At 39.7% G+C, this 288358-nt stretch overlaps 1 protein-coding gene, 1 non-coding gene and 2 pseudogenes across 2 annotated transcripts; 3 read left to right on the plus strand and 1 right to left on the minus strand.

Moving 5' to 3' along the window:
* The first annotated feature begins 3558 nt into the window (after positions 1 to 3558).
* ARSB (arylsulfatase B) lies at positions 3559 to 231192 on the plus strand. The gene is given in 9 exon segments (XM_043969448.1): positions 3559 to 4101; positions 29122 to 29308; positions 32060 to 32250; positions 38662 to 38869; positions 115565 to 115808; positions 138173 to 138243; positions 225447 to 225569; positions 229344 to 229489; positions 229491 to 231192. Coding segments are annotated over 9 exon segments (1638 nt in total). The 5' UTR covers positions 3559 to 3777; the 3' UTR covers positions 229635 to 231192.
* Positions 142772 to 142879, minus strand: LOC122737847 (annotated as a pseudogene).
* On the plus strand, positions 161304 to 161410 carry LOC122737622. Its single transcript, XR_006354439.1, has one exon. It is a non-coding gene; the product is annotated as a U6 spliceosomal RNA (small nuclear RNA).
* LOC122737150 lies at positions 200868 to 207123 on the plus strand (annotated as a pseudogene).
* Positions 231193 to 288358: the final 57166 nt, after the last annotated feature.

Here is a 288358-nt window from a genome sequence, read left to right on the forward strand (position 1 = left end):
GGGCAATATAGGAGGGTAATGAGAGATAATGAGAAGGGTCAGATAAGTATGAGGTTAAAAGTTCCTAACCATCACCAATGAATTCACAACCCCAGGTCTGGAAAGCTACATGTAACTGCTGACCAGCCAGCCAAGACTTTTGAGGATTTATGGTGAATGGGAGAGGTGCTATCAGAAAGGGAAGAAGGTGAAATTTTAAACTATAAGTTGGTGAACTTGATGTCAAGTCCTGAAAGATTCTAGAAAGGAGTATTAAATGGAGGGCTTATGAGCACTTAAGGGAGCTAGGTGGTACAGTGGATAGAGCACTGGGCTTTGGAGTCAGGAGAACCTGAGTTCAAATGCAGCCTCATACACTGATAAATTGTGTGACCCTGGGCAAGTCACTTAATCCTGTTTGCCTCAGTTTCCTCATCAATCAAATGGGGATGATAGTACCTGACAGAGCTTTTATGAGGAACAAATGAGATACTTATGCTTACCACAGTACCTGGCAAATGCTTCTCTTCTCTATTCAATTGCATATATAGTCTGGGGGTAAAGGTGTTTTTATGGCACATAACTGTCTGAAGGTCAGGTCTGGTACATTTATTCCTTTCCTAGGGTTCTGCAGTAGCCTGAGTCGGTTAGGGAGTTTCTCTCTACCATTAGCTAGAGCTCCTACTGATTTTCCCCCCATTTTAGGGGGTCAGTGATTCACATACTTGGTCCATTTAACCAGTTAAGAATCATTTTAATGGAGAAAATTTTACTTCAAAGTATAGCAAGAAGGGGGGAGCTAGGTGGCGCAGTGGATAGAGCACTGGCCCTGGAGTCAGGAGTACCTGAGTTCAAATCTGGCCTCAGACACTTAACACTTAGCAGCTGTGTGACCCTGGGCAAGTCACTTAACCCCAATTGCCTCACTAAAAAAAATAAAAAAAGTATAGCAAGAAGAAATATACATTTTCCTCAGCATCTTGGGTATACAATATCTCCCCACACCCGTTTGGTTTCTAGGGAGGGTAGGAGGACGAGTCCTGAAGCTTAGTTTAGTTCTTACATAGCATTAGTCCCTCTAAATTCAAGTCCAAAATTACACTGGGCTAGTACTCCAGCCGTTGGTTCTCAGAGCTTTTCTTCTGGGCTCAGCAACACTAGGCCTAAAATCTTGGGTTCCAAGATCTTTGTGGCCTGAGTTCCTGTGTTGGACCTACATTCCTCATACCCAGAACTAAAAAGGACAAATGAGACAAGGCCAAAAAAGTCCAAGCTCATTTCTCAGATACATTGCCTAAAAGGGCTCTCAGATCCTCCCCCATTACAGCATGTCGTCATCTAGTATGAGCAAATGAGCTTGTTACTCCAGGAAGAAAATGGTGGAAAAATGCAAATACTTTGGTCAGGAAGTTTTAAAGCCTCAGGTGGTTCCAGGATGTAGCCAACAGAAAAAGGCTGATTTCAATATGGTGGACCACCACAGAATGTCAATACATTGTCTCTCAAAATAAGGTTCTAGCTCCACTCACATAAGTGCCTTTATCTCAGGCAATCTGGGCAGATGCCATAGGTAAAATATATTTTTCATTCACTTTGTTTTTCCGTTATACATGAATAAATAGGCTGCGGCCCTCTGAATGTCCATATATCTCCTCTAGTGTTCCAGGTCCTTGTGTAATAAGCACAATACTATCTGCAAACAGTTGCATCTATAGAACCTTGACTGAATTCTCTCTTCTAGTTGGTTATCACACAGGGTATCCTCCATGACACCACTCTTCACATAATCTTACTCCAATCCCTTACTGTGGTATGGTGGTGACTGTGGTTTTCAAAGCACTAACTCTGGCAGCTTCTGACCAGCTGGAAAAGCATCAAGTCTGATGCTGATGACAGGATCTATCTGGTGTCCAAGGACCCTGATAACTCAATTCAGACATACTTATGACAAGAAGGTTATAGGACATGCTTATAACAGTAGATGATGAATTCTTTCCTTATATTGATCATAGGAGGCAAAATTGTACAGTGGAAAGAGGGCTAGATTTAGGGTTAGAGGATTTGGGTTTGAATCTTACCTGTGTGAGGTCTGGCAAATCACTTAATAACTCTGGAGTCTCAGTGTCCTCATCTGTAAGATGAATGGGCTGAACTACATGATTTCTAAGACACCTCTAAACCTGTGATCTGTAATATAGGGGTATCTACTGTTTTCTGTGTTGTTGGAAAGATGGAATATAATGATGTAAATTACTTTGTAATTGTAAATTGCCACATAAGTATAAACAATGATTAGAATTAATTACACTTATTTATAGCAGCTCTTTTTATTACATTAAAGGAACTGGAAACTGCAGGGGTACCTATCACTTGAGGAATGGCTGAATAAATTACATTATATGAATGAAATGGAATATTATTGTGCTGTAAGAAATGATGAAAAGGACCTTTTCAGAGAAACCTGGACTCTGTGAGCTGTGAAGTGAGCAGAACCAGGAGAACAAGCTATTTGATAATTATACTATTGTAAAGAAAAAAAAACTTTCAAAGACTTAAGAATCTGATTGATGCAATAACCACTCTTGATTGCAGAGGACCAATGATGAAGCAGGATACTAACAGAGTGGTGATGCTCAAGACCCCAAAGCCAATGTAGGAATTTATTTTTACTACACTGTAAGTTTGGAGAGGGGGGGTTTTCCATTGAGGTGAGAGAGGAGGGCTAGAAGTAAGGTAGCTCCCTCAAAAAGCCCACAAAGAAAGGAAACCAAAAGAAAGAAAAGAAAGTCATTAAACTGTTTGGGTTTTTGGTTTCTTTGTTTTGTTTTGTTTTTTACTGCATAGAGAACAGAAGGCCATAAAGAATCACAAACAAGCAGGAAAGCTTTGAAAGTTACATATTGAATTATATATATAAATTTTTTTTTTTTTGCGGGGCAAGGGGTTTAAGTGACTTGCCCAGGGTCACACAGCTGTGTCAAGTGTCTGAGGCCAGATTTGAACTCAGGTACTCCTGAATCCAGGGCCGGTGCTTTATCCACTGTGCCACCTAGCTGCCCCCTTTACTATATATTTTAAAAGAAAATCTATCAGTAATTAATAGATCTGCAGTTTTCATGTGCAGTTTTCTTGTTCTGTTCTACCATATATATGGAAACGTTATTTGGTGTTTATGATTAAAGAAAAAAATTACTCTTCATTATAAGTAATCAGCCCTGCTTATCAAGAATTCATCAAGGTTCACCAAGCCTTTTAGCTAGAGTCCAATCCCATCATTTATCTTTGCATATTCAGTAGCTAGCACAACGCCTTGCCCATAGTGGTTACTTAATATTTATTGAAATGAACGTGAAAACCGAGCCCCAGACAGCAGTAGTGGGAACTGTGGATTTAGCCACCTGGACAACTCATCTCAGCTCTCTCAGCTGCCTCATCTACAAAATGGGCATATTAGGTTAGCCAAGTGCAATTCCACTTCTATGACCTTGAGGTCCGGCAGGCACTAAGTATCGAGCCAGATCCAGCAGGGTGCATGGAAGGCAGCCGGAGGTCGGCGAAGTGGCTGAACTTAGTCCTGATTCTTAAAGAATTCTTTTCCATGGGGGTGGGGCCTCCCTGTTCCAACCCCCTCCCTTCTCCGCCTCATCCGAAAGTGGGGGCCGTCCTCTCCAGCTCCTTGGGGGACGCCAGTAGGGCTCTCTTGGGGGCGGGGCGGGTCGAACTGCCCAGTTCCTGGTTTTAAGCCGGGCGCAGGGCGCGGGCTGCAATTGCAGCCCGGAGAGGCCTGGGTCGCGAAGGATGGAGCCCGGCAGCGCAGCCAGCGCGCCAAAGGGCGGCCAGAGGCCGCGCCTCTCCTTCCTTTTCCTCCGCCAGCTGTTGCTCCCGCTGCTGCTGCTGCTGCTGCTACTGCTGCCGGGCTCCTGCGCCCGGGCCACAGGGCAGCCCAACATCGTCTTCGTGCTGGCAGACGACCTGGGCTGGAACGACGTGGGCTACCACGGCTCCAGTATCTTCACCCCACACCTGGACACGCTGGCGGCCGGCGGGGTCCGGCTGGAAAACTACTACACCCAGCCCTTGTGCACGCCGTCCCGGAGCCAGCTCCTGAGCGGCCGCTACCAGGTAAACAGCACCCGCTCCGCTCTGCGCCCAGAGTCGCCTCGCCTAGTCCGGCCCCCGCCTCCTCCTCCTCCTCCTCCTGTTTGCACAACTCCGCCTCCTCTTCATGTGATCCTTTCCCTGGACTCCGGGCCGATCCGCCTCTTCTTCCAGGGACCCGCCCGGCCTGGGGGAGGGAAATGGGACGCGCCAAAGAAGTTACCCCTGTCCTAAAGGGTTTGATGGGCCTGAGGCTAGGGGCTGGGGGCTCAGGCCTCTAAGGTCTCCAACATTGTTACTTAACTTCCTCCTTGTCACCCAAACGGAGCATGCTCAACTTCATGGCTTTCAGCATCCGCCCGTTAGTTTCTCTTTTCCTAGGTTTCAGGTGGTTAGGCATCATCTGCTATCTAGAAAAGCAACAAAAAGCCACAGGGAAGGGAGAGGTACTTAATGTGGGCTCGGGCCCCGCAGAGGAAGGGGGGAACGAACAAGTTTCAAAGTGTGGGGGCAGGAGAATTTTCTCCTTATTTTGATTACCCTGAAAAAGAGCAGGGAGAGGGCCAGGATCCCCAGAGACGGGGCTTTGAAAGGGTAAAGGCAATGGGAAAAAAGAATATGATGGAGAACAAGAGAGAACGATGTGTGATGTCACTCCTGCCGGGCAGACAAGCTGGAGGATTCCTCACATTCACTTAGTGCGTGTCCTTGCTAAAGTTGTTGAGGGATTTTTTTGAGAATTCTGAGTCAGTTCAAAAATTAAAACTTCTTGGAGTACACAAATGAACCATACTGCTCGTAACTTGGAAGACGAGTGAAGTCAGGTTCACTTTGGTTACTTCCTTATTTTCTTTGGGTTTTCTGGGTCCTGTTTTAGTATTAAAAACAATAATTCATGTTTATATATAGCTGCATGAGGTTAAGAACTCCTCACAACAACTCGGAAGTAGGTTGTATTGAACTCCAAACAGCACTATATTCTAGTAGGGTCCTGGTCTTTGAAACTTCTCTGATTAGAAAAAAAGGAGTTTAGGCATGCACAATGTTGATTAATTATCCCACAACTACTGAGAGGTGCAGAAGCAACGTTGGAAAGTCTATTGTTTCAATAATCAATGAGAATGAAGACCCTACTCTGTGCTAAACCCATGGCATACAAAAGGACAAAAACACTTACAGGCAAAGATCTTACATTCTGGGAAGGGAGGCAACCTTTGGCATAAGTGTAGCAGTTCTTCAGAGACCACTCAGTCAACTTGTACTTTTTCTTGGATCCCCAGAGAGTAGTTGGTACTCCCAAGGTTTAAGGGATACCCTATGGGGCAACCTTCATAAAACTAGAGCTCATGAGCCCTTACTGGTGGGTGTTTCCCTGTTAACAATCAATGTTTAAACACTGTTAGCACTTGGCAAGACATTGACTTACACATAGTAAAAAAAAAAAAAAGAAAGTAGCTACAAAATATTCCCCCCCCCCATAAACCATTCTCTCACAAAAACGTACAGTGATAGGAAAAGTGGACACACCTACTAGTACATGAATAGTGAGGCACACAGATTTGGGAATATGCGGCCAATACAATATACAACTATGGCAATGAAGGACCCCAATGTCCTTTCATGTGGAGCCCTTATGCCTTTTTTTTTTTAGTGAGGCAATTGGGGTTAAGTGACTTGCCCAAGGTCACACAGCTAGTAAGTGTTAAGTGTCTGAGGCCGGATTTGAACTCAGGTACTCCTGACTCCAGGGCCGGTGCTCTATCCACATCCTTATGCCTTTTGACTTTTGATTTCCATGGCTAGCTCCCTCTTCAGTTTATAGCCAGCTCTCTTCCCTGTTGCTCCTTGAAGCTCTCTTTGGCCTCAAATTACTGTCTTTCTCTATCCTTGTCTAGATCTCTGCACCCTTAACTATACCTCAGTCTCCTTATTGCCTCTGTTATCTACTCTTTGCTTTCCGTGGGTCTGGAAACCCAATACCCTTTCCAGTATATGAATTCAAAGGCCCTAGCAGCTGATGGGATCAGGAAAGGCCTCCAGGGAGGGTAACACTTAAACTGAGTCCGGAATCCAAAAATCTGGAAGCTCCCAGAGCTAGAGGGGATAAAGAAACTTATTTCTTGCTTAGGGACCATATAGTGCTGAGGGAGAAGTATTGTGTGTAGAACAGCACCTAACCCAACCCCTAAAAGAACAGCACTAACTTAAGCACCTAAAACCAGCTAGTATGGCTGGATAATAGAGTATGGGGAGAGGGGGAAGGTATTTAGGAAGAGCGTAGGTTGTAAAGAACTGTAAGTACCAAACAAAGGGTATTACGTTTGGTTTTAGAGACAATAGGGGATTGTTGTGGTTTATCGAGGGGTATGGGGAGCCTGGGCCTGGTCTGACTGGTGCTTTAGGAAAATCATGCAGGCAGCTGTTTGGAGGTTGTATTGGAGAGAGGAGAGGTTCAAGGAAGGGCAATCACCTAGGAAGCAATTGTGATTGTCCAGCTGAGTGAGAGGTATTGAGGGCCTGAACTTAGAGGGTAGATGTGTGACTAGAGAGAAGGCAACAGGTACAAGAGATATTGTGGAAGTAGAAAGGACATGAGAACAGGTAGGTGGCCTGGAGTCAGGAGGACTCTTCTCCCTGAATTCAAATCTGACCCCAGACATTTCCTAGCTGTGTAACCCTGAGCAAATCACTTAACCCTGCTTTCCTTAATTCTCTCATCTGTAAAATGAGCTGGAGAAGGAAATGGCAAACCACTCCAATATCTTTGCCAAAAAAAACCCCAAATGGGGTTGGTCACCAAAAGTGGGACAGGACTGAAACAATTGTACAACAGGAAAGGACATGATTTGGCAACTGATTGGCTTTGTGGGATGAATGAGAATGAGGAGCTGAAGATGATAGAGATTAAAACATAAAATGTAGGTACGAATGTGACAACAGTATTTATCATAGTATGTATAAATGTAAAACATAAACACTGATATGTATACATATCTGTCTACAGACACATATATGTCATATATGTCAAACCAGCTCTAGCCTTTATGTGTGAATGAGGACAACACTTAACGAAGATTAATGTTGACTGCTTTTTAAAAGGTTCATCAAGTGGGTAGCTTTGACCTAGGATGCTGACTTAGACAGTACATTGAATATTTTCATAAGAAAACAAAAATCCATTTTGCTAAGGTAATGAAAAATATCTATAGAAAGGGCTGAGATCTGATGAAGTGAGGGAGGGAATTAGTCTGGCTCTTCTCACTACCCACTCACCTGTGGCAATATCATTCATATTCACAGTTTCAGCTACCACCTCACCCACCCATCTATCTCAAGACCTGATCTCTCTTCTGAACTGCAGATCCACTCTCCAGTAGCCTCTGGAACATCTCCACCAGGATAGCCCCCAGACACCCTAAATTCCATGTGTCCTAGTCTGTGATTATTATTATTATTAATTCTTCTTATATGACATATAATATAATATTGTTATGTGATATTAAATAATATTAATTGTATTAATAATAATAACCACAAATTAGTTTTTCTTGACTTAATTATTTCTACCTGCTGCTATCTTCCCTGTGTTCTAAACCTTGAAGTTATCTTTGTGAACTTTTAAAGGGCTGTATCACTTTGAGTTACTATTATTTTCCTTGACTGTTCCTTCTTCTCCACCATTCCTATCTAATCAGTTACTAACTTTACCAAGATTATCAAGTTATCAGTTATAGGTTCTATCTCTGTAATATCTTTCCAACCACCTCTATAAGCCAATGATTCCTTTTTCCCCCCCTCAAGTCAGCAAACATTTAAGTGCCACCCCTCTGTAAGGCGTTAGAGATACAAAGATGAACAATAAGGTATCTTTGTAATCAAGGAGCTTATATGACAGAGCTTCATAACTGGGCCTTCAAACGCTGGTTTCCCTAATAACTTAGTGGACCAATCAGTGTCTTTTGTTCTCTAATCTGGGTTGTAATAGATTATTTTATAGACAGTCTCATTTTATAGACACAGTTGCCTTAGGTTCCTCAATTCTCTCCCAACTCTTAATACAATGATTCTTTTTTTTTCTTCTTTTTTTGTTTGGTGGGACAATGAGGGTTAAGTGACTTGCCCAGGGTCACACACCTAGTAATTGTCAAATGTCTGAGGCTGGATTTGAACTCAGGTTCTCCTGAATCCAGGGATGGTGCTTTATCCACTATGACACCTAGTTGCCCCCAAGCCAATGACTCTTAAAAGAATACTGTGCCATAGGGAAAGCAAGGTCAACTGAAAGTGCCAACAAAGAAGGGCTCCTGTGCAGTCAGGCCCTGAGACCTGGACCTTAATATTCCTCCAATTCTCCTGTTCCCTCCACCTGAATCCCCCTCTTTCCTTATTTACTCAGGACTTGCTGAAAGGAAGAACAGCCTGCAAACTATATCTGAGGACAGAAGTTGATGAATGTGCAAATCCCAGGGTGTGGGAAGGAATTTTGAAGTTATGGTTCCCCAAACTTCCAGCATACTCCTTGAGAACCACTGCCTCATCCTGCCCTTTCCTCTCCAAGCATCCTGATAAGGGCCTCATTCTCAGCTTCAAGGTCTGGGGTGGGCTTTCTTCACAAGTACAGAAGAGGAGTTTGCTGCCAACAGAAAATGGCTAAGCCATTCCCTTGACTGTTTCTTGAGGCCTCAAATTTTCCTTAACCTTCTTCCTCCTCCTCAGCCTTCAAACCCAGCTGATGTGTGATAACCTTGAACCAGCTGTGTTTTAGGTTTAAAAGTGGGGGAAGGGGAGGCAGCTAGGTGGTGCAGTGGCTAAAGCACCAGCCCTGCATTCAGGAGGACCTGAGTTCAAATTTGACCTCAGACACTTGACTCTAGCTGTGTGAGTCTGGGCAAGTCACTTAACCCTAATTGCCCCTCAAAAACAGACAAACAATAAAAGTGGGGGAAGGGAACAAGTTGTGAAAAACAGGAGCATTTCAGGGAGCTGATCCCAAGACCAGCTTCTGGTCATCCTCTCCCTACCTCCCCCTCTCCTTTCTCCCCATATCCCCTTCACCTTATTTTTTTTTCAACTTTCTGTGTCTATTTAAAAATCTTTCCTAGGGCAAGCTAAAGAAAACAGATCTAAAATCATCTTCCTTTTCTCTAAATACTAAACTCCTCCCACCTCAGCATTCTATTTCACTGAGAAGATTGGGGCCATGACATAGGATCATAGATTTAGAGATTTCCAAGCCAATCAACTTATAAGCATTCATTAAATGTTTACCAAGTGCCTGGTATTTTGATGCACACTGTGGATAGGAAGACAAAAACTAATGTGTCTGACCTCAAGGCCTTCACATTCTAAAGAATTGTCTAGTTTAATTCTCTCCTCCTTTTTTTTTAAACAATTGAGAAACAAGCTGAGAATTTGTGACTTGCCCAAGATCACACAGATAGTAAGTGACAAGTCAGCATTTGAATTCAAGACCTGTAACTCCAAATCCAGCAAACTTTTGATGCATAAGAACTCTCTCTGTTCCCTTCCCCCATTTCTCAAAATATTTTTGCATCATTATCCATTGTCTCCTCTTCCTCTCTAGTCACAGAAGAAAGATATTCTTTGTGTGGTGGTTGTAGAGTCGTTTCAGTCATGTCCAACTCTTCCTGACCCCATTTGGAGTTTTCTTGACGAAGATACTGGCGTGGTTTGTCATTTCCTTCTCCAGCTCATTTGACAGATGAGGAAACTGAGGCACACAGGGTTAAGTGACTTGCCGAGGGTCACACAGATAGTGTCTAAGGCCAGAGTTGAACTCAGGAAGAGGAGTCTTCCTGACTCCAGGCCTGGCACTCCATCCACTGTTCCACCTAGCTGCCTACCTACCTCAAGCTGAACCCTTGATCCCATTTCTTCTGGGTTCCTCAAGGAACCTGCCTTAGCAGGTATCTCTTTTCTCTCATATGCACCTTCAATCTCCTCCCTTCTCATCTGCATGCACAGATGAAATCTGGTCTCTCTAATCCTAAAAAGCCTCCCCTTAATCCCTCTGACTCATCCAACATTCCAACAAGCTTTTCACACATACTGATAAACTTCTGGAAGAAGCTATCTATACCCAATACCTCATCTTCCTTGGCAGCCCTCTGCAGCTTGCCTTCAGTCTCCATCGCTCCATTGAAATTGCTTTCTCTGCGATAATCTCCTAATCACTAAATAATACTGTGGCCTTTACAAAATCCTCATCTCTTTTATCTTTCTGCAGCATTTTGATATTGTTGAACCTCCTAGACACATTCTACTCCCTTGGCTTCAGACATACCTTGGTCTTCTAGTTCTTTTTTTAACTGCTCCTCTGTGACCTTCCCAATTCCTTAATTTGAATGTTCCCATGATATTCTGACTCCACCCCTCTTCTCCCTACAGGTTTTTGGGTTTTTTTGTTTTTTGTTTTTTGGTGAGGCAGTTGGGCTTGAGTGACTTGCCCAGGGTCACACAGCTAGTAAGTGTCTGAGGCTGGATTTGAACTCAGGTCCTCCTGAAACCAGGGCCAGTGCTTTATCCACTGCGCCACCTAGCTGCCCCTCTCCCTACAGTTTTTCATGGCCATCTCATTTACCCCCACAGCATTAGCTAGAGGCAGTTAGGTAGCACAGTGGCCCTGAAGTCAGGAGGACCTGAGTTCAAATGCAGTCTCAGACACTTGACACTAGCTGTGTGACCCTGGGCAAGTCACTTCTAACTGAGCCTCCATACCTCTGCTAGAACATTCAAACTCATATTTAGATCTTGTTATGTCACTCTTCTGCTCAGAAATCTTTACTGACTCCCTTTCTGGCTACTGAGTAAGGTCAAGACCCTCAACCATTTGGGATATCCTGGCTTTTCAACCTTATACCTTCCCTATGTTCTGTGTTCCAGCCAAATTGAGCAAATCTCGCCCCACAAACAAATTGTACAGCCCTGATTTTGTGTTTTTGCTGCAGGATTTCTTACCCAGGGTCCATGAATGTGTTTAGAAAATGTTTTAATAACTGTATTTCAGCAAAACTGGTTTCCTTTGTGATTTTATTTTATGCATTAAAAATATAATTTTGAGAAGGAGACCATAGGCTCAAGCAGATTGCCAGAGGGGTCCATGACACAAAAGAGGTCAAGAAACCCTGCTCTATTGGAACATTGCTTCTCATCCTCTTTACCTGAGGACTTCCTACTCATGTTGTAACACTCAATTCAAACCCTTATTGTTTCCCTCTCTTGGCTATGTTAATATGAACATATGGATCACCTGGATTTGATGGAGGTACCTTATTATCCAAAGGGAGTTTTGTGAAACCCTGGATTAATAGGATTAATGAGCAAAATGTCCTTCAACTGAACTCCAAATCTGAACCCAGATATCTAGCAGATAAAAGACCCTACCTAGTGACTTCTTTTCCCTCAGGATAATAAGTCCCTATCTTATGGTAACATCTGAGCTTCCTCATCCTTGCCAAACCCTTTTTTTGGGAATCCTGTAGTCTCATCATGATGCTTCTGTATTTCCTCCATACTTGTAATAACTGAAATTGTTAAACTACTTTTTGCTTCTGGGTTGATTTCTGTATCATACTATTGAAACTGACAAAGCCCTGTAATCAGTGAACTAAAACTTTATATACCCTCAGAAATGGGGAGTCCTCTGAGCTTCTCTCTTAGGAGGGAAGTCTCCACATGATCATGTTTTGTTAACTTTCTTCTTGCGACAATAAAATATTAAATTGATATTTATGGTTTTTTCTGTCTCTGATTTGTTTTCGTAGGAGGACAGGTATGTTTTTTCTGTCTGTCTCTGATTTGTTTTCGTAGGAGAAATTAAACATTATTTCTCTGATCTGTTTGTAGGAGACAGGCAGATATATCATGTTCTCTGATTTGGTTCATTGTAGGACATATAAGACGTAATTTCTCTGATCTGTTTATTAATTTGTAGGAGAGATTAAACATTATTTCTCTGATTTGTCTGTAGGAGGCAGGCAGATACAAAGCTATATTTTAATATTTGACAGCAACAATCTTCTCCTTAGAACTTTGCATTATATTTTGTTCTGCATCTTCCTAATGTACTTATGCCTTTTGGGGATTGTAACCGTCTGTGTCACAGGTAACATGTCAAATCCACAAGTATTTTTTAAGGTCCTACTCTGTACCCAGCATTGTACTGATGACTGGGGATATAAGTACAAAGAATGCCTTAACTAAGCTTTTTATCTCTCCTAATCCACTAGGATTTTCCCATGGTAAATGGCTGTTGACTTGTTGTGGAATGAATATTTGTGACCTGGACGCATGTGCATTTTAATAGCCACTTACACCATCTGCTGGCAGAAAGTCAAACTAACATTGCAAAATTCAATAATACAGACTGCAGACTGCATAAGAGATTGATTAGCTAATATTCACCTGGCATTTACCATATGCTAGGAGCATATATCTGAATATAACCGTTTACACGGAGGCTCTTAATTCCTCAGATTCCTTTAACACGCCCATTTCCACATACTGTGAACACATCATGTATGCTATGTGGAAAGGGCACAGGACTGGGAATCAGAAGGCCAGTGCTGGCTCTGCCACTGATTAGCTCCTTATGCTTAGTAGTTTCCATGCATACGCTTGTGCATTCCAATTGGAATTAATTTTAATTGTTTTTCTTTTAAGATTTCAAAGTAAATGAAATGTTCTTTTCAGTCGACATGGATGATGCCCTTGGTTCAAATAGAAATCAATTCAAAACATACCAATTTCCTATAAAATACCCAAATTCCTTTACTTCAACACTTTAGTTGTTTGAATATTTATATTCTTATTGCTGTAAGCGTTTCTTTCCCCTGAAGTCGATGCCAGTGATTTAGGGGCAGCTTGGTAGCCCAGTGGATTGAGTGGATTGAGACCTGAGTTCAAATCCAACCTTAGACACTTCCTAGCTGTGTGACCCTGGGCAAGTCACTTAACCTCTCCCTTAGTTTCCTCATCTGTTAGATGGGACAGTAATAGCAACTATCTCCTAGGGTTGTTGTGAGGACCAAAGAGATAATAATTGTGTGGGTTTTTTGGGTTTTTTTGTTTGTTTGTTTTTTTGCAGGGCAGTGAGGGTTAAGTGACTTGCCCAGGGTCACAGAGCTAATAAGTGTCAAGTGTCTGAGGCCGAATTTGAATTCAGGTCATCCTGAATCCAGGGCCGGTGCTTTATCCACTGTGCCTCCTAGCTTCCCCCCAAAGAGATAATAATTGTAAAGTGCTTGACATAGTGTCTGGCACATAGTAAGCACCATGTAAATGTTAACTCTTATCATCACTAGAACATCTTGGAGAGTTTCTGTGGCTGAAAGCTTTACCCCTTTGAGGCCAGTCTGATGATAATCCTTTACCAATTTAGCCAGGGTGACTCTGGGATGACACAACTTGTCACTGGGCCTGTTTTTGAAATCCTTCCAGCTTGGGAGGATCTGTCAGGGTTTATCCTGGTACAGTTTTTGAGAGCCCAGGTTTATTTATGTGCCTCAAGAAGGCATCAGGTTTTGGGGTTTTTTCCATTCTTTAATAGTTAGGCAACATTAAGATTGTGTTGAAGACTTTATAGCCAATGACCAGTTTGCTTGATGAGCTCACATTTTAACTAAAACTTATGGCTGGTGACATCAGTTGGCATTTTATTTCTTCTTTTTAATCTCCTTTATTCCTTTTGAGAAAGGAAGATGATAAAATGAATGGAGGTGGATGTGGTAAGCCTTAGTGAAAATTCTTCTTCCAATCCCAGCAATAGTTAAGGAAAGCCATTTTGGGCCCAGACCACAGGGATTATGTTTTGCATCCCCAAAAGAACTTGATAGTCCATGAAGGAGGGGGAAAAAAAAGAATTGAAGTTATCTCTGGGATTCCATTCCTTTTTTATTTTTTATTTTGTTTATTTTTTTGTGGGGCAATAAGGGTTAAGTGATCCATCCAGGGTCACACAGCTAGTGTCTAAGGCCGGATTTGAACTCAGGTCCTCCTGAATCCAGAGCCGGTGCTTTATCCACTGTGCCACCTAGTTGCCCCCTGGGACTCCCTTCCTAAGGAACACAAGCTTGCATTTCTTATTGCATTGAAAAACTAATTTTTATTGATAACTTGTGTTTTTATATCAACATCATTTCCAAATATATCCCTCTCTCCTCCCTTTTCCAGTGAGCCATCCCTTGTAATTGAGGGGGTGGGGGAGACTAGTTCAGCCAACATATCAAAGACATCAACCAAATCTAAGTCTGTCTGAGAGTGATTTCAACCTCCCCACTTCTCCAGAGAAAGGAGTAAAGTGCCTGCATATTGTCAAGGGAGAAATATCTCTTCTCTGAGTTCATGTGGTGGGTAATTGCTGCTAAATATGTATTTCCCACATTGTAGATGTTATGGAGGTAAAAATCTAGGTTTTATTATTATACTCAAACATAGGTTCAGGCCTCAGAGAAAACTTAAACAATCAGGAGGATTCTGACAAGGCTTCTTGTAAGCAAAATTACATCAGAGTGACAGAAAAATAATTTGTTTATGTGATGAGATTTTGTACATTCCTCTTGGGTCATAAAAGTGAAAGAGAAGGTAGATCCATAATCCCATACTTCTTTCAATGTCATAAAAGTTGAACAGACACTGCAAAAAAAAAAAAAGTTGAATAGACATAATTAAACAGTCAGGATCTCATGTATCCCCTAAGTAAACAAACTTCATCAAACAAACTCTGTGGGTAAACTAAGTCAGGTTACAGATTAAACTACATGTAAACTACATGTCACCAAGGAGTCTCAGGGATACTTGAGACCTTTTCCTCTGGCTTCTTATCTTAGGATTGTTTCAGAGTCTTAAGTAAATTTTGGCATCCCAGGGGACAGGTTTTGGTCAGGTGAGGTTAATATTACCCTCAAAATTTAAATAAAAGGAAATAAAGAAATTCCCACGACAAATATTATCTGATGTTAGTAAATAGACAACAGGCGGTCAGGGATTTGTGGATAACCCTGAAGCAGGGTCTTGGCAAGGGAATGCTTTCTAGGCATATGCACCTCTAAGAACGAATCTGGCCTTCTCCAAGCTCAAGGCAGGAGTGGGAGCAGGGACAGTTGTACAAGGCTACTTATTTTGTGTTGGTTGGTGCCTCAACTCTCACTTCCTCATTATTCCCATATCTCCCTTTCTTCCCCATCACCATTTCTATTCCTACTTCCCATTTCCAGGCCACCTCCCAAATCTCACTTTCCATGGTTTCCCTAGTGGACAAAGGGATTCTTAGTTTTTTGGAATTCAGTGTTTCACCATGCCCGAGGACTTTGGGGTAGTGTGAAAGGAACAATCTGGAAAGGGATAGTGGGCTTTATCAGAAATGTCAGAAGTGGGCAGAAAGTGCAGTGGGGAGCCAAAGACAAGAGGAGGAAAGGAGAGTAGTACCCCCAACAGATTGCCATGTGGCTTTAAAGAAAAAATAAACAACACTTGAGGAGTTAGTGATATTTGCAAACCTTAGGTCCCCTTGGAGTCCCTCATCTTAAGCGCTTAAAAATATAACACAGTGGGGGCGGCTAGGTGGCGCAGTGGATAAAGCACCGGCCCTGGAATCAGGAGTACCTGAGTTCAAATTCGGCCTCAGACACTTGACACTTACTAGCTGTGTGACCCTGGGCAAGTCACTTAACCCCCATTGCCCTGCAAGAAAAAAACAAACAAACAAAAAAACCCCAACACATACATCTTGGGGCAGCTAGGTGGTGCAGTGGATAAAGCACTGGCCTTGGATTCAGGAGGACCTGAGTTCAAATCTGGCCTCCCAGGGTTGTAGTGAGGATCAAGTTCACAGTGCCTAACATAGCAGGCACATGATAAATGCTTATTCCTTTTTCCCCTTTTAATACCTACAGAGAAGTTCTTCAAAATACAAAATACCCTTGTAACCTTTGCCATCTAAGGAAACAACTCTTTTCTCTGGATATGTTTATCAAGGATAATTGAAATTACATGCAAGCAGAAGATGATTCAGAATGGGCTATACCAAAACCAGTGTTATCTCAAAGACAGGGAAGCATCTCAATCAAAAACTTCTATAGTCAAGATGTATGTGTTGTATTTCTTTTTTTTTTTTTTTGGTGAGGCACTTGGGGTTAAGTGACTTGCCCAGGGTCACACAGCTAGGAGTGTCTGAAGCCAGATTTGAACTCAGGAAGGTGAGACTGACTCCAGCCCAGTACTCTATCTACTGTGTTGCCCCCTATGATTCTAATGACATATGTTTATCATTAGCTCCCTGACAGCTCAATTTATATATATTTATATACATAATAATTTATATTTTTCTGACAGAATTAGTCTTAAGCATGAGATGTTTCACTTTGAACTAGATGACTTACCATTTGTTATCTTTTGGTTTTATTTGTTCCATAAAATTTTCTTTTTAAAATTCCTTTTCTCAAAAAAATCCCAAAACACCCCAAAATCTTCTCTTGGCTAGAATTTCCTTTCTTCTCTTCCTTGGGTTCAGCTTAGATTTTTACTTTTAAGAAAGTATCTGAACCGAAAGAATTTCTGGCTTGCTTATTCTTCTCTCCAAAGATGTCTCTTCCATCAGCTTAGTTGGCTACCTGCCTCCTTTACTAATCAAAACCAAAAAATAAATAGCTCCTTCCAGCAGCCAGTGATTCGAGCCAGCGCTGATGCATGAGCTCTGAAGGGCCGCGCCAGATGGCAAAACTGGCCTGCAAACGACCATAAAGCAAGTTCTGTAGCTCTTGGCATCAGGGCTGCGGGCAGCTGACCACTTTGTGGAATGCTGAAGAGGAGCCCAGATCTCATCCATTGATTCGTTTGTCTCTTGAGACATCTCTAGCAATAAACCCTAAGGGGGAGGTATGTTGAGGGGAGGGGGAGTGGTGCTTGATTGCAATTCTGTCTTCCAACTCATGGACCATATAGCAGATTGGTTCCCGGTTCCTTCCTTGACTTGCTTTGTGATCATGAAACCTCCTGGCTAGCTTTTCTCATGTGCAAAATGGTTATGGTGGAATGGCCCACTTTTCAAATCTCCTAATGTGTTACTGTAGCTTGAGGCACTGCATGGGCTTTATTGGAAGGTGTGAATTCAGTTCTCCTGATGTCTGACTGGCTGGGTGTACCCCTTCTGCTCAAATGGAGTTTTTTAGTTTGGGAGGCTTGCATTTATTGCTTTGTATTTCAGAGTGTCTTTCTTACTCTCACAGGATATTTTTGGTATGGGGTTTTGTTTGTTTGCGGGGCAATGAGGGTTAAGTGACCTGCCCAGGGTCACACAGCTAATAAGTGTCAAGTGTCTGAGGTCATATTTGAACTCAGGTCCTCCTGAATCCAGGGCTGGTGCTTTATTCACTTCGCCGCCTAGCTGCCCCCTTTTAGTATGTTTCTATTGTGGCTGAAATACTCGAAGAATCAAAAAGGATAACATACCTAAGCAGTTCACAGCTGCCTCTGACCTACACCTGAACGAGAGGGAGACTACCCAAAGTGTGGGGTTAAGGCTTTCTTTCAAGCTCAAGGAAAACACTTATTGCCTCCTCCTTTCACAATTATTATGTGCAAATAAAGATCAAGGGAAAGATCCCTTCTCAGTCTGAATAAGGCTAGCCAGAGGAAAGCTAGATGATGCCATTTGAGTTTAGACCTGGGTTCAAATCCTTTTTTCAAACATTTACTAGCTCTTTGTTCCTGGGCAAGTCACTTAACCTGTCCCAGTCTTAATTTTCCCATTTGTAAAATGGGGATGATAATAATAGTATCTACCTCACAGTTGTGAGGATCAAATGAGATAATACATATAAAGTACTTTACAAATCTGAAGGTGTTCTATAAATTCTAGCATCCTTCTTATTATAAATTGTGAGAAAATAATTGTTAATAATGGATTTCTAGGAGAAACCCAGTCTTTAGTTTTAGCTGCTTTCTCCCCTTCACCCCAGAAACCAGCATGGGATGAGCCCTCAGGTGAACAAAGGGAATGCAGATTGGTTCATTTATTTAGCTAGAGAGAGAAGCACCTAAACTTTGGAATTTGCCCTCTCTAAGACCACCCCTCAATTCATGTCAATCAATGGAGCTAAATGATGCTATAACCAATTAGCTTAGATCAATGTATGGTGACCCGCCCCTATCTAAAGGGTCAGCCTCTTTTGCTCCCTACTCACCCTCTTTTCCTCTTCTCTCCTTTCTCTCTCTCTCTGTGTCTCTCTGTTTCTCTCTTTGTCTCTCTGTCTCTGTTTCTGTCTGTCTGTCTGTCTCTGTCTCTGTCTGTCTGTCTTCCTGTCTGTCTTTCTTTCTCTCTCTGTCTCCCGCCCCACCCCACCTTGGCTCAGAAGGCTGTTTCTTAGGGCATATAATTGTTAGGCCTGTAAGACCGTGGCTAGTGGGGAAGTCAGGGAGACATGTGGTCAATGCTTTAATAATATGTAATATTAATTAATAATAAAAGCTCAATGCCCAAACTGATACAATAGCCATTAATTTATAAGTAGCAATAATTTTAGAAAGTATAGCCTAGCACAAATAAGTAAGCTAACACAAAACACTGTAACATTTCACTATGTCCATCATATTCTATCCAGGCTTCCATTACTCTAGGGAAGTCCTCAATGTTACTTTATGTACCCAGGGCCTAGCTCAGGGTCTTGTACACGTTAAGGCCTTAATAAATGTTTGCCAGATGAATAAAGTGGTCAAGGAAAATCTCAGAAGAAGTGGATTGTGCATAGATGGTACAAGAGAAGAGGAGAGGACAGAGTTCAGCTCTGCCCCCAATGATGTCAGAGCCTTTGGAGTGCATCACTAACATTTTTCCTTTTCACATCCACATTAAGGACTTTGAAAATGGATGTTCTATGTGAAACTGCTTTAGCTGCCTTAGTTGAAATGCCCCAGCAGGGACAAAAGCATGCTCCTGGCATCGGCCAGACATTGACGTCAGCTTTTCTTGTAGTATCAGAAAAATGCCCATCAAATACATTTTCAGGAACAGAAAGAAAGAAGTTCCTTGTTTCATATTATTGTAGCTAATGAAAAGAGATGCAACCTGACCACCTGGCTCTCCACCCAGGACCAAAGAGAAGCCAAATCACAGGGTTCTGCTTTCTGGTGATTAGAATGAATTTTCTGTCTGTGATTAGTAGCTTTCCTCTTTTTTTTCCTTAAATCTGGGTATTGATGACAGATCTTCCAGGTTCGACAAAATCTTAATTTAGTTGTGTCTTTATCCATTTTACTCTCTTCTCAATGTATATATTGCTGTGTTCATGGGACACAAGGCTAACTCTCTATCATTGAGACTGCTAGTGGGTTGTTTTGTTTTGTTTTGTTTTGTTTTGTTTTGTTTAGTGAAATAGCCACCATATTCCTTTCCCCCCTCCGTTCTGTGCCAGAACTAGAGAATTCCAACCCCGGTTTTGTAACATTCTAATATGCCTTCAGTTATTCCATGAAGTTTCAGGAAATCCTCAAAATAATATAATTTAATTTTAATTTACCTTTCTAAAAAAAAGTTTTTTTTTAATCACATGGCCCTTTTAGGAAGGATGGGAGAGATGTCATGAAATCAAACGGTTGGTTGGTGGTATCATTTCACAAAGGTTCGGTATGGAAAGTCACCAAAAAAAGATTCAAGAGTGCTATAAAAGGGAGCAGCATGGTAATACAGTGGATAAAGCACTGGCCTTGGATTCAGGAGGATCTGAGTTCAAATCCAGCCTCAGCTACTTGACACTTACTAGCTGTGTGACCCTGGGCAAGTCACAACCCTCATTGTCCCACCAAACAAAACAAAACAAAAAAAGAGTGCTACAAAGTTTTAGCCTTTAATTAAAAAAAACAACAACAACAAACTAGATTTATGTGTTGGGAAGATGGGTTTTTTAATTTAAATTTTTCTTTGGTTTTATTCTTTGCAATGGTATTACAGTTGTGTTAAAACCACTTCAATATGTGAATCTGCCAAGTCTGAGTCATCCGTCTTTGAATCTACAATATGACACACGCAAAGCTACATTTCATATGATGAAGAGAATGATGAATTAGTAATCCTAGGACCCAGGCAAATGCTGGTGCTGATACTTAACTTTTTGACCTGAAATAAATGATTGAATCTCTCTTGGCCTCAGTTTCCTCATCCATAAAATAAAAGGGTTGGATTAGGTGATTTCTAAGGTCTCTTCCATTTTTTTCATCTTTTTAATGGTTATATGATTTCAATTTTTTAAAAAAATTATCAAGCATTTATTTTCTAATTGCATTTCTATAAATTTTAATGTGGAACATTAAAAAAATATGGCTATATGGCTTGGATTTCTTCCCCTGAGAGTTTGTTTGTATGCTTTGACAATTTATCAATTTTAATCATACAGTTAATAAGTTTTTGCACAAACAAAACCAACGCAGCCAAAATTAAGGGGGAAACTGTTAAACTGGGAAAAATACTTGCCACAAATTTTTCTTATAAAGGTTCTGTTCTCTTCTGCCTTGGGATTACTTCACTCACTAGCTCCTGTGAATTTAATTACCATCTTTATGCTGATGACTCTCAAATCTACCTATCCTGCCTCAGTCTCTCTGCTAACCTCTAATCTGCCATCTCCAAATGCCTTTCAGACATCGAAAACCGGATGTCTGGTAGACATCTTAAGCTAAACATACCCCAAACTGAACTCGTTATGGTTGCCCCTAAACCCTCTCTACTTCCTACCTTCTCTGTTACTGTAGAGGGCAACACCATTCTCCCGGTCCCCCAGGCTCACCTGGGAGTCTTCCTGGATTCCTCACTATCTTTCACCTCCCCCTATACCCCATAGACCGGTGGTTGCCAACACCTATAAATTTAATCTCTTGACTACTCTTCTTTCCTCTGGCACTGCCAACACTTTAATGTGGTCCTTTACCACCTCACACCTGGACCATTACAGCAGCCTTCTGGTGGGTCTGCTTGTCTCAAGTTTCTTCCTTACTCCAATCCATCCTCCATTCAGTCAACAATGATTTTTCTAAAGTGTGGGTCTGACCAAGACACCCTGCTTCCCCTAATAAACTCCAGTGCTCCCTATTGCCGTAAGGATCAAATACAAAATCCTCTGTTTGGTGGGAGCCAAAGCCCCTCGTGACCTCGCCCCCTCCTACATTTCTAGTCTTCTTAATCCTTACTTCCCATCACATATTCTTTGATCCAGTGACATTGGACTCCTGGCTGTTTCGCAAATAAGACTCTCCTCCATCTCTTGGCTCTGAGCATTCTCTCTGGTTGTCCCTCATTCCTGGAATGCTCTCCCCTTCTTATTTCTGACTATTGGCTTCCTTTAGGTCCCAACTTAAGTGCCATTTTTTTCTTCAGGGCAATGAGGGTAAAGTGACTTGCCCAAGGTCACACAGCTAGTAAGTGTCAAGTGTGTGGGGCCGGATTTGCACTCAGGTCCTCCTGAATCTAGAGCTGGTACTTTATCCACTATACCACCTAGCTGCTTAAGTGCCATTTTCTACAGGAAACCCTTCCCAGTCCCTCTTAATTTTACTGCCTTCCCTCTCTTAATTATTTATCCTGCTTATACCTTGTTTGTGCATATTTGTTTACTTCCTGTCTCTCCTATTAGATTGTGAGCTCCTTAAGGTTGGGGCATGTCTTTTGCTTTTTTTTATGTCTCCAGCGTTTAAACAATGCCTGGCACATAGTAGCTGCTTAATGAATATTTATTGACTGGCTGTTATGGGTCTCTTACCCAAGGAATTGATTCAAATTTGATAAGAATAAGAACTGTTCCCATAATAAACTTATTAATTTGTGAAATGAGGACATAATTAGAACTTGCCTGTCTACCTCAGAGGACAGTTGGGAGGAAAGCACTTTACAAACTGTAAAGCGCTTTCTCAATGTGTTGTAACCTCAGCCCAAAGCCCCTCTACAGAGAATTGCACAAGTAGAAAAGATGGGGGGGGGCAGCTAGATCGTGTAGTAGATAAAGCACTAGCCCTGGATTCAGGAGGACCTGAGTTCAAATTCAGGCCTCAGAAACTTGACACTAGCTATGTGACCCTGGGCAAGTCACTTAAACCTCCTTGCCCTGAAAAAAAAAGTATGATATGTGAGTTATTATTAAAGGACTGCTCCATTTTATAAGTGACAGTCTATGTCCTTGAGGTTCCAGGATGGATCTTAGGGATCATGTGGTCTCAGCCATTCATTTAAGAGATGAAGAAACAAAAACAGAGAGTGGCCAATTAACTAGCTCGTTATCTCCCGGCTAATTAGGGGGTTGGACTTAGACTTAAGGCACCTGGATTCTGGGCTTGGATCTGCAACTCTTAATGATCCTAGCCCCAAATGGGTGTTTTTTAAGGCAATTATCCCAAAGCCTTGGCTTTTGATTTTTGTTTTTGTTTTGAGGTAGCTATGTGGTGTAGTTGTTGTTGTTTGTCCTTGTTTCTTGAAGAGGATCATATCAGGGTGATGTCATGGCTTTCAGTGAATTGACTTTAAGTGAGGGAGGGCTTTGTAGTCATCAACCTCACTCTCCTCCAGAGCCATCTGGGTCCAGTGGCAAGATATACATCAGGATAACTGGAGATGGCCCCGGATGTTTGAGGCAATTGGGGTTAAGTGACTTACCCAGCGTCATACAATTAGTAGGTGTCTAGTATCTGAGGCTGCATTTGAACTCACATCCTCTTGATAGGGCCAGTGCTCTATCCACTGTGTTACCTAGCTGCCCTGGTGTAGTAGGTAGCACATTAGACTTGGAATCAGGATGACCTGAATTAAAGCCCTGTCTCAGACATTAGCCATTTGACCCTAGGCAAGTCATTTAATCTATGAGCCTCAATTCTCTCATCTGTAAAATTGAAATAATAATGGCATCTACCTCAGAGGGTATTTATGAAGATAAAATTAAATAACATATGTAAAATGCTCTGCATACTTTAGAACACAATGTAAATTATTATTATTTTTATTCCCATCCACTCTTCCTCTTGAATTGTAAGCGGGTACTGGGCCTTTTACAAAATAGATGCTCAATAAATATTTGTTTGATGAATGAAAATGGATGAATGATCAAATATTATACAGATCCTTATTTCTTGCAATGTTTGTAGAGTGCCTAAAGACGCTCATCACACTATTACCAGGAAAGAAATTAAGGTTGACAAGAGGAGTAACTAGTGACTAGCCACCCATTGTGACAGAATGGAACTCGTGACTCTGCTGCGGCTCTGGTGCAAATCATCAGCAAACACTGTCATTAAGAGGGAGTACTTTCTCCTTCAGGTTTTGAGTTGATCAGAGTCTCCTTTGATGTACTTCTGTGTTTCTTTTTTTCATTATTTCAACATGCTCAAAATTGTGTTCATCGCCAGAGCAGTGGGACGTGGAAACAGAAAATTACATCTGTGTCAAAGAATAATAGGAAATGATGGCAAGCTTATTAGAAGGGATATTTACTTCATTACTCCAAGGATCTGTGATTTCGTTGATGAGGATACTCCCTCCACTGACTCTGATCACACCCTCTATTTCACTGTGAGAATTAATGAAGCCCAAAATTTCATCACCCTGCTTCCAACCTAGTGATGAGTCCTTCTGCACTTCCTTGGCTATCCCTCAAAGAACCAACAGACAGGCCATCACTGGGCTGGGCACTTGTGTTGGGTTCTAGTGATATATAGACAAAAATGAAATAGACTTGGTCCTCAATAAGCTTAGATTTTAACAGGGGAGAAATATAACTAGATGTAGCATACATACAGTATTAGCACTACATATATGTTATATTTATACATATATATATATATATATATACACCTGTATATCTGTATATACTTGTATGTGTTATATAGTATATGTGTGTATATATTTGTATATGTTATATATTGTATATTATATATGTGTGTATATATCTGTCTCTCTCTATCTATAGCATATGTGTATATATTTGGGGGTGGGAAATCAGACACTGTCTACTGCAGTGGACAGAGTGCTGTATGTGGTGTTAGGAAGACCTGGGTTCAAATCTTATCTCAGATATTCACTTGCTGTGTAATCTTGAGCAAATCACTTAACTGCTGTGAACTTCAGTTTCTTCATCTGTAAAATGGAGATAAAAGCATCTATCTCACAAGGTTGTCAAGATTGAATGAAATAACACATATATATGTATATGTATATGTATATATATATGTATATATATATATATATATATATATATATAAATGCTTTGCAAACCTTAAAGAATGCTAGCATGTAAATGCTAGCTACATCATTATCAGCCTCAGCCTCAGCCTCATTCTCCTCCTCATTATTATTATTACTTACCCATGGGCATCTGTCTGTTCCGGTCTGAGGTCAGATGTGCACTCAGTTCTTTCTGACCCCAGCGTTCTATTTCCTGGTCCACTTAGTTGTTGCTACAATAATAAGAAAATAATAATTATTAATTTAACAAAATAAATTGATAATAATAATCATTAATAAAACAACAATAATAGTTGCTGTTACTAGCAGGGCAGATCAGATCAGGAAAAGCTGTTCTATCTCCTGTATCACCTAGCTGCTCTACAAATATAAAACAAAAATAATAAATTAATAATAATTATTGTTAACAGCTGGGCAGTTCAGGAAAGGCTTCATTTAGAAGATGACAGGAGTTATTTTTAAGGAATCAAGGGATTCTAAAAGGTAGAGGTGAGGAGGGAATGCATTCCATCCATAGAGGACAGCCAAGACAAAGGCACAGAGATGGGCAAGCGGGTTGCTGAGTGTAACGAACAGCAAGAAGACTAGTTTGGATAAGCCATAGAGGGTTTGAAGGGTGGTAAAGTAAAGGCTTGACACCTTGTTGTGGCCATATTGTGAAGGGATCCCAGAGATAATAGTGAGTCATTGGAGCTTTTTGAGGAGGGCAGTGATATAGTCAGACCTGGGCCTTAAGAAGATTCCTTTGGCAACTTAGTGGCAGATAGATTGGACAGGGGAGAGACTGGTTCAGTTAGTGAAGCAGGAGAGAAATCATCTGTATTGAAATAACAATTAAACCCAGGAGAGTTGATGAGGCAGAGAGAAAAGATAAGAGCCAGGGCAGAGCCTCCTCTAATGCCCGACTGTATTGTGTAGGTGACCTGAGGCTCTTTTTTATATTTTTAGATCCTGGGCTCTTGGAGGCTTTGCTAGCAGAGGGTAGGTCCTGAGAGGCCCCACAAAACTAGAAATTCTTCAGATACCAATCAGTAGATCACTTACCAACTACGTGCCAATCCCAGTGATGCTTAGAAGGCAAAAAATTCCAGAATCCTATCCTATTCCTATATCTTATACATATATCTCTATCTCAGATCTCTTTCTCTCTCATCTATCTATCTATCTATCTATCTATCTATCTATCTATCTATCTATCTATCTATCTAACCTCAAGAACTTCTTAAATCTATCCTTCTGCCTCCAAACAGGGCTTACTTTAAACTGCTCCCTTAAGAAAGTTATCTTTCAGCTTTAAAGCTCTTCTAGAAAAGAGATTTAATGGTCATCTTTAGCCATCCACCATCCACTATATTTAATTCAAGACTGCATATGGTACCATTAAGAATGGTGAAAAAGGAGTTCATTTGGTTTCTGTGTTAGCAAAGGGAAGTGTAGCATGAGATTGAGGGGAGAAGGGAAGGGTTAATGTGTGAGGAAAGAAGGGGAGTATAGAATTGACTGAAGGATGTTTGAGTGATGGTAAAGTTCACTCCATCTGGTCTGGGTCCATAGACCTCTAGGTTACTCTCCTTCCTCTCCTAATGTTCAATACATGGTATATAGTCTTCTCCCTTGCCCTTGCCCCTTTCAAATACTCTGGCCTCCTCTTTCCTTCACATCTTTAGATCCCATTACCCCTTTCTCTAGTCTGTCTGGATCATCCATTTATTCAAGTGGGCCATACCTTAGTCTTTCCTCTTCCTCTTCTCCCCTTCCTACTTTACTAAATGTATTTAAAGTGCCAGAATTCCTATTTACAGCTTTGTAGAACTGTTTTTTCCTCCTGGGACACTGTATCCTTGCCAGTGTTGGGGATTTGGGGATTCTCCCAATCCCTACATCCAGCCTATAAGGACTCTCTACTTGGCTTCTCCTCCAGTTGTCATTTATTTATTTATTTACTCATTTATTCATTCATTTATTTATCTATCTATCTATCTATCTATCTATCTATCTATCTATCTATCTATCTATCATCTATTCATTCATTTACTTACTTATCCATCCATCTATCCATCTATCCATCCATTCATCTAGCTATCTATCCATTTATCTATTTATCATCTGTCTGTCTATCTATCCATTCATCCATCCATCCATCTATCCATTTATTTATTTATTTGTTTGTTTGTTTATTGGTGGGGCAATGAGAGTTAAGTGACTTGCCCAGAGTTACACAGCTAGTAAGTGTCAAGTGTCTGAGGCCGCATTTGAACTCAGGTCTTCCTGAATCCAGAGCCAGTGCTTTATCTACTGTGCCACCTAGCTTCCCCCTAAGTGATATTTTCTTCATTGGAGAAGGGGACAAATAAATCCAGCCTTAGGGAGTCCTATCCCTTCACCCCAGCTTTCTTTCCAGCTCCATCTTGGGCCCAGAATGCCATATTGATAACTGGGTGGCTCCTTCTTGCTTCTGTTACTCTAGACCCATAGTCATTTCTAATTTTCTTCCTACATCAAAAATCATACTTAGTCTTCTTTGGCTTCAATATGTAAAGTAGAGAGACTAGATGGGGAAAACTGAGCCAGTCTTACTACCCTACCCTACCCTACCCTTCCCTTCCCATTGCATGACCTCTCTCTCTCTCTCTCTCTCTCTCTCTCTCTCTCTCTCTCTCTCTCTCTCTCTCCTTACACACACACACACACACACACCACATTAGTTGCTAGGCAACTACAAAGATGAAGAAAATGTCTCTTGCCTTTGTGGAACTTAATTAAAAGGAAAAATAAGACATGCATGTATACATATAAGGCATAATGAATGACATACAAGCAAATGAAATGCTCAATGAAATATAAAGTGCTAGTTCAGTACGAAGACAGATCCATTTTGGCCCAGGGGACCAGGAAGTGTGTTTTTTACATTTTTATTTATATTACTTTTAACATTTGCAATAAAACAAGCATTTCCATAACATGGTATGATTAAAAAAAAGATGATTGCATATGAAACTATAAATCTATTATGTACAATTCTTTCTATTCCTTTTAAATATATAACAAAGTTATCATGATTTTCTTCTTCTTCTTCCTCTTAGTCCTCCTCCTCCTCCTCCTTCTTCCCTGCCCTGTCCCCTTCCCGGTTCTAGAGATGGCTACCGTTAGACAAAAATATGTATATATGTTTGTGTGTATATATATATATGAATGTATATATGTATGTAAAATTATTCCATGCATACCTCTATCAGTTCTTTCTCTGGATGCAGATAGCATCTTCCTTCATAGGTCCCATCTATAGAATGCTTTTTATTCTAAAACTTTTTTTTAGATTATAAACCTGACAAACACCCACAAACACAAACATATCTGTACATTAAAAAACAGAAAAGAAGCATTGTATATGACTTAGTGAATCTCTATTACATTCAGGTTATTTTTCATTTTTTAAAGTCTACATTAAATTTAACTTGGTAATTCTCATAATGTTTTGCTTGTCCCTGTTTCCTTTCAGACTTCCTTCTGCTCTCTTCTTTCTTAGTTTCAAATGTAATTGTTTTTTCAGTCAACAAATATTGATTTTTCTCTCCCTTCCACCTCCCCATATCATTGGGAAAGGGAAGGGAAGAGAATAAGCATTTATTAAGTGCTTACTAAATGACACATGCTGTGCTAATTGCTTTACAAATATCTCATTTGGGGCAGCTAGGTGGCACAGTGGATAAAGCACAGGCCTTGCATTCAGGAGGACCTGAGTTCAAATCCAGCCTCAGACACTTGATACAGACTAGTTGTATGACCCTGGGCAAGTCAGTTAACCCTCATTTCCCCGCCCCCCCCCAATTAAGAAATTAAAAACAAAAACCAAATATCTCATTTGATTTGGGGGAAAAAACAAAACAAAACAAAAACCATGTAACAAATATGCATAGTCATCAAGCTAAACAAATTCCTGCATTGGCAATTTCCAAACCCTAAATTCAACATCTCTCTGTCAGGAGATGAGTGTCATGTTTCATCATGGTTGGTCATTGTGTTGGGCAGAGTTCTTAAGTTTTTCAAAGTTGTTTGTTTTATAATGCTGTTATTATAGAAATTATTTTTCTCTCATTGTAGAAATCGTCTTTGCTCACTTCACTCTGCTGTTCATTTAAGTTTTCCAAGGTTTCTCAGAAAACTATCCACTTCATCATTTCTTACAGCACAATAGGATTCTATTATATTCCTTATACCATAATTTGTTCAGCCATTTCCCAGTTCTCTCTTCTGTATATTAAAAAGAATATTCCAAAAAAAAAGAATATTCCGGGGGGCAGCTAGGTGGCACAGTGGATAGAGCACCGGCCCTGGAGTCAGGAGTACCTGAGTTCAAATCCTGCCTCAGACACTTGACACTTACTAGCTGTGTGACCCTGGGCAAGTCACTTAACCCTCATTGCCCTGCAAAAAACAACAAAAAAACAAAAAACAAAAACCAAAAAAAAAGTTTACAAAAAAAAAAGAATATTCCATTGAGGCTCTTATTGTTCTTTTCTTTCATATTTCTATCTTTCCTTGCCCTATCCCCCCCCCCACAATAGGAAATCCTTTATAACAAGTATAGACAAAGGTTGTTTTGTTTTTGCTTTTATAGAACATCCTCACAAGCATTTTATTGTCTAATCAGATCCATTTCAGAAGTACATTATACTGCTGAAACCTCTGAAGGGACAAGAATAGAAGTCCCAAGTCTAGCATTGTACCCATAGTACTGGGCAGCCACTCCATACGCTCATATAGAGGGTTACAATGTCATTAATCCATGATCTTGTGTTTGTTCTTTTAAGATCCATACAGGTTTACAGCATCAAATTATATGGCCCTGTCAACCTAGCTGCATACCCCTTGATGAAAAGCTGCTGCCCGAACTTCTCCAGGAGGCTGGATATGTCACTCATATGGTTGGAAAGTGGCACTTGGGCATGTTCCGGAAAGAATGTCTTCCAACACGCAGAGGATTTGATACCTACTTTGGTAATGGGAATTCTCATGATGTGTGTGTGTGTGTGTGTGTGTGTGTGTGCGTGTGTGTGTGTTTACAGTTTTCTCCAACTGTAGCCCTCTAATAAAACACACACAACTATAATCAGATGAAATAACTGGAAACATCAATGCCTACTGAATCAGTCTTTATTATGCTATCTTCATAAACATTTTCTTGCATTAGCCATGCCCAGAAATGTATGTCTCATTCTACACCCTGAATCCAACATCTTTCTCTTAGGAAGGAGGTGGGTCATCATGGGTTTTCTGGAATTGTAGCTGATCATTGTGTGGGTCAGTCTTTTCCCTCAGCACTCTTCTCCCCATCTGGGTAGTCTTTTGCTTTCAAAGTAAATAGATTTTATTTCCCTGGTTAAGGTGGAGGGAGAGATACCCCAAAGTTTTTTATGAAGGGCAGGCATGTTTATAAAGACAGTTCTTTTTGGGAGGCAGTGTAAGCAAATGGGAAGAGCACTCGATTTGGAGACAGAAGACCTGGCTTTGAATCCTGGCTTTGCCACTTACTTCCTCAGTAACCTTGGGCAAGTGGGGTTTTTCCCCCTTTGAGCATCAATTTCCTCATCTGAGAAATGAAGGGATTGGTCCAGATCAGGGGTAGATATCTTATTTTTAGGGCGAATAAATCAGGTTTACATTTCCTCCTCTGCAATGCTTCCATAATACTCCAAATATTCCTGCCATATGGCTAGCATTATTATTATGTATTGACTGTTGTGTGTTTTTAAAGTCAGAGACAGAATTGTTCAAAAACATTTTTTTTATGTTTCCAAGAAAGTCACAGGTAATAACACACTTTTAGGGACTGATGGCTTTCAGAAGATAAATTCATGTTTGTAAATCACTCTAAAGATAAAAAGCTCTGTATGCTCATAATAATAATTATTATTTTATTACTTGAAATCAGTTTGGCGGTTAAGCTATTTGTAAATTAATGGAGTGGGACAAAGAAATGTGTGAACAAATAGCTGTCATTTCTCTGGTGTCCTCTTATTTATTAGATCTTTTCAATATTAATATTTGGCACATATATAACATCTTTGTACCAGGCCTCTCATCTGGATAGATTCCCCTAGATGATAAGCTTATTGTCTGCAGTTTACAGGTGGACAAGCTGAAGTGTGTTCCACAAGGTCACATAATAAATCATTGGTACAGCACAGAAATAGAACACTCCTCCCTCCCTCCCTCCCACACTCTCCCACCCCAAGTCTCCTAACATCTCATCCACCCCCCAACAAAAACAATATGATTTTTATAGGAACTTTGCAAATCAAATACCTTAAAGCAAATGCTTCAGGTTTCTAGCACTATGACATATGAAGGAGTGATTTTATGGGGTTGTGTGTATGTTTGTATTTTTAAAAAACTACATTATTTTGAGAACTATGTACAGTTCCTTTTAAAAAATCTTTTACTTTTTTTTTTTGCTTTGCCTCATTATGCCCCCTGATATTGTTCAACATAAGAACCATTTAGCCAGAGAACAAAGCATTTGTTACCACGAGGGGCCTCTGATTGGATGAATCATGGAGGAAGGGGAGCCATTTGGAAAGAATTGTTAAGAGGAAAGATGTTGAGCTGGAAAGCACCTAAGAGTACATCTAATCCAACCCCTTCATTTTACAGATAAGACAGCTAAGGCCAGGAAATGTTAAGAAACCTGCCTAGTGTCTGTTTTTTTGTTTTGTTTTGTTTTGTTTTGTTTTTGCCGGGCAATGGGGGTTAAGTGACTTGCCCAGGGTCACATAGCTAGTATCAAGTGTCTGAGGCCGGATTTGAACTCAGGTACTCCTGAATCCAGGGCCAGTGCTTTATCCACTGCGCCATCTAGCTGCCCCATGTCCATTTGTTTTTATGATGTGTGGGAGGTTCTGACTGTGTAGGTTGGGGTTTGGAACTGGGGAGAAGGCTCATTCCATTAGCCACGTCTTCAGGGAAATTTGCCACTATCTGTCTGTAGATGGCGCCTGTAATAAAGAACAAGGTTGTCCATCTTAATGTTTTAATAGGAGACTCCAGTAATGTTTACAGAACTACTGATAGAGGCTACCTATTTCTCTTCTCATCTCTTAGCCCCCATATATAGGGCAGGCGGGCAGTTGATATCTGACTCCCTGAAGGAATTTAAATATATGAAAGTCTAATTATTCACAGCTTTTGAGTTGGTTTTATGGGTATTCCATACGATGGCTTTATTGGGAAAGATTTGTCTTTCACCAGCTGGTGTCAGTATCCGACTAGGGATGACTTAGCTGCTCCTGGGAAACCGGTATCACAAACAATCTGAGGAGATCAGGAACAAAACCATCTCCCATACCCCCTCCAAACAAAACCAGATGTCCAGATCATGCCAACTACAGCTGTTTCCTGAGCTTCATTCTAACTTTAGAAGCGCAGGGCACCATTCCCTTTACTTCATGTGAGCTCTGAGCTTTTTAAATATATTTCACTGATATCACCCACTTGCCTTATAAAACAGCTGAGCTACTGTTTTCCAGATCATCCTGGGGTCATAGGTTAGAATGTCACCACAAATGAAATTTTTATGCTTTACAGTATCAAATATAGAGATGTTAAGGAATCATGCTCTGATTAGCCTTGTCATCTGATTAGCCTTGTCATGGGTAATCAATCGCATTAGGTGATTAAATGCTGAAACATTTGTTTATATAATAAGTCTTATGCTGTGCTGACTGCTTTCATCTTCCATTCTCATTGTAGGGTATCTCCTAGGCAGTGAAGATTACTACTCCCATAAACGCTGTGTACACATTGATGCCCTGAATGTCACCCGATGTGCTCTTGATTTTAGAGATGGAGAAGATGTTGCAGAAGGTTACAAAAATATGTATTCAACAAATATATTTACAGAAAGGGCTATAGACCTTATTGCTAACCATCCGGCTCAGAAGGTACATTCTTTCTTCTTTTGCTTTCTTCCTTTCATTTTTATTTTTCTCTTTCTCTCTTTCCTTTCCTCCCTCACTTTTCCTTTCCCTTTCTTCCTGCCTCTTTTCCTCTCTCATTCTTTCCCTTTTTCCCTGCCTCCTTTTCTCCCTCCCTCCCACCCTCCGTTCCTTTCTTCACTCCTCCCTTCTTTCCTTTTTTCCTCTCTTCCTTCTTCCTTTCTTCCTTCCTTCCTCCCTTCCTTTTTTCCTTCCTGTTTATTACATGTGTTATGAGGTAACTAGACATGGATTAGAAGATTCTAATTTTAATGATAACAGCCAAAGCCTTATAATTTGGGGCAGGTCAGACATAGACCTTCTTCTTCCCATTGGTCTAGATGAATGTCTTCCTCATGGTCACATCAGTGTCATATATCTTCTTTATGACTTGCTTGATCTGATGCTTCTTGGCCTTGAGATCCATGATATCTACCATGGCTCTGTTGTCCTCAATCTTCTTTATAAATGACACATTGGTCAGGGGGAACTTGATGGCATAGTGATCAAGCTTGCTTATTCCTAGGGATATTCTTCCTGAGGAAGTGTGAAATTTAGCTGCCTGTGAAATTAAAGTACACCGAGTCACTGAAAGGTGCAGGGCATTTGGATCATCTTCTTTTGGGTCACCCTTCAACAATACTTTATTTTGTCTAGAGGAAGATAACTTCCTTTTTTACCTTTGATACTATCTTTTAGGAAAGGGCTTGCTGTTTCTTTTCAAATAATGAGATATCAAGCTAGATGGTGCAGTGGATAGAGTGCTGGGCCTGGAATCTAGAAGATCTGAATTCAAATATGACCTCAGATACTCATTAGCTATATAACCCTGAATAAGTCACTTAACCTCTGCCTGCCTTGACTGTAAAAAAAAAAAAAAGAAAGCATAATAATAGCACCTACCTCCCAGGGTTGTGGTGAGGATCAAACAAGATAATAAATTGTTAACTTAGCAGAGTACCTGGCACACAGTAAGTGCTATATAAACACTAGCTATTATTATTAATTATTATGCCATTAAGGATCACAGACTCAGATTTAGAGCTGGAAGGGACTTTAGATGGTCATATGATCCCACTTCCTTCATTTTAAAATTTTGGAAACTGAGGCCTAGAGAGGTCAGGTGATTTGCCTCAAATTGCTCTGTGCTTTAGACTATGTTACACATTGCTATTAAGATATTTTTCCTTAAACACAGATCTGACCATGTTATTCCCCTACTCAACCAACTCCAGTGACTTCTTTTTACCTGAAGGATAAAATATAAATTCTTCTATTTAGCTTTTTAAACCCTACACAATCTGGCCCTAACCTCTCTTTCCCACCGGTGGAGGGATATTACTTTTCCTCCACCACCATCTGATCCAGCCAAAATGACCTCTGTTCCTCACATAAAGCTCTTCATCTCTTATCTTTGTGCCTTTGCTTTGGCCATCTGCCTGGAATTCACTCCCTCCATTCTTCTACCTCATGGAGTACCTCTCTTCCTTTGTTGTTGTTTTTCTTTGTCCTTTGTTTTCAAAGAGGGTCAGTGACATCATGGGGTGATGTCTGGACTTGTGTATAAATTGGATTTAAGTGAGGCAAGTTACACAAAATTGGTGCACTCATGCACCATCTCCCATAACAAGCCTTTCCTGATTCTCCCAACTCTTAGTACCCTCCCTCCAAAACTACATTGTATTTAAATACTTTTTGATAGATTTGTATTTCTTTACCTTATGCTGCATTATTTTTACATGTTCTTTTCCCCCCATTATAATAAGTTCTTCTTGAGTAGGAATTATTTCTTTTCCTTTTCTTTTTCTTTTTAATGTTTTTTTTTTCCTTTTGCAGGGCAATGAGGGTTAAGTGACTTGCCCAGGGTCACACAGGTAGTAAGTGTCAAGTGTCTGAGGCTAGACTTGAACTTAGGTCTTCCTGAATCCAAAGCCGGTGCCTTATCCATTGTGCCATCTAGCTGCCCCAGAATTGATTCTTTTCTTGTTCTTATCTCCAGCACCTAGGGCAGTGTTTGGAACACAGGAGGCACTTAATAAATATTTGTCAATTAATTAATTGATCGATTGACTGCCCAAGGATACACATGCAGTAAGGGGCAAGCTTTGCTCATTCAGAATAGTTTAGGAAAAGGCCAGCATAAATATATGAATATTATGGACTATAGGACATTAAAGAAGAAACCTAGTTTTGTTACTTTCATGTATGTGTATGTATGCTTGTCTCTCTATATTTGTACTCATACATATATACATGTAAACAACTATGCTTTTGTATAAAGCATGATTAGAAAAGTAATGCAAACAGTTGAAAATATTTTATTCTCTTAAATAGGTTTAGAATTTCTCCCATAATCTTTTTTAACATTATGAATTTTTTTAATGTTATGAATTTGTTCAGCCTTTTTTTTCAAAGATGGTATGAAAGTAAATTTACATTCATGGGAGAAATACCTCAGTCTAACCTAGAGATCAAATTTTCATAGATTCTGAGTTCACCAAAATAAAAATTAATGAGGCTATACTGTGTGTAAGTTAACTTTTGTGACATCTAATTTATTTAAAATATTGACTTTATATTAGAGACAATGCCCAAACAAGTCTTGTAACTGTTTTTATTTTGTTCCAAGATCCTTAGCAAACACATTGTTGTAATTTTTCATTAGATGCGTTGATAACATGGTTAATAGAAATATATGATATATGAATAAAGAGCTAAAGCTAGAAGAGACATTAGAGGCCACCCAGGCCAACCTTCTCATTTTATGGATGAGAAAATGTGGTCTAAGAACACTTGCCCAAAGTCACATACTCTGTTGATGCCCAGTCTCACGTCTCCAACTGTCTTTCAGACGTCTCAAACTGGATGCCCAGTAGACAGCTTAAACTCAGCATGTCTAAAGCAGAATCTTTCTCCCTACATCTCTTCCGTGCACCTTCCCTGTTACTGTAGAGGGCAGCACCATCCTCCCAGTCCCTCAGGCTCACAATCTAGAAGTCACATTGGATTCTTCACTATCTCTTGCCTCTCCACATCCAAGGTATTGCCAAAGCCTGTCAATTTCACCTTTGCACCATCTCCAAAGAGACCCCCTTCTCTCCTCCAACACTCTGCACTGCTTTCTTCTCTGCAACACTTTAGTGCAGGCCCTCATCACCTATGCCTGGATGATTGCATGTGAACTGGTATTTGTACTGTTTGTAACCAATATGGTGTCTCCCCAAATCAGAGTGGGGACAGGGAAACAGCTGTGTAAGGAGATAAAAGCTGGCTAAGGTTAGAAATAGAGCAGGTCAAAGCATCTATGCTCATCAACAGTGGGATCAGGCCTGTGACTGACAGTTGTACTTCTAGCCTGAGAGAGAGGAGACTGAGTCTTTAAAAAAAATAATAACCCAAGTCCTCTAACTTGAAATCTGGGGATTTTTCTCTTATATTGTATAGTCCATTCATTAGCTATATGACTTGAGACAAGTCATGTAACTTCTCTGAACTTGTAATTTCATCTATAAAATGGGGATGATAATATCTGTAGTAATTATCTTCCCAGTTTTTTTGTGAGGCTATAATAAAATCATGTATATAAAATGCTTTGCAAACTTTAAAGGGCTATACAAATATTATTCATATTTAAAGTTTACAGAGTTCTTCCTTTACAACAACTCTGTGAGATATGTAATGTAGCCATTTTTATCATTTCCATCTTACCCGTAAGGGATTTGGTCTTTTTCAGATCTGAGCATGGAAAAGGGGCCAGATAGCAAACCAAATGCAGAATTGAGACCACCCTGGATGATCTTTTTATTTAGTCTCTTTGTGAATCAGAAAATAAGCAACATGATAGGAAAATGAATGATAGCTTGTTCTTCTTCTTTTTTTTTAGTGAGGCAATTGGGGTTAAGTGACTTGCCCAGGGTCACACAGCTAGTAAGTGTTAAGTGTCTGAGGCCTGATTTGAACTCAGGTACTCCTGACTCTAAGGCCAGTGCTCTATCCACTGCGCCACCTAGCTGCTCCGATAGGTTGTTCTTCTAAACAACCTGTAGTAGTCATTGAATCCAGGAAACAGATTTGGAGAGGGACCTAGATCGTGATGCAGTATGGAGAAGATACAGGGAACTAGAGAAAGGGGAGCTCTGAGAAGTCCCAAGGATCTGGGAGAGCACAGACAAGTTATCACAAGAAAGAAAGGGCTCCAGGGCTCTGGGAGTGAGGCTGATTGGGCCATTTAAACACAAGGTGTGTCAGACAAAAGTTACGTTGGTGGAATTCCCCAGACTACAGACCCTCAAGGAAGTAATCCAATGTCCCCTCTCTCCCTTGATCTCCTTCATGATCAGTCAACTAGTCAGTCAATCAGTAAGCATTTATTAAGCACCTGCTATGTGCCAGGCACCCTGCTAAGCACTGGGAATACAAAGAAAGACAAAAGACAGTTCCTGCCCTCAAGAACCTCACAATCTAATGGGGGAGACAAGAAATAAACAAATATGTCCAAACAAGCTATATACAGGATAAATAGGAAATAACTAACAAAGGGAAGATGCTAGAATTAAAAGGGATTGAGAAAAGCTTCTTGTAGAAGGCGGGACAGGTAGCATCTTGCCTATAAACTGTGTTAATCTGGACAAATTTTTTCATCTTTCAATGCATCAGACAATTATCTAAGACTAGAAGATGCAGATGACTTTCTAGGGTGGAAGGATTTTCTCTCTCCCTACTCCCTAGATGAAATGAGAGAAGGATCTATGGAGAGAGAGGATGGAAGGGAAAATTATATGTATGTGTAGGATAGTGTTAGGGACAATCCTGACGATGGCATTTGTTCAGATTCAGTGCTGGGACAAAAGGAGGTACCTACCTATAGGTCATTGAACATTTAACAAAAGAGGTTTTCTTTATCTTTGACATAGCATGGACAGGCAACAAGAATGCAGTGGTGCTTCTCGCCACTGTACTGTCTTCTTCTCCATATAGAAAGGTATCTGTTCAGAAGGCCAGAGTGTGATGTTTCATGGGGTCTTTGGGCAGCCACCAAGTTATAGGGACCCCAATTGCACGTAGGTGGGGCTTTCTATGTCCCTAGGTGAACCAAGAATCCATATCAACACAGCCATGTCAAGGGAGGCACAGCTTGATCCCTGTCTTCCCCTCCCTCCTTTCCCCAAGTCCTGGCTTTATTTCCTTTACCTAAACCACATTAAGCAGTAGGGAACTCTGGTAGATATCGATCCTAATAAAGTTGGTATTAGGGATGGAACTTTATTTGTTTAGACATGAATAATAATATATATGAATGCAGAGGGAGAACAATAGGGTAGTGGTAATAATCCAATGGGCAAGTAGGTGATGGAGTAGATAGAGTACTAGACCTGGAGTCAGGAAGACTCATCTTCCTAAATTTAAATCTGGCCTGATACTTCCTAGCTTATGACCCTGGGCAAGTCACTTTACCCTGTTTGCCTTAGTTTCCTCATCTGTCAAATGAGTTGGAGAGGGAAATGGCAAACCATTCTAGTATCCTTGCCAAGAAAACCTCATATAGGGTCACTCAGAGTTTGACACAACTGAAAAATGACTGAACAACAATAATCCAGTGAAAGATTCCTAAGTTACAAGTTTCTGATACTTAATTTTCTATGTGGTTTAAATGTCAAATTTTCTCCAATAGGAGAATGAGGTTCATACTTTCAGACATTGAAGTCTTTGCTTAAAAGACTTTTATTAGCCCAACAGGCAAAAGGTTCTCTTGAAACACAATGAAGATGGTAATAGGTGAGAGCTATATTAGGTGAGAAAAAAGGAAGATAAAGAAGGCACCGCTGATTTAGAGCACCACTAAGATTATGTTAAGTGGAGAGATAGAGTCAACTTATTAATTTATTTCCCAGCCCTCAGGAATCAAATTGGTAAAATATTTGATGCAAGCTATTTAAATGCATATATTCATTTTCTCACATAATATGGTAGTAGAGAAAGGCAAACCTCTATTCCAAAGGTAGGTGCCTAATTCTAATGCTTACAGCAATATAGAAAAATAGCCTGATTGGGAGTTAGGGTTGGGGTTGGGGAGAGGAGAAGGTGGAGAGATGGCAATTGTTACTCTAATTAGTTGATAAATGCAGGTCTGCTTACTATGTGACATTTTCCACTTGACTGATTTCTCTTTTTGTGTTTTTGTGGTTTTTTGTTTGTTTGTTTGTAGGACAATGAGGGTTAAGTAACTTGCCCAGGGTCACAAAGCTAGTTAAATGTCAAGTGTCTGAGGCTAGATTTGAACTCAGGTCCTCCTGAATCCAAGGCCAGTGCTTTATCTACTGCACCACCTAGCTACCCCTTTGATTGCTCTCTTAACTGATTGGTATCATTCTTTTCCAGCCACTGTTTCTCTACCTCGCCCTCCAGTCTGTCCATGAGCCCCTTCAGGTCCCTGAGGAATATCTGCAGCTATATGACTTTATCCAAGACAAGAAGAGGCGTCATTATGCAGGAATGGTGACCCTTATGGATGAAGCTGTGGGAAATGTCACCAGAGCCCTAAACAAGTATGGGCTCTGGGATAACACAGTGTTCATCTTCTCCACAGGTAAGTCTGTCCAATATAAAATCATCTTCATCCAGAAGCTGGGATGCAGCGTTCAATAAAGTGAATGAAGACAAAGTAGAACATTTAGGGTTTCTTATTAAAATGGATTTCAACTGCAATGGTAGAGGCATGATAGCAAAAGATAGAAAGATGTTCCTGAAGAAGGAAACAGAATTAATTTTTTTCCTCTTTCAGATGTTGGAATGTTTTGACATGTTTTTGAAAGAAAAGGAAGATAATTCTACCTGGCTATACATAAATGAATGGGGTTTATATACATATATTTGCACATATATATGTGCATATGTATGTATGTGTGTATACATATATATATATATGTGTGTGTATATATATATACTGTAAAAAAGCTTACAAAGTACATTAAATACACTATCTTATTAGAGCTTCACAACAACCCTATGAGTTAGATACTGCCACTACTGTTTTCCCTATCTTACAGGTAAGGAAACTGAGACTCGTTGTCATTGAGTAATTTTCTCCTGGTTATATAGCTAATTAGAATCAGAAGGAAAATTTGAATGTAGATCTTCTAGTCTCTCCACTATCATACTACCTCCTCATTGTGAATAGGTACTGTTTGGATTTAGCTGTGCAATTAATTAGTACGTGGTGACGTATATTTTCATTTCTTTTTGTAGCTTTTGTGTTTTCTGTGGGTATAGCTCCAGTGGACCAACAAGGAAACATGGAACAAAGAGATGGATGTATAAAATTTCAGAGAAAGGAGGGGATGGGGGAAATTGAGTCCTTTTATCCTGACTTAGTCTACTTCTGTTACTTATTAGATAGAACCAGTGTTTACACTTTGGGCTGTGATATGAATAATCATCAGGAACACATATTTATTGACATTTTATGAGGTTCTTTGTTTCCAACAGGCTGGGACTTAGATATAATCTCAAATGAGCTAGAGGCTGGAATCTGTAGTTTGCTGATCTTAGGAAACCATACAGTTCTTTTTTTTTTTTTTTTTTTTTTTGGCGGGGCAGTGGGGGTTAAGTGACTTGCCCAGGGTCACACAGCTACTAAATGTCAAGTGTCTGAGTCCGGATTTGAACTCAGGTACTCCTGAATCCAGGGCCAGTGCTTTATCCGCTGTGCCACCTAGATGCCCCAACCATATGGTTCTTTTTGTTTTTTGTTTTTGTTTTTTGCAGGGCAATGGGGGTTAAGTGACTTGCCCAGGGTCACACAGCTAGTAAATGTCAAGTGTCTGAGGCCGGACTTGAACTCAGGTACTCCTGAATCCAGGGCCGGTGCTTTATCCACTGAGCCACCTAGCTGGCCCCAACCATATGGTTCTAATAAAAGAAGGGCCAAAATCAAGTTCTATACTCTAATGGATTCTTGACTTGTTGGATGTGGGGAATCCCACCATCAGTGCAAACTAACAATCTCTCCATGTCTATGTACAGAAAAGGGGACAAGTCAAGTTTACAAGTATTAAAAAGTGCCTACTATGTTCCATGCCTTGTGCTAGGCATTAGGGATACAAAGAAAAAGGGAAAAGTCCCCAAAACTAGTCTCTACTAGGCCCTCACAGTCTAATGGGAGAGATAGTGTGCAAACAACTATGCACAAACAAGATATATTCTGGGCAAATTGGAGGTGATCAACAGAGGGAAGCCACTAGTAACAAGGGTGGGGGGACAGGAGAAGCTTTGTGCAGAAGGTAGGATTTTAGCTGAAACCTGAAGGAGTTTAGGAAAGCTAGGAAGCTGAGGTGAGAAGGGAGAGAATTCCATGCATGGAGGACAGCCAGTGAAAATGTATATTTAGGGGGCAGCTAGGTGGCGCAGTGGATAGAGCCCCAGCCCTGGAGTCAGGAGTACCTGAGTTCAAATGCAGCCTCAGACACTTAATACTTACTAGTTGTATGACCCTGGGCAAGTCACTTAACCCCAATTGCCTCACTAAAAAAAAGAAAAAAAGAAAAAAGAAAATGTATATTTAGGGAGCAGCTAGGTGGTGTAGTGGATAGAGCACTGGCCCTGGATTCAGGAGGACCCGAGTTCAAATCCGGCCTCAGTCACTTGACACTAGCTGTGTGACCCTGGGCGAGTCACTTAACCCCAATTGCCTCATCAAAAAAAAAATGTATATTTAGCTGGGAGATAGTGTTTTGGTCAAGGAGAAATAAGGAAGCCAGTGCCACTACTCTGTAGAGTACAGGAAAGGGAGTAAGCTGTAAGACTGGAAAGACAGAGGAGGGCCAGCCTATGAAAAGCTTTAAAAGCCAAATAAAGGATTTTATATTTAATCCTACAGCTCACCAGTAGAGTTTACTGAATGGGAGATGACATGGTCAGACAGGAACTTTAGGAAGATTACTTTGACGGATGAGTGGAGGATGGAATAGAGCAGGGAAAAGATGAGGCAGGGACACCAAACAGGAAGCTGTTGCCATAGCCCAATTGTGTAGCGATGACAGCTTTTCAAAGTGGTAGGGCATGGCAGTGTGAGAGGTTATTAGTTGGAATATATGAGATAGGGCACAAAGGTAGAAATGATTGGACTTGGGGGCAGCTAGGTGGCACAGTGGATGAAGCACTGGCCCTGGATTCAGGAGTACCTGAGTTCAAACCCGGCCCCAGACACTTGACACTTACTAGCTGTGTGACCTTGGACAAGTCACTTAACTCTCATTGCCCTGCAAAAAAAAGAAAAAAGAAATGATTGGATTTGGCAACTGGTTGGATATGGTGGGTGTGAGAGAGAGAATGAAGAGCACATGAGGATTTCTAGGTTGTGAGCCTGCATGATTGGTAGGATAGTAGTACCTACCAATCATAGGGATGTTAGGAAGAGAAGAGAATTTCAGGAGAAATATCATCTGCGAAGGGATGATAATTGAATCCGTGGGCGCTGATGAGATCACCAAGTGAAATAGTATAGAGGGAGAAGAAGGTCCAAGATAGGGCCTTGGGGGACACAAATGGTCATAGAATGTATTAAGAATCACATTTTTTAGACCATATGTAAACCTTGATTTAATTATTGGTATTCAAAAGTTGGGGCAGCTGGGTGGCACAGTGGATAGAGTACTGGGCCTGGAATCAGGAAGACTTCCCTTTGTGAGTTAAAATCTGGCTTCAGACACTTATTATCAGTGTTGTGGGGACCAATTTTTAATTGGGGAGTGTTAGCTAAGTGGCTTGCCGCAATATTGGGGCAAGGAAGGAGACTGGCAGCCTTCCTCAAAACAGAACAGGATTTATTTTTAACAAGAACGAACTGAAAAAAATAAACAACACCACAAACAGGATCAGTAGGATCAAGGGAAAGGAAATAAAATGGGGAAAGGGAAATTATACAACCTGAAAAAATACCACGGATCAGGAATCAGCTAAGAATGCACAGCCCCACTCCTGTCACCTTCCAGCTTCCAGCTAGAATGGCGACTTCTCCCCATTCCCCGAAACCCCACACAGCGCCCATCCAATTGTCTGGCCGCTCTGACAGTCACATGACTGCCCTCACTAGGCTCCCAATCATTATAATTTTGCCAGGCCCATGTAGGCGTCGGTGAGTGGTGATGACGTGAGGTGCCAGCGCCATGGCAACAGCTACATCCAGTGGGTGGAGCACCGTGTGGTTTCAGGCCAGTGCACGCCGAGGTATAAAAACCTCAAATAACAATTAATTCTTTACAGTGTGACCCTGGGCAAGTCACTTAACCCTGTTTATCTCAGTTTCCTCATCTGTAAAATGAGCTGGAGAAGCTGGAGAAGGAAATGTCTTTGCCAAGAAAACCACAAATGAGAGTCAGACATGACTGAAAATAACTGAATACATAACATATGCTCAGAAGTTATGATATTCATCTCTAAACCAATGAGACAGGTTCTGACCTTCTGTAAACCAAAGAGAGCTAACAGTTCAATCCACTGACCACTAGTGCTTGTGTTATGAATTATCTCTGGAAGGCCAGAGCCAAGAATGTCAAGGAGAAGGCAGTAAAATGGGGTGTTTGAAAAGTTTATGGAATGTTACAAGATAATGATCCTGGTAATCTTTATAAAGTGAGTGTGTATTTTTTTATAGCAATTTTCCAAAATAATCAATTTCACTTGCACTTAGATAAGAGGCTGTCAGGAGAAGCGAAGGTCGCCATTCTTTCCAGGGTGATTTTTACTGTGTTAATTGACAATTTAAGCCACCTGAGGTAGAATTAATAATGTGATTGAAATCCAAGGTGATTAGACCTGCTCGATTTGGCAAATTGTAGGACAAGAAATTCATTTTTCCAGCCTTCTTAGTCTGTTTTAGGCAGATTTTTTTTTATAGGCATAGAAACACTGTTTGCGTTGGAGGCCCAGCTTCCAAACAAACAAATGTTGAAACCATTATATACAGAAAACCATGAAATACATTCTGCCTCTTCGAGCCGTGCTCACATTTTGTGGAAGGAAGAGACAAGAGGGGTTGGGGAGAGGAGTGTTTGCAGGGGGTATTTTGGGAGACTTTGTATGGTGTTGTCCCATTGGATTATTTTTTTCCCCATTGATTCTCTGGGCCCTCTGACTTCTTTCACTACAGCTTCTGGAGGCCTGAGGTGGCCAGTGCTGAAGCCATGAGAAAGAGTTACTTAATGAGGATTTGGACATCCAGAAATGTATTGGATTTAAAGCCCAACCTCTTGCCTTCACATGGGGAATTCCTAAAGTTCCCATTTCAGTTGGGGGGGAGGGAAGGAGAGAGGCGGAAGTGGACCTGTGATTTCATGGATGGAATCAATTTCCAGGAAGAAAATTCTATCTGCCAGCAATGCAGAGCTGCAGCTGTTGTGCATCTGCCTAGGGCACTGAAAAGTTCAAATGACTTCCTCAAGGTCATACAGTCAAAAGTATGTGCTAGAGTCAGGACTTGAATTCAGCCCTTCCTGGCTTTGAGGCTGGATCTCTATATTCCATGACATGCGGCCTGAAGATGTGCTGATTTCAGGATATAGACTATAGGCAAAACAGAGCATAGGGAAATAAATGCTCAGCATGGCTATCTTACTTCCACCTCTCCCTTACAAACCAACAAACCTGAGAAATATCACCCTGACATAAATAACACTGAGCAGATTCAGTGACTATTGCTTGTTGTTAGAGATCTGTCAGTGCAAATGTAATGTACTGTCTTTAGCAGAGATAGCACTTGGGACTTGCCTCTCATAGGACAAGATTTGGCTTCTAGGACCATCTCTGCTGATAACTAGCTGGTTGTGTGACTTTGGGCATATCTTTCTTTCCTCTTCTCCCCCCACCCCAAATCAGTTACTCTTCTATAAAATGGGGGGGGGTAGAGAGGAAGAGATAATTTAAAAAAAAGATTTTATTTGGTGCCTTTTCTTTTTACATAGAATTCAGTTCTAAACATATATCTTTCTATCCCATCTCATCCCAGCATTGTAGCAAAGAACAAAGATTAAGAAAAAGCAATCAATACATTGGCCATATTTGGTGATGTACACATCATTCTATCCCTGTAATCCCCCTTAGAGGAGGCAGATATATTTCATTATCTATTGTTGCTGTTGTTTCCAGGTACAAGATTTGTTATTGCATTTGCTCATAGTAAGATTTTCTTTTAGTATTCATTTTATTATTGTCATCACTTTATACATAGTGTTCTCCTGGTTCTGTTATTTCATTCTGTATTAATTCATACAAATTTTCCTGTGTTTCTTTAAATTCTTTATACGTGTCACTTCTTATTTAATGTATCATTATAATCGTATACTCTGTGTGTGTGTGTGTGTGTGTGTGTGTGTGTGTGTGTAATGTACATCTGTGTATGTGTGTACTTATTTCTCCTGATGGAATGTATGCTCCTTGAGGGTGGAGATTTTTCATACTTGTCTTTGTATTTCCTGCATCTAGCACAGTGCATTGCCTAGCTCAAAGCAGGTGCTTAATGAATGCTTGTTGACCGACAGTAGCTGGCATATATCAGAGGTTTAATAAATACTTGTTGACTTGACTATGTATTTTCCATCAATCAATAAATTTGTATTTATTATTTTATTTTATTTATTTAAAATAATTTTATTTATTTTATTAAATTTAATATGTGGCTCTTACAGTGTCAGGCACTGTGCTAAGTGCTAGAGATTTAAAAAAAGGCAAAAGGCAGTTCCCATCCTCAAGGATCTCACCATCTAATGGGGGAGACAACATGCAAACATAGGATTAATCTAGTGATTTGTTTATATTGCTCCACTGACACTATGTCCTCAGCTCCTTTGTAACTACTTGTTTTATTTTTTCTCAATTACATGTAAACAAAAATTTTTAACATTCATTTTTTTAAATTTTGAGTTCCAAATTCTCTCCCCTCTCCTTGAGAAGTCAAGCAGTTCAATAAAGATAACACATGTGTGGCACAGCTAGGTGGTGCAGTGGACTTTGCATCAATTCATAGAAGTTTTCCCAGGTTTTTCTGAAACTGAGATGGTAAACAATCATACATCAGTTATACATGTGCAATCATGTAAAACACTTCCATATCAGTCATTTTGTACAACAAGAATCAAATAAAAGAAAAAGAAAGAAAGCAAAAAATAGTTTGCTTCAGTCTCTATTCAGATCATTTCAGGTCTTTCTCTGGAGGTGGATAATATGTTTAGTCCTTTTGGATTTTCTTGGATCGTTGTACTTCTGAGAATAGCTAAGTCATTCAATATTGCTGTCACTGTGTACAATGTTCTCCTGGTTCTGTTCATGTCACTTTGCATTAGTTCAGGTAAGTCTTTCCAAGTTCATTTTAAAAATAATCCTTATTGTCATTTCTTATAACATTATAATATTCCATTACAATCATATACCACAGCTTGTTTAGCCATTCCCCCATTGATGGGCATCCTCTCAGTTTCCAATTTTTAGCCACCACAAAAAGAGCTGTTATAAATAGTTTTGTACAAATAGGTCCTTCCCCCTCCCTTTTTTGGGCAGGGTTATTGGGTGTTAAGTGACTTTCCCAGGGTCACACAGCTAGTAGGTGTCAAATGTCTGAGGCTGGATTTGAACTCAGGTCCTCCTGAATCCAGGGCTGGTATCTTTCCCCTTTTTCAATGATATCTTGGAGATATAGACCTAGTAGTGGTATTTGTGCTTACCATTTTTAAGGTGGCTGGCCAGGATTACAGTTGTAGTCCTGGCCCCAGCAGTCTATATAAGATCACACCAGTGGCTTTGTCTTAATCAACCTGTTAGGGTAACAATTATAGGTCTTTTCATATTTGTTAATTGAACTTTCACAAAATTGTATCTAATCTCAAGTGGTGGCATAAAGAGCAAATTATATGTACATCTAGAGGCAACTTGGTGAAGTGCATAAAGGTCTAGCCTCAGCCAGGAAGACCTGAGTTCAGATTCTACCTCTGGTATATATTTGGCTGTATGACCCTGGTCAAACTACTTATTCATTTTTATTTTTAATTTAGTAAGTAAAACTAGCATTTCCATAACATAGTATAATAAAAATATGATTGCCCTGAAACTGCAAATCTGTTATATACAATTTTCTATTCCCTTTAAATATATAATAAAGTTGTCATGTAAATTCCCCTTCCCTTTTTTCCTTCCCCCTCCCCACCCCTGGAGATGGCTACTATTAGAACAATTATATAGATATAGATGGATAGATAGATATATACACACATACATGTGTATATATATGGAAAATTATTCTATACACACTTCTGTTTTTCAGTTCTTTCTCTGGATGCAGATAGCATCTTTCTTCTTATGTCCTTTATAGTTAATTTGTGTATATATATATATATATGTATGCATATGTGTATGTATGTATGTATGTGTGTGTGTATATATATATATATATAAATAATCAAAATTACTTATTTGCTCCAAGTATTTCCAATGTCCCAGGTAATTCTCTAAGACAAGAAGTTGCAGAGTTCTTGCATTGGTGGAAGTTGTTTCCTTATATCTGGACAAAAAAAATCCCCTAATATATCATTCTCAGTTCCCGTCTTCCCCAACCTTCTCTCCCCACCCCCAATCCTTCCCTCCATTAGAGTTTCTTCAAAACCTGGCAGTTTAGCAAATGGAACTCCTGAGTTTTAAAAGGTACTTAATGTAATTTGCAGATGGAGTTCAAGACCCTCTTAAAACATTTTAGAGACTCTATGCCAAGAATGAAGCAATCTGACCATTAGAAAAATCAGCGTTTTGTTCCTATCTCTTCTGGTTTTTTGTGTGGATAAATGAGTTTCTTTTTTTTATCAGTAACTGAAGCCTCTTAAGTCAGTGTTGTCTCCTTAGGGAAAGCCGCTAGCCCAGACTGACTAACTATAACATAGATGAGGGGATCCATTGACTCTTCATGATCCCTTTTTGGGATTTTCTTGGCAGAGATACTGGAATGATTTGCCATTTCCTTCTCCAGCTCATTTTATAGATGAGGAAACTGAGGCAAACGGGGTACGTGACTTGCCTGGGAGCACACAGCTATTGTCTGAGGTTGGATTTGAACTAAGGTCTTCCTAACTTCAGATCTGGCGTTACCTAGCTGCCCCTTGTTGCCATAGTTTCTCCCTTTGCAAACATAATAGTATATTGTAAACATAAGGGTCACCTTATGGGTGTGTCGTAGTTTATGACAGCCAAGTAGCTTAGTGAATAGAGTTCTACACCTGGAGTTGGAAAATCTAAGTTCGAATGTTGCCTAGGTGTGTGACCCTTGTATAGTCACTTGACCTCTGTCTGTCTCAATTTCTTCATCTGTAAAATGGGGATAATAATAATACATCTCCCACAGTTGTTCTGAGGAAACAAGGAAATGATATTTGTAAAGTGCTTTGCAAAACTTAAAAGTGCTAGATAAATGCTAGCTGTTATTGTTATTATTAAAACCCCATCCTCCTCATTTTATCCTATGCCATTCTTTTCTAGGAACATACAAACTGTCACATAGATTCAGAAATTCTTTTGGTGTTCTTTGGTTACAACCCTGGAACCCACAATCCCAGGCCCTATGGCAAGTGTCTCCAAGAGCTAATTGCTATAACCTGAAGTATGCTACTTTAAGGCCAGCTAGGTGGTTCAGTGAATAGGGTGCTGGGCCTGGAGTCAGGAAGACTCACCTTTGTGAGTTCAAATCTGGCTTCAGACACTTACTAGTTGTTTGACCCTGGGTAAGTCACTTCACCCTGTTTGCCTCAGTTTCCTCATCTGGAAAATGAGCTGGAAAAGGATATGACACACCACTCCTGTATCTTTGCCAAGAAAATCCCAAATGGGGTCACAAAGAGTCAGTCAAGACTGAACAGGAATTGGTTTGTAAAGATTAAACTCCTGATCAGACATTTTTATCATCAGCTGTCTTTCAAAATTTAATTCCTCCTCCTCCTCCTTCTTCTTCTTCTTCTAGTATGCTTTAGGTTATAGGATAATAATATAATAATAGCTAGCATGTTAAGGTTTGCAAAGAGCTTGGAAATATGTTATCTCAGTTGATCCTCATGCAAACTGAGACTGAAAAAGGTTAAATGGCCAAGGTTCATTTAGCTGGTTAGTGTCTGAGCAGGATTTGAACTCAGGTCTTTCTGACTCTGAGTTTATCCATCATGACACCTAGACAACACCTCCATTAGAGCCCTTCTCAGATGTTATACCAAGGCATGGAAGCGCTCTTGGATTCTGAAATGTTGTGCCAACATAGCACAAGCCTTGGCAGATCTTAACAAGTGTGAAACAAAACACATTGTATCACACTAAGTATGGACTATTGACAAATATCAGTGGAGTATTAGCCTAGCTGACTTTAGGGAGGCACATTACAAGATGATGGACCACCAAGTGATAAACATTTGGGACCACAGAAGGCTTTGAAAGACTGATTCAGTAATTCAGTGGAAAGTGACGCCATGTTTGGAGTCAGAGGACCTGGTTCTACCATTTATTAATACCACTACCACCACTGCTACCACCACTACTGCCACTACTCCCAACACCACCACCACTACTACTACTGCTGCTACTACCACCACTTAACATTTGTATAGTACTTTAAGATTTACAAAAATCATTTTATATGTGCTATCTCTCTTGATCCTCACAACCACCCAGAGAGGTGGGTACTACCTAGGTGACCTTGGACAAGGTACTTCACTCACTTCTCTGGGCCTTTATTCCCTCATCTGTAATATGAGAGAGTTGAACTAAACAAGTGATATAGTGGAATGAGCACTGGCTTTGGAATCCAGGGACCTGAGTTCAAATGCCACCTTTAATGCTTCCTGCCTCTGACCTTTCAAAGTCACTTAGCTTTCCTGGGTCTCTTATTAATTCATTATTTAAATGAGGAGACTAAGTGGGCTCTGACATCCTCCTTCTCTCCCCCTTGGCTCCCAGGGTCTCACAACGAACTTGATGGAGGGAGTGCTCTAAGGGCTTGAGTCATTGCTAGACCTTTTGAAATGCACAAACAATGTGGTTAAATAGGCGTTTAGGGGCTGCCCTAAATGGATAACTTTGTTTCTATGGGGAAAATACATTTGGAATTCCAAACAACCAATTTAGAACCTTTTGGAATACAACCAGCTTGTAGGTCAAGCACTGCCTATGAACGGGAGCATTGCCTTAAGTGGTATCTTTTACAGCAAATTCAAAATGTATTTGAATCATAAATTTTAAAAATTGTGTCCAAACTCTCCTTGAGGGGATTCATTAAATTGCTAGCCAGAGTTCAACACAAACTGTTTTAAAGAATTAATGAGGAAGATTTGCCACACAACCTGAATCATCCCCTTCCTACCCTCCTCCAGCCTTGAGAATTCTACTTTTCCTAGTGTATTAAAAGCAAATTAAAACACTTTGTCTTATACAGCAACATTAAGAAAAAAAGCCACGACAATAATATTAATATGATGGGCAGTGTGGTGTAATAATAATAGCTAATACTTATATAGCATTTTAAAGTTTACAGAGAACTTCACAAACGTTATATCATTTTATCCTCACTGCACCCCATGAAGGTAGGTCTTAGTACTATCACTGTTTTTCAGATGAGGAAATTAAGTCAGGCAAAGGTTAAATGACTTGTCCAGGGTCACACAAGTGTCTAAAGTTGAATTTGAACTCAGATCTTCCTGATTTCAAATCCAGGGCTCTATCAATTGTACCATCTACTGGCTTGTAATACTGGGTACAGAACTGACTTAGAGCTATTAGCTAGAACTTGGTTTAAGCCCCATCATTTCCATTGGCTCTCTGACCCTGAACAAATCATGTAACCTCTCAATTCTACCCCCCTTCCCCCACAACCTGTTTAAGACTGACTACAAAGGAAGGAGTATTCTCCCCATGGACATGAAAGGGTCCTGACCCCATATACGTTAAGGTAACACCTCATTGCAACCCTTAGAGGCAGGCAGAAAGACTATAAATAAGAGCATTCTCATTTTACAGGTGGACTTACTAGAACTGAGGCTCAGATATGTTAAGTGTTTTGCCCAAGATCATGTAGCAGATGTGTCAAAGAACTGGGTTTTGAACTCAGATCCTTGACTCCTCATCCAGTGTTCTTTTTTTCCAAATTATGAGAAACTCAAACTTCTTTTTGTTGCTGTTCAGTCATTTCAGTCACTTCCTGCTCTTTGTGACCCCGTTTGGGGTTTTCTTGGCAAAAATACTGGAGTGGGTTGCCATTTCCTTCTTCAGCTCATTTTACAGATGAGGAAACTGAGGCAGAGTTAAGTGACTTGCCCAGGGTCACATAGCTAGTAAGGAGCTGAGGCTGAATTTAAACTCAGGTCTTCCTGAATCCAGGCTTAGCACTCTATCCACTGAGCCACCTAACTGCCCTAAGGTTCTGATAATTATTAGTATTTCATCATTTAAATGAACACAGATCTAGGTTAACCTTCTGATTAATTTCCAAAAGCTCCTGAGAGGAAATTGAAGTTGAACTTTATTTAGTGGTTTAATCTTTATGCAATCAGTCAGGTTTCAGGGTTTATCCTCCAGATTTTTTTGTCCTGTTAAGGGCTAAAGTTCTAGCTAAACTATCTAAAATATCTAATGAGTGGTCGCCGATAAATTATAAGCTTTAGCAAGAGTTAGACTTTTAAGCATTTATTAAGGAGAATAAGAATTTGGTAAAGAGAGAGAGAAAGGCCTAGATTCCTATCTATTAAAGGGAGAGCGCATTTCTAGCTCCCCTCTCCACCAGCGTCCTCAGGAAAAAGCCCCAGTCAGAGTGCCAGGCTCCCTCCTTCTTCCTCCCACAAGCAAACGTCACTTCCTGACACCAAAGAAAAGATGCATGTTCTTGCCCTCAAAGACCTTCCTTTCATGGCGGGACTTTTCTACAGTAAGTCTCCAGCAGGTGGCGTCATTCCAATCATTACAGTCCTTTGTTATACCCTATTGTATCCCCCTGGACTTATCTTGTTTTTGTGTTGTTGCTTCCCCCAGATTTTTGTTTAACTTTTAAGAACACTGCTGGGGGTTTTCTTTTTCATTCCCTCACTTCAGCTGATGGATGGCCTAACAAGACTTTTTGCCTTGCTTTGGCATTTCAGAAGCAGGGGCCCAGTCTCTCTTCTACTTCTAATTGGACCTGGACCACTGTAGTTTCCCCAAATGCTCTCGAGAAGCTAAATGTCTAGCACTTCAAATTCCACTTCAGGTTACCCGTTTCAGGAACAAACCTTTGCAATCAGTCCAGGGGTTCTTAACATGGGATCCATGGACCCCTTGGATAGGTCTTAGGGTATCAGTGAACTTAGTTGGGGGAAATATATATGCATATATGTCTATATTTACCTCTTTATTTTCACTAACCTCTAACTGAAATTTAGCGTTTGATTCAATTTTGAATATAGGTAAAAAACATGATTCTGAGAAGGGGCATATAGGCTTCACCAGACCACCCAGGGTCCATGACACAAGAAAGCTAAAGAATCCCTTATCTGGTCTGGTCACTTTGTTTTGCAGATGAGAAAACCAAAGGCCAGAGAGGTGATTATTACTTGCTGAAGAACACACCAGAAGTAAATGATAACAGCAATAATTATGGCTGATAATAGTCTAGCAATTTACATTGATTATCTCAGCTGATTCTTTTTTTTGGAGACAATTGTGGTTAAGTGACTTCCCCAGGGTCACACAGCTACTAAGTGTCAAGTGTCTGAGGTCAGATTTGAACTCAGGTCCTCCTGACCCCAGGACCGGTACTTTATCTACTATGCCTTCTAGCTGCCCCATATCTCAGCTGATTCTTACAACAACCCTGGCAAGAAGGTGGTATTACTTCACCCATTTTACAGACAAGTAAACTGAGGCTCAAAACAGTTAAGTGTCTTGGCCAGAGTCACACGGCTAATAGTATCAGAGGTGACACCTGAATCCAGGTTGACTCCTACTCTAGGGGTTCTTCCACGGTACGTTACTTACTGTTGCTGGAATCACAACTGATGATGTCCTTCTCCAAATCAAGTTCTTCCCACTACAACATCCAGTGCATCCTTTGCTAGGATGTTCTCCTCATTAAGTAATTAATTTAAATTAAGTAACTATTGATAAATGCTGCCTATGTTCATGACACTGGATGAAAAATAGTTCATCTTTGCTATGTGTGTGTGAATAGAAGCCCATATGTTACCCAAAAGGATAAGAAATTTGTAATGTTATCTGGTTTTCTTTGCTTCTCCCCCACAATAAGTCTATATTGACAAATAGATTTAAATGATCACAGGGCTCCCTTAGAATGTCTCTAGATGGGGGTGTTTGTTGATCCCCTCCCACCCACAGAGCACACTGGATAAGGCTCGACATAGTCTTTAAGCAAGCTTTCTTGAAAACCAGATAATCATGCATGTCACAGTTTGCTTCTTGGAGAAAAGTGATTGTTTGTAGACATGGTATTTTTGAATGATAAGGATAATTAAGTGTTTAAAAAAGTAGTCTTTTGTGAGTGACAGAGTACTGACATGAACGGCTTCGAGTAAATATATGTTACAAAAAGGATTATACTTCAGTGCCACTGAAACTCAAGGAACAGATGATGGCTTTCCTTTCTTTGGGAATTTGCAGATGCCAGTTCTGCCACAAAAAGCCCATATTCTCTCTCTCCTCCCTCCGCCTCCAGCTAGGTGATTTGGGATAAGGCATTGACCATTGCTTTAGATTTCAGGTTCCTCATCCATAAAATGGGATGGCATTTTGTAGGGGAGGGGAAGGCAGAATCAGAGAGAACCGCTAGAAATCTATTGCATTAATCTTGGCATGAGTTTATGAGGACCCAGACAGCTTAGAAACACTAGAACTGGGGCGAGGGGGGAGGAAAGAAGAGATATTCCAAAGGAAAAAATGATAGAAGTCAGTGATGGGGGCAGCTAGGTGGCACAGCGGATAGAGCACTGGGCCTGGAGTCAGGAGTACCTGAGTTCAAATCCGGCCTCAGACACTTAACACTTACTAGCTGTGTGACCCTGGGCAAGTCACTTAACCCCAATTGCCTCATTAAGGAGGAAAAAAAAAAGAAGTCAGTGATGGATTGAATATGGGGGAGGAATGAGAGTGATAAGTCAAAGCTAAGAAGGTGGTAGTACCAGAGACAGGATGTTAGTAGGAGGAGCTAATTTGAGGTGGGCAATTGTGAGACCAGCTTTGGTTATGTTGAGTTGAAGGTGACAGCATGACAGCAAATGGGAATAGCTAAGAGGTATTTGGTGATGTGGGACTAGAGGTGGGGTAAGAGGGCAAGACTTACTGTATGTAGCTGAACATTTTGTAACTCTTAGACTAAAGGGGATGGTTGAATCTAATCCAACAAGCATTTGTTAAGTTTATACTGTGTGTTCAAGGTTCTTAGATAGGTGCTGATACTACAAAGATAAAATGAAAAACAGGCCCTGCCCTCAAAGAGCTTATACTCTTATTGGTAGATATCAGGTAAACAGATGGATTTACACATGGTAGTTTGAAGAGAAAGAATACCCTGATGATGAGTATGATCAAGAAAGGCTTAACATAGAAGCTGGCCCATGCCCGTGCATTGAAGGAAACTAGGGATCCTAAGAGGTCTCAGAAGTGAGGACAGAGTGAATTCCAGACAAGGGGGTGGTATAATGGAAAAGTTGGTCAGTTGGTGGTTGTCCTTAGTGGTTGAAGAGAACCAAAATGACTTCACTATGTTGGGGTCAAGGTACAGTGTGTCTGACTATGGCTGATCAGAACAATATGAGCTCAGAAGGCTTTACCACAGGTCGGGCACAAATAATCCATATGAACATTTGGAGTGGAGTGTAATGATTGGCATGACGCCACCTGCTGGAGACTTACTGTAGAAAAGTTCCACCATGAAAGGAAGGTCTTTGAGGGCAAGAACATACATCTTTTCTTTGGCGTCAGGAAGTGACGTTGGCTAGTGGGAGGAAGAAGGAAGAGACTAGCGCTCTGTCTCGCTTTCATTCCTTTGGACTCTGGTGGAGAGCGGAGCTAGAAATGTGCTCTCCCTTTAATAGATAGATGAATGTAGGCCTTTCTCTCTCTCTTTACCAAATTCTTATTCTCTTTAATAAATGCTTAAAAGTCTAACTCTTGCTAAAGTTTATAATTTATTGGTGACCACTCATTAGATATTTTAGACAGACTAGCTAGAATTTTAGCCCTTAACAGGAGATGGCTCTAAATTTTTACTTCACATGATTCTTTTGAGTTACTACAATCCTGCTTTGCTCATAGAGCACAGAGCCTTCTTTGATGAGGACATGTCATGCTGGGTGGTCCTGTGCCGGTGTCTCCTATGTCTCACAATTGATTCCAAAATTCTTCAGAGACCTTGAGAGTGGTTTTTTTGTTTGTTTGTTTTGTTTTGTTTTGTTTTGTTTTTTTGGTGGGGCAGTGAGGGTTGAGTGACTTGCCCAGGGGCATACAGCTAATAAGTGTCAAGTGTCTGAAGTCAGATTTGAACTCAGGTCCTCCTGAATCCAGGGCCAGTACTTTATCCACCGTGCCACCTAGCTGCCCTGAGAGTGTTCTTGAATCACTTCTGAGCTCCACATGAGTGCTTGACTTATGTGAATCCTCCATAAAATATATTTTTAGGTACATCTAGGCATTTGAGCAACGTGGCCAGTCCATCTAAATTATGCTGTCTGTAGTAGAGTTGGAATGCTTGGCAGCTCAGTTTGAGAAAGGAACTCAGGGTCTGCTACCTTGTCTTGCCAGGTGATCTTCAGAATCTTCCAAAGTCCATTCAAATGGAAGTTTCCTGGCATGGTGCTGGTAGGCTGGCCAGGTTTCACAAGCATGCAATACATATATACATGTAGCAGCAGAAGATGGAACACAGAATTCAGGAACTGTAAAAAGTCATGAACATGAATAAATTCTTTGGGGGGGTGGGGAATGTGGCAAATAAAGACCTTAGGGCCAATGACAGAGCTTTGGGGAAGACTCACAATTAGTAGACAAGAAGAGCTGGCAAAAGAGAGAAGCAGTTGGAATGAGTGGTAGGAAGAGAGCCAAGATCATATAGTATAAAACAGTGTATTCAAAGTTCAGCTCAGATACCATCTTGTACATGAACTCTGTAGCTGCCAGTACTTCTCCCACCCCGACGTTTTGTACTGACATGTGTGTGTTGTCTCTCCCGATAGAATAGAATAAAAGCCTCTTTTTTTGGTTTGTTATTGTTTTTTGGTAAGGCAATTGGGGTTAAGTAACTTGCCCAGGGTCACACAGCTAGTAAGTGTCAAGTGTCTGAGGCTGGATTTGAACTCAGGTCCTCCTGAATCCAGGGCCAGTGCTCTATCCACTGAGCCACCTAGCTTCCCCAGAATATAAGCCTCCTGAGAACAAAGACTGCTTTGGTTTTGTATTTGTATTTCCAGCACCAACCACCTAGTAGTGTTGTTGTTCTTGTTTAGTCATTTCAGTTGTGTCTGGCTCTTCATGACCCCATTTGGGGTTTCCTTGGCTGATACTATAGTGGTTTGCCATTTCCTGTTCCAGCTCATTTGACAGATGAGGGAAATGAGGCAAACAAGGTGAAGTGACTTGCCCAGGGTCCCATAGCTAATTAGCATCTGAGCCCAGATTTGAACTTAGGAAGATGAATCTTCCTGACTCCAGTCCTGGCTCTCTATTCACTTTGCCACTTAGCTGATTGATTAATTGATTGATTGTCAAGTTAAGTTGGTTAGAAAATGAGATCATTTAGTCTAATATCTGAGTTCAGTTCATGTCGGTCAATTCACTTTCCAGGATAAAAGCCCTCTTCCAGTGTGGTGCCCAGTAATCCCAGGTAAAGTTGAGATAATTAAGTAAAGTGGGGGGTGGCAGATGATAATTGTATATTCATTACCACTTTTGGGGAGACAATTAAAAGCATGTGAATTGATTGTGAGTAGTATTATTTTCATATGAGAAATATGGCACCCCTCTCACAAACAAGTTTCCATAAAAGTTCCCAGTTGACTGGTATCGGATCAGAGGTGGGTCAGAGATTCTCTAAGATTTGCTAATAGGTGGTTTTCATTCCAGGCACATGGAACATCACTGGACTTGCCCATTTGAGAATTGTTCTGTTTCATTTTTTCAATAAAGCAGATGTGTGATAAATATTTCGTTCATCTCCTTATCCAGGTACAGGACTTCATGAGTTTTGGCCTATAGCTTCCGCACTGGAAGAATCCATCTCCTTGCTTTCCAACTAAATGCAAAACTTCTGTTTGATTCCCAGGGAAGCTGTTTTATGACTCAGGCATCACTGGGACATAGCCAATCAGCTTTCAGTTATCCCTGAGAATGGGGTCAGGGAAGGCACAGGCCAGCAACCTCCATAGATAATGCAAAAATCTCATTTTGTCTTGAGAGGCTCAAACTCCTATGTAAGCTTTTATGTTAGCTGCCAGGAGGCAGTAAAATGAACTGATGATAATTTTATCTTTTTTCTTTTCTCTGGCTGAGCTTCTGATAGAAGTGTTAATGAGCAGTGAAATGGCCAGGGATAGGAAGTTAGGGAGGGGGGAGGAGATAAGGAATGGAGTGAGACAGAGAGAAAGAGAGACAGACAGAAACAGAGAGAGACAGAGACAGACAGACAAAAAAACAGAGAGACAGACAGAGAAACAGAGACAGAGACAAAGAGAGAAACAGAGACACAGAGAAAGACCGAGAGAGACCAAGAGAGACCAAGAGAGAGAGAGAGAGAGAGAGAGAGAGAGAGAGAGAGAGAGAGAGAGAGAGAGAGAGAGAGAGAGAGAACCAGCCATTAGCTGCTAAAGAATCCAAGAGACTTGGTTCTTTGCTCTACCTCCATTGAAATCATTGGTAACTTTGCCATTTTGTGTGGAATATATTTGCCACAAGACAGTTGAGCCGGGAAAGAAGAGAATTTCCAGGGTTTGTTTTCACCAAAATTCATCCCTAGTTTCCCAGCCATGGTGGTTTTTATAAAGCAGTGACTGTGGTCCTTCTCATTTGATTCTGAGTGCCAGCTTCACCCCTCATTCAATTAGGAAAGGACTCTGAACAACTTCTCCCAGGAACATTTTTCTCTATCAGCTCTCTCCTCTTGCTTGTAGGGCCTGAGAAAAGTGTGATTAAACTCTGTGCTTGGACCTCATTCTCCCTGTGCTTGGCCTGTAAACAGGGCTGTTAGTGCTTTGCTTTCATAAGCATGAAATTCCCCTACCAGACTTAAAAAATAATAATAAAAATGTAAAAAAAGTCCCCATTGGCTTCTCCTGCTGACTTGGCAGTTTCTTCCAGAGCTCATTCCAAATTTTGTGTACAGAAATTCTGCCTTCTAGGCTTGTTCCCTTCCTACTGAACAATCTTGACCTCATGTTTTTTAATAAGTAAATATTTCTGAGACTATTGGCACCACAGGTTTGTTCCTTCTAGATTTTATTTTGTGCTCAACCACGCTAGAAACTCTATGGTCACTTTCTAAAGAACAATCCTTTTTCACAGTATAGGCCTCATCTAGTCAACCTCTCTCTATGTATAAACTCCGGAATCTAGCTTTGTTTCTATCAATTGTGAGACATAGGAGACACTGGCACAGGACCACCCAGCATATAAAAGGAAGATTAAAAAGATGTTGGGGCACATGAAAAGCAGACAGGTGGAAAATGAAGACACAGTTGACCTTAATGAAGACACACCCTCCTTAAATAGAGGTTCATGGAGGAGCCAGCCAATCAGAGGGAGGGGCCGCAGGATTGTTGGGTACTTCCAGGATATGAATTCCAGGGCTGGAGCGATTGATCTCCCAGGATGAAGAGGTCTCTGGAGTATGGTAGGAAAGTCCAGATAGCAACCCCAAGCTTTATCCCCAGTATCCTACAATTTAAATCCATAAATCTTTGTCATGGCATCGTGGTGAAGTGACTAAAGAGATGGTCTTAGATTTTCTTTTTTGTTTGTTTTGTTTTTTGTTTTGCGGGGCAGTGAGGGTTAAGTGACTTGCCCAGGGTCATATAGCTAGTAAATGTCAAGTGTCTTAGGTCATATTTGAACTCAGGTCCTCCTGAGTCCAGGGCTGGTGCTAGAGAGGATCTTAGATTAAGGAAGACCTGGCAGCTGGGAGCTTGTGGGCCAGGAGTTAAGAAGACCTGAGTTCAAATCTGGCCTCAGACACTAACTGTGTGATCCTGGACAAGTCACTTAACTTCTGTTTGCCTCAATTTCTTCATCTATAAAATGGGAATAATAGCACCCACCTCCCAGGATTGTTATGAGGATTAAATAAGTTAGCTGTAAAGCATGTAGCACAGTGCCTGGCCCATAGGAAGCCATATATAAATGTTAGCTATTATTATTATTATAAGTTCCCAAGTTTGCCAGATACTGGCTGTGTGACCTTGAGCAAGTCACTTATGAAGGATGCTATTCATTTAAATAGTAAAGTTATTATGTTATTATGTAAAAGTTATACAAAACATTATATATAAATATTGTATTATATAAAAGTTATATAGAATTTTTACATAAATATTATATATAAAAGATTGTATCATATAAAGTTATATAAAATTATTAAAATAATTATTACTTATGCTCATTCTTTGGCCAGTGCTTAAACTCTCTCAGAACTTTAAAGACCTGCAGTGTCATCAGTATTGTAGGTACTCTCTCTACTAACAGAGGATTCAACCCATGTATAAATTTAGTATGTGGTCTTCAAGAGTTCATATGGCTGAAAAATTCATCCCCTGCCACCAGTCTGGTGATGAACCTTTCTAAGCTTTTCCAGGTATTCTGACCATCAGATAACCTATGCGACACATCTTTTCTTGAAGACGGTCTAATATGGTAGGACTTAGTAAAGTTCAGTCTCTGCTGACAAAATCTTTTGGAATGCCATGATGAGGCATCAGAGTGCGACTTTGAAGATGTGTAACTTGGTACCACCTACAAGCCAACACTTCATCAAGGATACTAAAGTCGGGGCAGCTAGGTGATACAGTGGATAAAGCACTGACCCTGGATGAAGGAGGACCTGAGTTCAAATCCAGCCTCAGACACTTGACACTTACTAGCCGTGTGACTCTGGGTCAGTCACTTAACGCTCATTGCCCTGAAAAAAAAAAAAGAATGTTAAAAAAAGGATACTAAGGTCCTCAGCTTATTTTGAGGAATGAAAAGAGTGAAAGAGAACCTGAATGCGGTTACCTGTGGAACCTTGAGTGAATTTTTTCCCCTCCTTAGGTCTCAGTTTCATTGTTGACAAGGTGGAGGCACCAAAAGATAAAAATTGGATTCTGGATTTGATTATCACTAACAGGGAGGAAATGATTGTTATAGGAAAGATGACAGAACCTTTGGCGAAGTGACTGATGCCTCTCAGATGGCAACCAAGACTGTGAGGGTCCATGAGTCCATGCCATAGGAAGACTGGTTGGAAGGAAGGAGGATGAGAATCCCCATGGTAGGGACATGATAGCTGTGTTCAGATTTTTTGAAAGGCCCATCACATGGAAGAGGTATTAGATTTTTTGTCTTTGGTTACTCAGGGCAGAACCCAGAGCATTGGGTGCAAGTTGCAGAAAAGAAAAAATGTAGGCTTTGTGTTGGAAAGATCCTAGCAGTATCTCCAAAGTGGAATGGCTGCCTCAGGTGGGAGTGGGTCCCCCTTCCTTGACTGTTATCTGCCCAGGACTGGATGGTCCCTTGTCAGCTGCGAGTGAAGCAAAGATTCTTTTTGAGGGTCTAGATCAGAGCTTGGCCAACTCTACTGAGTTGAGAATGGCTTTTACATTTTTAAATAAAGTTTTATTGTATTTAAAAATGTACAAACTGTTCTTAGCTCAAGGACCATAAGAAACAGGCAGCAGGCAGAGGACCAGAGCTCGAGTTTATGGACCCCTGGTCTAGATGGCTACTGAAGTCCCATCCAGCTCTGAAATGACGTGTTCTGTGAAATAGATTCTACAATCGCTACAGTCCTTTCCGACTGCAGATCCCCTCTTCATCTGTCCTATACAGATGGATTCAGGCTGTGGTTACAGAATGAGAAACTTCTTCTCCAGGCCTCTAGAGAAGTACTTTTGGTCAGGATCCCCTTATCTTGTTTTAATGCCCTTGAGTATGTTCCTTATTGCCCACTGTCATGAAGCCCCCTCAGCTTCCTGTTGCCTTATTCATTGATTGCTGTAACAAGTCATTGATAAGTTTGCCATATCCACAATCAACTTCATTCTTTCCTCTCCACACAGTGAACCACATCACCTCTGGCATGTGAAACATCAGCAGGTTTGACATAATAACAATAACTACTCACATTTACATCCCACCATAAGTTTTGCTAAGTACTTTGCCCATAAAAACCGTCGCAAGGTGGTAGTGTGAGTATTATTAGGCAATTAGGTACCAAAGTAAATAGAGCACTGGACCTGGAATCAGCAAGACCTTGGATTTGTATGATCCTGGGCAAGTCACTTAACTTAAACCTCTGTCTCAGTTTCCTCATCTGTAAAATCGGGATATTAACAGCACCTACTTCACAGGGTTGTTGTGAGGGTCAAATGTCTGAGAGGATGAATGTCATGGCCAGGGTCAGACAGCTAGTAAGTTTCCAAGATTCAAACTCAGGTCTCCTGCCTCCAAGCCTAGTACTCTAACTAGGGTATAATAATGCCTCTCCTAGGATCAGCAGGTTGCTTAGCTCCCTGTAGTATACATATTGATTTTGTTCCCATCATAGTAAATGTGGTTCGGTAATGAAAATGCCCCTAAGGCTAATGAATTGGATTTTACAAAATTTTCAGGAACATTTAAAAAAAAATAAAAGTCTTTTCTTTACTCAAGCAAAGGATACAATTAGTGGTTCCACTGTTAGCTCAAATCCACTGTAAGCGGATAGTAGAAAATGAAAACTGTTCAGAAATCATGTCATGTTATGTTCACTGTTGCTTTTGAAAGGTAACTTAGAAAACTTTGCTAAGAAACTTTGAAGGCTGAGTTCTCAGACTCTGTCACCTAATATTGTACAGTGTTTATCACATTATAGGATCGAAACCACTTTTATTTACATCCCACCTCTGATACTAATTGTATGATATTGGGAAAGATCATCTGACCTCCTTGGCCTCAGTTTCCTTCTCTGTCCAATGAGAGGAGTAAATTAAATGGCCCCTGACGTCCCTTCCAGTTCTGTATCTATGATATCCTTTGGATTTTGCCACAGTCCTGAGAAGGAGGTAGTTTAGGTATTAATATTTCCATTTTTCAGATGGGAAAAATGAGATACAGGCACATGATAGAGTAGTAGAAATAGCACTGAATTTTGGAGTCCCTGAATTGTAATCCTGGTCCTAATAAGTGTATAAAAATCACTTTTATTTCCCTGGGCCTCATTTTCTTCATTTCTAAGATGCAAGAATTGAACTAGGTGATCCTTAACATCCCTTCTAGGTAGCATGTGAAACATTCCACACTCATAGTACCCCCCACTTTTTGTTGAGAGAAGGGAAATGTATTCCATCATGAGATTGTAATAGATCATTACAATTAACCTGGGTTTAGAAGCATTTAAAAAAATCTCATTTTTATTCATGCCTTTTATTTTTATGTTATGTTTGTTGATATATGTCATATATGTACATATATTATATATCTATATTTCTCTTCCCCGCCCATATACTTTGGGATATATTCCTGGCTGTGCAATGATCTCTAAGTAAAGGAGTATGGACATTTTGTCATTGTTTAAAGAATAAGTCCAAATTGCTTTCCAGGATGGTTAGGCCAATTCAAAGTTCTACAGACAGTGTATATAGTATGGTTTACAGCAGCATTTTAACATTGTTCTCACTTATATTATTGTAGTCATTGCATGTATTGTCCTAATGCTTCTGTTTTCTGTATGCATCATTTCATACAAATGTTTCATTCTTATGCTTCTCTGAATTTCTTCTATTTGACATATGATCTTTCCCCCTGTACCTGTGATTTTGTTTGTATAGGGAACTTCCAGTGTGGAAATTCCCTCCACTGGTTAAGATTAACCCTTTTCCTGTCATCCATAGTCTTAAGAGAATTGTCTGGTACTATGTGAGGTTAGCTATAAACCCAGCTGGTATTTTTCAGAGGCAGGACTCAGGCTTCTTCATCCCATGGCCGGTCCTCTTTTCACTATGTCATGCTACTACTGAAGTCCTAGTTTCTTCGGGTGAAAAATATATGATATTCACATCTGATAACTTATCTAGCCATTCCTCTGTCCACAGATAGCCAGATTGTTCCCAGTTTTTTACTGCCATAAAAACTGCTGCCATGTATATGTTGGTATATGTGGAATCTGTTTCACCTCCTTGAGGCATATTTCCAATAGTGAGATTGCTGGGTTGAAAGCTATGAACAGTTTAGTGACAGAGGTTGGACCCGCTCACAGCTCTAGCTGGGTATTCCCGTGCCTGTCTTCTCACAGTCCTTCCAACATTAATCATTACTATCTTTTATCATTTCTCTAATATGTGGGATGAAACCTATTATTTTAATTTGTATTTCTCATTATTTGTGATTTGAAGGCTTTTTTTTTTAAAATGTGGGGGCAGCTAGGTGGCACATTGGCTAAAGCACCGGCCCTGGATTCAGAAGGACCTGAGTTCAAATCCTGCCTCAGATACTTGACACTTACTAGCTGTGTGACCCTGGGGAAGTCACTTAACCCTCATTGCACCACAAAAAATGTGGCTGTTTGAGTACTTTTCCCACTCTAAAATGCTACTTCCTTTAATAGTCATACCTATGATGTGATGTCCTGGGTACTTGTGAGTACTAGATGCCCTTTTGTTGTTCGTGGGAGACATCAGCTACGAAAACAATGATTCTTCCTCTTGTTTCAAGGATATCATCTCACTGTATTAAATTCTACTCTATGCCACTCTGATTAATAGATTTGTTTACAAAATGTTTAGAAAGTTATTCTTTATAATAGATGGGTGCATGGTACCCTAGTGAAGAATTAGGTTATTGATCTGGGCCCTTTTGCCTTTTCCCAAATAATAATAAAAAAGATTGAGTTGCCCATATTAGCCATTTGTAGACAGAATTGCTGGGAAGCTGTGAAAGCTTCATTATTACATTCTCGGCACTTTATGTGTCAGCTCTGATTCTAGAGAAATTGAATCAATTTTACTGCTATGTATGACTGAAATACCAATGGCATTTTTTCCCCCTGCAGAAACTTATTTTACCTTTCCTTTGGTGATAGTCTCTTTGCTGAATCTATTTTCCCCGGACTTGCAGCCTTAATTGATTGCAGAGCTTTAAGCAAGGCTGGTTACTAGGTTGAATGCTGGAACAGTGATCCCCTGGCTTAGTGCACAGCCTGGGTCCATCCATGAAGTGGGGATCTTACTGAACACTGGAAATGAGAAAGAATCGTGGGCTGTGATGATCATGTGCCAGAAACATGAGGCTTCAGAAAGGAAGAGACATAAATGAGCAGCTGTTGTCCTTGGAGGCAGCTAGCCAGGCAGCCAGGACATGTTTCCTGAAGTATTTGAGGCTTTTGATAAGTATATAGAACATTAATTGGACCAAATCAAGAATGTCAAGAAAACAGCAGTTAGTAGAAACAGCTCAAGAAAAGCCTCTCCCCTTCTTCCCTCCCACCACCATGTATGTTCACCATTTGGAGACTGAGCAGTACATTCATTTGATGTGAATCTAACTGCAGCCTTTCAGGTTTTATAAGCACTTCCATTGTAAACTTGGTTATTTGGAGATTTATAATTATCTATAAAAATTCACTCAGGGATGAAAGTTGGCATTCAGAAATCTATGTTCATGAGTCTGATTTTTCCTGTTTAAAAGAGAGAAATAGAGAGACAGAGATATAGAGAGAAACAGAGACAGAGACAGAGATGTGAGAGAGAAAGGGAGAGGGAGGGAAGGAAGGAGGGGGAGACAGACAGGTAGACACCATTGTAGACATTTGTGTCAGGCAATTCCCTTTTTCTTCTCTCATGATCTCTAACCCAATTAATTTTCTTCATTGGAGCAACGTAATAGCAATAGCCAGCATAACATTTGTCCCTTTAAGGTTTGTTTGTAAGCATTTTGCAAATATTATTTTGTTCAATCCTTACCACAACCCTGAGAGGCAGGTGTTATCATTCATTCATTCATTATTTATTTATTCATTCATTTATTGCGGGGCAATGAAGGTTAAGTGACTTGCCCAGGGTCACACAGCTAGTAAGTGTCAAGCGTCTGAGGCTGGATTTGAACTCAGGTCCTCTTGGCTCCAGGGCCTGTGTTTTATCCACTGTGCCACCTAGCTGCCCTGCCAGGTGCTGGTATTAACTTCCATTTTGTAGATGAGGAAAATGAGGCAAACAAGTTAAGTGATTTGCCCCAGGGTCACACAGCCAGTAAAGAGTCTGAGTTAGAATTTGAACTCCAGGGTCTTCGCTCTATCCCCCTGAGCCATCTAGCTGTGGCACAGTGGATGATCCATTTCCCCTGCTCTATGTCTCTTCCCACCCTCTCCGTTTGTCTTCAGTTACTCTGCCCCTGGGACAGAAGCCTAGAGATCTTTGAGATTATCTAGGCCAGGGGGTTCTATTTGTTTCATGGACGGCTTTGGCAGTCTGGGGAAGCCTACAGCCTTCTTTTCAGAGTCATATTTGTTGCCTACATTCATAATCAAAGGAAATGCCGGCTTTCAGTTAGAGGTTAATGAAAATTAAAATGAAAATGTTTTTCCCCATCCAAGTTCAAAAACCACCAGAAATCTATCCATAGACCTCCTGGAGGTCCATGGAGCTCAGTGAAGAACCGAGATGTAGTCAAAGCCCCTGTTATTCACATAGTGACCCTGAGGTTCAGAGAGTATAAGTGATTAAATGATATGCCCAAGTCAAACAGTTAATGAAAGAACTGACCCTGGACCCTAAGTCTGACTCCCTGTCTATTCTACCATTCATCTTAATAATGAGCTTCAATTATTAAAAAAATATCTCAAATAACAAGAGATTTTTATAAAAAACATTTCAAGTTCAACAGGCTGCCCAAGATCCAGTGCGTCATAAAATGGAACAGCAGCATAAAATACCAGAAAGGAATTAAGGTTCAATCCACGCTACATTTACTGAGAAGCCTTCTCTCCTCAAACCCCAAATCACAAACCACAGTCCCCACGAATTACCTGTCTAATCACACACAACCATTTAAAAGGCTCTAAGATGGTTTTGAGCCTTACTCCCAAAGGATGTCATGTATTTACTATGGTGCATATATTTAATAGCAGCCCTTAAAGAGAGGTTGAAATGGACCAATGATAAAGAGCTTATGTTGTAAGGCAATTAAAATACCTGCATTTATAAAGGGCTTTATTCCCAGCCCCGAATCCTATATTGTTGTTGTTCAGTTGTGTCTGACTCTTTGTGACCCCCTTCGGGGTTTTCTTGGCAAAGATCCTGGAGTGGTTTGCTATGAACTTCTCCAGCTCATTTTATAGATGAGGAAACTGAGGCAAACAAGATTAAGTGACTTGTCTGGGGTCACACAGCTAGTAAGTGTCTGAAGCCAGGTATGAACTCAGGAAGATGAGTCTTTCTGACATCTACTGCACCATTAAGTTACGTGGGGAGGCAAAGAAAATATGGCTTCAAAAATAATGATAACAAGAATTCCTAATATTTATATTTCTTATACTTATACATAGTCATACATAGCAGGGATGTTATATTACTCACTGCTTGGGAGTAGGTTGTGTTTCATCTATAATACATGTATCCACAGCCCCTAAGACAGTGCCTACCACATTGAATGTGCTTAACAGATGCTTGTTCACTGACTGTTCAATTTACTTATATAGGTATATACTTAGAAAGGTATAAAGTATTGTACCTTTAAGTCTTTTCCTCCTCTGCTCCCCTGTATTGTGTGTGTGTATACATTCACAAATAAATTCATATGGGGGCAGCTAGATGGCACAGTGGATAAAGCACCGGCCCTGGATTCAGGAAGACCTGAGTTCAAATCCAGCCTCAGACACTTGACACTTACTAGCTGCAAGTCACTTAACCTCCATTGCCCTGCAAAAAACCAAAACCAAAACCAAAACCAAAAGAAACCTCACAAATAAATTCATATATATGCCTATATAACACATATGCACATATATTTCACATACATATATCCATATGTCCATATCCATACAGATCCATCCATATCCATATCCATATGTGTGTATATGTATACAAATCTATATACATAGATCCTCTGCAGACTATAGCCCCCCTTTCTTTGTCCTGAGCAGCAGCATCTACCCTGAAGATCAGCTACTGAGAGTGAAATGTAGATGGTGTAATCATTGTTCACACATCTTTAGCTGCTTTTACTGAGGCTTCATAAGCTCTTGAAGGAAGGATGTTGACATTTAGAAATCTCTGTTCATGAGTCTGATTTTTCCTATTCTGAAAAAAATATATAGCTTCCAGCTCTATTATTTGAGTCTTCTCACACATTTCTTACTTGTAACTAATAGAAATTTACTTGAATTATTTTATTTCCATCTCCATCCCCCTATTTTATATATGCTTTAAAATAAATAATTTTAATAAATATGGCAGATAGTTCTGCATTTGGAAACTTACCAAATTCAGTTTCTATTTTGGAAAATACCTTAGTAACACTCAACAGTTAACAAACATTATTATTTCCACCTGGGAAAATGGCAACAGCATAAGAGGAAAGGTCATGGTGAGAAGAGGGACCAGGTCTGGCTTTTGGAATCAAGAAAATGCAGGGGTTTCCTTTCACGTGGAGAATTCCTGCTACCCATAGAGTTATTTATTTATTGTAGTTTTTTAATTTTTAATTTATGAAGTAACATAAGCATTTCCATAATGTAGTAGAATAAAAAAGGTGATGGCACATGAGACTGCAAATCTATTATGTACAATTCACTATTCCTTTTAAATATATAATAAAGTTATCATGTAACTTTCTTTTTTTCCTTCCTTCCCCCCTCCTCACCCTAGACACAGCTACCATTAGACACACATAGGTAGAGATATGTAAAATTGTTCTCTGTGTACTCCTGTTTATCAATTCTTTCTCTGGATGTAGATAATGCCTTCCTTCATAAGTCCTTTGTAGTTAATTTGGGTATTTATAATAGTCAAAATAATTTATTTGCTCAAAGTCATTCTTAAAACAATATTGCTCTTGCTGTATACAATGTTCTTTTGGTTCTGCTCATTTTGCTCTTCATTTTATCATGCAAGCTTTTCCACATTTTTCTATAATCTATGAACTCTTCATCCCTTGAAAGCAGAACATGGCGAACAAAAGAGGTTTTGTAGGACTAAAGCTGAGTAAATATTTTTGTTTTCAAAAAGAGACTGCAAACTTTCAGGCAAACTTGAAACTCTTTTCTTTCTAAGTTGGATTATTGAAATGATGGCTAATGAGTTTTTAGAAAGGTAAGTGGTGATCACTAAACATGGGTATGGTTTCACTAAGAACACATCCTCCCCGACTAACTTCACTTCCTGTTCTGAGTTTCTAGATCAGGTAAATACCATGCATATATCTGGATTTCAGCAAAGCATTCAGCAAAATTTCTTATGATAGCCTTGTGGACAGAGTGGGCTGGGTGATAGTATAGTCAGTGTAGTCACTGAGCCACCATATCAAAAGAATGTTGGTTAATGGAACAAGGGCAGCTCGGAGAGAAGTTTCTAGTGCAATATTCCAGAGATCAAGGCTCTGTGCTTGGATAAAGGCAGTAGTGGCATGCTTATTGAATTTCAAATGCCAGCAAGTTGGGGAATGGGAGTCGGGGTTTAGACGTAAGAGGGAACGGTGAGAAGGGGAGAGGGAATAGCTCATATGACAGAATCAGTAGCCCAGAAGATTTCAAAAGGTGGAATGATGGGCCAGGGCTAATAAAATGAATTTTAATAAGGAAAAATGTAAATGTCTAAACTTGGGTATAAGAAAAAACAACTTAATTTGTGTAGCTTAAAGAATAAATGGCTAGATGACTGTTTTTTAAAAAAAACAAAAACAAAAACCCTGAGGATTTTATGCATTGTAAGCTCAATGGGAATCAATAGTGCAACCAAAAAAGTCAAAGCACTCTTAGCCTGTATAATTAAATTAATTAAAGGGTGGTCAGAACCAGAGAAGTGATAGATCTACTGTATTTGGCCCTGTTGGACCATGGTTGGACTTTTGTTTTCAGTTCTGGGAGTCATGTTTTAGGAAGGACATTGACAAGATAGTGTCTGTCTAGAGGAGGGCAATCAGAGGACTGGAACCCATGGTCCAGAGAGGTCTGCTGAATTAGCTGGGGGTGGTTAGCCTGGGAAAGAAAAGACTTGGGGGTGCATAAGAAGCATGATAACTGTCTTCAGAATTCAAAGGGACATTACATAGAAGGAAGTCTGAACTTATTCTGCTTAACCTCCAAAATGTAGAACCTAGGAATGATACAAGTTAAAGAGAGACAGATTTTGGCTTAATATAAGCAAAAATTTTATAAGGATTAGAGTTTTCCAAAAGTAGAACGGACATCCTTGGGAGGTAGTAAGTTCCTCCTTGTTGATTTTCAAGTAGATTCTGGATGAACATTTCTCAGAGTTGTTGTAGAGGGATTTCCTGTTCAAGGATGGTTTGAACTAGATGGCTTCTGAAGCCCTTTCCAACCTTAAATTTCTGTTATTCTGTGCCTCCATTCTTTGCTATGTTTCTGTTCAACATTTCTGCCAATGACTGGAATGAAGATTTAGTTGGCAAGTGTTCTAGGCCAGGCCTGATGCCAATGAGTCTGGTGGTTCCGACTCAGGATGGAGTGAATTGAGACACTTGTACACCATATGACATTTAACTAAAGAAGTTTACTTAACAATAGCAAAAAAGGAAATTCAAGAATATAGTATTATCTCAGGAACATCTCTGCTCACTTCCACATTTGCCATGAGAGCATACTTACTTAGAAGAGTGTGTTGATTTACATGGCAGTGGAATGTTGGGTAAACATGAAGAGTACCAATTCTTTGTGCTCTGGGCTTATAGGCCTTAGGTGACCAAGAAACTATGTCAACAATTTGAGTATTAGTTCTCTGGAACAATTAAGTCCTGAGAATGGTTTTCTTACCTTTTTTTCAAGAAGAACTAGCTTATAAGGCTGGTACCTCCCAGTCTTAATGCTACTGGTCCTAACTACATCAGTAGGAGATGTTATGTTGTTCCTATCAACATTCTTATCAAACCTGTGGATAATGTGATCCTGGAAAGGATGACAAATATCCTTCATGACAGAACTGGGATCTAAAAATACCTTGATGGGATAGATATCTAATAAAATGGATTGATTCTAAGAATATGAAATTTATAAGGGGTAAGTGTAAATCAAGTTCAAAATACCACCTGCAGAAATCAAAGCTCTTTGTATAGTCAAATGAAAAAATATTCTAAATCATTATTGATTAGAGAAATATAAATTCAAACAACTTTGAGATATCATCTCACACCTATCAGATTGGCTAAAATTATAGAAGGGGAAAGTGACAAATGTTGGAAGGGATGTGAAAGAATTGGGACACTAATACACTATTGGTAGACCTGCGGACTCATTCAGCCATTTTGGAATACAATCTGGAATTATGCCCCAAGAGTTACAAAGCTGTGTATACCCTTTGATCCAATAATACCACTATTAGGTGTATTTCCCAAGGTGATCAGGGAAAAAGGGAAAGAAGTATATGTCCTAAAGTATTTATAGCAGCTCTCTCTGTGGTGGCTAAGAATTAGAAATTGAGGGGATGCCCATGAATTGGGGAATGGCTAAGCAAGTTGTGGTATATGATTGTGATGGAATACTACTGTACTATGATAAATGATGAGCAGATTGATTGAAAAAAACATGGAAAGACTGGCATGAAATAATAAAAAGTGAAATGAGCAGAATCAAGAGAACACTGGATACAGTAACAGCAATATTGTTCAAAGAATAACTGTGAGTGACTAAGCTATTCTGAGTATTATAAATATTCAAATCAACTACAAAGTATGTATGAAGGAAGATGCTATCCACCTCCAGAAAAAGAACTGATAGAGTATGCATAATATGGGTTTACACACACATCTACATATATATGTCAAATGGTGGCCTTCGTCAGTTTGAGGAATGGGTAGGAAACAGCTTGGAACTTAAAATTAAACAAAAAATAAATTTAAAAATAAAATATTTGTACAAGTGTGAGAGAGGTGATATGGCTAAATAGCAGTTTGTGAAAAAGAACTAGAGGTCTTAGTAGGCAGCAAGCTCAATATGTTTGTAGAACAATTAAAAAAAAAGTAAAAATTCCATATTAGGTAATATTACCAAAAGTTCAATGCTCCAGAAGAAGGAGGGGAGAGTCTCATTGTATCCTGCCCTGGCCAGACCACATTTACAAGGTTGTGCTTAGTTGTGGCCACCAAATTTTAAAAAAGATGTTGGTAAGCTTACATATGTCCAGAGGAGGAGAGCTGGTGACAGGAGAGTTGAAACCAAAGTTTCTACTCCCACCACTGAGATAAAACTGTCTTAATTGCCAGTTCTGTGTTCACTTTCAACCTTCATCCTTCTGAACTTTTGTGACACTTTCAACACCCTCTCCTACCAGACACTCTCTCTTGCCTTGGCTTCAGGCGCTATACAATTCTGACTCCAGGTAAGAAGACACACTTATATTGAGCTTGCTGCCTACTAAAACCTCCGGTTCTTTTTTCACAAATTGCCATTTAGCCACATCACTTCTCTCTTACACCTCTGCAGATTTTTGAAAAGTTAAATTAAATTTTTTTTGTTCAGTTTTAAATTCCAAGCTGTCTCCCTCCCTCCCACCCATTCTTTTATGTCTTTTGTTGATCTCTCATCCTCTTCCTAATTCCTTAATGATTAACAGGGAATATAATAGAATTGCAGAGCTTTTAAATGGGAAATAATTTTATAGTTAATATGCCTGACAGATTTTGGCAAGTGAGGAAACCGAGACCCAAAAAGGGTCATACAACTGTATTATTAGGAGAGGCATTACTAGGTTCTAGGTCTTTTGTTTTTCTTGTTCCACCCCCCCCCCCACTATCTTTAGTCACATGGTGGCTCTCAGGCTATATTTGCTTTCTGGAGGTTCTGATGTTCTCCTCTGTCACTGACCCAAAGAAATGTATCTGCTAGGATCCTTCCACAGTCTACTGACTCTTTAGCCAACTACTTGGGTGAAGTCAGAAGCTTGGAGTGGAGACCAGTGTTTCTTACTTTTGGTGCATGGAGGTGGGTGAGACCCAGTCTGTGGCAAAGGAGGTGTCTTGGAAAGGGCATATATGAACCCTTGGCTGGGAGCATAGCTCCTCAGAGAGGCATTCTAGTCCACCCCATAGCTATTCTACTCAACTCCATATGTTTCTTCTTTTGGGAAGTACCTCAGAATCCTCCTGCCATGAAACAACTTCCAAATATACCAGTCCAGTACTAAAAATCTACTCATTTGAGACTGACTAGTGTAGTGAATTTTCATTTACAGAACAATCATTTATGGAAGAGAATGAAAGCCTGTGTTTTGTTTAGCATTTTAAAAATATGTGGAGAATACTGCTATATGAAGAACAGATATTTTGTTTACCAGGCTCAAACTAACAGGAATAATAGGCTGTATTCGATTTCTCTTCAAATTGAATTCTATACAAATTTGCCTGAATGTAAACTCACAAATTAAATCAGTTGATCACTTTAGTGTGGGTGCGTGTGTGTGTGTGTGTGTGTGTGTGTTTATGCAGATATATGCCAAGACTTCCTTTGTGCATGTTTATGCATGTGTAGCTTGATTATATAAGTTTCATAAATGAAAAAATGGCTCATTCTCAAGCATGAAGACATGTTGAGATCTCAGAGGAACCTGAAATTAAAAGTTCTTTTGAGTAGCGTGGAATCAAGAATAAACTGTAATCAGAAGTGGGAGAGGGAGAAGGAATGGCATATGTTCAGGGACTTCAATACCATGAAAAATATGGGATGAGCTTCAACATTAAAGTGTAAAAGTATGTTGCCAGGTTGGATAGTAGTTCTTTAAAAATTATTATAATAGTAATAGCTAACATTTCTATAGTCCCACTATGTGCCAGGTGCTGTGCTAAGCACTTTTCATATATTATCACATTTGATCCTCACACAACCCTAGGAGGTAAGTGCCATTATTATCTCCATTTTACAGATGAAGAAAGTGAAGTGAAGTGTTAAATGGCTTGTCTAGAGTACCACAGCGAGTAGGTGCAGGCCAGGAGCACAGTGTACCTAGTGGCAACACCAGTGGTGAGCCTTGAAAGTAGCTGTAACAGCACAACTTCAGGAGCTTTTATCTCAGAGATGGTAATAGAGTCACAGGAGATCATTTGTTGCCACTGGGTGCATCTGGCACTGATTGGCAACTCTATTGCCCATAGGCAGTTTTAGGTTGCAGTTTCAGGGAAGAGAGTAGGAATTTTACACTCATCAGAATAGGCTCAAAGATCTTAAACTCATCAGAGTTGCCTCAAGGAGGGATTAACAACACACACACACACACCCAATTGGGTGGAGTAATCTATTTAATCTGGACAGTAAATGAGCCTAACACTCATCAGAATTGGCTCAAGGAGGGAATAACATACATACTCAATGGGGTGGAGTAATCTATCTAACCCTGGGGGGGGGGGAATAGGAGGGGAAGGAGATAAAGAGAGGGGGGGGAAAAGGAAGGGCAGATTGGTGGAGGATTCAGACAGAAGCAAATCCCTTTTGAAAAGGGATAGGGTAAAAGAAGATGGATAATAGAGTAAATATCATGGGGAAGGGAAGAGGATGGAGGGAAACAGTTAACAATAGTAATCATGAAAGAGAGAAGAGGGAAAAATTGTACAAAAAATATTTATAGCAACTCTTTGTGGTGGCTAAGAATTGGGAATCAAGGGAATGTCCATCAATTGAGGAATGACTGATGAAGCTGTGGTATATGATTGTAGTGGAATGGTATGGTGCTACAGGAAATGACAAACAGGATGATACCAGAAAAACCTGGAAAGACGCATATGAATTGATGTGTAGTGAAATGAGCAGAACTGGGAGGACATTGTGCATAGTGACAGCAGTATTTTTCGATGAGCAATTATGAATGACTTAACTACTCTCAGCAATACAATGATCCAAGACAATCCCAAGGGACTAATGATGAAGCATACTATCTACATCCAGAGAAAGAAATAATAAAAAGAGCACTTGTGAATTGTACATACATAACCTATATCAGATTGGTTTATGTCTTGTGGAGGGGAGAGGAAAGGGAGGGAGGGAGAAAAATTTAGAACTCTAAATCTTATGAAAATGAATGTTGAAAACTATCCTTACATGTAACTGGAAAAAATAAAATAAATGTTTGTTGCACTGGAAAAAAAAAGAAATTAAGGTGATGCAAGAAAATTATGAAAAGATAATTAACAGTTTGGTAAAAGAAGCACTAAAAAAAAAAGCTTAAGAAAATAACACCTTAAATACAAAATTCATTGAAGAAAAGAGCTCCTTGAAAGCAGGATAGGTGAAATGAAAAAAGGAAGTACTGAAGAATTATTTTAAAAGCAGAATTAGCCAGATGGAAAAAAGGTGCAAAAGCTCACTGAAGAAAATAAAAATTAGTTGGGCAAGTTCAAGCTAATGACTGCATGAGACATCAAGAAACAATAAAAGTCAAAAGAATGAAAAAATAGAAGAAAATGTAAAATATCTCAAAAGAAAAACAACTTAGGTGATTTAAGAGACTTAATAATGTGTAATATACATTTTATAACAATTTATATTTTTATAATATATGCTTATGTATTAAATACAATAAGCTTATAATATGTAATTTCATAATTTAAGAGATAATTTAAAAATTATTGGACTGCCCAAAAGCCATGACCAAAAAAAAAAAAAAAGAGAGAGAACCTAGACATCAATTTTGAAGAAATTATAAAGGAAAACTGGCCTGACACCTTAGACCCAGAGGCTAAAATACAAATTGAAAGAATTCACTGATCAACTTCTGAAAGACATTTTAAAATGAAAACTCACAGGAATATTATAGCCAAATTACAGACCTTACAGGTAAAGAAGAAAATATTTCAAGTATTCACAAAGAAATAGTTCAAATATTGTGGAGCCACTGTCAGTATTACATAAGATTTAGCAGTTTCCATATTAAAGGAGCAAGGGACTTGGACTATGATATTCCAGAAGGCAAGGGAACTAGGATTACAGTGAAGAATAACCTTCCTAGATAAACTGTATCCTTTAGGGGGAAAAATGAACATATAATGTGTGGTAAAATATGAAAGTTTTTAACAGTCGGTTAGGATACTGAAAGACGCCAGTTTTTCAAGGACCACCCTTTTGGGGAGGAGATGAACAGTCCGCCTGCTGCGCATGTCAGACTGCCTGCCAGGTACAGTCCGCCTGCTGCACATGTCAGACTGCCTGCCGGGTTTTTTGACTTCCGGGGTGGAGAGAACGAGAGTAGGCCTTTTTGCCTGCTTGGCGGGACTCCTGGCGGCGCGGCACAGACGGTCTCCCTCACTCCAAAGGTGGCCTTTTTGGTTTGGTGAGTTTTTATAAAGAATATAGACTAAGCCTAGATTTAAGACGATTTGTACTGTATTTCTATTTTCCTATCCTTCTAATCAACAACACCTTATATACAATAAAGGCTCTATCTAGAAAACCAGAAGCTTCTTCCATTTACTAGTCTGGGAGATAAATTAAGGGAAAAGTTAAGTAGGGGAGATTTATGATCTAATATCCAATTTTAAATCTCACAAATGAAATAGAGGACTTTCAAGCATTCTCAATGAAAAGAACAGAGCTAAATAGAAAATTTGATGTTCAAGAGAAGCATAAAAAGATAAATATGAAAGAGTAATGATAAGGGACTCAATAAAGTTAAACTGCTTACATTCCTATATGGAAAAGTGATACATGTAGTGCCAAAGACTTTGATATTTTTAGGGCAGTTAGAAGGAGTCTACATAGACAGAAGGCATGGATGTGAGTCTGTTATGTTAGGATTATCTAAAAAAAGTGAAAGGGTAAGAGAGAGATGCACTGGGAAAAGTTGAAAGGGAGAAGTAGAATAGGGAATATTTTCTCACATAAAAGAGGCACACAGGGAATAGCTTTTATAGTGGAGGAAAATGGGGGCACATGGTAGACAATACTTGAACCTCACTCTCATGGTAATTAGTTTAAAGAGGGAAGAATGTATATACAAACTCAGTTATGTATAGATATTTATCTTGCCCAATAGGAAAATAGAAGGGGAAGAAGATAAGACATCTTGGAAGGGGGGGATGATAAAATGAAGGGAAAATTAAAGGATACAGTGGTCAAAAGCAAAACAGACTTTTGAGGAGGGATGGGATAAAAGGAGAGTGAAAAGGATAAACAGAAAAAAGTAAGATGGAAGGAAATACACAGTAATCATAACTGTGAATGGAATATGCTCACTCATAAAATGGAAGCAGATAGCAGAATGGATTAGAAACCAGAGGAATTTCCGGGGTAGAGCCAAGATGACTGAGGAAGAGCAGTAAGTTCTTGGAACTCATGACATTATTGCTCCCAAAACCCTACAAATAATGCCATAGGACAATTCCTGGAGCAAAAAAATCCACAAAAGAATAGGCCGAGATCATTTTCCATCCAAAGAAGGCTTAGAAGGTCATCAGGAGAGGGCTGCTGTGCCAGGGCACGAGTGGAGCCCAACCCCAAGGTCACACTGACACAGATCCAGTCCCAGGCAGGCTGAGCCAGAGAAAGAGACCCCCAGAGCCTCTCAGTCAGCTGCAGCCCCAGTGTCATTTGGAACTAAACCCACAGTCTGAGAGGGCTGAACAGTTGACCAGTGGGAGATTACAGGGGTCTCTGCTGGCTCTGAGTTGGATCTTTGGTGGTTCATCCCTCCTGGGAACCAGAAAGTAGGCTTGAGTGGCATAAGCACAAGTGGGGGAGGGGCACAGGCTCGTTGAAGCTAACAACCACAGAACACAAAGTTTTGCTGCCTGGCTAATTAGCAAGTTGGCCTGGATTTATCTATGGACCAGAGAACAGGCCAGGTGAGTGAAGAACCTGCCCCTCATTAAATCATACCACCTTAGACCCCCTGAAGCTTGGTACAGTACATCCAGGGAGCAGTGCCCCACTTTAAGAAGGAGTTAAAAGTCAAGTAAAAGATGGGCAAGATGAGCAGACAGAGAAAGATGGGGACCATAGAAAGTTTCTTTAGTGACAAGGAAGATTGAAGTGCACCCTCAGAAGAGGATAGCAACATCAGGGCTCCTACATCCAAAGGTTCCAAGAAAAATATTAATTGATCTCAGGCCATAGAAGTGCTCAAAAAGGACTTTGAAGATAAAGTAAGAGAGGTAGAGGGGAAAATGGAAAAAGAAATGAGAGTGATGAAGGAGGGTCATGAAAAAAAGTCAACAGCTTGAACAGCTAAATTGGCCAAATGGAAAAGGAGGTACAAAAGCTCTCTGAAGAAAATCATTGCTTAAAAATTAGCATTGAGCAAATAGAAGCAAATGACTTTATGAGAAGTCAAGACACACTAAAGCAAATGCAAATGAATAAGAAAATAGAGGGCAATGTGAAACATTTCCTTGGAAAAACAGCTGACCTGGAAAATAGATCCGGGAGAGATAATTTGAAAATTATTGGACTGCCTGAAAACCATGTTCAAGGAAAGAGCTTAGACATCATCTTCCAGGAAATTGTCAAGGAAAATTGCCCTGATAATCTAGAAGCAGAAGGTAAAATAGAAATTGAAAGCATTCAACAATCACCTCTTGAGAGAAATCCCAAAATGAAAACTCCCAGGAATATCATAGCCAAATTCCAAAGCTCCCAGGTCAAGGAAAAAATATTTCAAGCAGTGAGAAAGAAGCAATTCAAGTACTGTGGAGCCACAGTCAGGATAACACAAGATCTAGCAGCTTCTACATTAAAGGATTGGAGGGCATGGAATATGATATTCCAGAGGGCAAAGGAATTAGGATTACAACCAAAAATCACCTACCCAGCAAAACTGAGTATAATCTTTCAGGGGAAAATTGGGACTTCAATGAGGACTTTTAAGTATTCATGATGAAAAGACCTGAACTGAAAAAAAAATAATTTTCAAATATAAAACCCTAGAGAAGCATAAAAGGGTAAACAGGAAAAAGAAATTAAGAGTGATATTAAAAGGTTAAACTGCTTATATTCCTATGTGGGAAAATGATATGTCTAACTCATAAGAAATTTCTCAGTATTAGGGCAGATGATAAAAATAAATTTAGATAGAGGGTACAGGTGAGAATTTATTACGAAGGGATGATATCTGTAATGCATTAATTTTTTGTTTATCTTTTTTTGGTGTGTGTGGGGTGGTCGGAGTTGGGTGACATTCCCTGGGTCGAGCAGTGGGTGAGAGTCTTGTTATTGGGGTCAGATTTGGGTTTGGGTCCTCCTGGGTCCAGGGTGGGTGCTTTGCCTACTGTGTCACCTAGCTGCACCATGATGACATATTTAGGGTAAAATTGAGGGGTAAGATAATTGCACTAGGGGAGGGGGAAGGGGAGAGGTAGAATGGGGTGAAATCCCACATGAAAGAAACAGGAAAGGGATTATGGAGTGGGGGGAGAGATGCCGGAGGAGCATGGCAGTGAATAAGCCTTACACTCATCAGAATTGGCTCAAAGACTTCAATCTTATCAGAGTTGGCTCAAGGAGGAATTAACATAAGCACTCAATTAGGTGAAGTAATCTATCTAAGATGGGTAGTGAATGGAGCCTTATACTTATCAGAATTGGCTCAAAGACCTCAATCTCATCAGAGTTGGCTCAAGGAGGGAATAATATACACACTCAATTGGGTGGAGTAATCTATCTAACCCTAAGGGGAAAATAGGAGGGGAAGGGGATAAAGAGGGAGGGGTGAAAGAAGGGAGGGCAGATTAGGGGAAGGGACAGTCAGAAGCAAATCCCTTTTGAGGAGGGATAGGGTGAAAGAAGATAGATAATCGAGTAAATATCATGGGGAAAGGAGTAGGATGGAGGGAAACAGTTAACAATAGTAACTGTGAAAAAAGAGAAAAAGAAAAAAAATTGTAAAAAAATATTTATAGCAACTCTTTATGGTGACTAAGAATTGGAAATCAAAGGAATGCCCCTCAAATGGGGAATGGCTATACAAGCTGTGGTATATGATTGTAATGGAATGTTATTGTGCTATAAGAAATGACAAACAGGATGATTTCAGAGAAACCTGGAAAGCCTTACATGAACTGATATATAGTGAAGTGAGGAGAACCAGGAGAACATTGTACACAGTGACAGCAGTATTGTTCGCTGAGCAATTGTGAATGACTTAACTACTCTTAACAATACAATGATTCAAGACAATCCCAAAGGACTAATGATGAAGTATACTGTCCACCTCCAAAGAAAGAACTGATATTGCTTGAACACAGATTGAAGCATGCTATTTTGTGCTTTGGTTTTTTTAACTTGTCTTTTTATATAAAATGCCTAATATCATAATGTTTTACCTAATTGCATATGTATAACCTATATCTGATTGCTTACCGACTCAGGGAGCGGGGAGGGGAGGGAGGGAGGGAATGAGACAGGGGGGAAAAATTAGAAACCAAAATACAACAATATGTTGTTTACAAGAGACAAACCTGAAACAGAAAGATACACACAGAGTTAAAATAAAGGGCTGAAGCAGAATCTATTATGCTTCAAGTGAAGTAAAATGGTCAGGAGTAGCAATCGTGATCTCAGACAAAGCAAAAGTAAAAAGAGAACTAATTAAAGGAGAAAACCAGGGAAACAACATTTTGCTAAAAGGTACCACAGACAATAAAGAGAATCAAAAATTTTTATAACAAGTTTCTCTGATGAAGGCTTCATTTCTCAAATATATAGGGAACTGAATCAAATTTGGAAAAATAAGAGCCATTCTCTACTTGGTAAATGGTCAAAAGTTATGAAAAGGCTGTTTTCAGAAGAAGAAATAAAAAGCCAGCATAGTCATGTAAAAATGCTCTGTCACTATTAATTAGATAAATGTAAATTAAAATGATTCTGAGGTACAACCTCACCTATCAGAAATGACAAATGCTAAAGGAGATGAAAAGGAGATGAGGGAAAATAATTACACTAATAAACTACTGGTGGAGTTGTGAACTGGTCCAAACATGCTGAAGAACAATTTGGAACTATGCTCAAACGGCTATAAAACTGTGCATACCCTTTGATCCAGCAATATTATTACTAAGTTTGTACCCCAAAGAGATCAAAGGAAAAAAGTAAAAGGACCTATATTTACAAAAAATATTTATAACTGTTCTTTCTGTGGTATGGGAAATGATTGGGGGGGGGGGTCTGAAAAAAAACATAACAAGACCTATATAAACTGATACAAAGTGAAGTGAGAAGAACCAAGATTTCATTGTGCACAGTAACAGTGATGTTTTGATGATCATTATTTGTGAAAAACTTGGCTACTTTGAGAAATACAGTGATACAAGACAATTCCAAAGGACTCATGATGAAAAAATGTTCTCTACCTCTGGAGAAAGAACTGATGAACTCTGAATGCAGATTAAAATATAATTTTCTCACTTTATTTTTTTTTCTTTTTTTGCAATATAGCTAATATGATTTCATATGTATTAATTGATACCTTTTTACTTTTTGGAACTCAAAATTCAAAAAGAAAAGAATGGTAAAAAATTTATTTATTTTTTAAAGAATATATAGGGGCAGCTATGTGGCACAGTGGATGCAGCACTGGCCTTGGATTCAGTAGGACCTGAGTTCAAATCTCAACTCAGACACTTGACACTAGCTGTGTGACCCTGGGCAAGTCACTTAACCCTCACTGCCCCACCAAAAAGAAAGAAAGAATATATAGCTACTTTGAAGTTAAAACAATAAAAATACTAGTAAGTGTCAAGTGTCTGAGGTCAAATTTGAACTTGGGTCCTCCTGAATCCAGGGTTAGTGCTTTATCCACTGTGCCACCTAGCTTCCCCCCCCCTCCTTCCCCCCCCCCCCCCGAGATATAATTTCATTTGCTTCTTACAACTACCATGGGAGGCAGGTGCTGTTCTTGCTGTTGTTTAGTTATTCAATCATGTCTGACTCTTCATGACTCCATATGGGGTTTTCTTGGCAAAGATATTGGAGTGATTTGCCATTTCCTTCGACAGTGTGCCCCCATTTTATAGATGAGGAACTGAGGCAAACAGGGTTAAGTGACTTGCCCAGGGCCACCCAGCTAGTAAGTGTCTGAGGTAGAATTTGAACTCAGATCTTCCTGATTTCAAACCTGGTACTCTACTGCACCATCTAGATGCAAAGGTTAAGCAATTTGTTCACAATCACACAGCTTCTAAGTGTCTGAGACTGAGTTTTAATTCAATTCTTGTTGATCCCAGACCCATAGCTCTATCCACTGTTCTGGAACCTAGATATGTGGGGTGAGTATAAGAGAGGACTCAATAATGACAGAAAAATTATGAGCCTGGGTCCCTGAGGGAATGGTGGTACTCTGGATAGCAGTAGCAAAGTTGAGAAGGGGAATAGATATATTGAAGGAAAGAAAATGAGTTCTATTACCTTGATGTTATCAACATGTAGTTGAGTTTAAGTTGCCTACAGGACATTCAAGTGAAGATGTCCAAAAGTGAATCTCTCTCTCTCTCTCTCTCTCTCTCTCTTTCTCTCTCTCTCCATCTGTCTCTGTCTTTGTCTCTGAAGGACTTTAGAAGCTAAACAGAGGAATATATATATATACTTGAGGCAATAGGGAGCCACTGAAGTATATGGAACAGGGGAGTGACATGGTTAGATCTGTGCTTAAGGAAAATCACTTTGATAACAGTGTGATAGTGTGAAGATAGTGAAGATACTCTCTCCCCTGCTTGCTAAATCCTTAGAGTACCTACCTACACAGTCTTATAGCAGGCCCTTTCTCCGACCTAGGAATAAGAAAATGGGATTCTATATTTTTCATCTTTGAAATTAGGCCTGCTACAATACTAGCAGAAAAATTGGCTCTTTTTTTTTACATGAATGCCAGGAAACTCATTTTTACTGCTTTTTCCATTGAATTGACTGATCCTTTTTGACTGAGTAATGTGTCAGGCAGACATAGCCTTGGGTATGGAAGTTTTGAGCAGCAGTAAGACAAAGAAGTAAGAATGACCAGACACTATAATCTTATAAAAGTGCCGTAATAGTATATGGAAACCAAGTTAGCACGTTTTATGGTTTAAATTTCCAATTACATATGGAACTAAGAGGTTTTTACTTTGTAGTGACCTTTCAGGGGAAAAAAACCTATTTTAACTCTCTAAAGATTTCTTGTGAAGAATTGCTTAATTTAATAAATTACTTTGAATCCTGTTATTCTCATATGCTTTTTAGAAAAATATTAAGAAAAAGTCTCAAAATATTTTAATTGCCATACAAAATACTCAATATATATTGAGTTCCATGACAACTTTCTAAGAATACTTCTCAAGTCTTATCATTGTAGATGCATAAATTTGGTTCAGATTTGTGATTTTATTGATGTGCAGAGCTCCCAGTATGAAAACTCCCTTCACCAATATGGATCAGCAGCTGGCTTGTAACTTGTAGTCTTAACAGGCTGCTTGGGGGTCCTGAGATAATGGGTGACTTGATCACACAGCTAGTATGTATCAAAGCCAGGATTTGGTCCAAGGTTCTTCTGACCCCAGGCAGGCTTTCTTTCTTTTCTTTTCCTTTTTCCTATTTTTTTTTTTTTGGTGGGGAAATGAGGGTTAAGTGACTTGTCCAGGGTAACACAGCTAGTGGCAAGTGTCTGAGGCCAGATTTGAACTCAGGTCCCCCTAAATCCAGGGCCGGTGCTTTATCCACTGTACCACCTAGCTGCCCTCCCCCCCCCCCCCCGGGCAGGCTTTCTACACACTATCCCACACTACCTCTTAGAGAAAAGGATAATAGAATGTAAGCTCCCTGAGGTGAGAGATGGTTTCTCCCTTTAATTTTTGTATTCCCAAATACCTAACATGGTGCCTTGCACATAGTTGGCATTTAATAAATGCTTATTGACTGATTGACTATACTAAACTAGACTTTCAGGATTTTTGCAAGCCATTCATTTCAGTTGCATTTTGAGGTTGGAAGGACATGTTTTTCACATCAGTCCTGTGAGGCAGAAGATAATTATTATTATACCCATTTTTGTAGATGAGGATGCTGAGGCACAGAGAGTCTGAATGACTTGTCCCAGATCAAACAGCTAGCAAGTGTCAGGGAGCCAGGTTTCAAACCAAGATCTTCTGAATCTGAGACTAGCACATTGATGACTACTTAGTATGACCCTTCTCCAACAAGGAGGATCTCATCATCCTCTACAGCTATAGTCCTCACTAAATGAAGTTGGCTCACTACCAACAGGGAGCAGTGGGTAAAGAACTGTTCTGGGGGTCAGGAGTACCCCAGGTACCTCCCTAGGACTCTTACGTTACAAAGAAGGTTCTGCTTTGGTAAAGGAAGTTGTTTACCAGGAGCTCTCCATATCTGTGAAAACATGTCCGGGGGGTGGAGGGAAGCCTTCCTATAAAGAAAAATAAAAAATTGAAGCTGTATTCCCATTGCTACAGTCTTCTGAATGTGAAGAACGGTAGAGGTAGAGGTAGAGGCAGCTATATGGTATAGTGGATAGAGTACAGATCCTGGAGCTAGGAAGACCTGAGCTAAAACCTAACCTTGGACACTTATAAGTTGTGTGACCCTGGGCAAGTCACTTAACCTCCATTTGCCTCCATTTCCTCATCTGTAAAAGAGGGATAATAACTTCCAGAGGTGTTGTGAGGATCAAATGAGATCACCGTAAAATGCTTAGAACAGTACCATGCACATAGTACTTATATAAATGCTATAATAAAAATGATAAAAGCTTTCATTTATATAACACTTATCTAAAGGCACTGTGCTAAGCATTTTGCAAATATTATCTCATTTAATCCTCACAACAACCCTAAGAGGTAGGTGCTATTATTATCTCCATTTTACCTAGCAGCAGCAGCAGCAGTAGTAGTTATAGTAATGGTGGTGGTGGTCATGGTGATGGTAGTAGTGGTGGTGGTGGTGGTGGTGGTGGTGGTGGTGGTGGTGGTGGTGATGATGTTGTTGTTGTTAGTGGTGGTAGTAGTGGTAGTAGTAGTAGTAGTAGTAGTAGTAGTAGTAGTAGTAGTAGTGGTGGTAGTAGTAGTAGTAGTGGTGGTAGTAGTAGTAGTAGTAGTAGTGGTAGTAGTAGTAGTAGTAGTAGTGGTAGTGGTAGTAGTAGTAGTAGTAGAGGTATTAGTGTAGAATGGTGCTAGCAGATATTTAACATTCCATGCATAAAAATGTATGCTATATCAAATCTTGCCAACTATGTAAAATTAGTAGCTGTGAAATTGCATCTTATATATGTAATTGTTGTAGAGTGGGATGTCTGTACAGTGGAGGAATAGAGCTTTGCAGAGAAATAGCAAACAGTGGATAAGAGAATCTGTTAACAATGTTGGAAATCACCCATCTTTCATTAAAATTACTCAGGGTTGGGGCAGCTAGATGGCGCAGTGGATAAAGCACCGGCCCTGGATTCAGGAGTACCTGAGTTCAAATCTGGCCTCAGACACTTGACACTTGCTAGCTGTGTGACCCTGGGCAAGTCACTTAACCCCCATTGCCCCACAAAAACAAAAAACAAACAAAAAAATTACTCAGGGTCTTTTAGGTTTTTAAAGAAATTTCATGATGTGAATCAGACAATGTGAGAAGATGAGGCTGCTCTTTGTTTCTGCTCAGCATGTCATGTCGGTGTGTCTGCCCACTCCATGCCAACTTTCTTAACAAGGAGTTGACTGATCTGAAATAGATTTAGCACAAGATATCAGGATATCCTTTATTACCTTGAGTTCAACTTTTTGTCAGTTTTCTATCTTGATTTTTTTTATGGCAATGATAAAAGTTTTCAAATGAACTAATCTATAGAAAGTAAAAGTTAGTGTAATGAAGCAAATGCGTGGCAATCATGGAGGTGACTGACATATAGTATGCAGAATCACTAGTAGTAGTGGTTGCTCAGTTGTTTTTTCAGTGTGTCTGACTCTGATCCCATTTGGGGTTTTCTTGGCAAAGATACTGGAAGTAGTTTGCCATTTCCTTCTCCAGCTCATTTTGCAGATGAGGAAACTGAGGTAAACAGGGTTAAATGACTTGCCCAGGGTCACACAGGCAGTAAGTGTCTGAGGTTGGATTTGAACTCATGAAGATGAATCTTCCTGACTCTAAATCCAGCACTCTATCCACTTTACCATCTAACTGCCCCAGTAGTTACAAAGTGACAAAATAATCTGATTAGAAGTATCTCTATTTCATAATACATAAATGTGCACATATATATATATATATATATATAAAATCACTTTATAGCCACAAAGACCCATATACATACTTTATTCGTTTCAATTGTCACTTTTCCCATCTTTTTCTTGACTTTTGGCAACAGAAGGTTATTGGGGAAACAGTTAATAGTCTTCCATTAAGGACAATTTAGAAAGTGTAGCCCATTCCAATACCTAATGATGCCAGTTTAGGCATTGTGAAATTTTTATGTCTGCATCTGGGCTGTGGCTCTTAGGCAGTGGTCCAGAAAGATTCCTTCCAGAAAGACTTTATGTTTTCCCTTGTATCTGTTTCAGATATGGTTTAGTAGCTATTTTATAATATTCTTTTCGGGGGAGAGATCACACTTTTTATTAAACTTAGGGCCATGGGGCAGCTAGGTGGCACAGTGGATAGAGCATTGGCCCTGGATTCAGGAGGACCTGAGTTCAAATCCAGCTTCAGACACTTAACACTTACTAGCTATGTGACCCTGGGCAAGTCACTTAATCCCAACTGCCTCACCAAAAAAACCAAAAACAAACAAACAAACAAAAAAACAACTTAGGGCCATAACCAACAATATAATTTTTAAGAAAATCAAAAAATAAACCTTAAAGAGAATGCCAGGGTTCTAGGAGGATGAACTTATGTACAGAGATTAAAATGGCATCTGCGTCTTTAAACCAATGCTCCAGCCCTACTCCTGGTCAATTTGGTTTGGGTCTATAAAGGAAACCTGACTAAAAGAAGTACTTTCTTGACACAGAAGAGCAAGTAGCAAGATGTTAGTGGTGGCAGAAAGCCTGGAAGAGCTAGGCTAGGGTTTGCATGCTCTCATTAGCTGGATAACCATGTACTTTTGATGTGGGTAGTGTCACTGAGTATCATTTGGCATTAATTCTTCACTTTTCTTTGAATGACTTAAGCTTGGCCTCATGAACTCTAGGGCCATACTTTTTTTGGCTCAGCAGCAAGACAGAAACAAGGTATGGGCTTCCATGGAAGTCAGTATTAGGAACTAAATTGTAAAAGGTCTATTTGGAGATGGCTTGGATATGTGGAGAGTATAAGAGAGGAGTCCAGGATGACATTTTGGTTGTAAGTCTGGGTGACTAAGATAATGGTGGTGTCCTTGACAATAATAGGAAAGTCTGGAAGTGAGGAGGGTTTTCAGGGTAATATAATGAATTTTGTTTTGGACTTATTCAGTTTGAGGTGCCTATTGGACACCCAGTTTGAGATGTCTAAGAGGTTCTTGGAAAACTGAAACTGGTACTCTAGAGAGAGGTTAGGGCTGGATAAATATAGATCTGCGAATCATTTGCATAAAGATGAAAATGGAATCACTAGGTGCTGATAAGATCACCAGGTAAGACAATATAGAGGGAGAAGAGAAGAAGGCCCAGTATAGAGCTCCAAAGAACCCTCACAGTTAGCCAGTATGACCTGGTTGAAGACCAGCAAAAGATGAATGAGGAGCAGTCAGGAGGAATACTAGGAAAGAGGAAGTGTCAAAAGCCTAGAGAGGAGGGAGCTTCCAGGAAAAGAGGGGGATTGGCAGTATCGAAGGCCAAAGAGAGGTCAAGAAGAATTAGGGTTGAGAAAGGTCCTTCAGATTTGGCCATTAGAGTTCAGCGGTGACTTTGGAGAAAGCAGTTTTAGTTGAATGATGAGATTGGAAACTAGACTGCAGATGGTTTAGAAAAGAGTGAGAGGGACAGCTAGGGGGCTCAATGGATAAAGAACTAGTGCTGGATCCAGGAAGACCTGAGTTCAAATGCGACCTCAGACATTTCGCACTAGCTGTGTGACCCTGGGCTAGTCATTTAACCCTCATAGCCATATAAAAAAAAAGAAAAAAAAAAGAGAATGAGAGTGAGGAGGTGGAGGCACTGGTTGTATATGATGGGGGGTGGGGTGGGGAGCAGGACAATGAAAGTTAAGTAACTTGTCCAGGGTCACACAGCCAGTAAGGGTCAAGTGTCTGAGTCCAGATTTGAACTCAGGTCCTCCTGAATCCATGGCCAGTGCATTATCCACTGTGCCACCTACCTGCCCCTGTATATGATTTTTTTGTTGTTGGGGGTTTTTGTTGTTGTTGTTGTTGTTGTTGTTTTTAGTGAGGCAATTCGGGTTAAGTGACTTGCCCAGGGTCACACAGCTACTAAGTGTTAAGTGTCCAAGGCCCGATTTGAACTCAGGTACTCCTGACTCCAGGGGCTGGTGCTCTATCCACTGTGCCACCTAGCTGCCCTGTATATGATTTTTAAAAGAGAAATTTAGCTAGAAAAGGAGGAAAAATAGTCGATCATCCTAACAGTGATGGCACAATCAAGTAAATGGTTTTTAAGGATGGAAAAGACATGGGCATGTATGTAGGAAGCAAGGAAGGAGCCAGTAGATAGGGAGAGATTGAATATTAGAGTTATTAAATATTATTATTTTGGACCAGACCATGATTTCTGTAGACAACTAGGTGGTTATACCCTGTACTTAGAATCACAAACACCTCAGTTCAAATTCTCCCTCAGATACTTACTAGCTATATGACCCTGGGAAAGTCATTTAACCACTGTCTGCCTCAGTTTCCTCATCTGTAAAATGGAACTGATAATAGCCTCTACCTCACAGGATTGTGGTGAGGATCAAATGAGAGAAGAAGTATAAAGTGCTTTGTAAACCTTAAAGTGTTAAGATAGAAATTTATAGAAAGTCGTAAATTTCAAACCCTGCCTTAATGTCTTCTCATCTTGTCCTTTCCGTGCTTAAAGTTAGCATAGCATAGATATTTTGAAGCCATGTTTCATCAATCATGACCCTCAATATGTGGGGCCTTTAGTATTAGTGATTCTCTTCACTGGTTTTGGATTTGAGGAAATTAGTTTGAGGCCTGGATTTGTCACATACTAAGCTATGTGCCCCTGGGCCAGTCACATCAGTTCTCTGAGCCTCAGTTTGATCATTTGTTATTTGAGTATAATATGCTACCACTCTAATAGAATTAACTCCTACAGTGATCCATTGAGATAAGTTATGTCAAGCACAATATAGACTGTACAATAGCACTATATATGCATTCTTCATTCTACTCTTCTCTGCCGATGTGATCTTAGACCAGTCCCATTAACTTTAGGGCCCTCAGGAGCCCCATCTACAAAATGAGATGGTAGGAATAGATCATCTCTAAGATCTTTCCAGTTCTAAATCTTATGTTTCTAAGAATTGTAATCTATTATTATAATTATTTAGTGTATTCTTTAGTTGAATTCATCCCACAGAACACTTTATTGCTTCATCATCACAGTTCTCTGGGTGTCTTAGAGCCACAATTGATGGGTAGGTGCTAGTGACCCAGAGAGGTTGTCAAGATATATTTTTGTTAGTTTTAATTGGGCAGGTGATTCATTTCTGCTGAAGCAGAGATAGTAGTTGGTCAAATAATTACCAGATAGCTTGGGGAGATGTCTAAGAATAAGAGAAAACAAAAGCAAAGTAGATTGAATGTGAAAGCTTAGTGTTGATAAAAGAGAAAGTGCCTGCCAGAATTGAGCCAGGCCTTTTCCAGGCTGCATACACATGCTCCCAAACAAATGGGATAGGAGGGGAGATTGAGCATGAATGTATCGGTACAGGGGTCATATTAATCTCTTATTTTTTGGTTTATAACCAATTGACATCATCAGGTTTGTCTTCATAATTTACTTCTCACTTTATGTTCACATTACATGTTTGTGTTTTTAGAGGCATCATGACATAGGGAGAGACGAAGGAGCTTAAAGTAAGGAAGAGCTTGGGTTCAGAGCCTTTCTCTGACACATAATAGCTGTGTGAGAAGCATGTGTGACACTGGACATGTTGCTTTATGTCTGTATGCCTTAGGCACTTCCTTAAGACTTATTTACTAAGTCATGAATGGGCTGTGATCTGCACTGGTAAAGCAAATTCTCATACCCAGGAAAGAGTCTTCTATACTAGTGAGATTGGGAATTCTTCAAGTACTTACGTGTTTCTGTCTCTGTATTTATATGGAGTATTTTAAGCTGTAATAGCTAAAAATTGCAGTAAGACTGTGTGTGTATGAAAAAGAGAGGAGAGAAGGAGGGAGGGAGAGAGAGAGAGAGAGAGAGAGAGAGAGAGAGAGAGAGAGAGAGAGGGAGGGAGGGAGGGATGGGGAGAGAGGAGAAGGGGAGAGAGAAGAGAGAGAAAAAGAGAAGGGAGAGAGAGAAGAGAGAATAGAGAGTACATAGTGCTATCTGGAAGGTGGAGAGATGTATTTGAGTCCTGCCACAAACATATTGGCTGGGTGACCCTGGGCAAGTTCTTTAATCTCTTTCTACCCCTGGGAAACTATAAATTCTAGAACAGACTGCGATTTTCATTGCTAGAGGGAGTTTCCTCTTTCTTATCAGGCATTCTCTATAGCCTGGCTTCTTAAACTATGGGTTGCAACACCATATGGGGTTGTGTAACTGAATGTGGGGGTCATGAAAAATTTGGCATGTATACCTGTTTTCTATACCTACATACCTGGGGTCATGAGTGGAAAAAGTTTAAGAAGCTGTGCTCTATCACAGTGAAATAGCAAGTCTTCAGCCCCAAGGGAAATATATATGTGCTGAGTGTTTGTAACCCTCAGTTGGTAGTTTAGACTTGAGACTAGTAGAGTAGATGTTTAAAAGGGCTGAATTTGTAGTGATTCAGCTCTTGGAAATGTAATTATGGAATAGCTTGTGCTTACACTAAAGGTTAGTAAAAAACAAAACAAAATAAAACCCATCTTATAGTGGGCTAGAAATGTCTGTGAGATCCCCAAACTGACTGGACTCTCTTCTAGGTGGCTTCCAGAGCTGTTCCATGTGTACAGTCACATAGCCTCTTCATTTACCCATTTAAGAGAGACCTTTCACGGTCCCTCTGTAGGCATGGGTTTGGTTTGGTAAGGACACTGCTGAAGATGTATCTGTCCTATTGCTGCTCTGTGTGTGTGTGTGTGTGTGTGTCTGCCTGCCTGTCTCTCTCTCTCTCTCTGTGTTGAGGGAAAGTCCTGGCCACTTCCCTCTTCTCTTCTTTCCTTTAGAGAGCCCCAAAACAACCTTTCTGGGAGAAAGTTTGCCCTTCAGGTCTGAGCTTATTAATATTCTTTCTTCCCAAGCTGGAAAAAATTGCAACTCCCAGGGGTTTTGTGAGGGCTGTTACATATGTACATATATTACACTAAACATTGACTAGACCAAATGGAAGCAGTGGGATTGGAGAGAATAGTTATAGGCTTGATAAAGGACTTGGGAAATTAGCTGAAGAAGTTGAGAAATAAAGAAACTCAGAATGCTAAGAATGAGGCAACTATGGGTTTGGATCAAAGTGACCCTGACATGGTGTTGCTTGTGGTGTTGTGGGCAGCTCAATTATGATAATAAGGGTTAGCAGAGAGATTTTAAGAGTTTTGTTACATATTTTTTGGATTTTTAAAAATAATAAACATTTTTATTTATAGTTTTGAGCTCCTAATTTTATCCCTCCTTCCTTCCTCCTTCCCTTACCCCTCCCTGAGGCGGCAAGCAATCAGTTGTGGGTTCTACATGTGCAATTATGTAAAACATTGCCATATTAGTCATTTTGTATAAGAAAACTTGAATAAAAGAAAAAAAAATGAAAGAAAGTGAAAAGTAGCATGCTTTAGTCTGTGTTCAATTAATATCAATTCTTTCTTTGGAGGTAGATAGTATGTTTCATCAATAGTCCTTTGGGATTGTCTTGGATCACTGTATTGCTGAGAAGTTAAGTCATTCACAGTTATTCATCAAACAATATTGCTAGGGGGCAGCTAGGTGGCGCAGCGGATAAAGCACCGGCCCTGGATTCAGGGGGACCTGAGTTCAAATCTGGCCTCAGACACTTGACACTAACTAGCTGTGTGACCCTGGGCAAGTCACTTGACCCTCATTGCCCCACCAAAAACAAACAAACGAACAATGTTGCTGTCTCTGTGCACAACATTCTCTTGATTCTGCTCACTTCATTAGACATTAGTTTATATAAGTCTTTCCAGTCCTTGTGAAAAGGCTAGACTTTTTTTTTTTTTTAGTGAGGCAATTGGGGTTAAGTGCACCACCTAACTGTCCAAGGCTAGACTTTTAACACTTCTCACTAACAGTCATTTAGAAATCTATTGGCTTTTATGTGCGTATTTACCATAGATTCAACTGTTAATAATTGTTCTAATACCTTACTTTGATGTTTTGATGCATACTCTTAAATGTATTTAGAGAAAAATGATTGTTCTGAGGGTTGGCATTTTGGACATTTTTTCCCCCCGCATCTGCCAAATTATTTTGCATAAATTTGAATGTCAAGAGGTTCTAATTCAATAATATAAAATAAATTAATATTTTCAACTATTATTTATATTTGAGTATAATATCAAAACCACTACCTATGTGAAATATTTAACAGTTATCAACTTTATTGTACCACAGAATAGGAATACCAAGAAAACTGGAGATACTTGTTTAACAGTCCTACTATGAAGTGGGCCTGACCTACCATGGCCAGAATGACTTCCCTTATTCACCCAATTGCTTTATCCACTGCACCACCTAGCTGCCCCCCACCATAAATCTTTTGACATCGTCTTGGATCATTGTATTGCTGAGAAGAATAAAGTCTATCACAGTTGGTCATCATAAAATGTTGTTGATACTGTATACAATGTTCTCTTGGTTCTACTAATTTCACTCAACGTCAATTCATGTAAATCCAGGTTTTTCTGAAATCCATCTGCTTATTGTTTCTTACAGCACAATAGTATTCCATTATATTCATATACCACAACTTGTTTAGATATACCCCAACTGATGGGCATCCCCTCAATTTCCAGTTCTTTGCCACCACAAAAAGAACAGCTATAAATATTTTTGTACAGGTGGGTCCTTTTCCCTTTTTTATGATCTCTTTGGGATATAGACCTAGGAATGGTATTGCTGGGTCAAAGTGTATACACAATTTTATAGGCTTTTGGCCATGGTTCCACATTGCTCTTAAGAATTGTTGGATCAGTTCACAGCTCCACCAATAGTGCATTAGTGTTCCAATTTTCCCACATCTTCTCCATCAGGTTGATTCTTTTTTTTTTTAATTTAGAATTGTATTTTTTCCCAAATTACATGTAAAAACAAATTTTAATAAGGATTTTTAAAACTTTGTGTTCTAAATTCTTTCTCCTTCCCTCCCCACCCCCCACCTGAGAACCCAAGAAATTCAATATAAGTTATACATGTGTATATCAGGTTGATTCTTTAAGTCAGACAAACCTAGCCAGCTTCACGGAGTAGAGATTCCTCTGTTTTTCCTGTTCAAGCCAGATGTGGCAGCAGGGATCAACAGGCCCTCATGAAAAGCTTCACCTCTCTCCAGTTTTTAGTGGTATTGAAGGCCAGTAACTGAAGCTCTTGACCAATGAAGTCAATTTCCTTTGCAGCCAATCAGGAATTACTCAGCTGAAGTTCTCAGGCTGCTGACTGCAGCTAACAGGCACTGCTTCAGGAGAGCAGTGTTTAGCCCCCTTGCTGTTTAGTTTTTCCTCCCATGTTCCCATTTCAGATTGTTGTATCAGTTTTCTGTGCTTAATAACCATGTATTTAAGTGATTTAAATGAGTTTTCAGTGACCCATCTTTCTTTCTTTTTGGTGAGGCAATTGGGGTTAAGTGACTTGCCCAAGGTCACACAGCTAGTAAGTATCAAGTGTCTGAGTCCGGATTCGAACTCAGGTCCTCCTGATTCCAGGGCCGGTGCTCTATTCACTGTGCCACCTAGCTGTCCATCTTTCATTTAAGAAGTTACTACTTCCCAAATTTCCCCTTTTAAATCAATAGCCCTTTGAAAATCATAGTTCAGACTCCAAATATGTGTTTTCTCTTTTTTAGTCATAAAAACAATTATTCAAATGTACTGGGATACTATAATGCCTTGAAAGTCTAACTTTTTTAGCATGGTCCAACATGTCTTTTGGTGTCCTTGAAATTGTTTATACTCATTTCTTTAGGTTCTAACAAATAAATGTTCTTTCTCTGCCTCTTTAAAAAACATCAAATTGTTCATACACAAGTGAAGCATCATTTTACATCATTTACAAGGTGATTTGAGTTTTTGTATTCATATAACAATGTCTAAAATTCCTCAAATACTATCTGAAACCTATTTCTTCATATACATGTTATCGGCTTTTATTAAAATAAAGCTATTTCCTTAATCCTTTTAGATAGCAAATTGTGTATCTATTACACAGCAATATCTTACTTCCTTTGATAGTTGACATATTTTCCTTTACACAAAAATGCTTTTTGTTTGTTCTTTTCATCACTGAACTATAGCATATGAAAAGGGTCTTAAAGGAACACAGGCAAGGGGAACAGCTTGTGCAAAGACAGAGAGGGGAGATGAAATCTTACATTTGAGGAATGGCTTTCCTGTAACATGAATGGAAGAGAGTATTGTATAATAAGCCTGGAAGAACAGGTTGGAAGCAAAACTGTGAAGGCCTTTAGGTATTAAACAGAAAAATCTATTTTGTCCTGGAGATAGGAGGAAGCTCTTGGAGCTTTTTGATCAGGAAAGTGATATGGTCACTCCTATGATTTAGAAATGTTCCTTTAGCAGCTGTGTAGAGGGTGGATTGGAGAAGGAAGAAATCAGAGATAGTGAAACCAATTAGAAGGCTATCAGAACACTCCAGATGGAACAGGGTGAAGCTCTGAACTTTATAAAAGGGTGGCCCTCTGAGTCAAAATAAAGGAATGAATGTGAGAAACTTCATAGACTCATAACAAGACTTGGCACCTGAAAGGGTGTGAGGAAGAGGGAGAAGGTGAAAATGACCCCTGGGTTTATGAAGCAGGATTACTAACAAGAAGGATGGTGGTGCCTTTGACAAAAGTAGGGAAGTTAGAAAGAGAGATATGTTTTGGGGAAAAGATGAGTTGTGCTTTGGACATGTTGAGTTGAAGATGCCTCTGGGACCTTCAGTTTTAAATATCCAGTAGATAATTGGTGATGTGGGCATGGGACACAGGAAATAATATAGGGCTGGATAGGGAGATCTGGGAGTCACTTGCGAGATTCATCTCTTTGAGCTCTTTAACAAGAAAGGACATAAAGATATGAATTTACTACACCGGCCTCTTCAGGTAACAGCAATTTTACCTTTAAGGAAGCAAGTACCACTGTTAATCCAAGTCACTTGGAAGTGAGTTAATCCTTTCTCTCTAGTCTAAGAGGTTTTATTGGTTTTTCATTCCCTGCTTTCTGAAGAATAAAGAACTCAGTTTATTAAATAAACAAGATAAAAAAAGTAATAGCAAAGTATATCTAGTTCAGTTACACCAAATACAGAGTATCTCTAGAGAAGTTCAATGCCTAACACATTGTCTCTTCCTACACAGTTTTCTCTGGTGCCAATTTTTTTTTTTGAGGCAACCATCCAAAACTGCATAGACTAATCTAGAAATAGAGATGATGCTATGGCTTTGAAAGGGAAGGAAATTGTCCTTTCCAACTTTTTTCCCCTTTGAAAATATGAAATCATAGGATAATAACTGTAGAGCTGGAAGGGGCCTTAGAGTTTATCTAGTCCAGTGGTTCTCAAAGTCTGGTCCAAGACCCTTTCAGGGGACCTGTAAAGTGAAGACTACTTTCATAATGATACTAAAGTGTTTTAATTTTGAAGCCTACAAATATTGCTAGACACAACTCACAGAAACAAAAATCTCTCGGGTCTTTTCAGCTTTTTAAGAGTGTAAAAGGATCTAGAAAAACTGCTGATCTATTCCAGGCTCCACTTTTTTTTTTTTTTTTTACAGATGATGAAATTGAAACTCAGAGAGGTTAAGTGATTTGTCCAAAGGCACACAGGTGACACAGCACCATTTAAACCCAGGACCTCTGACTTCATGTTCAGTACTCTATCCCTTGCACTATAATGCATATGAAGCACTTTACAAGCCTGAAAGTATTATGAATATCAAGTATTGCTGTTATAGCATTGACTTAGTAAATAAAGTATTTTTTGCTTTCAGAAGTCTGGTCCTGATCTCTGTTTAGTGTGCTGTGAAATGTTAATTTTAGCAATTAAATGTTTTGAGGAAATCACCCAATCCAAAATTTGTTGTGCAAAGGCGGCAACCAGGTGGCACAGTAGATGGCACAGAACTGGAAGTCAGGAAGATCTGAGTTCAAATTCAGCTTCAGACACTTAGTAGCCAAGTGACTCTACACAAGTCACTTAACTTCTGCTTACCTCCATTTCTTCAACAGTGAAATGATAACAACACCACCTACCAAGATTTGAATTCAAATCCAACTTTAGAGACTTATTAGCTTTGTGACCCTGGGCAAGTCACTTAAATTCTGTTTTCCTCAATTTCTTCAACTATAAAATGAGGATAATAATAGTACCTACCTCACAGGGTTTTTGTGAGGGTCAAATGAGATATTTGTAAAATAAGATAATATTAGTAAAGTGCATAGCACAATACCTGGCACATAGTAGATACTATAGAAATACCTATTCCCTTCTCCTTCTACTTATGGGGCACTTTGCCCCTGAGAAAAGGTATTACTTCCATATGATGCAACAAATCAAATGGAAAATAGTAGTTAATAGAGGTGGAAAGGATCTTGGAAAGACAGTTCATCCAACCTGCCTGAGAAACTAAGGCCCAGTGACTTGGAAAGACTTGCCCTACTCACCTGAGGTCATATAGCTAATCAGGGCTAGATGGGTGATGCCTCATCCTTCCACCACACTGCTGCTAGTACAGGGGTTCTTCATCTTTTTTACGTCATGGGCCTTTTCTCAGAATGTGGTTTTTAAATGCATAAAGTAAAATACATAGTATTACAAAGTAAACAAATTATACCAAAATGCAGCTTTTGAACTATTAAAAAAATAATAAAAACAAATCTACAGACCCCTAGTTAAAATCTCCTGCTCCAGGTCTTAAAATCGACTACATGGTTAGTTCAAGTGAGTTAGTTTGGGGTTCTTTAGTGTTTCTGTAAAGCATCCACCCTTTCTGATGGGGTGGGTGCTCTCCTTCAACTCCCTGAAACCTTCCCATGTGGCACTTTTACCTCTAGAGCCACACCAGGAAATTCAAGGTCTGGCCAAATTCCACCAAGCCTTACAAACCCAACCACTCTCTTTGCAGAGTAGGAGAAAATGATGTCAAAAACAGATGTTCTTTCGCTTCTGTGCTTTTGCCTGACTCACAAGTGAGTAGAGAGCCAGCATGTGTGCATTCTCATCTTAAAAATAGGGGGGGAGGGGGACAGAAAAGTCTCCTGGTTCACGTTATGTAGAAATCGGAGCACCGTTTCCCATCTGCCCCTCCTCCTGCATCATTATTGGACCGGAGCACAGCTGTAGCCTCCTAGGATACTGATGACCATGACACTCCAGTCATTAACTCGGAACTCGTTCTAATCCCTTGTTTTCATTGTTGCAGTCCCAGGCTGGGTTGGGAGCCCAGACCTTGGCCAATTTTCATTGGCTGCGGGGATTGTTATTGGAGTGGCTGACAGCTGTCTGCCAGGCTGTCTGAAACGGCCTTCCTGTGCTCTCTGCCTGTTAGGCCTTCACAGTGCTATTGTTCACATTGAGCCTTTTTCTTAAAATCTTTCCCAGCTGTATCCTGATATGGTAAACCACTTAAATTAGCTCCAGATTGTTCTGTTTATTTTGTGTTAGATAAGCGACAGAATTCAGTCACAGCAGCCATACACCTCTAGCAAAGCCAGGAGGGAGGGGCTGCGGGGGAAGGGGTCCCGGGTTGAGAGACACAAGGTATTTTACAACAGAAAGCTATTCCCAGACTAAACCATGAAAAGCACTAATGTGTGCTGATTAGATCACTCATCCCTGCCATGTGCATGTGACTCCAGATGGTTTGGCAGAGCTGCATCCTTGGAAGTGAACACCCTTCATTCAAAAAAAAAACCCAACAAAACAAAACACAACCCCCTACCAAAAGTTTAAAAAACAAACAAACACCTAAGACCCTACAACAATCAAAAGTTAAAAAAAAAAAACCGAAATACAAAAAAACACCTAACACCCTACAACAATCAAGAGACAGTTTGGTGCAGTAGAAATCTGAGTTTTGGAATCAGAGGACTTGGGGTCAAAACCCCACTTCTTATGCTTGCTACTCCTGTGACTTTGAATGATCCATTTAAACTCTCTGAGACTAAGTTTCTTTATCTGTAAAATGAAGGGATTGGACTGCATGGCTTTTGAGTTCTCTTCCAGCTTTGGTTTTATGATCTTGGGAACACCATACCAAAGTGATGCTTCTTTAATAAGAAGTAAACAATATTCCAGTCATATCAGCTTCTTGGTCCCTGAATCTTCTTGAGGTAACATAGTATAGTAGAATAATAGTCTGTTATTCAGTTGTTTCAGTCATGCCCTACTCTTTGTGACTCTATTTTAGGGTATTCTTTTCAAAGATCCTGGAGTGGTTTGCCATTTCCTTCTCCAACTTATTTTATTTTGTTTTTTAGTGAGGCAATTGGGGTTAAGTGACTTGCCCAGGGTCATACAGCTAGTAAGTGTTAAGTGTCTGAGGCCGGATTTGAACTCAGGTACTCCTGACTCCAGGGCCGGTGCTCTATCCACTGTGCCACCTAGCTGCCCCCAACTTATTTTATAGATGAGAGAACTAAGGCAAATAGGGTTAAATGATTTGCCCAGGGTCACATAGTTAATAAGTGTCTGATGCTGGATTTGAACTCAAGAAGATGAGTCTTCCAGATTAAGCCCAGCACTCTATTGACTGCACCACTTAGCTACCCAGAATAATAATAATAATAGCTAGCATTTATTTAGCACTTTAACATTTGCAAAACTCTTTACAGATATTTCATTTGATGCAGCAATCCTGAGAGGTAAATTCTTTTATTGCAACTATTTTATAGAAGAGGAAATTGAGACAAAAAGCAATTGTCTGCCTAGGTCATACAACTAGTGACTTGCCCTAAGTCTTATAACTAATAAGTGTCTAAGATGAGATTTGAACTCAGATTCTCCTGAATCCAGTTTGCTGTTTTCTATCACTGCTGTAAGTAACCTAACCACTTCAATGGAAAACACACACACACAAAGAACTTGGAATCAGGTAGACATACATACAGATAAATAAGTCATTAGATTCTGTGAACCTCAGTTTCTTCATCTCTTAAAGGGAACCAAAATTTTTTGCCTCTTTTATAGAATTTTGAGATCAAATATGTGAAAGTATTTTGAACTGTTTATTATGAACACACTGATTGCAAACTTCTTGAGGGAGGGGCCTGAATTTTATGTATAGTACTTGCTGATAGTAGGTGATCAATAAGTATTTATTGAATGATTAAATAACCTAAAGGATAAAGATTATATATCCTAAAACAAGTATGAGGTATTATTATTCTTGTATGCTCTTAAGATTATAGAAGTTAAAGAATCATAGATTTAGAACTGTAAACTATTTTAGAGGTCATTGTTAGTTATCTGTTTTCCATATTTTTTACAAAATTGTTGGGTGGTCTTAAATAGATTTTCTTAAATAGATTATTTTCCAGCTTCAAAGAGAAGCAGGAACTGGTTGCTCAATCACTTTGTTACCTCCTATATGCAGCCTTTCTTGACCCAAGGAGCTGCTAGTGCCACCCCCACCCCATGACCTTATATCCGCTTTGTATATATTTTGTATTTATTTTTATCTATTCATGTTACATTCCTCAATAGAATGTAAACTCCTTGAAAGCAGGGAGTGTTTTGTTTTTGTCTTTGTATTCTCTGTCCCTAGAATTGTGCTTGGTACATAGTGTGGATCATCTCAAATATCTGTTTGGTTGATTGATCTAGCCCAGCCCCCTCATTTTACAGGTAAAGAAACTGAGGCCCAGAGAGGTTAAATGACCTGACCCTTTTCATCTTGCCTCAACTTTGGAATTTACAGTAGCAGAAGAACCCCAAATCAGGCAGAAGTTGTTTCCAGTTTTCTGTATGTGTTAAAGCATTTTAAAAATATATATTTTTAAACCTTTCTGTGATTTAAAAGCAGATATCCAGGCAGCTTGAGTCACCAGTACAGGTATTTTCCATGCAGCTGGAGACATAAATTCAGAGTTGACTTGGAGCCTTTTCTGCTTATGCATACCATCTGTGAAACTGTTAGCACTGTGGCCTGATTCCTTTGTTATCTTCAAATAATGGCTGTAAAATGTAAGTCCATTGTAGGCCCCAGTTAAATTGTAAAAATCATAGAAACTATTGGAGAACAATGATTCTGCTTTTGTGAGCGTAGGAATAATCCCAAATATGATATTAAAAATAAACTTCCGAATGCCTTTGCTCAATGAAAACAGAGAAGCCAAGCCAGCAAGCAGGCAGCTGAGTTACAACAATTATTAAGATTCGAAGCTGTTGAAATTCAAATCTCCCTAGGGTGGATCCAGTGACTCCCTCTGCTGTATCTGTGCCCTCTGGTCCTCGCTTGTAGACAACTTACTGCAAACTGTTTGTCTACAATGAAATATTTAGCTGGGGCAGGGAGTTGGGCAGCATCGGAACAAAGAGAGTCAAGGGTTTATAGAGGTCAAACGCTCTTTGCCATTTTTCTTTGAATGAAAAGCTCAGCTCTAAATGAAAATATATAAAGCCAACTCCAGGATACTGCAAATACACACACACACACACACACACATCTATTTATGTTGTTTACCCATCTGACTGACTGAACGCCTTCGTTCCCTATCTAAACCATACCCATCTTTCATGGCCCAGCTGAGGGCCTATCTCCTGCTTGAAGCATTCCTTGACCACTTTAATTTTCACTGGTTTCTCATGTCTCTTATGGACACTAAGCTGCACCATAGTGCACAGAGCACCCTGCCTGAAATCGTTAAGATTCATCTTTTTGAGTTCAAATTCAGACTCAGACACTTATTAGCTGTGTGACCCTGAGCAAGACACTTAGCCCTGTTTGCCTCAGTTTCCTCATCTTTATAATCAGCCGGAGAAGGAAATGGCAAACCACTCCAGTTGTCTTTGCCAAGAAAACCTCAAATGGGGGTTATAAAAGAGTCAGACGCAACTGAACCACAACAAAAATTCCTCACTGTGCTGGGTGTCTAGGACATATTCAATAAATATTTGCCCATCCCTTGTCCTCACTGATTGCTGAGACCTTATGACCCTGCACAAAATGAGGTACTTTTTCATCCCATACCAGGATTAACTCAAATGTGTAAAAATGAAAAATCAGAGCCAGAAACTTGATCCTCTGATGGCTGCTGCTTGTAAAAATCACACATGCACATCTCATATTGGATTAGATGCATCTGATAGAGTTAACAACTGCCAGAGGTGTGGAAAAGATTCATGTTTTCGCTTACCTAGTTTGAAGTCATTTTCCACTTGATTCCACATTTAAGCCTTCCTCCAAAAATTGAATAAGAAACAGTGGAATGGTTACTTTTATTAAGTTTAAAGGAAGTTTAGAAAATTCTCCTAACAAGTTTGTGCTTGTTTCAGGTGTCAAACAGATGTGTATCAGATCAGTTTATTACAGAGAGCCCAGATGAAAAATTGGGTATGGAAATAGGTAGGAGAATAGGACACATCTTGACCTGAAAAGCTATTCTCTCTTTTTAATGAAACCAAATGATTTTCTTTGACTGGTTGGGGGAAGGGGAGAACAGTGCATATGGTTTGTCCTGGAAACTCTGGATTGCAACAAAAGAAAAAAACAGGATAACATATACATGATGCCTTGTCTCCAGAAATCATATCTGTTGTACTTGGATGCACTCTCTTTTTTTTTTAGTGAGGCAATTGGGGTTAAGTGACTTGCCCAGGGTCACACATCTAGTAAGTGTGTAAAGTGTTTGAGGCCGGATTTGAACTCAGGTACTCCTGACTCCAGGGCCAGTGCTCTATCCACTGCGCCACCTAGCTGCCCCCTTAATGTTTGGAAATGTAGATTGAATTAGTAGGGTTCAATGACCCTCACAGAGGTGATGGTGCAAGTTTCCCTTGTCCTTCAGACACTTCTTTCTTGCTCACCTTATTCACTGTAGAGTTTAGCCCACAGATAACTGAGCAAATGCCTAATTGCTTTTTGGGTCAGCTTGACATTTCAATGGGTCCTCAGGGTCTTAGATAACTCAATCATACAATGCCTTCTGACTTGAGATACCCTGCCACTGTAGTTATATTAAAACCATACTTTTCTTTCTTTTTTTTGTGGGGCAATGAGGGTTAAGTGACTTGCCCAGGGTCACACGGCTAATAAATGTCAAGTGTCTGAGGTCAGATTTGAACTCAGGTCTTCCTGAATCCAGTGCCGGTGCTTTATCCACTGTGCCACCTAGCTGCCCCCTAAAACCATACTTTTCACAATCATTATGTAAGGTCATTTGTAATGTCAAGAGAAAATATGGAGCTAGTTGCTTTAATGATCCGTCCTTTTCGTCCAATTTATTTGTAAAGATGACAAATGTATAAGATAGTGTTGGAGAAAGGTGTGGAGGGGGAAAGTGAATGTTAGTTTTGGTGTGGCAGTGTGGGAAGGGCCAGTAACATAGGTAATGGCTATAAAACATTTTGGTAGACCTTACTGATGTTAACTATACAATACCTCCCCACTTATTTGGATGTTACCTGACTAGCAACTTCAGATATCTAGAAATGTGCCAAGAACTAGGAAGTAAGCAAAAATAACTTTGAGTACCAAAATAGATGTTATAAAATCTGCTCATTATCACTAAAAATGTATGCACTTTATGAGTTCAGATCCTGCTTCAAATACTTAGCTGTGTGACCCTGGACAATTCACTCAACCTTTCTCAACCCCATTTTCCTCATGTGTAAAATGAAAATGATAATTATTGTAAGGATCAAATGATATAATTTTTGTGTGTGTGTGTGAGGCAGTTGGGGTTAAGTGACTTGCCTAGAGTCACACAGCTAGTAAGTGTCAAGTATCTGAGGTCGGATTTGAACTCAGGTCCTCTTGAATCCAGGGCTGGTGCTCTATCCACTGTACCACCTAGCTGCCCCTTCATATAAATATTTTGTAAAAATTTTGTAAAATATAAATATTTTGTAAAATATTTTGCAAACTTTAAAGTGGTATATAAAAGCTAGCTATTGTTAAATGATAATGCATAAAATTATTTTTCAAAAAGCAAACCCTAGGAATTAAGGCACAGAAGTCCAGGATCATTTATTGGAGGAGGAAATAACCTTGCATAATTTAAGGCTGGCTCTGTATTAGAGGACAGTCAGGGCCATAATCATACTTGGGCATTGTCACATTTGAGGAGATCAGGGTCCTAGCTGAAAGTCCCTTCCTTACCTGAGTTAGTGAGTAGACCCTAAGCAGCAATCTAATCAGAATACTTACTGACTTTATTATTTTGTGTCCACTTTCACTTACAGCCAGGAATGTGCTGGATCTAGCTTCCACTGGAGGGAGAGCTGATTATTAAATTTTCAGTGTGAACATTTACCACCTGACAGTTAGCAAATAACACAAATCAGGACTTGATTTATTTTTATATTGTTTAGGCTTAAGATGGTGATGGGAAAATATTAATAATTGTGATTAAATTTAAAAATACGTCATGTGTACATTCCCATTTTTTTGTTTGTTTTTTTGTGTGGCAATGAGAGTTAAGTGGCTTGTCCAGGGTCACACAGATAGTAAGTATCAAGTGTCTGAGGTCAAATTTGAACTCAGGTCCTCCTGAATCCAGGACCGATGCTTTATCCACTGTGCCACCTAGCTGCCCCCCATTTCCATTAAATTTGGCAATTTACCAACACACCCTCACATTTAATCTTACTATGACTTCATGCTCACACACATACCTACCCTGACCCATATTCACAAAGAATGTTCTTGACTAAGTCAGATATGAATGGCTACAACCAATTAGTGATACCAGGAGTTACAGGAACTGCAACTCATGTGATGGCAGAAGGAAGGAGAAGAAGAGATTTCTTTGTGTATCACTGGCCATTGGGGAAATGTAATCTGCAAAACTGGACTAAATATTTCTCTTAAACCATTTAAAAGGATTCATTCAGTATTTGGAATAAACAATAATTTCTTTTAACAGACAACATAATATTTAGATAAATAAAACAAGTTGTTTAATTATCACATTTACTGCCATTATCTATCTAAGTTTTCCACTGTTCTTCAAAGAGATTTGTGCCAATAAAAATTTGTGACTTTTGTATGTTTGTCCCACCATTAAACATAGACACTGCCCTAGTGAGAACATTTAACATTTGGCAAAGCTTCAGAGGGGAACTCTGAGGAAACTGAACTGCCTGTCCAGTTTTGTTTATTGATTCCTCTATGTAACCCTACAAAATCTCCCTGCCTACTTCCCAAGTAGAGATTCAGTAAAATATTTGTATTAGAAGAATAAATGTAAAACATTTAACATACATTCTAAATGAATGAAGGGATGAATGAATGAATTAAAAAAGCATTTATTAAGCACTAGTTGCTATGTACCAATCATTAAATTAAGTGCTAAGTGTTACAAATAGAAAAGGACGATAGTCCCTGCTTTCGATGAGCTTTCACCCTAGCGAGAGAAACAGAACATGTAGAAAGTCGAGGAGGTCCTAAGAATGTCCAACAGGGCAGATGGCAAGGACTAAGGGTCCTCACAGTACATTACCTGTGTCTGCTACACAGGGATCTTAGAGAGGATCATCCCACAATCATTGAAAAGCACTTAGTATAGTGCTTGGCACATGGCAGGTTCTTGATAAATGTTGATTGATTGATTGAGAAGGAGGGACTGACTGGGCCTAAGGGATATGGAATGAGGATTCTGGATTTCCTCTGGCAGGGGTGGGGATAGGCATTCACAGTGTGGCCAGCCAGTGAAAACAAGAAAGGAAGAATTGGCAGCAAGTCTGGGAGTATGGGGAGGGCTTCACGCTTCATGTTGGCTGTGGCCATTGCTTACCAGGCACCCTTGTGGTAGGTGAAAAATGAAATGACTGAGGGAATTAGGACAGTAAGTGGTTAATTTGGGGAATTGAGTAAAACACACTGACTCCATGTTGTGAGTCAGTTCTGGAGCTAGCTCAGCTCCCTTTCTGTTCAATTATGGGTTTAGTCCAACTTCCATCTTCTGAGAAAACTTTATTCAATTGTGGGGATTGGGAGAAAACTTTATTGTATTGTTTGAACCTAGGGCTGAACTACCTCTACTTGCTGCTTACAGACACTTAGCTAAGGGTCTGTTGATCAAAACCTAGTGAGAGCCTAAGATCGATGCAAAGAGTTTTCTCACAATTGTATATCTCAAGTAATCCATATATCTTATCTGAAAACTGGTGCCATACTGATCAATTAGTTATTGTTTGATTGTTTACAGCCACTTGAGGGAAGTTGGGACACCTCTTTTTCTGATTTCAAGGAATTCTACCTGTTTGCTCTCTCCCTTCCAACTTGGAAAGTCCCTAATCTTTCCTTTAGTTAGAAATCAGATTGCCTAATGTGTTACAAGGGAGCCAGGAGGTGCAGTGGAAATAGCACGGGGCTTAGAATCAGGAAAACTCATTTATCTGAGTTCAAATTTGACCTCAGACACTTAGTAGCTATATCACCCTGGGAAAGTCACCTAACCCTGTTTTCCTCAGTTTCCTCATCTGTCAAATGAACTGGAGAAGGAAATGGCAAACCACTCCAGTATCTTTGTCAAGAAAACCCCAAATGGGTTCATGGAGAGTCAGACATGACTGAAACGACTCTACAACAATAGAAATGTATTGTTTCCTTTAATTAATTGGTTTTATTTGATTGTTGTTTTTGTTTTTTGGGTTTTTTTTTAGTGAGGCAATGGGGGTTAAGTGACTTGCCCAGGGTCACACAGCTAGTAAGTGTTAAGTGTCTGGGGCCGGATTTGAACTCAGGTACTCCTGAATCCAGGGCCGGTGCTCTATCCACTGCACCACCTAGCTGCCCCTGATTAATTGTTTTTAATGTATAAAAGCCTTTCTCCCCTATATTTGCTTTCCAGGCCTAAGCTGAAGAGGTCTGGGCCTGGTTTGTTGGGCAGTTACTACGCACTGCTTAATAAATCAATATGCTCAGAAGACTGAACCTTTGATCATCTTTCACCTGCTACACCCTATAAACTTTATTTGGGATGTAGTGAATACCGATTATTGTAGGATGCCTTACTTCAGTAGGGAATAAGTGACCCATATTTTTAAATGGTGCACCAAAATTTTTAGCTTCTCCGTAAATATTTTTCTTCTCCATTTCCCTCAATGCTTTTATCATACAAGTGTTACTTTGGAAAAACATTTCCAGTCCTTCTTTACTGGTGTTATTTTCAACTGCCCTTTGATCTCCATTATCTGATCATTCTTTCCATTTGCCTAGAAAGGATAGAACACAGGGCTCAAGCCATGAAGAACTGAATTGAAATCCTGCCTCTGACAATGACCTGTTGTTTGATCTCAGGAAAGCCATGCAACCTGCCTCAGTTTCCTCTTCTGTAAAATGATGTTAAAAATAACACTGAACTCAAAGTGTTTATGCAAGGATACAATGAGATAATGTACACAAAGCATTTTGTAGATCTTAAGGTAATATATAAATATATAAATGACCATGCTCTGGATTGGCAATGTTGGAGTATAGACACATCTGATAATATAGAAAGCTTTCTGAGTCTCTGAGAGGATTTCAATTGGAAGGAAAGAAAAATCTTGGGGAGACAAATGGAAAGGCTTTCCTCTAGTGGAAAGTATTTATCATTTGTTATAAAAGCAGCTTCATCAGCAAAAACACCAAACTCTCTGCCTCAGCCAAACGTATAAGGAGAGTAGTGGACAGATTTTGCTCAAGTATATGGGTAAAACATAAACAGGTTCTTTATACCTGCTGAATCTTTAGGCAAGGGGATGGTAGCTTATGGAAATCACAACATAACAGCATCATCAGAGGCTCCTTGATGACAGCAGCTTCTAGCCCATCGACCAGCATTTAGTAAGTGCCTACTATATCCTAGGCACTGTGCTAGACATTGACAAGACAAAAATATGACAGTCCCCACCCTCTTTGTGTTTATGTTACAGCTGCCATCTGACAATCTCTAAGCATCCCATCCCCTTCATACACATTCAAACACAGTGACACAGAGGACTAGCTTGATCGCTGTTGTCTCCCAGAATCCTGCTCCGTGCTGACTTTGTGAGGCCAAATGTTTTCAATCTGTCAAGGAAAATGGTCTTTCAAGCCTTTTTCATCCCGAATAAATGTTTAACTAGATATGAAATTAATCTCATTGGCATCTGACCATTATAAGCAGTAAAGTTGGCCTTCTTAAAGTTGGTGAATCTTTTGCTGTAACTATTTACGATCCATTCTTATCTTCTTGTCTTGGTTTTGCTCTTTTCCCTGCATCCATCTTCCTTTATCTTGGATTTTTTTGATGGCAACATTGGTTGCTCGGGATCTGGCTGCCAATTTCATTACATCAGCCTTCCTGATTCCATCTTCTCAGCAGGAACTCTCTCCTTGCTGCTGCCTTCAATCAGTTTGTGAAGTTGGATTAGTGTCCCACTGTGGACCGGAGGGTCAAAGCATTGATCTGACCTGCTTGTTATGACTCATTCTGGCATGGCCAGGCAGGAATTTCCCTGCTGGTGAAATAGTGGGCTGCAGAAATGCCTTCTTAGGTCATCCTTGAATAAATATTCTTTTTTTTATGATGTTTAACTTGAATCAAAGGTCAAGGCTCTTGCACCTCTTCCATTGATAACTGATGTACTTTACTTAAAGTCAAGGAAACTTGTGGAGCCATTTAAAATAACAATGGTAATAATGATGAGAGAATAAAGTATACATGAGTATACATATATGAGGGGAATAATGAACTTATAAAGTATATATAAATTACTTATCTGGGAGAAGGAAGGGGTACCTATAGGCTCTCTTTATTATTAGGGTTCTTTTTTTCCCCCAAAGCAAGCAGCTCTTTTTTTAAAAAAAATTATGGGACAAAACAAGCATTTCCATAACATGGTACAATTAAACAAAGATGATTGTACATGAAACCGCAAATCTACTATGCTCAACTTGCTATTCTTTTCAAATATAGAATAAAATTATCATGTAAATTTCCTTTTTTTTCTTCCCTTCCCCCCATAGCAAGCAGCTCTGCTAGGCAATGTCTACACTAGTTAGCCTAGTTTCAAGTTTTAAGAGTAATTGGGATAGAGAATTTCAGCTTTGCATTTGTATTTTGTTTTTGAGCCTGCAAATTTGGGTTCTGTTTTATGTCACACAGTCCTCTGGGGTCATTGGAACATAGCTGAGCGAGTTTTCCAAGAATAGCTACCTTCCACAGTGGGACCAAATTCTGTCCTTAGATGCCCTTAGGCAGCCCTCTTTTACATCACAGGGACTTCTGTGGGAGCTACAGCCCTGGTGCTTATGACTTTGGCTTGCCTTACTCCTTGTCAGGGTCCCAAGCACCACCCCCAAAGGATAGCATTTGAAGACAGAATATATTACTTAAAGACAAAGCCAATGAACATCATTGATAGTACCAGCCATAAATACGAAGCAAGAGATATCTATTTCTGTTACATCCTGTCTTTATCCATCTATCTATTAATTCATTCAATAAGCAAACTTAGTCAATCAGTAAACATTTATGAAGTACCTATCACATTCCACACACTGTGATGGGTGCTGGGAATACCAAGAATTAAACAATCTATACACTTAAGAGCTTACATTCTTTTGGGGGGGGGGGGTAGGGCAATGGGGGTTAAGTGACTTGCCCAGGGTCACACAACTAGTAAGTGTCAAGTGTCTGAGGCCAGATTTAAACTCAGGTACTCCTGAATCCAGGGCCAGTGCTTTATCCACTGCGCCACCTAGCTGCCCCAAGAGCTTACATTCTAATAGAGGACTACAATGAGCACACATACTAATATAGACAGAATAAATACAAATAAATACCAAGTAGATAAATAGAAGATAGTTTGGAAAGGAAGGCACTAGTATTTGGAGGAAGGGATTGGGAAAAGCTTCAAAGGACAGGAGTTCTTTTGTTACAAATAATCTGTCCTTCCCACTCCACCCCTCCACCAACCCATTGAGCATATTTAACAACCTCTGAAAAACAAATCTTTTAATACCTGTCCCCTTAGTCCAGCGAAAGAAATTCCCATGTTAGCCGTATCTGAAAAGACATATCTTTTGTGCATTTCAAGTTCATCACCTCTCTCGGGAGGTGAGTGGCCTGTCTCATATTTATTCTTTTGGACTCATGTCTTATTGCTGCATTGATCAGAGCTCTAAAATCTTTCAAGTTGTTTTTCTCTATAATGTTGTCATCATTGTATAAATTGTTCTAGTTCTCACTTTGCTTGCATCACTTCATAAATGCCTACCCAGTTTCCTCTAAAACTGTCCATTTTTCATTTCTTATGACATTACATACATATATACATATATTGTGTACATATACACATGTGTATATGTGTGTATGTATACATGTGTGTATAGATATAGATAGATTTAGATATACATCCATCTCTATATCTCTCTATCTTCTCCCTCTCTATATATATGTATACACACACACACACACACACACACACACATATATATATATCTCACAATTTCCTTAGCCATTCCCTAATGGAAGGATGCAATTTTAAGTTCCTGATTTTTAGCCACCATAAAAAGAGTTAATAAAAATATTTTTGTGTAAACATATGCATCTTTTTCCTCTTTCTTTGATGTCATAATAGAATGACAAGGTCATATTTGTTCACATCCAAAAACTGCACATATCCCACACCCTTAGTCTGCCACTTCTCCATCAGAATTTGGGTAGTATACTTCATCATGAGCTTTCTGGAATCATGGTTAAGGGTTGTGTAGATCAGAGTACTTAAGTCTTGCAAAGTTGTTTGTCTTCTCAATATTATTGTTATTGTAGGAACAACTTCCCTAGGCCTAATAAAGCCACAGTGGTTAGGAAAGTCAATTCAGGAACCTTGTGCTTCTTCCCTTGAAGCCATATGCCACCCAGTAGGAGGGTTTTCTGTGTGAGCCTCAGGTGAAGGAACTCTTGTTATGGATGATGGAAGGTTTGATCTGAAGACTCAGGACAGGTCCACATCCCAGCTAGGTTCCTTTGTGGGGGAAGCCAGTTAGCATGGTCTCATCTTGAATTTTCCTAGTTAGGAACAGGAACAGTAATCACTGACATGCTTTTTAAACTTATTGATGTCATTGACCATTTGGTATTTGGAACATGGAATTTTGGAGAGGAAATTTTGATTACCAATAAATAGTAACCTCTGTTAAGGTATTCATCTGATGCTTTACTCTAGCATGGAAGCGACCCTGGGTTCTTCTTTTTTCTCCTTTAATTTTTTTTTTTTGCTTTCACATCACTTTCATTTACTTTTATTTGTTTGTTTGTTTATTGCAATTAACAAGAATTTATTTTCTTTCCTTACTTCCTCCTGCCCCACTAGAAAAGATAAAAGAAAACCCTCGTAACAAATATGCATAGTCAAGCAAAACAAATTCCCACATTGGCTATGTCCAGAAATGCAGGTCTAATTTTGAGATATCTTCACCTGACCAGGGTCAAAAGGACACGAAACAATGTTTGTCTTATTCTGCATCTTGAGTCTATAAACTCCCCGTAAGGAAGTGGATAGCATGCTTCATTACAGGTCCTCTGGAGTTGTATTTGGTCATCACAGCGATCAGAGTAAAATCTTTTCAAGTTGCTGGACTTTCTGATGTGACTATTTTTTGCATAAATTGTTCTCCTGGTTCTGCTCACTTAACTCTGCACCATTTCATACAAATTTTCTCAGGTTTTTCTGAAACCACCCCTTTCATCATGTCTTACCAGTACAATAATATTCTCTCACGGTCTTATACCACAGTTTGTTCAGCCATCCCCCAATGGATTTGCACTGCCATTTCTTTTCTGTCACCCTCATTTCCAAATATATCCTTCCATACTCTTCCAAATTCTTTAACAAATTAGACTATAGCCCTCACAGATAGAAGCTATTGTTGTTGTTGCTGGAAGCCTTTGAGTATTATGTCTGACATCTAAGACTTTAAATTCAGAGAGGCTTATCACTAATGTATTGGCCATAGGTTGATGAATTCTTTTGGCTGCAGCAACTCATTAATCTATATCCTAAGGAGGGTCTTGGTAGAAGGAACACTTAAATGAAATCATGGATCCTTGAAGTATTGATGTAATGAATAATGAAATAAATTGTACATTTTGCATTACCTAACCTTTCCTTTGTTTTGACATTACATATAGAGGTGCCAAAGTTTTCATCACTGGGTTTTTCTTTAGTCAAAACATTGTTAAATGGATCTGTTCTCTGAGTTTCTTTGCCATGAAAGCCATCTCATTTTGACTTGCAACTTTCCCATAACAATTTCATTAGGAAATGAAACAATGAAAAAGGCTTATTAAAAATGAAACCTTGACCACCACAGCAAAAATAACTTATATCAAGAAGGAAATTAGAAAAAAAGGGAAATGGGGGAGAGAAAGCATTGTTTGAAATGAGATTCATTTCCTATATTGGTGTGATCAAGTTATGACCTAGGTTGATTGGAGCAGTCAAGATAGAAAACCCTCTTTCCTCCTTAGGATCATAGGATCATAGATTTAGAGCCGGACCAGACTTTGGAGATCAAACCTAGTCAAACTCTCTCATCTTATAGATGAGGAAACTGAGGCTCAGGGGAATCGAGTAACTCCATAGGATCATAAGATCAAAGACTTAGAGTTGCAAGAGATCTCAGAGGCCACCTGGTCCAACCCATTCTCATTTTATAGATGAGGAAACTGAGGCCCAGAAAAAAAATTGAGTAACTTAGCAAAATTGAAGAACTGGAGTTCAAACCCATGTCTTCTGACTTAAAATCCAAAATTCTTTCCTTTATACTATACTCTTCTGACATCTTAGTGGACTACTATAATAGAAGCAACTATTGGGCAAGTGTTTTCTCTGGGTTCTGTTCATATAGTAGTCATTCCATATAATGATTCTGTGTTATTTCCTTTGCTGTTAGAAATAATGTAGTTAAGGGGCAGCTAGGTGGAGCAGTGGAGAAAGCACCAGCCCTGGATTCAGGAGGACCTGAATTCAAATCCAGCCTTAGACACTTGACACTTACTAGCTGTGTGACTAGCTGTGTGCAAACAACTTTGCAAGTCAGTTAACCCTCATTGCCCTGTGAGAAAGAAAGGAAGGAAGGAAGGAAGGAAGGAAGGAAGGAAGGAAGGAAGGAAGGAAGGAAGGAAGGAAGGAAGGAAGGAAAAGAGGAAGGAAAGAATTTAGTTAAGTTGAATTATAGGTGAGCTATTTAATCTTTTTCCTTTCAATGAGACAATCAACAAGAACTTATCAAGCACAACTATGTTACAAGAACTGTGCCAGGGACTGGAGATAGACAAAAATGAGATTGTGCCTGTCCTCAAGGAGCTTATATTCTACTAAAAGGATGCAACATTCACATAAGTGAACACACAATATATACACACCAAATATAGTTATCCCTTCCACATGGTGGGGATTAGGAGCATGATGCCCCCACAGTCTATAAAATCCATGTAAAATGTTTTGGCCCTCCCTTTCTCCCATAGAAGAAGTCTGACTTTTGTCTTTTCCTTTTAGGGGGTGTTTATAGTACCTTTTTGTAGAATTTGGGTTAAGCTTTTGATTATACACTCTGTGTCATCTGTTAGCCTTTGCATGTCTTCTGTGTCTTCCACAGAACCACCCCAAAATTCCCATTTGATTTCTTATGCTGATCCATGATATATTGAAACTGTGTTGAGGGAAGTCACAATGTGGAAGTGATAACTGTACAGAGTTATTGAGGGGGGACACAAAAATTAGGGGAATGAGGAATTTGGAAGGAGGTCACTCTTGAGCTGAACCTTGAAGGAGCCTAAGTATTCCAGAAGACAGAAGAGAGGAAAGAGATCATTCTAGGTATGGGGGACAACCTGTATGAAGGCATGGAGATGGGTAATAGAAGGTCATCTAGATAGAATAATAGACTGCTTTGACTGGAACGTAGAATGTGTGAGAGGAAATAATGTAAAATTAAGCTGGAGCCACATTGTGATGAGCTTTTAAATGCTACAGGAGATTGTACTTATCCAAGTGGTACCAGGGAGTTTCTTGAGGAGGGTGTGACATGAATAGTTATGTATTTTAAGGGTATCATTTTTGTGGCTATGTGAAGGAAGGATTGAAAGAGGAAGAGATTAATAAAGAATTAATCTGTAAATTAATGAATTGGCTATGTCAGTAGTCCAGGTAAGAAGGTATGAAGGATGACTTTGTGAGGAGAGAACCGATGGCTGCAACAGATGTCAAGGAGGTAAAACTGACCAACCTTGGCAGCAAATGAGCTTCAATGACCATTCAACATATCTTCCTACCACAAAAAACCCAATCACTTAAACCCAATCCATCGAAACCTCTGAGCTCCCTACCAAAGAAAACAAGATTAAAGGATTGAGAGAAGGAAAGGAAATGGGGTGGTGTGTGCCTGATACCTCTTTTCTTTCTCCTCTGAATTAAAAGCATTTTTGCTTGCCAATTCCCTGTTACTAATAAGCCTAATATTAGTTATCTTTCATTACTAGTTCATTAGACATGACATGTGCTTTCTAGCAATGTATTCAATTTAACTAATTTCCATTCTTACAAAACATTCTGGAAGTCCCAGTGGAGAATTTTACCTGTATTTTGTATTATATATAGACAAAATTAGCTGTATATGTTTACATATTTTCACTATTTCTATATGATCATATTATTGTTGTTTTCTCTAAATTACAAATTCAAAGTAGGGTAGGAAATTGTATCTTTTACTCCATTCCACCTAGCACAGTGGTTTGCTCAGAATGTCCCAAAGATAGCTTAATTTTCAGAATTGTTTTGTTTATTTATTTATTTAGAATTTTCCCCACCTTACATGTAAAAAACAAATCGTAACATCAATTTTTAAAACTTTGTATTCCAAGCTCTCTTCCTTCCTCCCTATCCCCTCTTAAGAACTCAAGCAATTCAATATAAATTATACGTGTGCAGTCATGCAAAACATAGCAGACAAAAAACTTTAGAAAAAGGAACTAACAACAACTACAACAAAATATACTTCCATCTGTATTCGGATACCATCAGTTCTTTCCCTGTAGTTGGGTTGCATTTTTCATAAGTCCTTCAGAGTTTCCTTGGATCATTGCATTGCATTCGTAGTAGATCATCTTACAATATTGCTGTGATTTTGTATACAGTACATTTCACTTTGCATCAGCTCATGTAAGTCTTCCCAAGTTTTTCTGATAGCATCCTGCTCATCTTTTTTTTTAAATAGTAAACTACATTTAAATAGTATTGTAAAGGGTGATTTCCTTGCAAAACACCCAGGAGGTTGATTATTGCAACAATAATAGCTTACATTTATAGAGTACTTTATACCTGACAAAGAATTTTCTTCACAATAGCCCAGCAAAGTAAGTACCATCGTCGTCGTCGTCGTCATCGTCTTCTTCTTCTTCTTCTTCTTCTTCTTCTTCTTCTTCTTCTTCTTCTTCTTCTTCTTCATCTTACATTGCTCTTGCCTCTTCTTCAAATTTTTTCCCAGTTACTATTGCTAACAGAATTGGTTTTTAGTTAAACATTTTTCTCTGAGAATCTGGGAGTTTTTTATTTCCTTCAGATGGTAGAGGTATATATTGGCAAAGAACTTACTTTATGTCTGTAGGGTTTATTTGGGCCACTTCATGGGTTCTTCCATATGTAAGAATAGGGGCCATTTAATCAATCAACGAATTACCCAATTCCACTTAAAAATATGAATGAGGAGTGAACAAGAGCTAGACATACTTACTTTAATCAGTCATCAGACAAGGGCATTAGAGTAGGTTTGAGAAAGATATGAGATGAAATATAGTCATGCTGCAGGAGGGGTTTGTTGTTATTGGCTAATAAAACCTGTTCTTGCCCCATAGGTCTTCTATAAAATAGTAGACCAAGTTTTAAACCCAAGAGGCTGTAGTCATAAGTGAGGAGAGAGTTGTTCCAGCCAAGCCCCTGAGAGGACTTGCTTGGGGGGATGGGGAAGGGTGAGCAGAGCCTTAGTCTTTTCCTTTTCCTCCTCTACTACTTTGTGAATTTTAGAGAGTCAGGAGGTTTGGACTTTTCATTGGTATCCTAGCAATGAACACAAAATGGCAGTGACATTGGAAGCCAAAGACAAACTAGACATACTAAAGAAAGGCAGCTTTAACATTCTACCCAGACCTTGTTAACTTGGTGTCCATGGCTCTCCCCCACCTCTCTCTATATATACATGTATACATATATAAACACACATATATGTATGTATATATACATATATATATATATAAATTTAAATTAATTGGCTTTTCTTTGTAATACTTTTTGGTAATGCAAATTGTTTTTAATTTTATGCATTTAAAAACATTCTCAGGGAGGGGACAATCAGAAGCAAAACACTTTTGAGGAGGAACGAGGTGAAAGGAGATAGAAATAAAGTAAATGATGTGGGGAGTGAATAAGAGGAGGGAAATACAGTTAGCAATAGTAACTGTGAAAAAAATTTGAAGCAAATTTGTCTGATAAAGGCCTCATTTCTCAAACATATAGAGAACTGAGTCAAAATTTTTAAAATAAGAGCCATTCCCCAATTGATAAATGATCAATGGTTCAGAAAACCATTCTGAGAAAGGGTCTATAGGCTTAACCCGACTGCCAAAGAAGTCCATGACATAAAAGAATTCCTGCTCCATAAGGCACCCAACAAAAAATCTATACCATGCCTAACAGAAATTTCATGAGTAACTCCATGAAAGGAAAAAAAAAGGACTTCTAGGAGCTGGGAATTATCCCTTTGTCCCATGTCCTCTAAGTCTGAGTCCACTTTCTCCTAGAGTCTGTATGTACTGGTGAGAGACTATCTCACAGACTTTTGATTTTGCCCGTTGAAGAAATCCTCAGTTTACACACTTGATCATCTCAGATTACTGTGAGAGTTGTGGAATATCCATTTAGTTTTGATTTTTGTAATAAATCAGCAAAAAACAAACAGCCTGATCTAATTGATATGTTGGTTAATTTTGCTGTTACTTTTCCCCCTGTTTCTTTTTTATTCTTTATTACAAAATATAGCTTCCTGGTTGGGGTTGTAGAGGAATAGATTCAGAAATAAAGGCAATATAAAAACAAATACATCAATAGAATTTTTTTTAAAAAGAAATATAACCTAAAGTAAATCAGACAATCTCCTTAACTGTCTTATTGGGAGCCATAGTTCAAAAAGAAGTGACTTAGACTTAGTCTTTTCATGTATACTTCAGGGTTCAACTTCCACAGTTGTCTGGGTTTTAGGCTACACAAAATTCCATTAATAATTTCAACACAAAATCCACTTTTTTGGGACCCAGATCCATCTTGAAGAATTACTGTTGCTGAATTTCCTTCTCACAAATGGCCTCAAACCATTGTAGAATTAAAGATCTTGTCGCCTCTGTAAATGATAACATGGTCTTTATACAAATGTCTAATTTTGTTTCAGACAACGGTGGACAAACCTTGGCAGGGGGCAACAACTGGCCACTCAGAGGACGAAAATGGTCACTGTGGGAAGGCGGAATTCGAGGAGTGGGCTTCGTAGCCAGCCCCTTACTAAAACAGAAAGGAGTGCAAAGCTCGGAACTCATTCACATTTCTGACTGGCTGCCTACTCTAGTCAACCTTGCTGGCGGACATACAAATGGCACCAAACCACTAGATGGCTTTGATGTGTGGGAGACTATCAGGTAACACTAAATTATACAATGATTCTCCATGTAATAGTCAGTTCTCTCTCTACCAACAGTTTGACTCAAGTAAGATGAGACTTACACGAATAGGTGACATTTTATATAGCACTTTAAGGTTTGCAAAGTGTAGGACATACATGATCTCATAGCCAGACTTATCTTCTTCCCTTTTTTGACAGGGGTACTAACCTGGTAATCAGGGAACTGCTGTAGAGCAGAGGTGTTATATGTGGGGCCAGCAGCTGGTCTACTTCACTCCAGAGTGCCTTCTGAACCAGATAAAAATGTAATTGGGAAATACTTAATAAGATAAATAAAAATACAGTAAAACATAGATAATATCACATTTTGAAACTAAATTAACGTGCTCCCCAGGGATCTTCGGGAATGGATGAATGGCCCCCATTTCTGAGTTTGACATCACTAATGTAGATAAGTTTTCCTAGATATTAGCAAAGTGACAAAAAATACTTCAGACTCTTCTTGTGGAAAAAGAGAAATGTGGGCTCAATGATGGTGCATTTATGTGGATTTGAACCTAGTTAACTGATGGACAGACTCAAAATAGCCATTAATATTTCAGTGTCAGGTTGGAAGCAGGTCTTCAGTGACATGATCCTCCACTCACTTTCCACTAGATCCAACTTTGCAAGTCTTGTTTAGGGATGCCAAATCTGGCATAAGTATCTATTGCCTGCTGGTTCCACTTAGAAACTTGTGTTTCAGAATGGTAGGCTGTCTACACTGAAACTCGCTTTCCTAAACACCACTTCCTGCTCCCTCATGCCTGTCCACGTCAGCCCCATCCCTCCTGTACCCCCATCCAGCTCTGTTGTAGCCTGCTCTTGTGCCCTATCAGATCTCTGTTCTGTCGTTAACAAACCACCCTTGATATCGGATGTGTGCCCTATCCCTGGAAGTTACTTTGTACATATTTTTCTTGAATTTTCTTTGCATATGTTGTTTTTCCCAAATAGAATGGAAACTCCTTCTGCCACCACCACCTTCCTAGCACAGTGCCTTGCACATAGTAGGTGATACATAAATATTTGCTGAATTGGGGTTTTTGCCTGTGAAATTATGACTGACCCATCAATAAGCATTTATTAAGTGACTGGATGATAACATTTTTGCTATTTGATTCACAATGTTGTTGTAAGGGAAGTACTTTGTAAACCTTAAAGCTCTCTATATAGGTAAGCTGTTATTTTGGTGGTCATGGTGTCTAGTTACTATAGACTGCTACATGCTAAAAATAGATAGAAGATTTGTCCAAAGGGGATGGGTACATATTTCAATGTCTTACAAGAGCTGCAAAATCTATGCATTAGCTAGTGCTGTGCACAAGCTCCCATGGTTGATTTTCAAATAGAGGAAAAGAGCATAAGGAATGGAGGTTCATAGACTTAGAGCTAGGGACACTTTAGAGGTCATCTCTTCCAACCTGTTTTTTGTTTTTTTAAATGAGGAAATTGATTCATAGAGATGCTTTGGGTACAGTACTGGTGATGGGTCAAATGTCTGAATATCAGCCATATTATAGTGGGAGGGACTTATCACTTTTAGGGGGCTGTTTTTTCAGTTCATTAATTTTTTCCAGTTGTTTCCAACTCTCTATAATCCCATTTGGGGTTTTCTTGGCAAAGGTATTGGAGTGGTTTGAAATTTCCCTCCCCAGAACATTTTACAGATGAGGAGACTGAATTTAACAGGGTTAAGTGCCTTGCCCAGGGTCACACAGCTAGGAAGTGTCTGAGGCCAGATTTGAACTCAGGAAGACTCATCTTCCTGATTCTAAGCCTGGTACTCTATCCACTGTGTCACCTAGCTGCCCAAGTTGGCTATACAGGATGATATCTGAGCTTCAGTCATTGATAAAAACTGATTACTAAGTTAGAGAGGAGTCACAATCCTTATCAGTAGAAGGAGTATCCGTACCAATGAGAATGCAGGTCTTTGAAATAAGAACAACTTACATTCGTATAATACTTTAGACTTTACAAAACATTTCACACATATTATCGTGTTTGATCCTGTCTCAACACACTTAGGAAGGTTTGAATACAAAGTCCCATACAAGGAAAGGCAGTGAGCTCCTTTATCTGCCACTTATGTTGCCAGGAAGAAAAAGCCCCAAGAGCATGTGGTTCAGTAGAGGACTTCTAGTCACAGCCCTGGTGTTAGGGAGAAGGAGGTGTACCCTTCCATGACTACACAGGATTTCTGATTCAGCCCTTGCTTTTCTATATTCTGTAAGTCAAAACCTTGGGCAACAAGTATGACTGCAGCTGCTGTGTCCTTGGTCACAGCCCTGGACAACTGATAATGCTTGGAAGGGAAGAAATGAAATAACTGGGGGGGGGGGGGCACAGCATCACTGGAAAAATGCAAAACAAGGTGGGAGCAGATAGAGAGAAAGTAAAGTGAGCAAGTCTCATTAAAGTTGTATGTTGATACACTCAAAGAATGGAGGGGTGGTCAGGGAAGGTGAATATAGGGCAGTTTGATGGAGTTTCAGATGGAGTGAAGCACCCAACAAGGGGGAAGCAGAGTAGATTTATATCGGTTTCTTATCTGAGTCAAACAGGACCAGGAATTGGGGGCAGGGAGCTTGGACCTAGAGTTTAGGTCAAGGTACAGGAAAAGGTTATGATATTCCTTACATATCCTCACAACAAGCCTGTGAGATAATACAAATGTTATTATTTCCATTTTATATATGAGGGGGGAAAATAATGTTCAGAGAGATTAATGCCTTGTTTTCTGAACTAGGAGCTAGGATATGGAAACATACATCACTCATACCAACCCTTGACCAACCCACACCAACATAGAACTGATAGGATTTTATTTTTTCTACATTTAAAAAAATATTTTTTCAGTGGTTGAGCATCTTTTTTTTGCCTCCCCATACATAATCAGAGACTTTTTTGAAAAATATTTCCCCCAGAAGATATAGCCAGTGATGTTCCTGTAAATGTAACGTCTAAAAATGTAATGTCTCCTCCCATGGTGTGTCATCACTGGACAAATGGCCAGGAATAAGTGGCACAAGAAGGATGGAACTTAATTGACATTGATTTATTTATGGAAAATGTTTCCCTGCCCCACCCCTCAACTATTTGGAAAATGAAAATCAAAAATTGGAAAGTTTTTTTTAAACCGATAGGACTGTGATCTCAGTGTCTAAAATTGTAGACTTTTAGAAAATATTTTTAGCACATCAGAATCAGATGCAAGTCACTGATCAGTGACTCCTGGATCTTTTCCCCTCTTGAATCTCTAAACTGTGAAATTTAGAGTAAATTAATATTAGGCTATGAAATATTATCCTGGAGAAGAAACTCTTTCCTTCATTGGCAGTGTGATATAGTAGAAAGAGCATTGGCTTTGAATTCAGAAGACCCATTTCAAATTTTGGTCCTGCTGCTTACTATTGGTATGGCCTTCGGAAAATCATTTAACCCCTAATGAGGGGGTTGGACCAGTTGGACTTTAAGGTTCCTTTCTGCTCTAAATCTTGGATCTTATTTTTACAGGATAGCTCTGGGTAGGTAGGTTTGCCCTTAGGAGGCCAGAAATGGAAAACCATGAGTAGGCTTTTGTTAACAGACATTTGTAGCAGAATATCTTTATCTGTGCCTTGCATTGAATATAGACATGGGGAATGAGGGAAGAGGTGTGTTATGACCAAGGAAAATTTTATCTAGCCTGTGTGATGTGAAAAATTGTACCAGAGAATATGAGTGTATGAACAAAAATTATCAACATTATTGGTTTAAAAAAACTCTGGAAGTACTTGTGTATTGTGGGATAGTAGTTCAGTGGTGATTTTTTTTATGGTTAGCATTGTTTTGTTTTGTCTTATCTAGACTTAAAATTGGTTCTACTTTCTAAAGTATTGCCATTGTGGGGGGGGGGAGCATTGATAGAAAACATCATTATCTATCAAGATGGTAGCTTATCACCATATTTAATTATCTATCTGGATACCCATCAATCAAGGAGTGGCTAAATAAATTGTAATATCTGAATATGATGGAGTACTGTCATGTTGTTAAGAAGTGAGGAGGGGGGGGCAGCTAGGTAGCACAGTGGATAAAGTACCGGCCCTGGATTCAGGAGGACCTGAGTTCAAATCCGGTCTCAGACACTTGAGACTTAGTAGCTGTGTGACCCTGGGCAAGTCACTTACCCCTCAATGCCCTGCAAAACAAAACAAACAAAAAGAAGTGAGGAAAGGGGCAGCTAGGTGGCACAGTGGATAGAGCACCAGCCCTGGAGTCAGGAGGACCTGAGTTCAAATCTGGCCTCAGACACTTGACACTAGCTGTGTGACCCTGGGCAAGTCACTTAACCCCAATTGCCTCACCAAAAAAAAAGAAGTGAGGAAAGACGAGTTGGACTCCAGATGACTGAATATAGGTAGCAAACAAGCTGGACTTTCCCAACATTTCCCTCCAAACAACTTTAAAATAACTCCTCAAATCAGATTTTTGAGTGGTAGAGCCAACAAAAGGTCAAAGTGAGACAGTTTCCGAGTCTAAGACAATTTAGGAGGTTGACAGGAGAGATCTGTGACACTGGGGTGGGGGCCAGCCCAGAGTAAATGCCATGCAGTGCCAGCACGGGACCTTGGGGGTCTGCTGCTATGGTGGTGGCAGCAGCAGCAGAAGCTTATGGAGCTCTCAGCCCAGAGACAGTAAGAGGGTCAGACCACCAGTCAGAAGGAGATTAATCTGGGTGTAGCTGATACTGAATTGACCAAATGGAAAAAGAGGTACAAAAGCTCACTGAATAAACTAATTCTTTAAAAATTAGAATTGGGCAAGTGGAAGCTAATTATTAGAGAAGATAATACATGTAACTCCTAAGGTTATCATTATTAGGGCAGCTAGGAAGAATCTACACAGAGAAAAGATATGGGTATAAGTCAATTATGATGGGATGATCTAAAAAAATGAAGGGGTGAGAAAGAGGGATGCACTGGGAGAAGAGGGAAAGGAGGGGTAGAATGGGGAAAATTTTTCTCACATAAAAGAGACACACAGGGAAGAACTTTTATAGTGGATGGAAAAATGGGAGGGGATAGTGGGCAATGCTTGAACCTCATTGAAATTGGTTCAGAGGGAAGAATATATATACACACACTAAGTTGGGTATAGAAATTTATCTTACCCAGTAGGGAAATAGGAGAGGAAAGAAATAAGTAATGTGGGGGAGGGATAATAAAAGGGAGGGTAAATTAAGGGAGGTAGTGGTGAGAAGCAAAATAGACTTTTGAGGAGGGACAGGATTTTAAAAAGAGAAAGAGAAGGATATGCATGTTGTTGTCCTCATGATGGGATTTTCATGGAGAAGATACATTAGTAGTTGGCCATTTCCTTCTCCAGAGGAATAAGGTAAAGAGAGGTTAAGTGACTTTGCTCAGGTCACACTAATAAGTGTCTAGGCTGGATTTGAAACTCAGGTCTTCCTGACTGTAGGCCCAGCGTTATATTCACTGAGCTACCTAGCTGCCTCAGACAACTAACTGCCTCTAGGGTCGAAGTAAATATAGTTAGTAATAATAACAGTGAATGTGAATGGTACAAGCTCACCCATAAAATGGAAGAAAATATATAACGGATTAGAAACTAGAATCCAACAATATGCTGTTTATAAGAGACATACTTGAAATGGAAAGACACACGCAGAGTTAAAATAAAGGGCTGAAGCAGAACCTTATGCTTCATCTGAAGTAAAAAAAGGAAGGTGTAGCAGTCATGATCTCAGACAAAGCAAAAGTAAAATCAAGGCAATGATAATCAAGGAAACTACATTTTGCTAAAAGGTACCATAGACAATGAAATAATATCAGAAAATTTTGCATCGGGTTTCTCAGATAAAAACTTAATTTCTCAAATATATAGAGACCTGAGCCAAATTTAGAAAAATAATAACCATTCCCCAATTAATTAATGGTCATAGAAAATGAACAGGCAGTTTTCAGAAACAATCAAAGCTATCTGTAGTCATATGAAAGAATGTTCTAAATCATTGTTAGTTAGATAAGGGCAAATTTAAGCCACTATGAGGTACCACCCTATGCTGGAAGGGATAAGGGAAAAATTGGAACACTAATAAACTTGTTCGTGGATTTGTGAACTGGTCCAATCATTCTGAAGAACAATTTGGAATGATGACCAAAAGGCTATACCACTACTAGATCTGTGTCCCTAAAGCAATCAAAGAAAAAGTACCTATAAGTACAAGAATATTTATAGCAATTCTTATTGTGGTAACAAATAATTGGAAATCAATGGGATGCTTGTTAATTGGGGAATGGCTAAACAAGTTGTGACATATGATTGTATAAGAGTACTATTGTTCCGTGGGAAATAATGGGGGGTTCAGAAAAAATAACATGTCAAGAACTATATGAACTGAGGCAAAGTGAAGTGCGAAGAACTTTGTGATCATTGTGCACAGTAACAGCAATGTTGTAATAATGATCAACTATGAAAGACTTGGCTACTCGGATCAGTACAGTGGTCTCTTGATGAAAAAATGTTACCTGTTACCAGAGGGTAGACTGATGAACCCTTAGTGCAAATTGAAGTATAATTTTCTCACCTTATTTTTTGTCTTTTATTTGCAATATGACTGATATGGAAATATTTTTGCATGATTTCACACGTTTAATTGATATCATCCTTCTTGTCTTCTCAGTGGGTGGTGGAGAGGGGTGTGTGTATGTGTGTGTGTATACATACATATATCTGTTTTTTAAGTGAGGAAAGAGATAGCTTCATATTAGATGGGCTGATGCAGGGTAAAGTGAGCAGAACCAGAAAAATAACTTTTTAATGTCAATATTATAAAAAATTAACAATTTTGATGACTTTTAGAAACTGATGTAGGATGAAATAAATGGAATCAGGAGGACAGTTTATATGATAAAATTGCAAAAACATACAGCTTTGAAAATTTCAAGAACAAAATCAGTAAGATGATCATTCATAATTCTAGAGGAGCAATGATGAGACATGCTATACATGACAGAGAGGTGATGTACTTAGGGTGTTGGAATGAGGCATATCTCTTTTTCTCTCTCTGTCACTCAGTTCTGTATGTGTATGTCTATATGTGTGTGTGTGTCTGTGTAGGTGTGTACAGTATACAGCCATTGAGGAATTTGTATTGTTTGACTGTACATATTTGTTACAATAAATTAGTTTCTTTTTTCCCCCAGTGGAAGACAGGTTGTAAGGAAAAGAAAAGAGATTTCTATTAATTAAAAAATTCAAGAGATGGGGAGTATTGCAGATGTGAAATGTTGTTTGAACTTTTAGACAAGGTCACTGTATTACTTATTTTACTAAATCACTGTACTTTGTTACTAGAGACTTCTTATGAAGGGGATGTGATCTGTATATATCTGTAATGTAAAACAAAACACATCAATAAAAGTGAAAGCATAAAAATGAAAAAAATCATCTGTCTGGATGCAAGTTTAAAAAGAATTATAAAAGGACTTTGTACAAGAGGAAAAAATTTTCTTTTTCAATCATATCACAAATGAAGAAAGACAATTTCTAGTTAAACTTAGCTCTGCCAAGTATGCAGAATGCTGTAATGGAAAACACACTGTTTCTGGGACTAGGTTCAAATTTTAGCTCTGTTTCTTACCACATGTATGATCATGGATAGGTCATTTCACTTCCCTGGGCCTCAGTTTCTTCACTGGTAAAATGACATGGTTGGATTAGTTGACCTCTAGGTTACCTTCCAGCTCTAAAATTCTATGATCTTAGGTTAACTAGATATTGTGAATTAGTGACTCTCTCTGGGTTATTTAAAAAAGGAGGGAATAGAATGATGTAAGAAAAATAGGATAATTAGATAGGATTTTATTGACCATTTGGGGGTACTCTCCAAATCAATTAAATTTGATTTTCTTAGAATTACTCTATAAATTATTTTATTACTTTAGTAAAAGTCAGCATGGTATACCAAATACTGAACATGGAGTTGGGAGGACAGAGGTTCAAATTTTTGAGCTCAGAAGGGAACTCTGCCAATAGGGCATGTGGTTCTTGATTCAGCCTTTGCTTTCTGCATTCCTTATGTCAAAAACTTGGGATATAGGCATGACTGCTGAATTCCCTGCAAAATAGGGAAAATAATATTTCATTACCTACCTCATAGGGATATTGTGAGAATTATGTTAGATCATATATATAAAAATTCTTTGCTAATCTCAAAGTTTAAAAGTGTAAGCTAATGTTATTATGTGAAAAAAATATAAGTCCCTGAAGAGAATATCCTCACAATTGGAATTTGCTTTAAGATGGTCATTCATTGGACACAACAGCATCTGCTAAAGCCTTTGACCTACTTACTAGGGACCACTAGGAGGAACAAAGCAGCCAAGTGGGAGATGGTTATCTCATAGCTTTTTACTAGGATAGACTCAGCCTTGTAGTTGGTCTAATAAAGAATCAAGTCAACATCTGAGGCCTTGTCTCAGTGTTTGATGCAGTTCATTTCAATTCAGTTCAGCATGCCTCTCTGTGTAAAGCTCAGTGCTGGGGAGATTTTTAAAAAAGCCCCTAGGAGCTTACTGTCTGGTGGGAAGATAAGAAATGTAGATAGCTTTAATGCCTCTGAAGGGTCCTAAACAAAGGACTATGTGAGGTCTGAAAGGAGCATAGGGATTAGACAAGTTTTCTTGGGGGAGGTCTTATTTGAGTTAAGATTTAAAGAATGAAGTAGGAATTCTTTGGCAAAGAGAAATGAGGGAAGCTATTTCAAACATAGGAAACATTGTGAGAAAAGTCATGAAGACAAAAAAACCCAGAAGATATTTGTGGACTGTTTAATTTAACTGGGAGACTAAAGAGTGCAGAGGGGAGATAAGCTAGGAAAAGTAGGGTGGCACCAAATTGTAAGGGGCCTTGAATGCCAGGCAAATTAGTTTGAACCTTGTACTTTATGGGCAATAAGGAGACCCTGAGGATTATTGAACAGGAGAGTGATGATGAAACCAGATCCAAGCATAAGAAAGATTAGTCTGGCTGTTATATGAAGATGGACTGGAGTAAGGAAATGGTGGAGGTGGGAAGATTGGATGAGAGGCTGTTTCATTTGTCCAAGTGAGCAAAAAGAAGCACTTATTCTAGGTTGGTGAATGTAGGAATAGATAGGAGGGGACAGAAGGCACAAATATTATGGAGTTAGAATCAATAAGACCTTGTAAGCATGCTTGAAATTTGAGAGACAGGATGAGATAAGTGAAGAGCCCTGGTTTGGAATCAGAAGACTTAGATTTTATTTATTTTTTATTATTTTTTTAAAGTGAGGCAATTGGGGTTAAGTGACTTGCCAAGGGTCACAAAGCTAGTAAGTATTAAGTGTCTGAGGCCAGATTTGAACTCAGGTACTCCTGACTCCAGGGCTGGTGCTCTATCCACTGCACCACCTAGCTGCCCCTTGACTTGGATTTTAATCTAGACTTTGCCACTTGCCAGCTATATGATCCTGGACAACATCTGCGTGTCAGTTTCTTCATTTATACAGTGAAGATTATGGTACTTGCACTGCCTAGGTCCATGGTTGTTGTAAAAAAAACCAGGCTTTGTAAATTTTAAAACACTATAAAGAGGCAGCTAGGTGGCACAGTGGATAGAGCACCGGCCCTGGATTCAGGAGAACCTGAGTTCAAATCTGGCCTCAGACACTTGACACTTACTAGCTGTGTGACCCTGGGCAAGTCACTTAACCCCAATTGCCTCACCAAAAAAAAAAAATCCACAAAAAAACCACTATAGAGATGTGAGTTTTCATTATTACTGGTAACCAGTTGAATAGGGAAGGTGAAGGAGAGGAGTCAAGGGCCACACCAAAGTTTCACTTCCTAAAGGATGGTACCATGAACAGAAATAGTAAAGTCAGAAGAAAGAAAAGATCTAGATGGGAATAGATAATAACCTTTGGTTTAAATATGTTGGGTTTGAAGTAATGGTAGAATATTCCTATTTTCTATGTCATGTGGACCATTGGAAAGGCTGATCTGCTGCTCAGAAGAGAAATCAGGTCAATAGTGAGAGATTAAGGTTTTAGGAGTCATCTCCCCAAAGAGGGCAATTTAAACTGTGTAAGTGAGCTTGTAGAGGGAGAGGGCAAGAGAAGAGAGAAAGGAGACAGATTGAAAGAGACAGAGAGGAGAGGAAGGGAGAAAGAAAGAGGAGAGAGGGAGGGAAGGAAGGAAGGAAAGGAGGGAGGGAGGGAGGAAGGAAGGAAGGAAGGAAGGAAGGAAGGAAGGAAGGAAGGAAGGAAGGAAGGAAGGAAGGAAGGAAGGAAGGAAGGAAGGAAGGAAGGAAGGAAGGAAGGAAGGAAGGAAGGGGATAGGAGACAGAGAAAGAGACAGAGAAACAGAGAGAGACAGAGAGAGAGCAATCTAGGATGCAACCTTGGAGTCAACAAACCAAAGGAGTTAGAAAGTGAGTGAGGAGCCTATGAAAGAAATAGCATGGGGCAAGCTAGGTGGCACAGTGGATAGAGCACCAGCCCTGGAGTCAGGAGGACCTGAGTTCAAATCTGGTCTCAGACACTTAACTCTTACTAGCTGTATGACCCTGGGAAAGTCACTTAACCCCAAATGCCTCACTTAAAAAAAGAAAAAAAAGAAAGGAAGGAAGGAAGGAAGGAAGGAAGAAAGAAAGAAAGAAATAGCAAAGGAGATGTTTGAGAGGCCAAGATAGGGACTGGACCTTCCATAACATTGGTGTAGGGAACTCCATATAAGGAAACTCCTGCTATTGATTCAGGTCAGCACTTTCTCTTAAATCTAGTCCACAGCCAATATGTGTCAGAGGCAGGGCAAAGACCCAGATTTCCCTGGCATTTGAGGGTGGTTCATGAAAGCTACAGAAGGAAAGAGTGTCAGGAAGAAAGTGTTGGCCAGTAAGTAGTCTCAGGTGCTACAGAGAGGTCAAGGACCATGAATACTGGGGGAAAAGGGTGGTTTTATTTTGGGAGTAGAAGGCCATTTGTGACCTTTGAATGAGCAGTTCAAAGACTATTTTAAAAGCTAATATATCTGACTGACATGGAAGGCTTTGAGACAAGGTTTGAAGGAATAGTAAGAGTAGTAGCCTAAGATGCCATGCACACAACTTAAGTTAGGTTTCTGGGATTTTTTTTTCCAAAAATTATTCAAACTATAGTCAAGATTTATTTTTTAGAAGAGCAGCTTGGTGGTGCAGTGGATAAAGCACCGGCCCTGGATTCAGGAGGACCTGAGTTCAAATCTAACCTCAGACACTTGACACTTACTAGCTGTGTGACCCTGGGCAAGTCACTTAACCCTCACCGCCCTGCACAAAAACAAACAAAAACCAAAAAAAAATTAAAAGATTTATTTTTTAAACTTTTAAAACAAGTTATTATCTCTCCTTCCCATATCCCCCTTCCCCACTGAAAAGAAATAGAATTTTAAAACCCTTGTAACAAATTTTCATAGTCAAAACAAATCACCACATTGGCCATGCCCAAAAATATATATCTCATTCTAAACTTGAGTTTCCAGAAGTGGGTAGTAGCATGGTTCTCATCAGTCCTCTGGAATCATGGTTAGTCTTGGTGTGAATTGGAATTCTTAAGCCCTTCAAAGTTGTTTGTTTTTACAGTATTGTTATTATATAAAATGTTCTTATAGTTCTACTCATTTTACTTTGCCTCAGTTCATACAAGTCTATCCATATTTTTCTGGAATCATCCCTTTAGTCATTTCCTACTACACAATAGTATTATATTCTTATACTGTAATTTGTTCAGTCTTTTCCCAAGTGATAGGCGCCATCTTGATTTCTAGTTCTTTGCTACCACAAAAAGAATTGCTATAAATGTGTTTACACAAATCTACGAGGTTGGTTTTTTTTCCTTACTTTGATCTCTGAGGATAGACCTAGAAGTAATATGGCTGGGTCAAAGGATATGCATAGTTTAGTAATTTTTTGGCATAGTTCCAAATTCCTCTCCAGAATTACTAGACTAATTCACTGTTCTACCAATAATACATTAATGTGTTTGTTTTCACATAATTTCTCCAGTATTCCCAGTATAACCTCAGAGTTACTTTAATTTGCATTTCTCTAATTATTAGGATTTGGACCGTTTTTCATATAGCTATTGATAGCTTACATTTCTTCCTTTGAAATTTGCTTATATATAGCATTTGACCTTTTATTCATTGGGAAAATGGTCCTTATTTTAAAAAATATGAAAATCTTGCAAAAGAGAGCTTTGTTAGAGAAACTTAATATAATTTTTTTTGCCCATAGTCACCTGATTTCCCTTCTAATTTTACCTGTATTGGTTTTGTTAGTATAAAAACTTTTAAATTCTATGTGGTAAAAATTGTCCATTTTATCTGTGATCCTTTCTATCCCTTGATTGGTCATGAACTCTAATTTGTTTTTCACATCATCCTTTATGTTTAAGTCATGTATCCATTTAGTGTGCATCTTGCTTTATGGAGTGGGATACCTAATTTCCGCGATGTGATTTTGTTGAATGGTGAGTTCTTACCTAAGTAACTGGGGTTTGGGGATTTTTGAAACACTTAGCTACTGTATTTATTTGCTTCTGTCTGTTGTGTATGTAGTTTATTCTATTGATGGGCCATTCTATTTCTTAACCAGTACCAAAAGTATTTTGATGAATACTTTTTTGTAATATAGTTTGAGATCCGGTACTATGAGGCCCTCCTCCTTCCCACTTTTTTCATTATTTCCCTGGAGATTCTTGATATTTTTATGAATTTCATCTGAAATTCATAATTATATTTTATAGTTCTCTTAAGTAATTCTTTGGCAGGTGGATTAGTATGACACTGAATAAATAAATTGATTTAGTAAGTATTATTATTTTTATTATATTGGCTTAGTACACCCATGAGCAATTAATATTCCTCAAATTATTTAGATCTATCTTTATTTCCATCGTGTTTTATAGTTGCATTCCTGTATGTGTCTGAACAGGTAGATTCCCAAGGATTATATACATTCTATGGTTATATTAAATGGATTTTCTCTTTCTTCCTGATGGCTTTTGTTGGTAATATACAGAAATGTTGCTAATTTATATGGATTTCTTTTGTATCCTACAACTTTGCTAAAGTTATTAAGTCAATTTTTAGTTGACTGGGTTTCTGTACCTAAACTATCACATCATTTGCAGAAAGTAACACTTTTGCCTATACTTAGTCCCTCAATTTCTTTTTCTTGTTTTATTACTATAGATAGCAGTCTAGTCATATTTCAAATATTAGTGGTTATAATGGATACTCTTGCTTTATCCTTGATCTTATTGGAAAAGTCTCTGGTTCATCACCATCATATATAATTCTGGCCCCTTACTTTAGGTGGATACTACTTACCTTATTTAGGAAAATTTCTTTTATTCATATGCTTTCTAGTGTTGATTTTTTTTGGGGGGGGTGAGGAAATTGGGGTTAAGTGACTTGCCCAGGGTCACACAGCTAGTAGGTGTTAAGTGTCTGAGGTCGGATTTGAACTCAGGTCCTCCTGAATCCAGGGCCTGTGCTCTATCCACTGCACCACCTAGCTGCCCCTGTTGATTTTTTTTTTTAACAGGAACGGTCCTTGTATTTTGCCAAAAGCTTTTTCTGCATCTACAGACATAATCAGTCAACAAATCCCTCAGAAAGAATTTATTAAGTACTTATTATGTTCTAGGTGTTGTGCTAAGCATGGAAGAAACAAAGAAAGGCAAAAAACCCCAACCAATCAACCAAAAATCCACCCAGTTCCTTTCTCAAGTAGTTCAGTGATAATCATATGACTTTGTTATTAATATGGTCTGTTATGTTGATAATATTCATAATATCAAACTAACCTTACAGTCCTGTTATAAATCCAATCTGGTATAGTATATAATCTGTAGCAAAATTTCCACAGCATCTTTATTATTTTATTTAAAAATTTTATATCATTATTGATTCAGAGTATTAATTGATAATTTTTTCTCTGCTTTGATTCTCCTTGGCTTAGATATCAAGGTCATATTTCTGTCATAGAAAGAATTTGTCAGGGCCTCTTGTTTTCTTTATTTTTCCCCAACCATTTACATAATATTGGAATTAATTGTTCTTTGAATGTTTCATAGAATTCATTAGTAAATCCACCTGGAATAAAAATTTCCTTGGGAGTTCATTTGTGGCTTGTTCAATTTTTTTTCTGAAATTAGATTTTTAAAAATCCGTTTTGGTGTTTGTTGATCTGAGAATTTTTTATTTTTGTTAATACTTATCCACCTACATTGTTGCTTTTATTGGCCTATACTTAGGCATTATAGTTGCTAATAATTTCCTTTTTTTTTGTTATTTATTTGTTGTGAATTCTTTTTTCTTTTTTGATAGCAGTAGTTTGGTTTTACTCTTATATTAAATTGGTTGATTTAATCTATTTTATTCTTTTCCAAGAAAATCCAACTCAGTTTTATTTATTAATTCTATTGATCTTTTTTTGCTTTCTATTTTATTCATCTTACCTTTGAACTTCAGAATTTTTATTTTAGTATTTAATTGTTGTTTTTTGATTAATTGTTTTTCTAGTTTATAAGTTAGTTATATCCCCAGTTCATTCATCTTTTCTTTCTTATTTTTGTTCACAAAAGTATTTAGAATTACAAATTTTCCCCTAAGAACTGCTTTGGTTGCATCCCTAAAATGGATTCTGGTTATTATCTTTGGTGAAATTATCTATCATTTCTATGATTTATTCTTTGCTCCATCAATTCTTTAGGATTAAGTAATTTTGCCTTCAATTTTAAAAATCTTTTCTTCAACAGGCCTTCACTGAATATAACTTTATTGCATTGTGTTCAGTAAAGTATGTGTTTAATATTTTTATGCTTTTGTTTGAGAGGATTATATGTCCCAGTATATGATTAATTTTTGTAAAAGTGCCCTACACAGCTGAGGAAATATATATATATATTCCTATTTATTCCCACTCAATAATTAACAGAGAGGTATCGTATCTGACTTTTCTAAAATTCTCTCCAGGTCATTAACTTATTTTTCTTTATGTATGGTTAGATTTGTCTAGATCTGGAGCCTTCCTCACACTTTCCCACTGCTATTTTAGTTTTATTGTCAGATTTGAACTTATTTTCTCTCTACTTTCTTTCTAGGTGACCACTGTGATAACCATCTTTGCTATCTGAATTCAAAGTTGTGACTATAAAAGTAGGGACTTCAGGCCAGGGAGGAAGGACAAGTAACTTTATAGTAGTTCCTTTATGGGGATCTATCTGGAGAAAGGGCTGCCTCTTGGTTACTCTTAAATTGCACCTCTGTTTTTTACCAATGGGTAGATGCCCCTTCTTCTAGGTATGAAAAGAAATTGGGACCAATTTTTACAGTTCATGAGAATATGGAGCTCAGTAGTATGCAAGCATCTAAGGGAAGGAGTGCATTCTAAAAGTTGACTAGGGAATACAGACAAGAACACGTGCATTAATCTATGTTTTCATGCTTTTAAATCTGCATGACTCTTCACATATCTGATTCAATCTCCATGTTCTTTCAGATGTTATATTGTTTATGGGCATTCAAAAAACATGTTACTCTGCGGACTACTGTTTCAAATCCTATCCTAGGATATTTCTAAAGTTCAAGTAAGCCTTCCTCACTTACCAGAGGAAGAAGCTTGGCCAACTCTTGTCCAGGGACTTGTTGAAGAATTTTAAGCAAAGTCAGAAAGATATACTTGTGTAAAAGAATCTTGGGTAAAAATCCAAGTTTCTTAATGTAAATTTGCGTGTCTTGTTCTCTTATTGACCTGGAGTCACTAAAGATATTTTGTTTTATAGGGTTTTTATTCATCTCTTGCCATATATTTGGTTTTCCTGGATCATATCTCTGACCACTTCCTTATCAAAATAGCCTATAGTTTTGCACATTTCAAAAAGCAATCTCATGGCGTACTTGACATAAGACATCATGTTCTTCAGCCCCAGCATTTATTACAATTTGACTGCATATGAGAAATGTGTCTGGACAAAAAGCTGGCCACTGGGCTCATTTGTAACCTTTGATACTTAGAAATGTCATCTCCTGTCATTCAGTTTGCTTATTTCAAAGTATGTGTTTCCTCCAATTTATAAAGAAGTAGAGGGAATGTATAATATTCCCACCTGGTCTTTTCAAATTTACTGCTAAATGTCTTCCATGTAACAGATATGTATTCAAATTAGCAATGACTTGTGTGTCTTTGTGTTTATATTCTAGTGAATGGTACCATTAAAGAAAGAGCTAAAATGTGTAAAGATCAGGTTGTTTCATGGAATTATTTACATCTATTTGTTCCATTCTAATCTTCCAATTTCTAATTCCAAGCTCTGAGGCTTTACTTATAGATGTTTTGGGAGTAATTTTGTCTTCTGGATCTATGTCTTTAACATCTCTGCCACCACAGTAGTTTTTTTATGGTGGCATTCTTTTTCATTTATTGGTTCACTGGTTCTTCCTGCCTACTTCTCTTGACTTCAGACTGGATGTTAGAGTCAAGCTTCCTGCCTTTCTGGAGGGAAGGTCTGGGCTGGTCCCCTTGCTGCTTTCTCGGGGTATTGAGTATGGTGTTACTGAAGGACCTTGGGGCATCTCAGGATTGAGACTCACAGACTTTCAGCACTCCCAAAGCGGTCTGATCCAGGGCAGTCTGACCGTTGCCCTCTTGTCTGAGCTGTATAAGTTTCTCACCTGGGTCAGGGTCTGATCAAGAGGAGACTGTTAATAAACTCAGCCATTGTCAGCCATCTAGGAAGCTCTGCTGATTCAGATTCTTTCTTTCTTTCTTTCTTTCTTTCTTTCTTTCTTTCTTTCTTTCTTTCTTTCTTTCTTTCTCTCTCTCTCTCTCTCTCTCTCACACACACACACACACACAGACACACACAGGATAATTAATTGCTGGTTGTTTATTCTAATTCCAGAAAAATGAAGAAGAAACTAAGCAAGTGATCTCTCGGTCCAGGATACTTTCAGCTCTTCTTCCTCATAGCTTTTCCTTAGTTCAGTGTTAAATAAATATTCTAAGGCTGTGGTAACAGGATCCCTAGAAAATCAGGAATCATACTTTGTCCTTTTGATGTGTTTTCAAGTCCTCACTGATTATTATATAACTATAGCAATATATTTATATATATATATATGTGTGTGTGTGTATATATATATAGTAATATAGTATAGTTAAGCCATTGCTCAGGATCTTCTCTGAAAGCCCTTGTTTTATACTGTAGAAAGTGTTCTGTGACATCTACACAATGTAAAAAGATCAAAGTTATTCACTTCTGCAACTATAAGACTGAGTCTACATTGGCAAAATTGTGTGGTTATTTAACTTTCTAATGAATAAAAAAGTATTTATCATGCTATTAAGATATGCCAAACATTGTACTAAGCTCTGGGCATATGAAAAGAAAAAAAAACATTAACCAGTCCCCACTCTCAAGGAGCTCCCATTCTAATTGGGGAAGACAGTACATATAGGAGGACTCATTGGCAGACTGGTTGGAAAGGTTCTAGGGATTCTGCTTCAGGGCATTTGGCAAGACCAAGATGTCTTGAGATTTACCAGAAGAACCATAGTTTGTGCCTCCCTTCTCATATAAATGGCAAGAGCAACTGTACTTGTTCAGTGTGTGTGTGTGTGTGTGTGTGTGTGTGTGTGTGTGTGTGTGTATGTGTGAGATGGGGCAGGGCATGGCTGGAGAGTGTTGGCCCATCACCATTGGGAAAGGGCGATCCTAATAGATTAGGGACTTTGAATATCCTCTCAAAGTGGTGAAGATAGGTAGTCAGAGCCCAATCAAGAAGGGAAAAGAAGGAAAATTGACTGTCGGATTGAAGAGAAGGACTCTCTGTAGTGTCTACTCCTGCCTGGCCTCTGGCTCCTAGATGGAACCTGAATGATGGATGTGGGTTGTAGTGTGTAAAAGGAATTGTACCTTTTAGTGCCTGCTCCTGCTGAGCTCAATAGTGCTGGATGGGATCTTTTCATTCTTTTAGTGGTATCCTCACTTGTTGAAAGAACACTAACCTGAGAATCAGTATTATATTCCCAATGAAGTCACTCATTAGCTATGCAATGCTAAGCAAGACATCTGTTGGCTTCAGTTTTCTGAACTGTAAGCAAAGGGGCCTTAGGTTTGGAGCTAGAAGGGACTTTAGACACCATCCTCATTTTACAGATGAGAAAAATGAGTTCCAGGGAGGTCAATCAACTTATTCCAAGTCTCACAAGAAGTCTCACAAAGCTGGGATTTGAACCCAGGTCCCCATAGTACAAAACCTATGTTCTTTCCTCTTATATCACTTTGTCTTTAAATTTCTATATAATCAAACAATCAAATCATCAAGTATTTTTAAAGTTCCTACTGTGTGTCAGGTACTGTTCTTGTGCCAATAGTATTAGTTGTTGATTTCACTTGCATATGTATATTTTTTATGTAAAATTAACTAGATATTCACATAAATACTTTTGGCTTTCGGGCAGGTGGGGCTCGTTAGCCTTGGCAGGCAACCTGCCGAGGGGAAGGAAACCCTGATTTTAAACCTCTGCTGCCTTGCAGCTATACCCATATATGGAAAAGGCTTCAGGAGTTAACCCCGAAGAAAAATCAGGAGTCGGAGTCCCTTAGGCAGTTGGATGTTGGACATCACATACCTCTGGCAACTCCTGCCACGGCACTGGTGCCAAACTGTGTTAGCTCCGCCTCTCCTTTGGATCCACCAATGTTGCAGAGAGGGAAAACCTGCTACATGGGCAATAGCTTGTTTTCCAGCGCCCTGGAAAGGATACTCCAGCTACTCCTCATGAGGTAGATACAACACAGGATGCGGCAGTTACCAGTTATAAGTCACTCAGGAGTTGCGGCTCCCGTATCGGACTGCACAGCCATACTGTGGCCTGTGGCTCTTCACGGCGCTGATCCATGGTCGTCTGCGACTGGTGGAGGCCTACTATTACTTTTGGCTAAAATTATAGATATTTCACATGAATATGCACTAGAGTAGGGCTTCTTAATCTGGGATTTTTCAACTAAAATTTTAAAAATAATATTTCAATATAATTAATTTCCTTGGCCTGGAATCAGGTCAGACCTGAACTCAGGCAGACCTGAATTCAAATCTAGCCTCAGACACTTAGAATACATGTGACTCTGGGCAAATCTCTTTTTTGAAAGATTTTTTAAATTATAAAAGTATTTTATTATTTTCCAGTTACATGTAGAGATAGTTTTCAACATTAGGTTTTATAAGATTTCTCCCTCTCCTCCCCCTCCTCCCCAAGACAGCAAGTAATCTGATATAGGTTATATATGTACAATAACATTAAACATATTTCTGCAATAGTCATATTATAAGAGAAGAATCAGAGCAAAAAGGAAAAAACCTCAAAAAGAAAAACAACAGCACCAAAACAAAAGAAATAGTATGGTTCAATCTGCATCCATATTCCACAGTTTTGTTTTTTTCTGGATTTGGAGAGTCTTTTCCATCATGAGTCCTTTGGAACTATCTTGTACTGTTGTATTGCTGAGAAGGATCAAGTCTATCACAGTTGATCAACACACAGTGTTGTTGATACTGTGTACAATGTTCTCCTGGTTCTGCACATCTCACTCATCATCAATTCATGCAAGTCCTTCCAGGTTTCTCTGAAATCCACCTGCTCATCATTTCTTACTGCACAATAAAATTCCATTACATTCATATACCACAACTTGTTCAGCCATTCCCCAATTGATGGGCAGCTCCTCAATTTCCAATTCCTTGCCACCACAAAAAGAACAGCTATAAATATTTTTGTACATGTGGGTCCTTTTCCCTTTTTTATGATCTCTTTGGAAAAAAGACCTAGCAGTGGTACCACTGGGTCAAAGGGTATGCACAGCTTTATAGCCCTTTGGGCATAATTCCCTTAACCTCTGTTTGCCTTAGTTCTCACACCTTTAAAATAAGGATAATAATAATACCTGCCTCCCAAGGTTGTTATAAGGATCAAATGACATAATAATTGTAACATACTAGGCACATAGCAAGTGCTACATGTTAGCTATTACTGTCTTATGCATTTACAAACATTATTCTGAGAAGGGATCCCTAGTCCTCACCGGACTGTCAAAAGGGGCAGTGATACAAAAAAGGTTAAAAACTCCTGCACTAGAATTTTTAAAAATCTCATAATCCTTTAGACCAAATTTCATTTGGCACACCTGGGTACCTATCTACTAACCCATCAGTGCTCTGAATGGGCAACCTCAGCAAGTAATGGGTTCCCATTCACTTTCTTCAAGGTCTTCAGTGGAGACTGGTTGACAGCTTGTTGGGTATATTACAAAGGGGACTCCTATTCAGGTAGCAGTTAGACTAGATGACTTCTGAAGTCCCATCCCATCCCATCTGAGATCCAGTCATTCTAAGTATTTGTATTTTGAGATCTGGTGTTGACCAATTTGAAAGGTTTTTTTGTGGCTTTAATAAATGGCACCAGATGCTATCATTCCCTTTCCTACTGAGTATTCTGTAGATGAATGGTGACTTGTTTACTTATTTTCAGTTCCTTGTCCTGATGCCAATAGACAATGAGCTGGGCCCAGAATTGAAAGGAAGAAAGGAAACAGGCTAGATTTCATTTGGAAAATTGTGCCAAAGATTCTAGTGATCCTAAGCTGCTCCCTTCTACCAAACACTATCTCTTTTAAAGCCAATATGCCTCTTGAGGGACAGTGTGACGAGGGGGGGGATAGGGAGCTGCCCATGGAGTCAGAAGGACCTGGGCTCCAGTCCTGCATTTGACACACTGGCCACATTGGACCGTCCAGTGCCCCCAAATGACCCTCTTAGACCACAGCAGGCAGAATAGGTGTCAGGCTTTGTTAGTAGAGTGCATTTACTCATTGGGAAATTCCCATTACCAACATAATCACAAATCTAGCCCAGACTTCTCTGGGTCATGCTATATGGGTACAGATCCTGAAACACCATGAGCTCAAAAGAATTAAAATTACTGATGCCCCAAAGGTCTGTGGAAGGACATGTAGTGGGAGTAAATAGGTTATAGAATATTAATAAGGAAAGAAGACTTGCACATGAGAGGTAGCAGAAATGCTGTCATCGAAGACATGTATGACCAGAAAGGGAGATTGTATGGTCATGTAGTGATAACAACTAGCATTCATATAGCACTTTATACATTTCATCTCATGTGTTCTTCACAAAAACCCTGTGAAGTACGTGCCGTGGTTATCTTTATTTTATATTTGAAGAAATTGAGGCACAGAGAGGTTAAGGAACTTGTCCAAAGCCACACAACTAGCAAATGTCAGAGGTTTGAACTCAGTTCTTCCTGGCTTCAAATCCAATTATCTATCCACTGTGCCCTGTAGCTGCCTTAGTGAGAGATAATGGATAGGTTGCATGAGATATTAAAGATGAAGAAAGCTTCAGTCAGTCAGTCGATAAACATTTATCAAGTGCCTACTCTTTGCCAGACACTGTTCTAAACACTGGGAATATAAATACAAAGAAATAGGGACAGCTAGGTGACTCAGTGGATAAAGCACTGGCCTTGGATTCAGGAGGACCTGAGTTCAAATCCAGCCTCAGACACTTGACACTAGCTGTGTGACCTTGGGCAAGTCACTTAACCCTCATTGTCCCACAAAAATTAAAAATTTCAATAAGTAAATAAATACCAAGAAATAAAGATAGCTCCTTCCCTAAAGGAATTGACAATCTATTGGGGCAGACAAAACACAAAAGGAAGCTGGGAGAGGGAGGAGGGTATTTGGCATAGGCTATAATGGAGAAGTCCAGAGGAGTCCAGCAGGATGAAGGATGAACAGGTGACTGACCTGAACACCCTTTTAAATGGAGTACATTGGGTAATCCTCCATGGAGATTTTGTAGAGGGGTATGGTCAATAGAAAGGATGAATGGGTTGTAATCTGGACTGGTGTTGGCAGTGCCCACATTAATGAAATAGCAGGTGTTCCTGAAGTATATTCCCATTTATATAGAGCCAGTTTTATTTGCTGCAGAAAGCTATATGGTGGCATTGCTTTTCCTCATCATGTATTCTATACTTTAAGTGTGGTATAAATGTTTATAAAGACTTGGTGGCTGTGTAAAATCTTAAAGAAATCAGAAGTTTTCAAATTTGGGATTCATGTTCCAGTTGCAGACTGGCAGGTTTGTTTTTCCTATGAGGGCCCCCAAAGGAAGTATTCAAAGAGTGTGTGCCCTTTCTGTAAAGGAAATTAATGCTTCCCAATGAATTCTTTTCTAGTGAAGGAAGCCCTTCCCCGCGAATGGAGCTGCTGCATAACATTGACCCAGGCTTTGTAGACATATCGCCATGTGAGTACACACTAATTAATTAATGGATCATTAGGAGGCTAGTTTGGCTGCTTCCCATGTTGCAAGGCTGAAGTCTCCCTTTTCACCTGAATGGGAATCAATGCAAACTCTTCCCTCTTGTAATTTTCCTCATGATCGCACTTTAAGGGTCACTAAAGATTATTGCCAAGGACTAGTATAGTTGGCACACTCTACTTCCTAGCCCTCCAGAGTACCCAGAAGGGAAGAGTCATGTCCAGGAAACTGTGTTGCTGCTCTGAGATAACCACATGCCTCAGGTGCCAAGGTGGTGAGATCTAGCACTACCTCCATTCCAGATGTGCAGGTGCTACCTAGCACCTGTGCAACATCTTTTGTGGGCTTCCTTCATATTGCACATGGATTCCTATGACATTAAGGCCAATTCTCTGCACTGCCCATATTAAGCAGTTAGGCTAATGCCAATACAAAGACCTCTCTAGAACTGGAACAGACCTTAGAGGTCATCACGTTCATCCTTTCTCATTTTGCAGGCAATGTAACTAAGGCCCAGGAGGAGATTAAGTGGCTTGCACATATTCACCCAGGTAGTAAGTAACTGTGCCAGAATTTGAGCCGAGGTACCTTTGACTCCAGATTTAACATCCTTCCCATTGTACCACACTGCCTCTTTCAGAGCTGGAGGACCATTAAGGTAGTCAGTCCATTAACAAACATTTATTCAGCATTTACTATGTTCCTTGTACTGTGCAAAGCTCTGGGAATAGAAAGAGGGGCAAAAAATAGAGAGAAGGCTTCCAGGAACTCACGTGCTAATGCAAATAACTATGAACAAAATACAGACAGTGCAAACGGAAGGTGGTTGTTTGTTGTTGGACAGCTAGCCTGGAGTCGGGAAGACCTGAGTTTGACTCCAGCCTCAGACACTTCCAAACTGTGTGACCCTGGGCAAGTCACTGAACCCTGTTTGTCTCAGTTTCCTCATCTGGAAAATGAACTGGAGAAGGAAATGGCAAACCACTCTAATATCTACTGAAAAAACTCCAAATGAGGTCATGAAGAATCAGACATGACTGAACAACAACAAAAGTCCCCTTATAGGTATAAATGAAAGGTAATTTCATAGGGAAGACACTAATAGTGAGTGGGGCGGCAGGGAGGAGTGAAGGGGAGATGGAAAAAGGCCTTCTGCAGAAGGGATTTGGGCTGAGTGTTGAAGGAAGCCAGAGAACCTCAGAGACAGAAGTTATGAGGGAGGCATGGAGGGTCAGCCAATACCAATGCATGGAGTCAGGAGATTGCATAGTGTGTGCAAGGAACAAGGGTGCCAATGTAGCTGAATTGTAGAATGAAGTATAAAAAAAATTGGACAGGTAGGAGGGATCCAGGTTGTGAAGAACTTTAAATGCCTAGCAGAGGATTGTATATTTAATCCTGGAAGTAATAGGGAATAACTGGAGTTTATTGAATGGTAGGGAGAGAAGAGTGACATGATCAGACCTGTGCATTAGAAAAATCACTTGGGGGGCAGCTAGGTGGCGCAGTGGATAAAGCACCGGCCTTAGATTCAGGAGGACCTGGTTCAAATCCAGCTTCAGACACTTGACACTTACTAGCTGTGTGACCCTGGGCGAATCACTTAACCCTCATTGCTCTGCAAAACAAAAACGAAAACAAAGAAAAATCACTTGGGCAGCAGAGCGAAGGCTAGGTTGGACTGGGGAGAGACTTGAGACAAGGATACCGACAAAAGCCTATTGCAGGAATACCAGTGAAAGTGATGAAGGCATGAATTATATATGCTGAGAAAAGGAGGCAAATAATGAGAGATGTTTTGAAAGTAAAAAAAAAAAGTTTTCAAAAGATCTGTTATATGAGATGAAAGTAAATGAGGATTCAAGGAACACATCAAGGTTGTAAATTTGATTGGAAGGATGATGGTGTCCTTCACAGTAATAGGAAAGTTGCAAAGAAAGGGGAAAGGCTTTAGGGGAAAAGATTTCTTTTTGAGGGGCATATTGAGTTTCAGGTACCTATGGAACATATTAATTTGAAATGTCTAAGAGGCTATAGGAGATGTGAGACTAGAGCTCAGGAGAAAGACTAGGGTTATTTATATAAATCTGGGAATCATCTGCAGCAAGATGATTGTTGAACCCATGGGAGATGATGAGATCATCAAGCAAGATATTCATTTGTAGTCCTATTTTAGTCATATACAATATACTCTAGTGATCCCCAGGGGTTAATGTCCTTTATTAAGTGCTAGTCATGGAATCATTTAGGCCCTGGGGAGCCCAACTTCCATTTATAACACCCCCAACTGAAATTTCCTTTTGAAAATATTGCTAGTATAAGAAACATGTGTTTTCTGGAACATATGTCTTTGAATATTGCCTTAAAATTTAGTGGTAGCTTTCGATTTAAAAAATTATATCCATGTTTTTCAGTCATGTCTGACTCTTTGTGACCCTGTGGACCATAGCATGCCAGTTCTGTCTATGGGATTTTCTTGGCAAAGACACTGGAGTGGTTTGCCATTTCCTTCTCTAGTGGATTAAGGAAAACGTAGGTTAAGTGACTTACCCAGAGTCACATAGCTAGTGTCTGAGTCTGGATTTGAGTTCAAATCTTCCTGACTATAGGCCTAAGTTTGCACGCTCACGCTCTCTCTCTCTCTCTCTCTCTCTCTCTCTCTCTCTCTCTCTCTATATATATATATATATATATATATATGTATATGTATGTATATATACACACACACTTTTCCTATAGAAACGCAATCATGTATGTGTATGTATATACCCACAAACAAAGCCTTGGAGTTTGAGCTTCTCAAATTACTGTGGTTAGTCCTAAGGATCAGGATACCATCCTTGTTTTCATATGTATAAAGAAGGCTGACCACTAGGTGTCAGCCTTTTTTGGCTGAGTAAACCTCCTACCAAGGGGGTGGGAGAGTCACAATCTGTATCATTAGAGGAATGGAAATCACATGTAAACAGCAGCAAGGTGGTACAGTGGATAGAGTGTTGGGCCTTGAGTTGAATACCTGAGTTCAAGTCTGGTCTCAGAGATACTTATTGGCTTTGTGACCTTGGGCAAGTCACTTAACCTCTGTTTGTCTCAGTTTTCTCTTTCTGTAAAATAAAGATAATATTAACACCTAACTCCCATGGTTATTGTGAGGATCAAATGGAATAGTAATTGTAAAGCACTTAGCCTAGTGCCTCAACATAGTAAATGGCATAGAAATGTTAGGTATTGATGATGATGATGCAAACTCAGAGATACTTGAAGTATGGAAATGATTGTCACGTTTAGCCAAACATGACTTGCTTCGAGGCCTGACTCTTATATCACTAATATTACCCATTATCTTGCCATGGACTAAGAACTTTTCTAAATTGAAATAATCTTATAGATGTTTACTTTCAAATGAGTGAATTACCTTCATTGTTTTTATCCTAATGCCTTGAGAGTGATATTTTACTTGATGAATAGCTGGAAACCATCATTTAACCACCTGAAGCTGAAATACCTAATATACCTCAGTTGATAGGCTATCTATGCCCTCTATTCATTCCTGTAGTCTTCCCTTTGTTCATTTTGCTTCTAATTAATTAATGCCTTTACCAGAGGTTGTAAAATTGGAGATTCACTAGCAATTCTAGCATCTGAAGGATATGAAACACGAGAAGACTTTGGAACACATTCTCTTGGAGATGCAATAAGAGAAGTATACTTTCCAGGAATAAAGAGCTAATAGTGTCTCTGTAAAACATCTGGAGTATTATGCAGTTCCATTTTGAAGTACCATGGGAACAGTTAGAGGCAAAGTCCCCCTAATTCTGGTTCTGATTACAAAGGAGAAAGGAGAGATTAGATTCTGGTGACTCCATTTGACTAACTTGTGAACATCTTTGATAAAAGGTAGAGCTGAGTATAAAGGGCTTAAAATAACATTAGCTCCATTAAGGTCAGGTGATTATCTATAGAGTTCAGCTATCTATGTTTTCACTCTATGTGTGCTTTTTTCCCCATAGCCTTTCTAACAATTGTTATTTTTCATTTTTTGTCAACTTTTCCAATCCATAGGTATGAGATAGAGATACATAGTTGCTTTAATTTGCATTTCTTTAATAGTTAGTGACTTGGATTTTTTTTTTTTAGTGAGGCAATTGGGGTTCAGTGACTTGCCCAGGGTCACACAGCTAGTAAGTGTCAAGTATCTGAGGCCGGATTTGAACTCAGGTCCTCCTGAATCAAGGGCTGGTGCTTTATCCACTGTGCTACCTAGCTGCCCTGACTTGGATTTTTTCATATAACTATTGATTAGATTTCTGCCCCTGAGAACTATTTGTATCCACTGACCATTTATTTATTGGAGAATGGTACTTACTCTTATCAATTTGAACCAGTTCCCCTATACGTTATGGAAATGAGAACTTTATCAGACAAACTTGCCACCAATATATTTTTCCAAGTTATCCATTTCCCTTCTTTCTTAGTTGAATTGATTTTGCTTGTGCCAAACCTTTTTAATTTTACAAAATCAAAGTTATCCATTTTGTCATATATGTGTTTTAAATGACACTAGGACCTGTTCCATGCTAATAAGGGGAGTGCTAACCCTCTCTCTCTTTTCATATAACCATTAACTTTCTTTATAACTGTGTAAAGAAAGAGGTGATTTAAAATCTAAAAAAAAAAAAAAAGAGGTGGCATGGTACAGTGGAAAGAGGGCTAGATTTACAGACAAAAGGACTTAGATTAAATCTCAACCCTGCCTTTTGCCACCATTGTGACCATGGGTCACATGCAACCTCTTTGGGCTTAAGTCCCTCCTCCATCAAATGAAGTGTTTGGGCCACATGACCTCTGTGGTCCCTTCCAACTCTTAATGCTGTGATATTAGATATACTTTGCTTTATGCTTGGAAGGTAACTTTGACTGAACCTCAGCTCTGTTCTCTGGTGAGCCTGAAAGAGCTTTAGGATTCCTGGTTCACACAATATCTTCCCACTTCTTCCCTTTTAAGAAGAGAATCAGAACTTCTCTCTGTCCCTATCACTGCAAGAGTTCTCCTGAAAAACAAGCTAGCTTAAGCTAACGGTATTTTTCTCAAGAAGTATGCTCTAGACTGGACCCTACCTTGTTAAATTTCATTTTTATTTTGAGGGGGAAATGCTATGTGTAAAACTGAGGGATAAATTCTACATGATAATTTACTTCCCTTTATGTGTTGTATCCTACCAGACAACTTTCCTAATTCCCCCTGGAATTGTTTTGTTGTTGTTCAGTCTTGTTCAACTTTTTGTGATCCCATTTAGGGTTTTCTTGGCAAAGACATCAGGGTGATTTTCTATTTCCTTCTGTGGGTCATTTTACAGATAAGGAAACTGAGGCAAATGGGGTTAAGTGACTTGCCCAGGGTCATACAGTTAGTAAGTGACTGAAGCCAGACTGGAACTCAGGAAGATGAGTCTTCCTGATTCCAGGCCTGGAATTCAATTCATGCACTACCTAGCTACAACCTCTCCCCCAAATTACTTTACATTATTTTTTATGTATTTCATATTTACTTATCTGTGTACATGGATGTTGTGCCCTTCCCCTCCCCTTTACCTCCAAGTAGAATGCCAACTCCTTGAGAACTGGAGTGCTTCATTTTTATTTTTTTATCCTTCATGTTGTCTTTGTATACTTTGTATCACTTAGCACAAGGCCTAACATATATTAGGAGCATAATAAATGCCAATTAAATTAAGCTGGAGCAGAAAGGCTTCCTGAGCAATTCCAAACAATAAAAAGGTGCCATGGTCCAGAGCTACACATCTTTTTCTAAGATGGGAATCAGAATATGGTGATTCAGTCCACTTGGTCTTAAAAAATAAGTGCTGCCCTCAGATGTAGGGCAGCTATAGTCCTTAGTTCCACTCCATTCCACAGTCTCAGTCATTGGTGCTGGTACTTTGAGAAGTTTATTCAAAAATATTTTAATTGAGAGCAGTGGTATTCCCAATTGTATGGAACTTACACTTGAAATAACATACACATATATGAATCTCCCCCATATTGTCTAGAGCTTACACTTGTGGTTAAATTTGCATATGAAGATCTCCCCCAAAATTGTCCGGAACTTACCCTTGCAATTATGAAATCCTCCAATGGTGTTGCCATCTCAAATACTGTATGCTCTAAGAGTCCTCACCCTCAAAAGATAATACTGTTGCATGAGCATAAAAAGTTTGAGAGCCACCGATTTTAGAGAAAACACTCCTATATACTTTCTAAGCTTTATAACTCTCTTCTTGATCCTAGATCCACCCTGTGTTTGAAGCCAAAGCTAACCATGGAAAGCCAGGCCCGACATTCCACAAATCATTAGAATTCCCATCTACTTATACAGGCAACTGTTTAAATTAAATATACACTTTTACACACACATAACACTCTCAGAGCCCATTACTAGTAGCCTGATTGCAGGGTGAAGGATGTGGCAGGATGTTAACATTTTACTTATTAGACCAAACACTGGGCTTCAAAGCCTTTATTGACTACACAGCTTTGTTGCTATTTCATTTAAAAGCCTTTTCTTTTTAAGGGTTGTAATGAGGAGTTATTTTTACCCTTTGATTATAGGGAGGAAGCATGAGGTCCCCTCCCTTTCCTCCATCTACATGCGCATTATTTTCTGTGGTGAAGTGGCTTCATCTATAGTTCAGATCAGAAGCCATCATGTTGGGGAATCCTGAGAAACTGTTCCCTTACTTTTTTTTTTTCCTTCCCAGCTTTATTTAGACCCATCCGCATGAAAGGTATTGATATTTCTGAGATTAGAAACTAGTCTGAGTTAGAATATTAATACAATGATGAGATAAGGTATTGTATCCCTCACTTGCTACTGGGAATCTCTCTAGATCCTCTTTGGTCTCCAAAGCAGGTGCCATGGCTAACTGCATGATCAACCAGTAAGAAGATGGAAAGATGAACCAAGAGTAGGACTTGTCTCCAACACAACTCTACCTACTCTTACTTCTCAGCACTCTCAGTTTGCCGCTGCCATCCTTTTCTTTCAGCTAGGTGGCACAGTGGACAGAGCATTCAGCCTGGTTTCAGGAAAATCTGACTTCATATGTGACCCTACACACTAGCTTGTGACCCTGCTCAAGTCACTTAACCCATGTTTGCTTCAGTTTCCTTATCTGTAAAATGGGGATAATAATAGCACCTACCTCCCAGAGATGTTGCAAGGATCAAATAATAATTGTAAAATACTTAGCATAATACCTCCCACATAATGAGCACTGTATAAATGTTGTTGCTGCTGTTATTTGCCTGATGTCAGCCACTAAGGGCAGTTATAATCTAATTGGGACCTAGGCACACACAACAGTGTCACTGGGAAAAATCTCCTTCCAAGGGAGAGGTGGGGGTAGAGCTCAGTAAAAAAAAAAAATTGGAAATAGTCGCTCTAGACTGTAACTAACATGCAGTGGTGGAGAAAGTCTCCATATTTGCGATATTTGTTCTCCCTCTCAACCCCACAAATATACCCTTCCCTCAGTTGATTCAAATAATAATAGCAAAAATTGATAGCATATAGAGCCTTTAGGTTTGAAGAGAACTTTACATACATTCTCTCATTTGAACCTTACATCTCCATGTGAGAGTAGGTGCTATTAATATCATGTCCATTTTGCAAAGGGAGAGACATGCTCAGAGAGGTTAAGTGACTATTTGGCTAGGATTATATAGCTTGTAAATATCTATCTGTCTGGGAGACCGATTAAAACTAATTGCAAAAGTGCATCCATCGGTGAAAAAGGTGGCTGCAAGAGTCCAGGAAGTCTATCATACCTTATCAGCAAACCACTTTCTCTTTCACCCAAGATTAAGTTCAGCCCTGATACTAGGATTAGAGTTGGGTTAGATCAGAAGCATGGCAAACTTTTTCTGCTGTTATTCCTTATATGCTGTTCCTCCTTGTATTTAGGAAAGCCAGGACTCTTGTTTTATCATCTTCAAAGAACTTGATGTTCATTGTTAGTCTCATGCTAGTTTTATGTAAGATCCATCTCTGTATCAGGATTGAGGCTGCTATTTGCAAGATCACAGTCACTCTGAGGCCCTTCCACAACCTCACAGTATTTTTTTTTACCCCAAGCAAAGACTGGCCATCACTAAGTTATTCCTCTGCACCAAAGAATCTAACCTGCCGAATGCAAAGTTATATGACTGATTTTGCTTTCAGCCCATCAGCATTGAAACTCTCACTTTCTTGGTTAAATTTTCTTTTTCTATTCTATCAGTGCTTCATTTGACAGCCCATCCTGAAGATAATATCATATTTTCATTGCCCACAAATGTCTTTGACTGTATATAGAGCTTCCTTGTTGCCAATTGTCACATGGTCTCAGTAATGAAATCCACAGTCAGATTTTTTTATTTTCATTTTCAAAGGCTTTTCTTCTTTTCTATGTACTATAAGGAACACTAAATGTTATTTTGAAATAGAGTTCTTTTGATTTGAAGATGGTCCCACATGCCTCATATACCAACTACTCCACTTTACACTCTTTATACACTGCCTTGAGTAAAGCATAATGAACCTTTAATATTAACACCCCAGAGTAGTATATCAGCTTTCATCCTGGGTAAATATACAAACTAAACCAAATCCACAGCACTTTTTAAAGCCCTAATTAATTCTTGCCAGAATCGTGGAGACACAGGTTTGGCAAATCCCACTGCCCTCATTTTCTCTTTGGGGAAATATAGCTAACTGCTATTCTCTAGGCTTCACAGGTTCAGAAAACAGAATTTGTGATCCTTTCTGACTTATAGCAATGGTGGAGCTCCTGGGATCAATCTTACACTAATCTCTAGGGGTCAAGGAATAAATTAGGGTGTTTTACAGTGGGCCACTTGCCTTTTTGAAGTCTCATGGTATTCTTTGTGGTCACATTTACCATCCCCTTCACAAAGTTCCTTTATTTTTCCTGGGACCACGCTATCTTTTTAAATTTAATTTTCAAATAGGTTTTATTCTTATATTTTTGCTTTTATATCACCTAGATTTCTTCTTATACCCTTCCTCCCTCCGCCCAAAGAACCTCCTCCCAGAGAACCATATCATACAATAAAGAATTTTTTTAAAAGTGAGAAAGAAAAGAAAAATTAAGTAAAAATAATCAACCTAGGGGCAGCTAGGTGGCGCAGTGGATAGAGCACCGGCCCTGGAGTCAGGAGGACCTGAGTTCAAATCCGACCTTAGACACTTGACATTTACTAGCTGTGTGACCCTGGGCAAGTCACTTAACCCTGATTGCCTCACCAAAAAAAAAAAACAAAAAAACAAAACAAACCAAAAAAAAAATAATCAACCTATCAAAATTGTTTTTTACAATGCTTCACAAAGCTGGACCACCCACCACTATCACTACTGTAGAGAAGTAGGGGTGAGGTGTCTTCTCATATCTCTTCTTCAAGGTCAAGCTTGGGCTTTATAATTTTCGTAACATCAGTTTGGTTATTTTGTAGTCGTTCTTTCCATTTACATGGTTGAAGGTGTTTTATATTGTTTTTTCTGGTTCTGCTTACTTTACTTTGCATTAGTTCATGTAAGAAAAAAAAATTTAACTACTCAAATGAACTAATGGAATTTTTTTAAATCCAGAATTTAACAAACACCAAATAAATGAGCAATTCCATATACAAAGTAAAACAACAAAAAAAAATTATGAATGAAACCATAAATCTCTATGACAAGTTTCTTTTCCCTTTAATTACATAATAGATTCACTGTATAACTTTCATAGATGTCTTTTTTGAATATATTTCCTTCTGGCCTTCTTTCTGTTCCCTTTTGTGCATTTAAAAATGCTTCAATTATCTTTCTCTTTTGGCAATTTTATTAGTCGCCCCCTTTCCCTCCCAGCTGCACTCCGTAAGTTGAAAAACAGACAAACAAGCCATTATAACAAATATGCACTGTCAAGCCAAACAAATTCCCTCATTGGTTGGCTCTTAGGGAAAAATACACATACACACACACACACACATCTTTCTATATGTGGAATCTATCACTTCTTTGTCAGGAATAGACTATAATGCATTTAAAAAAAACACAATATTTCCCCACAATTCCATGTTAAAATAATTTTTACCATTTGGGTTTTTTTTTTATTTTTGAGTTCCAAATTCTGTCTCTCCCCTCTCCCCTTCCTGAGATGGTAAGCAAACTCATATAGGTTACACAGAGTATTGTGCTTCTTCATGGAACCTCTGGTGATCACTGGGTTGACCAGACTTCTTCACATGCTTTAACCATAGATTCAGAGCATGCCAGTGGACATGTGATGTGATTGATGTATGTATTTCCATCAGCAATGCAGAACAAAGTCCATCCATGCTTGCCCACCCTATAAAATGCTTGTCCATGCTTTCCCAAAAGCTTGACACAAGGCATCCGTTCAAAGTATGGGGACCTTCCTTGAATTCTGTTGGCATCATGAAGCTAGCAATCGGTTACCCATCCCTAATAAAGGCCATTTATATTTTGTATCAATATTTTTCTTGGATGACATTTTTTGCACTGCCTCTACTTATGTTTTCCTGGTGTGTAGTATACTGCAGCCTCTTCACACTTACCGTCCAACTAATCTGTTGAGTAATCTTCACTTAAGTCCTTTGGAAACTAACATCGCGGCTTGCATTGTCATACACCATCATTTCACAAGCATTTGTGTCAATGGGCCTTTAATTCACAAGAAACCTTGGGGTTGTTTTCTTAAAGTTTGGCATCTTCCCAAAGGCAATTTATCCAGCCCTGTTCCTCTCCTGTTCAGTCTGGGGATGTGGGTCACTGTTCACTTGCAGTGTCCCTCTAAGATGTGTGTGTGTGTGTGTGTGTGTGTGTGTGTGTGTGTGTGTGTGTGTGTACACACATATATACTGATGAAAGAGTTCTATAGGTTGTACATCCAACTCTTTCTTAGCCTGGACCACAAACATTCTTCATTCATTTGGTTTTTATTATGTGGGTACCTATGCCAAACTTTCTGGAATAATTAGAAATCTCAATCAGAAGGGTCTACAGAGGACTTGATGTAATTAGCACAATGTCATCTTCATATAAGAATATCTGCAGCACCTCACCATCTAGATCAGGGCTTCTTAAACTTTTTTCACTCACGACCCCCTTCCACCTGGGAAATTTTTATGTGACCCCAGGTATTTAGATATACAAAATAGGTATACATATCTTTTTACTGTTGCCAGATTTTTTGCAACCCCCACAGTCAGTTATGCAACCCCATATGGGCTCGTGACTCACGATTTAAGAAGCTTTGATCTAGATTAGAGGTTCTTAACCTAGGGTTAAGAATAAAATAAAAATAAACCAGAATTAAGAATAATTTTTTAAAAATATAACTATTTCAATATGATTAGTTTCTAATAACCCTTTGTATTTTATTCATTTAAACAACCTGTTGTGGGAAGGGGTCCATGGGCTTCATCAGACAGACAAAGGCATCTTTGATATAAAAAAGTTAAGAACCCCTGGGTGAACATTCATTTCCTTGCTTGATGCCTTGCCTTTTATTAATAATCAAAAGGCTATTAAAGAAGTCTAAGCTATGTCTTAGATCTTTCAAGGAATTTTTCATAATTTTGATGTATGAGTGGGAGATTTTTTTGTTGAGATATTTTGGTGGGATTTTTTTTTGTGAGGCAATTGGGGTTAAGTGACTTGCCTAGGGTCACACAGCTAGTAAGTGTTAAGTGTCTGAGGCCAGATTTGAACTCAGGTCCTCCTGACTCCAGGGCTGGTGCTCTATCCACTGCACCACCTAGCTGCCCCTTTTTGAGAGATTTTGAACTACCAAATCCAATGTTTTTATATAGTTAACCAACATGGGCTAGCTTGTATTTGTAGACAGGTTTTCCCCATTTGGGAATTCCATATACTATTGAAATAACAGGTCGAATCCCTCTCCTTATACCTATTTGTAGCCCCATGTATGCTCTGCTATAGACAAACTGGACATCTCTCTGTCTTTGAATACATGCTCTCATATATTCACGAATTCCTCTCATGAATACCATGCTGTCATATCTCCTCTTTTCCTTTCTCTTTCTTTGCCTATTGAACTCATCCATCCTTTAATTAAAAAAAGCACCTCAATGCATATTTGTTACATAGGCCCCATTTCCCTGCCCTCCTTTTTCAGTCTCCCCTCTGCACCTATCCAAGTTCTTGAATTTCCTCATATGAGTATATTTTCCATTGCACAATGATATTTCTTCCCTTTAAGATATTCTGTTCTTTTGGAATAACATATGCCTTTCTAGAGTCATATTCCACTCATCAGACACATCCCAACATGTCTTAGTGACACCATTGAGGTGTAAGCACACAAGGTTTGGGGGGGGGCAGACTATTCTGTCAGCTAAACCAATTGTTAGGGGGCTGATCTCTTCTGCCCTGATACGCCTACTGTAGGGAAGCAGACCCTCTGGGAGAATACTGAAGAAAGAGGAGCCCGAGCCAGCTTGGTAGCTAGTAGGTTTTTTTAGGGTTAATTGTGGGACTATATTCATAAGACCTAGTGCTTGGTGTCAAGACAGAATGGTGTATCCCCACACCCAGTCTCAGGCCTGGCCAGATATTATATAGAAATAACACAAAAGGCATAGTACCAAGGATGGCCCAGGTTCACCAATGGGATAATTAAAGCTTCTTTTGATGTTTACATTTACTCAAGATAGTCTAATAACTGTGAGACTCAATGCCATGTTCCTAGACTCTGGCTACCACCTTACATGAAATCAAATTTGCCCCCTTGAATTAGTATCTCCAATTTTCCTCTATTATATGCTTTATACATTTGCACAGAGACACAGGAGGCCATATATTTTATTATTACCCTTTTTTTGCGGGGCTATGGGGGTTAAGTGACTTGCCCAGGGTCACACAGCTAGTAAGTGTCAAGTGTCTGAGGCTGGATTTGAACTCAGGTCCTCCTGAATCCAGGGTCGGTGCTCTATCCACTGCGCCACCTAGCTGCCCCGACAGCAATTTTTAAAAACTTTGTGTTCCAACTTCTCTTCCTTCCTCCCTCCCCCCTGCAAGAACTCAAACAAGTCAACATAAGTTATACATGAGTAGTCATGTAAAACATCTCCATATTAGCCAGATTGTAAAAGAAAACAGACAAAAACAAAACTTCAGATTAAAGAACTATCAAAAAATTATGCTTCAATCTGTTTTCAGATACCATCAGTTCTATATATGGATTGCAATTTTCATAAGCCTTTCAGAGTTATCTTGGATCATTGCATTGCTGAAAATATAGGTTTTTAAAAAAATATTAAGCTTCAAGCTAGCTTTTATACCTTTCTATTTCACCCTCATCAAGAGGCTTCTTAATTTTTCTTCACTTTATATCACGAGAGTGGTATCATCTGCATATCTGAGATTGTGGATATTTTTCCTGACAACCTAAATTCCACCTTTTGATTCAGTCAGACTGGCATTTCACATGATGTACTCTATATAAATTAAATAAATAAGGTAACAATATAAAACTTTGCTGTACTTGGAGTAATCAGTTGTTCTATATTCAGTTCTTTTTTTTTTTATGTATAAGGTATTTTATTTTTTCCGTTACATGTAAAGATAGTTCTCAACTTTTGTTTATAAAAGCTTTACAATTTCAGATTTTTCTCCTTCCCTCCCCTTCCTCCCCCCTCCCCTAGACAGCAGGTAATCTGATATAGGTTATATCTATATATCTATATATCTATATACATATAGATATAGATATATACACACATATATATATATACATAACATTAATCCTATTTCTGCATTAATCCTGTTACAAGAGAAAAAACCAGAGCAGTGATGCAAAACCTCAAAATAGAAAAAAAAAAAACCAAAAAACAACAACACCCAAAAGGAAAGAAATAGTATGGTTCAATCAGCATCTATACTACACAGTTCTTTTTTTTTTTCTTGGATTTGGAGATCCTCTTCTATCATGAGTTCCCTGGAACTCTTCTGTACCATTGCATTGGTGAGAAGAATATAGTCCATCACAGTAGGTCAACACTCAATGTTGATGATACTGTGTACAATGTTCTTCTGGTTCTGCTCATCTCACTCATCATCAGCTCACGTAAGACCCTCCAGGTTTCTCTGAACTCCTCCTGCTCATCATTTCTTACAGCACAATAGTATTCCATTGTATTCATATAATATATTCAGTTCTAACTGTTGCTTCTTGACCCTAATATAAGTGCCTCAGGAGACAAGTAAGGTGATCTGGAACTCCCATTTCTTCAAGGATTTTCCATATTTTTCAAACATTTAGAGGCATTGGTATAGTCAATGAAACAAAGTGAATTTTTTTTCTGGAACTCCCTGGCTTTCTCCATAATCCAGTGGATGTCGGAAATGTATTTTTCTAGAGTTCTTCTGCCTCTTCAAAAACTAACCTAGAATTTTCAGTTCACAAATTGCTGAAACCTAGTTTGCATAATCTTAAGCATCACCTTGCTGGTGTATGAGATGAACATAATTATTTGATAGTTTGAACATTCTTCAGCATTGCTCTTCTTTACGATTAGGGCAATCTAGTGACCACTGCTCAGTTTTCCAAATTTGCTGGCATATTGAGTGTAATACTTCAACACCATCATCTTTTAGGATTTAAAAAAATTCAGCTAGAACTCCATCACCTTCACTAGCTTTATTGATAGCAACAACCTACTTGACTTCACTAACCACTAAGGCCCACTTGACTTCACTCTGTAGGATAGATGTGGTCAGTAACCACACCATTGGGCTCATCAGTGATGTTAAGATCTTTCTTGTATAGTTCTTCTGTATATTCTTGGCACCTCTCCTTAATCTCTTCTACTTCTGCTGAGTTCCTATAATTTTTGTCTTCTTATCATGCCTATTTTTGCATGAAACATTCCCTTTGTATCTCCAATTTTCCTAAAGAGATCTTTTATCTTTTCCATTATATTTTTTCTTCTATTTCTTTGCATTGCTCATTTTTGGGGGGGAAAACCTTCTTATCTCTTCTCTCTATTCTCTGGAATTCTGCATTCAGTTGGATATATCTTTCCCTTTCTCCTTTCTTCTTTCCCTTTCCTTCTTTGCTGAGCTCTTTGTCCTTATCAGACAGCCATTTTGCTTTCTTATTCTTTTTCTTTGGGATGTTTTTTGTTGCTGCCTCTTGTACAATATTGTACACCTCTGTCCATAGTTCTTCAGACATTCTATCTACCAGATCTATTCCCTTAAATCTATCTATCACTTCCACTTCGTATTTATAAGAAATGTTATTTACATCACAACCATATGGTCTAATGGTTTTCCCTACTTAATTCGATTTCAGTCTTAATTTTCCAATAAGAGTCAAGTTTTGGGTTGTTCAAAAAGAGTGTTTGCTATGACCAGCAAGTTATCTTGACAAAACTCTTTGAGTCACTGCCCTGCTTCATTTTGTACTCCAAGGCCAAACTTGTCTGTTATTCCAATTATCATTTTATTTCCTACTTTAGCTTACAATTCCCTATGATTAATGTGATACCTTTTTTTTTGGTGTTCTTTCTAGATCATGTTGTAGCTCTTCATAGAACTGATCAATTTCAGCACCAGCGATTGGAGCATAGACTTGTTTTATTGTGAAGTTGAATGATTTGCCTTAGATTTAAATAGATATCATTCTGTTGTTTTTGAGATTATACCCCAGTATTGATTTTCTCATCCTTTTATTGACCATGAGGGCTACTCCATTTCTTCTAAGGGATTCTTGCCCACAGTAGCAAATGTAATGATTACCTGTTCTCATCCATTTAACTTTACTGACAACTAAGATTTTGATGTTTAATCTTTCCATCTCCTGTTTGCCTACATCCAGCTTACCTTGCTTCATAGATCTTACATTTCAGCTTCCTATGCAATATTTATCTTTTTTTAAGTTGGGAGTAATTTATTAATTTATTAACAATGACCAAGATGAATAAAATGACAGAGAAGCTGAACAAATCAATAGAACCCACCAACAGAAGTTAAGAGAATTTCAGACAAAATAGACCAACTAATTCTGGTGCTTAGCATAGTCCTTGGAGCATAGTAGGCACTTAATAAATGCTAGTTGACAGACTGATAACTAGATAAAAAACATTTTCATGAAGACTATGGAGTTTTCTGAAGAATTGAAAGCCATGTAGTTTCAAGAACCAGAATTGTATGATGGGTAAACATGCATGAATCATATAATCACTGAATCCCCCCAAATATTTAGTAAAACAAATAAAACATAAAACTATAGTCCAGGACTATGCCCAAAGGGCTATAGAACTGTGCATACCCTTTGATCCAGCAATACCACTGCTAGGTTTATATCCTCAAGATATCCCTCAAAAGAGAAAAAGATCCATGCAATATTTCTCTTTATAGCATCAGACACATGGACAGCTGAGTGTCCATTCAGTTTTGGTACTGCTGCTTCATTAGGACTGGGGGTACTTGTAATTGTTCTCCACTCTTATCCAGTAGTGTATTGGACACTTTCTGATTTGAGGGGTTCATCTTCCAATGTTACATCTTTAACCATTTTAATACTGTCCATGGGGTTTTCTTGGCAAAAAACAAAACAAAACAAACAAAAAGCACTGGAATGGGGGCAGCTAGGTGGCGCAGTGGATAGAGCACTGGCCTTGGAGTCGGGAGTACCTGAGTTCAAATCCAGCCTCAAACACTTAACACTTACTAGCTGTGTGACCCTGGGCAAGTCACTTAACCCCAATTGCCTCACTAAAAAAAAAAAAAAAAGCACTGGAATGGTTTGACATTTTTTCCCTCCAGTGGATGACCTTTTGTCAGAACTCTCCACTATGACCTGTATGTCTTGGGTAACCTTGCATAGAATAGCTCATAGTTTCATTGAGCTACTCAACCCCCTTCATGGTGACTAGGCAGTGATTCAGGGAATATTAGATAGCTAGCTCTAAATGTTCTCTGGACCTCGTGGAAGCATGTCTCTTTAAGGAATGCTGTTCTTCCTGATACCTGAGGGAAAAAGAGGCATTCCTCAAGCCTTTCACTTTCCTCCCCAGGATATAACTTGTACTTTATTCAGAGATAGGTGTTACATGGTTCCAGTAGGAAAACAAACATAGTACATCCTCTGCAGACCACTGAAAAAGATCTCTTAGATCTACATGCTTGAAGCAAGAAAAATCTGTTACATTCTTTTTGGTACCTCTCATAGATAACCCTTTTGGTTAACTCCTGCAGCAGAGTGCTTATTTATGAGACAGGATCTTCATGAAATTCACCTACCTCATTTCACCTTGCTTTTGGCTTCCCTACTTTCTGAGATGCTTGGTTATGTTTTCTCATTTGGTACACTAACAGTCAGTAAACAAACATTTATTAAGCCCCTACTATATACTAATCCCTGTGCTATGCACTAGGGATACAAAGAAAGGCAAAAGGACAGTGCCTTCAAGGAGTTTATAATCTAATGGAGGAAGACAGCACACAAAAGGAGGCTGAAAAGCAAAGGGTATAGAGGGAAGTACCCATTGGCAGGGGATGATGAAAAAATTCAAAGGGGTACATCCAGGTAGGAAGTGAAGAGATGGCTGACTATATCACTCCCCTATTCAGTGAGCTCCTGTGGCTTCCTAGTACCTCTAGGAACAATAATCCTCAATTTTTTGGTAATAAACATTTTTATTTATAGTTTTGGGTTCCAATTTTTATCCCTCCTTCCCTCCCTCTCCTTCCTCTTCCCTGGGTTAGCAACCAATCAGATGTGGGTTATACATATATGATTATAAAAACATTACATATTTGTCATTTTGTACAAGAAAACTTGATTAAAGTACCGGCCCTGGATTCAGGAGGACCTGAGTTCAAATCTGGCCTCAGGCATTTAACACTTACTAGCTGTGTGACCGTGGGCAAGTCACTTAACCCCAGTTGTCTCACCCCCACCCCCACCCCCAAAAAAAGAAAGAAAAAAGAAAACTTGATTAAAAGAAAAAATGAATGTGAAAAACAGCATGGTACAGGCTGTGTTCCTTTAATATCAGTTCTTTCTTTGGAGGTAGATAGTATGTTTCATCAACAGTCCTTTGGGATTGTCTTGGATCATTGTATTGTTGAGAATAGTCAAGTCATTCACAATTCTTCATCAAACAATATTGCTGTCTCTGTGCCCAATGTTCTCTTGGTTTTGCTATACATGTCTTTCCAGGTTTTTCTGAAGTCATCCTGCTTGCCTTTTTTTTTTTTTCCAGGGCAATGAGGGTTAAGTGACTTGCCCAGGGTCACACAGTTAGTAAGTATCAAGGTGTCTGAGGCCGGATTTGAACTCAGGTGCTTTATCCACTTCAACACCCAGCTGCCCCTTCTCATTTCTTATAGCATAATAATATTCCATCATCATATGCCACAGTTTGTTTAGCCATTCCCCAATTGATGGACATTCTTTTGATTTCCAGTTCTTAGCCACTACAAAAAGAGCTGCTAGAAATATTTTTGTAAATAATCCTCCATTTTGCATCTGAAGCCCTTTAGAACCTGCCCCCACACCTTTATAATGTTCTTTAACCTTACTCTTCTCCACATACTCTGTGATCCAAGACACTGGCCTCCTTGCTATTCTTCACATAACACCCTTCATTTCCTTATTCTGAACATTTACAGTGGCTCTCCCTCATGCTTGGAATGTTCTCTCTCCTCATCTCCATCCCCTGACTTCCCTGATTTCCTTCAGGTCTTAGCAAAAATCACACCTTCTGAAAGAAGTCTTCCTCCTTAATCTTAGTGCCTTCCTTTGTGTCTACCTGTAATTTATCCTAAATATATCTTGTTTGTGCATATCTGTTTACATGTCATCTTCACTATTGCACTAAGCTCCCTGAGAGCAGAAATTGTTTCTTGCATTCCCCAGTCTTAGCACAGTGCCTGGTACATACTTGATTTGACTTGTCATGTTTTCCATAAAAAGGTTTGAAGTTGTTCTAATCACCAGGTTCACGTCTCCAAAAAGGAGAGAAGCAAAGACAGAGACAAAGAATCAGAAAAAAACAAAACACAGACACAGAGAGAATAAGTAAAACCTTGACTTCCATTTTTTCTTGTCCAGAGCCTAAACATGTGGTGTAATACATACACACACACTCACACACACACACACACACACAGTATTTAGAAGAAATTCAGAGTTGACATGTTTTTTTCCCTGGGCAGGTACAGCTATTAATAATATTAAAAGGAAAGCAAGGCATGAATGGTTTGGATTTTTTAAAATTTAGTATCTGAAAGCCAGAGATGAGAGCAGTATACTTATCCTTTTCACGTTTTTAATTAAACAGACAAATTATCATGAATTTTTTAATCATTCAACAAAATTGCAAACAGCACTAGTGCCCTACCTCAAAGGAAAGTGAATAGCATTCCATACAATTAATATGTTAAAGGGAAGGAAATGTAAAATGACATGCATTAAATTATTAGACATTTACATAATTTGAAAAGAGTTTTGATAAATTTAAGAATTACACATTTTTCATAAGTTTACATTTTCCTTTAAAAAAAAAATTTCAAGTTGCTGATGGTTTGGCAGCTGGGAGGGTGATGTCAACTCTTCCATTGTGCATGATCTGCTTTCTTTTAGACAGCCTAGTGGCATGTCATCAAGTTCTGGTGATTCAGCTGAATTAAAAACCAACTGGATTTGAGCTTAAATTTCCCCACTGCTAAACCAAATATATTCCTGACCACAGAGCCATCACTTAGATGGTCTGCCTTTGTGCACTCCTGAAATCTTATATCCCTACATAGACAACTTGCAGTATCAGAAGTAAATGAGTAGGAGAAAAAAATGCTTGCTTGAATTCTGAATTGTTAATCAAAACATGTCCAAATGTTCTGTGGTATCTTTTACTCAAGCCTGCTAATTGATTAATGAAGTGCCTACCCTTGGAAAGCACCCAGCCTTCATTGGACTTTGATTAATCTGTTAAGCTTTCTCATTTTCTTCAAGAACAAATCGTTGAGTTGGTCATATGAATTAAATGGATTATGTAGGAATCTCAAGCAAACAAGCTGTCTGTAATAGGTGGAACTTATAGGTCGGTATTTTTCAAATATTTTGCCAATGATTTCACATTTCCCACATACTATCTATAGGAAGAAATAAAATGAAAAAAAGCTGGATTTTTGTGTTTCTGGGGGGAAAAGGTAGCACATTTTTTTCCTTCTAAAATGCAGAGATTCTCAGCTAAAAGATGTATGTAACATGGTTGCCAACTGTGTCACTTCTCATACCTCTTACATAGATATGTAGACACCTAGTCCCTTCTCTGAGCTGGCTGGATTATTCCAACCTGTTCTCACAATTGGCAGGTCTAAATTTCCAAGTCCACCACATGGTTACACTTAAATTCTCTCAGGATTCTTGGGATTGTGAGGGAATATACTTTTTTCCCTGCTGTGAAGGAATATACTTTCCCTACTTACAACTCTATCTCTTGAGTCCCTGTTGATGTGTTTCTGCTTACACAAATCACTCACAATAATGACACTGATGTCTTAAACATAACTATTTGCTCAACACCAAGGCAAAAGAAATAATATCACAAGTACTCATTATTAAAGTAAATGAATAAATAATAAATACTTAACAATGCACACCTCAATCTAAGTCACACCCTTCCTCCAGTGCACTCAATATCTGTGGATGAGAGTGGACCCACAAAAAAAAAAAAAACCTGCCAAAGACTAATATGGGAATTTGTTTTGCTTTATATATTTGTATCAGAGTGGGGTGTTTTGTTTGTTTTTCTTGCTTTCTTAATAGATGGGGGAGGAAGAAATGGAAGGGAAAATTTGGAATTTCAAATAATATAAAACTGAATTAAAATAAAAATATGCCAAAGAGGAAAATGAGTGAGGAAAATCCACTGGTTTGGGGTAACTCACAACTCTGGAATTATAATCCTAAGTATACCCTTTCATCTCAGGAACTATCCATTAAAAGTTCCTCAATGGATATCGCTTCTGTATTGATTAGATTCTTCTTCCCCTAAGCTGAGTTGATCAACAGTGTTTGCTAAACCAACACTTCAGTGGACAACTACCAGAGTAGTTGATCTGCTAAATAACTTCTTTAGTCTCTACTTTGAATCTGTCCCGCAGCTCAACTGGACTTACTCATCAACAACTATAATATCTATTATTCCCATCTTCAAGCATAACTGATCCAATTCTGAATTTTTTTTACTTTCCACTCTCCTCTTATCTTTCTAAATTCAGATCTATAAGCAGATAAATTATGTTCGTTCATTAATCATACAATAATTCTGGTGTGCATATCTTTCTAGTATATACCAGCTTCTCACATTTAATAACTACAGTAATAATAATAATAGCTATTATTTATATAGTGCCTACTATATGCCAGGCACTGTGCTAAGCCCTTTACAAATATGATGTCAGTTGATCCTCACAATAACCCTGAGAGGTAGACACTATTAGAATCCTCGTTATTATCAACTGTTTGTCTAAGAGCTCAGAGTCAGCCTCAATCCTTCCCATCTGACTCTCAGAGTAAGTTTCTTTTAGAACTCAGAGTAAAGGGGCAACAACTCAGCAACAACTCTTAAAGGAACAGTACATTATATCTCGTTTGTCCTTTCAAAGATCAAAAGCTAGTTTAGTGGGTGAGAAATTATGTTAATAAGAGAATGTGTGGAACAAGGTATTCATGGGAAAGAGGAACAGGTTAGGAAAAGAGGACGAAGTCAATGTTAATCATAGTGTTAAGTTTTAAGAAATCATACCTCTTTGGTGCTTACCAGTATGAGGAACTGTTGAGACCTGACCCTTTACAATTCTGTTCCAAAGATCATTGTATATCATAACAGCAATATTGTAGTAATAATCATCTGTGAAAGACTGAGCTGATGAACCCTGAGTGCAAACTGAAATATAATTTTCCCCCTTTATTTTCTTTATTTTTTTTGCAACACGGCTAATATGAACATATGTGTTGCATGATTTAGCATGTATGATTGATATTATAGTGCCTGCCTTCTCTGTGGGTGGAAGAGGGGCTGGAAGGAGAGAATTTGGAAGTCATTTTTTTAAAAGCATGTTTTAAATAAATAATAAATTTGAAGGGAAAAATATTACAAATGTTTAAAAACACAGACTTATTTTTTTCAAATGAATAGGTATTGTTTTGTATTTTTATTTTAAAATAATAAACATTTGTATTTATAGCTTTGAGTTCCAATTTTTATCTCTCCTTTCCTCCCTCCCCTCCCTGAGGCGGTAAGCAATCAGCTATATATTAGACATGTACAATCATGTAAAACATTACCATGTTTGTCATTTTGTACAAGAAAACTTGAATAAAGGAAAAAAATGAAAGAAAGTGAAAAATAGCCCAATACATTCTGTGTTCCATCAATATCAGTTCTTTCTTTGGAGGTGAATAGTGTTTCATCAATAGTCCTTTGGGATTTCACAACTCTTTTTTTTTTTGGCGGGCCAATGGGGGTTAAGTGACTTGCCCAGGGTCACACAGCTAGTAAGTGTCAAGTGTCTGAAGCCAGATTTGAACTCAGGTATTCCTGAATCCAGGGCCGGTGCTTTATCCACTGTGCCACCTAGCTGCCCCCATTTAAAAAAAAACATTATAAACATTATAGTGATAAACTGGGTTTTCTACAATCTAGCAGGTGTCTTGCAATTAAGTCCTTGACAAGTATTTTTTGAATTGGGTTGAAATTGAGTCCCCCTTTACTGTTTCTTCACCTGGTGTTTGGTCAGGCAACATTCCAGAGTAGGTAGAAAGCTGGCCTCAGAATCAGGAAGACTTGGTTTTGAAGACTGACCCGTGACACCTCCTGCCTGTGACCCTGGGCAAGTAACTGGATAACCTTTATTGCTAGAGGAAATTTCTTTCCTAGAAGTTTCTATACCAATAAAAGCATAGGTCTAGTTCCCTTTTCCTAAACAGTTAACTCATTCAGTGTTCGCTTGGGCAGCACATATACTAAGATTGGAACGAGACAGAGAAGATTAGCATGGCTCCTGCGCAAAGATGACACGCAAATTCGTGAAATAGGGCAGCTAGGTGGTGCAGTGGATAAAGCACCGGCCCTGGATTCAGGAGTACCTGAGTTCAAATCTGGCCTCAGACACTTGACACTTACTAGCTGTGTGACCCTGGGCAAGTCACTTAACCCCCATTGCCCCACCAAAAAAAAAAAAATCAAATTCGTGAAACAGTTAACTCTTTCATGTCTCCATTTCCTCATTTTTAAGATGTAGATAATAATGTTTGTTTACAAGATTTAAAGCTGGAGGGGACTTTAGAGGTCATTGGATCCAACCCCCTCATTGTAAAGCAGAGTAAAGCAAAGCCCAGGGAGGTCACAGGCAAAAAATAACAGAGCTAAGATTTAAACCCAGTATCTATGAATTAAGATATAGCACTACCCTCCACTGTACCACACTGCTTCCCTTGCCTCTTCCTCCATTATTAACTACTTCATTTTGTGTTTTGAGTAAAGAGCTTTGCAAACTGTCTTTACATTATCTTCCTGACTAAACAACGTAAGTCTCACCATCCCTTGTAGTCACATTTTCTAAGGCTTAGCCTTTCTTTCTTTTGTTTTTTCCGGGGGGGGGGGGGGGGAGGGTTGGTTAAGTGACTTGCCCAAAGTCACACAGCTAGTATCAAGTGTCTGAAGTCAAATTTGAACTCAGGTCCTCCTAAATCCAGGGCCGGTGCTTTATCCACTGTGCCACCTAGCTGCCCCCAGGCTTAGCCTTTCTAAGGGTATAATGATGCTTGGGGAAAATTGAGAATGGACCCACGGTGTTCAGGTAAGAAAGCAAATTCTTCCTTTTTGATAATGTATTGGTGAGTGGTGGTATTGTCTTAGTAACAGGATTATAGATGAAAAACTGAGACAGGAGGCTTTCTGAAAGAGACCCATCCCTTTCCTCTGGATACATTATTATTGTTTTTGCAGTAAAAGGAGATTTGAGAACACAGAGAGCTGACTCCCACATCTTTTATTCTTTACCTAGCTATTTCAATATTTGGAAAGAAAATGCAGCCTCCTAAAAATGTCATGGCCCCTCTTCCTGGAGTTTACACTGAGAGCCCTGATGGGCTGTGGACTGTTAGCCTTTGCTCTTTCCTCACCGGTATCTCTTCTCTTTTATCCTCCCTATCCTCCCACCTCTCCAAATCTCCTCTCCTTCTTCCCCTGCCTTTCACTTCTCTTTGAATTTGCTTTGAGTACAGGGTATGTATGGCCCCAGGAAGGAAAATCATAGTCTACAAAGACAGCCATGACACTGGTGCAGAGTGGATCAGAATTATGCACTTTGTGAACCTCTGAGAGATGAACTTCACTTGCTTTAGGGCATCTTGGCCTCTGACTAATGAGAGAGCATTAGGCCAAAGTTGGATTAACCACTTACTATGTACCGTCAGGATCACAGACCCATCTCATCCAACATGACCACATACTTCATATAAAATCCAGGTGACTGTATTCATCATTCCTACTCATTATTCATAACTTAATTTGAACAACAAAAATATAAAATATACCTAATGTTTCAGTGGTCAGCAGATTTAATTTGTTTAAAATCTAGAGTAAGTTGTATATAATATTACAAAGGAGAAACCTATTATTTCCCTTACTCTTACATACCCCTTCCCCTCCTTTCCCCCTCTAAAAAGTATATGGCTGGTTGTGGCCATCAAGCCCCATTGCCCCTGGGGCTCCCCCCCTCCCACTCCAGCCCTCTCCCATGATGCCTGAATGAAGGTGGAAACCAGAGAGTCTTAGAATTGTCAGAGATCATCAAGTCTCCAACCTCATTTGGCACATGTAGAATCACCCAAGGCCCCACTGGGTTAAGTCATTCAGTGGTTTGGGGTTGTGAGAAGTTGTTGATAATTGTGTTATTCTCACCGTTTTGACCTATTTAATGTACCATGTTTCCTTATCAGTGAAATGACGCTGTTGACCTGAGAAGCAATGCCTCATAGCAAACAGGACCTTGGACTTGGTCAGGAAGACCTGAGTTCAAATCCTGCCTTTGGTACAGGAGTATCTGTGTGACCTTGGGAAGTTAATGCCTTTCTTTGGGAATTGATTTCCTCATCTGTAAAATGAAACACCTCTAGCACTTAGCATAGTGTTTGATGTATAGCAGGCACTTGATCATTGTCTGTTGAGTTGACTAAACTGAACGGCCTCTGAGGTCTCTTCTAGCTCTGGGTCTTTGATTCTTGGCCCATATTACACGAGGAAGGAACGGTTGTAATTACAACTGGACAAGACTGCTGATGAAGCATGCTACCGACCTCCCAACAGAGAGGTGATGGACCTATCCTATATAGGATGTGGACAATATAGGCATTCGTTTTGACCAACTAGACATATTACAAGTGTTTTGCTTTTCTTTTTTCTTTTCAGTAGAGGTGGGAGGGAGACAAAACAGATTTTAATTTTAATTAACATGATTTTATTAAAATTTAATTTATTTTAAATGGAATTTAATTTTGTATTTTAATTAATAAAATCTAATTTAATAAAAGGGAAAAAAGTATGTGGCTATAAGTATTTTTAGCATGCCAAGTAGACTCAGGTACCTTTTTCAAGGATTCATTATATAGTGGGAAAAAAGCACTAGATTTGGAGTCAGAGTCAGAGATTTGAAATGAGTTCAAATCCCAATTCTTCTGTTTCTTACCTATTTACTACCTTGGGCAAATGTGTTTATCTCCATGGATCTACTTCCTCATCTATAAAATGAAGGGACTGGGGGCAACTAGGTGGCGCAGTGGATAGAGCACCGGCCCTGGATTCAGGAGGACCTGAGTTCAAATCCGGCCTCAGACGCTTAACACTTACTAGCTGTGTGACCCTGGGCAAGTCACTTAACCCCAACTGCCTCACTTAAAAAAAAATGAAGGGATTGGACCAGATCATCTCAAAGATTTTTTTATCTCTACCACTAGGATTCTGTGGTGATCCTATAACTCCTTCATAGTATAAATAGGTATGAAACATCCATGTGTAACCAGGTTAAAAATATCCCTAATTCAGTTGAGTTCAGGCATTTAATAACTTCTTACTCCATGCAACCTATAAAAATAATTAAGGCATAGACCCTAACCTCAAGGGGCTTACAGCCTAGTAGGGAAGATGAAACATGTAGACAAATAAGTATAATACAAAATTGAATATGAGAAGAATTATAAAAAGAAAGAGATCACTTCTAGCCAAGGCACAATTGAAGGTTTCTAGGAGTGGAGAACTGAGGAACTGGGTCTTGAAGGATGGGTAGAATTTTAGCAGGGAGAGAATGGTCTGATATGAGGAAGTTTCCTTAGAAAACATACCATTTGGGGGCGGCTAGGTGGCGCAGTGGATGGAGCGCCAGCCCTGGATTCGGGAGTACCTGAGTTCAGGTCCAGCCTCAGACACTTGACACTTACTGGCTGTGTGACCCTGGGCAAGTCACTTAACCCCCATTGCCCCGCAAAAAAAAAAGAAAAGAAAACATACCATTCTTCACCCCACAAAAATAGTTTAGGGAATATGAATCTGGAGTTAATTGCATATTGTTTTTATTTTGTTTGGGTCTGTTTACTGTCTCAGTGGCAGTAATAAATTACAAAGTCTGGCTAAAGACCAACCTCATCAATATTTCCAGAATTTCTATTTGATTAATTCACTGAAAGTCCAGGTCGAAGAGATTCCACAAACCTTTTTATTTTAATAAAATAACCCAAAGTCTCCAAGTTTGTCAGAAAATTCATTATCATCATAAAGCAGCAAAAGGTCACAAAATATCTCTTTCCATAGTGAAGTAGCAAAAATTTTTATTTCTTCAATTATTCATTACCATAGCAGGAACAAGAGAAGCCTCTGACATTTCACATCCTTTTTCTTCAGGGAAAGTAAATGGTCCATATATCATGGTAGAAAATGACAAACAAATTAATGGAAAACAAATACACTCCCCCAGTTTCCCCTGTGCCAGGCCAAGCACATCCTGAATCTACTTTTGCTCTTAGGTCTTCCCAACTGTACCAAGAGACAATTACTGTAATGGCGTCAGCTCTTGGTACACAACAAATTGAAGAAACATGAGATGAGAAAAGGGGAAATTCCTTTGTTTCATCCACATTTAACAACATTGGGAAAATCATTGCTAACAAATTCATTTCTGGAAAGCCTGGGATAATAAGTGGAAATATTCTGGAACTAATTTTTACTAATTTTAGAGGCAAAGCCTTAACTGTAAGGAACTTAGTGTTCTAAGGAAATATCACAGTGCACTGAAACCCTTTTATAGCATTAGTGCTGTAAGATCACACTTATCTCATAAGGTAACTTCAACAGCAAGCTCTGTATCTGCTATGCAGGGTGACTCAAAAAGCTTAATGCAGTTTAAAGTTTTTAATGCTGAAAAACTGCACTAAGACTTTTGGAACACCCTGTATTTACTCACATATTTTGGCCTATTGCATATATTTCCCCAGACTCATATTTTTCTTTTTTTCTAATCTTAATATTTTTTTCAGTTACATGTAAAGATTTTTTTTCTTTTTTCCTTTCTTTTCTTTTTCTAAATCATAAAAATATTTTATTATTTTCCAGTTACATGTAAAGATAGTTTCCAACATTTGTTTTCATAAGATTTTTAGTTCCAGATTTTTCTCCCTCCTTCCCTCCCTTCCCTCCCCCTTCCCCAAGACAGAAAGCAATCTGATATAGGTTAAATATATGTACAATCACATTAAACATATTTCCACATTAGTCATTTTGTGAAAGAAGAATCAGAATGAAAGGGGAAAACCTTAAAAAAGAAAAAGCAAAAACAAAAGTAGAAACAGTATGGTTCAATCTACATTCAGATTCCACAGTTCTTTTTTGTGAATGTGGAGAGCATTATTCATCATGAGTCCTTTGGAATTGTCTTGGGTCATTGTATTGCTGAGAGTAGCTAAGACTATCACAGTTGATCATCACAGTGTTGCTGTTACTGTGTACAGTGTTCTCCTGGTCCTGCTTACTTCACTCAGCATCAGTCCACTTATGTCTTTTCAGGTTTTTCTCAAATCTACCTGCTCCATCATTTCTTACAGTACAATAGTATTCCATTACATTCATACACTACAACTTGTTCAGCCATTCCCCAATTCATGGGCATCCCCTCAATTTCCAATTTTTTGCCACCGATTCATATTTTTCAAAGAAAATCATGAAGAATGCTTTTGCCAACACTGACATGGCTTTTTTTTTTTTTTTTTTTTTTGCGGGGCAATGGGGGTAAAGTGACTTGCCCAGGGTCACACAGCTAGTAAGTGTCAAGTATCTGAGACCAGATTTGAACTCAGGTACTCCTGAATTCAGGGCCGGTGCTTTATCCACTGCGCCACCTAGCCGCCCCCCCCCACATGGCTTTTTTAAAGGCAATTCAATTAAAAAAATATCTTATAACTGTCTTATAACTGTACAAAGCTCTAGACTAAACAAAAGTGAAAATAAACCCTTTCTTCAAGAAGCTTATATTCTACTTCAGTTAGATCTAACACAGTGATACACAAACACTTGTTGGTTGGTTGATTGATTATATTATATGTTGATTAACTAGAACAAAGTAGGAAGGAAACAGATCAAGAATGATTTTAAACTAAAAGATAAGTGCTTATATGGTAAGTTGTCAAGACTCAGATAAACAAAAGAAAGGTTTGGAACTCAGGGCATTTTCCTGATGTTGAGAACAGTAAGTTGGAGAAAAAAATAAAAGAGAGGGGGGAGAGAGAGAAATCTGGGGGAAGGGAGTGGGAGGAAGGAAGGTGGGAGAGAAACAGAGGTAGAAAGAGGGGGAAAAGATAGAGAGACAGACAGAGACAAAAGGAAACAGACAGAGGGAGAGAGAGAATGGATCCAGGAAGAGTCTTGAGCGTGATCAGCTAGAGTAGAAAAGTGCAGACAAATTTCAAGCTGCTCCTTAGGTCAGTGGGGAAACACTTGTATAAGCTCTAAATGATTGCCTGCTCCTGACTCACTACTGAGACCAGGAGAAGAGGAGATAAGCAAGGGTTTCAGTCTGGACCAATTTTGGTTTTTGCTTAAGGATGGCTTCCTAAACCCTCAGCTGGGGGCAGTGGAAGTGATGCTGAAATAGGAGGCATGAGCCTAGTATTTCAACAGCTGCACTGGTGGGTTTCTACTGTATGTTTTGGCACAGCATTATAATCATAATAGCCACTGGGAGGTGTGGTGGATAGAGCCTCTAGGCTTGGAATCAGGAATATTTGTCTTCCTGAGTTCAAATCCAGCCTCAGACACTTCCTAGCTGTGTGACCCTGAGCAAGTCACTTAATTCTTTTACTTCAGTTTCCTCATCTGTAAAATGAGCTGGAAAAGGAAATGGCAAAAGCATTGTAGTATCTTTGCCAGGAAAACCTCAAAATGGGGTCACAAAGAGTCAGACACAACTGAGAAACAACTGAAAAAAAAAGAGAACCATAGAGTCATCAATATAAAGAACCTCTTTTGATGCAGATTTCTGCCTCCAGCTAAATCAACTTATTAACCCTCTATGATCGTTGTTTACCCATTTCTGAAGATGTCCAGGCACAAGAATTCCAGAACTGATATCTTGTTTCATTATTGTCAAGAGTTCTTCATTATGTCTACATAATTTCTCCCATGATGTCAACCCATTTCCTCTTATTCATTCCTCTGTGGAAATATAGAACAAGGCAAAGATATCTCCCTTACAATAACACTTTACATGCAGTTAACTCTCAATTTTCTAAGTTAATTAAGAGGAGCATTAACATAAATACTATGCCTGCCACTTCCCCTGTAGGCCAACAGCATCTGTGTTCCAGAGAGATAAATAATGATAAGCAGTAAGTTGAAAAATCAGTCTTCAGGAAGAAGCAATGTGGTGAAGAGCAGGGGTCTCCTAAGTGGAAGCCTATGTTTTCACCTCAGTCAGTGAGTGTGGTTAACCATATGGGGAGTAGGAATCCTATCCTACCATCCCTGAAGCAGCTAAATATAGGGTTTGTCTCTGACACAACCGTAACTGCCCTTACTCCCCCACCCCGCTCTCTCCCTCTGCTATCCAAGCATCCAAGCTCCAGCCAAACTTCAGTCCCTCAGGGCAATAATTACTTAATCACTACCTGGATATCCATAGCATCACAGGTACCACTAGGAAAGGTATTCCACATACATATGTGCCCTATCACCTGGTGACTACGACAGGTACCTCTCCCAGGGTGAGCCTCGAAATGCTGTGACCTATGAATGAGAACCTCCCCACCCCTCTTTTGTTTTGACCGGAACAGAGGAAGTTTCAGAGGATGAGAGAGGCATGGATAGATTGTCATTTGAATTGTTGATCTCATTACATTATCCTTTCCCCCAAAACCCATCCCTCTAAACTTCTTTGCTTCTGTGAAGGACACCATCTTCCCTACCCACCATATCGAACCAGTTGCCAAATCTTGTCATTTCTACATCCACAACATCTTGAGTATAAGTTTCCTTCTCTCCACTCACACAGACACCACCTAGCTCAGGTCCTCATCCATCTCTTGCCTAAACTATTGTAATAGTCTCCTACTTGGTCTCCTTACTTCAAATGTCTCTCTTCTCCAATCTACCCTTCACACAGCTGCCAACATGATTTTCCTGAAGTGCCACCCTGGTCTGATCATGTCATTCCCCCACTATATAAACTCCACTGGCTCCCTATTTAATCTAGGATCGAATATAATTACATCTATATCCCATCCATTTTAATTTTTGTGTGTGTGTGATTTTTATAATGCACCTTGTTAGTATGATAATACATTACATAATTTATAAATAGGTAATATACAGTATCAGGAGTCATGCTTAATTTATTTTAACTGGTGGCAGTACACAACCATTGACGTAGAGGAGTGGAAGCAGGAGGCTTGGCTTCAGGTTTTATTTCTACCACTTATTAACCATGTGACCTTGGACAAGTTGGTTCCCCTCTCTAGGTATGAGTTTCCTTATCTATAAAATGACAGAGGTCAGACAAGATGACCTCCAAGGTCTCTTCCAGTTCTAATATAATTCTAAGAGTCTGAGAGAAAGTTTGATGGAATCAGACCCATTCCTCCATTCCCTCAGAGGTCTTCTCTGTCCATGAGATAACTGGGAAGTCAAACTGTCTTCTTGATATGCAAACTTTGCTTAGTGGGTATATTTTTTTATTATCATGTTATATTTTTATTATTTTTTTCTAACATAATATTTTATTTTATTCACCAATTACATGTTGAAATTTTTTTAATATTTGGTTTTTAAGTTTTGAGTTCCAAATTCTATCCTTCCCTCCCCTCCCCCTTCCCTGAGGCAGTAAGCAATCAGATATAGATTATGTGTGTAAAATTATATAAAACATTTCCATGTTAGTCATTTTGTATAAGAAGACAAATAAAAGAAAAAAATGAAAGAAAGTGAAAAATAGCATGCTTCAGTCTGTGGTCAAACAATATATCTTTCTCTGGGGGCAGATAATATGCATCATCATTAGTGCTTTGGGATTGTCTTAGATCATTGTATTGCTGAGAATAGCTAAGTCATTCAAAATTCTTCATTGTATAATATTGCTGTTACTGTGTACAATGTTATCCTAGTTCTGCTCATTTCACTTTGTATCAGTTCATATAATATCTTTCCAGGGTGTTCTGAAATCATCCTGCTTATTATTTTCTTTATAGCACAATAAATATTCCTCACAATCATATACCATAGCTTGTTTAGCCATTCCCCAATTGATGGGGATCCCTTCAAACTTCCAATTCTTAGTTAGTGGTATGTCTTGTACTGTGGTTGAATCGATATATTTCTATATAGAATAATTTCTCAAAGAAAAGAAAGGAATTTCTCACAAGTGAGGAATAACAGATTCTGTTCAAGAAGGGTGACCAAAAATAAGATAACTAATGAATGACAAGTATATTTCTGGAAATGTAAATAATCTTGATAGACAAAAAGCAACAAAGGGATATAATTCCACTAGGAAGCAAAACAAATATGAAAAATCACCTAAGTGATCCTGAAAAGTAATTCCTCCTTATTAACCATATGGGAATGTAGAACAATAGACAAGAATTTTTTTTCTTAGTCACCCTTACATATGGTCAAATTTCACATGTTGAGTTGAACAACTTGAAGACCCAATTAGACAGTGAGCTGTCATAGCTAGGACCAGAAGTAAGCAGAAACAGTATGGGAAGGGTCATTGGGAAGATGTTGTAGCATTTAGACCTTGAAAGGACTTTATATATTGTTCAGTTAAATACCCTTATTTTATAAAGGAAGAGGTGATTGTGTGTGTGTGTGTGTGTGTGTGAGTGGGGGGCGGGGAGGAGAGGGAGAGGGAGAGAAAAGGAGAGAGGTGCCAGGGATGGGGGAAAGGTTAGTAGCTTGGATAACTTAATTTCAATTAATAAACAAATATTTATTGAGAGTCCACTCTGAATATATTCAGCATTGTGCTACGCCTGAATAATAATGACCAGCATTTCTACAACATGCAAAGCATTTTACTTCTTATCTCATTTGATTCTCACAACAAAATTGTGAAGTAGATACAATTATTATCCCCGTTTTACAGGTGAGGAAACTAAGATTGAGAGAGGATAAGCAATTTGCCCAGTCACATAACCAGGTAAATGTCTGAGGCAGGATTTAAACTTCATTTATCCTAATTCCAAGTCCAATATTCTACCCACTGTAACACCGTGTAGAATATAGAATTAGTACATACTATAAACCCTACCCTAGGGGCAGCTAGGTGGTGCAGTAGATGGAACACTGGATCTGGAGTCAGGAAGACTCATCTCCATGAGTTAAAATCTAGCCTCAGACATTTACTCACTGTGTGACCCTAGGCGAGTCACTTAACCCTGTTTGCCTCATCTGTTAAATGAACTGACAAAGGAAATGACAAACCACTCCAGTATCTTTGCCAAGACAATCCCTAATGGAGTCGTGAAGAGTTGGACATGATTGAAAACAACTCAACAACATGACCCCTGCCCTGAAAGAACTTGTAATGAACAGTACATCTCATTGTCAATGGAAGAATTCAGAAGTTGAATGGACACTTGTCAAAGATTTGATTCCATTCAAGGCAAGACAAGGCAATGAGCATTTATTAAGAGCTTACTATGCTCCAGTCACAGGGCTAAGCTCTGGGAATGCAAATACAAGCAAAAAGAAAAACGATACTGATTCTCAAGGACCTTAACATTCTAAGCAAGGAAAGAAAAGACATACAAGGGAAGTGTGTGTGGAAACAGGGAGAATGGTTGGAGCTGCCCATATGAGGGCATTGGTGTTAAAGTCCTGTGAGTCAGAAGCACAGCCAGGAGGGGAATGAAGGTTGGCTGGCCTAGGTCCCTCCTCAAAATGGAGGTCCTAGAAGGAACTCACTAATGGGAGAATTAAAGAAGCATTTTTATAGTGTATACTGTATGCAAGGCACTTTGCTCAGTGCTGGGTATACAAAGGTCTGTAACACTCAGAGGAGGCATCTCTTTCAGTTCTAAAGTTCTCGGAAATGGTTCTTTCCAATGTTGTCTTACAAGTGGCAAGTATGTATATAGGTGTACTAGGGCGTGTAAAGGGAGGCACTGGCGCGCCTCTGGTCTGGGGCCTACTATAGCCCTTTTCATGGCTGCTTATTCATGTTTGGTGCTACCTTGACACTCAACTCTTTGCCTGTGGCTCCCAAGAAGCTGCAGTTGTGCTGCTGTCACACTCTGGTAAAATCTTCTTGGCAGGACGGATAACCCAGGGTGAGGTAACCAACCGACTCAACATGTAGATAGGACTAGGGGAGTTGATACCACCCCAAGGCTATGAAGTCTTTCCCCCAGTGGGGAACTAGGCGCATGAGAACAATTATGTTCCAATGGCCAGAAGGCCGGCTGAAGCAGGTGCTGTGGAAATACCTAGGCACTTGGATCAGACATTAAAGACACCCAAGGCCATCCTACTGCATCCTGGGCCATCGCCAGTTGTCTTGACTTTTGTCTTGCTGTTGGCCTTCCATGACTCTGGGAGAGGGGGTGAGGCTGAAGACTTTGTTTAACTCTGCAACACTTCATTCCAGTTTATGTATGAGTCAGGACATCACTTCATGATGTTATTGATCCTCTTTGAAAACAAAGGAAAGGGGGCAGCTAGGTGACACAGTGGATAAAGTACCAGCCCTGGATTCAGGAGGATCTGAGTTCAAATGTAGCCTCAGACACTTGACACTAGCTGTGTGACCCTGGGCAAGTCACTTAACCCTCATTGCCCCGCAAAAAAAAAAAAAGAGGAGAGAGAGAGAAACAAAGGAAAAACAACAACAAAAGTGGCCAATGTTATATTATGTTGCTCTATTGCTTATTTTGGGTTAGCAGTAATCATATAAAAATATGGTTTATTTTCCTATTCAGAAGAAGGAATCTCAATTAAATAATGTATTTTAGCAGCAAGGGTTCTATGACCTCTTGATACCAGGGAAAATGCTGACACAGGCATGCTGAAGAAAATAGGGAAGGTCTCAAAAGGTGTTGTCAGAGGTACAGATGTTGCTGACCTTACAACAGAATCCATCTATGGTGTTCCCAGTACCTAAGGCGGATTGTAGCACAGTCTGCTACACAAAATTCTCCACACAACACAAGGAAACAAAAACACAAACAAAGCCACCCAGGAATGCTGCTGGGGAACCTCACCCCTCTGCCTCAAAGATGTCTTATCTGGCTTTTGTACTCTTGTTATTCAGGGACAGCGTGATGTAGTGATGAGCATATGAGATTTGAAGTCTGGAACAGACCTAAATGCAAATCCTGCTTCTGGTACCAATTGTGTAATCCTGGGGTTTTGTAATCTTTTCTCTTCTCTAAGCCTCAGTTTTCTCATCTGAAAAATGCACATAACAATCTCTGTAGTAGTTATAATATAGCTTTGAGATCAGATACATAAGGCCCTTCATAATGCCTTGTATAAATGCCAGCTATTAGTGTTCATTCCAAAGTACAAAGTTCTTCAGACTTGGTATAATAACAGCAGCAGATAACAGACAACATGCTAAAATTTCTAGATCTCCATTTTTTTATTTACCGCCTGCAGACAGCCCCATGGTGGGAGATAGGATAATGTGATTTTATAATGTGCTTCCCCCCTGACCCCCCCAGTTCAGCTGCCTTGCTTCACTGATTGTGTGAAGTTAACTTACAGCCTTGGTGGCTTTGATTTTTAGCTTCAGATTTTTTTCCCCTTTAAGGCTTTTTAGGAAAAAAAATGTAACAAATATGACTAAATATAAAGTCTAAACAACAACTTTTTAACTTTGCTTTGATTATGGATATGGCAATCAGTTTCTCTGAAAGATTTTGTCACGGTGACTCACAGTTTTGTAAACAGGCTCTGATTATTTTCAGTCTTGCTGAGTAGGTATATTTCTTGCAAGGTTTTTACTTCTCTTTTTACACATGGAGAACTGAGGTGCACAGATTGACCATCCAAAAATAATTTAGAAGATCATAAGAGAATTCTAGAATGTTAGATCTGGAAGGGACTTTGGAGTAGCCTAATTCAACTACTACTTACCACTCTGAAAAATGGGGCCCAGAAGTTAAATGACTTGGCTTAGGTCAAGGGCTTCACTCCAGGCCTCCCAATTCTCAATCTAGGGCTCTTCTTTCCTCTGTGCTGGAGAGGATAAATTCTACATTTCTCACCACCTTAATTGATCATTCCTCTGAAACCAGAGGCCAGTTCTTGTTTTTTATTAGTCTGCTTTTTAGGACATTTCATAATGAATTATACATGTGGACGTAAAAATAGATTATTCATAGTTGAGATGCATACACTGAGTTGTTTAATTTCAGCTTGAATTGTTTAAGTGAATATATTGTCTAAAAAGCATACAGGCTCCAATGGCATCTGATTATTGAATTCATGTGCTGAAGCCTTTCGTTAACAATGAACATTTTCCATTACACAGTTCTTTTTCTCCCTGGTATATATTTTCCTTCAAAGATGGTGAGTTCCCTGGCATCTCTGATTATGCTACACATCAGCAAAATAGGAAAAGAGCCACAAAATAAATGAAAATATTATATTAAGCAAGATGTAACTTTCATTCTGTATTGTATCACTTGAAGTCAGGAGAGCTGGGTTCAAATTCTGACTCTTAAGATATGCTCTGTAAGCTCTAGGGAAAATCACTTACCCCTTTCTCTCTCAGATTCTCAGTTTGAAATTAGGTATAATACAATTCAGATGTTCTACCTTAGGAGGAAAGTGCTTTAAATCAAAATGTCATCATTCATGCCAAAAATTAAAGGAGAAAGAAGTTTTTGAATGCAAAGATTGAGTTTGTTTAGATAATGCATCAGTTGTTGCAATTCTTTTTAAATGGGCCATCTTCCAGGAATGTTTTTCATGGAGGTAATTTTGTGCTAGTTCTGATCAGTCACCATGATGCTATTATTTCATTTGCTGAAAACAATTTCAAAAAAAGACTTCATATGTTGTTTAAATCAGAAGAAAATTAGGAAAACCGTCTCCCTTTTCCTTCCGTGTTTCTCTGTCTTTTTTCTCTGTTTTTCTGTTTCCTCCCCTCTTAAATGAATGAAAATCCAAGAAGAGACATATTGAGGATTTGGAGTATATTTTATATATTTTTTATTGTTTAGATGTAATTTTTGGTATGTTTTAAAATAATAATGAGAATCAGCATGGCATGGTGGGTTGAGAGCCTACATTCAACGAATCAACAAGCATCTAGTAAGTACTATATATAAGGAACTGTGAGGTGCAAGTCAGGAAGACCTGAATTCAAGTCTAATTTCTTTTTGGGGGGAGGCAGGGCAATGAGGGTTAAGTGACTTGCCCAGGGTCACACAGCTGGTAAATGTCACGTGTCTGAGATTGGATTTGAACTCAGGTCCTTCTGAATCCAGGGCTGGTGCTTTATCCACTGCTCCACCTAGCTGCCCCCTAGTCTAACTTCTGACACTACTTGTATAACCTTGAGCAAGTCAAGTAACACCTCAGTGTCCCCAGGCAACTTTAAGATTGTAAGTTACTGATGAGTTGTAGAGCTGCATTGGTAGAAGAAATTTTAGAATTCCTTACACTGAAGAAATCATAAATGTGGACCTTCCTCCCCCAATCTCAAATAAAAATAATGATAACAAATGCCTCCACATTCAGTTAGAGATTCTGTAAAATTTATATTGTGATCTTTCTATGTGATGATAAAAAAAGCTAATTAAAAATGAACTACCGAGTATACTAAGGATTGTCTAAGTCCTTGCCCATACTTTTAGGGTGTTGCTGAATGTTAATACATGTTTGAAACCATTTGATAACACAGTGTAATTTTTTTTCTTAAAAGGACCATAGAACATTCAAGTTGGAATAGAGCTTAGAGAGTTCAACCAATCTAATGGCAGATGAGAAAAAGGTTCAGCTTGGTTCATATAACTACTAGTTAGCACAAAGGTTGGATTGTATCTCAAGTCTTTGGCCTTCAAACTCAAGAGCTTTTTCCATTATGCAGTGGGGAAAGGTCTAAACTACATCAGAATGTCTCTATGATTGTGCCTCCATAACATCTCTAAATCAACCCCTGGGATTTTTTTTTAATTTTCTTAATAGCTCATTAGGTCTCATCAGCTATGTCACTGTCTGGCTCCATCTGTAAGACATTCCTGAACCTCAGATACACCATGTCAGCGATTCCTGCTTTCCGGCTTGTACATTGCTCCCCAGAGTAAGAGGAACTGACGAGATTGTTAGCATTGGGGTTGGGTTTTCTGTTGAGAGCCTGTGATCGCCATTAAGATCATCATCTTATCAGCCATTCCCATGTATTCCCCTGTAGAATCGTGTGTCAGAGGTGGCTTAGAATTAGCAAACTCTCAGAGCCCACCTGGGTGCCCAAAGAGGGCCTGATTCTCCTGTACCTTCCTGAGGAAAAAGGGCTGTGAAATAGAAAGGATCTGTCCAATTTCTAAGGCAAAACAACAATAACTACTACTACTACTACTACTACTAATAATAATAATAATAATAATAATAATGACAACGGCAATGACAATTCATATTTGTAAAGTTTGTAAACATTTTTCTCACATTAGTCTATAAGGTAATAATACCAGTACCATTTTGAAGATGAGGTTCATTCCCTTGGCCACAGTTTCACAGCTGGTAAATGATAAAGATGGGGACCTAAAAAGACCAGATACCTTTCTCCTGCATCACCACCAGGAGTCGCTTCTCTCCAGATTCGTTGATCCATGATACCATCTTGCCAAAATAAGAGAATGAAACAAACTTGAGATTCATCCATTCAATCAGCATTTAAGTATACTATGTGTCAGGCAGTATACTAGGCACATAGGTGGGATTAGATTTCTTAAGCTGTAGGCAGCTAGGTGGCACACTGGGTAGAGCAGTGGGTCTGGAGTCAGGAAGACCTGAGTTCAAATCCCACCTCAGACACTTCCTGGCCTATAGCACCAACTCACAGGGTTGAAATGATATTTGTAAAGTTCCTGGCACAGAGTAGACTATATATAAAGGCTTATTCCACTGCTCCTCCCCTACAATGAATATGAGAGGCAGCATGATAGAGTAGATAGACAGCTGGTCTTGGTTTTAATTCCCATCCCTGTCAACTGATTATATGACCTTGTGCAAGTCAATTAACTTCTCAGTGCTGTAGACAACCCCTCTATATTGGTAGAGAAACCTCCCTGGGAATTTACCTATATAAATGAAATCACAATTCTGAGCCCTCCAAAAGTGTGACTACCATTGAGATTTCTTTTTTTTAATAGCATTTTATTTTTTTCCTATTACATGTAAAGTTAGTTTTTAACATTCATTCTTGTAAGATTTTGAGTTCCAAATTTTTCTCCCTCCCTTCTCCCCCCTCCTTAAGCCAGCAAGCAATCTGATATAGATTATACATTACAATCATGTTAAACATATTTCCACATTAGTCATGTTGTGAGAGAAAAATCAGAACAAAAGGGGGGAAAACCACAAGAAAGAAGAAACAAACAATCAACAACAGCAGCAAAGTGAAAATAATATGCTTCAATCTGCATTCAGACTCCATAGTTCTTTTTATGGATGTGAAGAGCATTTTCCATCATGAGTCTTTTGGCATTGTCCTGGATCAGTGTATTGCTGAGAAGAGCTAAGTCTATCACAGTCATTCATCACACAATGTTGCTGTTACTGTATACAATGTTCTCTTGGTTCTGCTCACTTCACTCAGCATCAGTTCATGTAAGTCTTTCCAGATTTTTCCGAAATCTGCCTGCTCATCATTTCTTATAGCACAATAGTATTATGTTACATTTACATACCATATGATTGAGCTTTCTAGCACTGGACTATGTTCTCTTAGTGCTTGGAAACATTTTTTGTGCAGCATTTCTGATTTCTGTTTACCTCTTAAAAAGTAATTTTTGTTGATATTTTTTATTTTTAATCATATGCATTTCTCTATACATCTTTTTCTCTACCTCTTCTAGAGAGCCATCCCTTATAACAAAAAAAGAGAAAAAATTTTAAGCAATACTCAAAAATCTATTTTTAAAATTTTGACATTATATGCAGTGTTCCATGCCCATAGTCCCACGCCTCTGAAAAAAGGGAGATGTCTTCTCATATCTCCTCTTTAAGACAAAACTTGGGGTTTTTTTGTTTTTAATTTACTATATTTTATTTTCCCCCAATTACATGGTAAAACTTTTTTTAATATTTGGAGTTTTTAAAGTTTTGAATTCCAAATTATATCCCTCCCTTTTCCCTCCCTGAGATGGCAAGCAGATAGAGGTTATACATATGGAATCATTTAAAACATTTCCATATTAGTCATTTTGTACAAGAAGATGAATAAAACAATGAAAGAATGAAAGTGAAAATAGCATTTTTCAGTCTATATTCAGACAATATCAGTTCTTTCTCTATGGGTGATTAATATACTTCATCATTAGTCCTTTGGGATAGTCTTGGATCATTATATTGCTGAGAATAGCTAAGTCATTCACAATTCTTCATCGTACAATATTAGAGTTACTATGCATAACATTCTCCTGGTTTTGTTCACTTCACTCTGCATCATTTCAGAGATAAAACTTGTTCATTATCATTTCACACATTTGGTTTAAACTCTTTTGTAATTGTGGAATTTTTACACTGTACTATTTTTATATCATTTTCTTGGTTTAGATTACTTCAATTTGCATTATTAGTTCATATAAGTCTTCCAGTGGATCTCTATACCTCATTTCTGGTAGCATAGTAATATTGCATTATATTCCTGTACCACAACTTGCTTAGATTGTTCCCAACTCCTGGGAATCTACTTTATTTACAACTATTTTCAACCATAAAAAAGTTTTGTTATAAATTTTTGATGCCTATGGGACCTTCATTACTTTTTTGTCATTGACCTCTTTGGGTCAATGCCTGGGAGTAAAATCTCTGAGTCAGACAATTCCAGATTGCTTTTCAGGATAATTGGACCAGTTCACAGCTCTACCAAGAGTGCATTGATATGTCTGTCTTTTTACAATCTAACACTGCTTATAGCCATCTTTAGTCATCTTTGCCCATTTAATTTGCAAGGTGTGAGGTGAAACTTCAGAGTTATTTTGATTTGATTTCTCTTATTATTAGTGATTTGCACATCATTTTGTGGCTGCTAATAGTTGCAATTTTTCTTTAAGAGACTGGAGGCAGAGAGATGAATTAGGAAACTTTTGCAATAGAATGAGATTTATTATGGAGGAAGAATTAAGACTTGACAACTGAGTAATGTGCGATAGGTAAGGGAGAAAGGAAGAGTCAAAGATAATTCTTAAGTCACTAACCTGGATGACCAGAAGGATAATGATGACCTTAGCAAAACAAGGAAGTCACAAAGGCACATGAGTTTGGAGGGAAAGTTCTGGTTTTGACACATTTTTTTGAGATACCTACAGGGCATGTGGTTGGAAGTGTCCAACAGGCAGTGGTAATATAATGCTGGAACCCAGGAGAGAGACCAGGGCTAGATATAGAGATCTGAGATTTGTTTCCAAAGTGGCCAGTGTACCCATGAGAGTCAATGAGATCCCCAAATTAAAGACATTTATTGGCAACCAACTAACATGATAAAAAACTGCTGAGAGACTAAAACGATCACTAATACCCTATTCCTCGTACAAACCCTCCACTCAGATACACTTTCTTCCTATATGTGGTTGTTGTTAGGAAAAATGTTTTATAAACCTTTAGGTGTTAGGTGAATATGAATTAACATTTGATATGATTGCCAGTAATAACAATCCTGAGGGCAGATATTAGCACTGAGGAAACAGTTGCCTGTATTGATCCATTGTCTCCGTGATCGCTTATTGACTTCAGCCTACATTCAGCTAGGGTATTTAGGAACAGAAAATATTCAGGCAATGCTAGTGAACAAAAGGAGCCCTTCAGGCATTCTGCCTGGGTGTTAGAGTGGTCACTTGCAAAGAGAGAGGGAGAAGGGGTAAGTGACAGGTAGGACACTAGTTCAAGAGAGTTTGCAAAGGCAGTGATCTGCTTTCTCCAATCATTTGCTCCTCTCTTGCACTCACATTCTGCTTGCACCATCCTCCACCACCTTTTCCAAGCACTATCTCTAATTCAAGACTGTCAGAGGTTCATAACTGTTCTGTGAAGACATCCTGCTTGAGAGTGTCTGTCTTCTTTGCCCCCAGAAATTCAATCATTCTGAGACTCTGCACCTAAAGAAACCCACTATGGCGGGAACAACTCCCACTTCATGAGAGGTTTCTTGTAACAAGGTACAAAATTTAAATCCAACTAATAATACTGTGACCTCTTCTGAAAGTTCATGTAGCATTCTACTTCAGAATCACCCCCACTGCTTTTTTTTAATGAACAGAAATCTCTTGCCTTTCTTATTCTCCAACCCATTGAAAAGTAAAAGAAAGGAACTCTCTTGTAACAAGTATAGTCAAACAAATTCCCCCAATGTCTACACACAAAAAAAAGGTCATTCAGAAATCACATCATCTAACACTATATGGATCAGTGCATCCTGCTGGTGCAGCACCCTTCCTCAGACAGCCAGGATGTTCCTGATATGATCTGAAATAATTCAGGATTTATAGCTAGTGGGGAATCCTATAGAAATTGGAGCCTTCAGAGTTAAAATGACTTGCCCAAGGTCACACAAGTAGGAAAGTAGATGGGTTAGGATTTGAACCAAAGACCCTCTGACTCCAAAGTCATTGTTCTTTAATGGCCTCATTCTGCTCCCTGGTACTGCCTGCCTCTACTGGGTGTATTCTCCATAGCATCTGTTGTTGTTTAGTTAAGTTCAACTCTTTATGACTCTATTTAGGGTTTTCTTGGCAAAGATACTGAAGTGGCTTGCCATTATCTTCTTTTTTTGTTCGTTTTGTTTTTGTAAGGCAATTGGGGTTAAAGTGACTTGCCCAGAGTCACACAGCTAGTAAGGGTCAAATGTCTGAGGATGGATTTGAACTCAGGTACTCCTGACTCCAGGGCAGTGATATATCCACTGCGCCATCTAGCTGCCCCTTGCCATTATCTTCCTGCAGTTCATTTTACAGGTGAGGAAACTGAGGCAAACAGGATTAAATGACATGCTTAGGCTCACACAGCTAGTAAGTATCTGAGGCCAGATTTGAACTCAGGTCTTCCCAACCTCTGGGCCAGGCACTCTGTGCACAATGTGCTATCTAAGCTGTCCATAACACCTACCTGTGTTTCACTCAGAAAATATTTGATTGATTGACTGAAACTTGGCTGTCTTAACTTCTGAGCACTTTCTTACTTCCAAGGCAGTTTGCTTCTATATCAACCAGGACAACAGAATCTTAAAAACAAGGACAAAAATGTCTTGAATGACACATCTCTTAGAGCAGTATGAACTCTTATATGGCTTGCAAAATATGAGAAAACATGGTTCACTTAAACTATTTGGACAGATAAACAAAAAGAAATCTGAATTTTCTAGGCAGCACCTGACAAAAATAGATATTTGATTTCTGCTAAAGATCTAGGTATAATAATAGCTACGCATTTGTATAGTACTTTAAGGGCAGCTAGGTAATGCAGTGGATAGAATGTCTGGCCTGGAGTCAAGAAGACTCATCTTCCTGAGTTCAAATTTGGCTTCAGGACACTTACTAGCTAAGTGATCCTGGGTAAGTCACTTAGCCATTTTTCCTCACTTTCCTCATATTGAAAATGAGCGGAGAAGGAAATGGTATAAGCACTCCAGTATGTCTGCCAAGAAAACTCCAAATGGGGTCACAAGGAGTTGGACACAACTGAATAGGCAACATATAGTACTTTATGGTTTGCAAAGCATTTTCTGTATTTCTGATGTGGTCTACACAACTACCCTGGGAGACCAGTTTCTATTATTATCCCCATTTTATAGATTAATAAACTTAAGACCTGAGTGAGTCTGAATGACTTGCCCAGTATCATACAAGAAGTTAGTGTCTGAGGCAAGATTTGAACTCAGGTCTTGCTGACTCCAAATTCTAGCACTCTGTATATCGTGCCAACTGCCTGTCCCCAGTTGAAATCTGCATGCTTCTCTGACTGAAAAAAAAATCCATACAGAAATGAAATGTGGATGCACTATTAAAGTGTATCCTCTGCAGCAGTATTACTTCAATCTTTCCATTTACTGTCTATTTTTTGCTATACAGGCTAGTTAAACTTTTAGCTACATGTTAGAATCACATTAAAAATGATAGGTGCTGGAATATCCATATTTTCTGGAAGTCTAGGTGCACTCGTAACAAAGTTCAGTCTTTGCTCTCTCACATCTGTTTGCTTTATCCAGCAGAAATTTCTCATGCAGAATGGCTTTCAATGGATGTAGGCAATCTGCTTTATGTTGGGCCTCTGGAGTCCACAAGTGTAACTGCTCTAGACTGTAATGAGGCAACATTGTTATTTCTTCATCTGAAATATCTTCAGTGATCATACATGTATGCCCCTTGGTTTTATCCTTCATAAACTCATTGTGTTTGGAGAAGATGGTGTAACATCTCCTCTTTTGTGACTGAAAGAGGATAAGTTCATCCTTCTGCTTCATCCTATGAAAGACCAGTGTACATTCAGTTGTTGTTCAGTCATTTTTCAGTTCTATCAACTCTTTGTGACTCCATTTGGGGTTTTCTTGGCAAACATTGGAGCGGTTTGCCATTTCCTTCTTCAGCTCATTTGCACATGAGGAACTGAGGCAAACAGGGTTAAGTGACTTGCCCTGAGTCACATAGCTAGGAGGTGCCTGAGGCCGGATTTGAACTTAGGAAGATAAGTGTTCCTGGCTCCAGACTCAGCCCTATATGCAATGTGCTTACCTATAGTGTAATTTGAATAGTACAATAGAGCATAACACAATAAAATAGATTTAATAGAATATAAAATAGACTTCAGACTTTTAAAGTTTGTGTTTTAGCAGACTGGTTTGGGAGAACAGTGTTCTGTATGCATAAAGGTATTTGACAAACATTTGGTGAATAAAAGAGCAGAGAGGAAAACAGTTTTGCTACTCAAAACAGCACACCCTGATCTAAAAGAATGAATTGAAATCAAATTTTGTAAGCCATAAGTTGAATCAGTCAAATATTTATTGAGTATCTACTGCAGTGCCTCTGTCAGCCTGCCCTTACTCTGCTGAGGATAATGTCAGCAGCATTCATATGAGAGGAACTCCAAGCTTCTGGGGAAGAGAGTGGGCAAGATCTGTGTTCCTCTGACTCCCTGAAGCCTTCCCTTCCCCCGGTGCTAGTTCCCTCCTCCAAAATATTTATGTTGTATTTATTTTTTCTATATTTTGAATATAACTAATTCATGTACAGGATATCTCTACTGAGAGAATGTAAGCTTATTGAGGTCAGGGACTATGCCATTCTTATCTTTGTATCCCCAGTGCCTACCATATGATAAGTAATTAATAAGTACTGGCTGATTAACTAATCTTCCAGTTTGGTCTGTCTGGATTGTGTTCATCTCTCAGTGGGAGCCAGAATAGGGTACCTCATATAGGATGGCCAAGAGTCTTTCAAAATGCCAGCTGAAGTCATAGGCTCCTCTCCCTTCTCCCTCCTCTTCCTCTGCATCTCCTTTTCAACTCCCCACACACACACCATCTAGTGCTTTAAGGTTACAAAGCACTTTACAAATACCTCACTATTTGTAAATACTAACGCCCAAATTTACAAATATTATTTCATTTTATCCTCACAACAACCCTGGGGAAGTAGGTACTATTATTATTCCCATTTTGCAGAGGGGGGAAAGTAAAACAGATAGGTTAAGTGACTTGCCTAAGGTCACATAGCTAATAAGTGTCTGAGGTAGGATTTGAACTCAGGTGTAACTGTTTCCAAGTCTAGCTCTTTCTCCCCTGGGCCTACTAGCTACCTCTAGGATTTAGACCGGGTTTTTTTTTTTTTTTTTTACCTTAGAGATCAAATGATCCATTCCCCTCATTTATAGAGGATGGACTTGAGATAGCTAAAGCGATTTGCCCACAGGTATTCATTAAAACTGGGATTTGACCCCAGCTGTTCTAAGTCTAGATCCAACACTTTCCATTATACTCCGAGTATTTCTCGGGGCCTAATAGTATAGGTTTAGGACCAGCCAGCAGACAGACAGCAAGGAGAAAAGTAGGTGCTAGGGCTTGTCTGAAGTAAAGTGGTGGGCACTGGACAAAGAGCCCAGCCATGGGACAGTCAAAATAGAGTCCAGATGATGCAGAGGCAAGGGCCATGTCTATGGAACATAACAAGGCAAAAACTTTGGGACAACAAGACCCCAAGAGGCCCCAGGGGTAGAGATCGAGCCAGAGCCAGGGGCTAAGCAATAAATCATTGAACCTGGGAACTGGGCCAATCAGAGTGAGGATCTGAGAGGTTCAGAGGGCTTGTAGCAATTTGCCAAGCTCAGTGTCTACAGATTTTTAAGCTAGGGGTGTGGGCGACTCTAAAAGATCACCCTGAAAGATTGTAGACAGTGCTTGATGGTGCAACTCCTCCAACATCAGATGTGGCTGGTTCTCTTGCATTGTGGAACCCAAGAAGCTGTCCTTTCTTCCAGTGCAATCTTTCCTCCTTACATATTACTTCGAAATTGACCCAAGTTCAAATGTGGCTTCAGACACTTACTAAGCTGTGTGACCCTGAGCAGGTCACTTCACCCCATTTGCCTCAGTTTCCTCATCTGTAAAATGGGCTGGAGAAGAAAGTGGCAAACCTCTCAAGTATCTTTGCCAAGAAAACCCTAAAAGGGGTCTTGAAGAATCTGACATGGTCATACTGACCTACTTGTGGTCCCCCACACATAATACTCCATTTCCCACCTCCATTTCTTTCAACTGGCTATCATCTATACTAATTGCAATCTTTGGTTTTCATCAAAACTCAGCCTGAGTTTCGCCTTCTACTTGAAGCACTTCCTGATCTCTCTGGCTGTCAGTGCCCTCCCTCCCCAAATTACCAAATTCATTTGGGATGGATTCTATATAAACTTATAGGTATTTGTAGCCTATATAATCTCTAGGGATCCTCTCTCTAAGTCACACTTATGAATCCAGTTCCCTAGATGTCTAGCTACATCTCCCCCTCTCACCTCAGTGTCCTAGGGTCAGCCCCTAGGACTGAAGCCCCCCCCATTCTGATGTGTTCTCCCCAATATCTAAGTCCAGTTGAAGTTAGTATCTCCCTTATAATATTGATTAACCCAGTGATTAGGGTCCCATTAGTATTTAAATAATTAACATTAATTATCTTTTACCCAGGGGACATTTACTGAGTAGTATAGGAAAGACCAGAGTATAGATATCCCTCCTGAACCAGAGACAGTTTCCCCTGTAACACAGTCCCTAGGAAGAGTAGGCTTAAACTTAAAATTACCAATACAAAGCATTCACTCCACCCCAAGTTCATGTTCAAATTCTGCCATACTAATGGATCATACACTCCCCCATTGGGCACCATCAGTCTACTGCTATGCCTGGTCAAATGAGTCACTCCTTATCGGGCTCACTTACTGACAGACTTCTGTTCCTACATTTCAGAGCTCCCAGGGCCACAGCCTAGTATCAGTATCCACCTCCTTCACCTAAGGCAGGAAGGAAAAGACTGAACAAAACAGAAACTATAGCAGAGCCATGTGCTCTTGGCTTCTTGTCAGACTGGTGGGGAAGAATAGGTCATTGGAACTCTAACCCCCTCTCCCAGGTTGACTGGAGTTATCATCTCCTTGCTCCAGTACAACAAGGTGGGAAAGAAAGAGTTGTCCCAGTGAGAACCTTTTGTGCATACCCCCCAATACTGACTTAGCAACCAGTTAAAAAGGCAACATGGTAAACAGAACAGATGGTTCATGAGACACAATTTCAATGTATTTGACATAATCATGTACAACCCGCTTTTTTAAGAGAGTCAGTCTTGAGTTTTAGCAAACCCTATTAGTGGGTACTTCCCAGATCAAAATCCAAAGGTAATTTGATGTTGTCATATTTTTCAGTTAAAAGGATAGCTTGGGAAATAATCAGGAGAGTAATTGGGTGGTTGTCTTGTGTCCAGTAGGAAATAAGCTCAAGTGGAAAAATTGCAAAACCCGCTGTTTGCCAGAGTGACTGGCATCAGGAGCCTGCTTTGGGGACTGGAATGTAGATTTCAAAATTCCTTAGACATTCTCTCCCAAACTTCAAAGGCCAATCAATAAATATTTCACAGAATACTTGAATCTACTTTTCATTCAAAATAAAAGGCATTTTTCTAAATGCAATTTCTGCCTGTCTTTTAAAGATAACTGCTCACTCTGTAATATTACCTTCCCTTTTTAACCTTCCCCAGTAGAGCTGACCCTACATGTGTATACATGTATAAAGAGAGGTAGCTAGGTGGAGGAGTGGATAGAGCAATGGACTTGGAGTTAGGAAAACCCAAGTTTAAATCCGACCTCAGACACTTAATTAGCTTTGTGAATATGGGCAAGTCACATAATATTACCCTCTGTAAATTGAGATAATAATAGCACCTCCCTCCCAGGGTGAATGCAAGGATAAAAATGAGAAAACATTGGGGCAGCTAGGTGGCACAGTAGATAAAGCACCAGCCCTGGATTTAGTAGGAGCTGAGTTCAAATGTGGCCTCAGACACTTGATACTTACCAGCTGTGTGATGCTGGGCAAGTCACTTAACCCTCATTGCCCTGCCAAAAATAGAGAAAGAGAGAGAAAATGTGTAAAATGCTTTGCAAACCTTAAAATGCTACTTAAATGTTAGCTGCTGCTGTCGTTGTTGCTATTTGTTGTTTGTCCTTCTAGAAGAGGATCAATCACATCAAGAGGGTGATGTCTTAATTTGCAAGAGAATTGGATTTAAGTATGGCAGGGCTCTGCAAAGTCATCAGCCTCATTCTCTCCTCCAGGGTCATGTGAATCTAGTGGCAAGACATAGGTCAGGACAACTGAAGATGACCCCAAATGCAGTGGGAGACCTTGGTCTTTTTAAGCTAAGGTCTTTCTCAGGTCTCCATTTGTCTGAGGCAGCATCCATTCAGTGATTTAAGGCAAGGAAGGAAACAAGGCCAAAGATGGCCTAGTTTGCATGCTCAAAAAAAAAAATCAAACTGGAAGAGAAAGACCTTTAGCATTCTGGCCATTACAGAAACAATTGCTATTTATGCTCACTGTGAGCCATTGAAACCCAAACAATGGTGAAGTGAGACTTGGGCTGGGACCTATTATTGGCCAGTGAGAGCCACAGTGATTTGGGTTTAAGGCATGGTGGAGTAGCTCCATTTGAATCCCCATGGGCTTTGTGAAAGCCTGGTTTTTCTGAACTCTATTTCAGGAAATCATAAACAAAATAACATGAGACAAAAGAATTAATTGTTCCAGTTTTTAAAAAATGATAGAAGGGGGCAGCTAGGTGGCGCAGTGGATAAAGCGCCGACCCTGGATTCAGGAGTACCTGAGTTCAAATTCCGCCTCAGACACTTGACACTTACTAGCTGTATGACCCTGGGCCAGTCACTTAACCCCCCGTAGCCCTGCAAAATAAAAATAAATTTAAAAAATTTTTAAAAGATAGAATAAATAAGTAGGGAAGAGGGAAAAAAATCTAGCTCCTAAACCCCAAGATATCTTGCAAGGCTTCAGGGACCAAAATTTATATTCCTTTGAGCAGAGCATCCACACGTAAGGGAATGATTCCCCATGTGGACAAAGGAAGAGAAAAAAGGAAGGAAGGAAGGAGGGAGGGAGGAAGAAAGCATGCATTGCTCAACTGGAACTGGCCAGTTGGTTTCCCAGTGGCGCAGCAGATTATTGTTTTCCTTCATTCTTGAAGAGGACCATGACATCAGGAGGGTGATATCTTGACTGGGAAGTGAATTGGATTTAAGTGAGGCAAGGTTGTGCAAAATCACTAGCCTCACTCTCTCCTCCAGGACCATCTAAATCCAATAGCAAGACATAGGTTATAGGAAGTGACTGGGGGGGGGGGCGGGGAGTGGTCCTAAAAGCATGTTTCCTAGTAGCCTTCTATAATACTAAAAATTTCCAGGATTAGTACCATCCTTTTGTCTTAAGGAATTCTATCTCCTGTTAGAACACAAAGCTATTACTTAGGAGGAATTCAATTCAATAAACTTTTACCAAGTGACTACTATGTTGCTAGTCATTGTGATAAACATCAGGGATGCAAAGACAAAAATGAAACATTCAGGGGGCAGCTAGATGGCGCAGTAGTTAAAGCACCGGCCCTGGATTCAGGAGTACCTGAGTTCAAATCCACCTCAGACACTTGACATTTACTAGCTGTGTGACCCTGGGCAAGTCACTTAACCCCTATTGCCCCGCCAAAAAAACACACACACAAAAAAAATGAAACATTCACTACCCTCAAGGAGCTTATCTTCTATGGGGGAAGTATGACATGAATGCCAATCTGTAAATATAAGACAGTCTGAGAAAGAAGCAAACATTAGCAACTGGGGAGATCAATACAAGCTTCATGGAAGAGGTGGCATCTGAACTGAGTCTTAAAGGAAAGTGGGGATTCTGAGAAGGCAAAGTTGGAGAAGGGCATTCCAGGCATGAGGATTGACATAGAGATAGAGATAAGAGATGGAATGTCAGTTCCATCTGGGGTACAGTTTGACTGAAATGTAAAGATCATGAATGGGAAATGATGTGAAATAATGGGGATAATGTGAGATAATGTAGATTAGAGCCAAATTGTGGAAGTTTTTAAAGGCCAAGCTGAGGAGTTTCTGTTTTATCCTAGATGCAATAGGAAGCCAGATATTAAGTTTAGAGGCCATTAGAATTCACTAACATATTAACATGGCTTAGTAACTTACAAATCAGGGAATGTAACCTTGGGGGATAGGGAACAAGACTGAGGAGGCTGGGGCCAAGGTGATTGTAAGGGAAGGAGGGAACATATCTTTTTAAATCGCCTGCTGTGTGCCAGATATCTCATTTGGTCACCACAGCAACCTGGGGAGGTAGATATCCTTATTTTAAAATCAAGGAAACTGAAACAGACAGGGGTTAAATGATTTGCCTAGGGTCTCACAGCTAGTCAATCACTGAGGCTAGATTTGAATTCAGTTCCCTCTGACTCCAGTTATCCACTGTGCTATATTAACTGTCTCTGGGAAGAGCAAAAATGATTCTGGAATACCAGGAACCAAAAAGGTGGGGACTCGGAAGCCAGGGGACAGCACTAGGCCATCAGGGGGTGAGAGGTTCAGGGCAGAGGGGAGAGACTCATCCAAAGGAGGGGGTGGTAATGGGCCACTAAAGAAAACTTCATATATCTAGCATATTTGTTAGAAATTCACTTACCAACAAAATAGGAAGAATAACTCACTTGAGCCCTAGAGATAGGAACAAAACATGTACCCTGGGCAAAGGTAGATGAGTGAGAAACTGCAGGTCCCCTGCAGGGTCTTTGAAGAAAGAGGGTGTGTGTGTGTGTGTGTGTGTGTGTGTGTGTGTGTGTGTGTGTGTGTGTGTGTGTGTGTGCACACCCATGCACACACCCTGGAGCTCAGATGGGGGGTTGTGAGCAAAATTGGGAGGTAAATCGTTACCATGCAACATTCAAGAAACATTTGGCTCCGTGGAGTTGCCTGTGGCTCAGGCATTCCAGGCCAAATGTGTTCTTGGCCTTACTCCTCTCTGTTGTGAGGTGTGAATGGAATAAGAAATGGATCACACTCCACCCAAGACAGGATGTACTCTGAGCTCATGCTGGGCTGCCCTGGGCTGCCTGCCCGAGATAGATAGTCTACTCACAGGCCTCCAAGAGGCAAAGCAGACCTTATTACATAAGCCCAGGGACCTTAAGAGTCACTGAGGTGTGTGGGAACAAATTAGAAGGTGATTGTGCTCTTTTGTTTCCCTCTCTTGGATAGATTTATTATTTGTTTCTTTTCTTTCCTCAAATTGCATTCTCTGAGGGCCTTAGAACCAGAGGGAACGAACTAGAACACATGTCCATGCCCACCAACACCTCAAAAGTGAGCCTGTAAGAGTTCCCCAGAGGTTTCCCAAGGACCATGAAAACTAAAAAGACAGAAAACATGACTTAAAAATAATACATCAATATAAGAGGGGTTTCATGGGACTATATAGACCTTCAGCTTTACCTGGAAATAGCTCAGTCTCTGAGCTTTATAGTCTCTTCTAGGTACTAATCACTTAGCTTTCTCTAACAAATAATAACCGTTACTTCACTTGGCATAACATGAGAAGAAAGGAAGTAAAACACTCACACTGTAGCTGCATCCCAGAGCTATGAAAGGACACTTAAATGGAGTCAAATACACACAGAAACCCAACTGACCAAGATTTATTATCTGAAAGAGGCTGGAGACTCAGTGGCCCTTTTGAGAGCATAACAATGAGAGTGGAGGACCAGCTCAGAGCTGAATTATTTAATCTTTCAGATGTTTATTACCTTATCTCTCCCCACAGACTGGAAGATCTGAAGCCCATTAGCTTGTCTTTTTTCTACAGTGGGGTTGAATTAGCTTCTTCCCCCCCAACCCTTGTTTACAGGCATACATGTTCTCATGCACATGGGCTTACATTTCCTCATTTTCTTTTTAGTATTGTCTAAAGAAGTAAACAACAACTGGGCAGCTAGGTGGCACAGTGGATAGAGCACCGGCCCTGGAGTCAGGAAGACCTGAGTTCAAATCCAGCCTCAGACACTTAACACATACTAGCTGTGTGACCCTGGGCAAGTCACTTAACCCCAATTGCCTCACCAAAAAAAAATGTAAACAACAACACCCAGCTGCATATGTTGGACATAAATATAGATATATAGATATCTATGTACATAGATATATCTATGTACATATAGGTATAAATATAGGTATATAGGAACAGCTAGGTGGCATGATGGATAAAGCACTGGCCCTGGATTCAGGAAGACCTGAGTTCAAATGTGGCCTCAGATACTTGACACTTACTAGCTGTGTGACCCTGGGCAAGTCACTTAACCCATATTGCCCTACCAAAAAAAAAAGAAAAGAAAAGAAAAAGAAATATAGATATGTACACACATATATAATATGTAAATAAAATTCATAAATATATAATATAAATATAATACAAATAAATATATCAATATGCAATGTCTAATATATTGTGTTCTATTTTATATAATAAATATATTTACAACATATATACATGATAGAAGGCTAAATTTTATAAATATATTATCTATTTCCTGATGACTTTTGAAATAAACAAACACCAACATTTCAATATATAAAGAACCCAAAAAAGGACAGCATATGATACTGTGAATTTCTGTTACATATAGTTGGATTTTAAGTATATATAAAATTTAACAAAGTAAAAACAAAATTGCCTTGTTTATTTCCATCCCTTGCTGGATTTCTTTAGTTTCCCTCTGATTCTTTTAAAAAGTTTTATTGATGTCTTTTGCGTCTCTAGTGCATGCTCCTCTGCAAAGAGGCAAGAGACATGTTTTCTCATCAGGCTTTTAAAGTAGTAGTTGGTCACTGCTTTGATTAAAGGATCTGCAGGCTTTTGAAGTTGTTTTCCTTTACATTATTGTATCCATCATGTGAATGAGTCTTTTGATTCTGCTCATTGACTTGGCTTCCTTCAGTTTGTATAAGTCTTCCCTAGTTTATCTGAATCCATCATATCTGTCAAATCATATAGCATATTCCATTCATATATGAACAAATTAATTAATGAGTTTATGTATCTATATAATTAATTTATAGAATAATGAAAGTATTTGTTGAACATTTACTGTTTGCCAGACATTGTGCTAGACCCTGGGCATACAGAGACAAAGGTGAAAAAATCCCCACCTCTAAGGAGCTTATGACCAGATGGAAAGGAAATTAGTGTCTGCTGAATCACAGGAATATTGAATAGAGCCATAGCACAAGTTTGGCAAGTGCTTTCTAGGGACAACAGTATTATTGGGTTGATGCCTATTCCCAAAGCAAGAGGTAGGAGAGGAGTACATACCCAATGGCAGGAAAATGTCAAGAAACCCATTGTAGAAGTGAAACATAGTCCAAGGCCATAGATGGATGGCTGGATAAGATATGAGAAATAGATAAGCTAGATAGATATGACGGATAAATATATAATACGTAGATACAGGACAGACAGACAGACAGACTATACTTTATCCAGCCATTCCTCACTGGTTGGGTACCCACTTTGTTTCAAGTTCTTTGTTATAAAACTAAAAGAGCATCCAGAAATAATTTCCACATATAGGTCTTTCCCCTCTATCTGACTCCCTTGGGGATATGCCAAGTAGTCCTATCATTCAGTCAATGGAGATAGATAGTTTAGTAACTTTGGGGATATAGTTCAAGGAATAAACATCTCTGGCCCAGCTGTAGCTGTCTGAGATCACCAAGCACACTGAGAGATTAAATAATTTGTCCAGGGTCACTCATTATGTATATATCAGAGGCTGGACTTGAGCCAAGATCTCCCTGACTCCAAGTATGGCTTCTTTCCACTGCACTCCAGTGCATACGCCCCTCTCCCCCATAATTTGGGGCAGGGTTAGACCTGTAGGAAACTCCGTTTGGACACTCTCTCCATCATTGCAAATCTGCACCTATTCTTCAATTGGTGGTCTTAGTTGCTTGGGCATTGAAAGATGATGTGGGGGCAGCTAGGTGGCGCAGTGGATAGAACACTGGCCCTGGAGTCAAGAGTACCTGAGATCAAATCCGACCTCAGACACTTAACACTTACTAGCTGTGTGACCCTGGGCAAGTCACTTAACCCCAATTGCCTCACTAAAAAAAAAAAGAAAAGAAAAAGAAAGATGATGTGATTTGCCCAGGGTCACTCAGCCTGTATGTGTTGGACTTTAGCCCAGGTCTTCCTACCTTTGAGGGCAGCTAGACCACACTGCCTTTCTGGTCTTACCAGTTCACAATTCTCTGAATTTCTATAGCACATAATGACTCTCTTATTCATTTGATAGTTTATTTGTTCATCCTTGTATAATTACTTATCAATCAATCAATCTTTACTAAATGGGTACTAAGAACTGGCTATCTTTTCAGGTCTCATATTTTTCCAGTGAGATTGTAAACTACTTGAAGGCAAGGACTGTGGATATTATCTTTATATCCCCTACCTTATCTATGTATTAGGGAGATTCTGAGCTTTGAGGACTTGGAATGATGTCTTCTTTGGCATCGCTCACAACATTCTCAAGCACTTGATATGGTAGCAGGTTTTCCTTACCTGTTCAGAAGCTGTTATTCAAAAGTATCAGTTAATCAACAGGCATGAATCAAATGCTTCCTGTGTTAGACTGAGGAGATAAGTGAAATGGGAGTCCTGTCCTCAGGGAGCTTACATTCTAGTAGAACAGCTTTGCCCTATGCTAACTAGATATCAAAGTTCATGACACCATTTTCTCATCTGATGGCAGAGGCACCATTGACCATATCTGTATCTTCGTATATGCTCACTATCTCTTTTTGTTTTGGTTTTCATAGTCAGGATCAGAAGGACACAGAAATCCAGTGTTCTGGTGAATAGAAAACAAACATTTAGTAGAAGACAGTAGGAACAGTACAAAAAGGCTTAACTGGCTTTCCCAGTAATCTCATTTTGTTCTCATTTTAATCTTATTAAATCTTAGTCACGTACCTTGGCTGTAAAATCACTGATTTTAGCCCAGCACTAAACTATGTGAAATGGATAGGTCCCGATGATGTAACATTAGCTGACTTTGCAGTGCGCCAACTTAATATGGTTCTGATATGTCAGTAATATGTCAGATGCCCACCACAGATAGACTGTGAATGCAGAAAGTAACTCAATATATCAGGCAGGCCTGATGTGATTATAGGATTAAGTCTGGTGGTGGGTTGTTATGTGATTCAGCAGTTATTAGCAAAAAGCTTTGTTGTTTTTAACAATACCTTTGAAATGCCATTTGGAATTTGGTCTCACTTTTTGTTTTTGCCAGTTTGCATTCTTCGAACAAATCTACAGCATTCCTTCAGTTTCTCAATAATGGTGCTTGTCAGCTGGTTCCCTGGCGATGCCGTGAGAACCAACCTGGGGCCTTCACCTGTGGTTACCGGCCTCGGCTTCTCCTTGGCCAAGTGCAGAGTGAAGAGATTTCCTCTCATCTCTCAGACCCTTTGGTTCTTTTTATGGATCGGCTTGTGATGACCTCCGTTTTTTTAACCTGTGAATGATCACTCAGAACTGCCGCAGATTTGTCCATTTCTTGAGAACCTGTTACTGACAGTCACACACTTGACTGTGCTGGGTGCTATAGGGAATGCAAAAAATGATGTAAACTAAGTGAAGGGACAATAAGAGTTCAGAGGCAGGTGGGATTTTTATGCTGGGGTCATGAAGGATCCTGTGGAACCTCTGTAGAAGGAATCTGAGGCAGATAATCCCCTCAGTCTATGTATCGCTCTCCCCCATCCCCCCCATCACAGACACTGATGCCATGATGTTTCCCAAGTACAGGTGCGCCATCCTCAGTGCCTTTCTGAGAAAGAACCATGCACTTTGGTTTGCCTCCAAGGGGGTCTCCAGACTCTTTCTTTGAAAGCTTGTGGGTAATTATAGCTTCCATTTCTACTTAGGGCTGTGCCTTTTGTTGTATTATCTGTAGTGTCAAGAGATTTCTTTTGGTCTTCTTGAGCTCTTAGCCCTTTCTTATTAGTAGTTTGTGTGGTTCTTAGCCTGTGCAAAACCAGTGCAGACCATTCTGTCATTTCATGGAAATTGGATCACTTTTTTAAATGCTTTTCAAAGAATTTCACATTAATACATTTCTTTCTAGATGGGAAAAAGAGAAATGTAGGAGTTGCTGTGGTTCCCTCAATTAAACTGGGTCATATGAGAGGTCAGGCAGGAGCCGATGGCCACAGCTGCAAGCCTTCCTGCTAGTGCTGCTATCTCCACAATCCTTCAGGAAAGCTGCTCCAGCCCCTTTTTTCTGGGAGGGCAGAGGAGGATGGACTTGGATTCTGCCCCCAGTTTTCCCCTCGCCCCTATTCTAGGTCTCCCAGGCTGTATGTATGCACTGGGTGACCGCCTTGGTGCTGGCTTCCCTGGGCTCAGCTGGGGTTCCCTGCTGCCCTCTTCACTTCTCTCTCTGGTTTTTATGAGCAACCCAAGTGATTCATATGCTAAGATCCCTAAGCTCTCTGTGGTGGGGTAGGGTGGGGTGAGTAGTGGGTGGTAGGAAAAGGAAGGAGGAATGAACCAAGGGGAATAAAGAATTCAACCCGAGTCAGAATGAAACACACCCAGACTCTTTCAGTTCACTCTAGACTCTAGTTATATCTGGAAGTAGAAATTCCTAATACTCAGAGACAGTTTGTTCCCTTCTGTTTCCATGTCTTTGAGCATCCTGCAGAACTTGACTTTCTGAGCTTCTTGGGAGTGAGAAGGGACTTCTTTTCAACCCCAAAACACTGACATGCATGAATGAACTAATAAATCTATTGATTAATTAATTAATTAGCGCTTAGTAATCATTGGAGATACAAATCATTAGATCTCACAAAGGAGCTCACGTTTTAAGGGAGGAGACAAAAAACAAAGGTTTTAGATGTAAATGAGATGGAAAGGTCCCATGGTCCTTAGAGTACAGAGGCAAAACAGACGGTAACACATCTTTTTTTAATTACTTTTTATTTTATTTCAATTAACAAGGATTTATTTTCTCTGGCTCCCACTCTCATTTAAAAAAAAAAGGAAAACAAAAACAAAACTCTTATAACAAATATTCATCATCAAACAAAACAAATCCCCTCAGTGCCAGCTCATTCGGCATCTTGGGTCCATCATCCCTCTGTCGGGAGGTAGGCAGCAAGCTTCATTACCAGCCTTCTGGAATTGTGGTTGGTCATTGCTTCGAGATGCTTCTTGTCTAATGTCATTTCCACTAATAAATCATATTAGTTTCTTAATGCTGACCCATTTGGTAGTGCCAAAGACTTTTGTGTTGAGAACTTTCTTTTGGGGCTAAGCCTTTAGAGGATTAGAATTTATTAATTCGGCAAACATTAATAAAGAACCAAAGCCAAGGACTTTTGTGTTGAGAACTTTGCTTTGGGGCTAAGCATTTGGAGGATTCAAATTTATTAATAAAGAACCTACTATCAAGCATTGGGGAAAGAAAGACCAAATGACAAATGTCCATAGGAAGAATCATTCTGTAGAGCATGAATATACTTTTGGCCTACCAGTGGCATCTTGGGTATTGCTTATTCTTGCTGGTGGACCTCCTGGATTAATTGTCTATTTCTAATACTATTCAATTACTTTATTAATATGAGAAAGAGAGAGAGAGCTTAGTATAATGGATAATGGGCCAACCTTGGAGTCAGAAAGACCTGGGTTCAAGTCCTATCTCTGACACATACTAGATATGTGACCATAGATAAGTCCCTTGACCTTATAATGAGGAATTACAGACAAATTGCCAAAGAGTCCCAACATTAGGTGTCTCCATCCTCCAAACTCCTCATGAAATCACATATCTGGATCCAAAAAAAGACAAAAAAGCAGTGCAAGAGGAGGAGCTGGTAAATGACAGGGGATATAGCATTTAGAGTTAGAAAGACCTTTGAGAATATCTAGTCCAACCCTTTCTTTTTACAGAGAAGGAAGCTGAGGTTCAAGGTGACTTAAGTGACTTACCCAAGGTCGCACAGGTAACCAGTAGCAGAGCCAGAATTTGAACCCAGATCCTCTAACTCCAGACAGAATTTTCCCTTATGCAGAAGCCACTGACCCTCCTTGGATAAGGATGGCCATTTTCAGAGCAGTGTGACTATTGGAGCCTGTGGGAGGGGGAGTTTCAGGCTGAGATTAAAATAGTGACAAAAATCACAAGCAGAGATGGAGACAGCTGTTCTCATCCCTCTTGGGTCTTTTTTGGGAGCAGCCAGGAAAGAGGCCCAAGACTGCTTCTGTGAGAACTTGGACCTTGCTTCTTACATACAGCCAGGAGTTTGGGCTGCTGGTGGAAATACAAGGGCATGCTTCTACTCGCTTCAGAGTTCTTGCATCAGGGGGTGCCTTGGTCACCCTCTGACTGGGTCTGCCCAGGCCCAATTTCAGCAGTCCCTCATGTGGCTTTAACAGCCTACTAATTATGTGCTGATCAAGGAAGGCTGGGATGTGGATGGAAAGCACTTCTAAGCTGCAACTATTTCTTTTGGAAAAGCCCCAATGAGCTGCCGACTTCCCTAATCAAAATTCTCCCATTGACATTAAAAGGAAATCACAGAACTGACAAGCTAATTTAACCCCATTATTTTTAAAATGTGATTCAGGTGGAGGGAAGCATTTGATGGTGAATCACTGTGATGTTTTGGGTCCTGGCACTGTTGAATTGGAAGCCCTAGTGAGTGAAAACTCTATGGGAGCAAATAGTCTGGTTGGGAAAAAAGAAAAAGCTTCCTTCCCAAAACCCAGTTGCCAGGTACCATTTAATGCCTCAAAGAAGGCCCTTTATTTCCTCTAGATAAATGCTTCACATTCAGCAAAAGAGGGCTTTCACAATTTAAAGAAAGGCCTAGATGTTCTTTCTCCCATGCTGGCAAACAATTCATTGCCCAGGATCCCTGTCATTTAATATATCTCACACACACATTTAAGATTCTGACCTCATTTCCTTTAAATACTAAAGTCAGGGCTACAGCACTCCACTTAGGATTTTCTCAATTAGTTTCTACTTAATCTTCCCTCCACACTAACCCATCTCTACTCCCCCACCCCCATTTTGTTATACACCAAGGTTTCCCTTCATGACTTATTTCAGCACTTCAAGGATCTATGATTTAATCATTGTGGGCATTCCCTCCAGCGGTGCAGATCATAACCCCTCTACATCTTTGTAGATGGTGTTTCAGAGCTGCTGTCGTTGGGGAGAAAATTCATCATCTTCCACCCTGAGCCTTTGTGAACTAAGCTGCCCCAGTCCTCAGACAAAAGCATATAGTCCATCACTGGGCCCATATTTGAAACTTGATAAGTTCTACCACGTGTTGTATTCTGCTGGTCTAGCATTTGAGAATCTAGGGTCACCTCAAAATTACATGAGATATCAGAATAAGACTTGGGGGGACTTCTTATCAGAAAATCAGCTTCAAAGGATTAGGGTTAGATGCGAAACATCTCTCTGTATCTTTTAGTAACCTATTGTGAATCTATCATGTGACTTCTTATCAATACATTTCTACTTTCATTTCCATAGATCTACTAAAGATTGCATAAAGTCAAATGCCTATTTGACTAAATGACCTAAAACCACCTTCTACAAATTTCAATGGTAACCCTTGGTTTTAGCATTTTAGGATTAAATGAACATGGTCATGTTCACCATATACATGCTCTTCATACTGTCAGATTTTTATCCCTTTCCTTTTCACCATTCATCTATTCAGACTGATTTTTTTAGTCTGGTCTGATACAGAATAATTATAGAATCATATCATATTAAGAGCTGGAAGAGAACTTAGAGATCACATAGTCCAGTCCTCTTGGATTGGAAATAAGTAAACTAAGGAGCAGCCATAGTAGAGTGGATAGAGAACTAGTTCCAGAGTCAGGAAGACCTGAATTCAAGTCTTACATCTGACTGAATGACCCTGGACCAGTAACTTACCCTTTCAGTGCCCCATGTAACTCAACAGCCATGTGTTGCATAGCAGGTTCTGCTCTACTTTGGTTGATGGAGTTTCCTATGCCAATGAAACTGTAAGTCTTGTTCTCTTCACTTCCCCTCCCCCCCCCTCCTAACTCCTCCAAAAAAACAAACAGAAAACTGAAACCTAGAAAGGTTAAGTGATTTGCACAAGGTTCCATAGATTGTTAGTGAGAGACTAGTACCTAGGGCTTCAGTTTCTGAGTCTGGTGCTTTTCCCACGATATCGATCTCTTCCACATCCTTTGTCATTCTGGTTACCCTTCTTTGGACTCTGCCCCACTCCACTATGCCTCTCTGAGGTGTGGGAACCAGAAGGATACAGAGTATTCCAGATGCAGATGCTTTTCCTGTATGGGCATAACTTAAAGTTCAATCCTTACCCTCCCACCCCCCCGGCTATTCTACTTCTCTGCTCAAAAATCTCAGCTTCTTTTACCTCAATGATTGCTTATATGAATATATTATGTATTGCCTATAAGCTTATATGACTCCCAAATAAATCTAGACCTTCATATTTAACCTTTCTACTGGGCTTGATCCTACATTGCCAACTTCTTGATAGACATCTGGGTTTATATGGACTATTATCACCTAAAATCCCGCTTCTGTTGATTCAAATCAACAAGTATTTATTACGCACCTACTATGTTAAGGCATGGGCAGGTAGGTGATGCAGTAGATAGAGCACTGGGCTTGGAATTAGGAAGACTCAACTTCCTGAGTTCAAATCCAGGCTCAGACAATTACTAGTTGTGTGAACCTGGGCAAATCACTTAACCCTGTTTACCTCAGTTTCCTCATATGTACAATGAGCTGGAGAAGGAAATGGCAAGTCTCTCTAATAACCTAGCCAAGAAAACCCCAAATCTGGTCACAAGGAGTTAGACACAACTAAAACAACTCAACAATAAATGTTTTTGTTTTTGTTTTGTGGGTTGTTGTTTTTTTTTTTCAGGGGCAATGAGGATTAAGTGACTTGCCCAGGGTCACACAGCTGGTAAATGTCAGGTGTCTGAGGCCAGATTTGAACTCAGCTCCTCCTGAATCCAGAGCCAGTGCTTTATCCACTGTGTCACCTAGCTGCCCCAACAATAAATGTTAAGGTGTTATGCTAAATAGTGGGGAATACCAAAAAAAGGACAAAAATTGTTCTTGCCTTTGAGGAGTTCACAATATAACGGGGGAGACAAAATGCAAACTTTATACAAACAAGAATACACAGACTCAATTGGAGATAATCATGGAGGAAAAGCACTAGGATTAAGGTGGGGGGTCTGAGATGGATTTCTTGCAGAAGGTAGAATTTCAGCTGAGACTTGATGGAAGCTGACGAAGTCAGGAAGTAGAGAGGAGAGAATTTCAAGCACTGGGAGACAGCCAGTGATGATGCGCAGCATGTTTGAAGTATAGCAAGAAAGCCAGTGTCACTGATCATAGAGTATATGGAAGGGAATAAGATTTAAGAAGACTAGAAAGGTAGGAAGAGGCCAGGTTATGAAGGGGGTTGAAAGTCAAACAGAGGATTTTATACTTGATTCTGGAGTTAATGAGGAGCCAGCAGAGTTTATTGACTAGAGGAGTGACATGGACAGACCTATGGTTTTTCACTTTGATAGTTGAGTGAAGGATGGACTGAAGTGAGGAGAGATGAGGCAGAACAAACAGAAGGCTATTACAATGGTTCAGGCATGAAATGATGAGGGCCCAAACCGGAGTGGTAACAGTGTCAAAGCAGAGAAGGGGGAGTACACAAAAAATGTTGCTTTAAAGGTAGAATTAACAGGACTTTAACAATAAATCAGACATGGGAGATGAGAGAGAGTAAGGAGTCAAGGATGACAGTTCACTTGCAAGCTAGGGAGGGCAGTGGTTCCCTGAGGAACCATATAGGGAAGTTCAGAAAAGGGAGAGTTTTGGGGTAAAGATATTGAATTCAGTTTTAGATATGTTGAGATTAATATATATGAATGACATCCAGTTCAAGATGTCCAATAGGCAGTTGGATATGTCCATTCAGCAGTTGAAGATACAAGACAAGAGATCAGAGGAGAGGTTGGAGCTGAGGAAATGGATCTGAGAACCATCCACCTAAAGATAATAAATGAATTTATGGGTGCTGGTGAGATAACGAAGCAAAATAAAGGATAAAGAGAATAGAACTTTGGGGGAACATCCATGGTTATCAGGCATCACCTGGATGAAGGTCCAGTAAAGGAGACTAAGAGGGAGCAGTCAGACAGGTAAGAAGAGAATCATCAGAGAGCAGTGTCATGAAAACTGGAGAGTAGATACAAACACAGTGGAGTTGACTGAGCTGCAACTCCTACTAGATGAGAAACGTAAACAAACCATCCCAACTCATTTGAAGAGAAACAAATATGTCCAGTGCTCCAAGAAGAATAGGTACCCTACTATATTATATTATATACATGCATGCATACAAATATATCTATATCTGTCTATCTATCTGTGTTACTATAGTTGCCCCTACCAGCCCACTATGCCATGGGGAAAAGGAACCATTTGCATAGAAAGTACAGAAAGGATGCTGGTAGGTTATCCCATATGATGTGCTCCTTGGCTGGTCCAAGGACAATGATTGCCTTCTACATGGTTACGGATCTCCCATGCCTCTCTTCCATGCCTGGATTCAGATCATCTTCCATATCCATAGTGAGACTGGCAATATTTGCCATCTACTTGGTTTTGTGCCATTTCTCTTTTTGGGAATCTTGGCCATGCTCAGACCAAATATGTATGTCATGGCCTCTCCAAAGGAGAAAGTGGTCTTGGAGATTTTTGTTTTCTTTTTTCTGGATGCCGTGCTCTGTCTAATTTTCTCTTGGCTCTTTCCCACCATCTGTTGTCATTCAGAGAAAATTTCTCAGACATTTTCCAAACTAGACTATTTAGAGATGAATCTGCAGATCTTGAGCAGCTTTGTCCCCTGGCTCTATTAATCATTTTCCTGTTTCTCACAACTCCTCTACCCCTCCATTGTCTGTGTCCTGGACATCTCTGCCATCATTGTGGGGGGAGCATTTTGCCACACCCAAACAAACCCCAAATACCAGCAAACGAGAGCAGTAATGTATATTCCTGGGAGTTAGTTTGAGTGGGTTGTGCCCACCATGCCCTTCACTATTGCTAAAAGGATTTGTCAAGGCCACAACAGTGGGCCAGATAGGGTGGGTTCTTCCTCATGGCTGGCAATTTTGATATATAATTCCAAACACACCAGATTTTCCATGTCCTGGTAGTGATGGTAGCCTTTGTCCACTTTTATGGTATATCGAATCTTAAGGAATTTCATTATAGCCTTGAAAGCAGCTACACCAACTTCTTCATTTCCGTCAGTATCATTCTCAATCACCCAGGCTCCAACACTCAGTCACCTCTATCTCCTCTCTCTGACTTGTGTGATATCTTACCAATCGCTAAATCCCAACAGTTCTTGCTTGTTGTATATCCATCCATTCCTTCCCATCCCCATTGCTCTTATTGGCTCATTTTTTAGGGGAGGCAGTTGGGGTTAAATGACTTGCCCACACAGCTAGTAAGTGTTTGAGGCTGGATTTGAAGTCAGGTCCTTCTGATTCTAGAGCCAGTGTTCTACCCACTGCGCCACTTAGCCGCCCTGGTTCACCTATATTATTGCAATTGTCATCTCATTGATTTCATTGCTTCCAATTTCTTGCCTCCTCCCAACTTTTATATACACTAGTGCCAGAGTAATCTTTCCCAAACACCCCTTTTACCTTGTAATTCCTCTGGTCTAAATTATAGTATACTTGACATAATAGAAAGCACTGGATTTGAAGTCAGAGCAATTGGGTTAAAACTCCAGATTTGCTTCTTACTAGCCATATGATCTTTTTTTTTTTTTTTTTTTTTTTTTTTTTGAGATATTTTATTTTTTCCGTTACATGTAAAGATAGTTCTCAACTTTTGTTTATACATGCTTTACAATTTCAGATTTTTCTCCCTCCCTCCCTCCCCTCCCTCCCCCCCCTCCCTAGACAGCAGGTAATCTGATATAGGTTATATCTATATATATCTATACATATACATATAGATATATATATACACACACATATATATACACATAATAACATTAATCCTATTTCTGCATTAATCCTGTTACAAGAGAAAGAATCAGAGCAGTGATGCAAAACCTCAAAATAGAAAAAAAAAACAACAGCACCCAAAACAAAAGAAATAATATGGTTCAATCAGCATCTATACTCCACAGTTCTTTCTTTCTTTTTTTTTCTTGGATTTGGAGATCCTCTTCTATCATGAGTTCCCTGGAACTCTTCTGTACCATTGCATTGGTGAGAAGAATATAGTCCATCACAGTAGGTCAACACTCAATGTTGATGATACTGTGTACAATGTTCTTCTGGTTCTGCTCATCTCACTCATCATCAGCTCACGTAAGACCCTCCAGGTTTCTCTGAACTCTTCCTGCTCATCATTTCTTACAGCACAATAGTATTCCATTGTATTCATATACCACAACTTGTCCAGCCATTCCCCAATTGATGGGCACCCCCTCAACTTCCAATTCCTTGCTACCACGTAAAGAGCAGCTATAAATATTTTTGTACATGTGGGTCCCTTTCCCCCTTCCATGATTTCTTTGGGCAAAAGACCTAAAAGTGGGATTGCTGGGTCAAAGGGTATGCACAGCTTTATCGCCCTTTGGGCATAATTCCAAATTGCTCTCCAGAATGGTTGGATCAGCTCACGCTCCACCAACAATGCATTAGTGTTCCAATTTTCCCACAGCCTCTCCAACATTTATTATCTTCCTTTTTGTCATTTTAGCCAATCTGATAGGTGTCAGGTGGTACCTCAGAGTTGTTTTAATTTGCATCTCTCTAATCTAAATTATAGTATACTTGACATAATAGAAAGCACTGGATTTGAAGTCAGAGCAATTGGGTTAAAACTCCAGATTTGCTTTTACTAGCCATATGATCTTTTTTTTTTTTTTTTTTTTTTTTTTTTTGAGATATTTTATTTTTTCCGTTACATGTAAAGATAGTTCTCAACTTTTGTTTATACATGCTTTACAATTTCAGATTTTTCTCCCTCCCTCCCTCCCCTCCCTCCCCCTCCCCTAGACAGCAGGTAATCTGATATAGGTTATATCTATTATCTATATACATATACATATAGATATATATATACACACATATATATACACATAATAACATTAATCCTATTTCTGCATTAATCCTGTTACAAGAGAAAGAATCAGAGCAGTGATGCAAAACCTCAAAATAGAAAAAAAAACAACAGCACCCAAAACAAAAGAAATAATATGGTTCAATCAGCATCTATACTCCACAGTTCTTTCTTTCTTTTTTTTCTTGGATTTGGAGATCCTCTTCTATCATGAGTTCCCTGGAACTCTTCTGTACCATTGCATTGGTGAGAAGAATATAGTCCATCACAGTAGGTCAACACTCAATGTTGATGATACTGTGTACAATGTTCTTCTGGTTCTGCTCATCTCACTCATCATCAGCTCACGTAAGACCCTCCAGGTTTCTCTGAACTCTTCCTGCTCATCATTTCTTACAGCACAATAGTATTCCATTGTATTCATATACCACAACTTGTCCAGCCATTCCCCAATTGATGGGCACCCCCTCAACTTCCAATTCCTTGCTACCACGTAAAGAGCAGCTATAAATATTTTTGTACATGTGGGTCCCTTTCCCCCTTCCATGATTTCTTTGGGCAAAAGACCTAAAAGTGGGATTGCTGGGTCAAAGGGTATGCACAGCTTTATCGCCCTTTGGGCATAATTCCAAATTGCTCTCCAGAATGGTTGGATCAGCTCACAGCTCCACCAACAATGCATTAGTGTTCCAATTTTCCCACAGCCTCTCCAACATTTATTATCTTCCTTTTTTGTCATTTTAGCCAATCTGATAGGTGTCAGGTGGTACCTCAGAGTTGTTTTAATTTGCATCTCTCTAATCATTAGAGATTTAGAGCATTTTTTTCATATGGGAATAGATAGCTTTGGTTTCTTCATCAGAAAACTGCCTGTTCATATCCTTTGACCATTTCTCAATTGGGGATAGCCATATGATCTTAAGCAACTTACTTCTCTGTTCTGTGAAATCAAGAGGTTGGATTAGAGGAACTCTAATCCAGAGGAACTGCCTTCTCCAGTTTTTAATCCTATTATCCTTTAGTGCCTTTCCTTTGGCCATAAATAAATTTCAGTCTTCTTAGTCTGGCACTCAAGGCCTTCCACAATCTTTGCCCAATCTACAATTCTATCCTTAACATTCTGTTCCAGAGAGACTGGTCTAACCATTCCCCAAATATTCCATGAGAGTTCCTTCCCCTTTGCCTTTGCTCACAATACGTTCCCTCACCCCACCTGTCATTCCACAAACCTAGAATATCCTCCCTGTTCCCTTCTACCTCTCCAGATTATATCAGTCCTTCCAAATGTAGGTCAGGTCCCACCTCTTCTGTTCCCACCTTCTCCAACCAACCAGACCAGAGCCAATCTTCCCTTCTGCTCATTTGGCACTTATCTGGCTTGCACTGTTAGTTATCTTTTTGTGAGTCTATCCTTTATCTCCCTCAACTGGATTCAAAGCTGACTGATTACAAAGATAGTTCTTTATACTTCTTTGTTTTCCCCTATAGACTGCCACATAAAGACACACAATAAGTGTTTGTTAACTACGTTGTACAGAAGATAACACTTTCTCCTTGACTTCTGATGCTTTCTTCCTGGGGGTGTCTAGCACGCTAGGTTCCCTTCAGGGAAAGTGTGTGATTATGCTCAAGGAATCATATATTCTCTTCCAAAAATTCCCTTCCTAGGGTTTAATTCTTGAACATTTTCTAAGATACTAACCTGAGAATCTAATCCTTTGAGTTGTTCTGAGAGGCAGAAATATCCATTTGGATATCTCTAAGAGGAAATAAAGGTGAGCCAAACTATGTTATAAATATAGTGGGGTGGTGGGTGGGCAGTGTGATAGAATCAGGAGACTTGGGTAAAGTTCTAGGCCCCGACTAATTTTTTTTTTTTGGTCCTGACTAATTATAAAAATTTGAGCAATTCGTCTAACTATTCCAGGCCTCAGTTTCCTTAACTGTAAAAATGAAATATTGGATTACATGATCTCTAGAGTACCTTCCGAACCTAATATTCTGTGGATATGTAGGGAGCAATTAGTTATTTTAAATAATTAGTATGTTTTAGGTTCACTTGTCCCAAAATATCACGTCACCTAACCAGAACATCAGAACTTACCCGAACAACCACCACGTGAAGTCTTATTTTCCATAAGTGCCTAGAACCATGTCTTTAACCATTAAAATGCCTCTCAAAATCCATTTTTGGATTTTTCTCATTTATAAGTATCATCACCAGGTCAGATGGAAAACTTAGCTTTGTCTTTTTTCTCACCATAAGTGTTTTACCATATGTTAGTGTTCAAGAGGGGATGGAATTGGTAGCAGTAGGAGAGAGAAGAAAGGGGCAGTAGCAACAATAACAATAACTGTCCAGGTTTGGCCTTCTCCGCCCCCCCCCCACCATAATATTTGCAAAGCACTTAGCACAGTTTCTGGCATGTGGTGTGCGTTTAATAAATCCTTGTTCCCTTCCTCTTCTTTCTTTCCTCCTCAATCCCCACACTGGCTTCTTGCTGCAGAATGACAGGGCAAAAAGTTAGCCGTTAGGAAGAGAGCTTCTTTCCAGGCCTATGTTGAAAGCCACAGTTCTTCCCATCATGTGTTCTTTCTGGAATCCGTGGCATAAATATGGGTGTGGTGCCAACCGTTAGTGTTTCACAGTAAAAATGTGAAAAAATCCACATGCATGGTTACCAATGAGGAATTTGACTTAATACAGGATGGGCATTATTAGGAATGAAATTCTCAGAATCATCTCCATTCGTTTCACTTTCAAAGGAGTCCTGAGGGTCATTGGCTAGCATCCTGCAAAATTAGAAGTAGGCTGCTGAGGGGTCTCTCCCCACTATCACCATCCCATACTTGATAAATGCCCTTCCCTAGTTGATCTGAAGTGGAACAGCACCTGTGTAATATTTCATTCTGATTAAATTGATTGTATAGCAAAGTAATGATTTCTGCCAACACTCCCACACATGGGTTTCCAGTTTTCGTTGGAAAGACAGATTTATTTCTGAAGTCCATTTCATCCTGAATTCTGGTGGCTTTTCAAAGTACAAAACTTCAACTTCTTTAGTTTCCATTGGGTCATTGCCAGTAACTGGGTTAGGATAGGAAAGGTTCTCAAATCTTTTCTTTTTTTTCCTTTCAATAACTCAAAATGGCCACCTTTCCAGTAATTATAAGATTAATGTAACACCCTCTTTTATTAAAGTCAGAGTATATCAACATTGTGAAGGACAACCCTTAAAAGAACATTGATTGGCTTCAGTATTCCCATGTCCTCACCACCATGGCCCAGCATCTTATAAAGCAATAACACAGTTGTCTAGAGGAACTGGTCCCATCTGACAACCATCATGGATTCATTTCTTGGGCAGGGTTCCCTTTCCAAATTAAGAATTGAATTAGCACTATTTCATCCTCATCCAAAAATGCTCTCAAGGCCTAGAAATGTCCTTTCTGAACATTGGAACAAGAAACCTCACAACACAGGAATATAGCAAGCCTTCAGGAAGGCGTTTATACCAGCGAGCAAAGCGTTGTGGTTGGGATTCCACTAAATGCCATGTTGTGGAGAAAAAAACCTATTTTCTCTTTCATCTCCAGCCAGCCAAAAGACTCCTCAGTGCAACTCATTCTCCTCATCTTAATCACAGGCCAAGGATGAATATTTTAGGTTAAGTTTTCCTTTTCTCCTATACACATGGTGTTTATTTATAACTCAGGCCTGATGGACTCAACCAATTACTTAAAGAACTTGTATTTTAGGGTAAGACTAACTAAAAAAAAGTTCATTAGATACTGTAGTTCTGTCTCATATTAGTCTACTGTGAAATTAAATTTAAGTGTAAAAGTCTGTTGGCATATTAATCAGCATTGTTGAAATTGGAAACATTCTGACCAATGAGTTACTTGGTATAATTAGAAATTGATAAAATTCAGAGTTGTTATTATATTGCTTACTTTGTGAACTAGAAAAAATATCTGAAGTCGTGGCCATTTGTTGCTCTACTAATTTACCAAATTAGTCATGAAAAAGTAAACAAACATAGGTAAACTAATATATAGGATGTTGGCCAAAAAACTAATAGAGAATCTCTCTAGGTCTCATCTCTTTTTATTATGTAGACATGTAGTTGGGGGTTGAACTCTAAGGTCCCAACCAGCTCACAGATCATAAATCTACGATCCAACGGCATAGTATAATAGTCTGCATTTATATTCAATGGATCTATAATATCATCAATGTGAACACTCACTGTAGCAATGCACATTGCAAACCATCCTGGCCTACTCTTGTCTGGGTTCTGTCACTAATCCACAAGGCTCCACCCAGTCTGTTGGGTGTTTCCTCTAGGTCTTTTGGCAATATATTGGTACCCCTGGAACCCACAAGCTGTTCATAGGGCACACAAGTGATCCTTCCACTACCCTTTGCTTGTATGAGTGAAATGCCAATATTGGTGATTGTTGACCTTCAAAAAAAAAAAAGAGGTTAGTGTCCAATGGGAGTTTTAGGGAACTGGGTAAGGTTGGTGATTCAATGTAGACCATAGCAAAAGTCTATACTGCCTTAAGCCTATAAACAGCTTAATTTACCAAGTCATGACACCAATGGCCTTTACCCCTCAGGTAGATTTCTGCCAATGTTTTTAGTTGATATTAAATATTTTACTACCCTCCAGTCTATGTGAGATTTTAACTCATGGCCAAACATGAGATGTAACATATAAGCTCTCTGAGTGTCTAGTACATGATCAGTAATTATGAGCATTTGAACTTTACCCAGGCTGGGCCATCCACATTGAGGCTCTTTTTCATTTGGATTTTGAAAATAGTAAACGTGAACTGAGTGAATAGATACTTGAGAGGTTGGCTCTTTAAACAGAAAATCATAAATTTAAATTCATTTTAAATCTGTCATGAAGAGTATACATATGAAAATTTATGAGGGTTATGATTTTCCCCATGTAGGTAATAAATAACATCTGTAATATTCCTCCTCACCTTTTCCTTATTAACTTTGTATCTGCTATATTTTTTCTGGCACTTCTGTTTCATGTTGCAAGGGTTTTGACAAGAGCAGGAAGGATTCTTAGAAGCAGGATGAGTCTTAGTGAAAGACTATCGAAATCAGGACTGAGCCCCCAAATGAGAGACAGGACAGAGGAAACCTTGAGGAGGAGGAGGAATTTAACCCAGTAACCAGGCCTTCCTTCCTTATACTTCCCATTAGGTGGATTCAGACAGAGTGGTCTAGAAAAAGGGACACTGGGTTGGGTTGGCACCTTGACAGTTCTTCTTGCATCCAGGGAAGGCCACAGTGACCTGTGGCTCACTGGAATAACTGCAGATGCCACCCCCACCTCCCTTCCTTCACCACCCTCCACCCTAGCTTCTTCATGTTCCTATAACCCTTCTAAGGCATTCTCTTGCAGCCTATTGCCTTCCAGCTCTTTGCTATAATACCCTTGTCTCTGACGTTTTTCTTCATATGTTCTTTGTATCTCTAGCTGACTTTCCTAATGTAGGATATAACAAAATTATGTAGCTTCAAAAATCTGTTTTGAGGAACAGCAGTAATGTAATGGAAAAAACTCTGGCTGTGACTTGGGAATAAGAAGGTTTAGATTTGAAGCTTAACTTTCCCTCTGTGAGGTCATGGTCAAGTGAATGAACTTTAATGGCGATAAGGTCTAATTTCAAGGTGGGGAATCAAATAAACTAGAGTACAAAGCATTATAGAAGTAAAGTGTGATTGTTATCTTTATTGCTATTGAAATTGATTACAGCAACCAGAATGTAAGAACATTAATAATAACAATAATAATAATTACTCATTTTTCTATAGTGATGTAAGTTTTATCAATCAGTAAACATTTATTAAGCACCTACTATGTGCCAAGCACTGGAGATACAGAAAGAAGAAAGAGACAATCCCTGCCCTCAAGAAGCTTACAATTTAATGGAAAGTTCCTTCCTCACAATAGCTAAGTGGTCCCAAAATAGAAGTCCTTTGTCATTCACAAAACTTCATTTTAGCCAATGCTTTAAAATCCTTCCATGACCAAACCTTTATCAGTGACTACTAAGAAATGAAGTATTATTGCTTTGAATCTCTCTCTCTCTCTCTCTCTCTCTCTCTCTCGCTCTCGCTCTCGCTCTCGCTCTCGCTCTCTCGCTCTCTCACATACACACACACACACACACACATCTTTGCCCAGCCTTTAAAAATATGCTCACAAGCAGAGAAATGACCAGATGCTGAGAATCGAGAGTGAAAAAAAAAAAAAGCAAAGCCCTTTGAGTAATCAGAAAATTCCCCTCTTCTTTTCCCCTCTCCTTTTCTTCTTTGCCATGCCTTCTCTTTCTCCCCACACATCACTTCCCTGCTTTCTCTGCTCCCCTATATTTGTTCTCTTTCCTATGTCTTCACATTTTTCTCTATTCCTTTTCCCAACATGGGTTCAGAAAAGGATATGGCATCTGCCACCGCTGAGTAAGAACGGAAAGAAAGATGGCCTATATATCCCTTTCATTTGCTGCTTGAGGCAGATATCTGGCTAAGCAAACCTGTATGTACACATTTTCTTTCATTTCACATATGGAGAGCTAGAGACTTCTAAGTTCAATATGCTCCTCCTCCTCCCGGTCCAAAAATGGTATGTCAATTTGAATCTTACTTTGGAGCCAAGACTCTTAGCATTTTTTTTTAAAAGGACTCATAGTGCTGGTAACAGGAGGCAAGTCCATTAAATTAATGGCAAGTAAATTTAGAAGACATTAAAGCATGTCGTGTTTATCCAATATAAAGTCAGCCTGAGAAAACGAGCCTCCACAGGATATGACTGAGTCTAGTACTGTGGTTAGACATTTCCAAAATCCCAAAGAGCCCATTATGCTAAAGTTGTAATAGTAGCAGGAACCAAATGTGGTGCTTGAGCATTTGTGGAGCCGAGACTCATTGATGAGGCCATGGGGCTTATAGCAAGAGGTCACGCCCTACCTGTCAGAGGTTCAAGTGTCTAAGAAGACCCTCATTACACCAGCCAAAAACTCTACCCATTTTTCTTCTCCTTCAATTTCATCTCCTATCCCAGGCAGGATACAGTATTCAGCTAACTAGAAGGATCTTTCAATTCAATTGAATCAACATTTATTAAGCTACTACTGTGTGCCAAGTATTGTGTTCAATACAGGAGGCACAAAGGAAATATGAACCAGTCATTGCCCCTGGGGAGTTTACTATACTAAATGGGGAGTTTAAATACTAAATAGACACAGGTAAATAAATACATGGTATATGTAAATAAATAGAAATACAAATAAATACAATGTCACATTGAGAAAGAGAGAAAATGCCCTAATAGCTGGAGGGAATCATGAAAAATCTCTTTTAATAGGTGTCACTTGAACAGAGCCTTGAAGAGAGGTTGGGGATTCTAAGTGGAAGTAAGGAGGGAAAACATTCTGGGCATGGGAAACAACCTTTTGAGAAGGAGGACTATAAAATTTGATAACTACCTGGTAATGTGTGCTAATGGATATTAAATTTATATATTAACCTTGCTTGATTTTGAAATACTTGTTGTTGGTGGTCATTTCAGTCATGTCACACTCTTTGTGACCCCATTTGGGGTTTTCTTGTCAGAGATATTGGAGTGGATTGCCATTTCCTTCTCATTATACAGATGAGGAACTGAGGCAAACAGGGTAAAGTGACTTGCCTAGAGTCACACAGCTAGTAAGTGTCTGAGGCTAGATTTGAACACAGGAAGATATGTCTTCCTAATTCTAAGCCTAGTGCTCTATCCATTGCACCTCCTAGGGTCTTCTTCTGCCTTGCCTTTTCATTTGTTATGCAGGCACAAAATGACCATCCTAAAATATCTGAAGGGCTGCCATGGGCCAGAGGAATAGACATATCCTCTATAACTCCCAGGAGTAGAACTGGGACTAATGGGTGAAAATTTCAGGGAACTAAATTTTGGCTCAATAAAACAACAAACTTTCTAATAATTAAAATGACACAATAGTTTGTTGTTATATTGAGCCAAAATCTAGTTCCCTGAAATTTTCACCCATTAGTCCTAATAATTAAAATGACATGATAGGGGGCAGCTAGGTGGCATAGTGGATAAAGCACTGGCCCTGGATTTGGGAAGACCTGAGTTCAAATCCTATCTCAGACACTTGACACTTACTAGCTGTGTGACCCTGGGCAAGTCACTTAACTCCCATTGCCCTGCAAAAACAAACAAGCAAAAAAAATGACATGATAATGCAATGAGCTTCTCCTTCATTGAAATTATTCAAGCAGAGTCTGGATGACAACTCTTTGGGGATTTTATAGAAGGAATTCCTGAAGTAGGAAGGTTTCACTATAACCTCTGTGGTCCCCTCCTTCTCTTGATAGTCTATGATTCTGTCACTAAATGGTGTCTATTTCTCCCCCAGTTATAAAATGAAGGTCTAGGACTTAGTCAACTGGACTACCAATTGTAATCATTCAAATATGTACATTTATGCTCTACCACTTGAGATGTTCTGTTAAGGATGTCTTTAAAAAACATCCAATTGGGGCAGCTAGATGGTGCAGTGGATAGAGCACCGGCCCTCGAGTCAGGAGTACCTGAGTTCAAATCCGGCCTCAGACACTTAACACTTACTAGCTGTGTGACCCTGGGCAAGTCACTTAATCCCAATTACCTCACTCACTCAAACAAACAAACAAACAAAAACAAAACCAAAAAACCATCCAATCCTGGTTCCAATAGCCTGTGCCAGGGGGAAGGCCTAAGAGAGAAGGCCAAGTGTATTGGATGCCGTCATGAATGTAGCTATGGCAACAAGTTCACAAGACTGAACCCAGAGACATGGTCAGTCAGAGGTACAAACAAAGATCAAATTCAAATAAACAGAAAATCAGGGAGGGCTGAGGATAGAGGCAGAGTTGGAGATGAAAAACCATCAGTCATAGTGCCAACTAAGCAATGAATCACAACAGGCCACTGCTAGAATGAGGCAGGCCTTTACAGACATGGCCACTGAGTTGATTTGTTTTACTTAATTATATGTACTTATTCCAAGGGAGGGCTTCTATGGGGGTGGGGAGGGTTGTTGGGAAACAAGAGTGATGAAGAAAAAAAATATATCAGTAAAACATTTGATGAACAACAAGAGAAAAAAAGAAGTTCATAAAGGGATACAGATAAGCAAAAATGATTAGATGACAAAGGAGGTACGGTGCTGGATTTGGAGCATAAAAGACCCAGGCAAGTCACTTAACTTCTGCCTGCCTCAGTTTCCTCATCTGTAAAATGAGGATAATAATAGCATCTACCTCCCGAGATTATAGTGAAGATTAAATGAGATAGTATACATAAGGCACTTGAAAACCTTAAAATGATATATAAATGTTAGCTATTACTATTACTTCCATGTTAAACTTATTGGGGGAAGTGGGGTTGAAAAAAGCCAAAGCCCAGGGCAGCTAGATGGCGCAGTGGATAAAGCACTGGCCCTGGAGTCAGGAGGACCTGAATTCAAATCCGGCCTCAGACAGTTGACACTTACTAGCTGTGTGACCCTGGGCAAGTCAGTTAACCCCCATTGCCCCACAAAAACAAAAGAAAAACAAAAAAACAACAAAAAAAAGAAAAAAGCCAAAGCCCACTTAACAGAAATTCACAGCTTTCTATATAATCCTCTTTTCTCTTCTAATTTGTCTATTGAAATGTTTGTGTTTTTAAGTTCAAAGTAAAAAAGGAACTATTTATCATAAAAGAAAAGACTAGAGCCATGGGAAGGAAAAGCCAAAGAGGTCAGCTGTTTGCAGAGCCCATTGATATGGGCATATATGATGCCATTGTTCACTGTATAGCAATTGTGTGACTCATAAATCATTGTATTTTGGTGTTAGAAGTGCCAGGGATATGGTTAGTTGCTCCCTTCTCCATATTCTCCCTCCCATGGAGAGTGTCAGTAAGGAAGCCCATGCTGAATGTGGGGGTTCTGGATCAGTGTTTTGTGGGGAGCTATTTTTAGAGTAAAAGTTTTATTTTTAGGATCACAGTGATTTTAAAAGTACCCCCTCCCGAATCAAGATAAAAATTAATACATTCACATCTGGACAGGCAAGAAGTTACACATGGTCTTTACCACACACTGAGAGGAGAATGTTATCCATTGCCTTTGCCCACATTTATGTAAAAATGGGGATGGACCATGATTCGATCCACATGTGCATTGTGGGAATGTGTGAATTCAACCTGAATGCCCTGTCATGGAAGATGGTCATAAAGTTTTTGTGGTCCCTTGCCATTGCTAATGCACTCCAGCTGGACCAAGGGAGCCTCATTAATTGGAACTCTATTAATTAAAATGTTTCAATTATTTGACATGTGACTTGGCCAGATGGGCTTTTTATACCATCCATGAAGAAATAACTGGCTAAGCAAATTAGTAGCACAAACAGGATTGCACCGTGATACTTTCAACCCACTGAAAAAAGAATAAACTTTTTAAGGACTTTTAACTCCAGCATATAATTTGAGAAAGGATACCATTAATAAGTCTTATCTATTTGTTATGGTAGAGTTTATGAGACCCCTGCTTCAAAACACTTTACCAACACTTCATTCAAGTTTCAGTCTCTTGTTGAATAATAAAATTATATTTATTTTTTAAAACTATCATTTAAACCTTAAGGATTCATGATTTAGCAAGTATGGATACATCCTCCTCATTAACAACCCCACCCCACCCCATCCCTTAATAAATTCGACAACTGGATGATGAGCCCATCTTAAGGTTAACCAGGTTTTATATCAGATTACCCACTGTCTAGGGGAGGGGGGAGGGAGGGGAGGGAGGGAGAAAAATCTGAAATTGTAAAGCTTGTATAAACAAAAGTTGAGAACTATCTTTACATGTAACAGAAAAAAATAAAATACTTTATTAATTTAAAAAAAAAGAAACGACAAGTAAAAACTATAAGTTTTTCAAAAATAAATTTATAATTTTAAGTAAAAGAAAAAGTTTAACCAGGTTTGGCCTTTGACAATAAATACAGTTTCTGATTCAAAACTCTCACTTATTCTACCATTAATTCACCAATAACTCAATTAATTAAAATTAAATTAAATCACAATGAATTCACATTGGTGAGATTCTAACTGTATTTCAGTATTGATACCTGTTTTAAGTACAAAGCTAGCACGACCCTATCAGAAAATGCCGGGTGGTTCTTTAAAGATAGGGACAGAATTTAGAATGAACTTGGTACACTGGAGAAGTGACCAGAAACAAAAATAAACTTCATAGAATTAAATTTAATCATGACAAGTGTGTAGGCAGGAGGAGGCTGAAGGAGCCATTTTCCAAAGCCTCCTGCCAGTCCTCACTCTTGCCCCAGGCTTGTGAGCAGGGAGGCAAGAACAGTTCCAGGTAACTGGGACCAGGAATTGAAACCTCCTGGTGTGATCCCAGATTCCTTTCCTAAATCAGTAGAGCTGGTTTTCCTAGAATAACAGCAGCCAACCTAAGCCTTTTCCTCTGTCTCTTTGCTGCAAACTCATGAATTAGTGGACAGGTACCCACTAAATGGTAAAACCAATTGAAGTGTATATCAAAGATGGTACCTTAATAAATTATAATTATATGTAACTAGTTCTATTTATCTCAAGAGGTTCAAATATTATATGTGAAGGGCTTTGCAAACTTTCAAATGTTATATAAATATTGTTATCCCTATGTTTTTTATCTAGGCTTCATTTTTTGTTTGTTTTGTTTTTTTATTTATTTATGTATTTATTTGTGGGGCAATGAGGGTTAAGTGACTTGCCCAGGGTCACACAGCTAGTAAGTGTCAAGTGTCTGAATCTGGATTTGAACTCAGGTCCTCCTGCATCCAAAGCCAGTGTTTTATCCACTGCGCCACCTAGCTGCTCCCTAGGCTTCATTTTTTGATGGAGTTCAAATAGAAACAGCTCAATAAATGTTTTACTCTCCAGCTATTTTTTTTACATATAATTTGTCTTCTGTGAACTGTTGGGCAGGTCAGTAAAGTAACTTGTAATTAAATAAAAATATAGAGATATAAGCCCATCTTCTTTAGACTCATTAAAGCATCTTGAGGACTACTCCAGTATCAAAAAGGTTGATGGGGGCAACAAGTTGACAAATACTTCATTCTGTTTCCACATTGTTTTAATTTCTTCTTCTAGGTCTCTGTATTTTCAAAGGTGGTGTTGGTGATGGTTGTTATCCCAAGTATTTTTCCTATATATTTTTGTTACCATTCGGAAGCAATCACAGGTACAGATGGAAATATATGGAGACAGGAAGTAGAGTTACCCATACTCTGAAGTCCATATTTACCAAAACTGGTATTCTATGGCCCTAAAGTTCCATTGTTATAATTCTCCTCAGAGTCTAGGGGTATCCCTAAAGATTAGAGTTGTCTTTCTAATGCTATATTTCATAAGCCCTAACTGGTGTGCTTCCACATAGCATTACTACTTAATATCAGTCAGTTGAACCTAATTAGCTTTTAATTAGAAGATTTGCTAAGGTTATAACAAGAACATTTGGCACCAAGAATCCCCCAAAACGTCTGTGGCATACCCTCCTACCATTACTTACAGAATCCAGCAGAAAGTATACTCAAGTTTAGAAATCACATATGGCTGAGGCAGCTACGTGGTGCAATGGATAAAGCACCAGCCCTGGATTCAGGAGGACCTGAGTTCAAATCTGGCCTCAGACACTTGACACTTACTAGCTGTGTGACCCTGGGCAAGTCACTTAACCCCCATTGACACACAAGAAAGAAAGAAAGAGAGAGAGAGAGAAAGAGAGAAAGAAAGAAAGAGAAAGAAATCACATATGGCAGAGGAATAAGTAACTCATAGCTCCTGGAAGCCCTTATGAACATCTGCCCTCACCCTTACCTGTTCAACTTTCCTTTATATTATGCCCCCAGTTTTCATTATAACCAGGCAAATAGCCTTACTGCCCCTCAAAACAAAGGTTTTTCCAACTCCAAACTTTGGCTCATGCCATTTCCCTACACTTAGAAAGCTCTTCTTCTCTTCTACCAATCTAAATCCTATCTTTCTGTAGCATCCAACCTAAGTTCCATCTCCTAATGAAGCCTTGTGAACTACTTCAGCCTTGATTCTCCTCCTAGCCTCCTGTGCCATCCAGTAGTGGAATGGGCAGCTTGGGAAGGGTACTGGGCTCCACCTCCATCAAGGTGTGTCCAGAGAAGGCTGAATGAGCACCTGTTGGGGAATTGGGGGTCATTTTTATTCAGGAACAGAATGAACTGGATGAATATCCTTTAAGACTTTTAGGTTTTGTGATTCTGTATTATATATTGTCTACATTATACCACCCATTTTGGCCCTTGATTATATTCTATCTTGTTTTATATTATTTTTATAGCTCTTTCATCTTATCTCCCCAGGGTACTTATAAGCTCCTTGAGGATAGAGATAGGATCTTTTGAATCTCTCTCAGTGGTCACCTAAAAGTACATAGATGGTACTCAATAAATATTTATTGAATTAAATAAGAATGGGGGAGGATGATCAATAATCATATTCTTTCAAATGCCCCAAATTATTAACCATAAGAGAAGTGTGTATTACCAACCCTCATGCCCTGACAAAGGTGACAGAAGAGGAAAATGGTAAGCGTTGGAGGGATTATGGATAGAAAGGTTGTTGAAGCTGTGAATTGGTTACATTCGGGGGGGATGGGGATTTGGAACTATACAAGAAAAAATCACTAAGATGGACTCAGTGATACAGCTAATGAGGATGACTTATTCCAAGGAGGTCCAAGGCAGAGGGAAAGGTCCCACAAACACAAAAACATTTTAGTTGCACTTTTTGTAGGGAAGAGACTGGAAGCTAAGTGGATATCTATTGACTAAGGAAAGGCTAAACAAATGGTGATATGTGAATATAATGGAATGTTATTACACTATGCAAAGTGACAAATATGAAAGACTGTAAGAAACTTGGGAAAGACTCATTTGAACTGCGTCAGAGCCAAGTAAGCAAAACCAAGAGAATGATGTACACAATGACCTCCCACAAGTAACATGAAAAGACATTAGAACTCTGATCAACACAGTGACTAATTTTGATTCCAGAGGATTGGTATTGAAATGTACATCCGCCTAGGGGCAGAGAAGTCTTAGACAAGAGGCCCTAGGGGTGTACTGGTAAATCTTCAACAACAGGCTCTATGGGAGAGAAATGTATTTAGAATAGACCTTTGGAGGGGCAGGGCAATGAGGGTTAAGTGACTTCCCCAGGGTCACACAGCTAGTAAGTATCAAGTGTCAGAGGCAGGATTTGAACTCAGGTCCTCCTGAATCCAGGGCCAGTGCTTTATCCACTGCACCACCCAGCTGCCCCCAAAATGTATTTGCAATAGACTTTTTTTTAGAATAGACCTTTGGAGGGGCAGGGCAATGAGGGTTAAGTGACTTCCCCAGGGTCACACAACTAGTAAGTGTTAAGTGTCTGAGGCCAGATTTGAACTCAGGTACTCCTGACTCCAGGGCTGGTGCTCTATCCACTGCGCCATCTAGCTGCCCCTACAATAGACTTTTAAGTTTAATATGAATTAACATATTTCTCCATCATTTTCTTACGCCTAAATCAGCAAACAATTAACCAAGCCATGAATTATAAATTTTGCTTATTTCCAAGGTATAAATGCTTATACAGAAATTTTAATAATCAGCTGTCTAGTTCAAGGTTTCTCTATCACACCCTTGAATAGAAATGTGGAATGAGCAATATGTTGTCAGATGTGACCAATATATTTATTGGTTTTATTTATATTTCTTTGTTATGTAGTAAAGGTGGGCTCTCATTATATGTGACACAAAGGGAGGCAAAATAGACATCTCTGGCCTCTTTTCCCCTCCACCCTTTTCCAAGGGATACTTTCAGTTCTGCTAGGAGGGGAAATAAGAAGTTGGGGCCAGAGGCCACCACTCTGCTCCCAGAGAGAGCGGGGTACCAGGCTAGAATTAAATTTGCCTAATCCCTTATATATTGTTAGTCTAAGTGATATGATCAGATTCAAGTTAACTTCTGGTCACACTGTCATTATTACTGGGGGGAAGAGGATCCCAAGCTCTATATCCAAGGCTTGACTCTTTTCCCATCTACCAGTAGTTTTCACACATTGATTTTCTTCTATTAAAATAATTTTTTTTCAGTGAACAAAAAATTGTTTTTCTCTCCCTCCCACCTTCCTACTTCCACAGTGAAAAGCAAAAAACCAGAAAAACCAATCTCTTATAACAAATATGCATAACAAAGGGGGAAAAAATTCTCCATTGATCATGTCCAAAAAACATAATACATTACTTTTCTTTGGTAGAAACACCATTCAAATCTTTTCAATTCTGTGATCTCATTAATGATTAAAGGCCACCTTAATGAACAACTCCATGAACAGGTTTTGGTTGAAACAGCCATTGCTGGTTCCATTCATCTGGTCTTGGGTTTTGCTCCCTCATCTGCTCTTTCCAAAGAGTTCTTAACTTGGACCAGCCATTCAGGGCATTGCAAATCTTAGCAGAAAGGTGTTTGGAATGGCAGATATGGGGTATGGGAGTGGGTAGGTGGGTTTATGTGACTTTGTGCTGTGTGTATAGAGCCCTAAGTCTGATCCACTGAGTCAGTGTGGAATGCAACATTTGTCAAGCTGCGATTTTTATTCTTCACAAAGTCTTCACAAAGCCAAAGTTTGCAGTGCGAAATACATAAGGATTAGAAAACAGCCGACATCTTTCATCGCTTAGTCTTATGCTTACTATTTAGGTATTTTATGTTCTTGTTTTGTATATATTTGGACAGAACATGAATAGATGTGACATGACTACATTTCCTTTTTTCTGTTTATAATGTCACAAATCAGATATCCATTTTATGTAACAAACATCCTTCCATATCAAAATATGACCTTTATACAAACTTAGTTGGTGTAAATAATGAAGTTGTCCGTTTTTACTGTAGCATGTGTATTAAGAACACACTTCCTGTGATCGATAGCTTCTCACATCTCAGCCACCAGGATCATCTGTTTACTTTGGAACCAAAACGTACCCAAACAAACAGGGAGCAATGAGTATGAAACAGTCCTTCCTCTGGTACCAAAGACTTGTTGGGGTGAGATTGTTGAGACTTAGAGGTCTGAAACCACTAATGTTTATTTGCTCAGTCTCCAGCGAATCTCTACAATGGCTTTGTTTTAAATGGTGACTAAGCATTGTGACTACACTGCCCTTTCAACCCTGTGAAATATAGTTGTGCAATATATTCCCAATCCTCCAGTGACCTGCATTGGATTAGGAAAAGAGCACATTTGTCAGAAGACATTTTATAAAAATAAGGGTAGGGGGCGCAGCTAGATGGCGCAGTGGTTAAAGAGTTGGCCCTGGATTCAGGAGGACCTGAGTTCAAATCCAGCCTCAGACACTTGACACTTACTAGCTGTGTGACCCTGGGCAAGTCACTTAACCCCCATTGCCCTGCAAAAAAAAACAAAAACAAAACAAAAACAAACAAAAATAAGGATAGCTAGCAATGTAGATGGAAAGGAAAAATTAAGATGCTAAACATTGTATAATCATAATGACCACATTTGGCCCTGAAGAAGAAATAACAAAATCTGCTTCCTTCATCTCTTAGGATCGTGGAATAGTGCCTGTACTTAAACTGCTGATTTTTCTGAGTTGCTTTTTGTTTTTCTCTCTTTTGTTAAATCCTTATTATAAGGGATGGTTCTTTGGGTGGGTAGGGGAATAGAGAGGGATGTATTCAGGAATAAAAATGATATATATAAAGATAAAAAATATTCAAGCTTGATCATGGTAAAAAAGAAAGATGAAAAAATACACCCTTGTCCCTTATTAGCAGAGGTGAAGGACTATGGGTTTGGAACATTGCTGATCCCATGGAATTTTGTTGATTGGTTAGTTTTGATGAACTATTTTTTCTTCTATTTTCTTCTTTGTTGTAAGGGGTGGAATTGGGGGTAAACATATTTGGGGGAAAAGGTAAAGTAAAAACAAAAGATACCATTTTAAAGGTTATCAATAAAAATAATAAAGAAAGAAACTTGTAATCTTAGAGAATTACCTAGAACATTAAGGGGCAAGTGACTTGTATCATGTAGCCAGGATGTGCCAGAGATGAGACTTGAACCCAGGTCTTCCTCATTTGTAAATAAAGAACACAATGTACACCTAATATTTATTTAATTCAATACCTTAGGTACCATTTTAAAAAAACCAGTCAATGCCAATGTGGAAATATATTTCCATGATTGCATATGTATAACCTATATCAGATTGCTTGCCATCTTGCGGAAGGGGGGCAGAAAAATTCAGAACTCAAAATCTTATAAGAATGAATGTTGAAAACTATTTTACATGTAATTGGAAAAAAACATACTATTGACCAAAAAAAATAAATGCCTACCATGTGCCAGGCAGTGTGCTGAATGTTGGTACAGTACAGGTATTCAAAGCCCATCAGATGCAGGACCCTGTATTCCATGCTGAGAATTATAAAAAGGCACAAGAGGTGGCATTTTCCCTCTAGGACCTCATAGACAGAAAGAAGTTTTCAGTCAGTTCTTTTGCCCCAGCATGAAGGGCCCAGGAATGGGGTATCAATTTAAAGAGCTATCATAAACACAAGGGCAGATAAAAATAGACTTAAAACATTAGGCTGTATTTGCCACAGCTAGACCTGAGTTTTTATCTATTCAGTCTGAATAAGGTCATGTAAAGTATACATGTTTGGTACCAGTCAACCAACTGTAGACCAGAACCATGATGACACACCAGCTGTGGGACCAAACTTGTACTTTGTATTCATAGCCAAGAGAGATAGTGTAGCACAGATGCCAGAGGGCAAGTCCATAAGACTTGGCCCTCTGGTGATCATCGAGTGACTAAAGCTCTCAGTAGGGGCAGTTAGGTGGCACAGGAAATAGAGCACTAGCCCTGAAGTTGGGAGGATTTGAATTCAAATCTCACCTCAGACACTTACTAGATGTGTGACCCTGGGCAAGTCACTTAACTCCAATTGCCTTAAACATCTAGGGCCATCTTCAGTCGTCCTGATAGATATCTTGCCACTGGACCCAGATGGTTCTGGAAGAGAGAGTGAGATTGGCCCAGCTCTGCCTGACTTAAATCCACTTTACCAAAAAGCATGACTTCACCTTAATGTCATGGTTCTCTTTGAGAAACGAAGGACAAACAACAACACACCTCTTGGTGCTCTAAGAAAGTCTGTAAGCTGTGGCTCTTTTGTCAGTCTGCATCAGTGAAGTAAACTGCCATTCCAGAAGTCCCCATCAAAGATGGAATCACTGGGCTGGACCAGTCCAGGTGTCCTGTGTGCCTTGAACAAAAGAAATGTACCAGCTTTAAAGGCACAACGAAGGGTTCAGTTTTGGGACATTTGGCCTGTAATTGCATATTCAATTAGTAAACTTGTTGAATCAAAAAGGATTTTTAATACTTTGCCAAGAATTGAAGATACAAATACTAAAGCAAAGAGAGTCCCTTCCCTCAATTAAGTTACTTTCTAAGGGGAGAAGGTTGAAGAGGGGGTGGCAGGAAGACAATGCATACAGTGATGGCCAGAGAGGAGTGTATTGATTTGGAAAGTTATTGGGGTGGTGAGTGGGGTCAAAGGGCAGTAGATCAACGTACCTTTTCCAGCGGCGATGACAATATTGATTTGATTGTGACTCTTGAACTAGAAACACAACTAAGCAGCACAATGTAGAGAGTGCCGGCCCTAGAGTCACGTGGAATATTTTAAATTGACTAGGCCTAATTTGGGGGACTAATCTGACTGGGTTACTTAATCTGGGGACTTTTGACTAACTGGCTATCTGACTGCATTTAATTTAATATGGGCCGTTTATAAAGATCCACCACACTGCTCCACTCCCAAAATTGATAAGCAAAGGATTAAGAAGCCTCTTAACTAAATAATCAAAGCAGAGTTTATTTATGAGATACTATTTAAAATTAAGAATACAGGGAGGGGCAGCTAGGTGGCACAGTGAATGGAGCACCGGTCCTGGAGTCAGGAGTACCTGAGTTCAAGTCCAGCCTCAGACACTTAACACTTACTGGCTGTGTGACCCTGGGCAAGTCACTTGACCCCAAATTGCCTCACTAAAAAAAAAAACAAAAACAAAAAAAAAAGAATACAGGGAAATAAAATGTACAACCTGACTGCATTGCGGTGTGTCTCTTTCCACTGTGTCTCTTTTCCACCTGCTGAGCCTGGACCTTCTTCAATACAATAAGGGCCTTAGCGACCTCTTGCCTTAGGGTACTCAGGTTCTTTATTCTAACTCTGAGACCCTTTCACTTTGTAAATCCCCCTGCTTCTAACTTTCCTCTCCTTACTTCCACCACTGAACCCCTGTGTTTCTCTCACCCACCTTCTGTCTGTCTGCTCCATCAGTCTGCCCTTCAGCCTCTTTTCTCTGCTCCTAGTCCTTCTCATCTTCTCCTGAATCCTTGTAGCCCCATCTCTGGTCTGCCACACTCCAACCTTTCTAATCTCATCAGCCACCCTCCTGAGTCTAACCCCCAGGTCTATATAGACCTTTTCTTCTCTCCACTCAAATCTTGGGGCTTCCTGCACCCCCACAGACCAAGCTAATCCTCCAGCCAGGGCTTTGACTGGTGGAGCCCAGCCTGGAAAAGCCCAGGATCTCTCGGATAGCTCCGCTCAGGTTGGAGGGAGGTGGGGGCTTTTACCCCGCAGCTGTCTGACCTTGTGTCTTGTACAGCCCATGGGGCTTTTTGGCTCAGCTGAAGCGGAGGGGGAGGGGCACCAGCATCTCCCACACAGAAGAGACCCTGAGGTCCTAAGGCTTTCTAACCTCAGCCTAAAGGTAGGGTCCCCAAATCAAAATAAATTTCCACAGTCAGAAAGACCTAAGTTCAAATTTAGTCTCTGATACTTGATCAGGTCACTTTATCCTCTGTTTGCCTCAGTTTTCTCATCTGTAAAATGGGAATAAAAATAGAACCTAAGTCCCAGGCTTGTTGTGAGGATCAGATAAGATAACAATTGTAAAGTTATTATTATGTGACAGCCAGAGGAGCCATAGAGAGTCTTAGAGTGCCAACAAGAGTGCTGGTGAGATGCTACTAGTAAGGTGCTGGAGCTTACTTAGATATAGAGGGCTACATAAGATAATAGGGTTCTCTGAGGCGGAAGGGCAAAGTCCTTTGGGATTCTTTTAATTGCAGTTTATCAATACAGCCTCTCTTGCAGGAAATAAGAGCATTTAATCCCTGCATCCTCTTAACAACAGGCAGCTTGACCTAGTGGAACCAGAGCTGACCTCAGAAACAGGAAGACCTGGGTTCTAGTGGAGCCTCTGACACATCCTGATTGTGTGCCCCCAGGGTGATTCACTTAACTTCCCAGTGTGCCTGGCAGTTCTCTAAGACCCCAACTTGCAAATGATATGCAACTTTTTAAATTTTATTTTTGATTTATGGAGTAAAACAAGCATTTCCAATAGCACAATAAAAAAGATTATTGCACATGAAATTGCAAATCCACTAAGCACAACTTACTATTCCTTTCAAATATACAACAAAATTATCATGTAATTTTCATTTTTTTTCTCCCCCCCACCATTCCCCTGCCCTAGAGTTGGTTGATGTGCCATTGGTAGAAGGAGTTCTCAGCCAGAAGTTACATATATCAGTGAAATCACAGGACCAGTCAGTCTGTCCTGTCTTTAAAACAACCCCCCCCCAAAAAAAAATGCTATAACAGAACAATGTACAACTCTATAAAAGTAGGTCACTGATATTTTATTTCCTCCTCTGTTAATCTAGGCAATTTATATTTTGCAAACATCCTTTAATTTCATTTATATTGTCAAATTTGTTGGCATACAGTTGGGCAAAATACCTCCTAATTATTGCTTTAATTTCCATTCATTGGTAGTAAATTCACCCCTTTCATTTTTGATACTGATAATTTGGTTTTCTTCTCTTTTTTAATCAAATTAACCAATAGTTTATCTATTTTATTGATTTTTTCATAAAACCAGATTAGTTTTACTTATTAATTTTATAATTTGCTTACTTTCAATTTTATTAATCTCTCCTTTGATTTTCAGAATTTCTATTTAGTATTTAATTGGGGATTTTTAATTTATTCTTTTTCTAACTTTTTTAGTTGCATGCCCAATTCATTGATCTCCTCTTTCTGAGGGCATTGATATTTTAAAGCTAGATCAGGGTTCTATTGTCTTTGGAATGTTTCTTTTCTGTGGTTTGTGACAGACATTTAATGTTACTATAGCCATTTAATAAAACTGTTCATGAAGAATTCGTGTCTAGGGCGGGAGACCCATTTACACTCCAGTATTTAATCAAGGCTACTTAGTGTTATGTAAGAGAAATATAATGTGTGTTTATTACTGTGTGCTACTGACATTTCAATCTTATTCTGCCATCTTGTTCCTTTTCAGGCCCAGGAAACACTAGGCCTCCCTCCAAAGGCGATTCCTTTCCTACAACACATTCCACCTTCAATGTTTCTATCCATGCAGCAATTCGATATGGAAACTGGAAACTACTGACTGGCTACCCAGGTAGTAAAATCATCATAAATTTGCAGCTATAATATGAAAAAAAGAGGACAGGGAGACTATCTGTTACTTTATGTGCATTCAGTATTGGGGCCTTACTCTGCTGCATTCAATTCCTTATCTTGCCCCCCTTCTCCTTCCAACTTCCCTTTGCTTCTTCCTTTCCATCCCCAAACTCTGCCCCTTTCCTGCCCCTACCCAGACATTCGGAAGGCTAAAAATGGTCTTTAAGATCTTTTATGACCCTTCATGCTGTGGCAGAAGTAAAGTACCATTTCTTCAAGGTTTTCCCATACCTCTTTTGCTAGGCAACCTGTTCCCAATTACAGTGCTTTCGCTATTACTGTTTCCTAAGTTTTTCCAAAGGTTTGTGTTCGAGATAATCAGGCAATGTCAACAATTAAACCAGTGACCATTATATATAAGGCATGTCCTTTGAGCTGCTAAGTGAGAAAACTGGATTTAAACTGCTGCTTTTTACTAAAGATATTGGAAATTGACTCCAAAAAGGGAAAAGGAAGAACTTTCCCACTAAATTTTGGAAGGCAGATATTTTAAATGCTTGCAACCATTCAACAACATTTAATGAGCATTCATTAAGTGAGTGCTGTGTGCAGGGAATGCTGGAGGAAGCTCAAATGACAGCAGAAATCCAACTGTTATATTTCAGTCCAAGTACTTACACCTCAGAAATTGGCAGTTGCAACAAATCAGGTCTTGATTTAGTGTTATTATGATTGTCTAGTCTTAAGAAAGTGTTAATAATGCATATTAAACTTAAAAGTGTATCATGGGAACATTTTTTCTAGAGAGATGGTTTTTAAACATTTACTAACACAGCCCTATGTCAGCCATTGCTAATTTCTTTTATATATATATATATATATATATATATACACATAATAACATTAATCATATTTCTGCATTGGTCATTTTATAAGAGAAAAATCAGAGCAATGATGAAAAACCTCAAAATAGAAAAACAACAGCAGCAAAAACAAAAGAAATAGTATGGTTCATTCAGTATCTATATTCCACAGTTCTTTTTTTTCCCTGGATTTGGAGATTCTCTTCTATCATGAGTTCCCTGGAACTCTTCTTTACCACTGCATTGGTGAGAAGAATATAGTCCATCACAGTAGATCAACACTCAATGTTGATGATACTGTGTACAATGTTCTTCTGGTTCTGCTCATCTCACTCATCATCAGCTCACGTAAGACCCTCCAGGTTTCTCTGAACTCCTCCTGCTCATCGTTTCTTACACACCGTGCTAATTTCTAAGGATACAAAGAGGAAAAAAAAGTAATAGTCCTTGTCCTGAAAGGAATTTACATTTTATTAGATATAATCAACATGAACTCAAAAAAGCAAACACAAATTTTGTACATTCTATGTAATTGGCAAGAAGGAAGGTACCAGCGCCTGGGGAGGCTTGGGTTTTTTGTTTTGTTTTGTTTTTGGTTGGGCAATGAGGGTTAAGTGACTTGCTCAGGTTCACACAGCTAGTAAGTGTCAAATGTCTAAGGCTGGATTTGAACTCAGGTCCTCTTGAATCCAGGGCTGGTGCTTTATCCACTGTACCACCTAGCTGCCCTGGAGGCTTAGTTTTGAAGCTTTAAGAGGTGGCCCAGGATCTGAACTTGATGAGAAGGAAGGACCTTTGAAGCATGGAGGATGAAGGCAGGGAGATGGCAGATGGAATGTCATATGTGAAGTATAGGAGAAGTGTAGAGTGGGTGAAGAAGAAGAATGGGAAATGAGCCTGGAAAGATCGGCTGGAGCCAGATGGTGGAGTGTTTTAACCAAACAAGGGAGTTTGTGTTTTATCCTCTAGCCTGGGTCTTCAGAGTAGGGACCATGTCCTGTCCCTAAGATATATGTGATTGTCTAGTCAGAAGGTGGGAAGTTGGGTCACACCTCTTCCCTCCCTGTAATAGCTAATCATGAGGCTTTTCTCGTAACACAATTATACCTATCCTTATTCCCCAAATTGCCGTATTCTGTTCCCTTTCTCCTCAGTGCAGGCTCCCAATTTCCACCCTCTTAGCCTGATGTCACTTCCCAGGTACTACTGGAAAAATTCCCACCTCTCTGCATACCCATCTTCTATCTCTCAGATCACCCATGACCGTAGCAGCAGTACCTCAAGTGGTGGGTTCTCTAGACAGCTAGGTGGGTGGCACAGTGAATCAAGCATTGGTCCTGAAATCAGGAAGACCTGAGCTCCAGTGTAACTTCAGATATTTACTAGCTCTGTGAACTTGGGCAAGTCACTTGACCTCTGTCTGCCTCAGTATCCTCATCCCTAAAATGAGGATAATAATAGCACCTACCTCCAAGGGTTGTTGCAAGGATCAAACGATGTAATATTTGTAACATACTGAACACAGTGCTTTGCACATAGTAGGCACTTAATAAATGCTTATTTCTTTGCTTATTTCTTTCCTTCCTTCTTCTGGAGTAGTGACAAGTGTTAAGGGCCCCTACCTTCCCCCTTTTCATTTTGAATAGGACAGGAGGAGCAGGTATGGATGGGTTGTGATCTATATCATACATCTTATTACATTATCTTCCCTCTTCCCCCACCCCAAAAAAACTCCCACTCACTTCCATCTGTCTTGCAAACTTCCCTATTTCTGTTGAAGGTTCTAGGCATTCAAGTTCACAACCTAGGGGTCATCTTCAACTCCTCTCTCTCCCGTGCCCCACATATCCAATACATTACCAAATCTTCCTGTTTCTACCTCCACAACATTCCTTTCATTTGCCTTCTTCCCTCTCTTGGTTCAGAACCTGATCATCTCTGTCCTGGCCTATTGCTTTGGGTTTTTTTTGTTTTTGGTGAGGCAATTGGGGTTAAGTGACTTGCCCAGGGTCACACAGCTAGTAAGTGTTAAGTGTCTGAGGCTGGATTTGAATTCAGGTCCTCCTGACTCCAGGGCCGGTGCTCTATCCACTGCAACACATAGCTGCCCCTATCCTGGCCTATTGCAATAGCTTCCTCTTAAATGGTTTCCCTGCTTCAAGCCTCTTGCCCACCTCCCCATCTCACCCTTCACACAGCTCCCTAAGGCACTTTCCCAAAGCTTAGGTTTCTTAATGTCATCTCCCCTCCCCCCCACACTACTATAGGATCAAAAATATTTCATCTTTATCTCATCCTTTTAAAAATTTCTCTATTTTGTAAGTGTTATTGTGGGTTTTATTATATGTATATAATTTATTAAGTAAGTAAATACATATTCAAAAAATTTGATTACCAATCAATATGTGCAATCAGAATTTTGGAGGCTGTGACCTAGAGACAGGACAGAACCACTGAAGCTTCAGGGTAGAATGAAGACTAAGATCATGACAGTTGAGGAAGAGAATGAACGAGGAACCAGGGGCATTCAAGGGGACATCCACCTGTCCTCCAGCTTAAAGGTAGGAGTTGGGATGGAGAGAATGACTTTGAGGACTCCTTGTGAAAGAAAGAGGCATGACCTGAGAGCTGACAGAGCAGCCATTAGGATCCGGAAAGGACAGACTCTATCAGAGTAACCAACCCCAAAGGAGAAGCAGGGGAATATCAGGAAGCAACAGTAAGTCGCAAGAAGCATACCTGCTCCTCCTGCTGGCCAGGTATGTCAGGGGGTGTGAGGTCAGGTACATTCAAGACTGGAGAGTGGCCAGGGACGCAGGGTCTTAGGGGAAAAGCCAAGTGTCCATGTTTACAAGCTCTATCTAGCTGTATACTGGACCTCCTCTTACTGTTCTGTATTTCTCCAACAGGCTGCGGTAACTGGTTTCCACCACCATCTTTACCCATCATCACAAAGCAACAGTCGCCTGACCCACCAACCAAAAACCTCTGGCTTTTTGACATACAACAAGACCCTGAAGAAAGATATGACCTATCCAGGAAACATCCCAGTATCGGTTAAGAAGCTTCTTGACCGACTCCAGTATTACCACAAGAACTCTGTACCGGTATTCTATCCTGACCAGGATCCCCGCTGTGATCCCAAAGCAAGTGGAGTTTGGGGGACCGTGGATGTAGATACTAATTGGCCCTCACACTAGAAGATTGCCTCTCAGCTAGAGGTTGCAAAGTCATGTGACTTCCACCCCATTTGTTCTGTCCCAACCCAAGGAGCTTCATTGACCCTTCTTAGCCCTAAAACATAGTGGGGGAGGGGCAGCTAGATGGCGAAGTGGATAGAGCACTGGCCTTGGAGTCAAGAGGACCTGAGTTCAAATCTGGCATCAGAACATTAACACTTACTAGCTGTGTGACCCTGGGCAAGGCACTTAACCCCAATTGCCTCACTAAAAAAAAAGAAAGAAAAACATAGTGGGGGCCCAGATTTCAACCTCAAATGGACCTAAGAAGCAGATACATTCAGGAACGTAAACTCTTGCTGTTCTTTGACTGGGGGGAGGTTTTGAAAGCAGGGGTAACTTGGTTCATTCCCTCTTTCCTGAGCTGCTAGACAACTGAGAAACTGAGAAACTGAGAAACATAACCTCAGATAAGAAGCTTTAATTATGTCCCTCAGCCAGGGACCAGCCTGCTGAGTTCATCTAGGAAATCAGATGCTAGATTTCACTTTTGCCAAAAGCCAGGTTTTATTGGACAGTGACTCACATTTCATGCAATAAATGAAGGGAGTGGACAATTGCTCACAGTTCACATTGGCAAAATTTTTCTGTTGCTCTCTCTCCCTTTCCCTCCCCTGATTTTTCTCTTGCCTCTCTCTCTCTCACACACACACACACACACACACACACACACTCATTTCCCACACTTTCTCTCTTTTTCCCTTTCTTCTCCCCCCTTTTCTCTTTCTCTCCTACTCTCATTGTGTCTAGCAGTTTCCACCAAAATACTTCTCTTTTTATCCTTTCCCCTCCCCAACTATAGTTTAAGCACCATCTTTGGCGGTTCCTTGTGATAATCCAGTGCAACAATTCAACACAAGCTAGGTACTGAGCTAGGAGTGGATTTGTGGGTCACATGATTTTCCTGGCCTTGCTCATTCTTCTAGGACTTCTTGCTCCTCTATATGGGTGCTTCTTTCCCACCTACAGTCTCCTTTTCTGTAAAATGAGAGGGTTGGACTGGATGGCTTCAAAGGCTTTAAATCTGTAATCCTGTGCATCTGTCCATTAACAGTGTGATTGGAGTTTGCCTTTTGGCTAGACAGCCACTCTGTGGCCCTAAACAGCAGAGATATCTTTGAGCAGTGCCAATCACTGCCTCCCTTTTTGCCAGCTAAAGTACAGTCTGCGGCCATGAACCACAGTATGATTGAATTTTACAGAAGCCACCACCTGTGTTCCCAGACAGTGGTCAAGCCTGGCTCTGGACTGTTCTACCAGTCAGAAAGACAAGGGGGTTGTTTCTTGTTTGTTTTAAACAATGATGACAACTCTGACTATGTCAATGACTTGATAAGCTCTCCCAAGTTGCATCCACATGGATACAACTAGATTATGTCACCCATTATTCTTGGGCCTTACAGTCTAGTGTGTAATTTAAGATTCTAAATGTGGATTCTAATCTGTTCCCCAGTTTTGGGGGGAAACTGACTAAAATCACTGATAAAACGAGTTTAGGTTTTTAAGGGTTTATTGGAAAATAGAAAAAGGAATAAAAAAAAAGAACAGAATTCCAACAGCCTGGCATTCCTATCTTTCCTCAAATTTCCTGTGAAGTCCTCTGCCACCACCACCACCACCATCAAGTCAGGAACCCAACAGAGAGAGAGAGAGCTCTCTGCGCAGGCTCCCTTTCCTCCTTCCTGTCTCCTCCCAGAAAATAAGAGGCTCCTCAAGTTGATTGACTGGTAGCCTTGATAGACAGCACCCATGAGTAAACATCATTTCCTGACATCAAGGAAAAGCCACAATGCCTCTGAGGCATTTTCCTCATGGTGGAGCTTTCCCACAGCAAGTCTCCAGTAGGTGGCATCATTCTAATCATTACACTAGCGAGGGTGGCCATGCTGGCACTCAGGAACTGGGAGCAGTGCCAGGGGCACCTGGGAGCTGGGGTGGTAGAGATGGCTAATCTGAGAAAGCTACCATGTTGGTGACTCTGGGCTGGAATAGAGCACAGCAGTGGGGAAATATGTAAGTTTCTTTCCACTCTCATCCTTGTAACCAGAGTCTAGGGGTAAGAGAGGAAAGAAAGTATCATGGAATATAATGGTTCTGCTGGCCTGGGTCAGTGTGCCTGAGCTTTCAGGGCCCACAAATATCTGTAGAAAGCATTCCTAACTTTTTCTCAACATTGCCTTATCAAGTAAAGGGGATGACCAGAGATGATGCCGGGTCAGCAGCCTGAATCCAGAATCAGAAACTTGATGAAAGTAGAGTACGGGGGGCAGCTAGGTGGCGCAATGGATAAAGCACTGGCCTTGGATTCAGGAGGACCTGAGTTCAAATCCAGCCTCAGACACTTGACACTTAACTAGCTGTGTGACCCTGGGCAAGTCACTTAACCCTCATTGCCCTGCAAAAAAAAAAAAAGAAAAGAAAAGAAAGAAAGAAAGTAGAGTACGTACCTTGAGAATACTTTTCCAAAGTTGAGATTGTGACTTACCTAGCTATGAAGTATCTCATCACTCTGTAGTGAGGTTATCAGACCCCTTCTAGAAGTTAAAAAGGGGAGAGGAATAAAGGGGAAACCTCCTCATGCTTGCCAAATCCATGCTACTGCCTTCTTTCCCTATGTCATTGCTGTCAGGGAGGTAAGAGATTTATACTGTGGGGCAAGAAGGCAACAGCTGCTACTACAATCCCTAAAGAGGGCACCAGCCTCTCTCTCACTCTGAGGCTGCCTCTAACCTAGGCTTCTGAACTGGTCTTAGGCTGGCCCATTCTACTGTGATGGCTGAGTTGTGTGTGTTCTATGAGGAGTACTGGATGGACCTCTTTGTGGTGGTGTAGCTCTGGGGATTCTGGGTGTCTGAGTGTCCCAGGGGGATGTCTGATGTCTTGGGTTGTGCTATAAGTGCCTTTAGGGTCTCAGGCACAGAATACACAGAAGGCTGGCCAACAGATAATGCCGTGTCATGAGGTCAGTAACAGAGGCCTTTTTGACAACACTTTGTGAGTTCTTCCCACTTCTCTTAAGTGTACCTGTGTCAGAAACCTGCAATCCTGATATACCTTTGTCCGCAAGGGAAAAGAAAATGCCAAGCTATCAGATTTTTTCCACTTTGTCCATTTCTGCAAAGAGAATAGAAACTGAAGTTATAAAAATAATTTCATGTAGGTTATGAGATAGCTATCTTTATGTTCAAGGCACTGTTTTCTGATCACTGCCAATGCTTAGTTTGGTCAAAATTCCCTGGAAGGAAAGAGTTTATAACCCCATTACCATCCTTCACTCCAGGTTGTGGATTTCTCCAACCCTAGTTTCTTTATTGCCATTTAGAGTTCCAACATGTTGTACACAAAAAGTAGTTGTAATAGATATTTAGGAGGAAATGGAGTTTATCTGGCAAATGGTAGTTTGTGGAAATAAATTGGCCTATAGTATTTAGCTTAAGGCCAAGGAGGCCTGTCAGTGTTACCCAATGGCCTTTAGTCTCTCTAGGTGGAAATTTACATATTACCTTGATAAATAAGAGTGGAAGTGTCTACCAAGGGGAATTTTTATAAGAAAACCTCATTTCTGGGGCAGCTAGGTGGCACAGTGGATAGAGCACTGGCCCTGGATTCAGGAGGACCTGAGTTCAAATCTGGCCTCAGACACTTAACACTTACTAGCTGTGTGACCCTGGGCAAGTCACTTAACCCCAATTGCCTCACACACACACAAAAAAGAAAACCTCATTTCTAATCCCATAAGAATCTGCCTTTATTAATCAAATAACCTTAGGTAAATCACTTAAACTCTCAGTTTTTCATCTGTAATTGAGAACAATGACCCAACTTGCCTACCTCAACGGATTCTTGTAAAATCCAGCCAATCAGCCAGTATATTTATTAAGTTTCCTATTATGTGCCAAGAACGTGTGCTAGATGCTGGGGATATAAATTAAAAGAATGAAACTGTTTCTATTCTCAAGAAGCATACATTCCATTAGGGAGACAACATACACGCACATCCTCATGTACACATATGTAACATGTATATACAGAATAAATGAGATAATGCATGTGAATGTGATTTAATGCTATATGAAGTGCTCTACAAATGCAAAGCACCATGATTTGGGCCTTAGATCTTTAGCCATAAGGAATACCTAGATAATCTTTAAATGCATAAGAATTGTGAATGAATATGAAAGTAATAAGTACAAATACTAATGTTTTCATATGAAATTGTTCACTTTGGGAGAATATGGTTTGTTGGAGTGTTTTATTTGGCAACTCTATGGATTTACCTGTTTTGAGAGCAAAATAAAAGTGACTCATCTTTTAAATGTGAAATCTCTACGTGGGACTGTCTACATATATAGATGTGCTCATGGCTAGATAGCATGGATATGTCAGATCTTAGGTCTGGTGAAAATAGGAGGAAGGCTGTTCCTGAACCACCATCATGCTAGCTAGGGATGGATAGAGTCAAGGACCACCAGAGGTTACAATATCTCCAAGAGAGGTATCAGACCAGAATTACAGGTATCTGCTACCCCTCAGATATTTCTAAGGGTGTTTAATGGTACAACATGAGGGATCCAGAACAAAAGTCAATTCCTTGATCACTCTCCGGGGAGGAGGAAGGGTTGTGCTTAACTTATATCAGCTTAGTCCCTTCTCATCAAAAGCAAGTTTCACAGACCACAAATAGATAAAACCACATATCCAAGCAAAATAGCAACCAGAAATTGGAGAAGTTCTACAGTTTAGGTTATACCAAAGAATGCATAGGAAAGAATAAATGAGGGCAGCTAGATGGCGCAGTGGATAGAGCACCGGCCCTGGATTCAGGAGGACCTGAGTTCAAACCTGGCCTCAGACCTTAACACTTACTAGCTGAGTGACCCTGGGCAAGTCACTTAACCCCCATTGCCTCACTTAAAAAAAAAAAAACACTTACTAGCTATGTGACCTTGGGCAAGTCACTTAACCCCAATTGCCTCACAAAAAAAAAAAATTTTTTTAAAAGAATAAATGAGCTCTTCAGTGAGGTGTTAGATAAATCTCCTTTTGAACCAGGTGAGAATAAGAATGATCTCACCCATGGGAAGGCCTCTCTCAACAGTCTATAGAATTGCAAGCTCTAGAGAGAAAGGAATGTGATGAGACCAGCTCCTGCACATGTCCTTATCTCCAAGGACTCAAGCCTGCCATTCAAAAGTCTTTCTTTACTAACTCCCAGGGATATCTTTCTGCATCTATCACCTATGTCTCTGGAAGTCTACAGCCAAATAAAGCACATTCCTTACATAGAGAAACACCATTGTACTAGGTATTCTGTCAGCCGATCAATAGTCATATCCTCATCCGCGTATGCAGCATGAAGCACTGTGTCTCTTCACAAAATTATCTCAGGCTTGGGCAGAAACAGCATTACATAAAACTTTATGATACTGAACTGGAAATATGATCTGTAAAACTGAGATCACAAATACTGGTTGAAAAGAAAGAAGGGAAAAATAAAGGGAAAAGGTGAGATCGAAAGCAAATAACAGTATGGCCTACATGTCTAAGAAATGTGCTTTGTTTTGTTGCAGAGATTTCTCAGAGGCATAGGAGATATGTGTATATGTATGTATGTATGTGTATGTTTGGTATAAAGAAACATTTGTTGGGGTTTTTTTTGGGTTTTTTTTTTTGTTTTTTTTTTTGTTGGTTTTTGCAGGGCAATGAGGGTTAAGTGACTTGCCCAGGGTCACACAGCTAGTAAGTGTCAAGTGTCTGAGACTGGATTTGAACTCAGGTACTCCTGAATCCAGGGCCGGTGCTTCACCACTGCGCCATCTAGCTGCCCCCTAAAGAAACATTTGTTAACAATTAGAGCTTTCTGTAACTAGAATGGGCTACCTCAGAGTCTTGTCACTGAAGGTCTTTCAGAAAAAGCTGAATGACCATATTTTGGGAATTTTATGGTGTCACGCAGTAGATGGAGCACTGGGCAAAGAGTCAGGAGACCTGAGTTCAGATCCCTTTGCAGATACTATTCAGTGGCCATCAAACAACCTTGGTGTCCAGATCAATAAATTGGGAATCATGATATTTGTACTACTTGCATCACAGAATTATAAGAAAAGCACTTCAGGGGCAGCTAGGTGGCGCAGTGGATAGAGCACCAGCCCTGGAGTCAGGAGGACCTGAGTTCAAATCCGGTCTCAGACACTTGACAATTTACTAGCTGTGTGACCCTGGGCAAGTCACTTAACCCCAATTGCCTCACTAAAAAAAAAAAAGAAAAGAAAAGCACTTCAGACAACTTAAAGCACGATCGGGTATCTGTTTGTCCAGATGGCCTAGGAGGTTCCTTCCAACTCTTAGATTCTGTGTTTCTGAATGTTGAAATTATTGAGCAGGCATATCAGAAAGAATGCTGGAACATGGTGAGAATGGAAACTGATCAGAATAACAGTTTTCAGTCTGAGCTCTGTCATTAACGATCTGTATTACTTTGGATAAATCACCTAATTCCTGTGAGCCTTGGTTTCCTCATCTACCATATAAAGAAGTTTATAAGATCATAGATTTGGAGCTAGAAGGGACCGCTGAAGTCATATAATTCCAACTCTTCTTTTTGTAGATGAAATAACTGAGGTCAAATGACCTGCAAAGGTCACGCACCCACAAATAGCAGTCATTGGCTAGAACCTGGGTTCAAAAGTAATATTCTTTTCCACTGTACACCCTGCCTCTCAATAGATGATCTTTAAGCACTATTGAATCCTAAATAGCTACAACTGGAAGTTTACCTCATTTTGTGTAATTTTTGTTAAAAAATGTTACTTATAGATTTTGTTTGTTGGGCTTTTTTTTTGTTTGTTTGTTTTTAGTGAGGCAATTGGGGTTAAGTGACTTGGCCAGGGTCACACAGCTAGTAAGTGTTAAGTGTCTGAGGCCAGATTTGAACTCAGGTACTCCTGACTCCAGGGCCGGTGCTCTATCCACTGCGCCATCTAGCTGCCCTTGTTGTTTTTGATTGGGGGCTAGCTTGAAAAGCTCTAGGGAACTTTATTTACTATATTATAAGCCCTTGGGTGAACATTTTTGTAATGCAAGTAATTATTCCTTAATTTATTATGTAAATTCAGATTTTATATACTGGGGTTTCCTTAATGGGGATGAGGGGAAGGAAGAACCTACAGAGATATCCATTGGATGTAGGAGCAGGTACTGTGGACACAAACAGTGAAGGGGAGAGAAACCAAAAGAGGAAGGGTATGGTCCCTGCCCTCAGAATGTACTAGGTTTTTACTTTAAGTAAAAAGATTGGCTTCCTGTTTTAGAGAGCCTCCATGGCATCCTAATTCGGTGATATGGGTTTCTGTTGCCTCCTGCCTTCATTCCTTTCACTTTAAGACCCATTTTTCTTTCCAAACTGTTGTACCTTTCTTTGGTTGAGACATAAAATTCCCTTTTAGAAAACCAACTATTTCCCCAGCCACCTCTATGGAAACGGGCTGATCTGAAGTGAGTCAACGGGATGCTGGTCCCTGGGCTCACTTACTGAACATCTGTTGCCATGGAAATAAAAGCAGAAGGGACAGACTCCAAAAAATAGCTGTAAGAATTCCTTCAAGGTAGTTGTAAAGGTGGAACTAGAATTGCCACTTTTCAGTGAACATCTTCAAACCCTAAGAGGCCAATAGGGGGCCAAGAGGATTTTTATGCCCTAAAGTCACTTGGGTAACAAAGTATTTCACGCTATTTAAAATGTTTTTCATTCTCTCTTTTATGTTGAATTTAACAAACAATAGATCGAGCTAACAGTTTCTGTATCTACTGAAGAGAACATTGTACATGAAACTGTGATGCTCTATTATACAGAACTTGCTTTTCTTTTTAAGTGTATGATTCAATATAACAGTGAAAGCTGTCCTGCTTATCTATGATTTTTACTTGCCTTCCTTCTGTTTGGTTCGTTTTGGGGAAGGTCCAGGGAAAGGGAGTGACCCTATAGATAACCTCCCTCTTCCGCCAATCTCCTGTCCCCCTGAATGTCTTGCTAGGGAGGGAGAGAAAAAGAAAATCCTTGTAATTATATGCATAGTCAAGCAAAACAAATTCTCAAATTGGCTGTGTTCATAAATGCATGTCTCTAATCAATTGTCATTTAGAGCACTATTGATTAGAGAAATGTAAATTAAAACAACTCTGTGGTACTACCTCACACCTATCGGATTGGCTACTATGACAGAAAAGATAAACAACAAATGTTGGATGTGGAAAAATGGGAACACAAGGGCACTCTTGGAAGAGTTGATAATTGATTCAACCGTTCTAGAGAACAATTTGGAACTATGAACAAAGGGCTATAAAACTTTGCCTACTTTTTGATCCAGCAATACCACGTCTAGGTCTGTATCCCAAAGAGTTTAAAGAAAAAGGTCCTATATGTAAAATTATTTATAGCAAGTCTTTTTATGGTGGCAAAGATTGGAAATTGAAGGGATGCCCGTCTAATTGGGGAATGGCTGTACAAGTTGTGATATATGATTGTGATGGAAATACTGTACATGTATAATTGATATCAAAGTGCTTGCCTTCTCAAAGAGGGGGAAGAGAATGGAAGGGAAGGAAGGAGGTAATTTGAAGGGAGGAGATTTCAAAATTATTAAAAATAATGTTTAGGGGGCAGCTAGGTAGTGCAGTGGATAAACACTGGCCCTGGATTCAGGAGGACCTGAGTTCAAATCCGGCCTCAGACACTGACACTTTCTAACTGTGTGACCCTGGGCAAGTCACTTAACCCTCATTGCCCCGCAAAAAAAAAGAAAAGAAAAGAAAAGAAGTGATAAAAATTATAAGATAATAGTATCATATGGGGGCAGCTAGGTGGCGCAGTGGGGCAGCTAGGTGGTACAGTGGATAGAGCACTGGCCCTGGATTCAGGAGGACCTGAGTTCAAATCCGGCCTCAGACACTTGACACTTACTAACTGTGTGACCCTGGACAAGTCACTTAACCCCCATTGCCTCACCAAAAAAAGAGAGAGAGAGAGAAAGAGAGAGAGAAGAGAGTAGAGAGAAAGAAAATAGTATCATATTAACTTTTTTTTTCAGGGCAATGGGGGTTAAGTGACTTGCCCAGGGTCACACAGCCAGTAAGTGTCAAGTGTCCGAGGCCAGATTTGAAATCAGGAACTCCTGAATCCAGGGCCGGTGCTTTAATCCACTGTACCAACCTAGCCGCCCTCCATAACCTCTTAAAAAAATAATGTTTAAAATGTATTCACATATAATTGAGAGAAAAATAAAGGCAAAAATAATGCATGTCTCTTTCCTGAATCTTGAGTCCATCACTCTCTCTATCTGCTTTATCACCAGTATTTTAAATCAAGTTGTAAAATTTCATTTATTAGAGTCCTTAAGTCTTTCAAACTTATTTTTCTTTAGCAATGTTATTATGTAATTGCTGCTTGGTTCTACTCACTTCACTTTATATCAGTTCATACAAATCTTCCCAGTTTTCTAAAACCATTGCCCTTTCATTATTTCTTACAGCACAATAGGATTCTATTACATTCCCTATATATAATTTATTTCCAATACTTTGCCACTACAATGAGAATTCTATGAATATTTTTTGTATAATGGTCCTTTTCCTCTTCCTTTGATCTCATTGAGGGCCCATATACTATTTTACAGCTTCTCTTTGCTTATAGGGACTATCTCCCTATGTTTCAAAAAAGGAGCAGAGTATGCTGGTACAATTGATCTACAATCAAGATGGTGGTGATGGTGGGTGGTGGTGGTGACAACAACTGATACTTCCATGACCCAAACTCTTGACTACTGAGATGGTCCTCACTGTTTCTACTGATGGCTCTTCCCTGATTTCTCCCTCTGGAGTATAGTAGCTGGCATTGAACTTTAAAAGTTCAAAAAGCACTTTTCATACCTTATTTCTTTTGATTTTCGTGATCTGCCAGTAATGTAAGCACTGCAGATATTATTAGCATTATTTTGCAGCTGAAACTGCAGTTAGAGGCAGGTTTAGGTGTTTCTGGAGTTGAAGTAAGGAAAATACAAGTTTCAATCCTGTTTCAGACTCTTACTAGCTGTGTGACCCCTGCTAAGTCTACTTAACCTTTCCCAACTTCAGTTTCCTCATTTGTAAAATTGGAAGGGCATAGGATCAAGATTTACTCTCACCAGGATGGCTGTCAAGGCAGATATCAGCAAGATGGCCACCAGACTGCCCAAGATCCACAGGGGCCAAGGGATTCTCTGATGAAGAAAGGAGTTGAGACAGGTGAAAAGCAGTAGGAGAAGCTTGGCACGTATGGTCATGATATTATTGAAAATGGAGTCCAGGAAACTGGGCTTCAGTAGGAGTGATGATATGGTAGCAAGGATGTGGTAGCAAAGAAGTCCGAAGTCTTCCTGTGTCAGGTACCTGAGTTATTCTGGCCCCAGGGGAGGGGGGGAGGCTTTTGAAATACATAGTTGGGCGTAGCTAGGTGGCGCAGTGGATAGAGTACTGGCCCTGGATTCAGGAGGACCTGAGTTCAAATCCGGCCTCAGACACCTGACACGTACTAGCTGTGTGACCCTGGGCAAGTCACTTAACCCCAATTGACACACACAAAATTAAATACATGGTTGCAGTCACAAAGAAATACCATGGTAGCCCCAGCCCCAGCAGAAGAGGACAAGCCCTACAGCTTTATCCCTGTCCTGTGGCTTGTGACCAATCATTATGGCAGTGCTGCCCCAGGGCCACAGGGGCTTCCAGCTCTGCCAGAAAGGGGGTCCTGAGATGGGAGCCTGGATCCAGCAGCTCTGTTCTCCCTTCTGGAGAAGTCTTGAGCTCAATAAGAACACTTAGCTCAGAACAGTCATCGTGAGGATGAAATGAGCCAACGGCTGTAAAGTGCTACCTACTAATTTTACATGGGACACATCATCAGTAAGTTGTCTAACGTGGGATTTAAACCTAGGTCTTCCTGTATCCAGGACCAGAACTCTATCAACTAAGGCAAAATGTACCTGTCACTTAGCCCTGGTTATGTCAGTGTAGAGCAGAGTCAATCCTGTAGGGACCCACTGTCCACTAAGGATGGCCAGACTCCTACATAAACAGACAAGATGGAAAAGGTCACCCCCAGGCAGGCAGAAGGTTTCATTTGTTTGTAGTCAAGTGTAATTCATCAAATGATGTATTTGCACCTAGAAATGAGATTCAGGAGAATAAAATATCTAACAAAGAATCTCTCCTTTTCTAGATGCTTTCAATGAAAAAAAAGTGTCACAACACACACACACACACACACACACACACACACACAGCCCAGAGCAGGGACAATAAGCTGGAAAAACTATCTTCCAATGAATAAAATGCTGTCCTTTGCCTTAGGGTAGCAAGGACAGGAGTAATTGGTAACAATGGGTACAGCCACAACTTGGGGCACCTCTAGGGGACCCCATTATTCTACTGAGAAAGGGCACCTGGCTTCAGACAGAGGGTCTCTGCTAACATACTATTTATAATGGCAGCAGAAATTTAAGGCCAAAGGGAAAGGAGGAAGAGAGGAGAGAGGCAAGTTCCAGCTGCGGGGTTGTTAGCAACAGTCAGCCCTGCAGAAAGCACATGGGGAGTTCCGTCTCTCCAGCAGGGTGAGGGAAGCCAAGTAGACAGAGGAAATGGGACTTAAAGCCTAGTGGGGGACCTCAGCTTTATCTGAATTGTCTGGCTATCTTTTTTTTAAACACCCCCGGAAACAGTGGGGTATTTCTGTTTGAACTCATTTAAGACCCTACACTGGAAGATGCTCTGTTTGAAGATGGGTGAGAGATCATGGACGTCTACTGGTTTGAAGACTGCTTGCTCACAAAGGGAGCTCCTGACCTTTCCTCACCCTCAGATTGTGGCTGAGACCTGGGATTTTTTTTAATTCAGTCATGTCTGAATTTTTGTGACTCTATTTGGGGTTTTCTTGGCAAAGATACTGGAATGGTGTGCCATTTTCTTCTCCAGCTCATTTTACAGATGAGAAAACTGAGGCAAACAGGGTGAAATGACTTGCCTGGGGTCACACAGCTAGTAAATATCTGAGGCCTGATTTGAAGTCAGGAAGATAAATCCCCTTGACTCCAGGCCCTGCATCCACTGTGTCATCTAGCTGCCCTAGAGATGCCCTATAGATTAAAAAAAAAGAGCTATATAAGTGAGTGCTATTAATGTAAAGGCAGTGTGTGGTCTAAGGATTGAGTAGGGCTTGGAGTCAGAAAGACCTTTGTTCAAATCCCTCCTCTGATATTTATTAGCTGTGTGACCCTGGGCAAGTCACTTAACTTTGTTATGTCTCAGGCAACTCCATGAGATTTGAATAGGAAGTTACAGAAGGGTTATGACCAGGAGGATACTGAAGTCAGCTTGAACAGGCTCTCAAGACAACTGTTAAATTTTCTTTGTGAGCATTTATACCCTAGAAATGGACAAATCAGGGCTTGATTTATTATTTTGTTGATTGTCTATACTTAAGCGATAGAGAGAATGTTAATAATGCAAGTCAGACTTAGAAGTGTGTTAGGTATGCTTTTTTTGGAGAGCTGATTGTTAAATATTCACCAGCACCTCCCTGCTTATGACCTTCATTGATAGACAGAGTTTAATCAGTGAAAGAATTTTTTAAAACCATTTGCTTAGCACTTTGTATGTGCCAAGTACCTTGCTAGGTGTTGGGAATCTAAAACTAAAGGACAGTCCCTACCCACAAAGATCCTAGGTTCTGATGGGAAAGACAAGAATAATGACCAGGAAAAAGACTTTTGGGTTTGAGGTATGACAAGGGTTCTGAGAAGAGTCAAAAGGCAGTCCGTTATCATGTTCTTTCCAGTAGCAATGCCAGTGTTGATTTCATTACTGATCCCAAAGCAGAGAGGTCTGAGTTACCTGAGTTTGCAGTCACCTACCAAATAGAACGGTGGATAGAGTGCCAGCCTGGAGTCAGGAAGATCTGAGTTCAAATCCAGCCTTAGACTGTTACTAGCTATGTGACCTTGGGCAAGTACATTTAACCATATTTGCCTCAATTTCCTCATCTGTAAAATGAGCTGGAGAAGGAAATGACAAACCACTCAGTATCTTGGCCAAAAAAAACCCAAATGGGTCTTGAAAAGGTGGGACACAACAGAAATGACTGAACAACAATAACCACAAGCAGATAGCTCAGGCCGAGGACAAAATTGCATTTTTATAATTGAGTGGATTAAAGTGGAGAGGAACAACATCATTGCACAGCAAAATCATTAAAATGTTTCTATTGAAAAGACAGGCCTTTTCACTTATTTAAACTTGTTTTAAATCTATTTCATTTTTAAAAGGCACAAAAAACTTTGTACTTGCTAAAATACCCATATTTGCAAGAGCAATATGAATGAATCTGCTTCATTAGTTCTGAAAATCTCGACTTAACATCTTGTGATACAGTGATTGAAGGTGAGGTTCAAAATTGTTATTTCCATCCTTACTTTTCTAATTTCTTTTCTTTTTTTTTTTTTTGTTGGGGCAATGAGGGTTAAGTGACTTGCTCAGGTCACATAGCTAGTTAAGTGTCAAGTGTCCAAAGCCACATTTGAACTCAGGTCCTCCTGAATCCAGGCCAGTGCTTTATCCACTACACCACCTAGCTGCCCCCCCTAGCCATCCTTACTTTTAATGGCCATCATCCATGAAAGTTATCTCACAAGGCTACATAGATCCAAATGGAAGAAATACACCATTCACTGAGTTTACTAAATCATGATGCTCAATTTTCTTTGATTTTCTTTTTTTATCATGCTCCATTTTCAATATTTCCTTTTTGTGTGTGTGAGGCAATTGGGGTTAAGTGACTTGCCCAGGGTCACACAGCTAGTAAGTGTCAAGGGTCTGAGGCCAGATTTGAACTCAGGTCCTCTGAATCCAGGCTGGTGCTCTATCCACTTCGCCACCTAGCTGCCCCTATGATGCTCCATTTTCAATGCCATCTCCCAACTTTGCAAAGGTTTTGGTAAAATTCAACTAATGAATTTCCATTTTCCTTGATGGAAAAGAGGGACATGGACCCTGAAAGTCAATTCCCAGGTCAGGAGGGTGACTCTTCCAGGTGGGGAAGAAGAGGTCAGTGGCAGGGCAGAGGTCAGGGTGTCTGGTTAGGCTGTAGCCTTCTGATGATGGAGCCCATTGGAGGCACTCTCGCCTGTTCCTAGCTGTTGTTGCTTACATGAGCTTCTAAACCCACTGGGCTTATACACCTCTGATCTCTTTACTACAACAAACCCTTAGCCGCTTGAGCCTTCCTTTGTTTTTCTCAAGGGTGGAGGACAAAGAAGAGTCCAGTGAAGCAGCATGAACCTGGTATCCTCATGCATGGGAAGCATTTCTCCCCTTCTAGGCCAGGTTGGCTACGTGGTCCATCAAGGCCACTTCCTACTGCAGGATTCCATGTAGTGTGGGCCTGGTCTGTCTCAAGGTTGAAAGCACATATCCTACCCATCTTTCCCTGAGAGTGATACTCTGTAATGGTCCCTCATCACAGGGAAACAGATTTTTGTAGCCTGGGGCCCCTCTGGGGTCCAGATGGTGTTTTCCCTCACTCTCCTTTGGATGGAACAAGGTGTCCTGGAACCACGTGTACCATTTAACACCCCCCATGCACACACATAGACTCATGAACTCATAGATCCAGAAACCATCCCAAAAAAAATGTTTATAGGCCTTCCAATATTTTCCTACTATTTTATGAACCATATTCAAGCTTGTCGACTTTCAGGTCTTTTCATGATTGGTTAGTCTGTATTTTCTCTCCTATAAATTAGAAGCTTAAGGCAAGGTGCATGGATCTCCTTTAATAAGTATAGGATGACCTCAGACACTTGACACTTACTAGCTGTGTGACCCTGGGCAAGTCACTTAACCCTCATTGCCCCACAAAAAAAAAAAATATATATATATATATATATATGACAAAACACTCAGTATCTTGGCCAAAAAAAAACCCAAATGGGGTCTTGAAAAGTGGGACACAACAGAAATGACTGAACAACAACAACCACAAGCAGGATAGCTCATTGTCCATTTATACTCACTAACGACTTCAGGTGGAAGGTAGGGGGAGGGAAGGGAACAAGCACTTATTAGTCCCCTACTATTGTGCCAAAACCCATGCCAAGAACTGTTACAAATATCACCTCATTTGAGTAGACCAAATGCTCATCTTGTCCATCTGCCCTTCTGCAGGGGATAGCCCTTGGGCTGTTCCTATAAGAAGAATTATAGCTGGAACAATAATATAACTATTAAGCTGATGTTCTGTTGTCTGCCCAGAGGGCCCAGAGAATGGGGGCAATTTGAATGAGCTAAATATATAAACACAGTAAGACATCTACATACACATCTCAAAAATAGAGCAGGAGAATTGTGTAGGTTTCTTGAACCTGAACAAGAAACCAGAAAAGTCAATAAACAAACCGAGGGAAGACTCAACATAAGGGGCTAGAATATTTAAAGGAAGTCAGGACTAAACAGCACTTAGAGAAGAAAAATAAAGGGAGAGAGAGAGAGAAAGAGAGAGACAGAGAGAGACAGAGAGACAGAGAGACAGAGACAGAGACAGAGAGACAGAGAAGAGAGACAGAGAGACAGAGAGAGAGTGTGTGTGTGTGTGTGCGCACACGCGCGTGCGCTCAGGCTACAAAGAAATTGTCCCAGCACCCTTGGGCCCTAAATTAGCCCTTTCAGGAAAAGCCTTGATGTTTCAAGGAAAGTGGCTGAATTTAGGTCATGTTCTGGGCAAATGTAAATACCACAGAATTAGTTGAACAAATCAAAATGAGTCTGTGGCCAGAATACTAAAAGAAGCATCACACTCTAACAAGAAGGTCATTGAAGAACAGGATCCATGAGCATGGGCTGATTTTGGAAAAGATCATTGACTATGGTTTTAGAGGTAGGCAGAACCATGGGGGTCATTTTGTTCAACTTCCTTTATTTTACAAATTAGGAAACTGAGGGCCCCCATGAGTGAAGGGACTTGCCCAAGGTCACACATAGAGTTAAGTGGCAGAGTCAGGATTTGAAACCAGGCTCTAGAAGCTAAAGTCTACTATACTAATTTAAGTTTTAAACCCAGTAGTTTTCAGATAACAAAATTTACTTCAGGTGTCATACCTAGTGGTACCCTCCCCACCCCCCAACTTACAGGATGAAAACAGTTACTCCAGATTCAAAGTACTCTGTGGTTACATATGTCCTAAAACTATATCTAATAAGACCCTAGCAATATGTTTACCCTTACTGGTCAACAAGACCATAATTAGTTCAAAGTAAAGGCGTTTCATAAAATGGCATTGTATGGCAGTTCTCAAATTTTGGTCTCAAGACCTCTTACATTCTTAAAATTATTGAAAACCTCAGAGGGCTTTTGTTTATATGAATTATATATGTCACTATTTACCAAATTATAAATTATAACTGATAAAATTTTAAACTATAATTTTATAGATTTATATAATTTATAGTTTTATATAGATTTATAATTTTAAGAAACCAATACTCATTCCCTGTTAACACATTTTGTGAAAAATAAATGTTTTCCAAAACAAAAAAAATAGTGATGTGGTAAAAATTATTTGTGGTAAAGATTAATATTAGAAGTTTGCGCATGCTACTAAGCGGCTTCTGAAGGACCTCCCCTTTTGGGGAGGAAAACTCGAGGAACTTCCAGAACGCCAACTCAAAAATGACGGTGGGAAAGGAAGTTCGCTCTCTCTGGCTGTTGACTTAGCCATGGCACACAGGGAATTCAGGCTGGTGGTGTCTAGGGACCTGCCAGAGCACGTGTTTCATACTCTGTTTGGGCGACTGTTGAGTTATTGCAGACTGCTGAGTTCTGGGTTGGTGAGTTAATTACGGAAAACCCTAAGTTTAGTGTTAAGACGATCTATCTGCATTTCTACTTCCTTATTTCCTTAATTGGTTTCACCTTTGTGGTCTAATTAACTCCCAAGCATAAAACCTGAATCCCTCACAGATTAAAGCTCAGAGGCTCCTTTCCTTATTGGCCTGAGAGGTATATATAAAAGGGGAAAGTTTAAAGGGGGAGATTAATGCTCCATATATCCAATTTTGACTCTCACAGTGAGAAAAGTAATATTGTTTTACATACTTTTTCAAATCTCTTTAACATCCAGTTTAATTGAAGACAACTGGATTCTCATATCTGCTTCTGCATTCAACGTGCTGTGATGTTCTTTTGGCAGAACTATATGATGAAAATACAGCCTCACACAGATATGTAGTTGGAAAAGGGAAGAGTATTTTGTTGTTGTTGTTCAGCTGTTTCAATCATGTCTGACTCTTCATGACCCCATTTGGAGTTTTCTTGGCAAAGGTACTGTAGTAGTTTGCTATTTCCTTCTCTAGCTCCAGGAAAAAAGGGTGAAGTGACTTGCCCAGGGTCTCACAGCTAGTAAGTATCTGAGGCCAGATTTGAACTCAGGAAGACTCATATTCCTGATTCCAGGGCTGGTGCTCTATCCACTGCACCACTGAACTACCCCCACATGTCATATAAATATGTCTTAGTATCATTATTGATAACTGCAATTTACTGAGAACAGACTGATCCACACCTACTCCCCATTCCCATGCCAATGAATTGCCTGGGGCTAACCAATCTTTGTCAAATCTTTGTTTTATGGAGTCTCCCCAAAACAAACTATCCCCTCCCAAAGATTCCCTACCTTACTCCCTGGACTTTGGGTTATTATGTATAAGGGTCCATTACATTTAGTAGTTTTATATTTAAGAGTTAAATAGCTTTCTAAAGGGTAGTCTCATAGCTCCAGTTGTTAAAGGTTCATTTACAATAAGTTCCCTTTGTTCTGTTACCCAATATAAACCTTTTCTCGTTCCCATCTTTGGTATCCTAGCTTCTTGCTTTGCAATACCAGGAGCTAATTCCTTTGCCCCATTAAAGACCTTATTTTTCTCCTATATGATTGTTTCCTTTATTAGCAAGTTAATTATTAAAAATACTATTGTAAACATTATTATAAATGTCTTCGTATTTTTTATGAAAACAGTTTTAAACATTGTGGACCACCTTGAAAGGACTTTGGAAACCCCAAGGAGTCCACAGACAACACTTTGAGAACTGTAGCAAACATTTCTCCCATAAACCCAGAGTATGCTCTCCCACAAATACCACAGCATCAGCAGGAAGAGTAGGCATACCTGAAGAAAGGTATGATGAAGGAACACACACGCACGACACAAGTAACATATCTGGTGCTCTTATGTGTACACTGTGCACACGTGTCATGAGGCATTCGTATAACAATATAGCCAGGGTCCACATGTGAAGGGACAATATACCTCTGACACTGGTGTCATTTAATATGTCATAGTTCTGTTTTTGCCAAGTGTGTTCCCCACCTGGCTCATAGGTGCCACTGAACACTGCCCCGTGCTGGACCATCTGAAGGATTGGCCAAAGCCTCACTGGATGCTCCCCTGCTGTAGGCTTCATGACTAGACATAGAATCTGGGACATGAGGCAGCTGGTGGTACAGTGAATAACTCTCCGGGGCTGGAGTCAGGAAGACCTGAGTTCAAATACAGCCCCAGATACCTCCTAGCTATGTTGACCCTGGCAAGTCACTTAGTCTCTCTGCCTCAGTTTCTTCATCTGTAAAATGGGTTGTAACAATCGGCACCTACATCCCAGGGCTATTGGGTAATATTTGCAAAGCTCCTTAGCAAGTGCCTCTCATTGAATAAATGCTTATTCCTTCCCTTTTTCTAGAAGGTGAACTGTCAGGTGTAGCTTGCTTGCTTCCCTTATGGATCAACTAGGATCTTTAGCTCTCTTGGGCAAATGTTCCAATGCTCTTCTAAACTTACAGATCCTTCAGAAAAGGCATGAAACCCCTGTCCTGGGACCAATAAAATGTTTTCCTGCCTATTCATTCAGAACCTTGGCTAGAAAGCTTTCTCATCAGTTGAACAAGTTCTTGGTTTGGGGGGGAATAAGGGTTAAGTGACTTGCCCAGGGTCACGCAGCTAGAAATGTCAAGTGTCTGAGGCCAGATTTGACTCGGGTCCTCCTGAATCCAGGGCTGGTGCTTTATCTGCTGTGCTGCCTAGCTGCCCCCAAAAAGTTCTTTAAAGCAAAGAGCAGGATTCTCTCATTGAGCCTTAGGTTTATTTCATTTCCCTGGGCACAACCCCCTGGTTGCTGGCTTGGCAGATCCAAGGACAAACCCCATGTCCTGGTTTCCCTCTCAATTTTAATCTCATGAAGGCTAAATTATAACCAAATAACAGTTATTTGTTCAATAACCACCAAGCATCTCTGAGGTTTAGGTTCCTTAGTTTTCTAACTTTAAACCCCTTCCATTTTCCCAGATATATTCATAGGGGAGGGGAAAGGCCTAGAAGAGAGAAACTAAGCCAGAAGCATTCATCATCTCTTTTATAAGTTTAACAAAAATATTGTTTGTTTTTCTTCTTCTTTCTTCCTTCCTTCCTTTCTTTTTGGTTGTTTTGTTTTGGTTTTGTTTTGGGGTTTTGGTGGGGTTTTTTTGGGGTTTGGTATATAACCCTGGGTTTGTCTGGGCATGCTCAGGTTCAGGTTACATGGAGAACACCCATGAGGGGCCTTGGGATAGTGTCCAGATTGTCTATCATAGAAGCCTCTGCATACCCTACCATGTGGGTGGTGGTAGTTTCTTTCTTATTTTCGCAGGGCAATGAGGGTTAAGTGACTTGCCCAGGGTCGCACAGCTAGTAAGTGTCAGGTATCTGATGTCAGATTTGAACTCAGGTCCTCCTGAATCCAGGGCCAGTGCTTTATCTACTGTGCCACCTACCTGCAGCCCCCCCCCCCAGTTTCTTTTAATTACCTTCTTGCATCTTTAAAACTGGCAGAAATGAGCTATTCACTCTCTTTTCCATTGTAATCTTTCTCTGCTCCTCTTTTCAGTAAGTCTTATCTGCTGCATCCAGAGGATGCCATGAAATAAACCTGGAGGGGGAGAATACCTTCCTCCTTCCCTTTCCTTTTTTTTGTTTGTTTGTTTTGACAGGCAATGGGGGTTAAGTGACTTGCCCAGGGTCACACAGCTAGTAAGTGTCAAGTGTCTGAGGCTGGATTTGAACTCAGGTACTCCTGAATCCAGGACCGGTGCTTTATCCACTGTGCCACCTAGATGCCCCCTCCCTTTCCTTTTGACCCCTTCCTTGGTGTGTTTAGGGGTGTTTGTTTTGTTCTGTTCCTTCTCAGTTTCAGGGGTCAGCATGATCTCCACCTTAACTGGCAGTTGGAACCATGGCAACCTTGGAGCCAGGGTTCCGGGCTGGGTATCAGAAGCTAGCCAGCCTAGTGTGGAAGCCTGAGAAAGCCAAGGCTCATTGGAATGGGGACTCTCCTGAATAGGAAATTACACTAAACTTTGAGCCAAATCAACTTCCCCTTCCCAGAGACTGAGGTGAGGTAGGAGGGGGAGGAGGACTATGCTTTCCACATGTTGGGAGAATAAATTTGTATATTTGTCATTATGACTTTTGAAGTAGATGGTGTTCAGTCATTTTTCAGTCATGTCTGACTCTCTGTAACCCTATTTGGGGTTTTCTTGGCAAGGATTCTGGAGTATTTTGCCATTTCCTTCTCCAGCTCATTTGACAGATGAGGAAACTGAGGCAAACAGGGTTAAGTGACTTACCCAGGGTCATACAGCTAGTAAGTGTCTGAGGTCAGATTTTAATTCAGGTCCTCCTGACTCCAGGGCTGGTGCTCTTTCTGCTGTACCACCTAGCTGAAGTAGATATTTTCTTGTAAAAAGCTAATCTGTTAGTAGCTAATGGAAACCCCCCATATTTGAGGGAACATCAATCAGTAGGGGCCAGAGCTATTATCAGAGAACTTAGATACCTCTCAATCCCCTTAAGAGTAGCAAGCAACCCTGGGGGAGGAGTAAAAACTAACATGCTTATCCTTCACTGGGAGCCAGGGGAGTCTGTATTTTATATGTATGTAATTGCAGGGGTTTTTTAAGCACAAAAAAGGGCTTAAAACGTAAGAAGAGTGGAGGGGGAAGCGCTAGAAATTGAGAGGGAATATCTTGAGTCAGAAGGACCTGGCTCTGATCCCTGACTCTCAAAAATCCTAGCTGTGTGACCCTGGGCAAGTCTTTTAGTTTCCTAGAACCCCCAGTCAAGTTCCTAAGGCAGTGAATACTGTCCTTCCTTAAAGCATTTCTGGGCTTCCTTTTAATGAATAGCTTCCTCCACAGACAGTTATATAGAGAGGTCCTCTACCCGCAGACCTCCAACAGAGCTTTAATCATAACCCTCTGATACACTCACCAAGTGATAGACGGACCTGAGGCTCTTTGTGTTGGTTTCCATGGCAGCAAGGACTGTGTCTCATCTTAGCCAAGTCTTGTCAGTTCCATCTCAGTAGCATCTCTCAGAAACATCCCTCTCATGCTGCCCCACCCTACCTCCAGTTCAGGGCAGCATTAGATACCACTTGCACAAATACAACAGCCTTCTAATTGGACTCCTGACTTCTGGCTTCTTCCCTCTCCAATCTAGCCTCCATACAACCACAAGAATAACTTCCCTTAACACAGATCTGATTGTGCCATTCCCCCATGGCAGCTAGGTGGTGCAGTGGTTAGAGCACTGGACTTGGAATCAGGAAGACCTGAGTCCAAATTTGACCTCAGACATCTGGGCAAGTCCTTCAACCTCTGTCTGTCTCAGTTTAATAGCACCTACCTCCCAGGGTTGCTGTGAAGGTTCAGATAAGATATCAGTAGGTGTTTTAATAAATGTGTCTTTCCTTCTTTCTCAGAACATTTGAAAATTCATAAAATACATAGGAATACATAGGCACTTGATGGCTCAGTGGATAGAGTGCTGAGTGCGGAGTTAGGAAGGCCTGAGTTCAAATCTGGTCTCAGACACTTACTAGCTGTGTGATCCTGAGAAAATTTCTTCACCCTGTTTGCCTCAGTTTCCTCATTTGTAAAACGAGCTAGAGAACAAAATGGCAAATCACTCCGGTGTCTTTACCAAGAAAACACCAAATAGGGTCATGAAGAGCCAGACATGATTGAATAACAACAAAGGAAACCAATTATTTGGAAATAATGTAATCAAATTTTTTTTAAAGTTCACAGTGCCCTTGGAATAAGTCCATAGAACATTCAGGAAAAACAGGCAGGAAAACGACAGTGTGGTAAGACCTTTTATATCAAGAATGGTATAAAAACCAGTTGCCTCTCTGCCATACTCCCCTTTATCCCAAATATTCCTCCCTTCAGCCAAACATGTTCATATGTTTGCCTTCCTCACTGAGGCCTCACTTTGAGGACTGCCTCTGAGGATTGAAATTTAGACCTGAAAGAGACTCTAGAAGTCATCAAGTCCAAGTCTCCATCATTCTTCAAGTAAAGAAACTAAGGCAGAAAGAGGTAGAGGGACTTGTCCAAGGTCACACACAAAGCATGTGGCAGAGCCAAGATTTAAACCCAGGTCTTCTAATTCCAAATCCAGCATTCTTTTCATCCACACCAGGCTTTTCTCCTTGACCTGAAAAACCAAGAGCTTTTCAATCTTTGGCAGAAAATCAGCATTAGTCGTTAAGGTTTCCTGATGGTATTCCTGCACATAGGACTATTGATTAGATGCATCATCTAATCCAACCCATTATTTTGCAGATGAACAAACTGAGGCCCAGAGAGATTAAATGACTTGCTCAACTAAATGTCATGGCCAGGATTCAAACCTCAAAGGCAATGAATGCATTTTCTACAACCGTGTTACTGTATAGCAGGAAAGGGGATAGAGCTAGAGTCAAAGGGACCTAGGTTCACATCTCATTTCTGTTAATACCTGTGTGATTTTGGGCAAGTCAGTGAAATTCTGAGGGCCTCTGTTCCTCATTTATAAAATGAAGAGTGGGATTAGATGACCCTCTAAGGGTCTTGCCTCCCACTTTTCCATTCCTTTTTTAGGTGTTATCTCCCCCTTTATGGAACGTAAGCTCCTTGTGAGCAGGGACTCTTTCTTTTTGTCTGTATTGCATTCCCAGCTTAACAAATGCCTGGCACACAATAAAGACCATCTGCTCAGGTTCACCAAGGTGGTGACTGACATATTTGAAAGGAATGACCACAAGGATAAAAATCGTGTATTTCATATAAAAGTTTTGGTTCACCAAGTTGCTTCTTCTCCAACAGCCCTGTGAGTTAGGAAACAGGAATGATTTCCCCATTTTACAGATAAGGAAACTGAGCTTCAGAGAAGTAAAGCAACTTACTCAAGCTCACTTGGCTTCTAAGAATCAGGGCCAAGACTCAAGCTCAGGTCTTTAGACTCTAAGACTCTTTCCTGTTTCACTTTATTTTTTTGTTTTTGTTTTTTTTGTTTGTTTGTTTTAGTGAGGCAATTGGGGTTAAGTGACTTGCCCAGGGTCACACAGCTAGTAAGTGTTAAGTGTCTGAGGCCAGATTTGAACTCAGGTCCTCCTGACTCCAGGGCCAGTGCTCTATCCACTGTGCCACCTAGCTGCCCCCTGTTTCACTTTAAAATCAAAAGTACCACAATCTCCACTCTGAGCCAATGCCTGAGTAAATGGGAAAATGGGAAGAAGTGTCCACAGCTGCTATCCTTTTAGCCAACGCCCCCCCCAAAAGGTAGCAGGATGATCTTCATTCAGCACACCCACCTTCCAAAAAAAATAAGACTACCCACTCCATCTTCTCTTGCTTGCCTTCCTCTCAGCTGAAGTTCTAGGGAGGAAAAACAACTTACTCCAATGCAGAAATGAAGAAATACTGGTTGTGAACAATTAGGGAAGAACAAAATAAGTGGAGTCTACAGGGATAACAAACAAGCCATGATTCAACAGGGCAGCCCTCAGTTTAAGAAACAAGCATGGAGGGGCAACTAGTTGGCGCAGTGGATAGAGCACCGGCCCTGGAGTACCTGGGTTCAAATCCGGCCTCAGACACTTAACACTTACTATCTGTGTGACCCTGGGCAAGTCTCTTAACCCCAATTGCCTCACTAAACAAACAAACAAACAAACCAAAAAAGAGAAACAAGCATGGACGTGGTAGGGGTCAGAGAAGGTCATAGTTCCACCATCCTCCATGCTGGTCGGACACTTCCTTGAGCTCTGTGTCCACGTCTGAGCTTCCCAACTAAAGAGGAATGCGGAGAACTCACAGAGGGTTCACAGAAGAGCCACCAAGATGATTAAAGGCTTAGAAAATGGGCCAAAAAAGAAAATTGAAAGGAGTTGGAAATATTCAGCCAGGAAGGGAAATTTAATAATACTTTTCAAGAACTGAATCTTGAGGGCTCTTATAGAGATGGTGACCAGCTGTTCTTCCCTCACAATGAAATAACCAACTTAAAACTTACAGCATGAGGGATTGAGGATAGTTATGAGAAAGTTTCCTGCCCAAGGTATCGGACACTGGGATAGAGATCCTAGATGAGGCTCTATTTTTTTTGTGGGGCAATGAGGGTTAAGTGACTTGCCCAAGGTCACACAGCTAGTAAGTATCAAGTGTCTGAGGCTGGATTTGAACTCAGGGTCCTCCTGAATCCAGGGCCAGTGCTTTATCTACTGTACCACCTAGCTGCCCCCTAGATGAGGCTCTAGAATCCCCACTTTTCAGAGATCTTGCAAAATAGACTCGACTCTTATCCATGTGTGGCTGTTTTAAGAGCAGCACTGCCTGAAAGTAAGAAAATGGACAGATTTTTCTCTGAGAAGCCAAGGATGCTATTTTATGATTAAAGACATCATGTCTTCATTATAAAGTAGGAAGGACCATTGAAAAGCCTCTTACTTCACCAGATGGTCCATTTCTGCTGACGGCTCTGAAGTGCCAAATGCCAATATAAATCTCAAAGTCCTAAATGCAAAGTAGGAATGTGGCTCTTTAACACAGAATTGGGTACAGGCCCATAGTCTGGGTTCAATGAAAAAAAATCAGTTAACAAACCTTTATTGAATGCCCGCTATGTGTGAGTCACTGTATTAAACACTTGGAGAAATACATTCAAATTTAACTCAATGCAACAGACATTTATTAAGCACCTATTATATAATAGGCACTATACTAGACTCTAGGAATACGAAGACAACAGAAAATAGTTCTCTATGAGCCTACAGTCTACTGGGGAAAATAAAGTATACACATGTAAGTAAATCCAAAATATAGATAAAATAAATACAAAGTAATTTTGAAGTAAAGCAAAGACACAGCCCCTGTCCTCAAGGAGCTTCCAGTCTAGTAAGGGTTGCTGGTTTCAATAAAGATCTTTTTGGTAAAATCCTCCTCCAAAATTCATCAAGATTTCAAGCCCAACGTGTAGAGTAGAAAATTGGGATCTCGGAATTGTTTAGGACCTCACAAGTCATTTAGTCTAACCTGAAGCAGAATTCCCTCTGATACCCCATAAGAATTGGTCATCCAGCATGATTAATGCAGAAATATGTTTAATGTGATTGTACATATATAACCTATATCAGATTATTTGCTGTCTTGGGGAGGGGGCAGGGAGGGGAGAGAGGGAGAAAAATTTGAAACTAGAAATCTTATAAAAAACAAATGTTGGAAACTATCTCTATATGTAACTGGAAAATAAGAAAATACTTTTATGGGGAAAAAAAAAGAATTGGTCATCCAGTCTCCATTTGAAAATCTCCAGTGATCAGCGACCCACTACCTCCAGGAGCGCATTATTTCACTTGAGGAAATTTCTAATTATTAGGATACTTTTTTTCTAAAATGCACATTCCAAAGTTCAGTTTTAATAGGATTGGTTATCTGGTTTCTTAACATAAAGTAGGTTAAAAGTTTTTTTAAATGGATGGGGTAATTAGAGACAGGCAAGGAGAAGAGTGCACTGGCTTTGGTGTCAAATCTTGGTTCTACTTCTTACTATTTGTATGACTGGAGAAGGAAATGGCAAACCACTCCAGTATCTTTGTGAAGACAACTCTACATGGGGTCATGAAGAGTCAGAGAGAACTATAACAACTGAACAATAACAATAACAATTTATATGATCTTGGGCAATTCACTTAACTTCTCTGGGTCTCAGCTTCTCCATTTCTGAAAAAAAGAAAGGAAGGAAGGAAGGAAGGAAGAAAGGAAGGAAGGAAGGAAGGAAGGAAGGAAGGAAGGAAGGAAGGAAGGAAGGAAGGAAGGAAGGAAGGGAAGAAAATGAAGAAGAAAGAAGAAAGAAAGTTTAGAAAGAAAAGAAAGAAAGAAAGAAAGAAAGAAAGAAAGAAAGAAAGAAAGAGAGAAGGAAAGAGAAGGAAAGGAAAGAAAATTATTCCAAGCAGACAGAAGATTTTTTTTTTTTGGTTTGGGCAATGAAGGTTAAGTGACTTGCCAAGGGTCACACAGCTAGTAAGTGTCAAGTGTCTGAGGTCAGATTTGAACTCAGGTCCTCCTGAATCCAGGACCGGTGCTTTATCCACTGCGCCACCTACCTGCCCCCAGACAGAAGAATTTTTAAAATAATAGGCATCTAGGATGCTACTAGGGAAACAGTTCAAACCCAAATAGCTCTTGAAATACCACTGAAACACACAACATAGGCCAGTCAATGATGTTCATATTGATGAGACTGATCATCATCAAAAGTTTTTGACGATGTGAAAAATTATGTTCCATAGATGACATTCAAATAGCATGAAAGTGCATAATATATTTTAGACAGCTTGTAGTACTGGAAGTTCACATATCTTAGAAGTATATACTATATTTTATATATTATGGTTATTGGATATTTCCAATTATGCATGAACCATAGTAGCCTCTGAAATACAAGACAAAAAAAAATTAGTAACTGACCTCAAGGAGCTTACATTCTATTAGAATACATCATGATCTACAACTCATCTAGAACAGTTCATTGATCAAGAATAGCTGAATAAATAAGGTTACTACCACAACCATATAATTTTATGCTACATTTTAAGTCAATTTCCTTGTGGACTGTTGTTGTTATTGTAGAGTTGTTTCACTTGTGTCTGATTCTTTGTGATCCCACTTGGGTTTTCTTGGTAAAGATAAAGGAGTGATTTGCTATTTCCTTCTCTTGCTCATTTGACAGATGAGAAAACTGAGGTAAACAAGGTTAAGTGACTTGCCCAGGGTAACATAGTAGGTGTTTTAAGCCACATTTGAACTCAGAAAGATGAGTCTTCCTGACTCCAAGCCCAGTGCTCTATCCACTGTGCCACTCAGGTGCCCTTTCCTTGTGGACTAGCATCTGTCATTGCTCACATGTAGATAGCTGATCCCCATCTTCTGTATATATTTCATATCATTGGAATTGTGGAAATGATACAAGCTTTGGATTTAGTCTAGTCCACGGTTCTGAAGCTGGGTATGGAAAATTGCTAATAGAACAACAACATCTCCTTTCCTCCCCCACCCCAATCATATTATTCAGTCCACTGTCTCTTTGTTCAGTTCCAAAGGCTTGAACAAAATTAAAATGTAAAACAAAAGGAACAAAATTTAAAACAAGCATTCAAATTTAGCTTGTGACTCCTACATCATCTTCCTCTTACAGATGCAGAACCGAACCCCCCACCCCCCCACCCAAAAAAAGTTAAATGACTCTAAGTTTGGGGCAGCTAAGCGGTACAGTAGATAAAGCACCATGCCCTGGATCCAGGAGGGCCTGAGTCAAAATGGGCCTCAGACACTTGACACTTACTAGCTGTGTGACCCTGGCAAGTCACTTAACCCTCATTGCCCACACAAAACAAACAAACAACAACAAAACAAAATAAATTACTCTAAGGTCACACAGCCAATTACTGGAAGAGCCAAGTCTAAAGTCCTAGATGACTTTATCTCCTCTATCTCCTGAATGACAGCCTACTGCTCTTCCCATTATACACCATTTCCTTAATTTACCTCTCTACCTTTCCTTCTCCAAGACAAATTATCCCAATTCCTTTCAGTGTTCCTCCTTACCCTTCATTCTTTATGCATGACCTATTTGGGGTATACAATAATATTCCCACCCATTGGCTTCTCAGTTTATCCTTTGTTTCAAACTTTTTCATCCTGCTTTCAAGCTTCCAGTTTTATTTACACAACCTTGTTGGTGCTGCCATTATTCTGCCTTATCTAATGAGACTTGCATCCCAGGCTTTGGCTATCTTCAAAAGAATGAGTCTGCATCAACTGGAAGGACCCCAACCTCCTTCACTGAATCATGGTGAGTGTTACACTATCCAGACAACTCAGCCCAGTTCTGTTTACCCTGGGATCTCCTCCAAGATATCGTCTCATAGCTTCAAACACTTTTATGGTCTCCAGATTTGGATAGACTCAGTTTTTCCCCCCTCATCTTCCAGTTGTTCCCGTTTTTCCCCTTCATCTTTTCAGATCTTTGTAACAAATGGTTTTCCATGCGTAATTTTCCTGCATAAAATTGGCTCTTGTGTAATGGGATGATTCTTATAAATATATTGAAATAATAGTGAGGTGGGGGAAGGGAAGAAAGCAGTACATTTCCTGGTACTATTTAATCATAGATTGGGGTTCATGGAGGTTCCCACTCCCTGTAGGAGAATGAGAATTTACCTATTTCTCTAAATTAGTAGATTAACTACAGGTTTCCCTAAGGGTAAAAAAAAAGTGCTTGACAAGCAAGGAGTAATGGAAATGCTGGCCCAGTCACCCAGTCACAGATGAATCCAGTATCCAGTGATGACAGTACCGCATATACTTTGCGTGGTCTGAGGATGTGGCAGGGGAAATGAGTCAGACACATCTGTTGGAGCTATCAAGGTAGTTCATGGTTTCAGAGGTCCTATCTTCCCTTAGCAGGACTCAGAAATTAAAAAGAAAAATTGCATTTTCTCTGTTGACTGCTCCACCCCTGTTAGAACATACGATTTCTCAGAGGACCTGGTGACTAGTTTCTTTAGATATCCTTTGGGAATAAGTATGGCAGGAAGAAATGCCCTAGATTTCTGCAATGGAATTTTGGCTTAGATGGTCTGTCAATATAGGTTGTTGAAGGGTTTCTGAGTGGTGCTTCTGAGTGGAGCCCTCCTACTCTGGAAGCTTTTAAGAAAGGAGCAGGTCCATAATTCATTTCAACTCAACAGCCATTTATTGAGTATTCATTTGTTATTGTTAAGACATTATGCAAGGGGGCAGCTAGGTGGCTCAGTGGATAAAGCACTGGCTCTGGATTCAGGAGGACCTGAGTTCAAATCCAGCCTCGGACACTTGACACTTACTAGCTGTGTGACCCTGGGCAAGTCATTTAACCCTCATTGCCCCCGCACACACACAAAAAAGACACTATGCTATGTACTGTACTGTATGTAGAAAGACCAAAAAAACAAAAACAAAAAACCCATCTCTGTCCTTAAGAAGCTTATGAGCTATTTTCAATTCAGTTCAATAAGCACTGACCCAGACAAAAACAATTGAGCATCTAATCTCAAGAAGCTTTCCTTCTTTTGAACTGGATAGAATTCAGTTGAATTCAACAAACATTTACTGATTTGTTCTCAAGGCTTAAATGAATCCCCAGCTATGAGAGATCTCTTCTTTCTAGAAAAATGGTTCTTGAGGCAGCTAGGTGGCACGGTGGATAGAGCACTGGCCCTGGATTCAGGAGGACCTGAGTTCCAATTCGGCCTCAGATACTTGACACTTACTAGTTGTGTGACCCTGGGCAAGTCACTTAACCCCAATTGGCTCACCAAAAAAAAAAAAGAAAGAAAGGAAAATGGTTCTTAACCTTTTTTGCTCTTTTGTTTCACAGACCTCTCTTGGTAGTCTACAGAAGCCTATGGACCCCCCCCCTTTTTTTAAGAATAATGTTTTTAAATGCGTAACATGAAATGCATAGGATTACCAAAGAAACCAATTGTATTGAAATGCAGTTAGCAAAACATTTATTTTTAGAGTTTACAAACTAAATAAGAGATAATAGCCCCTTTTTTTAGAAGCACTCATATCACCTTTTTTTTCAGACATCTCCTATGCATTTAACTGCTTCTGCTCTCAAATAGTTTGCATTCTACTAGGCACAAATAACAAATAAACAGACATATCTACCCAATATATTCGAAAGTGATAAGGAGAGGGCACAAACAACCAGGGCATCAGGATGGCTTCTGTTTGAATGTAGCCTCGGAGTTGTGCTTTGAAGGGAACTAGGGATTCTGTTGAGGTAAAGTTGAGAGAAAGCATAGCCTAAACAAAGGCCAAAGGTTAGAGATAGAATTGCCCTTATGGGGAACTGGCCTACAGTTGAACTGGAATGTAGAATGTTAAAGGAAGTGTGATCAGTCTGGAAAAATAGACTGTAGCCATATCTTGGTGGATATTAAGTGTCAGGCAGAGGAATTTATTTTTTATCTTAGAGATGAGAGGGAGCCACTGAAGCTTCTTGAGAAGGGGAGTGAACTGTTTGGAATGGTGCTTTAAGAATATCAGTGTGGTGAGGGCAGCTAGGTGGTGCAGTGGATAAAGCACCAGCCTTGGATTCAGGAGAACCTGAGTTCAATCTGACCTCAGACACTTCGCACTACTAGCTGTGTGACCCTGGGCAAGTCACTTAACCCTCATTGCCCTGCTAAATAAATAAATAAACCAAACAAACATATAAATAAATAAATAATATCGATGTGGCAACTTATAGAGAATGTAGTGAAGAGAGAAAACCCTAAAGGCAGGAAGACTAATTAGGAGGCTATTGAAATAGTCTAGTAAGGGGTTATTAGGTCCTGAACTGGGTTGATAAAGTATGATTGGAGAAAAGAGTATATATGCAAGAGATGTTGTAGTAATAGAACCAAGAAGACTTGGCAAGTGATTGGATATGGAGGAGGGTAATGGGGGCAATGAAGGGTCATGTTTGTTGGGAGGAGAGGGGTTTTGGGGGAACAAACCTGTATGAATAAAGTATAAGCTACTGGCCAAGAAGCTCCTTAAAGTACTGGGGGTCTGTGAAGGAGATTTTCTAATGCACACAGGTCTTGTGAGGGCCAGGTGGGAAAGAGATGACCCACTGGCAACTTTGAGCCTTGGAATTTGAATATACAGCACAATATACAGCTGACCACCACTTGCCCTCCAAACAGATACCGCCATATTTCAAGATCCTCATTATCTCTTTTTGGGAACTATGTAATTGCCCATTTATATTTACCTGCTTCCAGTCTTCCTCCTCCCTGGCTCCCAATTCACACACTTGCCAAAGTAATCTTCCTAATACAGAGGTCTGAACTAAAGTACTTCTCTGCTTAAAAACCTTCAGTGGTTCACCATTGAGCCACTGAAATAAATAAATGAATATACAAACTCCTCATTCAATTCCTGCATAATTGCGGCTTAATAACAATCTACCTTTCCAGCCTTAATACACAATACTTCCCTTAGAGCACTCTCCATTCTAGCCCCAAAAGACCTCTTCCTCTGTCCCTTCCCATCTCCTCTCTTTTGTTGCCTCCCTGTTGCCTATATTTATATCAGGTGTACTGGAGCTAGCTCTAAAAGATAGAGATTGTTGTTCAGTCATTTTTAAGTCACGCCCAACTCTTCAAAACCAATTTGGGGGTTTTCTTGACAAGATACTGGAGTAGTTTGCCATTTCCTTCTCCAGCTCAATTGACAGATGAGGAAACTGACGAAGAACAGGGTGAAGTGACTTGACCAGGGTCACACAGCTGAGTGTCTTAGGACAGATTTGAACTCAGAAAGATGAGTCTTCCTGACTTCAGGTATTTTACTTTATCCACTGTGACACTTAGCTGCCCTAAGGGCTAGAGGTTGATTGTTAAATTTTCAACATGAGCATTTATGCATCAAAAATCACCCATAAATCAGAGCTTAATTTATTATTTATTTATAATTTGTTATTTAGGCTTAAGAACATATGAATAATGTGGCTATTAATTGATTAATGGATAATGTTATGGGCCCAGAACACCCAGAAGTTCTCTGGGGTACATCAAAGAACCTTCTCCTTGAGAAACTAAACCAAAGGACAGATATACCTAAAGAGATAAGTGGAAACCTGACTGTGACTGAGCTAGCTCCTGGACCACCACTCTTCATTCAGTCTCCCTCACCCTTGGAGAGATAAGATTAGGTGTGCTGCTGCCTTTGTGGCCTGGAGGAGGAGAGAGATGGCTTGAGAGATCTGCAGCCACCCCTTGCCAACTCTTCCAGCCACCACCAGTGTGGGGATAGTCCTCCCTCAATAAGGGAACTTTCCACAGTCAGATGGTCATCCCCATCAGTCCTCTATAAAAGTATCTGCCTGTCTCCGTTTGAGGAGATTGGTATCTCAGAGACCCACTCTGTGCCATGCCTTTCTCCCCATGAGAAGAAGTCCAAGGATTTCTCTCTTGGTGTCTCTTCCCTAGCCCCTAAATAAACTATTATTCTCTTGGATTTGTGTGCAGAGGGTGTAATTTCTTTTTTTTTTTTTTTTTGCAGGTCAATGGGAGTTAAGTGACTGCCCAGGGTCACACAGCTAGTAAGTGTTAAGTGTCTGAGGCTGGATTTGAACTCAGGTACTCCTGAATCCAGGGCCGGTGCTTTATCTACTGCGCCACCTAGCCGCCCCAAGAGGGTGTAATTCTTTAAAGAGGAATTCCTAAGAACCACAAACCCCTACCCCTACCACAAACCCTACCCTATTTCCCCACGACAATAATATAGATATTAAAAGTGTGTTAATAGGGGCAGCTAGGTGGCGCAGTGGATAGAGCACCGGCCCTGGAGTCAGGAGTACATGAGTTCAAATCGAGCCCTCAGACACTTAACACTTACTAGCTGTGTGACCCTGGGCATAGTTCACTTAACCCCAATTGCCTCACTAAAAAAAAACAAAAAAAACAAAAAACAAAAAAGAGTGTGTGAATGTATTTGTTAAACATTCAACTGCACACTCCTGCTCCATCTCTCCTACCTTTGTCTCTGCTGAAATCTTTGCTTTCCTTCAAGGTTCATATCAGTCACATCCTCTCTTCCAGGGAACCTTCCCAGAACCAGGAGGTATCGACTGATCTCTCCTTCCTTTTTTTTTTTTTTTTTTTTTTGCACGGCAATGGGGGTTAAGTGACTTGCCCAGGGTCACACAGCTAGTAAGTGTCAGTGTCTGAGGCCAGATTTGAACTCAGGTACGCCTGAATCCAGGACAGTGCTCTATCACTGTACCACCTAGCTGCCCCTGATCTCTCTTTCTTGAATGCACTCAGGGATAAGGACTGCTCTTGTGACCTCATTTACACTGGGAATGTTCAGATGAAGAAAATCCCAGAAGTACAAGTCAGCAATTTCTCTACAAACTCCAGAGTCCTTGAACATCACCAATATTTGCTAGTAGTGTCAAACTCAAATAGAAATGGATCTCTCTCTGTTGTGGGACTGGAGTTTAGCTTAGAAAACCACAGATTAGGGGCAGCTAGGTGGTGCAGTGGATAGAGCACTGGCCCTGGAGTCAGGAGTACCTGGTTCAAATCCGCCCTCAGACACTTAACACTTACTAGCTGTGTGATCTTGGGCAAGTCACTAACCCCAATTGCCTCACTTAAAAAACAAAAGAAAAAAAGAAAACACAGACTTAGTATTATCTATGTTGTACTGTATTTTTTATTATTTTGATAAGCATTCTCATATAAATTTTCATCTAGTTCAGGTTCCACTCTGAGTTTTGCTGGCCTGAAGTTTGACACCACTGTCTGAAATAATGAGAGTTCCAGTGATGGTTCAAGGATGTGGGACTTAAACCCAGTTATCCGTGGCTCAAGATTACGTTTCACCAATACATCATACTATCTCTGTGCATCCTATGTACTTTATATTATTTTAAATGATATTTTATTTTGTTGTCAATTACATTTAAAAACAATTTTTGAGATTCTTTTATCTCCCTCAGAATCACTCCGGAAACCTGGTTTCACCCAATTCAAAACTCAGCCATTCTTCAGAGCTTTTTCAAATCTTTAACTAATCCCCTCCAAAGAATTAGCTGATAAGGATTTAAGGTATTATCCAACCCAGGGTTTATTTGCATTTTAATAGGATATTCTTAAATGTCAATAATCTTTAAGACCCCAAAGAATAATGAATCTCTAAAATGACTTGGGAGTGTGACATAGAGAATTCCCTATTCTAATTTGGTGTGAGGTATGTATGCGTCTACGTTTTATATCTATATCCATATCTATATCTCTCTATATATCTATGTCTACATATCTATCTATATCTATATATGTATATAGACAGACACGGAATATCTAAACACAAAACAAAGAAAGCCATGAATAGATATCTCTGGAATCTTGACTACCCTTCTCCAAGGGAGATTTTTATATCTTCCTGAGGGGAGCAGAACTGGCATGATAGCCATTCCATTCTCCTCTGAGAGGGCGGTACCAGAATAGAATGACATTTATCTGTCCCCCCAAAACTATTGCTTGTCTAGGAGCATAATTTTAGGTTCAAGTCAATTCTCCTAGCCACTATCTCTTTTTTTGTTTGTTTGTTTTGTTTTGTTTGTGGGGGCAGTGAGGGTTTAGTGACTTGCCCAGGGTCACACAGCTAGTAAGTGTCAAGTGTCTGAAGCCGGATTTGAACTCAGGTACTCCTGAATCCAGGGCCAGTGCTTTATCCACTGCACCACCTAGCTTACCCCCTAGCTACTATCTCTTAAAGGGAGAGGTTACCCCTCAAGCTACACCTAATAGCTTGGCCTCTTCTCACCAAATGCCAATACAAAAAAGAACAACACAAATAGTAAACAGCAAATAAATTCATTTTCCCAAGCAGATAGCAAACAGAAATCATTTTTAAAATCTAAGGTTAGGTTATGCCAGAAAATATGTGAATGAAGGACTTCTTTAGATGAAATCTTGTTCAAATATGAGAGGAACCTTAAAAATCAGGTATATGTTGAGATGCCAAGCTTCCCCTACTTATCTCTGTCAGTGTCTTTCACTTTCTTCCTCTTTGGAGTTGATCTTGGAGAGAGTCTAGAAGAGACTCTGTTCTCTTTTAAACAGGTGTGAAAAAATGTCTTCTATACAAAACTCTCACACCAATTGCTACCCTTCACACAGCTAGCAGCATTGCCCTCAGCTTTCTCTCATCAAAATTAGGAGTCACATTTAAGTGGAGGCTTTCAAAACTCCCCAGACTCGAAACTGGCATTACATCTACACAAGGCTTCCTTTTACATACTTCTTTACTGGTTTATGGACAGGACTCAAGAAGTAATCTGAAACCTACTGCTCAGAAATAGAGTATCATAGATGTAAGACTGAGCATGAAAGAAAATAATCTGTCTGTGGACAACCCCCAATTTTTGTAATTGACATTGTAAATATGGCCCAAACTACTAAAAGTGTCTTGCAAGTTGACTGTCATCTACCATATTATCATAACAATGTTGATGAATGTTGACAAGATTGGTAAAAATTTTGAAGCCTGAAGGAAATCCAATAAGTTCAAAGAAATCCTTTTCTAAGATGCTTTTAATTTAAGTTCTGCTACAAGAAGTAGTCACAAAAAGGGCCCTTTTATTCTTCAATACTTTAGTGAATATGTAAGCTCATCTAGTGAGTTTTTCCTCCTTGGGGCATATCTCAACTCAATTCAAGTCTTTTTTTCTGCTTGATTCTTGTTGATGAATATCACCCTGGAAAAATATTCATCTGTTATGCCTAGCTTTTCTTGGGAAGCTAGTTGGCAATGGATAGAGCACTGGTCCTGAAATTGGAAGGATCCGAGTTCAAATCTTACTTCAGACACTAGCTGTGTGATCCTGGGCAAGGCATTTAACCCCAATTGCCTTAAACATCCAGAGCCATCTCCATTTGTTCTGATATATATCTTACCACTGGGCCCAGATGGCTCTGGAGGACAGAGTGAGGTTGGTGACCTTGCACAGCCCTCCCTCACTGCAAGTCATGACATCAACTACTGATATCATGGTCCTCTTTAAGAATGAAGGACGGGGGCAGCTAGGTGGCACAGTGGATAGAGCACTGGCCCTGGAGTCAGGAGTACCTGAGTTCAAATCAGGCCTCAGACAATTAACACTTAACTAGCTGTGTGACCCTGGGCAAGTCACTTAACCCCAATTGCCTCACTAAAAAATAAATTAATAAATTAATAAATTTAAAAAAAAAAAGAATGAAGGACGGAGGGGCGGCTAGGTGGTGCAGTGGATAAAGCACAGGCAGTGGATTCAGGAGTACTGGAGTTCAAACCCGGCCTCAGATACCTGACACTTATTAGCTGTGTGACCCTGGGCAAGTCATGTAACCCCCATTGCTCGTCAAAACAAAACAAAACAACCCCAATTGCCTCACACACAAAAAAAAAGAAAGAAAGAAAGAAAAAGAATGAAGCATCAACAGTCTAGCTTTCCAGTCAATTAACATATTATCAAGCACCTGATGTGTGCCAAGAGCTATAGTAAGGACAGGGGATACAAAATGGGGCAAAGATAGTGCCTGACCTCAAGGAACTCACAAGCTAATGAGGAAGACAATAGAATAGTTGAAAGGAGCAGACTGGATGGTATTTATCCACCCCAAGCTGCTTCCCTACATAAAGACCCAAATATTGGCATATATATTCTCCCAGAGATAATGTTTGTTTGTGAATGTTGGTAAACCAGCCTCTGAGAAACTAAAGTTTCAGTTGACAGATTAGATAGATAGATAGATAGATAGATAGATAGATAGATAGATAGATAGATAGATAGATAGATAGATAGATAGATAGATAGTTATAGGCCTAGAGTACCTCAGAAGTTTTCTGGGGAAACTCAGGGAACCTTCTCCTTGAGAAGCTAAATCAAAGGACAGACACAGACACACTTAAAGAAGCCAGTCTCCCCCACACCTTGAGGAGATAATCCTATTAGGCATGGCTGCTGCCTGAGTGGTGCCAAGGGGACAGAGACAACTCCAGAAGTCTTCTCATTCAAGCCTTCCTTCACTCGAGTTCTCCCCACCCTAAAGGGAACTTTTCACAGTCAGATGATCACCTCATCAGTCCCTCCACCATCCATCCTCTAGAAAAGTTTTTGCCTTTCTCCTGTTCAGGTAGATAAGTATCTAAGAGAATCATCTCTCTGTGCCATGCCATCTCCCCATAAGAAAAGTCCAAGGACTTCTCTCTTGATTTCCTTTCTTTAGCACCTAATAAAATATTATTTTATTCTAACTGGATTTGTATGTGAGAGGGTATAATTCTTTTTTTTGTTGTTTTTGTTTTTGTTTTTTAGTGAGGCAATTGGGGTTAAGTGACTTGCCCAGGGTCACACAGCTAGTAAGTGTTAAGTGTCTGAGGCCAGATTTGAACTCAGGTCCTCCTGACTCCAGGGCCAGTGCTTTATCCACTGCGCCACCTAGCTGCCCAGGGTATGATTCTTTAAAGAGGAATTCCTAAGGACCCCTATACCAACCATTTCTCCAGTGACAGATAGATATATAGAGATCAATCAGTCGATTGATAGATGATAGATAGATAAAGGGTAGCTGGGTAACACCATACTGCACAGAGGTCCAGACCTGGAGTCAGGAGGACCTGAGTTCAAATCTGACCTCAGACACTTACTAGCTGTGTGACCCTGGGCAATTCACTTAATTCTATTTGCCTCAGATTCCTCATTTGTTAAATGAGCTAGAGAAAGAAATGGCAAAGCACTTTAGTATTTTTGCCAAGAAAACCCCAAATGGGGTCAATAAAGAGTTGGACACGACTAAAATGACTGAACAGCAACAATAAAAGAACAAATAACTAACCTTCAGAATACCAACAATTAAATTAGTATCCATAGATGGTCTAAGAACATTGTGTGTCTTAGTACCCTCTTCCCCTTTTTCCACACTATACTGCTTCATTGAAGGAGCTAAGGCACAATAACGAGGGTCATTTTCTATTTTTCTTTCTTTTTTTTTTTTCACAAATCACATTGGCCAAAGAACCTATTGAATTCCTTTCGCACTTAGCTAAGTTGGTCCTCAGAAAGCAAACACAGTTCGTTGCCAGGACAGATTTCTAAATCTTTAGAACCTGGCAGGATCTACCATATATTCTGCTCTGTTGCATAACTTTTGAAAACTCTGGATCACTGCCAGGCATTTCATGACAGGGCATTGAAAAATGATTTCAGGGAGGATTTTTCGATATATTATAAAATAACACAAAGTCCTCCTCCAAAATTATATCTTAGCATTAGGTGACCTTGGGTTCTCAAAGGCAGCACCAAAGAACGCAAGTTCTGGTAGGTTCTTCCATGTTGGAGTGATTTCAAGTACAGTTCAGGTGGTACACTGCATCTATTTTCCAAGAACCAGAGTGGACAAGTATGGAGAAGCTTATCAACAGTAGTCTGACCCTTTGCTGATGAATCCTTGGCCAGGGCAGCCCATGAAACAATGAAAAATAGAAGATGCCTCATGATACAATCCTGTCCTCTCTGCACATCTGGAATAAAGATGCCAGAGTGGTGGGAAAGAGAGCAGAGGTTTTTAAGAACTAGTTATTGATCCTTGTCCAGTGACTGACAAGTAGACATGCTACTGAATAAATGGAATCACATTAATTTTGACATGTCTAATAAATACAAAACCAGAAAGCACAAGAAAGTTATAGCAAAATGAAAGAATGATTCACAAGAATCAAAGGAATGCCCAACAGTTGGGGAATGGCTAAACAAACTGGTATATGATGGTGATGGAATATTATTGTGCTATAAGAAGTGACAAGCAGGATGATTTCAGAAAAGCCTGGAAAGACTTGTATGAACTGATGCATAGTGAAGTGAACAGAACCAAGAGAACACTGTGCACAGAGACAGCAATATTGTTTGATGAAGAACTGTGAATGACTTGACTGTTCTCAACAATACAATGATCCAAGATAATCCCAACGGACTAATGATGAAACAAACTATCCACCTCCAAAGAAAGAACAAATATTGACAGAACAGACTGAAGCATGCTATTTTTCACTTTCTTTTATTTTTATTTTTTTAAATCAAGTTTTCTTGTATAAAATGACAAATATGATAATGTTTTACATAATCATACATGTATAACCTATATCTGATTGCTTGTTGCCTCAGGGAGGAGGGAGAGGAGGGAGGGAAGGAGAGATTAAAAATTGGAACCCAAAACTATAAATTAAAATGTTTATTACATTTTTTAAAAATTAAAAACTAAAAAAGAATGGCTCACAAGTTGCCCATGGATGGCAAATAAAGGAGTTAGCAAAGTTGACTCTACTGTGCATCCAAAGACAAGAGATACCATTTCATGGGATTTGATAATCTCATGTTATAGTGCTCATGATAAATGTTGGCAAAAAAAAGCACCATGAAAATAATTTCAGACTATGACAGAGGATGAAAGAGTGAAATGCTAGGAAGAACTTGGTAGGGCCCTATATATTACATCAATGTATGCTTTGGTTCTCAATGACTTTCATGGAAAAGTAGGAATGAGGATAGGAAGAACTGTGTTAAGAAAATATGGATCAGGAGTAAGAAATGAGAATAGCCAAAGATTTGCAGACTACACAGAAACATCATGCCTCTACATAATTTATTTTCATTAAGGAAAAATTGGAAGGAGTTGGACATACCAAGAACCAAGTGACATCACAAAAGTGAAATTGATTTTACTTTAATAGACAGGAAACGACTGGTTACTGATGGGATTGGAATGAAATGAGACACTACAAGACTATCCTTCAGTTATTAAAAAAAAGTTTACTTAGTCATAGCTGGTAAAGGATATTGAGAAAGGATACATCATTGATTCATTTGCATGCAGTTTCCATCCATGCCATGACACAGACCATGTCACTTCGTGTGTATTAAACTTAAGAGAAGAGCTCATCAATGGCCTTTGTAATTAGGCCACTAGAAAGTTATGACATTGATTTGAGCTTAAGTCCCCTGTACCAATTAAGACCATAAGACCATATGGTTTAGCTATTGCTCCTATAATACTGTAGGAGATAATCTTATCAACTGTAGATTGAGCCCTAGGGCAGAGTTTACCCAGTTGAGGATTGGGGGAGTACCTCAAATATGCCTCCACCTTTCTATTACCAACTGGATGGAGTGTTTGGGTGGTCAGAGAGGACTAGCACCTCTTGTAAAAGAGCTTGCGGAGCCTTTACAGGGCTGCCCACCCACCTTTGTTGTCCACTTGACACTCAATTCTCACCTGTGGCTGCAAGAAGCTGTAGCGTGCCCAGTAGCCACACTCTAGTAAACTGTCTCAATAGATGGGCTAAACCAGGTTGCCAGTAACTGACAGGCCACAAACTTCTTGGTAATTTAGGGGGATATTTCCTTCAAGCATGTGAAGGCTTCCCACAATGGGCAGATGGGAACAATCTATTCCAATGGTCATGAAGACAACTGAAGCAGATGCTGTGAAGCACTTAGAGCTTAGTCGGACATCAAAGATAACAAGGTCATCTACTGTATCCTGAGCCATCCCCAACTGTCCTGAATTGTCCTGCCACTGGACTTTAATAACTCTAGAAGAGAGAGTAAGGCTGATGACTTTGTGCAAGGCTGCTTCACTTAATCTAATTCATGCACAACTCAAGACATTACCCTGTGATGTCACTGGTCCTCTGAAAATAAAGGACAAACAACAACAACAGCTAGGTCCCATGATGTTTAAAATCTAATGTGTGTCCTTACCTTCCACCCACCCCCCCCTCGCCCCAGTTTTGGGGGGAAACTAGCTAAGATTTACCGATAAATTCAGCAAGAGTATTTGTTTTAAGTATTTATTTTGTTTTGTTTTATTTTTGCAGGGCAATGAGGGTTAAGTGAATTACCTGGGGTCACCCAGCTAGTAAGTGTCAAGTGCCTGAGGCCGGATTTGAACTCAGGTCCTCCTGAATCCAGGGCAGGTGCTTTATCCACTGTGCCACCTAGCTGCCCTATTTTAAGTATTTATTAAAGAGTAAAGACAACACATGTAGTCCTGTAACACCAGAAAAATCTATTTACTTTCCTCTCTTTTTTTTCTGTCTGGCACCAAACTGAAGTCCCGGACCAAAAGGAGGCCAGAGCTAGGGAGCCAAACTCTCTTCCTACTTCCTCTCTCCCTCTCCGGAAGGGGCAGTCCTTCAAGCTGATTGGTTGAGGGTGGTCTTGTGTTGATGTCATAGTCCACAGCCTTTGAGAATAACACCCCACTCAGGGCTGGCCAGGCATGGTCTCGATTTTATCAGTCTTAAGTAGGTTCTCAGTCAGTTTCTCAGTCTCACCCAATTCAATCAATTCCAAATCAATCTTCAGGTGGGGCCCCTGGGCGGCTGCCAAATCCCATTATTTTATCACAGTCCATGATTCTGTCAACCATTGCTTTGACCATCAGGCAGTACCAGGAACTCATCATCTGTCCTGCCATCACATCTTTTCTCAGTTCCTTTACCCTAGTGTTCCACCTGTTACTCAGGGATTGACAACATTACCGTGGCTACTGGGAAGGGCATGAAAACCTACAGCCATGTGGTTCCACTCCTAATTCTTGTGATTCTAAGTCTCAAGGGTGCTTGGGTTGAAGTTCCCCCCTTCCCTGACCTCCTATGATTCCATGAGCCTATCATTCTTTTGTCCCTCAGGAATCCCTATTCTATTATTTACAAAATACCATTCTGACTATGCCCTTGCCCTCAAAATTACTTGGTATATATTTTGAAATAATTTTTCTATATGAGAATTTAGTTCCTTTCTGTGAGAGGCAGTATGGTACAGTGGCTGGAGCTGGCTTTGGAGTTAGGAAAACCTGGATTCAAATCCTGCCTGTCACAAACAGGCTGTGTGATCCTGCAAAAGTCACTTAGCTCTTCTTCAGTGCCCCAAGCAACTCTCTAAGAATATGTTCCAAAGAAGGTGGTGGCTTGCATCAGAGAAGGGAGTTTCCTATAACATTAAAATGACAGATCTGGATCCTAGTTCTATTTTTCTGAGTACATGTCAGTCCTCTCCCTTAGTAGAAAGAAGTCCCTGGAGAGCAGGAATGATTTCATCTTTGTTATTATCTAGCACAGTTCCTGGCACATAGTATGTACTTGACAAATTCTTTCTAAATAGAAGCGAATTGAAAAGATTTGCATAACAAACTCTTTTTACCATCAAAGAAAATAGAGCCATCATACTTAAATTCTGTCATCCCAGCCCCTCCTGTGACTGTAGAAGAGATAGAAATAGCACATTAAACAAAGAGCAAAGACAGGAAAAGCAGCTGGATGAGACCAAGCATTCATAAAGGAGGGACACAGTAATGTGGGCATTGAGGGATCAATTAAAAAAGTATCCAAAGCAGTATTCTTATGCATTTCCATGGCTGAAACATTTCCATTCTTATCCATTGCATATATATCAAATCATTTAATATGCAAAAAAGGTATCAAAAGAAGTTACCTAAAACATAGAAACATTATTGATACCCCCCCAAAAAAGGGTTCCTGAAAGAACAACTTCTGGTCTATATGCCTATTTTACCTACTATATAAAATGATGGGGCAGCTAGTGGATAAAGCACCAGTCCTGAATTCAGGAGGGCCTGAGTTCAAATCCTGCCTCAGACACTTGACACTTACTAGCTGTGTGACCCTGGGCAAGTCACTTAACCCTCATTGCCCTGCAAAAATATATATATATATATATGGGAATAATCTATGCATGCACCAGGGGCAGCCCTGATGAAGGTATGAGTAGCAAGCATGCAGCTTTGCACAAGCAGTAATCTACAGCAGGACTCACCTTTAATATTACATAATTGACTGAAATATGTAAAATGTACAAGATTCCACTGCAGAATCCAAGCTGAAGAAGGATTTCTTACAGATGGGGAAGTCCTCCAAATGCTCCTATTTGCAGACAATACTGTGCTGGTGATAACATGCTCTTGTACACTGCAGAAATTCCTTGAGGAGATCCATTCCCATACCAAGAGTTTGACCTAACCATCCACAGAGGAAAAAACAAGTGGATGAAGAATGTATACTATTCATATTATGACAAGCTGTTAGAGAGACAGCCTATGGAGCTTATTCATATCTAAATATACATATATATATGTATATACATATACATATTCACATATATATCAATTAATTCAGTAAACATTAATTTTGTACCTATTGTGTGCAAAGAAGTGAAGTAATTCCTTTCCTTCAAGGAGTGTTCATTTTATTAAAGGAACATACACTAAAAGTAAAGATGAGTTTGGACCTAGAATTGAATGGGAGGAACAGAGCAGACTGAATTGCTTTGGAAAATTGCAAAGCTCCTTTGATAATCCCTTTTTTTTTAAGTGAGGCAATTGGGGTTAAGTGACTTGCCCAGGGTCACACAGCTAGTAAGTGTTAAGTGTTTTAGGCCAGATTTGAACTCAGGTACTCCTGACTCCAGGGCTGGTGCTCTATCCACTGCGCCACCTAGCTGCCCCAATAATCCCTTTTTGTTTCTCCCAGAAACAAAATTCCATCTTTCTGATGCCTATACTCTACCAGGCTGTGAGTCATGAAGCATTACAGTCTCCAAGGAATAAAAAATGAATATAACTCAGAGACCAATGAAAAGGAATGTAGTGGGCATGAGCAAGATGTAAGATATCACAATAAACTGTAAAGAAGAATCAGAGTAAAGGATGTTATCAGAAGAATTTATGGTTTAAAAAATGAGCTGGTCACATGGCAAGAGTAATAACTTTGTTGTTGTTCAGTTGTTTCAGACTCTTTGTGACATTATTTAGGGTTTTCTTGGCAAAGATAATAGAATGGTTTATCATTTCCTTCTCTAGCTCATTTTATTGATGAGGAAACTGAAGCAAACAGGGTTAAGTGATTTGCCCAGGGTCACACAGCTAGGAAGTGTCTATAAGGCCAGATTTGAACTCAGAAAGATGAAGCTTCCTGACTTCAGACCCAGCTCTTTATCCACTGTATCACCTAGCTGTCCCTAGTAATAACTAATGAATAACTTTTATGCTCCATTGGTGTCCTCAAAATGGCAAGAGAAATAGAATAAAGCCCTAAGACCATTGAGTGGCCCTCCACTGTCTAACATAGAGGAAAACATAGACTTGAGTCCTGCAAGATGAGTAGACATGGGTATATTACTGGAGGGAACATCCATATCAATGAAGTCACAGGTCTGTGTGAGCATATGAGCTAGGAAATAAAATCTCAGTAATTCATAGGTGAAGATGAAGTACAGAAAAGATGGAGATCTAGACTGTTACTCCATTAGACTGAGAGCTCCTTGATTAGACTGTGAGCATCTTGAGAGCAGAGACTGTTTTTTGCTTTTCTTTGTATTCCCAGCATTTAGAACAAACAGTTCCTTGGTGCATAATAGGTATTCAATAAATGATTGTTGACTTAAAAACAAAAGGCATTTACTGTATGACAGTGTGAAGTTAAGGAAATGAACTCCTTACGGTTCTTTTGTAAGTTCTTTAATAAGAATGATTTGTTGTTGTTGTTTTAAAAAAGAATGTTTTGTAATTAGTATGTACATAGTTGGTATAATAATGTTTCTAAAATTGACTTAAAAGTCAAATAGTCCATTTATAATCTTTATTAACTTGTTTCCCAACCCCTCTTTTGTTAGAAAAGGAACAAAAGTAAACTTCAACACCAGCTGGTCTAAATGATCACAAATTCCAAATTAGTTAGGTCTGACTGAAAAGTATTTTAGTGATGTCAGTTTTTCTGTTAATATTGTACATTTATTCCAGTCCTTATGAATGGAGACAGTGAGGCCAGCTCTCTCCGGGGGCAGTAAAAGTTGGTGTATATTACTGACCTGTCTCCTTCCCTCAGCAGCTAACTGTGGGAAAATCCTCATCATCAACAGACATTTGTTTAAAATTGACTGGGTCCATAGCCTGAGAGGAAGGTAGCTGGGTGGCTCAGCTGGGTGTGGAGTCAAAAAGACCTGAATTCAAATCTGACTTCATACACCTATTAGCTGTGTGACCATGGGCAAGTCACTTCACCTCTGTTTGCTTTAATCCACTGGAGAAAGAAATGGCAAACCACTCCAGTATCTTTGCTAAGAAAACCCCATGGACAAGCAGTGGTATGGTATAGCCCATGGAGTCATGACAAGTCGGACACAACTGACTTACCCAACATGGAAAGAGAGGCACAGTGTTTTAGAATAATAACTGGCCTAGGAGTCAGGAAGATCAGGGTTCAAGTGTCACCCCAGATCCCTCCACTGTGTGGATTTGTATTGCTTAACTGTGCTTATTTGGTAAGGGGATTATCTCCCCTTTTAATATGGGGGTAAGGAATTGGGGAGGAGGGAGGAGAGAGCAATAGTACTACTGAGAAAAAGAAAAAAGAAAAAGAAATAAAAGAGAGCATCTTTAAAAAAAAAAACCTGCTGATACAGTAAGAAATTTTCTCTGATGATGATTGCAATTTGTACAATAAGATCAAGTGAAGAAGATATACTTAGCAATCAATCAATAAACATTTATCAAATTCCTACTATGTCCCAGACACTGCTAACCACTGGGGATAGAAAAAGAGACAAAAATACAGTCCCTGCCCTCAAGGAGCTTACAATAGCATTGGGGAGCTACAGATATAGGTATAGCCATGTCTATGTGTGTGTGTGTGTGTGTGTATGTGTACAATTTGATGTAAGCAAGGCTAGACTCAAAGACACAGGGCTGAGTCTGAGCCTGAATCCATAAAATCAAATCTTTTCCACATATACATATATGTATATACACAAAAACATATAGAAAAATCAAATAATATAATAAATTTCCCATATATATGCATGTGTATGTATACATATATATGGGAAAGATTTCATTTCATGGATGTGTATATGTGTGCATGTATTTATATATATGAAAGATTTGATATTATAAATTCAGCCTTGTGCCTTTAAATCTGGCCTCACTCTCACCAAAGCTTTCTGACTTCTCACATTGTCAAAGAAATCATGAGGAATAAAAGGAATAAAGAATTCACCAAGGATAAGTTTGGTTCATGCATGTTAAAATCAGATATGCCTTGTATAACATCAGAGTATGAGGGGGAAACTGCTAGTACAAATGATGAGAGGAAAGCTGGTGAAAACAGAAAATAAACCATACTTCAAAACTTTTCTTCTTACTGATTGCGCAACTACAGTGAGAAAAGAGGTCAGCAAAGTAGACATTCCTGCATGAGTTTCTCAAAAATGCAAGTGACCTTAAGTCTCCCCCAAAGTTGTCTCCTTTGAAAATCTTGCCCAAAGTAAACCTCTTGAGTTCTATGGCCCTGAGGAAGGTGTTTCTTCACCTTCTGATTTATTGTATTAAAAAGAAGGCTGAAATGATGAAGCAGCTGGTAAGAACTTTGCATAGTATACTAATCTTATCAAATTAAGTATAATTTTATATCATTGGTTACTATGTTAGCTTGTTTAATCAATTCAAATGTGCTTTGGAATATTTTAGATTTTACAAATATACCAAGTTGGCAAATAAATATTGTGTTTCTGGCAGCATATAAAAATAGGACAGAAGGAAGGAAGGAAGGAAGGAAGGAAGGAAGGAAGGAAGGAAGGAAGGAAGGAAGGAAGGAAGGAAGGAAGGAAGGAAGGAAGGAAGGAAGGAAGGAAGGAAGGAAGGAAGGAAGGAAGGAAGGAAGGAAGGAAAGGAGGGAGGGAGGGGAGGAAGGAAAGAAAGATCGAGGGAATGTTACAGCCTGTATAGGTGGAGGGAGTACATAAAATAATGAAACCACATTTTTGAAGTATTAAAATAATATTTATTACATTATTAATAATATTAATATATTATATGTATTATATAACATGTGATATATTAATACAAATACAAAATATTTCTATATAAAATAACAATCCACATCTATGTAGTGTCTTATAGCTTACAAAGCATTTTCCTGAGTAATGGATAAATGTTTTCAATGTCCAACTTTGTACTTCTTTAGACCAACCCTATTGTGCCCAGAAATTTCTTCTCTCTTTCACCTGTTGGTTCCACTGTGCCCCTGAAGGTTCAGCTTCATAGGTCTGGGCTAGAGTGTGTTAGTCAATGTTTAACAACTTGCTCCTGGAAAAGCATATCCCTCCCTACATTCCCACTTCCTGTCTGAGTCTTCAATTCCACCTTTTAAAAAAAACAATGTTAATAGTAGACAGTGCCATATATTCCTAAATCTCTGAGATTTCCTCAAGTGAAAAGTACTATGTGGAAATAAATGAAGAATAGGGTCATGAATTTACCGCAAGAAGGAACCTCAAAGGTCACCTAGTCCAAGATTCTCATTTTATAGATGGGGAAACTGAGTCCCAGAAAACCTAAATGATTTGTTCAAAGTCTTACAGAAAGTAAATGTTATAGCCAAGATTTGGATCCAAATCCTCTGACTCCAGAGAGAGCACACTTCAGATTTCTCCCTCCTCAACCTAATTCTTTTTTTCTGTAATTGTCTTAACTTTGTTCTGTTTCTCCTAAGACGGATTGGGCCAATGTCATCTTTTAATGTTTATTAAGCATCCACTAGACACTCATGATACCCAGTGTACTGCCACTATGCTAACCCTATGCTCTCTTCAATTCCAAGATGGTGAGGGTCTAAGTCAGGGATCCTTAGCCTTTTCTGTGTCATGCATCCCTTTGGCATTTGGTAATGCATATGAACCCCCTCTCAGAACACTGTTTTTAAATGTATAAAGTAAAATAATATAGGGTTACAATGGAAACCAGTTATATTGAACTACACTTATCAAAAGATTAAAAAAAAAAGTGTTACCCACCATAGGTCTAGATAGAACATATTGCCAAGTTGAAAAAGATTAAATTCAAAAGGAATAAAAAGTCAATATTGTTCTATAAGAAATGACAAGTAGGATGATTTCCGAAAGGCCTGGAAAGGTTTGTATGAACTGATGTATAGTGAAGCGAGCAGAACCAAGAGAATGTTGTGCACTGTGACAGCAATATTGATTGATGAAAAATTGTGAATGACTTGACTATTCTCAATAGTACAAGGGTCCAAGACAGTCTCAAAGGACTATTGAAACATATATCCACCTCCAAAGAAAGAACTATTATTGATGGAACAGACTGAAGCATGCTATTTTTCACTTTCTTTCATTTTTTATTTTATTCAAGCTTTCTTTTACAAAATTACTAATATGGTGATGTTTTACATAATCTTACATGTATAACCCATATCTGATTGCTTACCACCTCAGGGAGGGAGGAAGGGAAGGAGGAAAGGAGGGATAAAAATTGGAACCCAAAACCATTAATAAAAATATTTATTAAAAAGTAAAGAACAGGGGGCAGCTAGGTAGCACAATGGATAAAGTACTGACCCTGGATTCAGTAGGACCTGAGTTCAAATCTGGCCTCAGACACTTGACCCTTACTAGCTGTGTGTCCTTGGGCAAGTCACTTAACCCTCATTGCCCAGCAAAACAAACAAACAAAACAAAAAACAAAGGAGCGAATGAATGAATAACTGAATAGATATATCAATAGATGGATAGATAGATAAATGAGAAAAATCACCTTTATAAGTATGAACTAATCATATAGCAATTTGTCTGAAAAAGATGAGGGGAGATATATTTATTTTTAATGTTTTTTTTTCAATGAACAGAAATCTATTTTCTCCCCTCTATTGAAATTTTTTAAAAAACCAAACCTCTTGTAACAAATATGCATACTCAAGCAAATCAAATGGATTTGCCCATGTCCAAAAAATATACATCTCTGTCTGAACCCTAAGTCCATCAGGGGCAGGTAAATCAGCATACTGATAAATGTTTAGCATACATCAGTGTGGTGATGTTTAATAAGTGATTGGGGGGGGAAGAGGGGGAAATGTACAAGACACACTTTCCAGTTTCATCTGCATTATTAACATTTCCTTCCTCAGTTTCTTTTTCTTTTTCTTTTGGTGAGGCAATTGGGGTTAAGTGACTTGCCCAGGGTCACACAGCTAGTAAGTGTGTAAAGTGTCTGAGGCCGGATTTGAACTCAGGTCCTCCTGAATCCAGGGCAGGTGCTCTATCCACTGCACCACCTAGCTGCCCCCCCCCCCAAGTTTCTTAAGTCTAGACAATCAACAAAACAATCAAGAGCTGATTTGGAACATTTGCCTTTTTCTGAGGTATGAACATTCACATGGGAAATTTAAAAAATCGACTCAAACTAGGCAGTTCACACTCACTCCATCAGTCCTGTATCAGAGGTTTTAGTTGACTAAAAGCTCTCTATGAATCCATGGTAATCCAAAAAGTAAATATAGTCAGAGACATAGCTTCCAGGAATAAAGAGATAGTCCTGTTCTTCTATACTCTGGACAGACCCCAGCTCTAGGCCCCAGAGTTTAGAGTGTTGATAAGCTGGAGAAAGGTCAGAAGGAGGAGACCAGGATGGTGAAAGATCATAAGACCATAGTAGATGAGAAGTGCTTGAAAGAATTGGGACTGTTTAAACTGTAGAATGGGGCAGCAAGGTGGCACAGTAGCTAGAAAGCCAGGCCTCAAGTCAGAAAGACTCATCTTTCTGAATTTGAATTTGCCTCAGATACTGCCTAACTGTGTGACCCTGGGTAAGTCACTTCACCCTATTTGCCTCAGTTTCCTCATCAATAAAGTAAGCTGGAGAAGGAAATGGTAAACCACTCCAGTATCTTTCCAATGACATGGGAGCTAGGACTATTAAAGTTTAAACTGGCCAACTATCTATCAGCATGGACACACCTAAGAAGTAAGGGGAGATTAAATTCTATAGAAAGAAAGTCCGTTAGATGGCTACTACCTGAGCAAAGAGACAGATAACTCCATAGGTCAGGACTATCATTCCAAAAGAAAACCTTTCCTGACTCTCAAGAATCTTTCCCCACCCCACCCCCAAAGAGAACTTTCCACAGTCAGGTGATCACCCCATCCTTCCCCCCACCATCCATCCTCTATAGTAGCTTTTGCCTTTCTTCTGTTGGAAGAGCAAGATGTCTCTAAGATATCTCCTCTCCTTGAGGTGAAGTCTTTGACTTCCCTCTTGGTCACTTTCTCTAGCACCCAAATAAAAGACCATTTTATTCTTTTATTTTAATAATAAACATTTTTATTTATAGTTTGGTGTTCCAATTTTTATCCCTCTTTCCCTCTGTGGAAATTTATTTTGATTTGGGGACCCTACCTTTAGGCTGAGATTAGAAAGCCTCAGGCCCTCAGGCTCTCTCCCCCTCCTCCTCAACTTCAGCTGAGCGAAAAAGCCCCGTGGGCTATACAAGACGCCAGGTCAGACAGCTGGAGGGAAAAAAAAGCCCCCAGCTCCCTCTGACCTGAGCGGAGCTATCTGAAGGATCCCGGATGGCCTGTGCTGAGACATGAGGCTCGAGAGCACACCCCCTCGCCCCTCGCCCCTCGCCCCTCGCCCCCCCCCACCAGCTGCAGCTCTGGCTGGCGGATTAGCTTGGTCTGTGGGGGCGAAGGAAGCCACGAGATTTGAGTGGAGAGAAGAAAAGAGGTGTGTGTGTGTGTGTGTGTGTGTGTGTGTGTGTGTGTGTGTGTGTGTGTGTGTGTGTGTGTGTGTGTGTGTGTGTGTGTGTGTGTGTGTGTGTGTGTGTGTGTGTGTGTGTGTGTGTGTGTGTGTGTGTGTAGACCTGGGAGGTAGAAAAGGAGGAAAGGAAGGAGAGTAGAAGAGACGGACTAGAAAGAAGGGGGGCTGACTAGAAGAGGACAGACTAGGAGAGAGGCTGACTAGAGGGGAGCGCAGACAAGGAAGGAGGAGGAGAGTTGGTTCGGAAAAGGAGAGATGGGTCTGACAAGGTTACAGGCCTTAATACAAACCAGGGAAAGTGTAACATGCCCTGAGGCCGGAGGCGGCTAAGGCCCTTATTGTATTCAAGAAGTTCGAAGCCCAGCAGGGGCGAAAGAGACACAGTGGAAAGAGACTGCAGGAAAGCTGTCAGGTTGTACATTTTATTTCCCTGTATTCCTAATTTGAAATAGTATCTCATAAATAAACTCTGCTTTGATTATTTAGTTAAGAGCTTCTTAATTTTTAGTCTATCAGTTTGGGAGCAGTGTGGTGGAACTTTATAAACGGCCCATATTAAATTAACGAAGTCAGATAGCCAAATAGTCAGAAATCCCCAGATTAGTCCTCCAGTCAGATTAGCCCCCCCCCAAATTAAGTTAGCCATTCAAAAATATTCTAACACCTCCTTCCACTCCCCTGTCCCTGAGGTGATAAAAAACCATTTTATTCTAATTGGATTGTGCACAAGAGTTGCAATTCTTTAAAGAGGAATACCTAAGGACCTCCACCACCTATTTCCCTGTGACACAAAGAAAACCCCCAAACGGGATCACAAAAAATCATACATGACTGAACAACAACAACAGTCTGGAGAAAAGAAGGGACAACTCAAAAGGGGAAATGCTCGAAGTCTAAATACGGTCAATCATCAATATTCATGTGTTTAACTTTCTTGATTTCAAGAACTGGCTTTGATTTTATTAGTAATCTTATTTTCATTTTTACGTTGGCTACAGCACATTTGGCTATGCCCCTGAGCTTGGACTCACCTCAAGGCATGTGATTTTCTTCAGGGAATGGTTTAACAACAGAGTGGAAAGGAAATTTAGAGATGACACTTTCCCCTTTTCCCATTTTTTACCTTTGGAGTTTCTGCCTCCCCACCCAGTCCTGCTGCCTCTCCTTTTATTTACAGGTTATTTCATAGTTACACTGTTAGGAAAAGTGCATATTATCAGAATTAATTTTTGTTAAAGAATTTTACACAGACTTACCTACTCTCAGCAATACAATGATCCAAGACAATCCCAAGGGACTAATGAATAAGCATACTATCCACCCCCATAGAAAGAACTGAAGAATTCTATGCAGAAAAGTGTTTTCAGCGATCCCTATCAAAAGATTACAGTTTTTGGTAGTCTTGGGGAACCAAACCCCCTATTTCCCATAGTTTCAATGTATCAACATTTGCATTTTTTACTTTTGTCATTAGGAACAGTTTCCTCTGTAAAAAAGATATGTGCTGGTAAAGGTTTAACAACTGGCTCTCTGAAAAAGTAGTCCATACTTGTCTGTTTAACCTACATTATTAATATTTCCCCCATCTCTTTCATAAGTCTAGACAATCAAGAAAACAATAAATCAAGGCCTGATTTGTAGCCCTTTGCTGATTTCCTTTTTTTTCTTTTTTAGTGAGACAATTGGGGTTAAGTGACTTGCCCAGGTTACATAGCTAGTAAGTGTTAAGTGTCTGGAGCTGGATTTGAACTCGGATCCTGAATCCAGGGCTGGTGCTCTATCCACTGCACCACCTAGCTGCCCCACTTTGCTGATTTCTAAAGTGCAAATGCCTACCCTGACAATTTAACAACTGGCTCTCAGGAGAGTCAGCTCCAGAAAACTTCTGGTTCAAAGTTGCTAATATGAGAGAGGGATTCAACTTGTTCTGCCTGATTACAAGGAGCAGAATTGGGGCAGCTAGGTGGCTCAGTGGATAAAGCACCGGCCCTGGATTCAGGAGGACCTGAGTTCAAATCTGACCTCAGACGCTTGACACTTCCTAGCTGTGTGACTCTGGGCAAGTCACTTAACCCCCATTGCCCTGCAAAAAAACAAAACAAAAAAAACAAGGAGCAGAATTAGGAGTAATGAGTAGAAGTTGCAAAGAGAAAAATTTTAGGCTTGAAGTGATAAAAAAAAAAATGCCTAGTAATTAGGGCTACCCAAGAGTGGAATGTTTTGTCTCAGGAGGTAGTGGGGAAAAAAATGGCTTCCCCCTCATTAAAGGTGTTCAAGCAAGGACTGGGTGATTACTCTGATGTGTTGTTCATTCCATTTTGGTTTTTGTTTTTGTGGGGCAATGAGGGTTAAGTGACTTGCCCAGGATCACACAGCTAGTAAGTGTCAAGTGTCTAAGGCCAAATTTGAACTCAGGTCCTCCTGAATCCAAGGCTGGTGCTTTATCCATTGAGCCACCTAGCTGTCCCCTCTGATGTGTTGTTGCAGGGGATTTTGGAAGCATGGGCTTGGCTAGATAGCCACTGACATCCTTTCCACGTCTGAATGCCTGCCCTTCTTGACTCTGAGAATGCATTTCGTTCCCCTCTCTACAGGCTTCCAGCCTTCTTTCTGAAATCTCCTGCAAAGAATGTAGGATCACAGGTTCTTAGGGGATTTTTAAAAAATGTTTAGAACAAAAGAAAAACGTGTAGGCTAAGAACAATTATGTAGCCCGTGTTCCTTAGGCTTCTGACTCATCCTCACAAAATTTAGGGAGAGAGAGGGGGAAGCCTTGGTAAAAATGACCTCATAGTTTTTTTGGTTTTGTTTGGGTAAACTCAACCTGAAAAAAATAAATAAACCAGCTGATTTTTCATAGTCTTCGGCTGCCTGAAATGCTAGCATTTATAGAATCAAATAAAGTTTACTTTAAAAACATTTCAATTTAGGTTTCCTTTGAATGAAATGGGAAGAAAGTGGATGGATAAGATCTGGGGACCTGTGGCTTTACTCATTTACATGATCCGTTAAAAACAAGCCGCCCTCAAGGAAAACAGTAGGACTTGGTTTAGAAAATGTGATGTTCTTCTGGAAGAAACCAGGAAACCCTCCACCAAAAATCCCTTTGATGTATCCTGGATTGAATAAAGGAAGCATTTCAGCCATCCCATTTACAGATCTAATACAAAGACCTTGGGTGAACAGTAGGACCTTACTGGAATCTCAAGGGAAGTGTTTTAGACAGAAATTTGTCCTCCCCAAAGTGGAAAACACTAATTAGATTAGCTATAGCTAAAGCTTTGGCAACATCACATTAGGAGGACAAAGTCTGGGGTCTTTGTTTTGTTCTCTAAAGACCTACATGAGCTAAGAATCCAGTGAAAGAGGCGATGATGCTATTAAGGGCCGGCCTGACACTGGCACCAGGGTAGTACAGGTTTGATGTTGGGACAAAATGAGGCACTCATAAATCATCAAACAGTCAACAAAAGGAGGATTTTTGTTTTGTCCAGTCGTTTCAGTCATGTCTGACTCTTTGTGGCCCCACTTGAGAAATTTACTTAGCCCCAGCAGGGCAAGGGACATATAGGTGGTGCAATGGATAGAGCGCTGGAGTTGGAATCAGGAAGACCTCAGACACTAGCTGTGTGACCCTGAGTAAGTCACTTCACCCTGTTTGCTTCAGCTTCCTTATCTATAAAATGAACTGGAGAAGAAAATGGCAAACTGATGTGGGATGGAATTAGGGTCAAACTGATCATGAGTCATCCCAAAAGAATTACAAGACTCATTGACTCAGTTTCCCAAGTTTTATTGCAAGACTGTGAGTGAACCCAGGGAGAGAACCAGAAAAGTGGAAAGGTATCTCCACAATAGGGAAAGGAAAGACAGTTATATTTATAGTATGGATAAACTGATTATCAGTCTTGTTATAATAATCTCCACCTAAGGGAGGTACAAGGGAGGGTTTATCCTAATTTGGACTTGCTGGGGTCCTAAACCAGCCCCTGAGGCTGGTACCTTTTTCCATGGAGGTGTGCTTTGGGGATTTACACTTCCCAAGGTGAATCTGGGGACAAATTTGGCCTTTTCTGCACATGTCACCTTTTCATTCCCATACATAACTTCAAACTATTTTCATTTATTAGTTAGAATTTCTATAGGTGTCTCATCTTTGTTATGGTTAAGGGTGGTGATTAATGTGGCTAACAAGAACCTAGGCTCTGACTTCTTTCCCAAGTTTTAAGTTATCCATTAATCCCTTTCTGGAGCTGGGGTCTGTAAGTTATAGCCCCTCTTGGAGCTCAGATCTAAATTAGAGCTCGGGTCTTAGGTTTGTACGTTAACCCCTTTTAGGTACTATTGATAGCTACTATTTATTGATAGGTTATCTTTTAACCCTTTTAGCCTCCTTCATCAAAACCACTCCAGGATCTTTGCCAAGAAGACCCCAAATGGGGTGACAGAGTAAGATATGATTGAAAAACTGAACAACAAGAGAGCAAGGATAAATTTGTCTAAAATACTTTCCTCAAAGTGTCAGTAAGGTCCCAACATTCACCCAAAGTCTTTTTGTATTAGATCTATAAATGGGATCGCAAGGTACTTAGGTTCATTAAGGTTGGTGCCCCTCCTCTTCAGCAGGAAAGGGGGTGGTGACCTGAATAGTCTCAGACATATATATCTCACATAAGAAGGACCCCAACCCCATACAGGAACTTTTTATGTTCCTTGATAACAAGGAAGTGATATCGACACAGCCTTTGCATCAAGGAAGGCACCACTAGAGGCTGATCCCACCACCACCAAATCGGATAATGATTTGATCACTTTTTTCTAACCCACAGTGTGTGTATTGAGAGTGGGGGACAACGTGAAGCTTTAGGGATGGAGAAGGGATCCCTGATAGATATAGGTCCTAATACAGATGTTCTGTTGACACACTTAACAAAGGACACAATTTCTCACACAGAACATACATTTTATATAGAGTTGAAAGAATTGGGAGAGAGGAGCTATTGGATTTTTTTTTTAAAAGGAAGTATTCTCTTCAGCAATATTTTCTCTACCCTGAATGAGGCAGCTAGGTGTCACAGCCCATAGAGCACTGGGGCAGCTAGATGGTGCAGTGGATAGAGCACCAGCCCTGGAGTCAGGAGTACCTGAGTTCAAATCCGGCCTCAGACACTTAACACTTACTAGCTGTGTGACCCTGGGCAAGTCACTTAACCCCAACTGCCTCACTAAAAAAAAAAAACAGTGGATAGAGCACTGGCCCTGGAATTGGGAGGACCTGAGTTCAAATCTTCAAATCTCAATTAGCTGTGTAACCCTGTGCAAGTCACTTAACCCCAATTCCCTTAAATATCCAGGGCCATCTTCATCCAGATGTACCTGATGGATATCTTGCCCACTCTGGAGGAGTGAGGCTGCTGATCTTGCATAACCCTCTCTCACTTAAATCCAATTCACTGCAAGTCATAACATCACCCAGATGTCATGGTCCTCTTAGAGAATGAAGGACAAACAGCAACAACTCTATTCTGAGTGAATCAAAAGGAAAGACCTTCATAGATATATTCTTGTTTTTATACTTAGGAACATACTTTATTGGAACTGTGAAAAGTGGATGGGATAGGGGACAGCCAGGTGGCACAGTAGATAAAGCACCGACCCTGGGATTCAGGAGAACCTGAGTTGAAATCTGGTCTCAGAAACATGACATTTACTAGCTGTGTGACCCTGAGCAAGTCACTTAACCCTCATTACCCTGAAAAAAAAAATCAGAAGTGGGTGGGATAAAGGCTCAAATACAGGTCCCACAAAAGTGTCCCAAAAGCACAACAGACAGCTGTTTGCAATCACCCAGCTCTGAAGTCTAGCAGAGGCATAAAGACAGAACAGTGCAGAGGGCTTTGGACCTGGAGTTAGACAGACCTGAGTTCATATCCAACCTTAGATACTTGTTAGGTGATTCTGATCAAGTCATGTAACCTCAGTTTCCTCATCTGTAAAATGGGGATAATAATAAAATCTACTCCCCAGGGTTGTTGCGAGGGTAAAATGAGATAATATTTGTAAAGCATTTTGCAAACCTTAGAGCATTATATTAGCTTATTATTATTATTATGTTCTACCTTAGTCCCCCTCATACTCCCACCCCCATGGCTCACATACCTCTGGTAAATCAACCTTAACCATCTCTTTGAGGACCAAATGGAATAGTAAGACGATCAGATAATCAACAAGAAACCAGAGAGCCTCCAGCCTAGAAAATATTCCTGTTTCCCTTTGCTCTTGAAATACATGTGACTGAGTCATGAAAAAAGAAAAAAAGCTCTGTAGAAATTAAATCACATCATTTAATAGACTTTTAAAAAAATTTTTTTAGTGAGGCAATTGGGGTTAAGTGACTTGCCCAGGGTCACACAGCTAGTAAGTGTTAAGTGTCTGAGGCTGGATCTGAACTCAGGTACTCCCAACTGGAGTGCTCTATCCACTGCGCCACCTAGCTGCCCCTTTAATAGATTTTTTTGAACCAGAAGGGACCTTAGAGATCCTCAAACCCTTTCATTATATAGATGGGGAAAATGCAGAGAAGGGAAATAACTTACTCTAGGTCACAATTTACTCCTCCTCCAATGCCTGTTTCTATGAGGCTTTGCTATTTACAAAGCCCATTGCTGACAGCAACACTTAGGGGGGTAGGCAGTGTGATAACTATTATTTCCATTTTACAGATCAAGAAGCTGAGGTTCAGAAAGGTCAGTCTTAAATCTAGAATTGGAAAATATCTCTTCATTTTACATATAACTGAATTGTACTGGGTCACAGTGTCAGAGTGTGAATTAAAACCCAGTTTCTTCTGATTCCAAATTCAGTGCTTTCCCCACTAATTTCTTTTATTTTTACTTTTAAAAAATTTTATTGAAATTTGATTCAATATCACCTATATTTCCTATTGGGCTGCTAAGTGGTGCAGTGGATAGATTGCTAGGCCTGAAATCAGGAAGTTGAGTCTTCCTGATTTCAAATCTGGCCTCAGAGTCTTCCTAGCTGTATGACCCTGGGCAAGTCACTTCACCCTGTTGGGCTCAGTTTCTTCATCTGGAAAATGAACTGGAGATGGAAATGGCAAACCACTCCAGTATCTTTCCCAAGAAAACCCCAAATGGAGTCAGGAAGAGTCAGCCACAACTGAAATGATTCAGCAACACATTTCCCATTGTAGTCCTCTTCTTACCTCCCCCTTCCAGAGGCAGCTCTGTTAACAGAAGGAAAGTAAAAAAAAGCATTCTGTACAACTAATCAATGTAAAAAAAAAAAGCCAGTTGCATGCAGAATTCCACATCCATGGCCCCCCACCTCTGCAAAGTCCACCATCTTAAAAGAGAATGTCGCTGAGCTGATTTGAGCTCCGACGTCTTCAGAACATTGCAGCTGAGGCCATTAGGAATCCAGGGGAAGACCTCCTGCAGAAAATAGTTTGCTATTGGACAAAAAACGTCAAAGCCTGGGGTGCATGACAACTTCTCCTCCCTCTGCCTTCCTGAGAGCCAGTTGTCCTGAGTCGTGGGTCTTTAATTGCTCACTGGCACCACAGAGCAATTTTTTAAATGGTTTAATATCTTGCGAATGCTTTCACTTGCTATTATCTCACACTGCCCCAAAGCTAATGTCCAACTTGTGAATTCAATAGAAATGTAAAACAGAAACAACATCCAGAAACAGAAGACCAAGGCTTACTTTTAGTTGTCTGAAGACTTCATCACCCCAAATTTAATTTTAAAAAGTCATTGAAAATAATTTACTGTTCCCCCACCCCAATCTCTCAGATTTCCCTTATGGTCTGTCATTCATTTGAAACTTCAAAGCCCCCCAAATGCCCCTTGATTGATACCCAGGACCTTAAACAATGCCTCTGGTGTGCTGTGCAATCAGATGAGTGCTAATCCCCTGTGGGGCCTGCAGGGACTGTGGGAATCCAGAGCAGGAATCCCACAGTGCCCTATCAGTAAGGTGATGATATCATCAGCCTCACCTCAGGTTCTCA

This window comes from Dromiciops gliroides, chromosome 1, assembly GCF_019393635.1.
Source record: "Dromiciops gliroides isolate mDroGli1 chromosome 1, mDroGli1.pri, whole genome shotgun sequence".
Taxonomy (NCBI): Eukaryota; Metazoa; Chordata; class Mammalia; order Microbiotheria; family Microbiotheriidae; genus Dromiciops; species Dromiciops gliroides.